This window comes from Pempheris klunzingeri, chromosome 7 (genome assembly GCF_042242105.1).
Source record: "Pempheris klunzingeri isolate RE-2024b chromosome 7, fPemKlu1.hap1, whole genome shotgun sequence".
In the NCBI taxonomy this organism is placed as follows: domain Eukaryota; kingdom Metazoa; phylum Chordata; class Actinopteri; order Acropomatiformes; family Pempheridae; genus Pempheris; species Pempheris klunzingeri.
In genome coordinates this window covers 10,555,705-10,835,204 of record NC_092018.1, presented here as the reverse complement: position 1 = coordinate 10,835,204, position 279,500 = coordinate 10,555,705, and the positions used below count along the sequence as shown (strand labels likewise).

The window sequence follows — 279,500 nt, the reverse complement described above, 5'->3', positions numbered from 1 at the left end:
GACAAAAGGAGGAGACACACATGCAGCCTTGGGATACATTGATTTGCTATAACAATAACATTTTCTCTATTACTTTGCAGTAGGAAAATTTTTGTTTGGCCAAACAGCAAAAAAGATTAGCTTTACACATATAGATTATGACTGTTTTCATGTCACTAGTGATGTTGTTGCAAAGAGGACAAACGGTTCTTGTAATCATTATTACTAATCATCATGTTATCATACAAAGCATATGAGTGGAACACAGAAATCTCAAATTAGATAGATTAGAGATTAGATGGGGATATTTCTCAAGTATCATTTATCAACAAACGCAACATTAAAAGGCACATGAGTGAGAAGTAAAAACAAACCCTGAATGAGACATGGCACCAAAACAGAACAGTGGTGAAATAGCAGAAGAATATTTTCTTCTTTCCTCTCCAATTAATAATCACATGACTCCTCAGATTAATCTTATGAGCCATTTAAGGGGTCCCGACCCCCAGGTTGGGAACCACTGGCATAGGGAACATAAAATGGAAAATCACAGAGCTGGAATACTGCCTCAAATGTAAACAGAAGACAAGTAACCATCCAGTGGCGGGAACCTGATTAATGGCCGTGCTTCCATTGAAGGGGAAAAAGAGGTCTGAGGTTACGTCGTCTATATGACTCAGTGTCTTTGGGTCATTTAGACTCACAGTGAGATACAACAATAAAATATTTTATATTAACATTCAGACTAGATCACAGAAAAAACTTGACACAAGTGGCACAAGTTAACAGTAAATAGTCTCTCAACCATCTAGATAACAACATTCAATATTCAGCTTTCAATAAATACATTTACAAAGAAGTCACAATAGAGTCATAATATTTGCTTTTCTCTTCATTAGATCATTAGTCTGCTTTTGCATGTTCTTACTCTGAACACACTGGCATGGTATAACAGGTTTGGCATTTGGCACAGGAATAAAATATATCATAATTTACAATAAAACTAGAATGCTGGTAATGAACTAAATTTGAATCTGCACTGTATAAAAATAATTGGCATATTATAAGTGTAAAATCATTCTATTAAAGGCTTAGTCATGGAAGTTACTGCAGTTCATGTTAACTTTAAACTGCAACCAGCTGGATTTAAAACCATATTAGGCAAAGGAAGAGACAGAGAGCAACGCTAACTCAAGAAAATCCCGCATGACACCTGCATACTTGCAGTAAACATCAGTAAAACAGCTGTAAATGACAAGAAATAATGTTATTCACTGAAAGACGGTGCTTTACAAAGCAGGTTTACAAAGAAAGTGAACCAAATAACATGAAAAAAGAAATGATTCTAGGATCTTTTTTTCACAATTATTTGGCTGACTTTATAATCCCACTTTGTGAGTGACCCTTGGTCTTGTCAGGTGCCGAGCAGCAAAGCTCCGCACACGCTCCAGCTGTCCAGATGTGGGCGACACTGAGCCTCTTTTCAGGCTTTCATCTCTACAGCCCCCCGACTCCGGGTGCTTTAACTTCCTGGTTAGCATGTGACACTGATCTAAGTTCAGCTCTCTGTCTCACCCCCTCAGCGGCACAGGTCTGCAAAACTCTGATTCGTGTCTGATGCTTGGGAAACAGGAAGCAGCCGCCCTTGTGCGCGTCCAGCAGCTCAGTCAGTCTTCCAGACCGAATTCAGAACTTTCACCACCTCCTCATAGATGATGAAAACTATGGCCACGTCCAGACACACACGGCCCAGCCGAGGAACTGTGCCTTTATAGAAACTACAGGTGGACACAAAGAGAGAGGGGTGAATATAAGATATCAGTGTTTAGGAAAAGGCACGTTAGTTCATGGCTATATACCCAGTATCACTACAGAAACATACAATGTCATTGTTTAATTTTATGTTAAACGTTTTGTGTCCATCTCAAACATCTTGGGACCATGTTGAAAATAATTGTTCTGACTTTAACATGTCATCCCTTGGATTGGTGTGTAAAACATACACATAAAAGTTGAAGTAGCGTTTCCCATCCACTGTCAACAACATAACTTGTAAGTTGACAAAGCAGTTGAGGCTTGCTGTGATAAAAGGGGATAAAAGTCTGCTGTGAGGCTAACAATATAAACCAAAGCTTATCTAAAACAAAGTGGAGGCGTACTCACGCTGTCAAGCCTTCATATTTCAGGATCTTCAGAGCACAGTCCAATGTGCTTTTATATTTATGTGCTTCCAGACCCTTTGAAAAGAAAAGAGAAGCCTTTGTTATTTCTAATCAGTGTCAGCAGGTGGCAACAAGTGGACGAGTTTGAATTAAAACACCAGCAAGAAACACAAAAACCTTTAATTTGTAAAAGGTTATCATAGTTAACTAAAAGTTAGACTTTAGGAAAAACAAAAACTAAATGAAATGATAGTGTGTACTTACATAACTAATAGAAATACAGAAATACAATAAGATGTATGATATATTATAAGATATATTAGTCATTGTTAATTTAATTCGCATGAAGCATGAGGAGAGGTTGGTGCATCAGTGTTGTGTTTGAATTTTAATGACAGTTCTAAACTTCTCAAATCTGCCCCTGACAAATACCCCCATATTATAATTTTTTTAAAAACTACAACTACGATTGAAACTAGTAAAAACTAAAAATTAAACAATAAAAACTAAACTGAAATGAGCAAACCCACTGTCCAAACTAAGCGAAATAAAGCTGAATTGAACACAAAAATTAAAAATAAAAACTGTTAAAAATAAATACCAAACTACGGTAACTCTGCTGCCATATTACGTACCTGCATCCTCGTCTTGATGACATCCAGTGGGGTGTTTCCAAACACACTGGCTGCTCCAGCTATGGCTCCAAAGGCCCCAGTTACCAAGGGATTCACAGCTTTATTGGGGTTATCACCTAGAGAAACATTACTTTAATACAAGGTCACTGAACATCTGACAGCTGTTTGCCAACTCTTTAGACCACAGACAATAGGTGTGTCCCAGCTCACTTAAGCACACTGACCTTTGTACCAGTTCTTGAGAGAGGTCATCACATAGAATCGAATGGCTTGGTTGGAGCCTTGTTTAAGGACTGTGGCAGTGAGACCCTGGTATGTCCCTCTTAATCCTGATGAGGCATGAAACATGGCTAAATTAATTATGCGTTTCTTACATTTAGCAAACAACATCTGGATGCAACGTTTCAAACTAACACTATGTTATCAGCTGCATTACCCTGTCTGACCAGTAGATGTCAGGAGAATTACACCCATTGAAGCTGGTCTTTACCTTGTGCCTTGATGATCTCGCTGACTCCGTGGAAGAAGCCCTTGTATTTGGGGTTGGCTGAAGTCTGGTCATGAATGAATTTAACCTTGGGAGATAAAAAAAGGAACATCCAAAACAGAAAAATGTTGCTTTACTGAGAGACAGGTGGTGAAAGCTGCACAAATGTTTTGTCTGGCTCTCTTTCAAAGAGACTTTCAAAAGAAACTGAGTTCAGTGAATCTGTAGGGACATAACATTCAATATTTTACTGAGCATATAATAATCTGAGAAATGTGCGTCATGGCTTCATGGCGTCATAGCTTATTGTTTCTGCTGCTAGTTTACTTTATTTAGGTGGTTATGAATGTCCTGTGTGACATTTGTTTTAGAAAATAACAAATGTAACAGATATGCTGTTTACTTAGAAAATAAGCAATACACTTATTTTGGTGATCAAACAAGAAAATATGCTTAGTATACCAAAACTTCAAATTCACAAAGACCCATACTCAAGACAGATGTCTCATGTATATTCGGGCTGGCTGCTACAAGCTAATCAAATCAGAAATCTGACCAGAGATCAGTTAGTAACATACCTTAACAGTTTCCATGGGGCAGACCACCAAAACAGCCTCCATCACCCCGGCTCCAAGCCCACACAGCAGGCCTTTGGTGCTGTCCAGTCGACCAGACTCATCCTTTGCACGGTTGCTGAGGAACTCAAACACCCCAAACCTGAGTAACAGAACAGGGAATTATGGGAGCAGGACAGAGGGAGGACAAATGAATAATAAGAAAGACATTATTGTAGATTTTTGGATGTCCTTTGTAATCAAAGTTTATCTCTGCAATAGGTTTATGTGACATGTTAAGGCAAGTAGTGTACATTCAACTGCCTACTTTTGTTTAAAATCCAGGAAACTATAAAAACACACAACTTAGTGAAGGAATATTAACTTTTAACAAGGCAAACTGGAAGTTTGTTTCTTTCGAGGCTGTGCCTTTGCTCTTGTGTCTTGGAGCTCTATTTCACTGTTCTGATGCCAAAATAATAAACCATTCTGCAAATTGATTCAGCTCACATCACCTAAGATCATTTGCTTGTTTACTAAAAAAGCTCAAGTAAAAAGATAAAGTCAATGCATTAAATAAAAAAATAAACCGATGACAATACTGCAATCAAAGCTGATGAGATTGTATTAAGACATCACCACTGTAACTATAGCATAAGAAAAGGGGCCACAGGCAGAAAGATAACGATGCTGCCCTCATCAGCAGAAATCAGTGATCAGAGAAGGATGTTTAAACTCTAAGACTCACTGAGTACAAATAAAAACAGAACCACGGATGCACCTCAAGCTAAGAAACTTCTTTCCGATGCAGATTTTTAGTGGAGACAATCTGCTGAAAGTGCAGAATGTGCTTAGGGCTTTTACTTTATTGTCCTGCCAGCGTCCTCATTAAAGATGCACCAATACACTGTAGCTTCTCAGTAACCAATGAGTGACCAGCAACAGCTGCCAAGGAAGCCAGCCCAGAGAAAGAGAGAGAGAGAGGGGCAGTCTGTGTATCTGTGCAATCAGAAAATGTTGTGCCTGCAAGTCCTTTACAAGAAAGGTTATTTATAGATGGAATTGAATTGTGGTAAAGGCAGGACACTGGCCGGTACATTTAGCAAAGGGGCGGGGGAGGACAGACACTTGGTTTTGATGAATGCTTTGTTTTCCTCTCTGTCTTTTCTCCCTCTGCTCGAACCGTTTACCGCTGTCGTCACAGGCCCAACATAACTTAAAATCATAAATCTTACCCGGCTCATGTGATTTTAGTTTTTTTCCCCTGTCTGCTTTTCTATCGCAAGATTTTCCTCTGCTCATTAACCTTCCACATCTATTTCTCTGTCTCACTTTTCGCACAGATTTAGCTTGTTTTGAAAGACAGGTTCCACGCAATTAACTGACTCACACTGTCAAGCAGGGACAAACAACACATAAAAATAAATCCACTGTCTCTTCGTTTGTTTATGCACACCACTTGCTGACTACAAACAGGCTTTAAGCTTTGGAGAGAGTAAAAACTGAGAAAGTGTACTTCCTTAAAGCTTGCTTAGACAGCACAGTGATGGTACTTAATAACTAACCTTGTGAAACGAATGCTATTTATTAAAAGCTGCTGGAGAGAAAAACGCCACTGCCAGGCCTGCTCCTGCGCCAATTTACTCCCCAAGTTCTCCCCTACCCATTTAACAAGTGGACTACACTTGACAGTTAAAAGATGACACATCGTGTTTTGGCTGACATTCACAGTCGGATATGAGTCATTCTGGACAGCAGAGTGCGGCCCAATCTTCATTAGTGGGTTTTTCTACAAGGTCAGTCGTGCTGATGAGAAGAGGAGGTGAAGGGAGGAGAAAATGAATTGGGAAAGACAGAAGGAAAGGAGGCTTGGCAGAAAAGAGAGAGGGATGTAGATATGGATTAAGGGTTAAGGGGAGGTCAAAGGCTCTCGTCTGTCCCTCTTATACCTCCCTGACGACCCTCCAGCCAACTGAATGGTGCAAGAAGCTGCACAGGCAATCAGTTAATGGGATGGAGGAGGGAGAGGCTTGGGCAGGCAGAGGAGGGATTAAAAATGGGGGGGGTGGGGGTAAGAAAGATGGAGGAAGTGAAAAAAGAATGGATCGAACAAACGACTCAGAGGAAGTCAATGGAAAAGCGCCAAGGTATTCTCCATAAATCAAATCTAACTGTTACCATCTCAACAGCCTTCAACCTCTCCGTCTCTCCGTTTATTTCATCTTTTCATGTTTTGCTGTGTTATCTAAGACAGGTGTTCCCAGGATCAGCACACTCCCAAATGACCACAAGATAAATCTGAAGGCTCAACAGATGATTACCAAGATAGGAAAACAAAGAACAAATATATATTTCTGCTCCACAAAAGCATGAATATTTTTCAAAGCTGGGACTGAACCCTGATCTGAGCAGCTGATAACCAGATAAACAACAGATAAAAGATACCTGTAAACTGCACTGATGGGTTGCAAGTGCATAAAACTTCCTTTTAAGGGGTCAGAAGCTAAAAAGAGGATCCACTGGGCAAAAAAATGTAATCAAAATGTATACACTGTATAAAATGTGGCAAGTTATTTGCATTTTATAATCTGATGACAAAAGCAGAAAGAGGACATGGCTTAAACCTCTGTACTCCTCCATGCTAAGTATTATAATAATATAGAAAACTCTCCTTAGAGAAGCAACAAAACTCCCTCTGGAAAGGCTACTGAAGGCTGACTGACACACTCATATGGGCGCACACACACACACACACACACACACACACACACACACACACACACTAAACTGTACATAAACATACACACACTGACTGACTGTACCAACACAAGTCTCCCTCTCTGTACCCCTATTGAGACCCTGCCTGAGTTTGAGTGGCATCTTTGCTCCGCCTGGCTGGGCCTGTCTCTCCATCTTACAGACAGGCTCTCCCCTCCAGTATAACACACACACGTACGCACACACATGCACACACACACACACATTTATACAAAGGAAAAGAGAGAGAAAGAGAAGGAATAACAGAATGAAACAGAGGGCGAAAAAAAGCTGTGGCAATAAAAGCTTCTGATTTAGCTTTGTGCAACACAATTGTGCGTGTGTGTGCGCGTGTGTTCAAGTGTGTGCACACATGCACTACAATGTGCACACTTGTCTGGGAATAAATGTCATGGCTGTGAAAGAATAACGTAATTATTCTGAAGGCTAGTGTGGCATTTATGCCTTGCATTGTGGGTAATGGGCTAGAATAATTGGAAAGTGTGAGTTAGTGGTTCCAGGTAAAAGATCACAAGAGCTTAGCTAAAAGTGTTCATTTTATTTCAGCCTACAATGCACACATATGCTGTCTGCCTTTTATATGGCTTAGAATACAAACCTAATTATTAGACAATGTAAAGTGAGAGAGGATTTAAAGCAATAAAAAAGATTATTTTAAGACAGTTGTCGTCATAATACAATTTTACCACAATATATAGACCGTATAAGACTTTATGTCCACTTCATTCATCACTGACAAATGCTGAGGACTCACCGACTGGACCAGACAGGTTTGTTTGTACACTTTATTCAGTCACTTTAGTCATTTTCAAATTTTATTCATTGGAGAAATTTAGTGTGAATCAAGAACTATGTGGAAATCATTTTTAAAATAATTTTTAATATTCTAATTTTAATTGTTTTAATTTTAGGTCATACATTTTTACCTGTGCTTAAATAAATGCATTAGTCTTGTACATCCACTTCAATATTTCAGAATCCTTTCAGCTAATTTACTGACCTGACTGCAGATTTGGGGATGGATCCATAGAGCAGTGAGCTGAGTCCTCTGTACAGCCCTTTAACACCGTGACTCTGTACCGTCTGTTTCACACAGTCACCTGGAGGAAAACACACACACATAATTTACACTGTCCAAAACGAACACTTGATGTTTTTTATTACTACATTCAATTTAGTATTTTGCAGTTTCACTGCACAGCACTCAAATTTCTACATTCAATTTATCACAAAAGAAAATACACAGTGGATTATTTCTTCTGTAGAAATATCTACAGTCTAATCCAGCCTTTCCAATGGTATAATAAGTATAGTGGAACAGTGTTTTTTTTTATTTATTTGCCCCGAGTCAGTCAGTATTACCAAAGGTTACACCAGAAACATCTGTCCTTCACTTTTGCTTCATCAACAACATGAAAGGCTAAAGGAACAAATTGAACCACAGGCTGATTTTCCCAAAGCTCTGTGTTTTTCTTTGAACTTGCTTCTTGGAGACGTCAGTCCAGTAATCAGTGTTCTGCTATCAAGCAAAACGCACAGCCGAGCTGAAAAAGCAACAGCTGTCTTGGGCGCTCATTAGCATAGCCATCCGATCCTCAAAGCTCTAGCCAAAATTAACACATCCTGGTTGTGTGTGTGTGTGTGTGTGTATACACTGGTATGCATGAGTGGTGAGTGTTCATGTGTGCATCGGTGTGTTCTAAGTCATATTAACAAGCACAGTGACAGCCTGCCAGACTCCCTAATGTACCTGGGGATGATGGGTAATTAGATAATGAGCTCCTGAGAGAGGCAAAGAGGTACGATGAAGAACAGAAAATAGATAGATAGCTAGATAGATAAATAGATGGATGGATGGATAGATAGATAGATAGATAGATAGATAGATAGATAGATAGATAGATAGATAGATAGATAGATAGATAGATAGATAGATAGATAGATAGATAGATAGATAGATAGATAGATAGATAGATAGATAGATAGATAGATAGATAGATCTCACCTATCCCTCTGTATTTTGGTGGATTGGCCTTCTCATCCAGTTGTAACTGGGTCTTGACGTACTCTGTGGGGAATGTGATGCAGATCTCTATGCCACCTGCAAGTCCACCTGAAAAACAAAAAGTCAAAGCATCTGTTAATTAACCCTGTAAAGTCTGAACTATGAAATAATGCCACAATTTTTTTACAAATTAAAAAAAACAAAATTAAATTTGCACATTTTTGCATATATATATATATATATATATATATTAATACATATGTGTGTGTGTGTGTGTGTGTGTGTGTATATACATATATATATATATATATATAGGATGTCTCCATTATAGGCCCTCTGGTGCATGAATTACTGATCCCTGGTGGATTATCCGTACACTGCATGTGTCTGATTGTATACATCAGGTTTTTCAGGAAAAAAAATATCACACTGATGATGATGATCAAATATGATACACTTGGCGTTACAGGGTTAATTTATAGAACATAAAGCATATAAAGAGCACAAAAACCAATGTAAATCTATCTATCTATCTATCTCTTTTTGGTCAGGCAGCTTAGTTGCCTTACAACATACCATGGCTGCCTAGCTGCAGCCTGGCCACGCCTGATTCAGTGCCCTTATGAATTGCAAGAAGGTGCCATTACATCACAGATCATTACAGTGACTCCACAAATGGCTCTCCCTCTATAAACATTAAAAGCACTGCTGCCAAGGGAGGAAGAGTAACGAGGCAGGCGAGGATAAATCAACTGTTTCTCCTACGGTCCAACTACACAGAGACTGTGCTGTTTGAGGACTGAACACAAGAGAAGGTTGTGTGAGAGAAAAAAAAAGCTACCTCTCAAATATTCTGTATGTTTAGTGTGTGATTGCAGAGAAGGAAATTCATGGGAAGAAAAAACATCAATGAATCAACGTGTGAGTGAGTGCTAGAGGGTCCAGCCTGAAACTCGCTACAGTCGATGAGTTGAGTGGATGAGGACAAGTGTCCAAAAGCGAAGCTCATGCACAACACAGATGAGTCACGAGGGAGGGAGGGAGGGAGGAAGGAAGGGGAGAGGATTGACATTAATTAAATTATCCGCTCAGCCCACAGGGACGGGCTCCATTACGCAGGCCAAGACCCTCCATTAACTCAATGACACGGACACACACACACACACAGACACTGTACACTGTGCAAGGGAGACACACACATCATGTGATTACACAGAAACATACAAACATGACCCACGACAAACAAAGGGAACTACTCATCTAAAATAACTCCTCTGGTTAATTATGAGGAACATTTCACTGTACATGTGTATTTGTGCCGAGTCAGGAAACCCAAAGTCTTTTACCACAAGACGGCAACAAACTGACGAATGGGAAGGGAAAAACTGAAATGCCTTTCTTTTGCATGAAAAGCCCCAAATTTGGCTTAAAGTGAAGTGGTTTCAACAGTCAGTGATTTTATCTGATTCTGGGAATTTGTGATCAGCTCTTATAAAAAAAGACTTCCAAGAATGGAAATAGTGTCCGCCTTAAAAGATCTACATGGCGTGATGCTTTGTATGTATAAAAATTAAATAATCCAGTTGAAAATTGGGGTGGTCTATGTGCTGCTTTGATCCCATTCTTATCAGTGTTGGATTTGTGAGGCTTTAACTATCTCCTGTGATTTATACTATGATTTAGCCAGCTGTAAGATCTTATTTTCCTAAAACACAAGAAAAACATTATTGTTCTAATTCAAATCAACTAGTTTCAGGATTTTTTGAAAACCGACATTTTATTAAGTACACAAGACCTAACTTACATTGTTTCTTATTTCGACATAAAGTCTAATTTCTGGAAAGTTCTTGATATAATGAAAGCTGTAGTGAGAGCACTGGCAGAATTTTCCTTTATGTTTTATGAAAATAAGGCTTGAAGTTACATGAGACTAACTATCTGTTAGTATTGGTGTATTTTATTTATCTCAGTATTCTAGCTCAGGTCCATATGCAGCGAAGCACGTTTCTCTTACAAACATGCATATGTGTCATTTAGCTCTACATTTTGGCACTTCTCACATGTCACTACTGCTAGCACAACCCCTATCAGTGTGGCACCTTGAAGCAGAGCCTCCACTTAAGATAAAGACATATATTTAGCCCAGAACAAACATTTTAAGATTATGTGCAGATGGAACTGCAATGCAAACTAAATACCCTAAAAGCCTCTGACTCATCTGCTGCTCTTTATCTACATCTCCTCTTCTGTGATGGGGGCTGATTTAATAAAAGAAATCAATATGGGAAAACGGCTTTTACTTAAGGTTGCACAAGATACTCATTTATCGTCTTTCCAGATGATTGCATGGCGACAAAATTAAAATACTGAAATTTTGTGATTTTTCTGGGCCAAATGGGCCACAGCATGCAATGGCAATTGAAATACCTGAGAATTTGTATTTTAGTAAAATCATAGTATTTTATTTTGGTCTACGTAAACATTATACAGCCATGCATTTTATTCATGATGAACATTATTTAGATTTTGTACCTTTAGATTTGAGTATTTCAGCTAATATCAGCACATCTACATTCAGATAATGCTGTGCTAATTGACATAACGATAATGATTCACCTAATCAGCACAATTCATAAAAATTGTGAGCACCTTTGAGTTGAATCATGGCATTCATGTGATCTCACACACTCACAAACTTTAATCACCAGCCAGTGAGCTGTAATTCTTCTAATCCTGGTGGAGTGGTTAGTAAAGGTTAGCCAGCTGAGGCATAACAGAAATCACATGAGCTTTACAATGGCCCATACCAGTCGTCCTGATCTGGGATCAGTGGGTCAGTGTGTCTTGGGGAAGAAGAAACAATAAACCTCATTCATATGTTTTCAGCCAAGACAGAGCTGCACATGAAAATCAACCAGGTATGCTTCACTCAGAAGCAGCGACACAGCAACACATGCACAGCTCACGTGATCGATTCTCATCACACGCAGCGCCTGTGGAGGAGAAGCAGCTTGTTTGTCTTCCTGCAGCCTCCATCCAAAACACACACACTTACAGATGACACCCTAAATGACTCCTATGCAGCTGCCAAACATGGGTTACAGGAGCGAAATGGCCATTAATCTTTATCTTCACAGGCTCGCTTTCCTCTCCTGTTGTTAATTTTTCTCACAGCAGCACCTTCCTTCCCGTCTCCTCGTCCCCCCACTACTCTTCTCCACACTGTGTCATAAAATCGATGCATCCACATGGATATTTGACAATTAATATTACACGAAAAGAAATGGAAATGGCATTGGAGTGATATTAAAAACCCAGAGGCGGTGCAAAACAGGTAGTGCCTGATAGAAATCTGTTTGTACAGACTCCTAAAGATTTGAATTTTCCACAAGATGAGCAGCAGCTTAATAAATCAGACATAGACTACACAAGTTGGCGTACTGTTTAAAGGTAACACTGTGTACAGACAAGGTAAATTTATAATTGAATCAACAGCCTTCAGACTTCACAGCTTGGCCCCTGCTCGCGTTGCTGCCAAACGATTTATACACTGCCAGGCCAAAAGTATGAAAAGTGAATACACCAAACAACAAATTAGACCTCAGGTGTTACACGTACATGAGACTGTTGAGCATAACATAGGCATTAATATGGTGCTGTAGCGATCTAGACTCTAGACTCAAAGGAGTATTGAACATGTTCCCATTCAGCCACAAGAGTGTTAGTATTGCTTTATGGACCTGGCTTTGTGGATGGGGTCATTATTATGTTCAAACAGGACCTGAGAAGTCAGGGGATCACCAAAGTTTAGGATCTATCCTCTGGGCAACAAGGATATTTTACCACCTTTCCAAAGTGAGCAGAACCATCCTCTGGGAATCACCAAAATCTGTATAAGAATATCAAAAATGTATAATCCATCTGTCAGTTGGTGAGATATTTCAGTCCTGAACAACATCTTTGTCATTCCTTTAGTGTGGCAAAAAACTATTTCCTACAGTCCCAAATTCATAGATATTCAATATACTATATCAAATAAGACAAAGAAAAGTAGCAAATTCTCACAAATGAGAAGTTAAAAATAGGTAGTATAAAAATGACTTTAAAAAAATCGAAATATTCCCAAAATAGTTGTTGATTTATCCATGAATCAGATATCAGATATTTCAGCTCCACATACTTTTGAGCACATTGGTTGTATGTGCAGAATTCATACACATATTCACGAATGCAAGACAAACACAAATGTACAGCCGCTACAGGCCAGGTGAGCAGGCAGACAGCCAGCTGACAGGGAGGAACAGTCTCTGAAATCCTGCCTGTTTCGGTGGCTCTAATGAGCACCCAGCACATCTGGTCCCCTAAGAAACTTCTTTTTTCTAACGTAGAACCGACAATATAGCACAGTCTCTAAATGTGGCAGTTTCCAAACATATTTGAAGCTCCATTTCCTGCAAAGTAAACATCTTTGTGTCTGCTGCACTGTGGAGTAGCTGTGGATCTTTTAAGGCACTGTTGCAGTGAACATTAAGATAATTTTTCTGTGATTCAATTTTTCAATTCAATTCAGCCTATAAAACTCACCCAGAACAGCTAACAATGTGTATCTATGTGTATGTGTGTGTTGTCATGTGCCAGCAAATTAAAAAGCAGTTTTGCAGCAGAATCTATCTATTATTCATCCACAAGTCCCTTATTTAGATAGTCATTTCTAACTGTTAATTCTCTGGAGTCTGAGGGAAAGATGTTATTATGTCCACATCTCCAGTCCAAACAGAGAACATAGCCAGAGGACTTATCTTCAAACATGAGGTGTCCTATTAATAGAGCCATAATATTTCTGTTTGCCTCGCACAAAACATGAAAAGAATTATTCATCTGACGTCTGCCCTTTTAGGCTTCCTCTGTCCTGAATGATGCTCCCTAATGCTACACTGGTGCTTAATTACAGGAGGGATGTTGATTAATTTTACATGGGAACTGTTTTAACTGCTTAGACCCCTGCAGCATGCGGATTGCACACTGATTTACATGAACGGGACAACTATGCACACGTTGTTTTGACAGTGTGTACAGATGTTGACAAGGCTGCCAGGCTCTTTAAAGTTGAAGGATAAAACCAGTTGGTTTCCATGTTTTAAATTTACATTACTTACACCACTTGATGATTGATTACATAGATTTGAAATGAGCTGGTATGAGTATATATTCATTCTGCTTTCTGATTATCTCATTGTATTCTATTATTATATTATATTATTACAACTTCATGTAATTATGAGTATTTGGAAACTCTCCTTTGTTTGGAGCACTCAGGGAGGCACCTACATTTAGGACTCAAGCATTAATTGCTATTTAGCACTGACGTGTATTCAAAAACTATGCCATCAAAACTTCAAGCTACCCAAACAAAGAATGTGAAGGGGTCGGCCATAGTGGCAAAGCCACAGAGAGTTATCACCTGACTCTACTTCCTCTCAGCTCTATGGAGTGTTTCATCACCTTTCAGCTCACTGTTTTGGTTCAGTCTCACTGCTCTCCTCACTGTGGTATCCATGTGCAGAAGGCAGCTGTTTGTAGTAAAAATGCTATCTTTCCTTCCCAGGACAGACAAAAGTTAGCGGTGAGTTGGCTGGTGAACGTAGAGAGCCAGATATTTCCCCCAGGACTATACAGCCCCACTTCTCCTTGTAAGAAAACAGACTTTACAGATTGTTGTTGGAAAACCATTTCTCAAGTCGAATGTCAGAATGTTTTTGAACCCAACAAGCTAATTACTTGAAAATGAATTACACTGCTGTAATTACATAACTGAGAAACATTTATAGCAACAGCATGTTCTGTCTGATCAATTTTCAAATCTCTGCAGGCTAACACATTAATGGAATAAATGAAATCTAGTGGCAAACCGAAACGCAAGAAATATACCTACAAAATCCAGGTATGTTTATGAAAATGGTGGGCACATGTCGTTTGTAATTAATGAGAATGAATGAAATATGCAAAACCACCAGTGATGCTGTAATGAATTACTGCACTAATTTCTACATTGCTGTCCGTAGCTGCTCTATACCCACATCTAGCTGACAAGCTGTTACAGTGGGGGTGGTTGGGGGGTGTACTGAGGAGCGCACTATGATTTATTATCTCGCCTACTGGTACTCGGGGTCTGCGAGCAGCAATACAACGGAGGGGAGGCGACAGCGTGCGTCACCTGTGTCAAGAGGAAATAGGGAGTAAATGCACACTTTGACGAGCCCTCTGAGCCTGAGAGGAGACAGCCACTCAGAAAACCTAACTGGCTGCCCTGAGGCGGGAGAGAGAAAGAAAGAGTGGAGGAAAAGACGGAAAAGGAAGCAGGAAAAGTGGCACAAAAACAGGCCTGCCACAGTGGAATATCCAATCTACCATAGAATCAAGATAAAAAAGGAACTTTCTGTCTCTCCTTGTCCATCCCTCTGCTTCTCAGACTCTGCTCAGAAGGGTTATAAACGAAAGCCACAACAGTGTATGAATACGCAACAGCCAGCAAATCAGGAAGAGACCCATTTAGACCACTGTCTCCCTCAGGCCTCATGCAGATAAAACTCTCCATCCTTCCGTGTCTCAACTTCAGTCATCACCAGTGGCTGCTGAGGAAAGACTTGAACTAACCAATGAGCCCACGAAGCTCTAAAAGCTTTAGCAATGTGAAATGTGCACCCCTCCTCCCCAACCACTGTCTATGTGGGCTCTCTAATCCATTAAGCTTTGACCTTCTACTTCTTGCTTTGTCTACTTCGAGCCTTTAGGCATGTACAAGTGGCTGGCTCTCTCTGTAATAGTGACACTGCGAACCATAACACATAAATCTAAAGTAGGATTAACATGTCACACTGGGAGAGGAATTTGTATTGTATTTGTATTGTTTTTTGGTGGATGATATCTCAGGTCAGAGACAGTTTATCTATCGCTGACTCATCCCAGCGATGCTCCAAACATGCTCTTTCATCAAACTACACAGACTGACACACACTTTCATTTCCAGATCCTCTGAAAGGCAGCAGTAAACCAGTGGTTTCTTGACAGGGAGTCCGGGAGGAGTCAGAGGGTGCAAAGGGAGTTGAGACAGAGAGAATGAAATCATGCTGCTGTTACAAAACTGGACAGACAGGCTTGAGACACACTAAATGACACAGTGAGAGGGAGAGGGAGCAACACGGGGCCATATCCAGTCAATCAGGCTGCACAGGACTGGTGGGGGAGGGGCACGGTCTCGGCACGGCCACATTTCCATTTCTCAGTGGCTGACAGGACGACATGAGTCAGTAGAGGAGATTTTTTTCTCTTTCTCAACTCTACAGCTAAATGTTATTATCCTACTTGCATCTTTTTGATTGATTATTTTGTCAATTAAAGTAGGGTATAAGTTCATACAGGAGTCGATAACAAGCTTCAGAGTATGTCGGACTGTGATCTTTATATTGAATTTAAACAGGAAAACTATCTCTCATATGTAGACATAGGCTAAAATGAAAATGAATAACTGGGAAAAGCACTTCCCAAAGCACTGTACTACACATACAGTGGGTACGGAAAGTATTCAGACCCCTTCACTTTTTCCACATTTTGTTGTGCTCTTTGGGACCTTCAATGCTGCAGAAATTTTTCTGTACCCTTCCCCAGATCTGTGCCTTGATATAATCCTGTCTCGGAGGTCTACAGACAATTCCTTTGACTTCATGGCTTGGTTTCTGCTCTGACATGCACTGTCAGCTGTGGGACCTTATATAGACAGGTGTGTGCCTTTCCAAATCAAGTCCAATCAATTGAATTTACCACAGGTGGACTCCAGTCAAGTTGTAGAAAGGACGATCAGTGGAAACAGGATGCACCTGAGCTCAGTTTTGAGTGTCATAGCAAAGGGTGTGAATACTTATGTACATATGATATTTCAGTTTTTTATTTTTAATACATTTGCAAACATTTCTAAAAAACTTTTTTCACTTTGTCATTATGGGGTATTGTGTGTAGATTGATGAGGAAAAAAAATAATTGAATCCATTTTGGAATAAGGCTGTAACATAACAAAATGTGGAAAAAGTGAAGGGGTCTGAATACTTTCCGTACCCACTGTAGATGTAAAATTGTAATGTTATTACAGCCAGATACTCTAAGCCAAATGTCATATGCATTTTTGAAGAATTTTTGTTTGAGTAATGTTGCATGTTACTCCTGCCAGGTGGTATTGTTTTGTCATTATTGAGTGGTATATGATGCTTCTCAAGTCAAACCTTAAACCAGCTTTGTAATATGTAAACACTGTACACACAGATGAGTTTAGAGCTGAAATGGTTAATTGATGATTAAATAATCGTTTGTCATTTTTCAGGAATTTGGGGGTATTTAACTGCTGGCCAGGTAAAACAAGTCATTCTGAGAGATCACCTCAGGCTTTAGGAGCTTTTAATGGGAATTTCAACTATTTTCTGACACTTTATAGCCAAAATGATTCACTGAGTAGTCAAAAAATAATGACACAATAAGTAAAATAATCATTAGGTTGGAGCTCTAAAACTGTTTCTTTTTAATCTTCAATCAAAAGGAATTCATCCAAAACAATAAAATATTCAGCGCGCAACTGTTGCCAGACAACAAGGCTGAAATCATCAGAGTGCAGGCAAAGACCAGCATGCAGCCTTAATTCAGGAGCATCCCTGAGAGGCTCTTCATCAGCTGGAGCTGCTGCACCCTGATCATCAACACACGAGGGGGTCGACGGGGGACTGGCACCAGGACAGGAGGACTAAAGCGGCTTGTTTCAGCTCACAAAGCTCAAACAAGCGTAAGTGAAGTAGTGCTGAACTGATAAGTCATTAACTTGATTTATTAAAATGTTGATAATTGATTAACCATTTTACTCATTTATCAAGAAAACTATACACGACCATTGCTGGTTACAGCTTCAGTGTAAAGATTTCTTAATCCACTGATATAAAATATCAGTTTGTGGGGGTTTTTGGCTGCTGATCAATCTAAGTAAATATTCTGGTTTGGTATTCTGGTTTCTTATAGCAGGTATATAAATATTTTTACCCCATTAATCCAAATCTAATCAATAGATTGATCAACAGTTAAAACAATTGTTAGTTACTGCTGTCAAATCGAGGCTGGAGATGACATAAACATTCACAGTCAGTCACAGTACCAGAAAGCCAGAAAGAGATCGATCACAAACTGCCAGAACAACGTTGTTCCAGGTCCATTTAGTGGCTGTTTTACCACTTTTCGATCACATCATGTGATCGACGTGGTTTTACCCAGTTTATGATACAGAGTGATCAGAAAAATTTGAAATTCAAACAATCTCTGTGACATCTGGGTAAAATTCACCTACTGAATATTACATGATATGATCAACCAGTTCAATATTTAAGATGTTCCTTGTGTTGCAGCCTTTCAGTCATTTTTATGCTGAAGACCACACATTCATACCTGAGACACGACGTGAATGGCACCAGTGTGCAGCCTCAGGAGCGTCTGTCCCCTACAGCGCTGCGGGCATCAGTCCACTCTAACAGCATTATGTAAAGCACACTAGAGGTGATCTTTAGATTAGAGGGATACAATCACATCAGTGCAGCAGAAAGACTGACCATGACAGGACAGTACGGCTTGTCAGGACAGAGGAAGAAAATTGCTGCCGTCTTCTTTGGCACTGAGCTCTCAAGACCTCTTCTCTTTCACGACAACTTCAAAGGTCACGGGGTCAGGGTGTTTAGGGGGAAAATGGCAGAAGTTGGTGGAAAATGTAGTAACTCTGTTAAAATGCCTCTTTTTACAAGTCAAATTCATTTAGGTATTCCAGCTCTCAAATGTTTTCTTTGTGCAGCTCCACTGACTTCAAGCTTTCAGCCACCGAAGCATAAAGTGAAACATGTCATTAAAGGGAGAAACGGCTTGTTTGGGATCCTCAGAATAAAACAAAAATTACTCAAAACATGATGAAAAAAAAGAATCACTCTTGTATGATGTGGTAATCCTGTTTGAAGTAGTCTCTCACTGATACAGCTATTTTAGTTTTTGAGTTACTTCCTTAATTCTATTTCCTTGACTAAATACAGTTTCAATGGTTTCCCGTTTTGTCTTTATACCAGCCTACATTTACAGTAGGTATTACACTTCCTTTGCTCCGCTGTGCACCGGAAACAAGCTTACACAGTTTGTCTGAAATGCTGTGGCAGAAGAAGTGCTCAGATATCTTACTTAAGTTAAAAATACAAATAGTACAGTGTAAAAATACTAAGCTACAAGTGAAAGTCCTGCATGAAAATCCTACTTAAGTTAAAATAAAGTATATAAGTACTGGCAGGAAAATGTATTTAAAGTATTAAAGTTAAAGCACCGATTTGGTCCCTCTGAAGGTTAGTGGGGAAAAAACACTGTTTGGTGGACCTGTTAACAGCTCGCTGTCATCTGAAATGTGATCCAGAATACACACTGCTTTTTATAAGACATCAAAAGCCAAAAAGGCTGGAAATCATTGGTTTAATCTTTAGCTATCTGTCATATTTTACAAGCTTGTTACAATGTCCATTGTGACAAATCTCCGTCTGAAAAGTAAATAAAGTTGTCATATAAATCTAGTGGATAAGAAAGTACAATATTTCACTCTGAAATGTGGTGGAGTGGAATTAAAAAGTAGATTAAAATGGAAATACAGTAAGTGCAGTACATGTACCTCAAACCTGAGTCAATGTACTTTATTCAATCAAAATTTTAATTGAGTAAAAGTACAAAAGCAGTACAAGTTAAAGTACTCATTAGGCAGAATGGCCCATTTAAGAACCCTATCACAGTTCTTACATCATAGCTGGTAAAGGTGGAGATCATTTTAAGTATCTTATATACTTCTAGGGAGCTTAAATCAAATGTATTTAGATTTTGTATTAATAATTAAAATTTTGAAAGTAACTGCAGCTGTCAGATAAATGTAGTGGAGTAGAAGTATAAAATACTCACATAAAGTACAAGTACCTAAAATTCTACTTCAGTACATCTTGGTTACTTTCTACCACTGCTGAGATGTTTTATTTTATCGTGGCTTTCATTGCAACTCGAATAACCGGTCGTATTTTGTCCACCTCTTTACTTTTCCGCCTCACAAATTGTGATGAACTTACCTGCCAGAATCGCCTTCCCAGGGTGAGTTAATTTCGCTTTCCCCGCCGGCGCCGCTGCCGCCAGACACCGCGGTCTGGGAAAGGGGCTGATAAATGTGCCTTTATCCTGCATAACTACCGGAAAACACACAGTAAAATCTACACGAAAAAAGCTTCAAGTCTATTGATGTTTATCCTCAAGTGGGCAGCTTGCAGTTGTTGTCCAAGTAGACCGGAGCGCGCAACACATGGAAGGCTGCGGTGCGCTGCGCCTCCCTGGATGGAGGTGATGTCTGACGCGTCCGGAGACTCTCTGTTGACAGTGGGCGGATACCGGGACTGTCGAGGAAGTTGGGGTCTTCTATGTGGAGAGGCTGTTATTTGTAACCATGGCAACGCTGTATCACGACAGTAGTGCGTAAGAGGGAAAATCAAACCGGAAGCAAGGAGGGGCCAGCAACGTGTTTGTGTCCGTGCGCCGCTGCCGCGTGGAGCAATTTCCGCGTTAAGCGCGTTAACTTGCTGAATAACCACGCAGCGTGAGGTCTGACAGGTCAGACTGGGTGTTTATAGGGGCGCAGGGTGAGAGGAGACCGGCCATCAGCAGAAGGGCGGGGCGCCGCCTCTCTGTGTCTCTGTTACCATATGAATGCTGCTCAGCGAGGGAGAGGAACATCGGATCTTCGTTGTCTTTTTAAGTCTTTTACCACCAAAACCTTTTACTGCCAAAACCTAACGCATTCTTCCAGCAGCAGGCAGCAATAGGTCGAAACAGCCCAACCACACCCTCTCCAAACAAAGAGGCTGCTGCTCTCACACAGACAGAAACCATCAATCAGGTCCTGGCAGCTCGGTTGCCAAAATGTCAATGTGGGTCCTAGAAGTGGTGGAAATAAGGGTGAATCAGAAAAACCTCGGTATGAACCAGTTTCACAGCTGTAAAACTCCCCACCCACCTCTAAAAAAAACACACACACAAACAACAGAGCCAAACCCCCTCCAGAGAGCCTGTAACTCTTTCTCCTCCTGTGGATTAAAATAAAAAAAAAATGCACAAACAACACCGTGTGTAAACTTTATTCCTCTTTCTGTATGCATGACTTGTGCAGATAAAGGGAGTGCTTCCTGTGCAGCTCAGGTTTTCGCTCTCCTCTTGTGAGGTTGATACCACAGCGGGACAGAGCTCATTGTACCATCACACAGGGACTGAAGGGCAGCACAGGAATTTAACAATCAACTAAACTGTCACCACTCTGAGCAGCCTCAACACGTTGCCATTTATCCACCTGCTGTTTTTGCATTTTATCCTTTTCTTACAAAAATCATTATGCTTTTTAAGACTACAACAACACACTATAGACAATACATATGGTATTCCATAATATTTGACTTCTTTGATTAGTTAGGTATTTCAATATATCTTAAATTATACACTGTTTTAAGTACAATAATGATTTTTTTGTTGAACCGACTGGTACCAGGACGTGAGTTAATGTTCCCCTGTGCGTTTTCATCTCTTCGAGTCTGTTGGAGCTTCACCGTTGTTTTCTGTTAGTTGGGTGAGAGACATGACTTTGTTCTTGACACAACATTAGTAATACTTGATATACTTCAGTGTAACATGAAAATTGTGCTCCTGGTTGCAGGTTTTATAGTTTGGCAGCACATGCACAGACTACAGCACATAGCATTTTTTTTTATTATTATTATTATTTCACCTCCTTTCTTTCCTTTTTGCCAACATCAGCCTGAAACTCTTCACGTCCGGTATCAGAGTCTGAAAAGTCGACTGACGAGAGCAATCCGATTTGACCCAGCAAAAGGTTTTGCGGCTGCAAGAGAGTGGAAATTTCATTGAGTGTCTCTTGGTTTGGCGACGTATCCCTCAAAGGCTTTAGAGGCTACACACACACTCACACACATACACAGACAGTACCGTAACCTCATAAACAAGTGTTCTTAGTCCTTATACAGCAAACACTTTGTACCTGTTGTGAGAGGACAAACAAAACTATTGCACAGTAACTGTCTTCCTAATCAGAGCATGAGACAGTTGTGAAATTAAACATGAACAAATGAGCCCGTTTTTTGCCACCTCAAAATATATAAGGCTGTAACAGTGCTTTAGGAGGGAGAGGGAGACACACAAGTGCCCCTCCATTCCTAAGTAACAAAGTCTCTTCCTCATCAGTGCTGAATCTCTAGGGGGAAAAAAGGTAATAAAATAAAGGAAAAAGCTGCTCTATCGTTAATAAAGTCTACATGGAACAGCAACAGGACAAAGTGGTTTGGTGTCACTAATGTAATCTTCGGTTTGTTAATTCCTCTAGGAGCTGAAAGGTGACTTCATGCTGTGTAGATCAGTGATGCAGTTATAACGTCCAGGTGGAAAAGAGAGGAGGGGAGGGAGGGTCCAACAGCCTTCAATGCCGTCCTGAAGTGTGTGTGTGTGTGTGTGTGTGTGTGTGGAGAAAGTAGAGATGAAGGGTTTCTATTGCAGCTTCAGTGATCTTGGTTGGGGTCTCATTGGGAATGAAGGCCCACGTGAGTTTTAGGGGTTTCCGTGTCAGAGCAGCACGGTTCAGCGTGGTCCAGGGTTTGTGAGTGTGTGTAAGGGAGAGAGGGGGAAAGGGGCAGAAGAGGCGGGGTAAGGCCTCTACATGTTGAAGCCATATGCGACAGGCTGAGCAGGGTAGCCTGCAGCGGCAACAGGCTGAGCAGGGTACCCGGCGGCTGGTTGAGCGGTGAAGCCCGCAGTGGCACCGGCACCGGCACCGGCAGCGGCAGGGTAGCCGTAGCCCGGGTACGCTGGCTGGGGAGTCACTGGAGCAGGAGAGGCAGTCAACATCAGCTGCTGGCCTGATCACACAAACACACACAGGGTTACATGCTTATAGACAAAAGTTTAACAAGCACTGCAGTGTTACTGTCCACCGCTTGTCATAGAGGTCAATCAATCAATCTTTATCTATATAGCACAGTGTTATCTCAAGACGCTTTCCATAAAAAGCAGGTCTAGACCAAACTCTTTAATTAAGAGAGAGACCCAACGATTCAGGAATTCAAAATTAAGGATTCAAGAATCCCCACATGAGCAAACATCAGATATTATATTAGGCAACAGTGGCAGGAAGAATTCCCCTTTAGCGGGAAGAAACCTCGAACAGAACCAGGCTCAAAGGTGGGCGGATTTCTGTCATTTGTCAACCAAAACTGATGTCTTTGTCTTTGTCAGTTAATGAAAGATACTTTATTAGTTATTTACTCAGAAAGCCGTAAATGCTTTGGGTGATAATAAAACAAATCTATTTTTTGGATTTGTCCTGATTTTGTGTTCCTGAAGAAAAAAATTATCAAAGTATAAAATAAGACAGTTCCTGATGGTTTCGGATTATAACATCACAAACGGTGTCTCCGTTCCTTATGGATAAACTAGACAGTAAGACCACATTCATTATTCATAATATTGTACAGTGACTTGTCCAGTGATGGACTCAATGTCCCCAAAATTTCACAAGTTTGACTACAATAGGGAGAAAGATGTGTCTGCTTGTGTAAACCTGCAGTAAAACAGTTTTGTAATTACCTTCATCCAATCAGTGCACGTTTGGTTGACATTGCATGTCAACACCACAACCCATTTTACACCCAGGTTTGACAGACAGTGGGGCACAGACAGATTAACACTGCAGCTCACATCCTGCTGTTTTCACAGCGGCAGCCAATTTTCACCTATTTATGAACGATAATCATCTGTCCATCAGGGTGACATGCTGCCTGCAAACCTACCAAACACCATCGGCTGAGGCTCCGTCACCTCCTCTTCAGTTTTCCTTTGGCTTTCTGCCTCATCCAGTTTGTCCACCTGAGGGCAACAGAGCAAAGAGGAAGATTAGGCATGAATCACTCGCACGCTTTCCAGAAGAAAGTTTGATTTCATACATTGTAGGGATCCCGTGGAAACCTTGTTACTCCATGTTACCAAGTTTAAACCTAAACCCTGGTCACATGGATATACAACAATGTCAGCTGTTATTAAAAGTATGCTAAATAAAAGATTTTTACTGGACACCTACAATGTAATGATCACAGCGGTGCTTATGTGATGTATTACAATAGACCATAAACTGTAATGCTTCATGTTTTTATTTCATATAAATCAAACAAATACTGATTAATATGACTAGTTAACACAGTAGATTTATCATACCCACTTCTGAAAGACAAAACTAGACACAGTGCTTCACAGTGCAGCTAGTTACCTAAGAGAAGTTGCCATGCAGGTTTGGTGAGAATTTCTAATACAGCTTCCAGTACAAATGTTATGTCAACAATTAAAGGGTCTAATCACCCAAATCACAAAAAAATAAAATAACCACTTAACCCATAGTGGTACCTAAACATGCAGATAGTGATGGCTGAGACTCCTGCTCACGTCCATTAAATTGAATCCAGCTTCTTTTATGCTGCTCAAAGGACTGAAAAGTCTCAAGAGTAATGCATCTTTCCCAGACACAATGCCCTTGTTCATCATCAGAAAACAAACAGACCTCATTGTCAACTGTTGTCACTGATGTTTTACATTCAGAAAAAAATGGTTTCCGATGAAAACTGTTGACAATAAGGTCTGTGGATTATCATTTGCAAAAGCACTGCTGTTGGCTTTCTAAAATGTCATTTTTAAAAACCTGCTGAGCACCATAAATAAACGTAGACAGGTGAGATAGGGTAGATACTCCAACACCAAAACTACATCATGGCTCAATACCACTGAGGGAAGAGGTTTTTCTTTTTTTCGTGATTTGTGTGAACTGACCCTTTAAAGGTAGAATTAAAGTGGGATTTAAGGTTAAAGAAATATTTCATTGTGTATTAAGTTAAGGAGAAGCTATACATGCCTGTATGCTGCTGCTACATTTCCAGCCATTCGCAGTTAACAGTCTCACATCAATAAATGACAATCACAGCTCTCACATGCATCCCATTCATGGCTGAAAGCAGGCCCTCCCGACAGATTTTCAACGAGTGTATTTAACTCTGCTGGACTTATGTCAAGCTATGTATTCAAAGCTCAGGGGTTAAGCTCATCCTTGCCAGGCATACAGTATTTGCGCTGTGAGTAGGGTGTAGTGCCCACTTGGCTAGTTACTAAGTGCAAAGAAATAATCAGGCATTGTGCTCGAGGACAGCTGAATACAAAAGGTTTCTGATGTAAGTGGAGATCAGTTTGAACAAGAGTTCAGCTCCATTAGTGTAGAATTTAAAAAAAATGTAGAATTTCTATTGAGAATAATTTCAAGAATGAGGAAAAAAAATGTTTGGAAAAAGGAGTGAAAAATATAAATGTAAATCACTGCCCTGTAATAATGTCTAAAAATGTTGGTGCCGTTTCTTGCTACCTGTTCAACGACTTTGAGGCAAAAAGGAGTTCATATTTCACTTCCTGAATGGCTGCACTGACTGGCTGCTCCATTACTTCCAGTTTGACCAGTGATTTACTAAAGATAAACTGTCTGATTAGCTGAAAAAAACCTGAGAGAATTTCCCCAGATGGAGAGGAAAAGGGACTCCGTAACCTATGAAAGTTTTTGTAGCCTTGCACTGATTCGACAGTTGCATAAAAGAAACTAAAACTTGTTAACCTGGAGTTAGAAACATGGGGATGCATCTAACAAGTCCAGAGTGGCTCACTCTCCTCACCCACATTTATTTCTGGTCTTTGGAGAGCATTAGCCAAGTGGAAAGATCAATGTGTTTCTTATATTATACCTCATTGTACCATAACACAAATTCATGATTTTGCATCATTAAATTTAAAAATGCCACTTAACACTAGATGCAGCCCCAAGAGAGAGGAGTTAGAAGGTGAGAGGAATCTGTTAGGCCAGAACAGGCTAATCTTGGTCCTGAAGAACAAGATGGTGCACAGGCTTTGGCTCCAGCTATCAGCACAGCAGTTAAATATAGGGTCTCTTGACTGGTCCACATTTTACCTCCTAGATACAGTAAAAATCTGTTCAAGCATCTGTTCATTAATTACTGTATATTCCCATTGTTAATATATAGCAGATATACTCCTTTGGAAAGTGATTCTTAAACGTTTATAGTCATGAACTTTTGAAGAGTGAAGAGTTTTAAGAATTTCATATTTTTAATCTGTTTTTGTTCGAATTACTAGAACAAGTTCTACTTCAGAGTTCATTAAGCGAGTCCAACATTTTTAATTTCATTAACTTGTTTCTCCTTCACTGCTGAAAGCTTTTATTAAAAAATGAAAATGAATGGACCAATAGCAACAAGACAATAAAGCTCCACAGGAGGATATTTTAGAAACTACTTCCAGTAGATAAACTCAAAGTGTGTCAAAAACATGTTGTGCTGCTGCTTAAGTGGAACAAAAGCCTGCACACAACTATTACAGCTCTCCAGGACCAGAGCAAGTTAGGCCGTACTCAGGCTACAGTCCATGCTAGGTTCCTACATCAGAAACCTAAGAGATAAGTCACAACAAAAACAGACAGAACACATAAGAGAAATAAAAAAAGAAGGCCAGAGACCGTCACCTTCGCTGCAAACTCATCAACCTGGAAAAGAACCCAAAGAGATGACCCCAAGTGACCTCACATGTCTACAGGTCAAAAGTTTTGGACATCATGACCAGAGGGAGATCACTGGCAAATATACTTACTACCACTCATAACTTAAGAAAGCCTTTTCTCTCTGCCCTCTTGTCTCAGCATATCTGTGTAAAATGAAATTGCTTCTGACCTTTTTATCAATACCTCTGTAGGTATTACAGACTATAGTGACCCTCTCACCTGTGAGGACAAGTTTCTACAGAAAATTAAACAAATTAAGAGAAATAAACCAATTTTAGTTCACAGTAAAAATGCAGAATTTCAAAAGTCTTCCTTCTAAAAAATACACAATAATGAAACCTACTTTTACATTAAAGCAGAGACTAGTAATGAAGAACATTAACTCTTTATATAGTTCTTCAGTGGAGTACTAACCTTCGTGAGATACTCTCTCATGACTTGGATGAAGTACGGCATGGCAAAGTCCATGATGTTGTGTCTCCAGGCCAGCTCCAGCACCACGTCGGGGTGCAGCAGGTCATAGGAGGCGAACAGGCAGGCAGCGAAGCACTCCTTCCTGCCCTCCTCCAGGAACCACTCGAGCAGAGTCTCTGCTAACTCAGCATCCTTAGACTCTGCAGCGTACAGCATGGCATCCTGGGAAAGACAGAAATACAGTGTATTTCACTGACTCATTATGAGAAACATGGAAGCCTTTAAGTAAGTTTGAAGAGGTTAGAAGTTGTTCCTTACAATCAGTTAGAGATGGCTGGTAGTGAGATAAACACAGAGTTGGTTCATGTATCTACTGTATATATATATCGATATTATGGGTAAACAAACAGCGCCATCTATAGGAGCATGGAGGAACATGAAAGAGCCTTTTACTTTTCCCAGATAAAAAAAGGGGTTTCTTTTTGCTTACTTTGTAGAGTTTGTCCTTCTTGCAGAGCTCTACACTCTGTCTCCAGCGGTTGTTGCCCTTGTACAGGTACGCAGCAATACGTCTGAATTCGATCAGTTCATGCTTCTCTAACCTCTGCGCCAGGCCAATGGTATCAAAGTTGTCATAGGCATCGATGGAGGCTCTCAGGCCCTGTGGATAACACACAGAACAATAAAATACTACATCACAGAGCCAAAAAATTAAATTTAAGGGACATCAGAACCCGTTTCTTGTAACTGGACCTCAGCAGTCCAACCTGGTGGCCACAGGAGCTTTGTATATTAACTACTATTTAAATTAGACAAAACAACACCAACTGAGAGAGGATTTAACTCTGAAACTAATTCCAACCACAAACACTGCAACATACAAATGTGTGTCACATTTGATTACATGTAATGCAAGTTTTCAAAACAACCATAACTAAGTGGCAGAAGGTTTAGGAAAATGTCTACAAAGTTATTTCATAAGAAGAGAACAGCCTTGAAAACTTTTACAGCATGCTGACTGCAGGTGATACAGATAAACTTTATCAGCAATAAGGAACAGCAATCAGAAGCTCAAACAAACCAGCTAAAGGGAAAGTTTAACCCCTTGCTCATCATGTTTACATTATTTTGTCTACTTTCTCTCATCAATATCAGTAACAGAACAGCGGAGAGACCTGGTAGTCTTCCTCCTCTGTCAGCAGGTTGTTGAGGGCTTCGTTGACGGACTTGTTGTTGTGACTCTGCACAGACCTCAGGTAAGGCTTGACCAGCTTCAGCTGGTTCACCTGGTCGAACAAAAATAACCCAAGTCATGTCTTGTCAACTCCCATAAACTTAAAACATGATAAGTATTGATTAAAAAATACTGAAGAAGCAAAATGCAGACATTAATAAGAAGACATTGGCCTTGTCGCTGATTACCTTGCTGAAAAAGTTGACAGCTCTGCTGTGGTCCAGCCGCGGAGACAGAATGGTCAACAGGTCATTCAGTAAAAGCGGTTTGAATTCCAGGTAGAAGGAAAGAGATTTATAGTACAACTCAACATTGGCAACCTGAGGAGGAAAAAAACATACTTATAAAGATCACGAACAGTAAAAATGCTTGAAAAATAACTAGACAGTTCGGTCAGAAATGCTTGTGTCTACCTTAGCAATAATGTCTTTGAACAACCCTTCTTTCCACGCATCTGTCGGATGAGACATCATGGTGAGGACAGCGTTGTCAAACTCCTCATACTTATCATAGAGGAAAACCAGCTCTGCCCATAAATGAGACTGCTCTGCTGCACGAAGGACCTGACATAATCAGAAAACACAGAAGTCATTAAAGTTTCAAGCTGAAGCACTCTTTCATGATTGTCAAAGTTTTGTTTGGTTAAATTCATGGACTCAAATTTGTTTCATTTGGGGTGAAATATGACATAAACATCATTTATTTAAATGGGCCTTTTTCTCAACATCTTATGGTGCTTTAGACAGGCAGAAAAACACCTGACTAGATCTAATGAATCAACAACCAATGACATAACAAATTAAACCAAGATGTATCATTGGGTTTTTAAGCATGCCAGCAACAAACTGAGGAATATTGATCAATGCAAGAACTTAATTTAAAACGAGCACCTTTTAAAAAATGGAATAGTTTCAAGAAAACAAAGAATTGTCTATGAACTCTCAAGGTTTTTAAGAACAAAACAACCAAGAGAAACAGCCAACAGCCTTTTTTCACCTTCATGAAAACAGATTTCATCACCTTAAAACTGGTAAAAGAATGTCTAATCACCACAATACAACGCCAATATTTCATTACAGGGACAGCTACAAAAAGCAGAGAAGAGAAACAACTCAAGGAGTCTTCTGTGCACAGTATTACTTAAATGCTGATGAGAAGCAGAAATATTCAGTAATGAATCAAACAAGTTCATTGAAGACAAGCAGCCCACTCAAATGTGATTCATTACCAAAAAAATTGCCTTGAGACACACACACACACACACACACACAGACTTGCTCTACCTTTGGGATGTTGACTCTGGACCAGAAGAGCTCCAGGTGCTCCCTCATTTTCTGCGGTTTGAACTTTGAGTAGAGGATGGCGAGCTCAGTGAACATGCCCATGTGGGCCCGCTCCAGACCCAGCGCAGCCTCCAGCAGAGCAATGAGGTCCTCAAAGTACCCACGGTCCTGATAGTAGCTGATCAGGTCCTCCAGTTCGTCAGCATGGATCACTATGTGAAGGCCACAGATCTGAGCCAGCCGAAACTCCTCGCCATCCACACATGCAAAACACACCTGATAATCCAAGGGAAGAGGAGAGTTACCAAGAAGAAAGAAAAACGACAAAAGAAATCCAGTCGAAGCTTCCATAAATCAATATTTACCAGATATATCAGATTACACAGTGATAGCGAGCCAATGTCCTGCACCACACTTAGGTGCTAACGAGTACTTGCATTAACCTTGCATTAAGCGTAACCTGTCAGACTCCTGAAATCATGTGTCCATATTCTAATACATGAGTATCTACAATTATTCCAGATAGTAAAAATTGAGTATATATACATATCAACATTGAAAGAAATACACACACAAATAAATTTGCTAATATCCAATGCCCACATCTCTCAGGAGGCTTAAACAGTGCTTCTGTGACTTATTCCTTGATCACATAACGAGGGATGGAAAGAAAATGATTCTCATGTTTACGACTTTGGAGCAATAACGCCATCAGAAAACACTTGAAGGTTGAAAAATACTCTTTGTGGTGTATATAGTGCTATACCCATTAAACTAGAATTTAATTACCTTGAACGACTCTAACGACTTTAGCTTGTATGAGGTATCAATGTTTGTTTATCTTTCCAGACAGTGTTGTTTTATTGAAGGCCAAGTCAGATATATCAGATTTCCAAGTAGTAATTACGACTTGAATGTTGACATGAATAATATTTGGTGATCTGAACTGGTGATTACAAAAACTCTCACAGGATGTGACATTAAGGTGGAATAAGACCCCAGGGGTGTGCTGTTGTTGAAAGCTAAAAAAATAATAATTGGACTATCTGTTCTAATACTCCAAAATACAAATATTTCTGTGTGCCAGTTACCTCCTTCCATGTCCGTGTGCTATTGGCTTTCCTGGCGCTGTCCACAGCTGCCTGGTACTCTCCAAGGTGGACTAGTGTCGATGCAAGGCGAGCAAAGTTGGACACATTGTTGTACAAGAGCTTGGCTGCATCATACATGCCCTCTTCATAACATCTATCGCCAACCTGGAGAAGGGGAGAGAGCAAAATATTGTGTCCCATAGCGTCTGGCTGATAGATATGCAGATTCTAGCACTAGATGACAGTAATGCATATGGTCTAGGGAATCCAATCACAAGGACGCAGCTGACAAATACTAGCCAATCACAGCACAGTAAGGCGGGGCTTGCTGAAAAACTGAAAGGAAAAAAATGCTCTGGAAAGATTACAGGCACAAGAATTATAAAAACCACCATTCTTGCTATAATTATGTGTCCACAGAGTTTGCCAGTTAGCAACAAATATAATTTGATAAACCGAAGTTTCTTTATTATAGTTAGCAGCTTCTGTCATCATCTGTCATCTCCGTGCGATGGCTGTTATACCAGCAGGCTGCTCTGTTTGCTTTCCACATGCTGATCAATGTTAATACTGTGTTTTCATTTCAGGTGAAACTCAGCTGCATCAGTGTCTGCTGGTAGATTTCAGCTGGGGCCTTTCTGAGTGACCTGATTAGCTATCATGCTATTTCATTGATCAGCTGTCAACAAGACTGTTGATATTTACATGTTGAAAAGAACCATTCCAAGCGTCTGGAGGCTCTTATAGCGATAACTACAAAAAAAGAAAACAGCCCAAACTTCATTGGAGCACACAGAGAGAGTGTCCTTACAATATGACATCATCAAACATTGCCTACATTTTATGCTACGCCCCGTGTTTTCCCCAAGTAAGTACAATTATTACAAACTCCTCTTACCTGCTGTATGTGTGCGTTGTTTGGCCCGCTGACAAACTCTTCCAGCTCAGCCAGGCGGTTTGTTTTAGCTAAAGCAAAGATCAGCTCTGTCTCCACGTATGACTCTCTCGCTTTTTTCCGGGCCATCTGGAGGAATTTAACCAAGTCTTCCCAGTTATCTGCAAAATAGAAGCAACGCCTTAAAGATCAACTCAGGTCAGTCACGCAAGAAAAACAATCAATGTGAGCTGGCATGTGTGCATGAGTTGTGTGGCAAAAGCGAAGGCTTACTGTTCTTGCTGGCTGCATTGACCACCTCCATGTACGCTGAAGGGTCAACTGCTTTAATATACGAGTCAATGGCCTCCTTAACCAGATCTCTGTGCAGCTGAGCTCTGGCTAACTGGCTCCACACTGCAGGCTCATTACAGCGCTCAGCAAACTCATAGGCACGATCCAAGTTCCCTATGTGCTCTATCAATACCTAGAGAAATGAGGAGAGTCGCATGATATGATCCGACATACAGTGTCTTACAAAAAGATGAATAGCAGGAATAAAACTAATTTGTCTGTACTAGATACCAAGATCAATACTTTTAATGGCCTGAACTTTGGGATTATGAAATTCATCTGCAGCAGGTTCCTCACGATGAGAAAAAGATGATAAAAAGCAGTAATACTTTTATTTTACCTGTATGGCTGAGGTGTTGACATCAAACTTCTTGAAAATGGCAAACGCTTCTTCAAAGAGCTCGTTGCTGATGGCGATATTAGCAATGTCTGGAGCGTCATAGTTGTCTAGCCTGTTAATGTACTCCATCACACGAGTGCGGTCTGCCTTGATGGCCGTCAAAATCAGTAGGTTCTGGAGGTTTCTGGAAAAATACCCAGAACAGAGGGATTATTAAAAAAAAAGAAGAAACGTATTGAGGCTATATAGTTATGATGTCTCACAAGCTGTAAGCCTGCTGTACCTGTGTTCACTGAACACAGAGTTATCAAGTACAATCTTCTCCAGTAGCTCAATCAGCTCGTTGGGCAGGTCTGCAGTCATGAAGGCCTTCACTGTGACGGACACCTCCTCTGGGTCCTGGGTCTCCGACAGAGCTGTCTGCACCACCTGAGACGAGATAAAATAAGGATGATCCAAAATAAACATTGATAAATACCATTCATTCATATTCAGCATCACCACAGGAGCAAAGTAGGCGGACAGCCAACCTGATCGATGAGTTGTCTTCTGTAGGGGTTGTTTTCTTCTAACACATTCGCCCAAAGCTCTGGATCTTTCCGTCGCACCAGATATCGAGCCTCACTCTTGAATAATGAGTTCTCATTGCACACCTGAAAAGATATAAAGAGAATAATGATTTATCTAGATTAGAATTAAGCCAATGCTCATCTCCATGCTATCTGATGTGATCTACTCACTTTGATGAGCTCCAGGTCACACTGTCCTCTCTCATAAGCCACACAGGCCAGGTGGGGATCTCTCTTCTCGCAGTATTTTCCAACCACAGCGCTGTCATAGAACGGGTTCTCCTTCAGGAAGCGTTCAGGTGTGTTGTTGCTGTCAATGTAGATCTTGGCCAGGGCATTGTGAGTAGCTGGCTCCTCGCATCCCTCATGGATACGGGACTCCAGCCAGGGCAATAGAAGCTTTAACCTGAAAAGATCGTGGAGAAACGACATACTTTATAATACCAGCATCATTAAGAAGCTTTTAACTTACATGCATGAGTGCTGTTTTTCTGTAGTGTCATGCACAGCCACAAAACTAGATGGCAGTGTTGTGCATTCAGCAGTGTCATTCATTCACTCCGAAAAACGTCTTGTTTGCACTTTCTCACATTCACATTTTGTGATACTGAATGGAAAGAAAAGAAATAGCTGTAAGAGATGGGCAACAGGTAATCTGTCTAGCAATATTGATTTGTCCCAGAAAATAAAACAGTTCTTCAAAAAGCCCAGAGAGAATCAGCATCAGAAGCATCTGTCATGCTCAAATGAAAAGATTTATTTCAGCTTCTGTAGTGCAGAAACTACCAAACTTACACAGAGCAAAAGACAAACACAGGAGCCTGCATATTTCTTCATATTTGTTTTAACGCATAATTCAATCACTTCTGTTTGTGTGTGCCCCTTTGGTGATTTATGGACGTCAGATGCCATCATCAATATTTACATTCCTGCAAGGAAGGCGATTCTAATTTTACTTTTGTAGAAAGCAGAAGAAGTCAGTATTTATTTTCTAACTTCTGTGACTTGAGGATGCTGCATCCAATGAGACATACAGAAGCAACTTAGTCTTACCGGTTCCTCTTCTCTACCTCCTCCACCAGCTCATCAGTAGAAAACTGCCCTCTGACCACCATGATCAGGTTTTTAATGACATCTTCAGCACAGTCTACATCCAACAGACCACCTATCACCACCGGTAAACGACTGGGGTTCACCTGAAAGTAAGTGCAACAAATTCTAAATTAAGCAACATGCAGCTCAAATACAGAGATCTGTGTTGGGTAGAAGCCAGACAAGTATAAAGTCTGAACAATAGTCTTAATCTTACCTTTTGTACGTAGATTTCGATGTACTTCTGTAGATTGTTGCGGTAGAGGTAGAGCACCAGGTCATGGACAAAGTCAAAGCGATCACAAACAATGATAAGAGGAAGCTGGTCTGTTAGCTTGGCCTCCTATGAGAGGAAAAAACATGGACACAAATAGGTAATTAACACAAAATTGCTGCTGAATGATACAATCAATCTTAAACACTTTGACATGTGGGAGTCTGTTTACCTTGAGGAAGTTTTTAACCCTCTCCGGGTCATAGCAGTTGCTCTCTCTACAGATTCTCTCCACTTCTTTGATCTGGCCCGTTTTACACGCAGCCTGGATGTACTTGAAGTGGACGTCAGGCTCCTGGCTGAAATTCACAATCGATCCAAGGAAGTAGAACAAGCCTTGAGTGGAGATGGCATGGGAGAAACAGCACACGGGTTAGTTCAATGTATGGCTACACGCCTGCACAAAAACGGGAAAAAATGCTCATTTAGCACATTCTCTTGCTTTAATCCAACATGATGTTAAGTCTGCAAATCACATGCGCACTCGTGAGTGACACCTACCCTCATAACTCTTGAAGGATTCGAAGAGCTCCACTAATGCCTGAGTCCCCAGCTGCTCATGATACTTTGACGCTACCTGGACACACAGCTGCAGATTCTGCCTGATGTTAGCTGACAGCATGGCCCTTAAACACTCCAGCGAGTCCTCTACTGATAAAGAGCCAAAGAAGTTCACCAACCACTAAAAGGAGGAAAAAAAGAAGACAGGGAGAAAGTGAGAAGTGACACAGTAGGGAGGTTCAAAAAGCATTTTCACAGCTGCTCCTGAAAGAGCAATGTTCACAGATGTGACCCAACATCCACAGGCATACCTCAGGGTTGAGCAGATGTGTGTGCACCACGGCTCGTTTGATATCATACAGGTCGGTGTAGTGTTCAAGAGCTCTCTGCAGCAGACCTGCCTTCTCACACAGCTGAGCAACGTGGGCACGGTCATAGTGGGTGAACATCTGATTCCCCAGGATTGCATCTGCTACCTAAAAAAGTTGATCACTCATGAGCGCACAAATCATGTTTGATATCATTGAAGCCGAAGTTGCTTTTTGGAATCAGGTCAGTCATTTCAATCTGAATGCTTACCTGGGGGGCATGTATGAGGTTCATCTCAAGCAGACGTGTCTGTAGGTGTCCTTCAGCTGGGCGGTTGTTCTTTAGAGCATCCAACAGGAAGGAAGTGCACTGCTGGATCAGGCTGCCCTCCATGAACACATCCACGATCTACCAAAGGGCAAGAGGAAAAAAAAGGAAATAAGAAGGAAGAACAAAGTAAGGAGAAATGGTATGAATTCCTACCATCTGCGAAGCATGATTTGAGTTAGCATGCAAGATAAAATTAGAGTCACACGCTATTAAGAATCACAGGCCCAGCAGCCAGATGTTTCTGCTTTCATTTAACAACATCTGTAGAGGCCACAACTGAAAATGGGCAGACGTATTAACTTTGAGAGGCATCAAGTCATCAGCTTCTCTGGTTGAGATTTGGACTGAGCAGAGTGATGATGTGGCTTTAAAAGGAGGAGGGGGCCACTGACTCTGTGAATTCCTGGCATTGCTGGCACATCTGGAATAACACAAACGGAGGCTCCCACACTGGGCACTTGTGTGTTTGCGTGCATGTGTGAAGGCAAACCTGCAGATTCTAAAAGGAGGAGGGCGTGTGTGGAAGCAACATCGTGTGTCTCTAGTGAGTGAGGTGGTCCTGTTACTATGTGCATGTTACCTGGTTGATGTTGGCCAGCGGCTCCTCATCCTGGACCAGCATCTGGGCAAACTGCAGTCCCTGGTCTGGATTGACACGCATCACGTTTCTTAACAAAAACACCCAGTCTGGAGTGTAGCCCACCTTCAGAAGAGATAAATGCATAATTCTCAATTTAGTTATAAGGAGAAAAATGTGAATCATGTGGCGTTTTCATATGCTGAGTGATACACAGAGTGAATACATGTGTGCTTGTTTTCCATGCATCGTTAAATAAGGGAACCGAAAAGGGACATAATTACCTTTTTGGCATAGAGTACTATCTTCTGGAACTGGCCAGTCTCAGCAAAGCACTGAATAACCTTGTTGGGGACGTTAGCTCTGAGATACACACTAAGAGCTAGGGTGGGGTCAGAGGCCTTCACCAGGTCCCCGAGCTCCTCTGAGCACTCCAGCTACAACACATACACAGTTATCAATGTGACTTAATGATCACTATCTAGATGGTAATTTCAAGGTTTATAGGTTTACATTTATAGGTTAATAACTTCAGCGAAAGGTATCACATGGAACCAACATCACTTTCAAAATCACTTTTCTACTGTTCATCTACAGATCAGCCCAAGCTTATGAAAGTGGCTTTGTTGTTCTAATCGTCCAGCCTCACCTTGTCCTCCTTCAGCCATTTCTCCAGCAGTTGCTTGCGGCCCTGCTGCAGGACAGGTCTGCACAGCTCCAGAGACTCAAACTTGTTGAGCTGGCCCTGGTCCAGCAGAATACCAAAGTACTGCAACAGTGGAGAGGCCTGACCCGGCTGGGCTGGGACACTCTGAAACTTACGGATGGTCTCTGCTGTCCGCAGGATGCCCTGACGGGAGGGAAAAACAAACAAGCAGAAAAGATGAGGGGTAACTCATTTAAATGGTTTGAACTAGAATTTCAGATTTATTGCAGGGTATCAATATGATAAAATACAGTGCCCATGAGAAATATTTACTACAACCTTTTGGACTTTTTTGTGTTTTATTTGTTACAACACTGAATCAGATGAATGTGTAAATGATATAGTTTCCAAATCATTAGCAGAAACAAATTCTCTGAACTACATTAAGTACAAATGTAAAAATGTTTCCTAGAATTACTTGAGGACATTTTGTCAATGCACCCGGTACATATTAGGATGTGCAAACACTACAATGTAGCAGTAAATGCAGGTGTACCTTGGGTGCTGATGCAGCAACCTTTGCAGCCTCCGAATAACTTCCCTGGGCAAACAAAGTGTTGAACTTTCTGGCAAAAATCTCCTCAGCCCCAGCCAGGTTTGACCTTACAGCAATCCTCAAGGCCAGATCAGGGTTCTGCAGGACGTTGGTGGCATAGTTGACGATGTTTTCCTCTTCAACGCAAACTGACAAGACCTAGAAAGAAAAGAATGAATAAACATAAAAATCTGCTCAGTAGATGAGTAACAAACTTGTCTGTTTATCTGTGGGGCCAGAATAACATCCAACATTAAAAAGAGGTTTCTCACCTGTCCCTTCTTGTTGACCCCAATGATGCCCGAGGTGGCTTCATGAGGGGCGGTTACAAAGATGGTCTCTGCACTGATTCGGTTCATGTAGATGCACACTCCAGACTCCAGGTCATACAGGTGAATGTAGCCGTACTTTGTGATCAAATATATTACACCATGCTTACTACCAATCTGAGGAGAATAATTAGAGAGACAATTGAAACATTCAGCAATCACCGCTAGTTTATCTAAAACTAATGAGTAGCAATGAGTCGTCTTTTTTTTTTTACCTGCATAGCAACAGGAAAGTCTGTCTGGGCCTCTGGAGGGAAAAACACATCCACTGCTTTCTTAGCAAATGGCTGGTTTCCTGCAGCTGGCTGACCAACTTCAATAATGTGCAACTGGGAGAAGAAAGGCCACATAAAGATATTATCACAGCAGGCAGTGAAGCAAATCTTAGGAATATCTTATCTTGAATGTGAATATAACAGAAGAGGGGGGGGTTCATGCATTTTAACCATGAAGCATGACGGTTGTTTCTCTTATGATCTTTACAACAGTACAACCTTTTCGAGCAATCCAGAGCTCTAGAGACTAGACTAAATACACTGTGAAAGCATCTTGAGTGAAATCCATCTGGCCCTCACCTTTCCCCCGGCCTGTGAGCGCACAGCAAAGCAGAAGAGGGTGGAGGCTTTGGCATTTCCCTCCACTTTGAACTCCCCGAAGGCAGCCGCGTGGCCTTCGATGGGCTGGGACACTTTCCTGTCAACAGAATACAGCTGCATCGCCCCGACCACACGGTTTTGCTGCAGGACAAAAAGACGAAAAAAAGAGTGACAGACATTATTGATACATTTTAGGTTTTTAGCACGACCATGTTAGTCAAATGATTAGAGATCAAAGATGGTTCTGAGTTCAAGCTTTGAAATGCTCACCGTGGAAATGCCAATTACATCTTAGCATGGCAGTAATAGGACATGTACTGTATGTATATTTATGTAATGTGTTATATTAGTAGGTAAGTTGGCATTAGTTTATTATGAATTGTCTGTTTGGTTAGTTAAGGTTAAAGGAATTAAATTATATTTTCATTTTCTTGCCAGCCTGGGCTCTCTGCTGGATGCTGGCAAACTCACACACATACTGTAACCCTCAGTAAAAATCACAACTTGCTGTTGCACCTTTTTAAACAAATGAGATAAATCATGTCAATCGGTTAACTTAATAAGTGAATAGGTGAAGTGTATTTTGTTACCCTTGGACAGAGCCAGGCTAGTGAATGTCTGCATCTCTTTTTTTCTTTCTTTCAGTAACCAACCAATAAAATCACCGTTGACGCCAAAATGTCATTAATTAGCTCCTATTACTCTGCCAAACATCTGTTCTGTCCCATCCAGCTCTCCATCACCACTTATCCTATTTTTCAGTAGAGGCCAATTCACACTTGTTTTAATTCACCTGCTTTTTTCTGTATCTGTTGTCAAACAACTTAGGAAGCTTAAAATAGTGATTTGCCGAGTGCTAAATGCTGCCTGTTTACCAGCCAGAACAGTGAGTCAAGCATTGCTGACCTGAGATGATGATCAGATCTCTATTCTGTGATTCTGAAATAGTCTGACAAAATAAACAGATACCTTTGCATTTAATTGACATACACATTAAGTGTTCACAGAAAAAGTGAGATATCAGATATGAGGCTGCAGATAAAAGATCAGAGTGAGTGATAAATCATGCCACTTCCTTTCAAAGACATTTTCCAGTCATGTGCATGTCTACTGTATGAGGCATGAGAAAACATGTTCATGTGGGTTTTCATACTTGCGCAGAGATCCCTATCAGCAGGAGCCACTTCTGTTGTTCGTCAGTTCTGTAGTTGATGATCTGACATCCCACCAGACTGGCGTGCCGATCGAATACTTTGGTAGGCTGGGAATCCCCCTCCATGCTCCAGTGGTAGACAGCTGTATCCGTCACCAAGGCAACAGTGTTCACCGATATCCACTTCCAGAACATGACCTCCTCTGTCATGGTGTGAGCCTTCATCTTACTCTTCATCTCAATGTTGAAGATCTGCAGCGTCTTGGCAGCTGAGGGGAGTTAAGAGACAGATGGAAGAAGTGAGACGACAGAGCTGAGCCCAGAGGGTTAGACAGGTAGAGTGGGTTCAAAGCTGGCTGATGTAACCTCTGATCAAAATCACAACAATTTTGACACATTTATTTATCTTACTTGATGCTGGTCACAAAATACCACTATATTTCCTACCTGAACTGCATTCCACAGTCTAACTACTAAGACTGCTAAAAGTTTTTATCACAATTTCTGCTGAAATAATTATTTTTGTATGACTGGTTCTATTTATACTGGGCTATTTTTTTCGAATAAAAGGAAAGCTGGGTTCAACCATAGCTAGAAGTGCTAAAACTGCACCACAAGAGGCCAGCAGTAATGCCATTTCTTATACGCAGCAAGGAAAGATCTGAATGTTGATATGGCTGCTGGCACGCACTCACACAGGCGTGCAAATGCACACACACACACACACACACACACACACTGCCCGGACTCTTTTCAGTGTGTAACATCTGATGATGTATACCACACACACACACACACGTACGCACTGCCAGCAAACAAAAAGTCATGCTAACACATGTATAGTTCTCATAAAAGTAGCAAATGTGCCTGCAGGTTAGGTTACAATAGGGGCGTGAGGTAATATACTGGCAGTAGACATCATTTCTAAACAGTGTGCATCTTTTTATTGATAAAAAAGCTCTGCGTACATATGAGGAATATGTGGGAAGTGTGTATGAGTGCCAGACGGGTAGACAGACAGAAAGCAACTCACCGTCTGAGAAATGACAGCAAGCAAGGGAGAAAAAGCAAAGTGTCAATCAGATAAGAATGAGTAGACAAAGATAGACCATAGGGGAAAGGGGGAAATGGGGCCATATAATCCTCAGAGGGAGGGGGAGGAGGCAAATTGTAGGCAAATCATCCTGATCAGCGCTTGAGTTTGTGCTCTGAGGGCTAGATTCAGAGGCATAAAATCAATTTGCACAACCAATTTAGTACATTCAGGCAATAGAACTGAGAGCACTCGACATATTTACAACATTGACAGAGAGTTAGTCATTGGATGACCCACAGCATTCCCACAGCAATACAAGTAGATGTCTATTTCTGTTAAAAGTAGGGACAATTAAACAGTTGAAACAGTCGGGGAATTCATACCACATTAACAGCCTCTATGCTTAGTATAAAGTCACTAATAAAACCAGCAAACAGTTTTTCTTTCTCACAACAACACAGTATTTCTCATCTAACAGCCAGTGATGTGGCGGCCTGAATGTGCTGCTGTACTCCTCACCATACACGCTCTTACCTTTCAGGGCGATGACCTTGCTGGCGGGGTTCATGATGGCACTGTCGGCAGAGATCGGCCTCCTGATTGGGTTGGTGGGGTCGGACATGTCCACAATCACCACCTGGTTCTGCTCGCCGACCTTCTCCCTGATGCAGATGAACTTGTCCGACTCCATTGTCAGATAGCTGAACCCAATGTTGGCTGGGTTCACACCCATGTTCTGCAGCTGGATATATTAAAAAAAAAAAACAGCAGTAATAAAGAGTATCCTTTTTACTAAGCAATATAACACTGGATAAACTGTTTATAACACACTAGAATGTAGTTATAAGAAGATAAAAGTACATCGTACAGTCGTATGATCGATAACACAGTGCAACATAGTTGTAATCATAATTAAAGTTAAATGAGAGGATTAAAATAAACCGTCAGTCAGCAGCTAGTTAGCTTAGCTTAGCATTAACGCTGGAAGCAGGAGGAAACAGCTAGCCTATCTCTGTCCAGCTGGAACATAATCCACCAAAAATTACCTTTAACTAACCTGTTATTTAAAAAAAGAAAAAAAAACTTTTTGTACATATCAAACCAGATATGTTTATTTAAAAACATTCATTTGCAATTTCACAGGGGTTATGTGCCAATCTATTTCTCTGGGAGCAGCTCTGGTTACCTGGCAACTGCTTAGAGCCAAGTGATGAACAAAACTTCCCTGTTAAATGTCATTTCTACTCTTCTGAATTTGTAAAGATTAAAGAAACAATATACAAATACACAACTAAAAAACACAGTGGGAAACGATACAAGGCAGCAGCTTACATTTGCCTTACAGGAGGAAAAACCACCAAGGAGGGGACCACAACGGTGTCTCAATAAAAATAGTAGCAGGTCTGCTCCAATTTTCCAGGGATATTCTAAAAGGTTGTTTTCCAGACAGGAGGTCTGGTGGTACATGGAGCCATGGAAAAGAGTGGGCACACAGTGGACATTGGGATATTAATTCAACAGAGCTTTATTTTACAGTATTATTAAAGCTGGTAATAATAATTGCCTGAATTTACTGAGGCATTTTGAGAACATTGCTTTATATCAGCCTGTAATTAAACCCTCAAACTGCATTTAATCGTCTATATCAGCAGCCAGCTGTAAAGAAATTTAATCATCATCAAATTATTCCGCCTAAACCAATGTGAGTCAATGCCAAAGACAAGTACCAACAGAGATATAGATAGAAATGAATTTGAATCTTTTAATAGAACACTATCAGCAAATCCAATTCATTATTCAGCATATTTACTTTCTAGAAGTCCCAAGTTGCAACAGCACACATAGACCAAGCTAAAGGCAATTTCTGCTGTGTCAATTCTTAGCAGAAGTAACTCCACCAAGGTCTGCTGAACAGAGGAATTATTGTGCACATTGTCAAACTAACTGTGAGAGGGCAGACCAAAACACGCACTCTCCCTCTGATGACTGAACTGACTGCATTATGCAGTCTGAGGCAAGCGGAAAGGAATCCTTACGCTCATCACAAGGACGGCACTATCTCACAGTTGGCTGGTAGAGCAGGACAACAAATCATGACCACTGCTGAGCCGTTTAAATCATGTCATGTACAAAACAGGAAGGGTGGTGGGGTCAGGGGGTGGACAGAGGCGCTCCAATGAGATAAGCTGTTTTCTAGCAAGTGAAGTTCTTTAATTGATAATATCCAAGAACCACCATTTTCAGATGACGCCATGTACGACTGGAAGATCATTTAAAGCTGCACTATGTTTCTTGTGAAACGGGTTTCATTGATAAATCTCCGGAGAATGAGAAAATAAATATGTTGGATTTTAGACAGTCAGTCTGAAACTTTTCACTTCTTTCTGAGTTTTTATGGACAAAATGATTGATCAATAATGAAAATAATCATCAGTTTTTTTATATAGGATTTTGCATTCATTACCCTCATTGAGATATAGAGAATATCAGAAAACATTCTTAATGAAATTGTGAAAATAATTTTGACCATACTACTCAGCCACAACACAATGTATAGTTGTTTTTTGTGAAGTTGTAGAGCCGTACGAGATAAAGCTTCCTGAAAACAGCCAGAGAGAAGGCCTGAGGGAGGATTGGAGCCATATGCTGCATCTCCACAAGTCTGCCAAAACTATCTGAGGGAGGAGAGGGGAGGGACACCAGAATAAAGATAGTGGGGGAGAGGATAAGGATAGAAGTGAAAGGAGGAGCTCAAGACACAGTCCAGCATCCTGCTCGAAACAAAGGGAGGGTGGGTGTTAGGAGAGATCCAGTGTGAAGAAGAGAAGCTGGAGTGATAAATGTACTTTTTATGAGAACAGAAGGAGGAGGGATGAGAGGTATGTTCTGTGCAGTTGCAGTAACACAGCCCTCTGGCAATTTACACTTAAGGGTGGGGTAACTGAGTCACCGGAAGAAAACCCGCCACGCTCCTTAGAGGAATATTCCAGACTAAAGTCAAACTTCATCTATGACCTGCTGTCTCCAGTGACCCATAAAACACCTCTAGTGGTGACAACACACAACACTGACACACTGAAACTCCTCTTCCCTTAATACCTCAGGTTAACAGTCTCAAACAACATTAATATCGCAATAAGAAAAGGCAGCAGAACTTCACTGATGATACATCTTTGACGGTATTTGGTGAGTCACTGACTGGGTGGACGCACTGCTGAGGAACTGACACGTCGCATCAGCAGCTAAGGGTTTTGGGTTCTTGAGGAGATTACACAAACACGATTAAAACTGAGGAATGCAGCAAAAAGACATGAAAGTGCTGATATTTAACACTTTCTTGCACACGAGGTAGGCAAAGATATGATATGTAGCCTGAAGGTTAAGGTACAGCGTATATGTGATTGTGAAAAATCTTTAAGTTCCTCTAATCAGTGTTTCATATTAACAATGAATTAAATGAATGTGTAAGTCAATCACAGGGCCGACACACAGAGACAGACAACCATTCACACCAGACACAAATAAACGTAACCTGCATGTCTTTACTGTAGACATAGTGTTACATTATACTGATTTGTACTGATTCTTCAGCTCATTGTTTTCTGCTTCTTTCCAGTCTGCAACTTTAATGTTACGGCTCATTCTCACGGCTCTCATCAGCAGCAGACAGAAGCTTCTCAGTAAAAAAAAAAAGTCTAAAATCCTCTATAAGCAATGTCCCAGAGAAGAAGACGGCAGACAGACAAAAGGTTCGCCACTGGTGGAGCATTTAGCAGCTAAAGAGCCACATATTTTCATCATGAGTTGGTGGAGACCAAAGCAGAGCTAAAAGGGGAGCAAATACTGGACTTTTGTTCATCAGCAGTCAGAAACACTACAAAATTAATGTAAATGTTACGTGATGATGCAACTTTACTGGTGACAATATGTCAGTGTTGTGTTTCCAGCTTGTTTCCGGTACCCCCAAGTGGCCAAAAATTCAGTTTAGAGCTGAACTTATTAGTCAATTAATGAATTAGTCGAGCAATAGAGAATACTGCAACTATTTTGAAACTCATTTCAGTCAAAATTGCCAAAAACTCAGGTTACTGTCATTTATAACTCGTATATAGCAACGAAAAACATTAAATACATACATCTCACAATCTTAAATCACTTAATATCTTTGAATTTGGGACTGCTGAGCGAATAAAACAAATTTCAGAGTTTCAATTTCAAATGATTTAAGATTTTATCTTGGGCTTTGAGAAATTGTCATGAACATTTTTCAATCTTCTCTGGCATTTTGTTAAAAATTATATAGAAAATAATTTGCAAATTAACTGTTAATGAAACAAATCGTTAGTTACAGCGTTAGATCTCTTACTGTAGGTTTAAAAGTTTGTGACTCATTTAATATTACAGAAGGACACAAGGTCCTCATTGTATGTGTGAATGAATTCATGATTGAGTTGTGGTGCCCAGTCACTGCTGCAGTTACAGATGTGTTCTGTGTGACTGAGTTAGGCTGGTACGTCATCCTGGTTCCTACCCTGATGTGATTTGCTGGATGTTAATAGGGTCTGCTTACCCCATCTGTCTGACACATCCGGTGGTTTGACATTGTGGCATCATTTCATCAGCACAGATACAGAAGCAGCCACAGAGCAGCAGCAGGTTGGACTCTCCAAACTCAACACGTCAGGACAATGCTCAGACGCTCCGGAGCTGCAGGACATTTTTGCACTTACACAAGCTGCTATAGTACGTAGGCCGCTGCACTGGCAGCCAACAGCAGAGCCACATAAGCTGCAAATGACTCTCACTATAGCACTTTTATTATTCAGCACATCATTCTCTGTCCTTGTCTTGCTTCATCTTGCCACCAACACAGTGCACGCAATTTAAAACACAGCTTGGAGGGCGCAGTGATGTTGCCTATATTCAGCCCCACACATCCAGCTGGGGCACTGATCCATTTGGTCAATTAATGACACTCTGACATGCTCACAAACAGCCTGGACCTTGAATCATAAATCATATTAGAGTAAACAAGCGAGGAGGACAAAGAGTAATGATGGTGGGAGACTTTTGACACACTAATGACAGGTAAGCAGGGAAGCCATAGCCGCTGGTGTGGAGTGAGAAAATGAACACTATTGAATCTCTCACACCTAAAACAATAGCTCTGAGACGTCTTCATCATCCATGTCTGCATTAAACACCAGAGGTGTGTAAAAGAACCGTTTTGAGATATTTGGACCACTCGGTTTGCTCTTTTATCACACGCAACTGCTAGTTCAACAGGCAGGTACCTCCTCATGAAGCTGGGTGCATGTTACACTCCTGAACCTCAGCCCAGACTGCAGACACTGAGCTGTAAATACCAGGCCAAGAAAAAAAAATAAAAAGCTAAACAACTTGAGGCCCAAAGTCCTCCTGGGTTTGCAAATTCCAAGCATTTTTCACTCTACTGGAGCCACCTAGATTCACAGAGGGATACGACTGGGGCAGAGCTGGGATTTCACAGTAGAGGTGGAACGTAAAGCAGTCTGCTGCTTATCACTGTCTCAAGGCAAGATTTTCTTAGGAGATGTATAAGGGAAAGGTATGCGCTGTGGGAGCCATTTGAACTTATAACCCAGACATTGCCAGGTACTACACACTGCCCTCCATCAGCGAGCAACAGCGTACCGGCCCTGTCAGTTAGGAGAGGAGCCTGGTAGCCTGGAAGCTCTCTTGGCCAGCACAGTTTTTTTTGGTGGATAAAGGATCTTTGGCTGACAAAAGTGGGGCTACTGGCCAGAGGAAGGGAGCAGAGAGAGGGGGGTGGGGGCTCTGTGCTTCTTTTTTTTTTCCTAGTGAAAGGCCATTTCACTGCCTGCTGTTACCATAACAACAGGCTACAGAGGAGGGGAGGTGGAGGGGTGCGTCACAAAGTTTCTCTTTTGGCTGCAAGACACCAAGCGCTGGGGCTGCTATGGGACAACGATTATCAAAGTCCAAAGCAGAGGGGAAAAAGGGGGCCATAGTAGAAATAGTTCTTCCACAGACGACCAAATAACTGGCTGTTTGTTTTCCTTTGTCACTGATTGTAAAGGGGCATTTTGTGTTTTTCTTTTTTCCACCAAGTGGCTGCCAACCAAAGACTACAGGGCCTTTACTTCTCTGTCTCGCACAGATGCTACTCAGACATGAAAATACCAGAGGAACTGGGTCGATATAATGTTGATGTGGTGACATGAAACTAGATTTCATGTTAGATTTGGGTGATTGCAGCATAACTTTAAATACATATTCCTGGTGATACTCATATAGCCTACTTTTACATAAGCAGGATTCATTATGCAGGAGTTCTGTTGGTTCTTTTACTTAAATAAAAGGACCTGAGTGCCCAATACACGCCTCTACTTATTCACCCACATCTGCTCTTTGAGGACTCTACCTAAAAACCTCAAATGATCATTAAATTATCAATATATTATGGCGATTTTGTCAGTTACGCCCAGATCAACGCAGAAACTGGACGATTGCAGCGACACACTGACCGGTTGTTGCTGTTGAAGGTTACAAAGTAGGAATCTGTGGCTGCAGGACGTGACAACAACATGGTAGCCTCAAAGCTTGAGTGCAATTCAGGTCTCAGTTACAATGTAACCACCGACAGCTGAGCTCAGTTGTCTGCAACAAATAAAGTGTCAAAACACCGCAGTTTGCATCGGCGCAGATTGATAATGACAGCGGCGTTTTTCCACTTGAAGGGGAAAAAACTGCAGCGTATCCACACACACACATACACACACACATATACACACACACACACACACACACCGGTCCGCATTGGAGCTGTATCCGATCTGACTGGTCAATTTTTACAAGTCATCATCTGCCCGGCAGGAGAAAACTAGGCCTGTGGCTATATTGAGCACCACCCTGCAGCCCTATTTCAGATCCCATTTAAATGCGACATGTGCGGTGTGAGTGCGCATCTACATGGGCGAGGAGCTGCGCCAAAAACAAACGGGCAAGAAATTAATTTTAGGGCTTTTCTGCGTCTGCTTACCTGCAGATGTTCCTGAAATCGTATCGGCAGTATCTGAGCCATGTCTGGAGGATTTCTCTTTCTGAAGAATCCGTGAGGAAGGAAAGGGGAAGGGGACAGCAGGAGGAATAGAGGCGATCTTGCTCTGTTTGTGCCCTAAACGTCCCCAAAAGTCAAATATGATGGGAAGTAGTAGGTAGTCTGGGTGGCTGGCGTTGGTATCACACGAATCCAGTGACTGCTCCCATTCAGTAGCCCACCCTACACCAGCCCTGGATCAAAAACTCCGCACCTCCGCTAAGAAAACTAGTCCACGCCAACTACTACTGAGACCCGCGCGTAAACCGGTTCCTCCTCGAGCCTTGTAGGGATGCAGGGCTGTCCTAAAAATCAGCGCCGTGTCATTGAGAGCGATGACTTGGCATAAGCAGCCAGTGGCGTGGATTTTTGTTTTCTCACAGCTGTCAATGCAAGCGGTCGGCTGTGCAGTGTGTACCCCTCCGCCGCAGCCCCTTCCCCCTTCCTCTCTACCAACTTCGAAATCAGGGCTCGTGACGAACGCCCCACCTTTGACTGATTTCTGCAAAATCACACATACACACTCATCTAAATCTAAAAGTGTGTTGTAGTGTACCAGAGAGGGCTGCTGGCGTTTCAAACGCTTTTTTTTTTTCAGTCTGTGGTCTTCTGCTCTCATCATAATCATCATCATCATTTTATGATGCCTGGCGAGCAGCAGGTTGTGCACAATTGAGTAAAAATATACTTTTACATTAAGTTCAAAGCACAACATAATTTCTGTCTGCATCACATTCAGCTTGTTGCTATAGAGTCTTAAGTTTAATGCATATGATCAGACTGATGTGGAAAAATGGTGTAAAAAGTGTTTGGTCTGTTTAAAAGTCATAATTATTTAGACCACAAGCTTTCAGTTTGCACTATACACTGTATTTGAAAAATACACTACTGATGTGAGCAGGGGTGGGAAGTAATAAGGTACATTTACTCGGGTTTGAGGTACTTGTACTTAACTTAACTATTTCCATTTTAAGCTACTTTTTAATTCCACTCTGCAACATTTCAGAGGGAAATATTGTGCTTTCTAATCCTCTACTTTTATCTGACAGCATAATTTACTTTTCAGATGAAGATTTGTCACAATGGGTATTAAAACAAGCTTTTAAAATACAACACTTAGGTGAAGATTAAACCAGTGATTTCCAGTGTGTAGTCTGGATCACATTACAGATGGCTATGAGCTGTTAACAGGTCCGCCAAATAGTGATTTTTTTCCTCCACTAATCTTCTCAGTCAGAGGGATCAAACCAGTGCTTTTACTTTAATACTTTAAATACATTTTCCTGGTGATACCTATTTAGTGTACTTTTACTTAAGTAGGACTTGTCATGCAGGACTGTTCATGGAGTATTTTTTTCTATTGCTCTATTGGCACTTTTACTTACTAAAAGACCTGTGTGCTTCTTCCACCACTGGATGTGAGTCAGTATTGCACACAGGATGTGGAAAGCACAGAATTAAATGCTGTTTAACCATTTATTATCACCCTGGAAAGTAGGCAGTTGCTCCTGTCAATGTGCAGAAAGTTGTAACATGTCAAGAATAAAAACTCATTGTTTTTACAGCAGATTTAATATGTATGTAGTGACAGGCCAGTGGCTACAGGTTTCCATGACAGTATTGTTTATTAATTGTACCTAATAAGCAAAATTGTTCCAAAACTATAAAATAAAAACTACAACAGAGTCTCAGTGAACAAAAACTTAACAAAACTAAACAGATTCGGTAAAGTACAAATGCTGGGCTGCTGCAGTGTATGTTGCAAATCACACCGTGTTGTTGGGTTCAATTTTTCATCGCAGCAGTAATCCTGTAACAGAGCTACAAGATGCCTTACACCCACCTGCCAAATTACACTGGCTCCGGGAAAGTCTTTAGTATTCATTTACACCAGCAGCCTATGCAAATACATCAGCTGCAGCTGAACGAGCCTCTGCATTTTCATCCTGTACTGACATCTACCACAAAATATGATTAGACAACTTGAAACGGTGTTATTTTTGTAAAGGAAGTTAATTATAAAACTTAGACGGTACAGTATCAGCGTCAGCATCTGGTGTGCTAAGCTCAACAAGCATGACGGTCGCTCAGCCATATTCTGGCTTGTTTATCTTATTTTTCAAGTTTGGATTGAATCCACATTAGTGTACAGTTTACAGTACACTTCATACTTTAATGGCAGTTATTTCAAGTTGATAAGTTGTGAGAGTTTGCTGTCCAAATGATAATCAGAATAATTAAAGCATTAGATGTTAGTCGGATATGTGTGTAATGTTGTTTTTACTCTCTTGGAGTGAAATCATACACAAAGGATTCTGCCATGTAGTTTGCTGACAGGCCCAGGATTTATGGTTTGGCCACAGAGAGAGCGGTTTCACTCTGACAGGAAGAAGGTTTAACCAGTAGCATCTGGTCAGCGGCCGCTGGACAGCACACACACACACACACACACACAAAAACACACACACACACAGCTCCTGGTGCATCCATTAAAGCCACAGACCTGCAGCTCACCACACTGACCCTCAATGTGGTCCAGGCTAACTGATGATAACTGGTCAACAACAGTAAATATGGTAAAATTTTGGTGAAAGAAATAAAACAGAACCAATGTAAACCAGATGCATTTTGACTTTAGGTCTGTATTTCACAATATCTACAATATCACACTGAAAAGACACATGTAACATAGAATATATTCAAAGTCATCAAACTAGACTAATGGAAAGATATACACCAAATCTAACTAAAACAAAAATGAAAAACAATAATCTCAACAGTTCCGTGATGATGTAAATTAGCAGGAGGCACAAAGTGATGGTGACTCAAAGCAGGAAAATCGTCTCATCATACCAAAGAACTTTATGATCGCTGAGCTTTAAGTTTTGAGTTAAAGCTGTTCTTATGTCTCTGACATTTACATCATCTCTGCTAAGTTTTACATACATCAAAAGTCTGCATTGTATATTTGAATATATTAACAACATAAATAAAGTATTTTGGCTCTGATTCTGATTCTGACAACTGATTCAATGTAGTTGTAATCACACTCTTGTGACCTCCAGCAGACAAGTAGGAAACTTTCAAACTATGAAAACCTCATGTAACTCATATGAATACAGCAAGAGAGAAGCTCCTAGTAGTGTAGTTTTAAGGACGTGCAGCGTGGGTTAAATATGCTGTGTGCTTGGCCTGGCTTTTGCTGTCTATCAGAAGCAGCTGGTTATTCATGTGGTGGGAAATCATCTCATCAAGGGTGATGAAAATCTGAGAGAGAATGAGACAACAATAAAGGGAGAGAGGTAATTAAATTCTTCCATGCTCTCACAACCCAGCTCCCCTCTCTTAAACTTGAATAATTTGCCCCCACCTCTTCGTTCTTCTTGCCCTCTTTTCCGAGGGCGTAACCGCGTGTCTCCTCCAGGAAGCGGATGGGAATGTTGTACACCTTCTGCTGGTAGAGCACAGCGAGGGTGTACGGCTGGCGGGTGCTCTGGGCTGAGCTGTGTCGAATGAGGAAGGCACCGTCCTACCACAAGGAAAAAAGAGTGAAAAATTGACCCAAAGAATAGGAAACTAAAAGGGATGGAGAGGGAAAGTTTGGGAAACATTGATAGGAGAGGGCCAAAAGGCAAGTAATTATAAAAGGCAGGGATGGATTAAGAATCGAGAAAGTACATATAATACAGTGTAAGTGGAGGAAACGGAAGTCCTGAAGGTGTCCGACTTCCCTGTCTGTGTAACACTCTTCCTTTAAGCCTTTGTGTTTGCTCTCCTGTCATTAGTTGATTATTATACCATGAAATGAAACACCAAACTGTTTGATTCACCTTGTTGACCCTCAGCAAGAGATCCTCAGCTGCCTTTCTGTTGCAATCTCCAGCAAACCATTCTTTGGCCTGCAATGGCATAAATATATAAATAACAGTAAACCAGTCCTCACTAACTTGTGTTAGATTCTCAGTGCAGATCGATACCTCATTCCCAGATTGTTTGGATGCCCTGATGCCACCAGAGGAGGCTTAAAACAGATAGAAAACATGTTGTGTCTCAAGCGCAGTTTAAAAGGCCAGATGGTTAAAAGGTCATTATGATCAGTGCAATGTTTGGGCTTCATTAAATGGACTATATGAGCAAACCACAAATGATCACAGCCGTCCCTCAGGATTTAAAAAATGTGAGCTTACCCACGGGCTTAGTGTCCGATATAGGAGGATTTGGAGGGCTGGAATAAATACAAGAAGGCTAATGTTATCCACTGCATTTGCAGATGGGATCAACTGCAAAAACAAGCTGTCTGTCTGGCAAACCTCTACTCCTCTCTGTATTCTTCACCTCTTACCTGGGTTTAGCTTCCTTCAGGTTTGCAGGCAGAGGGGGCTTAATACTGAGGGTAGGAGGAGGGAGTTTGGGAGGAAATGTGGCGCGTCTTGCTTCAACTGAAGGAGCTATAGACACAAGATGTGCACTCTTTATCATCACAGTCAAAACTGTTTCTTTTGGATGTAGTTTTTACTGATATTCGATCTGTTTAATGAGCAAAAAACATGTGGTCTGTACCTGTTTTTATCTCATTCAAGGAAGGCAAGATTGAATTCTGAAAGGGAGGAAATAAAAGTCAGCGCTGTGTCATATTAGCAAAGTGAGCTTCATTTCCTATGAAGGAAATGGAGATACAGGGTAAGAATGAAAACTTCCTTTCAGCCTCTATCTCGACAGTCTTACTGTAAATGAGAACAGAGCATAGCATGAGGAGAGACTAAGCACTGAGCTGAAAAGAGACACTCACAGACTTAGCTCTGGGAACTGGAGGCTTCATCCTGCAGATGGAGAGAATCTCAAGTTTATTAGAATTACTGTACCGTGCCATTATACAACTGCTATATTTGCATTTTGATACATAAACACAGCAGCACCATTGTCTGATGTGACAGTAAGTGTGAAGCTACACAGGCAGATTATGTCACAGGGCATTTTAGGTTACTTCACATCACAATGCTCTAGGTTGGTAGTAGGTTGAAAGCTGCTTTCACCCGTGTTGAAGTGCACTTACATGGGAATGGGAGAAGGTAGGAGCGTCTTGGGAGATGGAGGCATCCTCATCGGCCCATGAGGGGCAGGGGGGCAAGCTGTGCAGCAGGAAGGAATTTTCATTTCTTTTACATCACATAGTTTAAGTAACCTTTTATGTCTTGAAACTCTTATTGTAAATTTAAGGTATTATCAACATCTCAAAGCTAGTTCCTATGAAGTGTGTTGCAACCTACCAGCTGTCGGTTCTAAATACAGGTCGTCATTATCTTCCTGAAACACAAAATTACAAATTTTGTCATATCATGATAATACGTAGGAGCATATTTATCAAAATGCATGGTACAATGTGCCAAAAGTTGGATGAGGATTTCTGTGGAAGCCCAGTAATGAAGCACAGTGACAGAGTGTGCTCTATTTGCTGACTGATGTGAGCTGTTCCATCCATGCTTTACAATGACTGGCTCATTGTTTTAAGAACCTTAGATGGAGTTAAATCTACTGAGCCCACCTGACAGGTGACACCATTCTCTAACCCTGACCTGACTTACCTAAACTGCCTTTGAATCCAGATACTTCTGGCTGCTTAGTCAGGTCTCATATATGCTCAGGCTAAAGTCTGTTGGCCCCATGGATGTATTATGAAACAACGGGCCCCTGGGCACAGATATGTCATCGGTGCCTCCTGCACCTCCTACACATTAGCAAGACACCCAGACTGAAAGTGATGCTGTCAGTAGTCAGTTTGTTTCTCTTCCAGTGATGTTGTGGAGGAGTCTCAGGTGTTGCTGTTGGCTCAAAAGCTGCACCTGAGCTTCAATATTTAGTTCACAGTGGAGATAAAGAGAGGCTGGAGGATTGGTTTGGGTTGGCAAATCATAAATATCAAAGGGCTCAGGTTGGGATCATGATTAAAAAACGATACACTGTGGCACAATCAGGGCACCCATACTTTTAACTGGGCTCTTTCACTTTCCAACAACAGCCACTTCAAACAGACGCTCTGGGCCTGTAGGCACATTCAGTGTCCATCTGGTCCAATTGGCTTGATAGGTTGTTCATTTGAAAGCCATGACCTGCTCAGTAGTCCAACCACCAACAACATTTATCCAATTCCACAAGTCTTACACTAATTAGCCACTGTGCTGCTATCATAAACCTTCCACACATGGCTCATATCCTTTGACCTGTCTAACAAAAGGAAAAGATAATGAATAGTGTTAGTAAATTTACCTGATCTTCATTTGGATCCAGATACACATCTGAAATGCAGACAGAAAATACACTGGATACAGTGATCTGTGTGGTATCATACAGGCCTTTTGTGGTGGTGAACGGCCCCAAAAAGCAGTGATAAGTATGTAAGAGTTAACAGTGCATACATTCTATCTATCTATCTATCTATCTATCTATCTATCTATCTATCTATCTATCTATCTATCTATCTATCTATCTATCTATCTGTCTAAATGTTTGAGATATTCAGAAATGTGTGGTAGAAAGATTACATACATTACTCCAAGCAGAGAAACAGTTGGACACAGAGGAATATCCAAGCAGAGAATATCACATATTGTGCTCATGACCTTTGACCTGACTTTTTGGTCAACTGGGCAAAGCCAGATGGCGTGAAAATAATCTTCTATTGAGTTGAGTTCCTCATCTTCTAAATTTCTGCTCACTGATGATTGCTTTTGTGGTCAATCTGCTAACAAAGTTGAGTTTCTGAGGGACTGAAGGTGCAGCTCAGTGGCACTACACTAGGTGGCACTCTCCTCTTTGTTTCAACCACAGCTGCCATCTCTGTTTAACTTATACTAGCTGGTTCTGCTTATAGTTATTTATTCCAAACAAACTGCTGTTGCTGCTGGAAACATTACACACAATCTGTCTGTGCACCATGAGGATTTTTCCTGGGAAAGATCTGTAAGCCAAAATGTGGGCAGCAACAGGACATGCAAAGTCTCTAATGGAGTGGTTTCATAAAAACGACAATGTCTGAAGAGGACTAATAAAAACAAATATTTTATTTATAGTATATGTGGTTGCCATATCACCTCATCAAGATATTTCCCTCGACAGTCACCTTCAGGCTGGTGAATTACTTCTATGAGAGGCTTGTTTGTGTTGGTAGAAGTGATTACTGCACCTTCCTCAGTGTTGGGTGCAGGGACTGGAGCAGGAGCAGAGTGGACAGATGGAGGTGGCTTCATCTTCTTCCTCCCGGGCTTCTCATTCCTGTCTATCTCAGGTGCTGGGAGGGAGAGGGATGCAGTAGTATCACAATGAAGAAAGGGGTTAAAGAGATGAAGAGTGATGGGGTTTATAATAAATACACAAAATCAGAAAATGTTTGTGTGCGCTAGTTGCAAATGCAGATGACTCACGATTCCTGCTGTTGGGCTCATAGTAGAAATCTTCAGCACGTTGTGGAGGTTTCTGGATGACTTTCTGGATTTAATTGAAACTTGAATCTTAAAACACATTTGACAGATGCGGAGACTCATAGACTCATAGAGAGCTTTTGTTACCGAGGGTTTGCCTGGTCTGGGCGGAGGAGCAGCCTGCCTCTGTGGAACAGCTGGATTGGATGTCCTCTCTGCAAAAAGGAGCATCGAATAAAAGATTTTTAGGGGAAAGATTAGTTTTATATTGTCAGAGGTATGTGCGCTGAACAGGGCTTTAAAAGGAAACTTTGACACATTTTATGCTGATCAGTGTTGTTAGTGAATGTAGTCAGTTCAAATAATAACTAACTGTCTAATTGTGTGCAATATTAACTGAGAAATGTCCTGCTGTAAAACCTGTTCCTTCCTGGTCACAGGCACTGTCATCTGAGTCACTGGTGACCAGGAAGAACCACAGATCAGCTAACCAGCCTGTTCTGCCACAATGAGTTTCAGTTTTGTCTTTTTTGAGCTGTCTCTGGACGATGCTAACCCCCAGCTAGTGGAGTGCATTTGGGGAGTCAGAAGCTTGCATGTAATGCATCATGGTAAATGTAGGCTCTGCTAGCTGCAAGCTTTCTCGGGCTATATAGCACACAGCAAGGTATTTATTGCGTCAATGGACAACATTTACCTCCGACGTTGATTGGACGTCCACATAAAAAGGCAAAGTCCGAAGTATAGTTTAGTTTGAAGTATAGCAGTTATGACTCAGTGCAGTGTTGTTACCCAGATAAACGTTCTCCTCCTCTTGTCTCGGTGGGACTTTCTTGGGCGGCCGCTCACACGGTGGAGCTTCATACATGTCACCTTCCTCATCATCCTGCCATTAGCAAAAAAGGGCAGGTGCACGCAGAAAAATCACCAGAGACTAAAAACTTTCATTTACATGCACCACTACACAGCCTCTGTCACACTAAAAATTATACAGAAAAATCCACAAGTTTACATCAACATATAAACATCAAAACATTCATCCAGTGGGCCTACCATTTATGAAATTACAATCCATTTCAATTAATGTTGATGTGACTGGTTGATCAACATCTGTTTTTGCACCATGGGAAAAAGTCTTAAGGCATTTTCTAATGTGGCTGTAAATGAAAAAGTAGATTATGGAAAGCCAGAGTGGGATGTTTAAGTCTGAGTTGAGATCTCAGAGGGAAGCAGAAAAAAGCTCTTCTGTGGTTGAGATGTAGCATTATAAATTAACATAAATACTAGTTGAACTTCTGGATTACAATGATGATGATTTAATGATTTCCCATCCAAAACATTTAAGGCTTGTTTGAAAAGGCGTGTTTGGTTCCAGCACAGTCTGTGTGACTTGTTAACAGCAGGAAACACAATAATGTAGGTGTGACAAAATCATTGCACGCAAGCTGTTTTTGATGCTTCTATTTTTAACTACTATTTAATATGTCCAGATTTAACAAACTTATAATTCAGTTTCTTATCATCTTTCTGATAAGTCAGATTGGAAACTAAAATCATCCCTAAATATTTAAACTAATCACAGTTTTTGATTGTTTTAACAACAAAGCCTTTTCACAGGTAATACAAAATTTATATTGTGATTTCTTAATCATATCTTTATATAATTATATCTTCTTAATTATTAGTTTTATAAAAAATTAAATAAAACTCTTTATGGACAAACAGAAGAGACAGAGCTTGTGGGAAATGTGGTAACAATATCATATGAGTGAGGCTCAAATTTAGGAAGTTGTTGTCTTTCTACTTACAAACTCATCCGGTGGCCATCCTGCATTATTATCTGAAACAGATTTTTAAAAAGACATTGATGGATTGTAAAGTTTGTAGTCCAGTGAAGAAACACATTGAGGTTAAATCTCACCTGTCCGTCTGGGTGGAGCTGGTGGTCCACTGTGTCTGACGGGAAGAGGAGGCATTTTTATTTTATTTCGTGCATAATAAATTAACAACTAATGAGGTTTTCCTCATGGCTGTAACACTTACAGGTTCTTCAGTTTTCCAAAGAAGCTCTGAAAAACACAGAAACCTCAGATAAGTCATAAAGAGATTTAACATCCGCAAAATAAACTTAACTGCATTCCTGGCTGCTAATCATTTACTTTTAGTTATTTATCAGCTTCAGCTGCGTCATTAGGCCTCAGATAGTAGCTGCTTTTTGAGAAGGTCAGCATGATGGAAAATACAGCTTCATTTAGTACAGGACACAAGGTGAAAATACACACTGAAAGTGCTGGGCGACTCTTTATATGGACCCCTCTTTGTAGCATTTCAAAGCAGTATATGAACACTTGATATTAGTTTAAATGGTTTATAACACTGTAAACACAGTATAATGTCAGGACCTGACACAGGACATCTAATTAGTAAAGTGACTATGTACATTTACTCAAATACTGTTTGTACAGTTTTGAAGTGCTTGTACTTTAATATAATTTTCTCCTACTTAATACGACAACTTGACTGCAATTCAGAGGGAAATATTGGACATTTATCCCACTACATTTATTTCATAACCTTGATAGGAGCAATCGACAAAAATATATGCTGTAATGTTTATTAAGATAAGATTAGACTTCTTTAATCTCAATGAGAAAAAATTGCAAGCTACCCAGAAGTTTATAGAATAACTAAAATCAGTGCTAAATTTACCTGCTGCAACATTAAAGTGATGCTTGCACATGAGAGGGAGCATTCTGTGTAGTGAGTACTTACTCTTGGTACTTTGAATATGTTTTTGTAGTTTTACTTTACTGTAGTAAAGATTTTAATGAATGACTTTTACTTAGTTACTTTTTACTAAGTATTACTACATCATGGCATTATTACTTTTGCTTACTGTGAGTAGCACTTCTTTTAACACTAATTATTTGGTTACATGCTTCTATTGAATGTTAAACAGGAGGCTCGAGTTTCATAATTCTTGCTGAAACGTATTTAGTCCACGTCTTATTTCTATGACTTTTGATTGCATTTACAATCAATACTTTTTACACTCAATGCCGTTTTGAAGCAGAAATTTAACTTTTCTTTCTTTGTCCTTTAACTCATCTGCATGGATGTAATGAGGTTGGCAGGAGGAGGAGGAGGAGAAAAACACACACGTCAAGGGAAATCAGGAAGTAAAGTGACGGTGTGTCTGGTTTCCCACAGTGCCAGGTGGAGAGGAAGTGTTGATGACAGGTAAATGATTGTAGCCAGACAAAGAGGGAGGGAACGCAGAGTTTCCATCTCTCATACACTCACACATTGGCAAACAAAATGTCAGAAAAGAGGTGACAAAGAGGACAAAGAGAACTACATTACATTACATGCAATTTAATGTTTCTGTGTCTTGTTTTTATTGTGTTTTTTTTTATTGTATTGTGTTTTATGTCCCTGTAAAGCACTTTGAATTGTGTCTGAAAGGTGCTATATAAATAAAGTAGCTTTGCCTTGCCTTACATTACTGTTCTGCTATTTATGACCTTCCCTCACACCGTACTTCCAAAAATATCTGCATTTTATGTTTACGTCAAGTTACTGCGTCAGCGTTCTGCTCATGTCATGTTCAGGCGTATTCTGACTGTGAAATATAATGTCACTGGAACCTCTGCAAGTACTCACGAGAAATTTGGTAACATTTGCATCAGAAAGCAGAATTAAGATCACCACCATACAGACTGTGGTTTGTTAACGGACAAGCCTAAAGATCGAAACCTGAATTCATGATTCATGAACCTCAATTCATTTAAATTTGATAACTACAAAATGTTAAAACTTTAACATTTTTGATCAGATAATATTTTCAGATAAGACATGATCATCAAAAACACACATCAGCTGTGATTGAATTTTGTAATCATAACCCTAAATTACACCAAAATATCCTCAAAAATCTGATAAATTTTATTTAGTTAACAAAGAAAATGATTTAATGAGGGGCTGATAAGTACAGAACAAACATGAAAGGAAGTTTAACTTGTTAACTTGTTTAACCTTTCAGAGGACCTTAGTCTGTAATAAAGCACATAACCGATGCCTGTAGGTGCATTTACTTTCAGTGTTAAGTTATTTTTACTGTTTGCCTTCACACTCCCACGCATTCACAACTTCACCTGTGTAGCTGTCATTATATCTTTTCCTCTTGCTGAAATAAAAGTACCAACACTGAAGGTTTACAGATGACTCAGCTGCTACACCTCTGCCATCGACAGCACCTGCACACTTCCTTGTCACTCCACCCAAAGTTGTCACAATGTAAACCAAATATAACCAAAATTAAACAGCACTTTACCATTGTCAAGATTTGGGGTCGAGTCTCGCAGCTCAAGTCATGAGGAAATGTCTTCGTTTCAGCTCTAGGATGCAAATGGCTTTGAAGATTAACAGTGAGCGACACAGAGAGAATGTGAAGAGCAGCTCTAACTGACCTCATTTGCATTTCCTCCCTGTGTGTCAGACAGGCAGTCTCACCTGCTACTGTGCGGCCACTGCACAGCTCAAACATGGCTCCAAATTTCCCTACTGCAGCCTGCTAATGACCATAACCAGCTGAATTTGATATAATTTGCTGCAACTGGTAAACAACAGCTCCTTTGTTTTTAATTAATAATTAACTTTTGATACACACACATGCCATCAGTGAAGCTAAGTCAGGAAGCTACACTGTCATTAAGTATTAAAAAAAACAGCGGTAAAAGGTTAAAATACAAAACTGCAAAACAAAACTCACACAGAGCTGAATGTCATTTACACCTTTGAAACTGCAAGAACTGAGCAATAACAACACAGAAGGCACTCATCATGTAATAATCTGCTCCATACAGTCAGTTTTTTTTTAGGCAAACACAGCTACACTTTAACAGCACCACAAACTGCAGCCTCTGAATTGACCATTATCTTTGATTGAATTGAATTATCTTTGATTATGGAATGTTGTTTCCTGTTGTTTTTAAAATGGTTTTAATTTATGTGGATTCATGGGTAATTAGGATTGTTTGATAAGAATGGGAGCACTGTAATTTCTAGTTTAATGAATGAATAAATGGATTAATGATTTAAACCTAGACCTCGAACCTTGAACTCTGAACGATTGAAATGTCTTAATGTTTCTTAAATCATGACATTTTCTCTCGTACTTTCGAATGACAAAGGTCCACAAGATCACAACACACAATAGCATGAGGCCTGAATATAATTTTTTTTATTATTTTATTAAAGATAAATGTCACAAAAAGCCAAAAATCATGAAGCATAAAATTTTTTATTCCAAATATCATTTATTGACAAAAGAGTATGTTGCCCGGTGTGGTTATAATGACAGTGACAATAAATTATTAAACTACAGTACACACAGTACAAGAGTAGTTTCTCCAAAATAATAAAAAAAAAACACACATAAATATTAACTTAGTACAAAACATTTTAAACAAGTCACATAACAAAGTGAGTGAAGGAGACAAGCTTTGCAGTCAATAAGCAGTTTAGTGTACAACAGCCCACAGTCATTTTCAATATAAAATCAATATTCAGACAATATACATGTTATATACATGCTGGGCTCAACCCAGGTGTCTGGTGGAGAAGTGCCCTGGAAATCTGGTAAAAAAAACAGTGGAGAACAAGTGAGATTTCGCTCTTCCTCTCTTAAGGCGCTGGACACAGGTTTGTTGAATGGAGTGAGGGTCTCAAAGTTTGCCTCCACATGTCCAAATCTGTTCCCTTCTATAAGGCAGCAGAGAGCTAAAGGAGATAAAACTGTAAAATCAAGTAGAATCTGAACCAGCAGATAAGTGTGGTGTTTTGAATGAGGGTCAAGCTTTAAAGTAAGCAAACGTAGAACATTTTGCAATAAAACTAATTAAGCCAACCTATCACATCTAGAAGTCTATAAAACGATCTTTACGCACAACCTTAAAAAAATGCCTACATTCCTATGTGAATTACTGAACTGTGCAAATTAAGTGTTGGTGTCGAGCGGAGTGTTCTTGTGGAAGTCTACCACTGTGACTTCTTTGTATAAATCTGCATAAAACCAGCTAGAGCAGACGAATATACTGGTATTTCCTACTGTTCTTGCCTGAGCTTCCAGTCTGGTGGACACAACACTGAGAAAACACATGAAAACGTTGTATACGTGACAAGACAAATATCATCGAGTTCAAGATGGCCCAGAGGGAAGAAAAAGAGTTTGTGTTGTCCTGTGTTTCTGTCCACATGTACTGTCACATCCAACACAGTAAGGCACACAGAAAACATGACAATATGGAGCCACATTGAGCCTGAAAACTCATTATTGGGTTCCCACTTGTGCGTCTCTGTAGCAGTGGTCCTGCTGGTTTAAACCTCCATCAGTTTGGATTCAGAGCAACAGATAAGTTGTTGAATCTTGTCTATCTTCTCAATGATAAACATTTCTGTGTTTGCTGTTTTACCCATTATATTTATGGGTGTGGTCAATGGACAACATCCACTTTGCAGTCTCTCTTATTTTAAACAGGATTAGCTGTAATTTTGTCATTGATCCAGTCGATGTAATGGGTGACACGGGTGTAGACTCCAGGCTTATCCTTCTGCCCACACCCATCGCCCCAGCTGATCACACCCATCAGAGTCATCTTGCCATTGCTGCGACAGACGAGCGGGCCGCCAGAGTCTCCCTGTGGGTGAGGTTCAAGAGGCAGAAAGAAGAGTGACAGAGGAAAACTTTAATTGAGTAATGTTGTCAGCATTAATTTAAGGTGGAGGTTAAGTGTAAAAAAATAAGAGGTTTTCACCTTGCAGGCATCGTCCAGGCCTCGGGTGTCACCTGCACACAGCATGTTGGAGGTAACTGTGCGTCCAGACAGCACATCTGGGACGCAGCGCTCTTCGGGCCAGAGGCGAACGTAACCTCTCTTAACACGCTCAGAGTACTCTGCAGCAACTGTGAAGAGAGTGTTTAAATTAGAACTTCAGCAAGTCCTTCCCAAAAATAAATCAATTAAAGGTTTGTGTAAATGCTTACACTGCCCTCTGCTGGTCACTCCAGTAAGTGTCACAAACTTTTGTCCCAGTGGCATCTTTGACATGCAAAATTAGAGAATGCCATGACTTAGGTGTAATGTTTGCTTACATTCTGAGTCTTTTCCGTAGCCTGAGATCTCACACTCGGTCCAGTCCGGCAGCACCAGCCCACGATCGGGCAGACAAGCAGGAAGAACCTCTGGAGAGTTCACAGCACAGATGCCAATGTCTGTCTTCAGCTTCAAGAGAGCTACGAGTGGAAAGTGACCAGAGGAAAGTCAGGGTAAGGCACTGGGAAAATGTGTGACGAAGCCTAAGTTTAGAGTTTTAACAAGACTTCTCTGCCCACTTAAGGTTCCATATCATCACTGCTAGGGAAAAACATGGCTGCGAAAAGTGTCTTGTTCAATTGTCATTATTGACTTTACAGCATGTTTTTCTTGGTTTGTTAAAGTCTGATATTTTGATGATACAAAGTTTTCAGTACCAAAACCACTGTATGATTATTGTGTCTTGAAACACTCACCGATGTCATTGTCAAATGTTTCTTCGTCAAATTTCTCATGGATCCAGTACTCCTCAACCTTGAAAATCTGCTCACCGCTGGAATTCTGTTTCCGAAACGTTCTTCCCAAAATAACTTCCAATTTCTCTGCTTTAGCTCTGAAAAGGGATTATGTTTGTCAGTTGTGTGGTAACTTACGTATTTTGTATCTGTATCTGTGTGTGTGTGTATGTGTGTGTGTGTGTGAAGGATGTTCTTACTTGTCCTCGAAGCAGTGTGCAGCAGACAGGATCCAACATGAGTCAATGAGGACTCCTCCACATCGGTGAAAGTGCTTTTTGTGGCGGGCCTGGTAAACATTGATGACCGCCTGCCACGGCTGCTCCGTGATGTCGCTCTCTCTGCCCCCAAACATGCGGAACGCCGGGCGATTCAGGGTGTTATCTAAACGTTGGCCACATGTTGCTACAGAGAGGTTGCAGGATGGTTATGTTGATGGTTAACTAACAGTAAAATAGCTTCACACCAAACACATCAGAGTAAATGGGAAGATTTTCACGTCCTACCTCTGTTATTGTTGTTAGTGGTGGGAGCACGAGGGCCGAGAGTGGTGATGATAGATGGACGTCTCGCTAAAAAAGAGATAACAGGTATGAGCAGTCTGATAATAACACTTTGCTGCATGCAAAATATTTTTTGCAAAAATTAAACCATGATAACAGGGCAACTCACAGCATTTAGGTATGTCACACAGCTCCCAGGTCAGCTGCATGTTCTTGAAGGTGTGACACCATGGACCTGCATCACCGTCTGGATTCCTATTGGATGACAGACGAGGAAATGCTATTTACAACTCTGAGTTCTGATCTTTCTGCAGACAAAGGGAACCTCTCCTTTGTGTTAGTTTTATAGTGCTGTGTGTGCTGGCATCTCTACCTGCAGAAGCTGTGGCTGCCCAGCCCCAGCTCCAATGCATCAGACCTCCAAGCATTGTTGAGCTTACGCTTGACAGAGGGAGAGTCCCACGGGAGACAACGGGAGCCACTCCTAGTGACAGATGTTGTGCCTCTGTATGAGAGTCCGGAGCCAAGCACGCATTCTTGGTACTTATCTGCCCCAAAAAACACAGATAAACTAAGTGTTAAAGCAATGAATTGTTTAATCATTAGTATTTAAGATTATTAGCTGTTTGTAAAGCCGTACCTTCTGGGCATTTGGGCAAAGAACAGAAATCCCAGGCAATCTGAGTGCCTTTATAGATGTAACACCAAGGAGTGCTGTCGTTGTCAGGGTTCCTGAGGAGGAAAATGAGGGCAGGGACAATGTTCATGGCTAACATGAATTATGAAACATGACCTAAACCAAACAGTTTTAAAATGCATCATCCAAACAAGGTGTTTCAAAATTAAACTGATTTTCACATCATCAAATTCTTAATTTTTCTGTGACTATCCCACTCAGTCATTCCACGTCCTATAACTGGTAACTTTGGTGTCCTTGAATGTCAAAACCCTATTTCCGCCTACTCTTTGTCAGATCGTCTAATGAGCCACCTTAGTCTTAGTGTTTGACCCTTGCCTGTTTCCTGCCTTTCCTCTGGACATCTGCTTCTGTTCATACCCCTTGGACTTGGCTACCTGTTTCAGTTTCCTACCTGTTGCTCTCTACTTGCCTCTTTGACCCACTAAACTGCTTAACTTATCTGTTTGTGAGTCATGCTTGTGGTAAACTGAGACGTTATAAAGATGTTATATTCCTTTCAAAGTCAGACATTCATCAGACCCTCATTAACACAACGAATATTTGCAGATGCTCTGGCAGTAAACAAATAACACACCTGCAGAAGTTGTGGTTGCCCAGTCCGAGACTGCTGGCGTCCACTTTTCTAGCCGTGAACCTCCTTCCTCTCAGTGACGTGGAGTTCCAGTTGATGCACTCTGCTCCTGAATGGCTGATACTCCACGTGCCGCGGTAGCCCTGTCCCTGCCCTACAGCACACTTCTCATTGGTGTCTGATGGAGAAAGAGACATAGTAAAACTGGATATAGTGTCACTCACTGATATCACCCTCATAACTGAGTTAATTCATTCATTCTGACACAATAAAGCATGTTTATTGGATCTGGAAAAATTTAGGCCATTCAAAATGTTTGGACAAATTATAAAAACATTATTTCTTATATAAGACATTAAACTCACAACTTGAATCCTAATGGCCTTTTTATTGCAGTTTTCCAATTAGTGGTTTAAACAATAACCAAACATAAACTGTGATGATCGTAAATGCAATCAGATTTATTGAGTCTGGCCGTCGTAACTCATTACTCTGTCACTGGAATCACTTCGCTGTGACCACTCGGGTTTGCATAATTATTCCACTGAGAGGGTGGGGTGTCCCTAAAGCCTCAAAAAGTTGCCCACAGAAACAAAAACATTCATATCCCACAATGTCTTTCCATGGTTTATGAACCTTTCTTCTTCTCTCCAAACCACAGGCCTATGACACCTACGGTTTGAGTCACACAGTCAGACTGTGACTTTATCTAGAGTCATTAACAAGTTCGCAGAACATTTTAATCAGTGTTGTGTCACCCTGTTAATTTTTGCTTTAAAATGAAAAATGTACCAAATGTCCAAAAACAGTGGGCAGTAGGTGAATAGCCAGAATGTACCTGCTGTAGCACAGAAAGACTAAATACGAGACTAAAGCAGAGCTGAAACAATTTGTCGATCAACCAGTTCCAGCTTCTCTTCATTTTCTCTGTTTTGCATAATTACAAACTGAATATTTGGGGTGTTGGACTGTTAGTCGGACAAAATAAGATTAATCAAGAAAAAGCTGCCAGGTTAATGAAAAATAATAGTGCCCTTCATTATTTAATACTTACTGATTTCACACTGAGTACCAGTGAAGCCAGGAGGACACTGGCAAATGTAGTCTGAAGTGTACACTGCTTCCTTACAGGTTCCTCCGTTATAGCACTGAGACACGTAGCAGTCTGGAGGGGACAGACAGAGAGCTGGTTAGTCAGTCATACATCATCCAGTTCCTCAGCAAACAAACAATCTAGATAATCAGAATGTGACTGAGTGACCACGACCATTTGCGTATATGGAGAATGAAATGAATGGGATTGTGAAAGGTCTGTGTGCATGGCTCACCCTGACTCTCTTCTTACACACTGGCAAACATCTTTATGGCTTCACTTTTAAAATATTATGTCATGCCAAGGGTTACTTTTTTGAGATGGGTTGGTTTTCTGCCATGACCAGTCCGGTTTCTCATTTATTATTTCAACATTTCCTAAAGGCTAGCGTTCAGAATAACAGCACCCCGCTTGCTCCAAGAAGTATGACCTCACAGCCGGTGGAGTTTGCTAGACTGAAAATGTGGTTGTAATTTGTGTGAGGGAGGGGCAGTCATACTTCACAGAATTCGTCAATGGGGGTGAAAGTGCGCACGAGGGTTTGTCTGGCCTGAGTATTTCAAATAATCTCAGACTAAACTACGCCGACGCAAAAACACAGAAAGCCAGCAGCTCTTCATTTGGATGCACTGGAATAACAGGGAATTGGACGCATGAGTGAGACAAGCCAACAAAAAATAATCATCTGAGGTTGTAGTTAGAGGGGAAGAGAAATTATAATGAAAGACAGAGAGGTCAGTAAGGGCAGGCAAGCAGAATGATAGACAAATTTAAAAAAAAACTATATTTTGCTTATTGCAAACAAAAAAGTCTGATAAGAGAGAGACAAAAAATAAGACAAGTACGACAGCCAATCCACATTTGTTTGTGTGTGTATGCATCCATGTCACACTCACTGATGACGGGCACAATATGACAACGCTCTCGTCCTCCTAATGCACAACGGCAATACTCCACACGCTGTCCCTTCCATCGCAGCCAAGTGTCCCGAAAACTACGCACTGCTGACGTCTCACTATCCACACAAAGTACTGAGAAAACACACACATACACAGACACACACACACACAAACAGTAAGTGTACAGCTAAGACACTCATCAGTGTCACATGTAAAAGCGGTTGCAAACATAAAGGCACAAAAACAGAGAGGAAGACAAACACACGAATGACAACAGTGAATTAAGATGGTGATGGTGATGGATGGTGGTGTTATGAGGAAAGACAAACATGAGTGTGATGGGGCTCACAGGAGGTGTCAAAGGAAGGTGAAGACTTCTGGACATGAATAATCAAAAGCGTCCGTCTAGCTGGCTGCCTGACAGGCTCACCTCTGTAAAAACGAGTTCCCCTCTTAGAGCGGAGCAGTTCCACCTGCAACAGAAAAGAGACGTTAAACACAGAGCAGCAGTGCATGGCATCGGTTTCCAAACCAGGCAGCCAGTGCTGTCATGTTATTTCATCAGGACACTGTGAAAATAAACCTGCAGACTGTTGAAACTTGCTTTACAAGCCGCTGTTTAGTTTTAGTCACTTTAGTCATATCGTCCTGAGCACATGCTTGCTCAGATAGATTATAAACCACAAGAATTGAAACATATTAAGATAAGACCTTGTTGAGCATGCAGGATTTGTAGGCAATGGTCCAGTTATGATTATTAAGATTATGATGTAGTACTTACATTGTCCGCTAGGCAGCAGCACACAGCAGACAGGAGCGATAACAGTCCAAGTGTTCTGGTCATGGCTACTCCAGTGGTCTTCGATTTGCTGGAAGTGGCATTGCTTGTTAGAAACCATTGACGGGAGATTTTATGAGCTAATGTAATTTATATGGACTTGTGCAAGCAGAAACTGTGTATGGAGAAAAGCGAAGCCTTTAATAAATGCCATTGGATTTATACCATCATTAAAAACGTTCTTTCATTAAACATTATCAAATGTTTTAGCCAAAATAGTATTATATTCCTAAAAAAATCAATTCAGGTTCAATACAGTGAGGTGAGTGAGTGACTGAGCATGGATTTCATTGTTTCATTGTCATGTCGACCCGTGTAAATTTTTTGTCATGAATCTGTCGATAATACTGAGCCAACAATTGCAGGAAACCAATGGACACTGGTCGCCTTCTCCAAACTCTACTTATTCTGTGTTCAGCTTCCTTCCTCCATCTCTACAGTACGCCTGCTCCTGAGGAAGGCCACTGTAGAGGAAAGAGCGGGAAAGGTGGGGTGGTTGCGGGGAAACTGGAGGTCATTTCTAGTTTCTTGAAGTTGTGTTGATTTCATGACTCAGACAGGAGGTTTTTAACAGCCTGTGCAGGACAGTTTGATAGGGGACTGACAAATTTGTGCTATATTTGTCTTTGTTGTCCTGCTTAAATTAATTCCCCTTTATCACAATCCATCTATAACTTCCCCACTGGGAATAAACAGGAAGCAGAAGAGCTTCATTTAATGCACAAAAGACGCTGAACACATCAGACAACACAACTGGACAACCCTGGACTGTTGAAAGGCAGCACGCACAGCAGAAAGTTTCTGCACAATACTGACACCATTCCTTCTCTAACAGAGCAAAGCTGTAGGATAAAGTGACTCAGAACCTTAAAGGGAAGGAGGAGGACACAGAGGGGAAAGCTTGGAACAATAAAAAGTAGCTAGACTCATGTTTCCCTTTCATACTTCTAGAAAATGAAGTCTGATATCAGACTTGTTCCTCTTCTCTGTTTAGAAAGATTCCGATTTTGCAGAAAAGAGGTAGAGAGAGGAGCGCCTGTTGCTCTTCAGTCAAGAGTGAGTAAACATGAGTCACAGAAGAAGAAAAGAAGAATGTGGAAGAGTGGAAGAAGAGTAGACAGGGAAATGGGAAAGAGAAAAACAAGAAAGTTGCACACACTGAGAAAGTAAAATTGTCCTCAATATAAAGAACTTCTTTAAAAATAACCATAAGAAAGTCTTGTACAGACACATACATGCAAAGACCCAGACATACAGCAGGAACCATGTGCATGTGCGTTTTTATGCTCTTTTCACCATCGACTGGTTCTCCTCTGACTCACATTCTGTGGTTGACTGAGCTAATAAAAAACAGCTCTGTGTTATGATATATCAGTGAAGTAAGTCAGCTATGCCTGCAACCATACACACACACACACACACACACATGTACACACACACAAACATACACAAAGTGCTCAGGAACGTGGAGCTAATCAACACCCCTACGCACAAAGATTTACTGTTCATTCTGCTCATTGTTCTTCCAAACAAAGACTCCCTCTCAGGACTTGACTTTTAAAATACAGACACACACATGCATTCACACACTCACCATCCAGAGGACAGGTCCCTTGAAAGTTATCCTTGCCTCCAACAAATAAAAACCCTATTGGCCTGCGCTTTCACTCACCCTCCCACCCCCCCCACCCCACCCCCCCTCCCCCAACTGAGCCTCAGCGGCCGGGTGACAACACACTAGTTTCCTTTTTGTTTCCTTTGTGCAGCTGTTCAGCTCCGTTCAGTCAACCCAGCCCTGTCAGCTAAAACATGTGTTTCCTGCTAAAATACTGCCAGCGAGGGCCTCATGCACTTCGGAAATGTGCTACATATCAACAGACGCATGCACAAAAACACCCGCCTACATGCACACATCAGATATGAACATATGTGTATCCCACCCTTTTTTAAAGTCTGCGGTATCTGACATGCCGAGGCCATTTTGGGTGCCATTAACACTCCTCTCACTCCTTTGTCAATCCCACAATGAAATTGGCCTGCGTTTCAGCTATTTCTGTGGTCTGCCTTACAACGTTTAATGTACATGAACAGACGCAAACACAGAAAAAAAACCTGCAAGACTCATTTACAGAATACAAAAGAAAACTGTGGCTGTTCCTTTAGTTTGAAGAAGTTTGCAGTGGCACAAATTTTCTTTTTCTGAGTAACTTCAGCTATTGGAATAAATATTTGATGTAAATTGAGGTTCGCTTGGAAGAATTTATCATACAAAATGCATTTTAGAAAGAAAGAAAGAAATCTGGAGGTGCCAAACATGATAGCACATTACAGAGCAGTTATCCTACTAATCAGTGTAATCTGTGAGGTTTTTGGTGTAACTGAGTGCAACTATTGGCTCACAACAAGCACATAATCAGTAAATAAAACGCGCAAAAATTGTTAATCACCAAACATTTACCAAAAGGTACCTTTAATGTAGCTTTTACTCAAGTCAAACAATGCCACTAACCTTTCTGACTGCATAGACGTAAAGGGTCAAAACCTTGAATTTAAATTTAGTTTACAAGAGCATCATGACCAATAAATGACATCAGTAACCGTGCAGTGAGCTCTTAAAAGCCTCATAAGGGGTTACAGCCAATAACAATGCTCATGTTTCTCCTAAGGACCAGAGCTATTGATATGTTGACTAACAGCGAGATGCACCTACCGGTTCATGACCAAGCCTGTCTTAAAAAGTGAGCGCTGGCACAGATAGGGTTATGGTATTTGTCTGCTACACCCAATCAGTCTGTAAAACCAAGTATGCAGCCCGAGGAGAGTGTGGTTCCCCTAGTAGGTCAAATATGAATGGAAGAAATGAAAACATCTTTGGAGCAGCAGCAGCCAGACTGTGAGTCAGCAGCAGCTTTATAAGACTAGTTCTAGGATGCACCACAGACCACAGATGATAAGACAGACACACACAAACACACACATACACACACAAAGTTTATGTCCAAAGCTCTATTCACACTTACAGTGCTCTAGCATTCACTCTATTAATGTGCACCAGTATATTTAAAGGAACACTAACCACAGTCTTTGACAGGATTGCGGTGAGTTCGCTGGACCATTAGTGAGGATGTGTAATGATGATGGTGCGCTGAGGTTGTGAAGGTCGGGGCTGAGACATTCTTGTCTTCCAGTAACAAGTCTAAAATGTTTAAGTCTAAAACGGTGAGAATGGTTGGACGGCGTGCAGGGAACATAGTTGCACCGTCCTGTGAAGTTCAAATTATGGCTCACTGTGCACTTTAAAGCATCTCTGAGGTTACTTTTCCTGCCTCTCTTCCATGCAAATGCCAAAGGGGATACTTAATAAAGTCCATAGAGTGGGCGGGCTCCGTACACTGGCACCAAGTGGAGGAACTGGCACAGGAAACATCTTTACAGGGAGCATTGTAGTACTTTTACAGTCTCATTTTCTTTGGAACTCAAGTTAGTTTCTTCGCAATATTTCTTAGAGAGCTCAACATTTGTGGGAATGGACTGTAAACACTATTCCCATTGTCACAGCAGGCTGGCAGCGTCACTTTCCGTTAGCGGATCTGAACTTAACAACAGGTTTTTGAACTGGTTGGGCTTGCTGGGATCCCCAAACCTGCATTTAACCTTTACAATAGCTTCAGTTCAGGTGTTGTTCTTTCATTTAAGTGTTTTGTAATGTGCTTGCTGATGATGTGTTGTGGCATGCAGTGTCATGCTGGTAAGCTACTCAGCAGGCATTATCCATTCTTTTTTTTTTCAGTCACGCTTCAATAAACCAGCTGTGATCCGTCTCTGTAAAGTCCCTAAGAACAGAGGGCTGCATTGTTGCCTCACAGCTTCCCTCTGTGCACAATATGAAGCCTTGAACTCCTTATCAGAAAGAAACACAATCTCATGTGGCCAAAAGAAACAGGTAGGGAGAGCAGGTGTTGACATCAGAAATTAGTGTAGGCTGGGGACTGCATGGAAGGAGATGAAAGGATGGAGAGAAAGGGAAGAAAGGAGAGAAGCGGGAAAAAAAGGGAGAGAAGGAAGATGAAATCAAATCCCAGAGGTCAGCAGAAAGACAGTGAGTAGTCCTGAGTCATCCAAGCTCCCAGGACTAGAAGAAGAGACACAGATGGGCTTTGATGGGGTTTCTAGCCAGCATCGAGGTCATTAGATGGAAACACAATTCAAGAATTTAGTCAGATAGGAAAAGTAGAGATGTGAAATAGGGTTTTTGTCCAGATTCTAGTGAAAGCTGCAGCTCAGTATTGAATTACTGACTTGTTGATTGAGCGTCATCCTCTGACTGTTCCCACAGCCTGATCCATCACTTCTCCTCGTCTAGCCCACTCTTAACTAACAGCTCTAAGACCTCCTGTGAGTCACAAACATCAATGCGAGGCATAAACGGCTGACCACACTGCCGGGAAATGTAGATAATGGATACAAACTCTATTTCACTCTCAACATGCAGTAGTATCAGCAAGATGCCGGGAAGGAGAATTCCCAAAGTTCCCAACTCATTAGCCTGATAAGAGCCTGCATGTCAGTGATCCTGTGCAGGCATCGGCTCAGTGGTACACCGAGCCGAGAGTGAGAGAAAACATAGTATCACAGCAGGGACCGTCCTCAATAACAAACACGAGTCAAGCAGCAAAGCACAATATCACTATGTTCTTGTTAGATTTGTGACATTTTGCTGATTTTACTTTTCCAAGAAAAGTTTGAGGATGACGAGCGGCTGTATGAGGCTGTGGGGGAATTTGTAGGGTAGGTTCAACAGATCAAACAGGTGGATGTGGATGGAGAGAGGTAAATAAAGAGGTGCTGTGAGAAAGTGTCTGGATGCCAAATGAATGAGTAAGCACATGGTCATCCAAAATCACAGTATCACTTCCCCACAGAGTTAATATGTGAGACCAGACAAATTAACATCATTATTATCACAACTACTACGACTGCTACTGCAATCCAGCTTTCTATACAGCATGGCAGCACTAAATGTATATTTCCTGTTCCATTTAGGATTTAATCTCACATGAGATTTTTTGTGGATAATTAGCATTAAATAAGACTGTGCATCAAAATAACTCCACATTATTATCTATTCATATCTGATTCTACTGTAAGACTTTAAACAATTATGGTGAATATTGCCCTACCAATTAAAAGGAAATGGGACAATCAAATGTGACAGATTCGCCCTTGACACATTAGATAATAATCAATTAAAATAAACGTTTAAGATAATTAGAGAATGTTTAAGATTATAAGATCAATACAAACTGTGGTGGGTATAGTAGCAGGAAGCACCCGTATGCACTAGTCTGTGTAGATCGGTACCGCGAGAGCTATTCAGTGCATTGAATTGGCTTTATTGGCATGTATGTAACAAAGACAATGAGGTGAACGGAAAACAAGCTCTTACCAAACTGGCTGTCTTCTGAATCGGTAACTTCTCAGTGTCTGTGCAGCAGCAGGGTCAGTGTCCTCGGGATGTGTCTCTCGGATTGTTCCTGCTGCTCCTCCGGTCCCAGTTTTTATGGCAGCGCTCCGGTGCCGCCGGTGCGTCCAGGGGGAGGGCTGCCGTGACCTCAGCGGGGAAGCGGGGCTGGTCGACCGGATGATGATGCAGCCTGCTGGGCGGTGCTGATACGGACGGGACAGTCCCAAGAGCTGCGAGGGGTCGCCAGGGCAGATCACACACTTTAGTAGAGCAGATCTGCTCTATTTTAGATACTCTATCAGAAAATCTTAAGTAATTATTTCCCCCAGATTGATTCACTAATATGATCACATGAAGGACCAATAAAAACCCTCAGAAAATGGGCCCTGTAGAATTCATAACGTTGTCCACAGTCGATGTATTTATAAAGTGCTTATATAATCTTAGGTTGAGATTTGCTCTGTGAAAGCACAAACAACACAGCAACCAATGAAAAAATTTAAATACACTTAAATATATATATATTATATATTTTAAATAACTTTTCAGATATATTTTGGTTATTATTATATTTTATTCTAGATCTAGGTTATTATTTATTATTGTGTTACAATTCTATCTATCGATCTATCTATCTATTATTAACAGGATTTTTTTGGTGTTCTTTAGGACAACAAACAATGTGAAGCAAAAGGTGTACATATACCGTTAAGATATAAGATAAGATAAGATAAACTTTATTGATACCGTACAGGTAAAGATGCCAGTGTCAAGCAGCAAAAGAAAGTACAAAGACATTTGCATGTTATTGAAAACAAAGGTACTATCCACCGTATAATACACTACCACACTACACCATACATACAGTGCATGCTACCTGCAAAAGGTGTACTCTATTCCACTTATTTTGAGGTGATCTCCATCAGTCTAACTGTTAGACTGACTCTGGTTAATCTGGTCAGTGTGGAGTGACATAAAAACTGGCATACTGTTGATTTTTCACACCGTTAGTGACCTCTGGCAGTCTGTGACGTAGGCTACTATGGGTGACACTATCTGCGCGGTTAACCAGCTGGCACCAAGAGTCATTTGTTACAGCCACAATCCTCGTTATTCAACCCATCCCTTCCTCAGGAAATCAACCACTTAGCCTCAAGAATAGCTCCATGTTTTTTTTTTTGTTTTTTTTTAGTAACAACAGTGATTTTAATTGCATTGGATAATTCACGTTCATTGTTTTTACTGTGTGTTAACTCCACATTAAACAACCGAGAACATGGTACTCGAGGATGCAATGGGTGGAGGTTGTTAGTTTGGCGTCTGTCCTCTTTGTTTCCATCTGTGTTAGATTAGAGCACACTCCCACTTCTTGTTGAGGAGACTCACATGTTAACAAACGCACACACACAAGCACATATCTGTGTCTGAGATGTCTGAGATGAAGAGAATCTATTAGGTCTTATGTCTTCGAGTGATCCTCTACTTCTTTTCCACAGAATATAAAATTCAGCATATAGCCTACCAATCATTTACTGCACGCCTCCTCCTTTGCGTTGACTGAAGGAAAAAGTGTTTACTTCATCCTTCATTTGACTGCCCATTATTTACGTTATGCAATGATACTCCAAAGAGGCTTTCATTTCTTCCAGTGATGACAATTAAAGTCATTGGTATTCTGTGGAAGAATGCAGAAACTAGACAAACTGTCCTAAACATTTTTGTTTACTGTCTTAATGTGAGGGTGAATGTTTTCGCTCTTCCCTGCACGCAAACTCTCTATATCCATAAACAAGTGCAACGTAGAATGAACGTAGGTCAACATGAATTTGCCTTGGTGAAGTTCAAGCAGAGACACAAAGTTTCATATCTGATATGACAAAAGAAGCTTTCATACAGTGAAAAGGGGCTAAATAGGCCCATATCATGAAGGTTATATGATCAGTGTAGGCTTCCATATACACTGTATGTATCATAATAAATGTGTTGATAATTAGATACATTGTCTCTCTGGAAGTACTACAGGTGACAGATCAATGTTTAGTCCTAATAGGAAGTCCAACGTGGTATTTGATATAGCAAACATATCACCAAGGAGACTAAAAGTAAAGGGAAAGAGCTAGCCTCACTCTGTCAAGGTAACAAAATCCTCATTGCACCTCAGCTTAACATAACAAACTGTCAGTTTTACATTTTGTGTAAACAAGATGTTCTCTCTGCAGTAAACCAACCTAAAACCTAAAATTGTTCTATTAGCGACACATTAGCTTCATATAGCTAGCGTAGTGTAATAGCTAGCATAATTCCCCTAATTACCACGGCACAAATCAACTAGCACAAAAAATACTGACAGATAATATCAATGTCCCAGCAAGGGAAATGGAGGGGCAGGTATTTAAAAGATACCTATTAGTATTTGATCACATTGCTAACAAAATGGCGGCTGTAACAACTTCAGTTAAACTGCTGTTGACAGTTCTAGTAACGATTGCTACTAGCAACAGAACGTTCAACCGAAACTAACCGCTAGTGACGCGATAAAAAATAAACTACACTGACTAAACACTTGTGTGCTAACATGTAATTCAGGACAACATTTACGCCATTTCCATGATTTCCTGGGTTTACATGACTATTCAAAGCTAAATAAGACAACAAAGTTCTTTCATTATGAGTCTGACTTATTCTCCATGGATTCCTCTCTCTCTGTGGTGTACTTGTCCTAAGTGGAAAACATCAAGGAGCAGCACTATGTTGTTAGTATAAACAGGAACTTCTTTTTTTCCTTCTAAACATTTCCAATCAGATAAAGTAGGTTTTAGACACCCACAGATTACGTCAGAAGAAACGTCAGATAGCCTGTACGTACATATTTGTCCTATCGGAGTGAGTTACCAGTTTTCACCTGAACTATTCAATCCAAGAATAGCAAGGGTGTGAAGTTAAAAAGCATCACTGCTGTAGCCTACTCTGGAAATTCTCAAGTACATCCGCTCCAAATACAACATCATTACATCAATAGTATCATTACATGACATCATAACATGGCGATACTGAGTTGAAAATGTGATTTCAGTGAGGGCACACCAAGCTGTTCAAACAAGAATGTTTCTTGGGTGTGTTAAAACTCTTCTTGCTGTTCAATTGGTATTTCAAACTCCAATGTGTCTGAGTAGATCTGATACCTGCTAAGATCTACCTGAAAATGCAGAATAATATTAGCAAACCATTTGAGACACAGTATGTGGACAAGAGGTGGTGTAATTTAAGGAGGAAGAAGTGAAGCAATAGTTACAGTAAGATGAGTTGTCAGGTCCTGAAAGGAGATAGGGGGTGACTCTGCTGTTCTGAATGGTTTGGAAAGTTGATCCACCTTTTAGCGAGAAGCTGTAAAAGTCTATAAGTGTATTATGTCCATTCCAAAAACAGTGGCAGCCACAGCCTCTATAGTAATATGAGTACTTGTTCTATACTTGTACTTTTTAAGCTTGTGAATATTTTAAAATATTCTTTCAAGGGTTGCTAATTTTCCCATTTTATAAACTAAGAGCTTTAAACTATTCCTTATGATGGACCCAATGAAGCACAGTGAAGGACTCATAGGGGCCCCTGAACCACAGCTTGGGAACCACTGGGCTACAATACAGAAATTTAGCAGCATAGGGATACAATTTATAATCCTGCTACCTTTTAACATGGAGTGTATAATATATTTGATTAGCAGCGTAAGATGCATTCTTCAATGTTATGGTACAACATTCAACACCTCTTTTTTGCATGTAGCTAAAAAAAATATTACATTATAAGGCTTACGGTATTGTGCTGTATGCTACTGTACAATGTACTACTTTAGTACCTGACAAGGCAGAAGCTAGAGTTCATTATTGGCATTTTCATCTAAAACTGCAAAGAAAAACCTGCATCACAGGTGTTCAGTTATACTGTGCAGCAGTGATTGAAGAATACAAAAGTATTAGCATCAAAATGTACTGAAGGTACAGAAAGTAAAAGTACTCATTATGCAGATTGAGCCATTATTGAATTATAATTATTGATGCATTCATATGTACATTATTTCAATGTTGCAGCCGGTAAAGGGGAGGGTTATTTTCTTACTATTACTTTATTCTTTATCCATAATAATACAAGGTAATTAATTTGGTGATTACATTACTCTGATGTTACAAAGTAAATGAAGATATCAAATAAATATGATGGTGTAAAAGTACAATATTTCCCTCCAAATTGTAGAGGAGACGAGATATAAAGTAGTACAATATGAAAACACTCATGTAGAGTACACATACTTCAAATTTATACTTATTACAGTACTTGTGTAAATGTTGCCAACTTAAGTACTTTCCACCAAAACGTATTTGAAAATGATTGACACCTGCCATCCAATCAGAGTCGAGACTTTTAAGCCGTCATGGTATTTATAAAATAAAATATTTTATAGTAGGTCAATATTTCTTTAATGTTAAAGTATACTTTACATTGTTCCAAGCGACACGATGCAGCACATTGACCATTAATGGTCCACCGATGTGAGGAAACACGTGTCGCGCCCAGCAGGAGGGCCGCGCAGAGCACCCTGCCTCCCTGTGGGCGGATCTCTTCAGGTTTACAGGAAATATGAGTATCAGGAAGTAGAGACTTTTTGAGATTTGATGTGTCGCCAGAATTGTTACTCTAGTGTTCAAAGTTTAACTCGGTTAAAGACCGGATACACACCGCGTTCAAAAAGACGACCGAGTGTGAAAGCGCGCTGCCTACGAAGGTCTCAGGTAGGATTTAGTTTAGAAAGAATAATGCAGGAGTTGAAGCGCTTGTCTGCATGAAAATGAAACCCGAAAGCGAGTACGTTGTAGTTCACGGAAAAACTTTAGAAAGCAGGAACTATACTCAGATTTTTTGTGTGTATTTAAATGCATAATTCTATTATGTGCATACAGGTGAGAATAATATAAAGCATAAGGTCAAAACCAGAAGCAGCCTGATTGATTTTGCATGTACCGTCACTGCAGTGGAGAACAGGCCTGGAAACAGCCTGTGGGATACTTACTGTAACTATATAACTATATACAGATAAGTACAGGGATCATCTTATAAAACTGGACCTGACTACACACTCTCCCATAGATCCTGTCAAATTTATTTGGTCAGTGTCATTACAACCAGTGTAAAAAGCCACATTAGTCAAGGTTTTATGCACAATCAGAGTTAAGTTGAGAGAGTTTTGTGTAGTCAATAGAGGCAAAAATCGATGTTGATATTATCATCATTGTCATATTATACCATAATTTGTCTATTAAAGAATTATACTCAAAACAGAGTTTGTATTATGTGGGACATTTTATAGTTTAAAAAAAATGAACATTTTCTGTGATATTGGACAAGTAATTTGATGGTAACACCGCAAAAGACGTCTTGACTTGTTATTGTGAGGAAAGCACTTTGGTCCATGGTGAAATATCTCAGTAAGCAGAGGATGGATCAGATAAAATTTGGCAGAGAGAGATTCATAGTCTCCAGAGGATGAATCCTAATGCGTGTGCTGAATCTCTGTGCCCATTTAGTGCCTCTAGTTCTTTCTAGTTCATTAACAATGAGTCAGTCTTATTAAGATATGTGAAAATCATGAAGAATGCCAGTCACAGTTTCCCAGAGGTCCCAGGTGGCACCTTCAAATTACTTGTTTTGTCCATTTAACAGTCCAAAACCCAAAGATATTATACTTATAATGATATAAAACATTAAAGCATTTTTGCGTGATAAATGTAGTTAATGATTGCTATATTATTAGAAATGTTAGAGATTAATTTTCTGCTGATTGACTAATCAATTAATCCATTAATTGTTTTGGTGCTGTATTTCAAGATTAATACTAAAATTAATCAGAAATAAAAATATTATTAAGATAAATGCTGAAATGATTCTAAACTTTCACAGTAGCACATAATCATACTAATATATATATATATAATATATAATACTTTTATGTATGCCTTTAGCATGGGGCATTTAGCCCGTGGGACACCTAAGGCTGAAAAAGTACAGCGCAGACTTATTAAATCTCAGGGCAAAGGGATGACAATGTACACCATGTCACTGTACAGACAGTTTACTCTTTGTATTTAGAGTGCAGTCATTTAGTTTCATCCTCAGGCCAAACTTTACATTTGAGTAGAAAAGTTGTCTCTCCTTGTCTCAGTTCCTATTAATCCAGTGTTTTTGTTGTTTTTATTTTCTGATGTGAGCCTCACAGGCCCGCTAGTATGACATTACATTTATATTATTGTTACTCCTGGTGTTGGGTGTAGGACCCGCTGAGGAGGCCATGAATCGAGTCCCCCTGCAGCAGCAACAGAACTGTGGGCCCTGGGAGTTGAAGCAGCGACTGGGCACCGGAGGCTTTGGGAATGTCACAAAATGGCAGAACAAGGTAGTCTACACAAGCCACTATCACGTTGGCTAAAAAAGTTTGAGCATTGTAAGTGCTCAGATTGAAGATGAGTAAAGACGTCCTGATGATGTTTCGCAGCAGATGTCAACAACATCATCAGTTCTGGAGTTACAAGAATTGTCTTTACTTTGTGATGTTTAAGTGGGTTTATGGAGGTTAATTCTCAGTGGAGGAGAAGATAATAACCCCAGAAAGTCGTACTGAATCTAAAAATTATGTGCATCATGTCTGTATGTGTTCAGATCGATAGTTATTAGAGGGAATACAATGCTTTAACTCTTTCACACCTCTCCGGGGTGCAGCCTCACAGTTTGAAAACCTCTGCACATAATCAGAATGACCTAACACTTGTGAAAACTAATGTGTTTAAAGTTTAAAGCAAATGAGCATTTGCTTTTGATTTAAGAATGAGTTTTCAGTTGCATTGTTTTTGGAATTAGTATGAAATCAGTAAGGGAAACTGTCTTCTTTGTGTAGCCAGACCAGCTTCCATTTAGTCTATTGTAATGATATCACTCTAAGTCACAGGATGAGAGCATTGTAGAGTTTCATCATTAACACCATGGGAATATGAACACGCCTGCCTAGCGGACCTTCCTCTTCCTCCCTTTAAAACAGTACCTCAGTCGTATTACTCACTTCAAACTTCAAACTTAGAGCTGGCTTTGAGCCAGGCAGCATCATCATGTGAACGTAGATATACAAGTGATGGAGAGTCAGAAACTGATGTAAAACACTTGAGAATATGATCCCTCGGAAATATTTTCCTGTCTCTCAAATGTAAAAGATGTTTATGTAAACATTTGTCATCACTTGAAATGAAGTAAAAAGACAACATCTGTCGACCGCTTCCTTGGTGTAAAACTTATGTAAAAGGAGTTTTTTTGCATAATGGACATTTGTTTTTCTGAAATCAGTTTTTTAAGTTTTAGACACATTGTAAATTGTTTACATTCATTATGTCTTTATAATCTGGTATAAATCACACCTGCAATGTGTGTAAAACTCAGTGTCTCCAAGAATACATCTAAAAATTGACAAAATTAAGCTTATAATGTTTAATGCCACTGCTATTTACTATAATCGAGGAAGTAATATTCTAGAGTAAATAATGTGTTGTTTAACAGTTTAATCACAGTGATGTGCTGCTGATCATCAGTGCCACGGCAGACCAGGGTTTCCGGGGGGCAGGCAGACATGACATAACTGAAGAGGGCACTGTTGGTTCTGCTGCTGCTGTGACTAAACTTCCTCTGTAGGAAATTTCCTCTCTTCCTGTATTAATGACAATACCGCGGGCTATTATTAGTTCGTAGATCAAGTAATGGGAAGCAGGGTGGGTGCCTCTTCCTTGATGATGCCATGTGAAACAGGGAGTGAGATGTACTTACTTGTGTTTGTCATGGTTTTTGGTAAATGGTTAAATGTACATTACGTGTTTGGTGTTACCATGCATGTTGTTTTTTTATTTTTTATTTTTTTACCTGTGTCATGATTTGTACTCCATTCGCTCTGTTTTTGTTACCTTTCTGTCTCAGTTTATCATGAAGCAGAAATACCAAAGGGAGTCCTGAAAAGAAATCCAGTTTTTGAAGCCTAACTGCTAAATGCTAAAATATATCAATTACATTGTATTCAAACTGTTAAAAACTTTATTTAACATTAACAACATTTCCACTGCTGTGTAGCATCTGTAGCGTGAACTGTTAATGTTCTAATGGAAAAGAGATGCCCCAGTTTGAGGCCACAAATATAATTATATATAGAATGTAATCAATAAAAAAAATTATTTGCAACTATTTATTAATCAAATTATCATTTCAGTGAGGATGTCACCATGAGCTCTAGGAAATACTGATGGACATTTTGCCCTGTTTAATTTATAGACAAATTGAAAAAAATATTCGTAGATTAATCAATTATGAAAATAATCATTAATTGTAGCCCTAAATCTAAACACATTGAACTGTTACAATAATTCCCAATGTTAAATTGTTAGAGAAATGTTTACCACATCCTATTTTATATCTTAATTTTACCTTTACTTTAATTATGGCTACCTGAAGTTTCTTGGTGGCGATTCATCACTAATTATCAACATTAATTTCCCTTTCTTATGGGAAGCCTATAGAGAGTATCTCATACAATATTCTGCATGTGGGTCTATGTTTGTGGGTGTTTTCAGGACACAGAGGAACTGATTGCGATAAAGCAGTGCCGTCAGGAGCTGAGCGAGAGAAACAAGGAGAGATGGTGTCTGGAGATCCAGATCATGAAGAGGTCAGTTTTACTCTCACATGAGTCAGCCTCCGGAGCAAACAGTTGAGTCCTTTGGCTCCACCACCCTTCCTTTAAATACCAGTCATGTCCAGGACACACAGCAGGCACATGGCAATGTTATTATAAGACCCCCAGTTTTTTTTTAGCAGTTTGCCTTTATTAGATCAGATAATGACTTGACTTGATACAAAGGTCCCTGTTGTATTACCTGCTGTATGGTATGTGTCTTAACCATTAGGACGCCAGGACACACTCTTACCTGTGCTATAAATAGTAATGTATGTGGGACTGTGTACCATTTGGGCACAACACACTTTCAGTAGACTGCAGTCAACATGCCCTCAGTTTGGAGGAGCAGGCAGGAGTCCAGGCACATACGCTGAGGAATGGACAGGGTCAGCAGCAAAACATAATATCGTAGCCACCTAAAGCCATCCGACTGCTTTTTCATGGGGGGCTTAAGCTGCTCTCGCTTCACTCACTTCAAAGCCACCAGATTCCATTCACAAAGAAATTCATTGCATTATTTTGTGTCTTTGATTTTTTAAATGGTTTGTTCAGATCCAAACTTAAGTGTATGATCATTGATTGAGGCAGTGGTAGCACAGCAAACGTCCATGTTCTGCAAGTTTGGTGGCTTTGAGGCGAGTTAAGGAGAAAATGTCTTCAGTTCTTCATCAAAGCGGCAGTCTGAGGGCAATGTAAAGCGATGAAAATATTCTACATATAGAGTACACTTAAACTTATATTGCTATTTCTAGGTAGACCTTTTTTAAGTGGCTAAAACATGTTTTTCTTCTGGCCCCATCCACAGCAGTACACTTACTAAAGGTACAATATGTTTGCTTTAACTTGTCAGTGTGAGTTTTACCTCTTACAGATGGTAATGTTATGTCCAAAAAGACCAGATTTCCTAACTTTTTTGTTTGTTTTTTGTCTGACCACCTTGTTTTGCCTACGCTTGCCTTTCTGTTTATAACAGATTCAGGGGTGTCTTTTTCCGCAGTGAAACATTTAGTGTGTGACACATCAGTTTTTTTTAACACGGCTGAAGAAATTGGTGATTTCCCCGTTTCTTTTCAGCATGCAAAATCTTCAGTGTTTGCCTTATAGCTCTTTTTGGCATGGGAGGCAAGTTTTGGTTTGACATGTTGTGACTCACTGTGGTACATTCCATGACAGGCTGCGTGCTTATGAGTTTGACATATGACTTTTATGTGCCCATCTGTTTCACAAGTGTTCTCAAAATACAAAATCTAAATTTGCATCCTGAAATAGTAAAAATCACAGAAGACATGAAATAATTAGGACATCATGGGACTTGGGGTTATTTTGGACTATTGGTGGTTATTTCTGACAGGGTAATGTGCCACCTCCTCACTTTGCTCTACTTTGGTGTGTGTTTCATTTCTACACACACGTCTGTGTTGTCTATTTACGCTTTCAGTTTCGGTGTCTGGTCACTTGACTTGGATGGAACTCGTGGGTTTGATTGGTTTTTTAGATGCGAGATGTGTGTGTGTATGTGTGTGTGTGTGTGTGTGTGTTTTGTTATTTGCGGGTGCAAACACGAGTATTAAACCATTTCTGTCCTTGTCCCAGTTTAACAAGTGAGTTGTTTTCAGACAGACATGGTCACAACCACAGCCCTGGCGTGCACCCACGCTCAACTCGTGGAAAAACCCACAGGGCAGGGGACACATACATGGCAAACTACTATTATAATATTATAGCTACTTAACACAGATGCACACATGAACGTATCTGGAAAACGCATCAGTTTTTCAGTTATGATGTGTTTATAGAGCTTGTATTGCATTAAATGTTCATCAGCTGAATGTTGTCCAAACCAAGAAAATGAATAAGAAAAAAATGTATGTATGTCACAATCTCATGCAGGTTCACTGTCTCATCCTGCTCTCTCCAAATGTGTTTTCAAACTAGTTTTAAGAGAGGCAGAACAAACAAGAGAAATGTTTTTCTCCATCAGATTGTATTTGTAGTGCTTGTCTCCCTGCAGCAGATAAACTGATCACATGTTGGACAATGTCATGATTACACTGTAAATAATTTTCCCAGTGGATCTGGAATGAGTTGGAGTATGTTATCTTTGTGTTACTCCTTTGCTTTTTTTTTTTTAAAAAGGGTTTGTCCCAGTGACGATCAGAAACACATTGTTTCAATCAGAGTTATGAAACGGGTAAAGTAATAGACCAGGTCAGAACAGAGGGAGCAGGGTGAAGATAATGGAAGATAATTTTTTTTTTTGCATGTTTGTGCTTTATTTGGTAGGATAGACAACAAAGATAGGGGAGATACACGCAGAAAGGGTGCCAGGCTAGATTAAAAACGGGGCTGCCGCGGTTTTTCAGACTTTTCTCTAATCTTTTTCTGTGAATTATTTATTGTATATCTTCATGCCCCTAAAATATATTCAATTCAAACAACTCTAACTCCAACTGCACTGCGACTGCTGCGTTTATGAAGCTCCCATGTCTAATATGGCAGTAGGATTATTGTGGAAATTCGTATCTCATGATAAGAATATGATAGGACACATTGCGCAGCCCCACTGACTGATGTCTCTCCACTCACACAGGTTGAATCATGTTAACGTTGTTGCAGCCAGAGAAGTTCCTGAGGGGATGGAGAAACTGGTGGCCACCAACGATCTGCCTCTGCTGGCAATGGAGTACTGTCAGGGAGGGGATCTGAGAAAGGTAAAAGTCTGCATTATGTTTGTAAGCGTTTCTGGATTAGAGCCCACGGACCTTTGAGTCACGGTGTTGAATCACTATAAGTTAGCTATGAGTGGGAATTTTGTGTGGTGATAATCCTTTTTGAACCACTTTCTCACAGCACCAGGGCTCTAAACCCGCACTGCCCTTCTATATATATATATATAAATAATTGTCATTTTTGCTAATATTTTTTGTATTTCACTGAGTTTAAGATACTCATGCATTAATCTGGCTGTTTGATTTGCTTGGACCAACAACCAGATGATTGTTTGCACTTCTGGGAGTGAAATTTGGTGCAGTTTTTAATCCGAAACTGGCTGAGTGTGCACCCTGAGGCGATAGACAGTGTTGGCACCAGGCAGCCAGTAGAGGAGGAAAATGCCAACCGTCACAAACCGCAGTGTAATAAAAATTTCAAAGAATCCCAGATGGGCAAGTTGGAGGCAGATGGAGTGGTTAGTGGGGACAGAGACCGGAAAACTGCACCATCTTCTTTTGTCAGGCCGGCCACATGTTTCCAGCACTGGAACACTTAAAATATATTGTTTAAAGTAGAACAATTAAAGTGCTAATTCACTAATTTTCTACACTTCTTAAGTTTAACATAAAAATACCCTAAAGATCAACAGTGCAAAAACGCATTGTGAAAAAAAAGTTCAGTCTACGTACTGGAGGGAATTGATACTGGGTTTGTTTTCTGCTTGAATCTGAGTCTGTTCATGACCTCAAATGTATGTCAGATCCCTTATAAACACAATGTACTTGATGGTTGGAAAGTAGCTGTTTTATAGAGGAATAAAAGAGCAGAAAGATCTAAAATACTAACAAAGAACTCAGATTAATGATCCTTTTTCTAAGACTGCTTTAAGACAGTACTGTTTTCTTCCCATGGCTCATGTTATGTAAGTATCAAGTGTCTGTGTCTTTGCTCTCTGCAGTATCTGAACGTCTTGGAGAACTGCTGTGGAATGAGGGAGGGCTCCGTTTTGATTCTGCTATGTGACATTTGTGAGTATCCAGCTCAGTCCGCAGCTTCTATCACAACATTTTTTGATCACCTACATGTGAGCATGATGGATTGATTGTGTGACTGAGTGAGCTGGCAGGGTGATGAGTTTCCTGTAGTATGGGGGAAATGGCCATGGTGACCAGCACCATGATGTAATCGATGACCCTAAACCACCGACCTCTTAGTCACCATGGCGACAGTTCAGAGAGGCTGACGTCAATGATCGGAGACTTACGCTCCCAATCATAATGCTACACATGCTCACATAAACAAAACAAAAGCAAAAAGTGTATTACACACTGTATAAACAGGTTTGACAGAGGACACACATGGTATGGGTCACACATTGCTAGAGAGGAGTAGTGTAACACACACACACACACACACACACATACATACATATAACAGACACACTCACACTGGAACTCCCTTTCCTGTTACCCACTGGTGGACATTTCCTGATAATGAGTGATTCCCTTTTAACTGTTTCACAAGCGAAGGGTAAAGGCATAGGCATGCACATCCACACCCACACCCACACCCACACCCGCGCACACACACACACACACGCACACATACAAAACCCACTTAGGTACCCAAACATTACGAGTTCTGCTTCATTGGACACTTTGCCAGCACATACACTAGTCACCCTTTGACCCACATTTATCTTTGATTTCTTGTTACTTATCGCCTTACATTGACACCAAAACCCACATCTCTAATCTCGGCCGACTCAACATCTCCGATCTCTCTATCGGCCTGGCTGATTTATCGCCATGTCTCGAGTTTACATTCAGAATTAACTGCTTTCACATGAAAGTAAGCTATGAATGTTCAGCAAATAATTTACGATACATGCAGCTCTAACTCTGCATTCTTTCTGACTCTTGTTTCTTTTATTTCTTCCATCTCTTCTTGTTTCTCCCTTCAGCTTCGGCTCTAACCTACCTCCACAAGAAGAGGATCATCCACAGAGATTTGAAACCAGAAAACATTGTGCTTCAGCAGGGAGAGAAGAGAGTGAGTTAAAGACGCTCTGAACCATCTTGTTATGACAAATCCACCCAAACCACAACAAAGAGGTCATATACAGGCTGTCTGTGTGTGGGTTATGTGGAATAAGTGCAGGAGACTCGTCTAAGTCCACATGTTTACTCTCCCCAGATGAGCACAACTTTGCTGCGCTGAATATTTAATGTGGAAACCTCAATCCTTTTACTTATAATTCAGTTATGGAGAACTTTTTGGGATTGCCTCGCTCTTACGGTGCTCTCTGGGCCTCCCTTTAATTTCTTGTGTTATATAAGAAATCACTTCATGTCATGCTCCAGCCTGCAGTAGGACACAGGAGAAGGAGGAATGTTACATAAATGAGGCCAGACATATTAAAGAGCTTATATATTCATGTTTATGAAACACTGCTGTGCTTATGGAAGTTCAACCAAACCGACTTTATCTGCACTAAGTTTACAGTTTTGCATGAACAATTGTTTTTATCATACTAGAGAAACTGTAAATCCAACATTGAGGCGTAGTTTTTTGTTTGGGGGGTTATTATGACAAAAGGGGTTGAACACAATGTACAGAAGAGCATTAAATGTATTCTTGAACCCCTTAGGATTCAAACCAGATACAAAAGTGGTGTCAATCTTTTCATCTAATTCTCTGCCAGAGAGCAAATAAATGAAATAATAACATAAAAAAACAAAAAACAACAACTTTTCCTTTATGCTACCCATTGCGTAATCAAAGGACATGGGATAACATTTTTCTTTCTTACTTTTCTTTCTGTCTTGCCTCTTCTCCAAGTTGGTTCACAAGATTACAGACCTGGGCTACGCTAAAGAGCTGGACCAGAGCAGCCTTTGCACCTCCTTTGTGGGAACACTTCAGTACTTAGTAAGTGATGAAAACACAAATAGACACATTTTCCACTTGATCACCTCACTGTATCCTGGATAGTAATAGCTTCACTGGCTTTTCATTTTTTTCTTTAACTGTTTTAATCTTTTTGTTGTTTGTGTTTTCTCTGCTATGGAGGGTATTATTTTGAGGGTATTTGTTTGTGAACTACGTTGTAGCTCTGCTTTGAAAAGTTGTTATTATTTTCCCTCCATCCTCCAGGCACCAGAGCTGATTGAAAGGCAGAAGTACACGGTCACTGTGGACTACTGGAGCTTTGGAACTTTGGTGTTTGAGTGTATCACAGGATTTCGTCCTTTCTTACCAACCTGGCAGCCGGTTCCTTGGTAGCACCACCTTTCAAAACATCCAGTGAAATTTGTTCAGATCTCACAAAATTCATGATAAAGGAAGTGAAGTCGTGTTTTTCCAAGCTAGTTTGAGGGCGATTCATCCCTATCAAATCTCCTGTGTTTTCTTTCTGTGCGTGTCTGTATGACCTTAGTCTGGCTTTTACAAAATGAGCTGAACAATGATGTATCTGAATGTTAAGCAATGATAAGATTCATTCCAAATGAATTTTATTGCTACATTAATAAACAGCAGTGACTACACACGCAGGAGTTGCCAAAGCAAAGAATTGCAGGATATATGGATTGTGCCAACATCAATGCACGATGTGCCTTACTGATATGATAAATGAAAGATATGAAATGTCAGGGGGTCTGGGTTACATCAAGGAAAAATACCCTCCCATGATCGCAGAAACTCAGCTTCATTTCCCGGCATGTAGCAGCCTTTGTTCACAGGGGTTCTGCTGTGATCAAATTGAACATTTCTACACTCATAAAAAGACAAAAACATGCAACCTCAAACCAAATTTTTTAGGCCTTTTCTCCCATATAATCTACCTGTGTCCTTTTTAGGCACAATAAACTGAGGCTGAAGCAGGACAATGATATTGTCGTCTATGAGGACCTCACAGGGGAAGTCCGCTTCTCTAAACATCTGCCCCAGCCCAACGACCTCAACAGGTGATTTCCTCTATGACAAACACACACATACATACAAAACCACTAATTTATGTCTGGAATTATCTCAGTCTAACGTGATAGCTTGTGTTTAACAGTCTTTTATTAGAGAAATTGGAGAGGTGGCTTCAGCTGATGTTAAAGTGGTCTCCTCAGGAGAGAGGCAAAGACCCCGACGTCACGCCCAGCGACTGCTTCTCCCAGTTGGATGTCATACTGCAGCTCAAGGTTCATTGAGTAATCAATTAGTTGTCTGATGTTGTAACTTGAGGGTACATGGTGGTCAAGCTGTAATTGAAATATAATGAATAATCCTCAGCGCTGCACCAGCGTTTCAGTTCTGACAGACTCTGAGGGGATTGTTCACCTTTCTTGATTGCCTCTGCCGACACATGTACTCATTCTTTCTGCACTGTCCTTGGACCTTCTCTTTTCCCTCAGCTCGTTCATGTCCTGAACATGATGTCTGCGAAGATCCTGACATACTCCGTCTCTGATGAGGAGACTGTGGCAGACCTGCAGCTGAGGATAGAAAAGGACACCAACATCCCTCCGGCCAATCAGGAGCTGCTGCTGGAGGCGGGGTTGGCCTTGGAGCCTCATGGCCTGGCCACACAGTGCGCCATAGATTACACAGTAATATCTAAAAACACTCTACACACTTTACACAGTACCTTCACAGAATAGTCCACAGCACAAGGTAATGATGGACTGAGTCATGCCATTATTATTATCATCATCATCTGTGTCTGTAGGAGATAGACGGGCGACGGACAGACTTGCCTTTGGTCTTCCTGTTTGATCGTTCTTCTTGCAGTTATGAACCTCAGTTTGCTCCTCGCACCCTTCCAGAAAACATCCGCTTCGTCCGTGAGTACACAGCAACAAGCAAACAGTACTTAAAATCTTCTTCGCCTGTAGTCCTCTGCGAAGCGTTTCTTTGTTTAAGCTGCTTGTTTTTCTTCTTCTCTCAGTTTATTTAATTTGAATCTGCCTTAGTGGCTTAAACACTTTGGCTAAAACTTTTCTCAAGCAATTGTTTCTTTTTGTGGATCAACTGGGACACATATTTCACTTGGGTTTCCACATCAGAGCTTCAGTGAAAGTTTTGCTTTGGGGGTTTTGTTAAATAGAGAGAATAAGGTCTCTAGCAAACAAAGACTGGACATCTCCACAAATGAGCACACACTTTACCACACTTAAATCACACACGCACTATTAATATACAGAGAAAACAAACATTTCACCTTCAGAATTCATGGTTAAGATCGTTTAGAGACACGAAGGAGGCTGTAGAAGAAAATGTGACGTATTTTTAGGGTTACATGAACCTGCCTGAATTGAAAACCCTGAGGTAAAAAGCTCCCTCTATGACTACAAACTGCAAAAAATAAAATAACAATAAGCATCCTGTTTTCCTTGACTGTGTATGTTTCTCTCTTGTTCTTTGTCTTTGTCATAGAAACTGACCCTAAGCACGTCCTGGCTTACAGCCCTCTGAGGAGGACTTACGGCCAGGCGTGGCACACCATCCGCTCCCTGAAGGAAGACTGGCAAAGACTGCAGCAGGGGCAGAAAGCTGCCATGTAGGACAAAATACACACACCGACCCTCGCACACAGCAGACGCACACATTATCTGCATGGTAAAATACATTTGTGCCCCTCTGTCTTTCAGCATGAGCCTGCTGAGACACAACTCTTCACTGTCCAGACAGAAGAATGAGATGGTGTCCATGCACCAGAGACTCACGGCCAAGCTGGACTTCTTCACCACCAGCCTTCACATAGACATGGACAAATACCAGGAGCAGACAGCCACCGGGATCGGTACTATGTTACGAAAACATTTTAACAAATAGCAGGAACTTTACACTAGCTTAATTTAGTTGTCCTGTGTACCTCAGGCAGAGAGTGCACTTGAGTTTAGCTTGCACCAACTAATGTTTGTCCTTTTACATTTCTAGCATCAGAGAAACTCCTGGGCGTGTGGAGGGAGATGGAGCAAACTGCAGCCAGCTGTGGGAAGGTAGAATGTGTGTGTGTGTGTGTGTGTGTGTAATATATTCATGTGTGCTTTAAAATGACTAAAACCCAAGTGTGGGTGTTTAGGCCAAGGTGAATGAACTGGAGGAGGAGATGATGCAGCTGCAGCCAGACATAGTGGATGTGCAGAGACAGCCATGGAGGAGTGGAGAGGCCCTGGACACACAGTAAGTTTTAACCAAACTTGACTGTAAAATCCAAATAACAAAACAACAAAAGCAACTACTTTGTGATCTTAGATCCTGCTCACTACCTCTCTTTGTTCCTCAGTGAAGGAAAGGCCCTGGAGCTTTTCCGCAAACTCAGACAGAAACCCAGAGGTTTGGATGGCATGCATCTACTCACTTGTCACAGTGTGTTCATGTGAAAATAAACCCCCCTTTACGTTCTTCTGGTTTTCCTTTTGCTTCCCCTGCTCAGACCAGAGGTGTTCAGGGGACAGTCAGGAGGTGGTGCGTCTGGTGGTTCAGGCCGTGCAGTTTTACGAGAAGAGGCTCAAAGACTTCTACACGCACCTCAGGTACTCACACACAAAACATTATGGTAGTAGCTACGCTGAAAACAATTCGCATAAACGGGGCCAATTTACCAGCATACCTACAGTGCTTTACAAGTCTGGCACTAGTGACCTTATTAATGGTCAATAAACTATTTATTGCCTTTATACTTATAAATGATAGTCTGCTTTAATGCACAATTAAGATCTATCTGGTATATAGACACCCAAACAGTCCTGAAAAGAGGTTTAGTCAGGCAGAATAAGTAATAAGTAAGTTAATTAAGGCCTTACTGATATCTATAACAAAGTGTCAAAAGTTATAACCTTCTGTTAATGAAAGGTTTCTTTTTAAAAAAAAAAAAAAAAAGGGTCAGCCAGTCTGTGGTTACTAGTGTTTCTAAGTCATTCATAAATGACGTAGAGCCTGTACCAAATAATCCACGGGAGGGGACGTTTCTGTTCGCAACATGGGAACTCCCAGATTATTTTTTTGTCTCTGTATTGTACCACTATATTTGTGTGTTATGCAGTAAGACAGCAATGTGTCGTCAGCGTGTGATGGAGCTGCTGCCGAAGGTGGAGGGCGTGGTCCAGAGGATGGCCGAGAGTGAACAAGTCCTGATGAGTCTGCAGGAGAAACGACAGAGGGAGCTGTGGAACCTGCTCAAAGTCGCCTGTGTGAGGATACGTGGACTGTTCACAGACACTTTATGGATACCTGTTAATTGTATTGTAATAATAATCATAGAATAGCAGCAGGTACTTTGATTGAATTAACCTAATTCTCAAGCATTACTTAAACTGAGTTTCTATATGCTACAGCTCTTAATCATTTTCAATATCAGCTCTACTTAATAAAATAGTCTCTGTGTCAAAAATACAGATGCCAAAAGCCCAGCCAATAACATGAACATAACAGTCTGTTTCATATCTTCCACAGTAAGCAGGTGCATACATCACCTGCTTACAGTACTAACTAACACAGAGTAAAGTTTGTCATCTTGTCTTGTGCAGAGTAAAGTTCGCAGCCCGGTCAGTGGAAGTCCTGATGGATTACGCACGCCCTCCTCAGTGCCGCCTCTACTGACTCCCAGACACAGCTTACAGCAGTTGTGAGTGCACTTCCATGCACACATACACATACACACACTGATTAAGGGGCACAGAAAGTAGACAGGGCAGGCACCCAGCCCGTCCCACTCCTCCGTCCATGTCGCTAAGCCCTTTGTAAAGGCTGTTTTGAAAGGTGCTATATAAATGAAGTCCACTTACTCTCTCTGCCCTGGCAACCCCATAGCTGTTCCAGCTCTCCTCTCCTCTCCTCTCCTCTCCTCTCCTCTCCTCTCCTCTCCTCTCCTCTCCTCTCCTCAGAGCAGAGAAGCTCAGGATGCCATTACTCCACTGTATATTTACATACTAAGTAATTGTTGGTGCTATATTAAAGATCTGAAAGTTGTTTGAGTTTTCTTTGTACACTGTTGAAGTCTTACAAACTCACCACATCTTCATTCTTCAATGCATTTCCTGGATTTGTATACACGCATAAATTGTTATCAAAGATATGAGCAAGATGTGCATGAATCATTCTGGGTGTGTCTGCAGTGACGAGTCTCTTGTGGAGGAGAGCAGGACATTTGAGAGTCGACTCCAGAGTTTGCTGCACGACACCATCCAGGAATCAGACAACAGTATGGAGGTACACACATACACACTCACGCGCCGAACAACACATTTCTCACACTCCTCTTGCTCTGATGCCGAGCAACTGCCTGGTGTGGTTCATGACCACTTCATAGTTTTTTTTCCAAATGATGTGTAATGACTATTAAAACAAAAAAAAACACCACCCTGTTTTTGTCGCAGATGTTGAGCGAGTGGACGTGGCTGAATGGAGGGCAGAATTTCTCCAGTGACCTCTCCTAAAATGGGTTTTATTCTTTGGCTCTGCTGCCTCTGTGTGGATGGGATGTCAAACTGCAGTGGTAGCTGGTTTGTTTAACAATGTGAATAGTTAGAGTAATAACTGCTGGCACATATTTGCTTAATGAGATTGGAGTTGGTAGACAGACATTGTAAAAGAGGAACATTAATGCCAACCTGTAGCTCAGTGAAGCAAATCTATCTCTGATTATGATTTATATTAGAGGAAGTTATTAGAAAGGATTTTATTTATTTACCCATCTATAATTTTTTACAAAACATTAAATAGGTTTTGAGATAAACTGCACTTCATGCACAGATCAACCACTTATAAAGTGGATTGTATCAGATTTTTGTACCATACAAACCATTCCCAGTGCATCCCTACAGTGTTATAATATGTGGTTTGCACTGTAAAAGGCATCAAACTGAATCTCTCCAAAAACACTTTGCACACATTAAGAGCAAATTTTATCCTAAAATGTTTGACTGAGAGAATTCATGAATGTAAATAATGTTTAGTGAATGTGACAGAAATATTTCTCATGTTTTGAAACTATATATTCATATAGTTACATTAGTTTTTATATGTTAGGTTGACCTCTATCAGGAAACCACAGATTATATTTTAAAAGCTCATCATCATTATCCCATGTAAAAAAAAAAAAAAAAATACAGTTTTAGTTATACTAAAGATATCCCTGCCTTGAACTGTGTGTTATGTACCTACATTTAAATGTATATAAATGTATTTAAATGTATTTTTTTCTCACTGGACCATTATTTTTTATTGCAAGTTTTAGTGAGACAATCATGGAACAGCATGGGTGACATTCATAGCTGTAAAATTACTATTATAACTGTATTGTGAATGAATGTATATGAATGTGATCTTCTACATCCACTGGGCGGACACATGGTGCATTTCAGTAAAGTGTTAAAATCATGCTGAGACTGTGTCAGAGAGGTCGGGTATGTGATCGTGTTTGAGGCCACAACACAAACATAACCTATCACTATGTTGGTTTGGTTCAATATGGTGATTAAAAACAGATGATTTATAGTCTAAACCTTGATTTTGAAACTATTCCTAGTTTTACTAAAACAATGTAAATGCAAATGCAGGAATAGACTCAAATTTAAGAACGTAGAAAAACTGCAGCGTCATGATTTTCTTCACACATTCCTGCAAAGCTGCATCTCCTTTTCCTCCTGTGTTAATCTCAGGTAAAGTCTTAATTGTATCTAGATATTACAAAGTGAAGAGAGAGATTGTCAAGAGTCTGTGATATCTTGTGTACATGTGCTGTTAAGAATGTAATAATGGCAGAATAACAGGATGTTAGACATTTGTGTCATACTTTTTAAAAAAAACATGAATTTTGTGTGTTAAATACAGTATTTTACTGGTCTTTAAATCATGTTTTCTCTGATTCATTTCCATTTTTTACGGAATGAGCCTACAGGTTCTTCTCTTTCTTAACCTGTTCAGTGTCAAGCAAAACACAAACAAGCACACCCCTTAATATCATAATGTTTAACATTCTTTATTCCATTAATTCAGTTAAAATCAGTTTGAGGTCCTAACTGTTGACTATGTCTGCTATACCAAGCACAGCACAGATAAAGTGAAATGTAGTGGAAAAGGTTGAACAGGTACAGGACACAAAACAAGACAAAGACCAAGAGGTGACACAGAGTTCCAAATTGCCGTTGGCCCTTTTACCAAACAGGACCTGAAAAATAGACATTTAGGCAACTGAAGGTTCACAGTTGATAACTGTGTTAATGAGGTCAAATGGTGGAATCAAGGTCAGCCGACTAAGTGTGAGAAGGATCAGCCGCTCTTTGTCCTTTCTGCTTAATTCTCTCCAGCTTTTATTGCATCTGTTTACAGTCACTGTACTTGTCAATAAAAAAACTTCCCTCTAGCTTTGAAAGCATGCAACAAAACCACAATATTCCAAAACAAGCAGCCTCTAATAATCATAATAACATTAATGTTTAAAACCCAGAGTACACCTGAACAAAAACAAGCTGACCACCCAGTCAAAATAGGAAGGTGCTTCGAATACAGATATGTCTGAGACACAAATGCTTTATTAAAAGTGCACTTTGTCTGATCAGACTGGTGGTAAGTAGCACATTATTGGGAGAAAAGGATTAATAATGAATAATTGCCTGCTGTTCTTTTATTATATTCTGATAGTATCTGCTCAAATGTTGGTTGGTTGGACCTGCAAATAATGTAAAATTTGAAAATAACCAACACAAAATAATGCTTGATTCCTTTACAATTACAGTACTGGAGGTCTTGGAGGTTGCGTGGGGTTTCAGGGTTAAGGCCAAAGAATGTGCATATGTGTGTGTCGGACTCAGAGGGAAGATGTGTTAACGTGTCGCTGAGTGGACCTTCTCTGTGTTTTCACATTTGGGCTCTTTATTCTTCTCCTGTGTTGCTCCACTCTCTCCTCTCTCCTCTCCTCTTGTCGGTCCTCCCGCTGAATCTTTACGCCTCCAGCTCGAAACCCATGCCGACTTTGTGTCCACCGCCGTTCACGTTCTTCCCGTCAATCAGACCTGAGAGGGTGAGCTTCACACCTGCGGCGAAGAGTCTCAGGTTATGTATCAGGTAACCATGCATGTGCACACTTAACATTATTGTTACAGACAGGAGTTTAAAAAAAAAAAAAAAAAAGGCAATCGGCTAACCTGGCCTGAGGGATTGTGTGTATCCAACTCCAACAAGGCAGGCATTGTCAACTTTGGCCTGTGAGGGGAAACAAAACATCACAGACAGGTGAGATGATCATGAACACAGCATTAGGAGAGCAGACAGATGGGCATAATTTATGTCATATAAATGGATACCTCAGACTCAGGTCAACAACTGCAGAGGAGTTGGATGATGACTTGAAAAGTATGTATGAGTTATGCAGGGTGTGTGTTGGTCTGGGGAGCTTTTTATTAGCAGTGTGGTCCATCAGTCCACCACTTTGGTCCTGACTGAAATATCTCAGTCTGGACAGACATTTACTCTAGTGCCATGACCAAGTTGACATTTTTGGGTTTTCATGAAATATCCTGGATAGACTTTCATATGATTTCTTACACTTATCCATGTCTTCAGGATGAATTGTAACAGATTTGATGATGCTGGCTTTATATTTACCAGCATCAGCAGGTCAGAAATTTCACTTGTTTGCATTTAGCTCAAAGCACAGATAAGTGCAGTCTCACAGAGGTGCTAGGTGCGCTGTAGACCCTTAGTCTTCAGTTCAAATATATTTTCCCTGCTTTCTCCCAAATTGGAATGTATAATTCCTTGTGCACTGCAGTCATTGTTACTGTTAACCCTGGCGATGTGGGTTTCTTTAATTTGTGCCTGTGATGTTGTGAAGTCAGTTCTTACAGACAGGGAGGCATCCTTATCCAGCTGGTATTTGGCTCCAATTGCAAAGCGTGTGTTGTTGCTGCCAGCTGTCCACGCCAGATGGACCGCTGTCTCTAAGTTGCTGTTCACCTTTTGGTAAATGGAGCCACCAAATTCTGTCCCATCATTCCTGAAATAAATTAGCAAAACACAGAAAGAAAAAAGGTGGAGATTAGCATCTGTGAATCTTAGTCTGAACTGTATGCTTCATCCTGGGGAAATGCTTCCTCTCATGCCCTGCCCTCATCCAATGTATCACTTCCACTTCCTGCCTCTCTTTAATGATGTGATGTGGTGACTCACACGCTGGTGTGAAGCTGGAAGTCCTTGGCAATGCGTGCAAGGGCAAAGTTGTTCTTGGTCAGTTTAGACTTGGCAGTGTCAAAAGCCAACTGGTAGCCAGCCAGCCAGCCCTCGTAGCCCAGCACAGCAGCTGCGTGGACAGTGGGACCGGCAGTGTCGAAGTCCAGGTCGCATCCAAGATTGACAAAGTCCCGTTTGTAGCCAGTCTTCAGTTTGGCACTTGACTTGCTACAGACGAAATAACAAGGAAAGAAAAGAGGGTCACTTACAGAGCAGTCCTGCATTATTGTATGTTAATGTCTATATTGTTTGACTAATGTATGCACATTATTGTCAGTTTATTGTCAAGACATTGACATTACTCTTGAAAACCCGGAAATAACTCTTACCCAGTGTTGGGCACAAACGACATGTCCAGACCGAGCTTCAGGCCCTTAGCCAGCTACAGACCAACAAACAGACAGGAGACACAGACGATGAGCTGAAAGTGAATATATTGACGTTTTAAACATTTCTAAGTAGGCTAGCACTTAAAATGGCTATTATCTTGTTTGTTTGACTCCACCTGGTCCTCCATGGTGATTTCTGTCGTGAGCATATTGTCTGTGTTCCATTTCTGGTTGAAGTTGAGGCCCAACTCATTCAGTTTGTACTTGGTCTCCAGGTGGCCTCCTGACTTCCCTGTGTCAGTGTTGTTGGAGCCGGAGGTGGCAAACTCCTGCAGGACAAAAAAAACGGATGGAGTGATGAGGGGGGAGATGGCGGTGGGAAATGAGATGGGGAGGGGGAGCAGAGAGGCACATTGCCACATTAGAACACAACTACAGAAACTAGAGGCAGAAGGGGCAAGAAAGCACACAGGAAGAAAAAAACAAGAAAGAACACCCACAAGGAAAACAAGCGTTGCTTCTCTGCTTTTCCTCTGCCAACACAATCCCTCTCAGGCTTGTAAGGCTGGTTATTTAAAAGAAGAATTACACCTTTTAAGATGGAGAAAGTAGTTGGGAAAGAAAAGTGAAAATCTGAACAGGACTGTGGGGAAGAGGTTGGATGCGAGTGTATTTGAGGATCACTGCTGTTATGACTTCAGCAGCTGGAGTGATTGTGTCGCTTTGACGTGCTACCTCTGTAAAGAAGCACTTGGCAGAAGGCCTGCACGCATCGTCTACACACAAACACACAACTGGTATCACTGGCTTACCCTGCAGTACACCTGTGTTTAATCATGACATATGCACACACACTCACCATCTGACAGGAACGTCCAAAGAAGAAAGCAGAGAAAAGAGAAAAGGGAGAAAGTTAGAGAGAATCATGCAGCAATTTATCAGCTCACTGGAAAAATGAAAAGCAGCATCACAGAAAGCAGAAACCTGTGAGTTAGACACAGAGGGGAATGCATTAACAATGTTTTGTACAGAGGTTTGAGTTTTGTGGCATGTGGGAAACTCTGTATATGAGTGCTTATTATGGCTTTACCATAGCAACAGTTTTATAGCAACAGCATGTCTGGAGCAAACTTAGCCATCCGCCATGTTTTCCCCCATCATGATACAACATGCTGCTTGAGGGAGAAAGAGTAGGGTGTAAAGTTGTGGGGCAGACAGTGTTTGTAGGTTAGACTGAATTCTCGTCAGGCAGCAAACACACTCTGACATGAAGCGCTGCAAGGCCATGAGTCAGCCATTTGATCTGCACCACAGAGTGCTGAGAGAGAGGCCTGAACATGAAACTTAAGCACATCAGGCGCACAGAGACAACAGTAGTACTTACAACACCACTCTGGGACTTGGTCTTAACGTCCAGCTTGAGAACTCCATAGCCTGGGGTGAAAGAAAATTAAGGAAATTTAAATGGAACAGAAAGGGTGGAAAAAATAACTCACATCTTTGTACTGCACAGCATGGCTTTAAAACAGCTGCAGCAAAAATAAACAGCCTGCATTTAAAGCGACAGAGCAAAAAAAAATGTTGTCTATTATCAGTCATGCTTCAGCACAGCTTCATCATTAACATTTAAAAGTTAAGTTGTAGAGTTACCATAGCCCTTGTTGAAGATGTCTTTGGCAGATTTCCCCAGGTCTGAGTATACAGGAGGGACAGCCATTGTGCCTGAAGAAACAGACATGCACATACAGTTTGCACCATTTCTTTACAACGATGAAACATGCATACAAATTTCACTGCATCAATCAGTCTAACTGCGAAATCAAAGCCATATCTCAGCACTTCCATAAAGTTGGACGGACAGATTTTTAACAGTGGTCAAGATTGATGCAGCAGTGGCTGAAATATCCAGATTTTTAGATCTTGGCAATGGTTGCATTGCCAAAATGTTGGATCCTACATTTCCCATAAAACTCCATAGTGTCTTTCAATCTCCTCTTAGTAAACGCCCACATCTTTCATATCTGTCCAATTTGATAGATAGTTTCTGTTAAAAATATGAAGTCTTTATTCCAACATTTTTTAAACAAAGTAGTACTCAAAATGAGAATTCAATCAAGCTTCATATGTACAATTGTTGGCATGCCCTTTAAGTGAAACCGCTAGCACAAATGGTGCCAACAAATGCATGCTGAATACTTCTTACAAACATGTGGAGTTCTGCACCTTTGTGGAAGCTGAGCAATGCAACTCAGAGAGCACTCTTGAGCCTATAAACACATGTAAAGAGCTGTGTTCTCTCACACACAAAGCATCGCAAATAGCGTTTTCAAACAAACAGTATACATCAGTATACATATTTCTCTCAGCTCAGAGACCCTTCACATCTGAGGGAGGCTGTCTGGGTGCAGGTGATATCCAGCTTTTTTCCTCCCCCTCCATCCTCCATGTGTCCCCTAATGATTGCCAGGCAGCAGTCCATTAGCAAGCAGCCGAGGCTGTTTAACTAATGGCACTGATTCTCTAGGAGGAAGGGACTAGAAATGTACAAGAGCAAATATTTTGTAAGGTCAAGCAGCCATTCAAGAGGGAAATTTTGCTGTAAGACTACTGTATTCCCACTGTATCACTACTGTGCTTTAACATTAATAACATCCCCATTATGCTATGCTTGTGAAGGAAAAGATATATATGTATGATGTGCAAAGGAACACTATGGAAGCCAGTGCAGTAGAGCTAACCTAAGCAGAAGCAGGTTTGGTTAGTCAGCAGCTACCACTCCTGCACACCACTGCACTGCACCGGGCTTCAGACAGTCATCAGGGTCCCCTGAGTCTGTGTGTGTGAAGACATTTTTGACAAGGTGACTTTGCCGGAGCATTTACACTATCCCACATTCACTCTTAACCTAAAGCCGGTTTAATGTTTTGCTTCTGGCTTCTTTTGTCCTGTGGCTCATTCTACTATGAATCTCACCAATCAGACTGTCTCTGCAGCCAAAGGAGAGGCTGCTGAGGGTAGTGCAACATCCATAGGCTAATGAATCAATTACTGAGCCTGTACAGAAAATCTAAATGTTGTCACTGCAATCAAGCACGTTGGACTTAATGAAGGGTAATGATAATTTCACAGATATCCAAGTCTGGCCTCACAAGATGAATGTCACCGCAGCCAAAGATCAGTCCAGGGACCCTGATGATGCGTCATCCGTCTCTCTCTACACACTACCCCCCCACTCACCATGTGCCTTGGGTGCGTGGTGCTGACATGTCACACACTGGTCTTTGTTCTCGTCTTTTCCTGTCTTGCCCTCCTGCTCCACACTCCCCATTCCTTTCTGTGCCATGTCTCTTCAGAGGAGGAAAGCTCAAGGAGGGACAATAGAAACTTTGGCACGTGGTCCTGCACTGTTTTGACAGCAACCATGCACTACATGTGGGTCTGTCTGCAGTAGCTGTGAATATTAGCGTGTTTCTTTTGCATGAGCTCAGTCAGAACTCAGAGGTCTATTTTGTATACATACATAAAGAATACATAAAGAACTGGCCAACTATTGCATCACATTGTACAGTATGATGTACAGTATGATAAGACCTGTGTACAGTCCATGTATGGCACTGAGTTATCAGACAAAGAACACTGATTAGCTGCATGAAAGGTATCTGGTGAAACATGCTGCCTCTGTTCTCTGTTCTCTCAGAGAACTGCACATCATGCAGGTAAGCGACTGTCTGTCCACAAGTGTTACATCAACAGCACGTTAAAGCAGCTGTGATGCTTGATGTCACAGTGTCAGTCAGCTCTTAGAGTCCGACATGTACGGTAACCCTCTACACACTTTCTTCCTCGTTCAGAGGTGGGCGGCTGCTTAGAGCAACTAAAGTATTTCTTTAGAACATTAAATATTCAAGACTAAATAAACAACAGTCGGAGTTAGAGTTCTGAAGCATCCTCTGTTCCTGTTTACTAAACCCACAATAACTGCAGGGACAGCAGAAACAACTACAACATTCAAATATCATCACCTTTTACGTTGATATGGTGAACTTGTTAGCAGCCAGTTGCTTATTTACACATCCAGCAGTGTCGGAACAACATTAGCCTATTATTCATTTGGAGTCGTGTTTCTAACCAATGTTCACTCTTTTATCTCTATTTTTGGTCTCTACCAACTCCTGAGGGAAATATCTGGCTGTTTAGCTGCAACATGCTCCACTATTTTCACCTGCTAATTGCTAACCGTGTCTGCTGTGATAAGAAGGTAATGTATTATGGGTTTTTAGCGCTTTTTGCATTTTGAAAACGGCTGCCTTGTGCAATGAGTGCAGTGAGAGTGAACCAAAACAGTAAAACTGTGGACTGGAAAGCTAAACAATGAGCTGAAATTCACTGTAAAGCTCCATGAAGTCAAGTGGATAAGTCTTTGTAGGTTCATATGAACATTCTATCACACTGTATTCACATTGTCATTTGATTTTTACTATGAAAATATTGATTGCGATTGCTTTGATTGCAATCAAACATACAACTGTCATCAGATTCTGAATTAACTGTTGCTAAACCCTGATTGGTGCACAGAGATCATGACATCATCTTTTTTCAGCTCCGCCCATCCACTTCAAATCAGTGGGAAAAAGGAGACCACAGAAATCTCAAGGAAAATAACTGTAGTATATAATCAAACCCTGGCAGAAAATCTTGTGGTCTTGTTGGACTTATTAGCTCACTGTAACAAACTGATTGAGAAAATATGTTTTCAGGGCCTTTAAGATCTCCATGTTTCTATCAGCATGTGTCAAAATGTCGTGTCTGTCTCAGCATTGCTCCTCATCTCTCAAACTCTGAACAACTGTGTGCCACTTGACCTGCATTTTGCTGACCGCGTGCAATTCCTGGACCACCTTTGTCATTTCACCCGAGATACTCTCCTTCTCGACTCTGTAACCCCCTCACCTCCTCCACCACGCAGTCCATTTTTGACCCTGTCCCTCCCAGCCTTCATCCCTCAGTCTGAACACTCAGCTCTAAATTTAGCTCAGGTGAACCTAACACTACAACACGTGCAACTAGGGTTTCAACATGTGTCCTCCTCCAGGTTCAGCCTATAAAAACCCCTACCAAATCAGATTTATTTGCCTGTATTGTACCTCCACTCTGTATTAATACACACAAACACACTCGTGACACTTAACTCTTTCATAAACTCCAAGCAGTTGACAGCCCTGGCTGAGCTCAAAGGTCAAAATGACACCCAGAAACAACAGAGGTATGTGAGAGGAAAACAGCTACCACACAAACAACAAGATGGTGGTTATCATTGTCAACAATCAAACAGACGGTTAACATCTAAAAAACACTGTATCTTTAAAACAGGATAAAGTGTGTTTTTCCACTGACCTATTTTTTCATGTTGGTCTAACATTTATAACACTGCTTCATGTGCTTGTAGTAATTTAGTCTTACTACACTATTACTTATGTACAAAAAAAGCAGTGTGCAGTTTTCAGAACACATAAAATTGAGTGACATATTTTCATCTCAAACAACAGCGATTTGCTCCTGAAACTCTGGTGCAGCTTTCCATGTGTCAGCGTATCTATGCAACGTATCTATGCAACATCAGTGTAAACTGACTATTTATTGGTTACATTTGTTTTCACTTTAGTGATCAGAGAGCTGATTGTCCTGTAACAGAGCACTAATGTGAAATATCAATTAATTAATATAAAAAGAGGCCTGCATCTACCTGTGATTATCATCTTTGAGAAATTATTTAAACACTCAATTCCTCTTCTATGAAATATCAAAAATAACAGCAAATAAATAAATGTATCAAGCTTAAGTGTTCTTCTTATTTGTAAAAGTGAGCTCAGCGTTTTGGGTGTTTTTACTTAATAAAACTAATCAATCGTGGATATTGGTATTCGTTATTCATTCGACTAATAATTTCAGCAATAATTTACAAACTGTGTAAACAGGCAGTTACCCAACACTGGCCGACCCCTCAGATAACGTAAAACTAGTGTGTATGTGTGTGTGTGAGAGAGAGAGATAAGGTGCAGTCAAGTTACACTAAGACAATTTATAGTTTGAGTGTAAGGCTATGAGATGGTGATGTATTTGTTCCACAGTGTCATCTGGTCAGCACGAGAGTGAGTTTTATGGTGTACAGTGACAACAGTTAAATAGTGTGAGCACCTGTTTACCACCTTGGTTGGCTCATGTGATGATTGCTGCATCACTTTGTATTGTTATTAATGAGTTTGTACAGCTCTGGCACAGTCAAAATGCCTGCCAAACATCAATTTAAATAATCAGTTCAAATAAAATTGCCTTGTTCAAAATTGATGTTAATTTACTTAATGAATACTCAGTGTAGGTCACTACTCTGTGTCCAAAGGGTGTGCGTAAAGGTGCAGTTTCCAAAAGATAACGGCCCTTGTCCTTATAGCTGCTCACAGACCTTTCTTGACAAACAGCAAGATAAAACCTTACAACAAGATGATTTATGGCATCACGTCGCCCTGTCCCATAAGCGGACGAGTGAGCTGGTTTTATTTGCCAGGTGCGCCAACCTCTGGTCACCATTGTTTCTGTAAGATGTCTGTTGTCTTCTGAGGGCTTATTCACCCTGCAACACATAACTTTTTAAAGCATCAAATCTTTTTTTTTTTTGCTATTATTTTCAAGATGTTGCACCGCAGTGTTTAAACATGCTGCATCATATCATTTACACAGCATGGGAACCTTATCACGTTCCCTGCACATTTAGTTCAGTAAAACTCCCGTTGTGGGGATTCATTTTCAGTCAGTTTACAGCTGTAAATTCAATAGGTTGCATAGGCCTGGACTGGTATTAAAACCCTGGCACAGTCAGTGCTGCGCTCCCACCCCTTTATGTGTGGCTCACTGAGAGTCGAGCGACATCTGACAGCAGCTCGATCGTCATGCAGATAAACCGACACATGACAACAACTTTTAGTGAAGAGGAATCGGCAACAGTGGGTTATTTCTTACCTTTATTTGTGGGGCGGAGCGTGCAGAGTTTCTCAGAGCTGGTCGGTGCAGCGGGGCACAATGAAGGAGAAAGCAGAGACAGGCAGACTGGGCAGGCGCAAGTCAGACCTCTGGCCGAGGGCGGGGCCGTTGTGTAAATGTCATTGAGCGAAAAATGTATCATTTACTGTTCGTAAATGTTTTACATATGCAACCTGCATGGTGTTCACGACGATGCTGAGAAAACCTGTAGGTGAACAGTAGGAATTTAATTTGGGACACATGGAAGTTATAGTTGTATAGAGGTAGACTAGTCACATAAATAGCCTATCTATAAATTGTCTATTACCCTGGTGCATTTTCTATTTACTCCAAAAACACTAAAAAATCAGAAAAAAGATCAGATTTGTCTAAGATGGAGTCAAATTTTAGGTTCATGGACTGCAGCAGCACAGATCTTAAGAATATGCTTGCAATTCACTACAATGGCAAAATGTTATCATACATTTATATTATTATAACAACTTTAAGTGTGGATATGCTGCATTTGTTTTGGTGTAATGAGACTTTCAGACCGCTCGGGGGCAATGACCTCTAGTTTGTATCCTAAAACTGCAGAGGGATTTTAGCCCTAAACTTGGTCTGTAAGGCGGTATTTAATCTGTGAATGTGCTCGATGTGCTTGTAAGAGCACCCTCCGGCAATCCAATTATTATTTTTTAATTAAAGTTAGGTACAGATAAGGTTAGGGCCATTGGGTGTGGTAGTTGTACTGGTTTAAGAGGGGTCAGTTTTAAACCTGAGAACCAAAACTCGGGGAAGACAAATTTCAAGTTTAAATAAACAGGAAGCTGCCGGATTACTACAGAAACGCACCTGCTAGAGCTGAAAACTGCGTCAAAAACAGCGAAACATAAGTAAGTAAATTAAGACTAACTGCCCATGAGTAGTATTATTGATATTGTTATCACATTGTTATTGTTGTTGTTATTAATATTATTACTGTAATCGTCAGTATTCACTTTATGTCCAGGCCTTAAAGGCTAGTTTGGCACTAATGCTCCACAGTTTTACGCGACACTCATTGCGAATTAGTCGGGAGTAACACACTATTTGTAGACTGCTGTTTGTACTCTACCGCTGTGTCCGTGTCTTACTTCTGATAACCCTGATTTTGGGAGAGTTGGATTCAATTTTGGGAAGCGTCTCTCTTCTATACGGTGTAGTTCTGTGCGCGGCTGCCCCGTTGCCATGGTGAAGAACATTAAACAAGCGTTGATACCTCGGCGTCATCAGTCTGCGTGAACAAAATCCTCATCTGATAAACAAGACGATATTACAGGGTAAACTGATTAAACTTGATTACTTTATGCAGCTTAACCGGTTGCAGTTTGTTTGGTCAGCTATCACATATATTTACCGTTGAACGCATGTTAATGTTTTCCAACGCCGACAGGCAGAGGTTGTGTTGATAAACAGCTAGCTAACTTTACAACAAGCTAATTAACAATGGCTATAGTTAGGTAACGTTAGCAAGCCATGTAACGCTGGATGTAACATTATGGCTACACTAGAGTCTATATCCACCCTGCATCTGACTTAACTAAATTCAGCCAGCCGGTTTGGTTCAAAGCCCTCAAGGGCTTTTATTTTGTTAAAAGTGCAGTTATTACACCACCTGTAGGCCTAAGGAAATGGTCAATAATATATTGCTTGTTAAACAGTAATACTAACCACACTCTGGGAAATCTGTGTTTGTCTTTAATCGTGTTTTTTATTTACAATTTGCAGCTTTAGATGTGTGAGGGACCTTCATCAATATGCGGGCCAATCCCCCCTGATCCCTCTCTGTTTCCTCAGTACTACAAACGACCTGCTTCAGGTTAGATGGAACCTCTGGGTTTTGCTTCATTAAAATCCGCTGTGAAATAGTCTGTGTTATTTTGGGCAGTTAATTCAATTATCGTAAGCTTAAGAAGGAAATCCTCTTTAATTAGATATCACACCAATATGACTTGAATTGATGGAACCATTGTGATTTTAGGCAACATCCTCTCTTCATGTGATTGCACATTTGGAGAACTTGTTGTTTTATGAATCGAACATTAGCCTCATGTTTCATTTTTCTTTCTTTCTTCAGCTCGTGGCCGTTTAGAGGGAAACCATGATGGGACTTTGACCTTGCTCTCAGGGCCACTCGCTCCAGACCCTATGTTGTACCCCAGCTGCTACAGTGCTCGTATCCCAGCACATCCTCCCCGTATTGGCCCTAATGCCATTCATATTCTGGAACGAGGGCAGAGAGGGGTAGTGGGGGAACTACTCAAATTGGAGGGTGTCTCTATCACCCCTGTTCCCAAACAGAGTAAGTCTGTAAATTTGTTTATGAAAAGAGCATAGCAATGTTTTGTCTTGAAGGACGGCATCCATGTATCTACTCATTTCTAGTTTTTACATTTTAGTAAGAGAGTAAGAGTTTTATGGAGAATACTAATTACGTCTTAAAATTAAAAGTTAATTAAAATAACTTTTGCGTTTCTTGACCCTCAGAGCAGCGAGTATATGACTTTGGTAAAGAGAATGTGCGTCAGCTCAGGGAGATCCAGAGACGCTGCAAAGAGCAGGAGGCTGAGAGAGCACAGTCTCGTCCGGTACCAGTCAAAGCTCTTTGGACCTCTTCCAAATACCAGAACGTCCCATCCAGGGTGATGGTCCAGCCACAGGTATATCTGCAAAGCATATCTGCTAAAGATGGAAATCTTTGAGTTGTGAAAATTTCTTCTGGATCACTCTTAATCCATTTTTTTTCATGCAGGTTTCTAGTCCAACTGCCAAACCACAGTGTCAAAACTTTCTGAGGGCCCACTCCAATGTTTCTGCTCCACCAAGACCAAAATCCTGCAGCTCCTCACAGGACCTGACTTTACAAGTGAGACTTAATAAATGTTTACATATTGATACACACTCAAATGATCTGACAATAAGAAGTATAGTATATTGATTTCACCATATGTTTGGCAAAAGGTTGACCAAAAGAGAAGAGTTACAAAACAAATAGCATGAATATGCATTTGCTCACTTTGCTTTGTGTCTGCAATATTTCCTTAGTGTTTTAATTCCATCCATTGTTACATGTGGAAACAGTTACAGGTGCAAGGCCAGACAATAGACTTCATAAAACATAATGCTCGGGCTGCAGGAAAAACTGTGCTGCGTCGCTCCTGGTCACTGACAAACCTTCAAGATAAGCCTGTCCCCAGTGCAGTCAAGGGGCAGGTGCCTCAGTAGTGAGTATTCTTATGTCATGTCTTACCTCCTGATTAACTCCAAATCTATGCTAATATGCTTTGGCAACGTTATTTGGTATGCAGTCATGCCAATAAAGGGCCTTGGATTTAACTGAGTAGCCAATTTTATAAACACTCATTTCTTCATCTGAGATGGATTTTGACATTTTTTGATACCCTTTTACTGCTGTCACTTATTCCTGTTCTCCCTCTCATTGTCCCGAATACATACACTCAGTCTTGCAGAAAGGAAGGAGCAGTGGCTTAAAGAGGAAGAGGACAGGAGGAGGAACGCACCTGATCCTACAGTCCCAGCTGGTCACACCCTGATGCCTGAGAGCAGGAGACGGGAGACACTGAAGTCCCTCAAAGAAAGTATGTCTCTGTTGCTCCTCATCTCTGCCCTATACATTAATGATGGCAATATTATATCTAACTACAACATGTGTAGTGTATTTCTGCTCCTCTAATTATGTTGCTGATTATTTTGTTGTTGCTGATTATTTTGTCCTCAGCCCATCGCTCCCTGGTGACCGAGCTGCTGTCGCTGCCTCTCAAAGCCGACAGCCTGAGTGTTCGCTCACGTCGGGCTCATCTCGATTGTAGGCTCTCTGAAATTGAGGAGGCCATTAAAATATTCTCCAGGGACAAAGTTTATGTAAAAATAGATGCATAACACGCAAGAAGGATAAGGAGGAGGGAGAAGGAAGAAGAGGAGCTGCACCTGTAAATCTACTGCTTTATTGAGATTGATTCTCATTTTGTAGTTGCATTCTGGAATATAACACTGAACCTTGTGAAATAGATGGTTGTTTTAATGTTAAGAAAATGTTTGCTTTTTGTAAATTGAACATTATAATTCTACTGAATAATATGCAGTTTTCTTTTGTAAGAATACATCAGCATGTGCACTGTAAACGTAACACTAAAAAACATAATCTCCTTAAGTATCATCTGCTGAGATGTGATTTCTTGTGTAATGAAGACATTTTTGTGGAGTCATGGAAAGTTAGATATACGACAGACATTCACTCCAGACCCAGTGGGGTCATCTTACTCAGTTTCTTCCAGTGTTGAAAGGTTGAGGACATTAGCTCCCCTCTTGCCTTGATGCTTAACTCACTGCAGCAGGCTGATTTATTGACCATCAGTGAATTACTGTTTAACTGAAACAAAAACTATTTTAAATGCCTTCATGCTGACTTGACAATATTGGTGAAAATTATTATTAAAAATTATACCAAATTGATTTAATGTAGCACACTAAATAATGGCTTTTTTTTCAGTAACTTCCATGTTATGGGACTCTAAATCGCCAAAATACAACTCTCCACACAAATAGCACAGCTCCTCATATTGGATTTTAGTGCTTCATCTACCTTATACTGATATTTACATAACGTGAGGCAGGACTGCACAATGATTCTGATTGAAGTACTTCTTCATGGTGACAACAATAATCGTAATAATGCACCTGAAGTTGAAAGAGGGGGGAGATGGACTTTATTTAATTTAAAAAAGACAAAAAATACTTACTGTATTAAAAAAATACAGTCTCCCCTCAAACAGCTGGTAGAAAGCTGCTGATTATATGTAGTTTTAGTGTACTAATAATTTCTAGTATTAATTTAAAGTCACTGCCTTCTTTTTATTTGAAATTGAACGCCATTGATGTCGTCATGGGTTTCGATGACGTAATACGCACGTCCGACCCCCTCCACGTCGTTCGGTCATTGTTCAGCTTGAGCTAGCTAAGGAGCTAGTCAGAGGCTAACCAAATTCACAAATAGGTTGTAACTTTTTGTGCATGCCTATACGACAGTTTAAATTTCCTACAGAAATTTGAGAGCTTGTAAAGTCAACAATGAGCAAGAGGAAAGCGCCGCAGGAATCCCTAAATGAGGGAATAACAGACTTTCTTGTCGGTACGTGAATAGCAGCCAGGCGGTTGATCTTAGCTAACAGTAGCTAGCGTGACAGCTTGGTCCTGTTTTTAAGTAAAAAATAACCTCTAAATGTCCTCGTACAAGTAGTGTACATCTGTAATAATGTGCTAATTAATGCTGCGTCTTTCTCGCGTTTGTCATCTGAGGTTGCTTGGAGTTTCTCTTGTCTGTAGCTGATAAGTCGCTTGGTCATTTAAATGTCTTGAGCTGAGTTGGCTTTTTCCTAAATCAGTGGTTATAAACTACAGGACTATGAGATAAATAAATGTCTCCTGCTTCTGTTTCCAGAGTTGGCCAATTACGAGAAAAACGTTAACAGGGCGATACACAAGTACAATGCTTACAGGTAAGCATCTGGAGTCTCAGCAGTGAGATGTGCTTTGTTTATGAATGTGGCTTTATTGTTCATATAAAAAAATAGCGTATGATAACATTAATGCTGTATGTATTAAAGATTACTACTCAATTGCTAGTTTATCATGCGCAATAGGTTCAATTTAAGGTCACTCCATGAAACCATGAAGACCAACATGGAGAGGAAGCTGTTTCAAAGATTTAGGTTACCCTCACTGATATCAGTGGTGTGGACAAAAACACACATCTCTATAATGCAACGTGCACTACAACCACAGACTGTATTACACAGACTATATTGTAGTGACTACAAACTACAGCCTTCAAAATGACCATAAAAGTTGAAATAGTTAAAAAAAAAAAAAAACTTGAAAATGAAAACCTTTATGGAAGGAAGGAGTCATTGTCTTAGACTGCGTACATTTTAGTTAGTGTTAGCAAATAAACTGGCAAGTCAATGTATGATACGCTTGATGCTACATGGAGCCCTCTATCACCACATGTTTTTGCTTCTTTATATATTGTTCTCTTGTTTAATCTTGTTTTTGTTTGATATAATTTTTATAAATAATTTTGCTTATTCCGCATCTAGGAAAGCAGCATCTACCATCTCCAAGTACCCTAACAAAATCAAAAGTGGCGAAGAGGCCAAGAAACTGGTTTGTAAACTGATATTTGTTTTAAGGTCTTCCTAAGAAACACATTAGTGAATTTTAGAGGCACACAAAAAATGTGAAAATCTGACCTAGTAACAATGGTCCAAAAATGCATGACGACATTTTGTGTATGAACAACAAACTGAGACACAGCAACGTATTCAGTCCAGTGTAACTCATGATAATCATAGATCCATAGAAAGGGAATCACCATGATTTCTCACTATAAGCATAATAATCCATATTTCACTTTCCAGATTGCAGTCATTACAGAGTTTTGTGTTGGCCCAAGTTTTTTTTTTTTAACTGGGCCAGAACAGTAGACTTGATATGTCCTACTTTTAGATGTTATGTTAATTTCAGTGGAATTGTACCTGTAAACTGGAAATGACTCCCATCACCACTAATACGCTCACATGGGTGTGGTTGTGTGTTGACCTCTGCTGTTGCCTGAAAATAATTTTCAACAGCTACTCTGCACATCTTGCGTAACTGCTGCAGATCGCACTATTCAGTGTCCTCATGTTTGTTTTCACATTTCAACAGGATGGTGTTGGAGCTAAAATAGCAGAAAAGATTGATGAGTTCTTACAGACTGGAAAACTACGGAAACTGGAAAAGGTTAGTGTTGGGGCGTGGGAAGACATGACAGATGCTACATGGTGTATGTGTTTAATAATAGCTTAACTTAAACACATTACACAGACTGCATTACTTTTATATTTTAGATTCGAAATGATGACACCAGCTCTTCCATCAATTTCCTCACCAGAGTTACTGGAATAGGGTATGTCTTAAGTGTTACTAATCTAAATATAAATGTTATGACATGTTTTCTGTGGACATTCACAGTGACAGATTTTGATTTAGTTTTAGATTTATTTGTTAATTTAGATTCACTGTATGAGCTTCATGTAACAAACAACATCTCTTTGGTCTTGACTTTAGTCCTGCTGCTGCCAGGAAGTTTTTCGAAGAAGGGGTGAAGACTTTAGAAGGTTTGTTTAAAATGGGTCAAATGTTTATCTCATTCTTTATCTGTATGTCTTTATATGATATTTGACATACAGTTTAGTTCAAGAATGTTGTGCACAATGTAAATGTAGCTTTGCTGTTACTTCAAATGAGCAATTTTCTTTATGTTTTGCTGTATTTTTAGATTTGAAAAAGATTGAGCACAAGCTAAACCACCATCAGCAGATTGGACTCAAGTAGGTTTGGCTGAATGTGCTCAGAATATTTTCTTCTACATGTGTGATTCATCTGCATCAAAATAAATTCTGAATATCTTAACGTCATCCTCTGTTGACGCACGAGTTATGTTTCATTCAGGTACTTTGAGGAATTTGAGAAAAGGATTCCGCGAGCTGAAATGGAAAAGATGGAGGTGAGATCAATCACTTATATTTTTCTGTTATGTTAAAATGAGTTTTATCTAGAGTTTTCTTACTGGCTGTATGTTTTTGTTTAGACGCTGATTCTTGGAGAGTTGGAGACAATTGGCACAGATTATATTGGAACAATCTGTGGAAGTTACAGGAGAGGTAAAACTTCCCCATCACATTTTATTACAGCTGATGTTCAGATAACATTGGAGTTGGAAAGACTGGTAACTGTTATGTTGATTTACACATTCATAATTTTCAGGTGCAGCATCGAGTGGTGATATTGATATTTTGCTGACCCACCCAAACTACACCTCTCAGACAGAGAAGCAGGTAAAGGCTTGTGACTGCTGTGTTTCACTCATCCTGTCATAAATTTACTATATGGCCATTAATTTCAATTGCTTTTTATCTTTTACAATTTTGGCCCATTTATCTTCTTTTCCAGCCCAGGCTCCTCCATGCTGTGGTCGAGCATTTGGAGTCGATTGGCTTTGTGACCGACACGCTGTCCAAAGGTGACACCAAGTTCATGGTGAGGCCTCTGCTTATTTTCTCTCATGTGCTCAGCGGTGTGTGTTTGGTGTTGTAATCGGTAATGCAATTAGTGCAGTAACTGTACCCAAACCATGAACCGCATGACTGTGGTGACGATGTGCTGGATCTTGTTTTTGTTGTAGGGCGTCTGCCAGCTGCAGCAGAGTGATGAAGATGAGGAGGAATACCTTCACAGGCGTATTGATATTAGGTGATATGTTAGCCCTCATTTATATTGCCCTCAGCATTTACAGTGTAGGCATTTGGCACATTTACACACATATATATTTATAGCACATATATTCACCCTGGATTGAATCAGTGGGTAGTGATTCATTGTGATGCTAGAAGAAAGAAAACATTTTGTTGAGGGTATGAAATCTGTGATCTTCCATCATAACATCGCCTCTACCTTCTATAACAATGAACAGGCACAGTAACATGCAGTTGGATATCAAATTCAGTAAAGAGGCATCCTTCTGGTTTTATTTATTCTCAACCCATCCTTTCTCTATTTCCCTTAGGTTAATTCCCAAGGACCAGTACTACTGTGGAGTTCTGTATTTCACAGGAAGTGACATTTTCAATAAAAACATGAGAACTCATGCTCTGGAGAAAGGCTTCACTCTTAATGAGTACACCATCCGGCCACTTGGAGTCACTGGTGAGTCTGGGTCAAACATGTCTGATGAATCTGCTGAACTCTGTTCCAGCCCTGTGTGACTTCTGTCATCTGTTGGTAGCCAATGATTCACGTCTTCAGCCTTAAATATCAGCTGTTTCTGTCTCTGTGGATCTGTTGTAGGTGTGGCAGGAGAGCCTCTGTTGGTGGATAGTGAGAGAGACATCTTTGATTACATCCACTACAAATACAGAGAGCCCAAGGACCGCAGCGAGTGACAGTTTCATCTGTATTTGAAGCTACAGCTTTCCTGCAAACAACATGCATGTGTACAATTGTGTGTTAGTGTGCCACTCAACTCTGTTATTGGAAAGAAAGCAAGTGTAAAAGGCATTTTAATTATTTGTTTTGAACATTTTTCTCCACCTCAAGTTGAAATCATACCCATGAATGATTTTTTTAACCTAAATACATACATGATCTACGGAGCAAAGTTGTTTTAAAAAGTATTTCATTTGTACCAATAGGGTTAGTTCTCCCATGGTCTCAATTTTTAAGTAAGTTTGTAAATCATGCTCAGCAGTAATTTATTATTTTCTTCACCACATTTATACATTTAATTTTGATATACCAAAAAACAGATTATAACATAACCTAAGAGGTGCAATCTAAATTTGGACTGGCCTCTGTCTCAGCTGTTCGTCCATCATGAACAATGTTGAAAACTATCAAAGCATTTTGACAGTAATGTTCTTTAACACTTTGGCTAAGAGATGTCAAGATTTTTATCAAGATATCATAGTTGCACTACTAAACAACTTAGTAGTTTTTTTTATTCATAATGCAAAAGTTTCTCTCCAATTCACTCAAACTAATGAATTAGAAAGGAGAACTTCAATGATGCAAGCAGTATTTGTGGAAAATGGGCTCAGTTTCTGCTTTCAGTTATTGACTTGGTACAAAATGAACATGGAACTGTTGACAAATGAGAATATACATTTTCTTCGGTTATTGATTGATGTGTGAATATGACTGTTACCCTGGTAGACTTGACGCTATTGTATGTGTTTGTGTGAAAATGATTGTGTGTTAGGTCAGGCCTTAAAGTGTCTTCAGTGCTTTTCAGGGGGGTATTTTGAAACGAGTAAATAAAAGGAATAACCAGGTTATCGAAATACTTTATCTTATTTGGTGCATACAGTATTTTAATCTGTCACAAAACTTGAATATTAGGTTGGGGACTTTTGGTATGTGGATGATTATAAACATTTCAGATAGTGATTAAGAAAAAAAAACAATGGGGAGCAATGGAGTTGTGTGTTGCTTCCAGTGTGTATGAGTGAAATAAATGGGTAGAAATGTAATTTTATCTATTTTCACTTTGTTTTTACAATCTCCTGAAAAATCAAAATCGGAAATGTGTTTATAGTACTCCTAACATACCTTCATACTACTTAGTAGTGTACTTAGAAATAGTAGTAGTTTTAGTAGTTTGAAATAGAACAAATTAAGTGCCCACACTTAAACAGCATATAATTTCTGTGTACAGCAAAATCCTTCAATTTATGGCTTCCTTGCCTGTTGCATAAACAACAGATTTTAAAGATGACAAATGTTTTTTTTACTTTCTCTTCTCAGTACCCGTAAGATAAAAACAATTTTTTTACGACTTGCTATATTGAGTTAAGTCCTAGGTTATATTTTACGATAAATGTACGTTTTTATTTCGAAATAAGTAATGTCAGTAAGCTAGTATGTCAGTTTTCTGCGACAAATGTGTTTCATGGTAGTTTTGTTCTCTATTGTTTTTTTTGTATACAAAATACTATCAAAAGGACAAAAATTAAAAGTAAAATCGCCAGCGGGGCTTGGGCCACTGCACGAACACGTTATTTACAACGGTTGCTCTAGCAACGACCGTGCCGCAGAGCATGATGGTCTGAAATAAAATGCAGGCAGAAACACCAGAAAGATAGGCCTGAATGAGCCAATGACAGCGCCTTGTGCATTAATATCAGCCAATGGGATCACGTCGAGGCAGCAGTCTCTTACCGCTACACACCCACATTACTTTTGTGTCAACCACTTCGCGGGAGTTGTCACTACAGGAGCGGTCGTCTCTTTAAAACTAGACAAACAACACACTAGACAAGTAGGTACGTTAAAGAATTTCGCACGGCGAAAATTACAGGATGGTGAATTTATTCTGCCTTAAGTGTTATCGAAACGGTATCATCTGTGCTTGCAGTCAATCGGTGTTTTTTCCTTTTGCGGGATGAATGAGCAGCTAGTTTTCGTGCTTAACCGCTAGCTAACCAACGGCTCATCACTGAAAATGCATGTGGGGAAAGTGTTGCTTGCAAACCTTCCTCCTCATTACGCTTAACTTCAGATAATGTAAACTCCTATTTACGCCGAACGCTGGGTCATCATGTGAATATGGTGTTTATTTTTGGTACCGTGCATGCTGAAGCAGATGTGTCTTGCCTTTTTCGCCACTTTCTAACGGCTATGTTGTTGCATAAATGTGCTTTAGTTTTGCAGGTTCATATTTCATAGGATTCTTTTAGAAACCTCGGATAAATATGAGAAGATAAGCTCAAATGTCCTGCGTATCCATAGAAACTACGCAGAGCGCGCATCCAGCGAGCTTGCCGCTGATGGAAGTTGTTATGTAACACTTGTAGAAATGGCTAGTTCAGATATTATGTGTCAGTTATTATGTAATGATAGCTTCGCCACTAACTTAAGGCTTTTTCTCCTTCACTGCCTGTCAAGACCCGTTATGCTCTCCATACAGTGAAGTCAATCGATGATGAGGACTGTTGGGATGCTCAGGCTATCCTGTCCATTGCATTGAGTGTGTGTGCCCGCGCGCGTGTGTGTTTGTGTGCGTGCCAATGCGCTTGTGAAGATGATGAATCCTCCGCTGTGTTTTGGTTTCCCAGGGCAACCATGTCTGAAAGGAAGGCAGTGATCAAAAATGCCGACATGTCGGAGGACATGCAGCAGGATGCCGTTGAGTGTGCCACACAGGCCCTGGAGAAGTACAACATCGAGAAAGACATCGCTGCATACATCAAAAAGGTAATTAAAATCACTGCTGACGCACTCCGCATTTCCCATTTAGTCTCAGTCGAACAGTAACGTCACTCAGTGTAACTTTGAACGGCTGTTTTGTGGGCAAAATCTTACGTTTCTGTTTGACAGCTTTTGCAGTGATGTTTTGCACTCAAAAATTAACCACCCTGTGCATCATCGACATTACACACCCAGCCTGGTATTTACAGTTGTTTCCTCCCTTCCTGAGGAAACCTGTTCCTCTTGGCTACTAACTGTCCTGCAGCAGCCACATGTTCACATATTTTATCTCCATGGTGGCATTCCTGCACTGTGTCAGAGGGGGCACACCTCTAACCATCATGTAGAAGTGTCCTAGAAATAGGTATAAAAACTTGGGTGGAGCTGTCAAATTATCTTTGATGCATTCCTTTGAGTCTTAGTAAATGTACACCACATGGAGGTGGTTTGAAACTGCTGGTAAAACTTCAATATGATGACTAACAGTATTGCAAACAGAAAATGCTTTGTGTCAAATAGGCAGAAGCATTTATTGTTTATTTCACTCAACTAGAACCATTTTTTTAGAACCAATTTCTTATTAGTAATATCATTATTGAGAATTAAGGTAAAAAAATGTTACCTTAATGTTACTGTGATCATGAAATTGTTTTGAGGATAAACATGAGTAACAACCATTGACTGCTGAAAATTGTACTTCTTACTTGCAGTGTAGCCCATTAAACCATGAATGATAAATTTGGTCTGTCACTTGTATTTACTCCTTGAACATCTACCATAGTTCATGCTTCATTAAGCGTTGTATGCTTGCATGGAGATTTGTCTCTTTTCCTCTACACATGTTTAATGAACACGATGCATCTCTGTCCCACACAGGAGTTCGACAAGAAGTATAACCCGACCTGGCACTGCATCGTTGGGAGAAACTTCGGCAGCTACGTGACTCATGAGACCAAGCATTTCATTTACTTCTACTTGGGTCAGGTGGCCATTCTGCTGTTCAAGTCTGGCTGAGGGAAAGCACTTTCTCTACATCAGCTGACCATAAATACAGTACTGACTGACTCGACAAAGGCACTTATCATTCCTTGGCAAGGGGCCGCTGCCTTTTTCTGTGCTGCTTTATACATTGTTTTTGAAGATTAAAAAAAAACAAAAAAAAAACGTGGCCATGTTAAAGAGATGAAACACTTGTATTTATTTTTGTCCTGTTACATTAGACATGTCATTTTTTTAATTAAAGTGTAGCTTTTAAGCTGTCTGGGTCCAATGTCTGGTGTGGTCCTTTCATTGCAGTGCAACAATTACACTCAAAATCCCAAATGGCTAACATTACTTGTTTTAATCTTATCTTTAAATGTTATGGTGCTGAAAAAAATGAAAGGGAAAGAAAAGTATCACCTTGGGGATGCCAGACAAAGTATGTTTGTTAAATTTTGGTAGTTAAGAGAACCAATGTCAGGTTCAAACTTCATTGATCATTGTGCACCCTGCTGGAGGAGGCAGCCCATGTGGTATTGACATGCATATAGATTAACACAAACAGTACAAACGGGATGATATTGTGAAGTTGTAGTAGCCAGGTTACTGACTCGACATCCCCTGTAAGCATGACACCTAAGACATCAAATCTGGAAAGTCAACCAATGTCTTAAACGCAGCATCTTAATCATTCTGAGGTCAACAGGTTCAACATTAGTTACTGTATCGTGCAGGCAGCTCCAGTATGATGCGTTTCAGAAGCACCAACCTTGAAGTGTTAACTTTCAGTCAGGCACCAGGGAATCTAATCCACACAGTAAAACCTGATATGGGTAAATTTAATGAAACTACAGGTTGAATTTACCATTTGAGCTGTGGAAATTCCACATTATATTCTGTACTGCTGCAAGTTTGTCTCATCAGGCAAGGAAATATCCAAGCAATTACACAATTTAAGCACAAATGAGGCAACAGAGGGCAGGAGACGGTGGTACTCTTTATTTCAACACGTTTAGAAAACCAGCTTGTGCGGGTAGACACCATTAGACAGGCAGAAGGAAGAGCGCAGGTACCCTTTGAGCTGAGGTACTTTCTTGATGAGGGGCAGGAGCTGAGAGTCAACAGCTTTCTGGTCCTCCTTCCTCTGCTCCGTCAGCTGGTACTTCTATAGACGGAAGGAGAAAACCAGTGAGTCAGACATCAAATCCACAAGGTCCCAAGTCCTGTTGAAATAGTCAAGATGTCTGCAGTCATTCATTCTGAGAAAAAAAACAAAACACTAGCTCACCTCTTTTTCTGTGTCAAAGATCTCTCCCTCCTGGTGACGGGGCCTCCTCAGCTTCTTCTTCTTGAAGTAGGAGTCATTCAGAGTTTTGGGGATCTTCATGCCAGAGATGTCGATTTTGGTGTTGGTGGCAATGGCAAACTTCTGGTGAGCCCTGCGCAGGGGAACTCTGTTCAAGGCAAGAGGGCCTAGAGGAACGAGAATGAGAAAACACTGTTAGAATAGGAGTATAAAAGACGCCCAACATGATGCTGCCAGAGCCACAGCTTCATATTATGGATGATTCAGCTGTGATGTGCACAAATGCTGAGTGTCCATCCTTACCAGTGACGAGAAGGAGACCACTAGAGAGCTGCTTCAGGAACACCACACGCTAAAAAAAAAAAAACAAAAAAAAAAAAAAAACATTAGTATAAAGACACTATTCCTGCTTACACACAGCTACCGCATCAACCACTACATACAATATTAAGTGCCAACCTGAACACAAGAGAAGGATCCTTTCACTTTCCAACTCCAGTAATGAGCTCAGAAAAGCATTTGTGCCATTTGGTTAAGACAATTCAGTAGCTGCAATCCACTTTTGTGCCAAGCTATTTAGACAGGAGAACACACTCCTCACTGTACTGAGAGGGCTCTCTGCCCGTCAGTTTCACAGCTCAAACATTATTTAGGTCAGCCACTGCTCAGAGTGTGAGTGGGCACGCTTGCATGCCTCCATAACATTACCCATGTAGCATTTGAGTGGGAGGGAGGGACAATGTCTGTGGTACTGCGGGCGTGTGATTATAGTGTTGTGTCCAGCACGCTTGTTTTCATGCACAATAAGGATGCGCTGCTGTTTTTTGTTCTAATGCAAATATCTTTTGATACCATGCCCTCAATGACCATTACAACTGATGGTGATTAACTGTACTGTCATTATGTTGCCTATTTTAGAGTCTTATCAAGGACAGTTCAGGAGAAAAAGTCTATTATGATCAGTCAGTAAAAACACCACCAATGTTGGCGTGTTACAAGTGGTGAGCCAACTGTCGCCCAACAGCGCATTAAACAGAATGCTGAAGAAGAACACTACATACATGACATCGCTCCAGCCGCATCGACTTATAACGTCTGTTTTCAATTGTACTCAATTTTTAAAGCTTATTTATATATACACTGTACTTTTAGTTTAATTAAATAAGTTCCACTCAGTTATGACCAACTAGTGCAGTGTGTGCATTTAACCTCAAATGGATTATGAAGTTGTAAATTGTGTTGACTACTGATGAACTGTTAAACATATACATATGAGTGTCTGTCTAGTGAGAAGCCAGCATGGGACCTGTCCATCTACTGGAACAGATGCCAACTCATTGAGGTGTCAAATTTTAATGGAGGTTTCCCTTTGTTTACATCTGGATTAGATCATGCTTTTACAGATTCTAATGACCAAAACTTGTTTAGGACCAGTCAGTTTTGTAAATTTTGCTGGAGATGATCCTGTTTATCCTAGAAGCAGATCCACATCTTCAAGTACCCATATTGGACTCTAATTTTGATATTTCACGGCTGCACCTCGTCATACAAGGGACATGACATGTTCATCTGTTAATTATTAGCATTGAGCTACTTTGCATCATTACATTATTGGTTGTTTATGCTAATGTACTATGTTTAACTTTAGTCTGTTACCTGCAAACTGCATTACCCTGTAGCTAGATTAACCAAAATTTATTGGCTCTAGAGCCATTTACATATTAACAGTAGAAATGTTATTGTTAAGTCCGTTATTCAATCAAACCCCAGAAATGGTAAACAGGCTAAAGGAGAACAGGAGAGCTCTGTGCAGAAAATATGTAGGGAAGGTAGACATTATGTTAATAGCAAATACTACCCACATTGTGCTGATACAAAGCTGATTGAAAATTTGCCCAGTAACATCTCAAACGCTGCCTGTGTCAATCATTTCTACTAATGCACAAGAACATTCAAATCATCAACAAGACGTGTTGGAAACGGTTCTCACCTTTCCACGGTGGCGACCAGTGAGCAGAATGAGGACAGTTCCTGGGGTGATGCTGGTGCGCAGCTTTCTCTTGTGCTGGCTGAAGGGCTTCTTCCCATGGCTCTTAAGTTTACGGGGAACATCCTCTGTGGGGTAGTAGCGGGGCTACAGTAGGGTGGGCACATAAAAATACATTGTAGTATGTTAATTCTAGGTTGTAGGACATGCACATAAAATTACCAAAACAAGTGCATTCTCTGCAACTGAAAGCCATGACAGCACTGCATCAGCTAACATCAATTTATGAGATGAACGGAAAAATGCTGCATACCATTGTGCTCATGATAGTTCTAGTAGGAAAATCTCCGATAGCATATGTTGGGGTCATTACCCCTCACTCTGCCATACGTTCTGGATTTTTCATGTGTGCTACATATATTTCTACCAGCATGACATTTGCAGTTCCAAATGGCAATTAAACAAAATCAAATCGCACATTACGCACCATCTTGCGCAGCTTGACAACGCGAGTGCCTCCATTCTTGTCTCCTCCAACAGTCTTGATAACTGTGGCCTGGGGCTTCACCTTCATCTTTTTCTCCACCTGAAACAGAAGCAAATCATCAGCAAAGCAAGACACAACCAACAAGTGTGACGTGCATATGGCTTCATTCATTTAGTAGAGTGTCACAGATCTTCCCTCACCTTGGTCTCAGTGGTCTTAGACTTCCTCTTGTACATGGCCCTACGGGCGTACATAGCGGAACGGGAGTAGCGGCCGATGCCCCGGGCCAGAACCGGATTGCGGCTCCCATGCTTCTTCTTGGCAGACTTTTTGTCTCCCTCTGCCATCTGACAAAAAGTATAAAATGTTAGTATACTTGTTACAGCAATGTTTGCAGTGTCATAGGATTTTATTTGCTGTTAATCAATATTCCAATATTCCAGCCTCAGTTAGACGATACACTGGTCCATAGGAGTGAGATTTTGGTATAAACTACAGAAAATTAGTACTGCTTCAATAGCACTTTTATATACGCGATGCTCCTAGTCAGAATTACACAATGCATTGGTAAACAACAAAAACATCACGACCATAATGTATATTACTATTAGTATGATTGACTTTGGTCGACTGCTCAACACCGCAGCCATCTCCAATGCAGAAGAGGCATGACAAGCAGCGTCAGCTAGCAATTAGCAACATAGCACAGAAGAGCAGCTTTACTAGCTGGCCAACCACGGAGCCTTCTTAAAGTGACAATTTAAGGTTTATAAGGAAAACCTAAGTAAATGACAGCGGAATTAAATTGGCAAACAGCACAGAGGACTAAGGAAGACAACACGTTTCTATTAGCCAGCTAGCCAATGTTGTAGCACGAAGGCTAGCCGGCGGCCTCGGAGTGCTACACCAAATTGATCATAATTACAGAGACATTACGGACAAATCATTGTAATAATGATGTCTAACGCATCGTCTAAACACACAGATTCGTATCCTGATATGTGGAGACTGTATTTTTTATTCAGTAACCCAGATGAAAACAGATTTTAACCCCACAGTATCACGAAGGCAATGGTGTCTTACCTTTGCTATGAAAAAAAGACCGACATCCGGGTAGGTGACGTATATAAGGACGTTGCACGATGACGCAATTACGTTGATTTTCGAGGATGTGCTGGTCCTTGTAGTCCTACATGTGTTCCTTTTTATTCTCACTGTGAACTTTCAGCTGCTTTTGATAACAAAGATGTGTCTCTGAATCTTTTCCTGGGCGAATATATATACAGTTACACACACGCACACACACACACACACATATAATTTAATTATTTATCTATGTTATATAGGTGTGTAGCATGAAGGAACAACAGCTTACATTTGGTAGTGCAACCCTGTGTTATTAAATGACAAATAAATGTATAATAAATGTATAATAAAACTAATGATTATGTGGAGCTTCTTTGTCTTCAAGGAAAACAGAACCCAACAGTGTTTTTTATTCAAGATCAAAAGTCCCTTTGCAAGCTAAGTAACTTTTTGAAATAAAGAGATAAAACCAAAAAGAAGGCTATGTATGCTTTCAAAAAGAAAGTATAAAAACTACTATTAGAAACTAAAATAAAAACTAGAAATCTTTTAAATCTTTAATTCACCGCTTAACTAGAAAAAAATATATAGCATCTGTATAACAAACAGGATTTTTTTTGAAAATGCTATTTTCAGATTTATTGAGACAAAGAAATACAAAATCATTTTTTGCTGGAGCAGAGCACAGTTCAGACATTTTCTGGAGTGATAAAGAACATTTTAAGGCAAACGTCAGAGTTCAGAGTCCCTTTAAACATGACTATACCACAACAAACTGTACTTTATGAGTTAATAATATGCTACACATGATACTGTGACCCAGCTCAGTTTTCCAGGCACATACTGTACATAAACAGGCTCTTGAATGAGCACAGAAATAGGAGTTAGCTCTTTGTCTTCCATGGCAACATTGGACTGGAGAATTTATTCATGCACTCTTGAGACTGAAAGACGAAACAACTGTGAGCAGCAAAAAAAAAGAATGTTGAGTGATGGGTTCTTTGTGTGCCAAGGAAACACTGAGCAGCAGCGCCTCATGTTAACAGAACTTTGATGTGTATGTCAAAGGTTTTTAAGAATCTCATTCAACATGTCAACTGTGTGTTATTTTAATGCGAGTGGTTGATGGTGCAACACATTCTTCTACGGAGTTATCTGACATCTGCAGCTTCTTCCTTCAGCATCTTTCGATGATGATGGCGATGCCCTGACCACCACCGATGCAGGCAGAGCCCACAGCGTACTTGCCTCCTCGTCGTCTGTTGAAAACACAAAGGTCATTATTTAAAGCTACTTCACGCGCAGACGTCCCCACTCATATTCTGTATGTATGGTTACTGAGGACAAGGCTACCTGAGCTCATGAACCAGGTGGGCAGTGATGCGAGCTCCAGAAGCGCCAAGAGGATGTCCGATGGCAATAGCTCCGCTGTTAGTGTTGCTTTTCTCTGGATCGAGTCCAAGAGCCTTCGCAACGGCCAGGTACTGAGGGGCAAAAGCCTCGTTCACCTGTGCGAAGCAAATTACATCAGTGACACGACAAGTAATAATAACTAACTGAGTGAATTAAAACATATATGAAAAGCATTTTTAGAAAGTAACTAGGTACATCTCCATTTTAAGATACTTCCATTTTCAAAATCAACTTTAATTTGAATGCATTTGAGGGGTTGACTCTTACTATAACAGCTGATTCTTTTTTTTATTTTGCATCATTGTGCACCTTGCCAACATCAAAGCTGATTTGAACCTGAATGAATGGGACAATAACATAAGTGAACCTGACAACATGGCTGACGGAGCAGATATAGAGCAGCAAGGCGTTCCCCACATATGGCCTTATTTAAGAGAAATATAGAGGAAATATACTTCCTACTTTTATACTTGGAGCCTGTACTTTTTTACATTTTCTTGAGGAAAGAATAAGACTACTTTTGCTACTTCTGCTGATCCATCAGTAATAATAATCTAATAATGCTATATATTGCAATATATGTCACAGAGGATATTTTTACAAAAAAGTACTTTTACTTTATTTACTTATACTTCAAGTACATTTTTCTGATAATACTTCTTTATATAAGTGACTTTTTGAATGCCTTACTTGTAATAGAGTATTTATTAGATTGCTGTATTCATACTAGTACTTAAGTAAAAGGATAAGAGTACTTCAAACAAACCTCCACGAGATCCATGTCGTCGAGAGTCAGACCGGCTTTTTTAAGACTTTCTGTGATTGCTGGAACGGGACCTAAAAAATTATTTAAGGAAACCAAGAAATCCTGTCAGATATCACGACAGTTTATTCAGTGATTCACTGCTTTTAATTCAAACAGATTAAAATACATCTCCACAACAGCAGCATTACTCACCAATTCCCATAATGCTCGGGTCACAGCCTGACACATGATAGGCCACTACTCTGGCCAGTGGAGTGAGCTTGTGTTCATTCAGAGCATCTTCGCTAGCAATCACCAAAGCAGCAGCACCGTCAGACACACCCTGCAGATCAAGAAGAGGGTGTTAGATCTAGTAATAATAGGCCTCTTCTCAGGGTAGAAGTAGCAATATTTGCATGATATTTATGTGAAAATATATTTTGCTGCGCCACAAGTTATAAGTGCTTTATAACCTCTTGCTTGACGCTCACTAGAATGATAAGAAACAGATCACCTTAGATCCATAAGAGGAGTCTACACTCTGGGCGTAAACTCACCGAAGCGTTGGCAGCAGTGACAGTCCCCCCCTTCTTGAAGACAGGAGCCAGTTTGGCCATCTGTTCCAGTGTGGTTTGTGGACGCGGGTGTTCATCCTGAGCCATGGACACCTTGCCTTTCTTAGCTTTCACATCAATGGGAGCAATTTCTGCTGTGTAGCGACCCGCCTCATGAGCTGTAAACAAAGAAAAAAAAAATCATAATTCCACTTTTAAGAATGAGGTTGTCTTGAGCGGAAAACTTAACATCTTCCCTGGAAAAATGCCAGCTTTTTTCCTCAAAAGCAACAAATTTTAATATTACTTGTTGTAAGGTGAGTAGACCATGGGAATATTGAAAACATATTTAAAAAATGAAACCCATCTTACCTGCCTTCCACCTTTGTTGTGTCTGGTGTGCGTAGTTGTCACAGTCTTCTCGTGTGATCTGGTATTTCTCTGCCAGGTTTTCTGCTGTGATGCCCATTGGGATTTTGACGTGCATGTCAGTCAGACCCGCCCACAAGGTGTCCTCTAGCTGTCAAAGCAAACGAGCAGAAGGTTTTATCTTTGTGATAAAAGCTTCCGGAGTTTAATAACAAGCTGTGTTGCGCCTAAGTACATTTGTGTCACGTGATTGGAGAGCAAAGAGAATCAACCAAAAGCAAACCTTGAGATCGAATCCAAACTTTGTCCCAAATCGTATGTTGCGAACGGCGTATGGGGCCTGACTCATGCTCTCCGAGCCTCCGCACAGGACCACCTCCGACTCCCTGAGGCAAATCTCCTACAAACACACACATGGTAACAAGTTTTAGCTTTGGAGCAACAAGATATCAGGTAGCACAGATTATGCTTGGTTGAAATATTGTATTTTCACTGATGTATGAACCGTGCTCTCATCTCATACATTTCAACACAACAGCTCTGCCATAACATCTATCCTTCCGAAGCTCATAATGATAAATTTGTGGTGAAATTGTGGGAAATGTGGGAATTTAGCCACATGTTTAAAAGGTATATTGGGAGGAGGGGTTTCTAATTTATCCCTCCACCGTATCTACATACATGAGGGGGGAAAAATATCAGAAACACCTCTGGATATCTGACATTTCTGTATATCTACAATGCTTTGGTTTGGCTTCATGTGTAACTCTCTCCTTGGGCTAGCTCCTCCTTATCTGTGTACATACGTGTGTAAAAACCAAAATCAATACGACCTGCTCTCCCAATATTCTGCAGACGTTGGTCTCCAGAGAAAAACAGAATTGGGCAAAAAAGTTTGTACGAATGCACAGAAGGACATGAAACTGTCACTGATTACTATGAGGCAATGCAAGTCAGTTTTAAAGGAAAATAGTTCTCTTGGTTAATGTGTTTGCTACTAAATGTGATAGTTTAATCGTTTTAGAAATGTTATCTGATGTATTACATATTTTATGGATATTTTGTTCACTTGTTTGTGGTGTATGACAGATGTATTTGTTTTGTTTGTGTTTGTACTGTACTTTAAACTCAATGAGATTTTTACCTCATTAAAAGTGGACTTCATGGCAGAACAGTTCTATTGGATTGCATTAGACTGTAGAGGTATATCTGATAAAGTAACCATTTAATGTACAATATTATGGTTTATTTTACATTTGTATTTGTGTCAGAATGTATTTAGCTCAGAGTGGAGAGCTTACATGAGCACCACTGATGATGGCCTGGAAACCAGATCCACACAGTCGGTTCACGGTGAGAGCAGGCACTGGGATTGGGACACCGCACCTCAGACCCACATGACGAGCAATGTAAGGTGCATCAGCTGAGCTCTGAAATTACGGAGGGGGGGCATTAAAAGAAATGAAAAGGTGAGGAACAAATCAAGGAGACTAGTCATCACACAAATAAAGATGTTGTGATTTGTTAAATGTGGCAGTTGATCTGCTGGACTTTAGGTACCTGCATGACATTTCCCATGATGACACTGTTTACAAGTTCTGGTGCCACGCCCCCTGCAGCGAGGGCGGCTTTGGCTGCATGCTCAGCCAAGTCTGTTGCACTGCGGTCCTTTAGCACGCCACCATAGGTACCGAATGGAGTGCGCTTGGCAGCTACAATAAATACACCTGCGGAAAAACAGAGCATTTCAGTACAGCAACAAGGACTTCAAACCACCCACTACTGAGCCAGCTCACAGCATCAGGAGGGACAGGGTGGGTCAGAGATACTGCAGAGAGGGGTGACACAGTCAGTGCACTGAGATGCAGAAGATAAAGATACAGTACAAGGATATTTAACTGTCATTATACAACCGAGGGCTCTGCAACGAAATGTAAGTTGCAGCTCCTTCAAGCCACACAGAGAACAGGTAATAGACAATATTTACAGTTAATTATATTCATATACACATGCTTGTATGGATCAAATTGGACTGGGGGGATAAGAGGAGCATCCACTTCTGGATTTTCCATCCTCAAGGTAGAGTATACACCTTTTTCCCAGGATTATTCCTCTCTCACAACAGTTAATATTCAGGGATTAAGGAGTTTTTTTTTTGTTTTTATTTAGGGAAAAATTCATTTGAAATTTTGCTGAATCCAGAGTGAACCAGGGGTGTTGTGGATGCTTTTATCAGAAAGTTAATCCTGTTGGTTAACATGTATAAAACTGTGGTGCTTTCTTTTTTTTAAAAAAACCATATAGAATAGACAAATAAAGTGTTTGATTCTTTTGCAGTTTGATTTGTGTGCGAAATACTTAAAATGTCCTTTCGTTTATACATAATTTTCATTGCACTCTGCTGATTCATCATAAACAAGTCACTAATGGCACATAGCTAATAGGTATGACATTTATCTTGAAGTACTGGGTTGATATGCCCTCTGGTTTCTAATCAGACGTTGACCTGTTGACTAACCTGTGGTGTGTGCAGGAGGGGCTGGATGCCTTGACTCTCAATTGGGCTTTCATTTTTGTTCTAACCATATCATAACGCCTGACTTATGCAGAGGGGACATGTCAATGTTCTGCAAAATGTCCCGTTTTTTAGACTCTGTATGTGGAAAAGTGCACCACAACACAAAACTTAATAATGAACATAATTTTGAACTTTAATGAAGGAGTGCAATCAACAGGGGTGGAATGAAACTAAGTACATTTACTCAAGTACTGTAGTAAAGTAGAATTTTGAGGTACTTGTACTTTACTCGAGCATTTCCATTTCATGCGACTTTATACTTCTACCCCACTACACATTGGAAGCCTACATTGTACTTTCAACTGAACTACATTTGATTGATAACTTTAATGACTTTGCAGATTCAGATCATTTTTATGTAATCACTATTGATTACTATAAACTACTCAGAAATCAGAAGAAATGCGCTCCAGCTTCACCAGCTGCAACACTGAACACATGAATGCATTAATAATTAGAATCCAATAACATTATATTAAACTTTTCTGAGTTTATTAAAAAGGGTTTAGGAGTTACTTTTGGTAACATCAGTACATTTTGATGCTGATACTTTTGTACTTTTACTTAAGTAATAATTAGATGTAGGATTTTTACTTGTAAAAGAGTATTTATATGCTGTATTATTGCCAATTTCATTACAGGTACCTGAGTATTTATTGCACCACTGGTTGTTGACAATCGACTGTTAATGATCTTGACACCATTTTGTCACCTTTTGCCTACTTTGCAGTGACGTTGTGTGCAGAAAACGTTTTTAAACTATCCTGATATTTATATTTACATACAGTCGACTCTATAGTGTTAACATTTCATTTTAGGTCACGGATAACGCTACAACAATATGGAAAATGTAGCCAACTAACATTAACCTTTGCCAAAGCAGCACAGCTACAGTCCAGCTGCTGAAAAGCCAAATCTGCTGATCTGAGACGTGTTTGTTTACCTCTGAGAAGCGCCATGATGCAGATCCAACAAATCACCCCTGTCTGGATCAAACTTTTCTACCGATATCTTCTTGTGGCACTCTGATTTAGTTCCTGGTGATATAAAAGCCCAGACACAGCCGCGACCTTTACCCTAAATAACACAACCGGTATCTTTTCACTCGTCCAACACGATTCGACAAAAATGTGACAAATGAACACAAACCAAGACGCTACCAAATCGCCCAAAAATCAGAAACGTCTCTTGGTCTTTTTTATTATAGATTATACTGACGATATATTCTATAATTTTAAATCAAATTGTCTGCATAAATTAAAATGGTCGAAACTGCGTCTGCTAATTTCTCTGTGACGTCATCTTCATGCGTCGCTCAAACAAGGGGACAAGTGACGTGATGCGACGCTACATGTGAACATTTCTGTGTTTTCAGACCCCGGTTATGAGTTTAAAGTGAAACAAAGCACCGTGGAAACATGTCCGTGGCCCTGTCGCGCTGTCTCTGCAGGGTTTTATCCCGACAGGCCGCTCCGTCAAGGTGAGTGTTTATATCACGATGTGAACTCTCTGTGGTAGCTAACCCAGAGCTAGCACAGCTAAGGTTATTGACTGATTTGACCTGTGTTTTTAGTTTCGTGATTGGAGAACATCACCATGCTGTACATAGTCCTTGGTTTGCACCAGTGAAGACACTGAGGACATCTGCTCCACTGAGGTATGATCAAGGCTGGATGGTTCCTGTGTGTCTGATTGCACTGACTGCAATTGATGGGAACTTGGACTCAGTAGGAACCCAACAACAATTCTTCTTTTGCCCCTAAACATTTCTTAGTCCAGATATACAGCTGAGTTTTTTACTTCTTAGTAAAAACAAGCTCTAAACAAAGCAAAGACAAAGAAGTAACATGTAACATAACATAACTTTGTTATTCATGTTTTATATCACTACATACAGTGTGAGCTTCATGTCATAATATCAATGTATATTCTATTGACATATTTCCCATGTCTGTTTCAAAATATATCTGGTTATTGAACATGCCCACATAGAGCTGTACGTTGTGTTTCAGAGCGGAGCCCAAAAAGAAGAAGAAAGTGGACCCAAAAAGGGAGCACTTGATCAAAGAGAGGCTGAGAAAAAAGCTGAGGAAGCTGGAGAAGGTTGCACCTGAGCTTGTCCCGCTAGAAGACCTCATCATTCCAACCAAATGCTTTGATGAAACGAGGTACAGCTCATTTCACTGTTGTCCACATCAGCATTTGCTGGTAATCGGGTTAGATTTGTGTTGAGTCCAAGAACAATGCTGACGTCACTCAATATTTCTTTTATGGTTAACCAATGCTCTGAAAACACCAAAGCTGATCTGATGTAGTAGAATATGAAATCTATTTAACTATTAAAAGTGCTTCAGTGAACAACATTGTTGTTGGTTATGTTGGTGTTGGCCTTATCATGGGATGCTTTTGAATAATGGCAGCCACATCCTTCCTTTCTAGATAGATAGATAGATAGATAGATAGATAGATATTGACAAACAATAAAATGGAAGTTTGTCAGTGAAACAAGTAAAAATGAGCACAATTGCACATTGTTGAATTTAAAAAAAAACTGAAGTGAAGTATGAATAAATGAGGGAGGGAGGTCAGTCATTAGCCACTGCCCTCCACTGAGGTGCTGTACACCAGCCACCACTGACTGGTAGAACGTGCAACATTTCACCTCAGACAAAAGACCCGAGCCTCCTGAGGTGAAATAGCCGACTCTGTCCCTTTCTGTAGAGGGCATCTGTATTAAAAACACAAACTCTTTTAGCATTAAGCCTCTGAGACATTAAAGCAAGCTGACAAGACTAGCACATGCTTATTCAACATTAAAGTAACGTGTTAATATATTTTATGGACCTGATTTTATGCTCTTATCATTCCTCTATCTGTGCTCTTACTGTACCTTTGTTCTTTCCTTATGATTGTGGTGCTCGCTGACTTTGAAGTGCTATAAATTGGTGTTTCTTATTCTCTTACAAAGGGAACGCTCCCCACCAGTGCTGTCATTTGAAGAAAGTGAGAGACGAGCCCTGCTGCTGAAGGAGTGGAGTCGATACAAACAGGTCACCACTTAGCCATCACATTTACATCACTTAAACAAAATGCTGCTCCTGACCCCAGTTCTCCATCATGTGCACTTAGTGGGCTATATTTAATGTGCTCATCTGTCTTTGTTCCTGCAGAAGCAGCACATGGCTGAGGTGCAGGCTGTTGAACTAGCTCTGGAAGCACAGAGGGAGGCGCTGGAGGAGCTCAAGTTGGAGTCTGAGGAGCTGTACAAGGCAGCACTGAAGCCAGACCCCCACCTGTTTCCCTTCTCTCATAGCGGCCCTGCGTACACGCCGCCAAAAGCCAAGTATGAAGCTCCTGAAGGGAAATACAACGACATCACTAAGGTTTACACACAGTGATGGACAGCGAACGTCTGTGTGTTCAGCCTGTGTGTATTATCATTTGGTATTTGTACATGATTCAATAAGCCAAGATGCAGCCTCTTAAGAGCCTGCGTGAGTAGGTGTGAAGGACACTTTGCACTGTTTTTTCCTTTTTTTTTTCTTTCTTGAACTGTATAGTCACCTGTTTCATTTCTATGTAGAATGCAACAACGTTCATGGTAATGATGCATTGAAATGTTTTGTTTCTCCACATTCACATCTCTGTATAAAATATAATGAAAGAAAACAGAAAATAAAATGTACCTTTTTTTAATTTTATCCAATTTGTTCTGCTGACGCACAACTCTGTGGATCAAAACTGTATAGCTGAATTCTGTCATTACTCGATCAAATTTATCTGATAGTGTGTTCTTCTGAAATTTAATTAATAGAATTGTTTTTTTCATTTTTAACAAGCTACACCCACAGCCTTCTGCACCTGTGTTACCAGAGTAAGTGACTTAATATGGTGTGGTTATTGTAGGAGGAAAGTCTCTCCTCGTGTGTGTGTGTGTGTGTGTGTGTGTGTGTGTGTGTGTGTGTGTGTGTGTGTGTGTGTGTGTGTGTGTGTGTGTGTGTGTGTGTGTGTGTGTGTGTGTGTGTGTGTGTGTGTGTGTGTGTGTGTGTGTGTGTGTGTGTGTGTGTGTGTGTGTGTGTGTGTGTGTGTGTGTGTGTGTGTGTGTGTGTGTGTGTGTGTGTGTGTGTGTGTGTGTGTGTGTGTGTGTGTGTGTGTGTGTGTGTGTGTGTGTGAGAGTGAGAGTGAGAGTGAGAGTGAGAGTGAGAGTGAGAGTGTGAGTGTGAGTGTGAGTGAGAGTGAGAGTGTGAGTGTGAGTGAGAGTGAGAGTGAGAGTGTGAGTGAGAGTGAGAGTGTGAGTGAGAGTGTGTGTGAGAGAGTGTGTGTGAGAGAGTGTGTGAGAGAGAGTGTGTGTGTGTGTGTGTGTGAGTGTGTGAGTGTGTGAGTGTGAGAGAGAGGTACCAGCACCAAGTGTGCGCCGTTAGAGGTAATTCTGTTTAGTCAGCCAGTGAGTGTGTAGAGAAGCTCATGTTGACGTATAATAGCGACTGAAAGGCTGTTTTGTTTTCACTGTGGCAGAAGAGAGCGAGAGAGAGTCTGTAAAAAGGATTTTCAGACTTTGAAAGCAGAAATACTGAATATATAATATAGTCACAATGGAGTGAATACAGCATCAAAACAGCACTTTTGCCAAGCTTGAAGATGATCAATGCAGTGCTATTGAGAAATGTTGACAGGTTTGTTAGGGCCAACAAAAGCCATATAAAAAGTGTTTGCTCATTCTGGTGCTGCATCATAGTGAAACACCGCACAGCAGATCCTTCATTACTTGGATGGAATATATGGAATCTTGTATCGTATCTAAATCTCATTTACAGTGAGTCAGTGAGTGCAGTCAGCCTTTGTGCTTCAGTTTACACTGATTACAGATCAGTGCTTGAATTAATGCCGTCATCCTCATCACTGACCACTAGATGCTGCCACCACTCTTTTAACATACATGACTATTTTAATACAGCACCAGAAAGTCTCTCCAGCATGTGGCTTTATACAATTTCCACAAGTCCATCAAGTGAACAGACTCTCAAATCTTCATTTCACTTTGCTTTGGCGGCCGTGGAACAGAGACAGCAGGTCAGTGGTGACAGTTCAGGAGTCCTGAGGCTTTTCCTGGTTCAGGGGCAAGTGCCAGTCTCTGGGAGGGTCTTTCCTCAGCTGCCACACTGGGGTGAACTTTCTCTGCTCTGCCACCCTGTTCCTTTCACTCTTCTGCAAGGCTTCCTGCAAAGTAGATATATTATGTATACAATGTCTGAGTTTGTTTTCAATACATCTTTATATTTACATGTATTGTTCTGGACACTCGTGTGTCATAGTGTCAGACAGACCACAGGTTTAGGTTTCTAACCAACGTGTTGTCCTGCAGCTGTACCTTGGCCTCTGCTCTTCTGCATGTCTCCCACTCTTTGCAGTTATAGTAGTCCTCTTTCCACTGCTGGCAGGATGGGGAAGTGCCGTAGGCGTAATAATGGTGAAAACGATTCCACAAGCTTTTGCAGTGCTTGAATTCACTCCAATAGTCATCACAGGCCCGGGGTGACTGTACGAATAGACAAAAGCAGGAATAATCGCCAAAGTCATCTTATACAAATTACATTTTGGCCCCCTACTGTTGTGTCTCTGATGAACTGACTCCATCACTTCCCTGGTTACACCTAACATGCTGTGAGTGCCACAGGATGACAGCAGAGTAAGAGCATAAAGGGGCAACCTGGGGACTGCTGGACTGCGCAGCCGGCTGTGGTTTCGGCTTCCAAAATAATTAGTGATAAAAAAAAAAAAGAGAGACTATATTACATAAAACTATAATTAGAAAAAATAGCATTGAGAGTCGACTTTGGAAAAAGGCCATGACTTGTGAATAAAAATGACCCGCAATAGAAGTATTCTATCATGGTTTTTTTTTCAACATGTTTAATTTATTTAAAACTAGCTAGACCCCTAATAAAACACCGTTCGTAAGTAAAACTGTTTGACATTTTAGTGACAGTGTTCACCGGCTGTAAGCAGAAGACAAAATAAAACAGAAATGGTCTGACAGCACCTCGCTTCATGGTTTTAGATGAACGTCACTTTACTCGGTGGATTATCAAACGTGACAATTTTGTATTTTTACATGTAGACATTTTTGTATTTGACAAGCAAAGCTAAATGTTAAAGCAAATGAATGAAAATGAGTGTTTCTGTTAAAACCTACTGGTCTGTCTGACATTGCTTATTGCTAGCTAAGGTTAGCGTTACTTTAGCAATTACAGCTAATCACTTTGCTAACTATTTGGTTCTGATTTGCCACTCCGCGCTTCTTGTCAGGACTATCAACGACATGCCGGATGAAAAGGAACCGCAACATTTCACCAGCAATTAACATTATGATTTTGAGATAAATTACCCTCCACGGTCTTTCTTCATATCCGTCCATTGCTAGCTGAGCTACCTCGAAGAACACTTCCGGTTTGCTGCCATTCCAAAATAAAAGCGCAAACACCACCGAGCTTCGTAGCGCTTTAGAAACACTCAGTTGAGACTGAAGCACTTTTGAACAGCAAACAGCAAGAATGTCGCTTCCCTTAAGGTACGCACGCGACCCACACATCCCATATTATTGTTTTTGAATTAAAGTCAAGTAACCTGGTTTGAACAAATATGGAAATATCTTCTTGGCTTTTACATTTTTGTGGTTTACCATCATCTGTTCTTGTTACTCAATACTAATTACTTATATATCAGGAGTGATTGCACCCATGCCATTACACTTTTTCCTAATCAGAATTGGACAACAAACTACTAACCATCTGTTACTCCTAAATAAATGTGTCCAACTCAAGTCAAGAAAATTGCCATTGATAAAGGAACATCTTATTATATTCCAGTCTTATTTGGTAGTTTGTCTACATGCATATGACATTACAAAAATAATCATTTGCTACAGTTTAATAACTTCAAAACAGTCCTTTATTTGCCTATAAATAAACCAGGGGAAAAGGGAAAAACAGTTGGAAATTATTCCTATAACTCAAAAAAAAAAAAAACCCTCAAAGATAAAATTAAATTATTTAGCATTTAAAACAAAGGGGCTATTATTGCTCCCATTTTATCATAAGAATGGTATTCTGGATGATAGTATATTTAAAGTGAATTGTAAAAATGCAACAATCTTGGGAAAAGAGGTGGCGGATGATCCAAGTCAAAGGTAATTCAAATCTGATATCATTACAACAATACTTCACAAGTTATTCTTTGTGTCGTTGGTGTGATGATAGAATTTATTATGCCTGGCTCAAACTCAGCTTCTGTTGGGAAAAATATTACTGTCAGAGTTTTAATTAGAAATAATCCCAGCTCAACTTCAGAACTCATTTCAAACAGACAAAACCTCAATGCATCCGAGGGTCAGATTTTTACTTTGCTGTTGAAGGTGACAACATAAACTGTGAGTCTGTGCACATCAGCCATTCTCTCCACATCATGAAATCCCTCAAGGCTTTCTGCCCTTTTTACGTAGTGACTGTCCCTGTCCAGAGAAGGCGATGAATCTGTTCAAGGCGTCGTCCTGAGAGGATTAAAAGAGATTGAAAAGTAGTTGTAATTATAGTGTGGGTGCTGCATGAGAAAATGTGTTTAGTGGATTAAATATAAATAAATATAATGAATCATATAATGAAATTGTTCAGTCCAAGTGCTGCAAAAAAGGTTAACACTGAGAGAGAATATGAGGAACTGTACAGAAATACTGCAAATACAGCCTAATATTTACAAACGCATGATAAAATTTCTTACATCCTCTGCAAATTTCTTGGGCTGAGGCCTCGAGTTTCTGATGAAGGTGATCTTGCCAACTTTGAACTCGTAGTTTGGAATTCCTCTGAAAGATGTTTGAAAGTTTAAGATTAGGAATTTACACTCAAGACAAAATACTGGTAAAATGGTTCAATGTTCAGTGACGTGTGGTAAAATAAACTTTGAACAGATGCCGTCTGTCTGCCTCTACAGATTGTCAAACTCTGAGCCACCTTATGAATTAACATGTCACAGTGTGCAATGGCAAAAATATAACACCATGCGTTTAATGTTTTATTTAAAACTCTATGAATTGCCTTGCTGTTGAAAAATGCAATACAAGTAAATTGGCCTTGTCTTGCAAAATTTAACTGTGAGACAACTCCATGTGCATATGTACAAAATACTGAACATCTTTTCACCTTTTGATGTCACTTGGGCCAAGAGGAGCGGGACTGGGCTCGATCCCTTTTGTTTTGCCATCCAAACGATTTCCAGAGCCGGTGAAAGCCTGAGGAGAAGAAACAGATGAGCGGTTACATTAGCTCCAGTTATCAGAAGTAAAGTGTCTGTAAGTTAAAGCAACATTTACTCACTCTGAATCCTCTGTCTATGTCAGCGTAACTGGGGGGATCTCCTTCTTCCTCCTGTGAGTAAATTTGTATTATCAAAGTGTTCAGACCACAAGAAGTACAGATACCTTTTAGGTTTTGGTCCTTACTGTTGGTTCTTCCTGGTGCTGGGGTCGTCGTTCAGGCTCTTTGTAACCCAAAGGTGCATCGAAATCCACCTGAGAATTAGCAGCACAACACATTAAAAGTGTAGAACACAACAGGTTAATATGCTATCGTCTCTTATAATTACAGATGGTCTTACGTTCATGTCGCACTCGATGATGGATACAGCTTTGTCTGGCTTGGTCTCCATTACTCGCAGCTCATATATCTGAAACAAGCACACACACTCAGTAAAAAGAAATAAAGACAAATACATATTCACATACTAGTCCAACACTAACTAGAACAGTGGTCCCCAAACTACGGCCCGCCTCCACAGGCACCCCTGCGATCGTCACACTTTTTCTGTTACAAACTGACCCCGGCCCCCCATCAGAGAAGGGAAAAGTTATGTGGCCCTCACAGGAAAAAGTTTGGGGACCCCTGAACTAGAATATACTGATTTACCTTTTCATTGTAGTTGATAGCTATGACATCCCCAGTTGTCAAGCAGGCAAAGTTTCTCAATGCATTCTCCAGTCTGTAATAAAGTGGCAACTTATTTCAGCGCTTCAGTTTAACATAAAATGTGAAAAAAGGTCAATTAAATGTTCCTAACTGATATTTCTTACACTGCCTTGGGGTTTGTGATGTCCAGGAAGTCAGGGCTCTGTGGCTGAAACTTTGAGTAGGTGGCCACCATCAGGTTAACGCTTTCCACTTGGACCAGACCGCCTTCCTCCAGCAGCAGATTCTGCATCATCTACAGCAAACAAAAATAAAGCAAACATCAGTACTGCCTTCATTTATACTGACAGAGAACATTTCAGACACAATAAGAAACATGTGGTTAAATTTAATCTCTGCTCTCGGAGTCACTAAAATTCCTAAAGATTACGTCCATCATTTTCTACATTTCTATAACCTCAGACACTTTTATTCAAAGTTTTATTATCAACTACATTTTCCTTTATCTTATATAGATCTTTAAACTGGTACTTATACTTGTATTTGCATAAAATATCATTACAATATAGTTATTAATCTTCTGCTTGAGAAGAATACTTAAGCATGACACCACTGCTGACAGTGTAGTAGGAAAGTACGGTAAAGTTAAAGTCTGATAACAGAACGCACACACAATACACATGATGTCTGACCAAAACAAGAGTATTCATAACAAATTCCTGACAGGGCAAGATAACCTAAATCTAAGCTAGGAGCAGAACACCACACACACTCTGCAGCAACAGCAGGCCATGCACACAATTTACTGGAAAACTACACACACACAAATTGGAGGATTCCTTTGATTTTTCACAACAACAACAGACAGTTCGATCTCGGTGACGCTGACAGTAAACAGTTTCTCACCCAGTGCGGCAGGTAGCAGATTCCCTCATCTGCCACAAACTCCAGAACACCACAGTGTGTCATTCTGTCTGAGTTCTTGTTGGTCAGCTTGAACAGCATTGGATAAGTGATATTAAGTCTGCCTGTAAAGGGAAAATGAAGGTAATAATCAAGGAAGGTTCATACAGGACTTTTATAATGAAGAGATACATGATTTAACTTGTACTTACTGAGCTGGTCCAGAGCTGAAGGTGGCATTATTACTGAAAAAAAGTTAAGTAGTTGAGACATTAACAACATTTGTGACTTTTTGCTTTATTATGAATTATCTAGATCCACTTAGAAAGAAAATGAGAACTTGATAGCTCTAATTAGACAGTTTTATCAGACATTTTATCGTACATTTAACACAACAGTGTGGTGGACTTTCGAAAGCACAGACTGGGACATCTTCTGCCACCAAGACCTGGAGGTGTTCACCTCAGCAGTACTCGGCTACATCCAACACTGTGTTAACACCGTCACAGTGGACAGGCACATCAGAGTGTTTCCTAACCAGAAGCCCTGGATGAACAAGGAGGTCAAGGAACTGCTGAAGGAGAGGAACAGTGCTTTCAGGTCCGGAGACAGGGATCTGTACAGCTGCCCTCGAGCTGCTCTGAAGAGAGGCATCAGAGAGGCCAAGGCAGACTACAAGCGAAGGATCGAGGAGGACTTCAGGAGCAACAACAGTCGGCAGGTGTGGCAAGGGGTCCAGCACATCACTAATTTCAGATCCAGCAACACCACCGCAATCTCTGGGGATGCCTCACTGGCGGAGGAGCTCAATCACTTCTTCGCCCGTTTTGAGGCTGAGCCACCAGCGGGGCCCACACTGCAGCTGACATCCCTCCACAGCCAGACCTTCACTGTGCAGGCACAGGAAGTGAGGAGAACCCTGAGGGCAGTGAACCCCCCACTGGTACGGAGTCACATCACCTCATTCCTGCCACCCACACTCGACCCCCACCAGTTTGCCTACAGAGCCAACCGGTCTACGGAGGACGCCATCGCCACTGCTCTGCACACCACGCTGACTCATGTGGAACAGCGAGGGAGCTACGCGAGGCTGCTCTTCCTGGACTTCAGCTCGGCTTTTAACACCATCATTCCGAGCAGACTGGTGAGCAAGCTGGTGGACCTGGGTCTGTCCCACAACATCTGCTGTTGGGTCATGGACTTCCTGACGGACCGCTCCCAGAGGGTGAGAGTAGGACCCCACCTGTCCTCAGCACTGAGCACCAGCACCAGCTCCCCACAGGGCTGTGTGCTAAGCCCCCTACTCTACACCCTCTACACCCATGACTGCACCCCCACCCACTCGAACAACACCATCATTAAGTTCGCGGATGACACCACGGTGGTGGGTCTCATCTCCGGAGGAGACGAGACAGCTTACAGGGTGGAGGTGGAGCGACTGTCAGTCTGGTGCACCACCAACAACCTCATCCTAAACACCTCCAAGTCGAAAGAAACTGATTGTCGATTTCAGGAGGTGTAAACCGGACATTCAGCCCATCACCATAAACGGGGACAGGGTGGAGATGGTGCCAGACTTCAGGTTCCTGGGCACCTACATCGGTGAAAACCTGACCTGGACTGCTAACTCTACAGCGATCCTGAAGAAGGCCCAACAGAGACTCTACTTCCTGAGGATTCTCAGGAAGAACAACTTAAGAACTGAGCTCTTGGTGTCCTTCTACCGCTGCTCGGTGGAGTCGGTGCTGAGCCACGGCATCTCGCTGTGGTTCTCCAGCTGCACTGCGGCAGAGAGGAAGCAGCTCCAGAGGGTCATAAACACCGCCCAGAGACTGACTGGCTGCCCTCTTCCATCTGTGGAGGACATCTACAGCACCCACTGCCTCAGGAGAGCCCGCAGCATCATCAGGGACTCCTCACACCCCGGACACTACCTCTTCCAACTCCTTCCCTCAGGCAGACGTTTCAGGGCAATAAAGTCTAGCACCAACAGACTAAAGAACAGCTTCTACCCCAGAGCTGTCATTGCCCTAAATAACAACAACACAACCTGAACAATACAAAACACCAAAATACAACCAACCAAAGAAATGTGAACCTATTTATATTTTTGTATATATATTTTCTTACATATATTCTTTGTACATACCTTTCCAATGTTAATACCCCCCCAGTACAGGTTTTGCACTAAAGTTTATTCCATCGTTCTTTTGCACTATTCTGTATTTTGCACCTTCCGTTGTTTGCACTGTCCATGAGAGCTGCTGTTTCTCATTTAAATTTCGTTGTGCTTCTTGCACAATGACAATGAAGGAATTCTGATTCTGATTCTGATTCTGGTTAAAGTGAAAGGCAGAAAGCATGTTTGCCAAAGTTAAGAATGCACACAGATGAAACCATATTTATAGGCTTAACTAGCTGGACTCTCATGTGCATCTGTATTCAATAAGAAACGTGCCAATCAGTACCTGTGAGGTTACCAGTTTGCAACATTTAAAAAAGGTAAACCACCATTATTCTGATATTATTACATCGAGCACCTGCTATAAGACTTAAGCTGAACTGACAATCTTTCAAACCAAGATCCACAGTGCTACTCTGGGTCTATAGCTTGCACAACGAAAGGAAACTGACCAATTCAACAGTAGACAACACTAGAGAGCAGATTGGCTGATATGGTAGATCACGTTTCCACATTTATGTTAAATACGTCCAAGCACAAAAGCAGCCTTCTGCTTTTAGGGTTCACATGTCTGACTGGGACAAGACACAGAGGGATTCTCGAGTTGTATGAAAGTATACGGGCAACTTTTGGGACAAGTGTGCTTACTTTTGCCTCCTTTCTCCACGTCGGATCGGTCGTTGGGACCTGCCAGCATGGACACCGAGTAGCAGCGGTACTGAGTGGAGAAGCGGTTCTGAAACCCCCTGTGTGGGTGGTCGAATACGTGGAAGGAAAACTGCGGGGAAAACAAAAGCCTGCTAATATAACACACATATTTACGATATTTCTACACGAGTAGGTAACATCCACGTAGCAGTTAACGGCATCATGACAGGGCATCTTCCTGCTGCTGTCCTGTTGTTGTTAGCCGCTTGCTAACATGAGCCGAACTGCTCCAAGTTTCGTTTTATTTTGATATAAATGTACCGTCAATTGTTGGATACAAACACAGAGCACCTCACCATTTCGACAGCGTAGGCCTTCGTTCGTCAAACGATTTCAATCAACACGTTTCTATTTTCTTATTTGATAAATTAATATATAAGCTGTGACTCTCCACTGTTGTTTTCCGCTTCTTCCGGAAGTGTAAGAGTTGACAGCAGGAAATGTCGACACGACTGGCGTTAGCCAATCACAGCAGCCCACTCATACAATTAGTTTAGTAATGATGATGAAGGATCCTGCATTTTGAAATAAAACAACCTCCTTGTTAGCTTCCCATGACAGTATTTAAGATATAAATGGTTACATTAAATGATGATAAAAACTCCCATCAGTTGCACTTAAAATAAAATCATAATAAAGTTGGACTTACAAGAGAATTTTAATTCAACTTTAATTGGCAAAATAGAATAAGTAACTACAGATGGGTAAAGTTAGTTAGAAGCTGTCAGAGTGAGCACGTCCTTTGAGTATGAATGTGAACTTCTGACCTTTTTTTGTTATATGTCAACATTATCGACTATAAAATAAAAATGAAAATAAAATAAAATGATTTAGTTTATTTTATGCCTGGTACTAAAACTTCTTTGTAAGCAACAGAGACTGAGATATCCTGGCTTTTAGTCCTTTGTATGAACCTCAAAAACACATCACAAAGTCCATCTAGTACGGGTTTTTATTTACAAATGTTTTTGGAAACAGCTACTAAATGGACCTTGTGGTGAGTCCGTTTTTTCAACTACTATTTCCAAAGTCAGAAATTAACCTTCAATCACAGTCTTTGAAGTGCTCAAATAGAAATTGTGTATGCATCTTTTATTCTGACAACTGGGCGAACTCCATCTGCTGAGGAAGGAACTGAGGAACAGCCACTTAATAGACATGATGGAGAGCATTAGTCTTTTAAACTGATGCTGGTTTTAAGGTCCAAAATAACCATTTACTCTCAAGCTGAGTCATTTCTCAAATGTCTGTGTTCACAGGCTGATTTATATTCCTCATGATTGGCAAACTGACACTCGTGTAAAAAATTAAAAAGATAATATATATCAACCACAGTTTACATAAAGCATGAATAAATTCTACAGCAGCCTTATTCAAAAGTCACACAGTTTTAATGAGTCTTATGAAGACCAAATCAGACATATGTAACTGACAGCAGAAAACTGGTAACATGTTAAAAGTCATTATAAAGCTCTAGTTGCAATATTTTCTGCTTGAAATTTTTTTTACAAGTCATAGATACAGTATATGAAATACAAAAATGAGAAAGGCAGTGTTGTAGTATTATAGTTGCACTTTGAGAGAATATTTTTAAAATGATCAATCTTAAGAAGTCTTTCGATGGACAAGACAGGAGATCTGTAGGTCAACATAGGTCAAGTGTGTAATGTCATTTTCTGCCTTCTTTTTAGAAAACTTCATATCGGAGGCCAACTTTTGGCTACTTCTTGGTGCATGGCTTCAGGTAACCACTGGCAGTATGCAGACAACAAAACTGTGGGAAAAAACACACAACAGAACAAAATTAAATGACTGAATAATCACATCAGACTCAGGAAAGTCACGTCAAGCACATTAAATCCTCACATTTATCTTCAGTTTTCCACACAGAGAGGAGAGCGTCTCTGCAGTCAACTCTCTTGGACACAAGCGCTCCCAGCAAAGCCTCCGTCCTGGGCTGCAGCCTAAAGCAGCAAAGTCACAACGAGTCAGTTTGTTGACTGATAACAATGGAGCAATGCCACACAGAGACATGCCACAGACAGTAGTGTGTGAGAGTAGCAACTTACTTTGCCCATGTTTTCAGCATGATGGACGGGTTTGAGAGAAGATGGCCAACATGTTTCTTCAGTTTAGGACAAACCTGCAAATTAGCCAAAGGAAACATTACCGCTGGTAATGTTTGGTCGGTCGGAGATGTCATTCTTATGATGTCATGTTTAAATTTCAGATTCAGATTTGAGGTTTTTATGTTTTTTTTAAGTGCTTTTTTTTTTGGCCTGGGACACCAAGAACAACACAGAAGACACAGCACGTCAATGAAGTTCATTCACAAAAACACTTGTCCAAAGGTGGACCAAACAAAATGTTAAAGTTTTAAGTCATGTGCTTGCTAGTGATATCACTTTATTGGGTGTAGTTCTATGTATTGAGTGTAATTGTAAATATTTGTTATTGTACTGTATATTTCAATATGAACACCAGGTTTTCAAGTCTTTGCCAAGGTAACAACTATCTGGATCCTAATAGACAATAAAAAGGATGAAGCTAAATACTCATTAAGGCTTCCAATATTTAGGAATATAAGATTTATTGTGGCCTGTAGCAGTGGTCGGGACTGTTGAGGATTGTACAGAACAATTAGGTTTAACTGAGACATGAGTGACAATGAACACAGATACCGAACGTTCAGGTTTCGCTGCAGTACCTGTCCCTCAAGCAGAAACCTGGCTAACAATTTGTAACGCTCCAGGCCGTCTGGATATTCCATCTCCACTGCTGGCAGCTGCCAACCTACACGGACTGCAGGAGGGACACACAAGTTACACAAGTGTAGGCAGAGACACGTTTCAGTACCAATGCAGCCGTGGCGCTCAGCTGTAGAACACTTACAGAAGGTGCTGGCACGATGGCATCTGACGGTGCCGGTGGAGGAGCAGAACCACGGTGAAGGCGACTCCAGAGGGGAGCCGAAGTGACAATACCGAGGCAGAAGCTGGGGGATCCACTCTGATTCTGCTGCTGACACACCTGACAGACAGAAAGGAAAACATGAAAACAGTCAGCCAGCTAATCTAGTTTCATCAACAGCAGCAACAACACAAATTTAACACAAACTCCGTCCTCCTGAACTTGGCTTGTAGACATGATTTTCAGGGAACGAACAATAAAGAAAATGACAAAAACACACTCAATCACTCGCTCAATATTGTTCAATATAAAAGTCTGAAAAAATTCTGAATTATGATTGGCTGATGGAAAAGTTAGCACATTTGCATTAAAAACTTCATTTCTTAATCACATGAAGCAAAGAAAACATCAAACCAGAGATCCTTACTGTGATACTGTGGAGATACTGTGGCCCCCCCCTCAGACAAAAATCCCCCTCAAGAACCCAACCATAAAAATATGCCAACTTAGCCACAAGCTGGTCCTGTTTGCAGTGTACTCACTGATGTACAGACAACTATCACTAAATAACTTTGATCCTGAAAGAAAGCTCATTTATGGAGGTGAGTTCACAATGTAGGACATATTGATATCCTCAGAAAGGATAAATCATGCTAAAAATTTGTTATAAGGGGCATGTTTTTTTCTAGTTGTATTTATGGATGTGTATTTGTGACGAACAGTGGTGCTCAAATCCCTGAAAAGTGTGCTTTTTTTTGAGTATGTATATCATGTCTGTCTCTCTGAGAGGGACAATGAATGTTTTTTGGTTGCCCCCACAAAGCCGGCTCATTTACCTTTCATGTACATCTTGGTGGTCTCCATGATCTCCTGGTAGACGACAAACTCGGGCAGCTTTTTGAACAGCGTAGAGGTGGGATGAATGAACACTGGCTCGTCCATTAGAGGTGTCTATGAACAAAAACAGATATACATGAGAAAGTGAAGGAGAACCATACTAGACTCTCCTACATCGCAATCATCGTCCTCAGAGCAACTTGCCTTGTATCCATTCTTCCATTTTGGGTCTAGTATATCTTCTGCTTGTACACGCCTTGCAAGATGGTCTCCCAGTCCTGCCAGAACAATCTGCCGCAAGCAAACCACCTGGTGCTCCGTCGGTGGAGTCATTTTGGGATTGACAAATATTCCCACCTCTGGACACACTGCGTTCACTGAGATGAGAGAGCAGGAGTGATCTGTTTTGTTTCTGCAGCACATTATTTGTTAGGTTTTCTGTGTGTGTGTGTGTGTGTGTGTGTGTGTATTTCTACCTGCGTTGGTAAGTTGTCCTCTGAGCCTCCTGATCTCCACCATGGCTTTATACCTCATGCCGTTCTCCTCGCAAAATTTAGGAGTACAACCAGCAAATTCACAAGCACCAACAGCACCTGCAGCCAAATGTATACAGAAATATAGTGTAACCACCCAAAAGTACCTCATATGACACATCACGTACAATAAGAACAGTATTTTGTGTATTTTTTGCATTTTTATCTCACTAAAATGCCACCCTTCACTCTGCTTGCAAACTGTCAACATTTTTTGGTGATGCATCTTGCAGTCAGCATTTACTGTAAAAGTTCTGTCTAAAAAGAATGAATAGTCAACTCCTCCTCAACCTAGTCTCAGTCAGACCCCTCATATCAAGTCCCTCCTAATGTTTGGTCTCACACTGAAATCCTGCTTCATGCAGAAACCTGGAAGGAAATGATATTTTTGCAGCCATGTCATGGGGCCTTTAAAGGTCAACATACGACCTAACAGACTCTGCTACAATCTACAGCACAGTGCTCTCCAGTATTGTAACCTGAACAAATAAACAAGCTTACCCAGCATGACCATGAGGTCCCCCAGTAGGAGAGACGCTCCCTGTCCAGCCCACAACCTCCTCATTTGTGTCAGCTTAGCACGACGCTGGGATAGTTTGGAGCTCTCATCTTCACTACCTGCAGGTCTGAGGAGGAACGAAAATGTGTTTTAAAGGCGTCATAGGTCTTCATGTCACCTTCAAGTCATTTTATTTTAATGTTATTCTCATATTTGTATCAGTTAATCCCCAGATGGCCTGATTCCAGCTGTTTATGTTTATCTTTAAATAGATATCATTAGAGTGGACGTGTGTTGTCCTCACCTGTCGAGGTCCTCGAAGATCTCCCGGACCGTCATGGCTGCTACCACGGCAATGACGTAGGGCAGGCAATCCTGCTGCCTACCGAGAGCTAACATTTTGGCATAGCGTGGCGCCACAGGGAATGAAGCCATTGCTCTGCCCAGGGGGGTGATGGGACAGCTCAGCCTCGCTCTCTCCATCTCTTTCACGCTTATAAGAAATAAACAAACAAGTTGTGGACATATATGACTATTATTTAGCTCAATTTGTGTGATCATGATGGGTAAATAAAGACATTTAAAATCCAAATATACATAAATGTACTGTTATACTCTTAAATGCCTACATAAAAGGGCAAAAATCTTTTGTTTATGCTAGTGATGCTAGGGTATTGTCTCAAATAACTTCTAAATATTGACACATTAAAATCACCACTTGTTTCATTGACTTCAAGGCTTCCCAGTCAGAGCCAGAGTTTAAGCAGGAACAAATATACATCAACACAACTCAAACTAGGTACATTCGGGGAAACCAGTCGATAGACATAGCGGTTACCTTCCAGTGCGGGGCGGCTCTTTCAGAGCTCCTAACGAGACTAATAACTGCTCTGCTGCAACAAGAGCCTCGGCAGAGGGAGACGTGGGAAAGGGGAAATTGACCACCTGTACAAACAGAAAATACATATTTTTATGACTTCTTAAGTAGCTGCATTTCATTCAGAAGCCTGCTGGTGTTTTTCACTTTTAGTGACCTTATCTATGTTGAGGTCCTTCATCTGTAAAACCAGGTCGTCCACTGGCCTGCGCGTGATCTCCGCCTCTGAGAACAAACTGAAGTCTCCAAATACAGCCGATGAGTACAACCTGCAGAAACATCACAGAGAAACAAACATATTCTCCTCATGTAAAGAAAACAACTGTGTCATTATATCGTCATACAGTGACAGAGTCCTGACCTGTAACAGTGTCCCGGCTCTGTTCGACCCGCTCTTCCTGCCCTCTGATTGGCCGAGGCCTGTGACGTCCATGAGATCTTGAAGGACGACACTCCGGTCACTCTGTCGTAGAAACGTTTCTTAACTCGCCCGCAGTCGACCACGTACTTGATCCCAGGAATAGTCAGAGATGTCTCGGCCACGTTGGTGGCCACCACACACAGACGAGTACCAGGCGGAGGAGGTCTGAACACCTACAGCCGAGAGACGCACACATACAAAACATCACGGTTAAAGATAATTTACTGCACTGCATCATATGGACTCCTCAGCGACTGGACAACAAGACAGCTAAAACAGTCTGAAACCTGTTTGTTCAGGTATACCACAGAACACATAGTTTTCTCCCACTTTAACTGACTGACCATTTGGCCTTTAAACTTATTATCATTTCAGATGATCTACCCACCACTGCCTTGTTAAGAAATCTGATTTACACACTAGCTAACACAAACATATCTAGTAGCTTGGATTAGTAATACCTAGTAGCTGGTAGTAGCAGTTACATGATAAAAAAATAAAATCAAAATGTTACACCACAACATTCATCTTATTGACAGCCAGTGCCAATCAATAAGCTAAATATTGTATATCTAGATGAAAATCTTTTAATTTCTGGAAAACAGTGCATCTTAGTGAGCAGCGATGAATAACAATTCTGACCAACAGCATGACCCGACTTCTGAACAAACCCCTCTGTGAGACCCAAACATCAAATAAAACTGCTTTTCATCATTTAAAGTTATATTACACTACTTTTTATCCTGTTCAACATCTAAGCAAGTTTAGGAAATATGAAGCACAAGTCCAAATCCGTTGTAAGTGCAGATACATTTGCACTGGGTACAATATGAATTCAGATGTAAAATCTTTAAAAATATTTTATTTATTGCAAAAACATCCCTATTTCTTCTCATAGATAAACTTATCAGTTTGGTGCAGACATACGATATTAATCTTACCTTCGCCTGCTGCTCTGGAGCCAGCAGAGAGTACAGAGGGAGAACGTAGAGAGGAATCGAGGGGTCAGCCTTCTCCTCTGCAAAGACAAAATACAGAGCAGAATTACTAAAGATGCTCATCTGAAATACAGCCAAGAGGATGTGAAGAATAATTCACTTGGAGAAGCTTGCCTGCATTGGAGGGATCGTCCCCGATTTCCAGGTCAGAGCCTTCATCCTCCTCGTCTCCAATGCCCGCCTCTCTGTCCTCATCCCCTTCATCCACCGGGAGGGCCGAGTAATTATCCAGGTCGATTCGTGGCAGAGACTTAAAACAGAGACAAGACTCATGAATTATGTACACAACAAATATCTGTCGAGGATGGAGGAGGCTTTACTAAAAAAGACTTACAACGGCCTTCTTCTTGGCTTTCTTAAATTTCCTCATCGCCTCTGAGGTGTCTGCTTCCTCATCTTCACCTGAGCACAAAAACGTGTAAATATACAAAAACAAACTCTCTGCTCAGAGATATGTCAGACAGTGAGTGGACACACAGGAGTGTGTTAAACTCACCAGTGGCTGTGCTGCTTTTCCTGAAGGGGAAAGCTTTTCTCAGTCTTCTGCACAGACTGTGAACCTCCGCCTGACCAGTCAGAAACACCAGGATACCACCTGAAGGACAGAGACATGGCAGAAGGACGGTGGTGAGTGTGTGTGAAGGTTAAACTCCTCCTTGCAGAGTAAAAACTGAAATCAATCAGTTAAGGAGAAGAAGTAGAACAAAATTATTATTTGTATATTTTCCATTCTTATATATAAGAATGGAAAAACAGATAGATTGGTTATCTTGAAATGTTCTTTGAATGATTTGTGGATCTCTGATTTCACCCTTTTAGGTCAATTAGTTTTCTGGTGAGCAGATTTTCATACAAAAAAGTACAAAATGTGAGAAACATGAAGTGTGTGAAGTGCACCTGGAGGAAGCATCCGGTGGATCTTGCAGGTTTTGTGGAAAACTTCTCCGGTGTAATCCTCTAGTGGTGTGCGTTTATTGAAGTGTATAGTGACCGGAAACTGCCGAGCGTCCACCTTTATGACAGGCGGAGGCGTCCGAAACAGCTTCATGTTGTCTGTGAAGTCCTCCACTCGCAGAGTAGCTGACATGACCAGCAGCTTCATGGGCAACCCTTTCTGCAGAGACACGAACAGAGATGGGATTAAAATGGATAAAACACTGTGCCAGATAATGTAATCCAAGTCTCTTACCTTGTTTCTGAGCGGGACGATACGAGATAACAGTCCAATGAGGATGTCTGTGTACACACTCCTTTCATGAGCCTCGTCTATGATTATCACACTGTATCTCTGGAGCAGGAAATCCTACGAGACAAGACAGAGAAAATGAAAAAAATACAGAAAAATCAAAGTAATTAAAGGCTCATAAAGATAAAATACACGGTGTTACAACCAAGTAAATCACTGACTAAAAGGAAAATGCTTTCAGTCTCATTATTGTGTACTTACTGTATTATATTACTGTTACAGAGATCTTAACAGTGGTTTTTTGTCACAAATTATATTTCACCAACCCATTATTCATGAATGTGCAACATTAACAGCAAACACACAAGCTGATAAAGCATGTTTTTGTTTTAACCAAGAAAAAAAAAAAGTTGGAAATTGGAAACATGGATGTAAATTTACGATTGAAAAAGTCGAGTCCTCAAACTAAACATTTGCCACATATTCAACACTTTATTCTCCACTGAGCCAATCAATAAAATACAGTGATGATGATACCTTCTGAATCTCCTTCAGCAGAACACCATCTGTCATGAACTTGATCTTGGTATCGCTGGTCACGTTCCCTTCATATCGAATCTGGTATGACACCACCCTAAAAAACACATGACGCGTAAACATGCGTACCACATCATTTACAAAATGCTTTCATCAGCAACTTTCCATCCCCAAGCTTGTCAAGTCCCAAGTTTGTGGATTTTATTTACTTTTGAATATTGTGCGTATCCACAGTGAGTGAATTTCTGTTACCGTGTGGGCAGATTCATCTCTTTGGCCACTCTGTGGGACATGCTGACAGCTGCTACTCTTCTTGGCTCTGTGATACCGATGATTCCACTACCACTGCAGGGGGGGAAAACACAATGAAGAAGGTGACGGTAACCACATGATACTAAATATGAGTGTGTGTCCACATGCAAGCCATTTTTCTCATATAAGAGGATAACCTACCTGGCATAGCCGGCTTCATACAGAAACTGAGGCACTTGAGTGGTCTTTCCACTTCCTGTCTCTCCACAGATGACGAGACAGGGATTTTCTCTCACTGCCTCCATGATGACCTGCTCCTCAGCGAGCACGGGCAGCTTCAGACGAGCCTCCTACAGCGACACGTTGAGACACACTTAAGGCCAGATCACAACAAACACACCTATCTGAAAGGAATACCTGCAGTTTACAGACGTGCTCAGTCGTTGTACCCACCTGTATTTCTGGTGATCTGTCGACGGGAACGAAGACGGCCGGCTGCGATGGCTTCTTGTTTAGGTCTGTCTCCTGAGCTGAAATCCTCTTCTCATTCTGTCCACCTTGCTCCGTTTTGTGTTCTTCCTTCACTTCCTGATTGACTTCTGCGTCCTGACTGGGAGAGGTGGTTTCCTTTGATTCACTCACTGTGGTGTCATTCACCTCTTCATCCTTCTCCTCCTCCTCGTCACCATCATCAGACGAAGTGTCCAGATCACTACTTTCTTCTGCCTTTTGTTCCTCTTCTTCATCCTCCTCCTCTTTCCATTTTCTTTTTCTGTTCGCTCCACTGACACTGCTGATCTTTGTCTCTGAGTCTCCATCCATTATTTCCTCCAATGACCTGGAAATAACCCAAAGATATTCAACCCCTGACTCCACCTTCACCATATCTCCCATTGAGAGGGTTATTACAGTTTATCTCAGCTAATATGTTGCACTTGTGCACTTACTGTTTAGTTTGGTACAGTTTGTCTCCTGTTCCCAGTTTGGACGTGGTGTAGAGCAGCTTCAGTTCAGACTCTGGAAGCTGCACCTCAGCCAGTTTGGTCAGGATGTCTGCTCTCTGGACGGGACAGACAGCGAGAAAGCTTAGTGTGTTGTGATTGTGTTGTGGAAAAGTGTGTTGTGTTGTGTTAGTGTGTTTTGGAAAAATGCAATTTCAGTCAGGAACTATTTGATCAAAGAACAAACAAACAAGACTACAAACTGATTTAATAATGTTCAAGACTATATTTTCAATTAATCATTTAGTTGTTTTTGAGAATAATCGCTTAGCCTACATAATATTAGGCAAAAACAATGTCCATCCCAAGCCCCCACAGCCAAAGGTGGAGTCTTAAAATTGCCTGTTTTTCTTGAGGGACACTCCAAAAGCCAACCATACTCAATCTGCAGTGCAATGCAACAGAAAGAATCCTCACATTTGAGTACCAGGAAATACAAAGTGTTTGGTGGTTTAGGTTAATCAATTATTTACTGTTACTGATCAACCAAACCATTAGTCAAATAATTGTTTCAACACTACTGAGGACATTATAGTAGTAAAACTAGCTCTGTTAGCCTGGTTATAAAAACAGACCTGCAGGTGCATGGTTTTGTCCCTCACCTGAGCTTTCTTTTCCTTGCGCTCCAGGACCTTCTGCAGCTCTTTCTTCTGCTTCTTGGTGAGCGGTTTCTTGGTGGAGACAGATGTCACTGAGGTTTTCTTCTTCTTGGCTTTGTTGGCTGGGAGGACCAAAGCGTTGCTCTCGTCTACACCTTTTAAACTTCCTCCATCTGGTGAAAACAAAGTCCGGACACTGTTACAAGCCAACGCCAAACAGACTACAGCTTTAAGCGGGAATAATAATAATAATAGTACTTTGACCAGATCATGAATTCCTACCTTTCAGTTCCACAACAATGTCCGTTTTCACCACATCTGCTGCTTGTTGAGGCTCACTTTGCTGCCTCCCCTTCCAGTTGTGTTTCTTCCTCAGTTTTCCCATTTTAGATTGAGATCTGGAGACTAATAAATAAATTATTTACACTACCTGAAAACTAAATAATAGCGACGTAACAAGAGCTAGCTAGCTAGCGTTGGCTTCACCATTACAGTATACACATAATTTTAAATCTTTCTGAATATTATAAAATACAAATCTTCTTATTTGAAGGTGTCAAGCAACAGCATTTAGAATTTAAATACTTGACGTTTAAAATTACACCACTGCACAAACCTCACGTGTAAATATACGAGGGTCCTTTACGTAAAAGCGTCCGCTGCGAAACGTTGTCTCCAAAGAAAGGTTCCGCCACAAAGAAACACATGAGAAAAAATGACCTCCAATTTCTACCAACTAGTATTTGGTTTTTAATGGACGTTGCAGTGTTTGTAAATCACAATTAATGGACAAAAGAATGACATGTATATATGTATATGTATCAGGTGTGTGTCTGTTCAAATAAATAAACTAATTAAGGATCTCAGTATAAACTCGCAACTCAGCGATTTTTTACTTAAAAGAAATTTGAGAATTAAGTGTGTAAGTTCATCCATAATGCAAGAGTTATTTTATGACATTTTTATATATATATAAAAAAAGAAAGACATGCAACACTTTGCCATTTATTTTGTGTTTAAAATATCCAAAGATCCAAAAAGAAAAAACTAAAAATGTATGCGAGGCTAAAATAAACAAGACACAATCTGAAAAAACTTTTTCTGTTTAACAAATTGTACAATATACAAGTAAAAAACTGCAAATTACTACATCTGTAGTTAATGTTAAAATGTACCCAAATCGCACATGCATATAAAAACACCCTATCAACAATGACATAACCATAAGTTATGATTAACTGTTTAATTGTTAACAACAATAACATCAACAAATAAAGCATTTCAAGTTGCTATACAAACTTTTACAAAGACATCCATTTTTATTCATTTATCCGTTTTTCAGCAACATTAAAATGTTAAAAATAGAAAATTAGAATTTTGTATTTTAACTGTATGGGTTTTAGTCAAAGCAGAGAGGGTCTGTGCTCAAAACATCAAACTTTAAAAAGAAAAATTTCTTTATGTGATCATGATTATTATACACATAAAAATGGTTTACTGGGAGCAAGTGCAAGCAGTGAGTACTATAATAATATCAACTGATATTAAGGTAACACACATACATTGGAATCAATGCATGGCTGATAAGTAACAAAGAACTGCAGAACAGAAATGGTCGTGATATGTTCGTAGTTCATTGTTTGTCCTTCAGATTAACAATTTTTCAACGGTAAAATGTTTTTCTCATCCTGGTCACAATTGTTCAATAACCAAATTAAATGGATCCTTTATTGTCAGTGGTAAATAAATATCATTGAGTACGTTGTTACAGGAAAATTTAATCTCATTGGTATCAGCCTCAAAAATCCAATATCAGTCAGGCTCTAGTGCTCTAGACTTTTAATAATAATAATAACTTGGATTTATATAGCACCTTTCAAGTAACCTAAGGACGCTTTTAAATCTTTATTTTCATTTAGTCTTTTCTATGATGGTCTGTGGCAGTCTACAACACACAGATGGGCGACAAATTAAAGGAAAAACCAACATAAAGTCTCTTGGTGATGTGTCACAAGCCTCCAAAACAGCTTTAACGTTCTCCAGATCTGTTGATGTAGATTCTTATTATTTTCACATCAAATTATTCCACTTGTGTCCAGTATGGAAGAATCTTTTTATTTATGTTTCCCTGCTCTTTTGTTCAGGTTGTTCCTTTAATTTGTCAACATGGATGGATTTATGGTCTGAAACACAAAAAGCAGGTGCGAGATATTTTCTCTCCTGTGTGCAAATGATATGAACGATTCTCTTCTTCTGTTATATCTAAAAATGTCCCATCAAAGCTCCTTCTCACATTTTGTCCTTTAAAGCTGTGTACTCGTTCTCCCTCGGACCCTCCCCGGCTGTGAAGCTCTCCTCTGTGGTCCTCCTCGCCTCTTTGGACAGCCTCTCGAACTTCCTCAGGAACACGAGGAGAGCCACCAGCAGAGCCACCTGCACCGCCACAAACACAAACAGACACACCTGTGAGGCCAAAGCCAGGTCACAGTACCAGTAGTGGCAGGACTCCAGCACCTCCTCTTCGGCTAAATACACCACCAGCCGCCCTCTCAGGGCAGGAGGGAAGCTGCAGTTGACTCCCAGGTGTGATGAGAGAGTGGCGGGCTGACGCAGCAGCCAGGCTCGCAGGTAGAGGACGCCACAGTCACACACCCAGGGGTTACCATGAAGGGAGACAGAGCGGAGGGAGGTCAAATGATCCAGGAGCCCGTTGGGGAGGTGGGTGAGCTGGTTGTTGTGGAGATGGAGATTGGTGGTCCCTGCAGGGAAACTGGTGGGCAGCCAGGAGGAGGTGAGAGACCTGCTGCTGCAGTTCACCTGACTGCCATGACAGGAGCAAGGGCGGGGGCATGCGGATGACCTTTGACCTCCGAACAAGAGGAGCAGACACAGGAGCAGGAACCCCTCCATGTTTACCACTCACTGGAGAGGAGAGGAGAGGAGAGGAGAGGAGAGGAGAGGAGAGGAGAGGAGAGGAGAGGAGAGGAGAGGAGACAATAAGCTGCTCTTCATATCTCTGGACAGGTTTAGTTTTTAGCAGATACCGTATTATGGTGTCGGAAACACTGACTTTACAGAAACTACTGCTAAATTTAGCGTCTGGCTCTTGATTATTCAGCTATAAATGGAAGGAATTTATCTGGTCACATTTTGTTTAATGTACATCTACAGCACATTTGCAACACTTTGCATAAGACCAGGAACTGTTTTAGTAATGTGTCTTAAATTAATACAATGTTTATGGCGATGAACATATATGTGATACATTAGTATATGTGATATACTGCTGAATAATCTAAAACTAGTTTACAGTACACCACTAGTTTAGTAATGAGAACTTACAATACAGCATTTACTAAAGGACAACACAAAACATAGTATTAATATGACATGATGTGTTCATTTAGCTAACAAATAATATATTTTGTACGTTTTACAATATAAGGCATTCTTTTGGATGGTTTCTTAGTCCAGAGTGCTGACATGTCTAATGAGTGTCCACAAGTTTGTGTCCATTTTTAACAAGAAACAAATATTTCTCCAAAACCAAACCTCTTAGCAACATAATTTTTATAAATTCAGTTCATCTCATGGGCCAGTCAATAATGTTAAAGATTGACATGAAACTAAAAAGTCTTAATAATGTCTGAGGAGCGTCTTTTACCTTCAGGGCTGCGTGTCTTCAGGAGAAGAGACTGAGGCCAATGTGTGTGTTACTGCAAGCTGGCCCTCACTGATAAAGGCCACTGTCAAATATGAACACACACACACACACACACACACAAGCACAGACTTCTAACAGGACATGGGAAGTAATACAGTGACTCTTTATTTTAGGGGTCTTTCAAAATTTATTTCTATCAATTTCTCTGGAAAGAACCGTTTGCTGTGGTAGTAATTAGAAGCAAAATATTTTGTTTAAATAATGTTTAATTAGTAAGTTTACAATTTATCACTAGGATAACCTAAAGAGATTTATAGTCAGATTACTGCAGCTCAACTAAATAAAAAAAAGTCTTAAAGTAGCATATGGACAAGAATAAAAAGAATAAAGAATAAATTTCAATGATAAAGGACAAATTCATATTTACTTGGGTTAAATTTAATACATTCTACCAACTTTTCCTATAATTAGTACCAAATTACGAAGTTATTTCCTTAAAACAATTAGGCAATCAGTGGCCTGTAAAATGAAGTGTATCTAAAACACTTTAAAGATCCACTTCTGCATCAGAACATGCAGATTTATCAAGCATCACATATAACATGGATTATTACCTGTGGTGGTTTATTAAGTACCTACTGCTACTGTATACGACTACTGCACTACAATTCAGAGGAAAATATTGCACTTTTAACTCCATTATATTTATTTGATAACTTTAATTAGCCTATTTTGCAAATTAAAATCAATAATAGAAATTATAATCAATGAATATATTATGATGTATCTCTATAGGTAAAAATTAAACTTTATTGATCTCGCTGGGAAATTCACGAGCCACACCACAGTCCATAAAGTTAGTAAAATAAACTCTACCTTTGCCAGCTGCAACACCAAGAATAATATAATATAATACACATGATTCTGAAATGAGTCATTCTGCATAATGGGTACTTTTACTGTTGGTGCTTTATGTATATTATTGTAGTATATTACTTGTAACAGAGCACTGTGACATTGTGGTAGGGCTACTTTTACTGAAGTAAAAGAGCTGAGTACTTCACCACCACTAAACATCACATTTAAAACGAACATTTCTGAGTCAAAGTCCTCTTAAAGGAACACAGATATTTCTACTATTCATACTAATGTTACATCTGCTCTGACTGACAGGGAGAAGACGCAGTGATCAGTGCAGAGGAAGAATGGCCACAGGAGATAAACATGAATCAGCAGATCATGTGCCTGCAGCAGCTCCAGACTGACGGTCGGAAGTGACAGAAGAGAAACAAGTGAAGCTGGACTGACGAGAAACAAGAGTTTATTTGTCACACCTTTATAAACAGGGGCACAGGCTGAACTCACAGCCTTCAGGCAAAATATGTATTGTTCCTCAGCATCAGCTCACACACACACACACACACACACACACACACACACGCATACACACACACACACACACACACAGAACACACAAAACAGAAGCAGAGACACAGTATTTGCTTCTCGGTAATGATCTATTTTTACCAACGAAGCAAACTGTAGGTCATGATGAACTTTAATACAAGCACAGGGCATCGGCTATAAAGCAGTAGAAATAGGCCCATAGCGTTTAGCGGATATGAGTAATGGCAGCATGCTTGCACATGCACCCTGTGCGGCTCAAACCCTTTCATTATGTCAAAGGCTCTTCATTCACAGTTAGCCACTGGCAATAAGTGCATTTTCAGCTCAGCCAGCACGTTTAAAAATGCTGGGAGAGGATATTTTGACTTGCCATACGTGAAAAAATGTCACATGAAGGTATTTATGAGGATCAGAGAGCAAATTCACAGGAGCACAAGTTGGATTTTAACAAAAGTAAAAAGGGTAAATGGGAGTTTTTAAGGACGGATACCTGGTGATATCAGAGGAAAGGTCATGACACTCGTGCACCCAAACACACACTCAAAAACACACAATAAAAAAACAATATCCATGTTCAAATTTAAACCAACACCAACAACCTAAATTTCTTTACAAAACATCTCGTAGCACGCATGTTCATACCCTGACAAAATATCCAAAAAGTTTAGCATCGCATTTATAAATTAGATACACTGAGTAGTAATTTAAATTATGCATTTATATTATATATGTTAAGACTGTTAAACCACAGCGAGGGGCTCAAAGTGGGATAGTTTCAGAGAAAAAAAAACCCTCTGACAAACAACCCTCCAGGCAGACAAACTATACAAAGCACCAAACTGAGGATAAATGTACAGCCAGAGTTGCCACTAACACATGATATCCACGTTCAACGTCTGAAGGTCTCACTGTCCTTCAGGGGAGAAACAGCAGGTGGCGCTGCAGCCCAACCAGCTCTGCTCTGCTGGGAGACATCACTGGTCTTTGTCGTGCATCTGCTGCTGCATCTTGTTCAGCATCTCCTGCATCCTTTTCAGCTGCAGACAGAGAGGAACAATTGGTTAAACTTTAACGTCACTGTGTGTTTGATCTGAGGACACATTAAAGATCAAACTGATTCTGGCTGAAAAATAATAATCACTGTTGTGGATTTAAATATGTAATGTTCACATGATGGGGGTGACCAATAATTCAGAAGTACCGGAACTAAATACAAGATTTCACTCAGGATAAAATTAATGAAAGGTTGGATTTTAGTCAGAAATTTTAAACATTATGGGACGTAGTTTGTGACATTACAGTTTCACAAAATAAGAGACCCACTTCTAAATGGGGCAAGTATTTGATGTATGTAATAGACATCTGCATATGATTTATGGTCCTGTATTTATATGTGGTGCATAAATACATGTAAACAACCAACTTTGATGTTTTGAGAAACAGATTTGTTCAGATTGATTACACAGTTCAGATTGTAACAAGAAACTGAAAGAATGAAAGTGTATTTCTTTCTTTCTTTCTCACTAATGATTTTACATGTTTGTGCGCTGTCCAGCTGGAAGCAAGTGTCCTTACTGGTACTGCAACATTTTAGTATATGTGGCCTATATATGTGTATTTGAATGCTAACGTTATATGAATATATGAATTATTATTATTATATATAATTATCTATACATAGATTTTTCCTCTCTTTTTATTTCTATCTCCTTTGACTGTTTAATACCTAATTTTTCTTTCTTTTAGTTATCAATATTTTGGTTTATTACATTGTTTTTCCTACATAATTAGGTAAAATTAAAAAGCAAAATATCAATGATTAGCAAATGTATTCAAGATGGCAAGGCATCTCTTTGTACTTCAGATATTTTATGCCTAATATCACTATCCAACATTCACAGTTAAAAAAAGAAGCTGACATTCTATAAAAATGAATCATCCCACACAAAAATTTAACTAGAACTGAATAGTTTGTTCATTAGGTGAAATACACATAAGAACAATTGTTGATACGGTGGCTCTGAGAGCTCAACACATGGCAACTTAAGAAAACACAGACAAATAGGCAACACACAAGCAAAATAAGGAAAAATCTTCACCAATTTGAGAAGACATGCTCATCATTTAGAACTAAATGCTGCAAAGTGAGAAAACACAAGCAAATACAGAAACTCTGGAAGAAGCACAGATGACAACGCAAACTGTTTCCTAGAAAGTGAAGCACGTCCAGACATGCATGATGTCTCACCAAACACCAAATCAACTGAAAGATGACTTCAGTAACATCATAAGTCACAAACAATCTCAGCAACTAGCATGTCCCATCATTTTTTAGTGGTGAAGATGTTTATCGACTTGTGTTTTGTCTATTTGAGTTTTTTAAGTTTTAATTTTAGTTAAATTAACTTAAGACACTGAGTAAAAGCCTTTTAGTCACATGACACATGTTCATGAAATATTTTAAGTCCTGTTGTTCTCTCGGTGGTGAAAGACTTTCACGCAATCATTTGTCATCATTTTTTTGTCAGTTGTGTGAGAACAGAGAACCGTGACTCATCAGGACACACTCAGGAAAAATCTTCCAACAGAAATCAAAGCATCCATTGTTTGGTGAAACTATTTCATACCTCCTCATCTTTCATTTTGATTAGTTTCTCAGTTTCCACATCTGGGGTGGAGAGCGGTAGGATGGGGATGGGACTCTCCATACGGTTGTCCTGAGCCAGTTTACTGTGAGGATGAAGAAGAAGAAGAAGAAGAAGAAGAAGCAGGAGAGGTGAAGCAGAAATCTGTTAACATCAGCAGTTATCTGAGAAATATTCTCTCTGTCTGCTGTCTCTTTTGCTGACACGTACCTGGTCATCTCCTGTATGCACTGAGCTCTGTAGTTTTCGTAGTGGACGTCACAGGTCACATCTTTGAGGTCGTGCATATGTGAGCGAATCAGCATGTTCCTCAGTTTGACAAAGTCACAGTGCGACTGGTTCTCCACTGAGCAAAGAAATATGTCAAATTAATGAATAATCCAAGTTATGACGTTGGAACTGTGTCTAATTAGTATACAGGCTGATGACAGCTGCACACACAGATGATATACAAACACACCTTCGACGATTCCCCAGGGGTACAGCCTCCCTCTCACTCTCTGACCCCGAGCTTCCACCACCGTGTTACTGCCGATCACAGCGAACGGGGTGCACTCCTGCACACACAGACACGAGGATGGGTGTTTTTTTTTTAGTTTTTAGCCCCTGACTATCCAGAGTGTGCTGGTTCATATTCACAGAGTTACACATGTTCACAAAAGGCCACTGAGCAGCTCAAGAGAAGTGCGATTGTAATTGTTGAGACACTTATAACTATATATAAAACTGTTTGTTGTTTAGTTTTCCTGTACAGATTTTCCCTGCTGATCCGTGGATTCATGTCACAAGCTGAAAACTTAATTACTTAATTTTAAGCTCACTTAAAGGATTTAAAAGGTCAGTCACAAAAATGACTAAAAACACATTTTGCTATTTTGCTCCAGTGCAGTGGTTCCCAAACGTTTTCTGCCTTGCCGGTCACGTCATGCCTTTTTAAAGGGAAACTTCACCATATTTTTTATTTAATGTGGAAATCAAATCAGTGCTGTTGGTAAATTTTGGCAGTTGAATGTAAATATCAAACTGTGCGTTACATTGACAGGGAGAGTTCTACGACAGCAAATACTTTTGAGGTGAATGAAATTTAGTTTGTAGTGTAGAAAATCACTTCTGAAAAGTATTGTCTCTTTCCAAAAAATAGTCAGCCGTTCTCTTTGTTCCAAAGAAAAGTCTCTCTGGAAGGACATTTTGTTGAGTCTTCACATTCGACTTTTCAGTGCTTTGAGAAACAAAAACAAAACTCTATTCACCAGGTAGAAGATTTAGAGGCTGATATCTCAAAATCTCACATAAAACCGAAACTATCTGGATGAATAGACATTCCTCTAGGGGGGAAAACTGAGGTGCTCCTATGTCCAATGTATTGTTTCAGAGAGGTTTAAAGTTTTAGCCTCCAGGTATTTAATCTGCTGATTCCAGTATTTTTAGACTCAATATATTTATATTTGACTTCTCTTAAGCCAACAAAATAAATAAATGATATTTTTCCTGTAAACTGCAGAGAAGTGAAATGTGGCCAGAGGTACAGTCGCTCTGGCGACTACACTCACCTTCAGCTCCTTATCAAGCTGTTTAAACTCTTCATCCTCATCAGAGTCACATTCGGGGAACTGGTACACTTTGATGCCAAACTTGTCTATTTCCTCTCGTATCTGGACACGTACATTCACACACACACAAATACAAATCATAATAGTCGTTACAGTGAAAACATCTGTGTACAGTGAAACATGCTGAATTCATTGTGCATGTGCAGATTGGAAACTCACTCTGTCTTTGAGCTTTTTTATCTCATTGGGCGTGAGGCAGTCGGCTTTTGCAATGAGTGGGATAATGTTCACTTTTTCATGCAGAGCCTTCATGAACTCAACATCCACCGGACGCAAACTGTGGGAGGAAATCCAGAGTGACGGCGAAGTAATTATCAAAACAGTTTTAACTGACGGCTCCGAGCAGAAAATCTGCAGGCAGAGAAGGTGTTATTTGTTTCCCTGTGGCTATGTTCACTGTCAGGGTGAGTTATTCCTCCAATAAGTGTGTGTGTGTGTGTGTGTGTGTGTGTTATTACCCGTGCCCAAATGGAGGAATGAAGTAAAGGCAGCAGTGGACTCTGTTGTCCTGGATGTTCTTTCTGTTCAGCCCGCTCTCATCTCTGAAGTATTGCTCAAACTGCTGATCTATGTAGTCTGTGATTGGCTTCCAGCTAGGACACACACACACACACACACGCACACACACACACACTGTGAATTCAAGCGAGCAGGCTGAATCAGGCACACGTCGGACCAGCGGGCCTTCCAGCTCACCACTCATTGTTGTTGACGGCGTCTCCGAACCCCGGCGTGTCTACGATGGTCAGCTTGAGCTTGACTCCTTTCTCCTCGATGTCTACAGTGTGTTTGATGATCTCCACCGTCTGGTTAATTCGCTCTGCAAAACATCGACACAGAGAAGGGGACGGGGAGAAAATGAGGTGAAACAGGTGAAACAGCAGGTCAGAGATAATGTAGAACAAGCTGGAGAAAGATACAAAATGAGCCCAGATGGACTAATTCAATGTTTATTTACAAATGGCTTTTACAAATGCATCTGACATAGAAGGATACTGATAGTCTAGATGTTTGTTATTGTCAATAAACCCCGTGAAAATATACAAATCCTTAAAAACGAGTCATCATTATATACTAAATCATTTCCTGAAAAAGCTGGGCACTGTAGTTTTCAGCAAACATTAGTCAAACAGGACGAAATGGAGCACCTGTTGGGGACTATTTTCAGCGATGGATGAATACACATTTGGAGCTCTAGAGCCAGTTGCACCAGCTAAGTTATAACATATTAATGCTATTAACTAAATTAACTAAACAGGTTGCAGCCGACAGATTAGCATAGACATTAGTTGTTTCTAAATATCTAAACTGTTGCATATCTAACTCAACTACCTGATAAAACTAGCCGATAAACAGCATATTTGTAGGCTTGTTTGAGCCATTTCGTAAATAGTAAAAATGGCAAGTTAATATCAGGTTTATATGACTACCAGACCTCAGAGCGCTCTTATTGACAGAGCAGTGCATTCATTACGACTGACACCGAGATAATAAACAACATAAAAACACTCACCTTCAGCATTCAGTAACTTCCTGTCTTTGTAGAGGTCTGTGAGGAACAGGCTATTGACCAAGGTGGATTTACCCATACCCGACTCTCCTGCAGCACACACACAGACACACACACACACACAGGGTCACAATCTATGTGAATCTAATCTGAATTAAAATTAAATCCGACTGAACTAAGAGGCAAGTTTATTGGGTCTATTACAACAGCCCTGAAGTCAGACTGCATCATATTACAGTAGTCAGTGGTACCTAATAAACTGGCAACTGTGAGTCGAGTGAGTTTTTAGTTATGTTTTCTTCAGCTTCAAACTGACCTGCCACCATCAGGGTGAAATCGAAGCCTTTCTTCACGGACTTCCTGTGGACCTGGTTGGGGAGAGTTGCAAAACCCACATACTGCTTTTCCTGCGACAAAAAAAGGATACAAAGAGGAAGAAGAAAAAGGTAATGAATATAAATTCAGGCTTTGTGTCAGTAATGTAGGGCTGCGACTTGTTTTTAATCTGACAATAATTGTAGAGATCAAACAATTAGATGATTAATTGTTAACAGAAGAATAATTGGCAGCTAATTTGATAATTTATTAATTCTTTCAAACATTTTTCAAGCAAAAATACCAAATAGTCTCTGGTTACAACTTCTCATTAGTGAAGATTTGTTGCTTTTTTTTATGATGTGAATTTTATTTCAGCCCTAATATATTGACCCAATTAATCAATTGGTTGTTTGATCGATTAAAAGTAAAAAAAAAAAAAAAAGAGTGAAGAATCTCAAGTTCTTGAAGCTCAAGATGACGTCTTGCTTGTTTTGTTCAAAGCCAAAAGCATTTAGTTTACTTTCAAACCAGTGGCGGAAGGTAACTAAGTACATTTACTGGAGGCAAGTACTGTAGTTAAGTACATTCTTTACCAAACATAAATCTACTAATAAGTTGTGATCTAATATCATAGGTTGAGATAAAATAAGATTAGATTTTGTAAAAGTAATGCAACGCAATTTGAATGCATTAATAATCAAAAAATATTATATATATGATTCTGAAACGAGTCCTTCTGCATAAAGAGTACTTTTACTTTTGGCCTGTATGTGTATTTCTTATGCAAATACTTTTAACTTCTACTTAAATAACATTTTGAATACATGACTTTTATTTGTATGTATTTCAACACTGGTATTATCACTTTTAAAAAGATAAAAAGGAAAAGAACAGGAATACTTCAACTGTCATTTAATTGACTGAATAACTGACTTTGTTTTAGCTCTACAATAACACATCAAAAACCAACAAGCTGAAAATAGAAGCACACACCAGATAAGTGTGAGAGCATGCAGAGGGTTTCTAATGTGAAAACAAAATGTATCTAGCAGCTTCTGATCCAATAAAATGACCACAACAGCCAGACGGCTTCTATAACGCAGAAAATCTACAACTGTGCGGAAAAACACGTGCAGCGCATTCCTCTGTGAAGCAGCTGAGAATAACCGGCGTCTCAGAGTTTCCACTAAAACTCTCACAAAGAGAACCACAGGATACCAGTCTCTCACTGTGTCAGACAGAAGCTCTCAGTCCTGCAGGTTTTCTCTGCTGCATCTGGCACAACGTCATCATTACCCTGCTCTACTTGCTGACATGTGTAGATATAAATACACACTCGAGGCCCGTCGAGACCATTCACACACACACACACACACAGACAGAAGCTGCATTCAGCAGACCTGAAAAGCTCTTTGCTGCTAACACGCGAGCCAAACACACAGCCAGCGTCTCTATATGCTGTCATAACTTGTCATAGGCATTTCCGACAACCTCCTCGGGTGAGGATCACATTTACAAAAACACACACACATTCACACAAAAAACCCACAGGCGGTGCAAAGAGTGCATGGCACAAACACTTGCCAGAGAACCTGGGGAGTGAGGATGAGGAAATCGGCAGATAAATCAATAAGTAAACATAGAAGCACTTATAGAAATCATCTCAGTGGTAAGTGTCTCTATGCAGAGGTATCACAAGAGTGGACACCTCCACAGAAAAGCAGAGATGCCATCATAAGACGCTGGCAGAGTCTACAGGTATAAGGGGCTTCTTGTTTATGCCTTTATAAACTCATCCTGAACTGCCTGTCTTTAGTTTTTGTTGTATTATGAACATTTCCTGATATTTCTCCACTCTTTTAGTCTATTTTTCACCCATTTGTCTCCAGAAATCCGACTTTTTTTTACCTTCTGCCTGGCTGTTCTCACTCGTGGGCACAGCAGCCGTTCCACCAGTTTTTCTTGCAGCATGATGGCATCCATCCCAAACCGCCCCGAACACTGACGGACCGAAAATAGCCACGGGTCTCAGAAAGTTGAAAAACAGCCCAGCAGGGAACGTGGAAAAAGGCAAATCTGAAGCCTCAAGACCTTAATAAACTTGTCTGTCTCTCTGTGCTTGCTCCCAAATTGTCTCTAACACACCTCTTTCCTGTTTGTGCCCTTTAAATGTGCCCCTTTTGTTCCTCCTCCTTCCCCCTCTCGATTCACTGTCTTTTCCTTTTCCCTGCCCTCCTTCTTCCTTTTATTTCTTTCTTTCCTCTGCCCTACAGCAGTCCAACGCTCCCTGTTCAGACAGGTACGGAGGAATTCTCACTGAGAGGGAGGGAAACAGAGAGATGGAGCAAGAGAGAGGTGGCAATTTGAGGGAGGAAACAAGGGAGGGATGGAAGAGGCGAAGGTCTAAAAGAAACTCATTCATTCAGCCTGTATTCCCTCCCCCAGCTCAGACAGTTGAAAAATAAAACTCTACACTGAAAGAAATGACCACCAGCCCTCGAAGAGAAGGAACAGACTGAAAGTATGGACGCTTTGTTGACCTCAGCGTTAAAAGATGTGACACAAAAATGAAACTTAAAGTTAAAACTTGTTTTAACTTGACAATGAAACTGCAGTGTGGCTGAAAACAAACAACAGACAAAGACACAAAGGCTGCAAGTACAGACCTGTGGTGTGAGATTATTAGATGATCAAGTAAATTAATTTGTCAATCCGTGTGTTCAGTGTGTGTGTTGTGTCAATTCATAACAAACATTTTACTGCTGTAGCTGGTAATGGTGTACGTCACTATAACAACTTTATACAAAGTTAGGAGGTTTCTAACCTGAGGATCATCCCTCCAAAGGCTCACAAGATAAATCTGAGGGGTTGTGAGATGATTGACAGGAGAGGAGAGAAGGAAACACAAAGATCTGTATCTAATTTGGTTTCATCTTTGTTTTTTGTGAAATATTGTTTAGTTTTACATAATTGGGCATCATTTAATTTCAGCCATCTGAGAAGTTTAGAAGTGAAATGTTTCTCTGTTGAAACTTGAAATGTGATGACGGATGCCAAGTGGCTTTTTTCATATGGGGTCGCTGGCCAAAAATGTTGGGAAAGACTAGTTTAATCATTAAAGGTGCAGAGTATTTTGTATTATAAAACTTTTTATGAAAACTATAAAACACAAAATAGAAATACTCTACCAAAGCATAAAGTAGATAATGGTTGAGTAAAGTACATTTTATGTTAAGTCTTTAATTGTATACTTTCTGGCAGGTGAGTTTTCCTGGTACAACTGTCAGAAATACAGACCTTTTTTTTAGCTGATTATATAAGTCATCTCCACTAGTCATACTGTTACACTACTTTGAGCTGTTGAATAATCCTTTGCTGCTGTACAGCAAGAATTACATAGCTTCATAGAGCCACACAGTCACCACCTGGAGAACACCTCTGCATTGGAGATTAGTTAGTAAAACGTCAGGATGGCACTTAGCATACTGGTTTTTAGTGATTGACTACTTTAAGTCTAATATTTATCTGCAAATCCACACAGCAACATACCCTAAAACTGCTGCTTTCTTAAAGGCATATGTGATATTTTGGTTGGTTAGTTTAACAACAACACTTTCTGGCAGCGATTTCGATGAGAGGATCAATACCACTCTTGTGCGTGTTAGATATGAAGGTACAGTTGGTGGTTAGCTGTTTAGCTTAGCTTAGCATAAAGAGAGGAAACGGGAAAGATTTACTGTACAGGTACATAAGTCCTATCAATCACCTCATCTAAGTATCTAAGTGTCTGCAAGAAAGCAAATAAACATCAACTATTCATTTAATACTGACATTAGTTCACATGTTTTACATCAAAAATGGATGCATGTTGTATGGGTGGACATGGACGGGTGCCATGTTTTAAAAAAGTTTGTGTCTAGACTGTAATGAAAAGGATGTAAAGGAGATCAGTCACCATGTCGTCTCATCTGGTTACTCCAGGAGTGTGTGTGTGTGTGTGTGTGTGTGTGTGTGTGTGTGTGTGTGTGTGTGTGTGTGTATAGAGGTGAACGAGGTACATTTCATGGCAGAGGTCGATTGCTTCCAGATGTGACAGTGGTGTGTGTGTATGTGGGGGTGTGTTTGACTCAAGCATGATGTGGGCAGCAGAGCTCACATGCTCTTTGAAATAAAAAACCTTTTTTTCCCATTTTCTCTCCCAAAGCAGGCACAACCCGCGGCGATGCCACGTACAGGACGTTACCGTCCCCCTCCACACCACAGGAGGGAGATAGAGGGCTCAACTCGGATATAAAGTTTATGGTCTGAGCCCACTGAAGGAGAGAAAAAAAAATCCAGGTTCTGTGAGGGTTCTGTTGCAAATATATAGATGAAGAGATTAGGTCACTGTGGAGAGACATGAACGTGTGTGTTAGTGTGTGTGGAGGAGGGTGAGAGGGTCAATCTAAGTAGAAGAAAGGAACAGATGTCTTGAAATGGCATTACAATAACCCCCCCCCCACACCTTTAGTCTCTCTCAGTGGCCAGCTGTCCTTTTCTCCCACTTTAGACACACACACACTAAATATAATCTTTCCCACTCACACTTCTTTTGTTACTTGCAAATTCGACATTATGTTCAAGTCCCTCATAACTAAGTGGAGCCAAAACGTTGTGTCTTTATCATCTTTCTCATTCACTCCCTCACCGCTCTCTCCTGACAACTGACAGTTCAATGTTAAGACACAGATGAGGTTTGGAATAAGGAGCTATTTAGATAACAGAGGAGGAGGATTATAATATGATATGCACGAGTTACTATCTATCACTGCCTGAACATCTGGATAGGTTTGCTGTTATGTGATTGCTCTGCATATTGTAGCTGCACAGACTCGTGGTTGCTGTTGCGCAGTTACTAAGTCGTCAAAGTCGTGACTCTGCATCACTCCCAGCTGATCAAATACAGGGATAGAGGAAAAGTGGAGTGTGCGGCAGGTGCAGAGGGACGTTAGCCACGAGTCAGGACTAATGACGGGAAGCAGGGCAGCAGGCTCTGATGGAGAAACTTAAAAAGCATCTTCAAACTCACTTGTTTTCTTTGGCTTTCACACAGTCGTACAACTCTATATTTTGTGGTTTGTTCTTTTGCTGTGCACATTTTTAGACTCTGTCTTTTTTGTTGAAGGTTTCCTTCTGCAAAGCCCTTTGAAACTACTGCTGTTAGTGACGATAACTTTCTGTGGGAAATAATCTGTTGATTGTTTAGTTTATAAAATGTCTGAAAACAGTCCTTCTAGTTTTATAGAGTGGACATCTTCAAATTGCTTGTTTTGCCTGAAAAACTGCATAAATCTCCTAAAATGTTTGATGATGATTATTATCAACTATATTAAATGAAAAAAACCTAAAAATCTTAGAAGCAAAAGCCAGAGGATATTTGGCATTTTTGCTCAATAAGTAACTCAAATCATTGATTCTTTTCAAAATTGTTGCCTGCACTGAATGAACTTGGTTTTTACTGCTTTAAAAAGTGCATTATATATAAACATGACTCACTTATCTGCACTGTACTGCTTTTGAACATGTCTCATTTGGACAACATGTTTGAAGACGTGGGGGAAATGTGCAAGATCCTCATGTGGACAAAATATGATCTCTGACTTTGTGCTTCTAAGTTTTATGTTATTTTTCTCTCTTTTACAACAAGCACAAGAAGAGGCTTCTTCGCTGTCAGAGTATTATTTGAGCGCATGAATGTACAATGACTCCGTCTGTCAGTCAACATGTTGGATGATCCTGAAGAGGCAGAGATCCAGAGATCAGCCACTCAATCAGCAGGCAGCGCTCAGCTTCTTCCTCTCAGTCATACAAAGTCCTGACCCTAAAGGAAACGACTCTCAAAAGGCCCCAGCAGTCAGTGTTACGGCCAGGGTACACACACACACACAGATACAAAAACTAATCCGGTCCAACAGCGTACCCATCATTCCCTGCTGCCAAGCACTGAAGAGGCTACAGTGATGAGACAAAGACACACTTTTTAAAATCTTAACTAACCATTAAAAGAAATTGAACAGCTGATTTTTTCAGATTTCAGCCACAGACAAACACACTGAGTTTAGGTTCTTCATCAAACTACAGGATCACTTCAGGTCAATCAACAGGTTAACATGTGTGTAAACGATGTATGTATGACAATGTGTGTGGAGTATCCATGGTGACGTGTGATATTTTGCACAGGCAGTGTGCAAAGGACGGCTGGACTATCAACACCGAATAACCAAAAGTAAAAGTTAGCACACACTCAGATCTTCAGCACAAAAGTTAACTCATCTCACTTTCAGTAATTTATTCTGTCCATGCCAACAGATCTGCTAACATTTCGGTCTAGTGGTCTTCATCAGAGAATACATTTTTGAAACTGAGATCAGTCATCTTTGTCCTGAAGATGTGTGTATGTGTACGCCTTCTTTTACCTTTGGTGAAAGTGTTGGTACTGTATGATTTTGGTTTGAGCATAAATTCTGGGAAGGAGCTTGTAAAGCTCTCAGGACTGGAGTATCTTCCTCATGTAGAGGCAGCATTACTTAAAAGATCTTAAAAACAAAAGCACAAAAGCATCACACGTGTAGAAAAGTTCCAAAAGTCTCCAAACTGATGCAATGATGTCAGTTATACAACAATATAGTTGTAATAGTTAATAAAGTTTAAGACTTACATTAGCCAGAAACCAAGTGAGGGCTACAGCAGCAAAACCTAGAAAATCCTAAAATTAGGATGTGTGCATTAAATTTCTTATGAATGAATCCATGTCTCATTTTAAAGATTTATTTTAATCAAAGAAAAGAATAATCAACGGAAAATTTTCAGTGAAATTATCTTCATAATGGTGTAACAGTAAGCTACTCTAATAAGTGAAAGACGAATTACTGGTGGTTGAAAAGTAGTAAAAGTACATGAAAACGTCTAACTTAATCTAACTTCAGGAATGAGAGCACTGACTACATATTCAGTTAGTTTCCACCCTTGCTCTGACCAGTGAAGACTCATAGTGATCTTTAAACTCAGCTGTCACAGTGAAATCGTGGTAATAAGTGGGTTTAAAACAGCGTGTTGCCGGCTTAAAGCGGCCAGACGGCCTGCGATAAGGCAGTAAAGAGCGGTGACCTTTACCGATGACTTCTCTGCATCTTCCAGTCGTCCAGCTGACGCTTTCACACCATTAACCCTGATTGTTTCGGGTAAATTGTTGCCTGCCGACCAACAAGTGAGGCAAGAGAGGGCAAGAGAGAGAAATGAGGGGAGAGGGTGGGTGAGGCAGAGGGAGAGGGGTCTAAAAACAACAGAAATGGATCCTGAGCCCCCGGCCTCCTCTTGGAGAGCCACTTGTCTCTTTAACATGCTAATCTGACAGCATGTAATTGCTCAGGCAACAGTAAAATTGCTTCACTGAAGGACACTTGGCTGTCATGGCCCAGTTTTAGCATCCGCCTATTCAGTGACAATGGCCTCTTATGAGAGCACAGACATAACCTTCAATGGTACTATAAACACATAGTATCCCTGAATATTTAGCATTCAGTTAAATGTTGCCAGGAAAGAAAATAGAAGAAAAGTGTTCAGGAAGGTAAAAGAATGCAACAAATGCACTATTTACTCCTGTTTGAGTAACATTTGCGAAAAACTGCCACGCTCAACTCAAAGCCAACATGGATGAAAAGTCTTGGAGTTGCTCAAAATCATGAAAGTCTGAACATCTACAGTTCTGGGACAAAAAGCTCCAAAACAAGTGAACCTTAATCCTTAATAGGATCTGAATGCAGCATTTCAGTGTTTTCTAGTCAAAAATGAACTTTGTGATTGATTAAAGCATTATTGAGATCATTTGCTGTTTATTACACTGAGAACGGTCATGAAATAATCTTTTTTTTTTCATTGGATTACAGCTCAGACTCCTGATCCCTATTTCCAAAGAACGTTTAATCCCAAACATATCATGGCCGACAAAACACTTGAAAAGCTTTTTTTTCAAAGTGTCTCGCTAACTGGGTCAGCCTCCAGTTACTTTCTAAAAGCTTCTTGAAATGCAGAGCTGAGGCATGACGAGCACTGCAGTGTTATGATTAAAAACCGGGGAGGAGGAAAATGGAGGTGAGCTGCTTCAGGTACAAGACAAACACAAGCGCCACACACGCTCTACTGGATCACCGGCGTTACATGCATGTTTGCAGCATGACAGAATGAGAGTCTGCACCTATGAACACACTGCAGGGCAGGGACTCCTCAAACAGCCGAACAAGAACGAGGACACCGACTGTCACAGAAGAAAAACAATCCAAAGAAAACATGTAGGGGCAGAAACACACACACACACACACACACACACACAGGTTATCAAAAAATACCAAAATGTTGGGCTTAATTTTGAGAAAATGAGAAGTGAATATTTCACTCTATCACACATAGCTTCAGTGAAGAGTTTGAACAAGGTGATTCGGAAAATGTGATAAAATGTGGAATAAGATGAATTTTCCAACCTTAAAGCTACTTAAAGGAGAAACAACAGACAAAAACTGGAAATGAATTCAGAAGATTGTTATCAAAGAAGACATTTAAGACTCCTCCTCTTACAATTTCTCTTTTCTGTCTGAAAAGACGGAGCCACGGGGGGCTCAAATCCCAGCTTCAACTCCCCCCCCCAAGAGACACGCCTATCCCTGGTCTGCAGCTGGTCCTCACCAGGAGCCGCTGAGGGTCCCATCTGTGGCAGCGACAGTGTGTGTGTGTGTGTGTGTGTGTGTGTGTGTTTATGGTCAGAGAGGAAGAGTGAGGGGACGGTTGAGTAATGGAGGAAACTAGGAGCTAATGCATCTGACCTGACATGTGTTCACTGCTCCAGGAAGTGAAGTGACGACTGACCTGTTTTAGTTTGACAGTCATGATATCTCAGACAACGGTTACTTTTAAATTAGTACCAGTGATAATGCACTCTTCATAAAGAGTTTGAAAGTCGTAAGTAGAGGGTAGGGTAGAGAAAAATCTCTCTGATTAACACTCAAGTAATTGATAAGTTAAAGAGAGGATAAACACCAGCATTTACACAACCTGGAAACCCTAAGTCTTTTTCTTACCAAATATCTATAACTGATCTATGAAGCATTAGTAAATTACATATTAACATTTAATAAAGCCACTGACTGACACCTTGATTTTTAGTGTCTATCCAGAGTTCTGTTTTCAGTTCAACTTTGTTTATTTAGGCCAAAATCAATGAGGGCTTTGTGACCTGTGCAACATCTAACACAATGACTTCTTACATGCTCGGTGCAGATTGTAAAAATGCAACCAAAAAAGAAGTGAAAAGCAGCAGGAACAACAGACGATGGATTGTTCTTCCAGGACAGACAAGTGAGAGATAAAAATCAGACGCTACTCCTCACAAAAACATTAAGTTGAAACGATAAGATATGAAACAGACCCTCTTCATAATCTAATACACTCCAGAGTTACTGCACTTTGTCTTGTGTGACCAGCAGCTTGTCGTGGCTCTTTTTACACGGTAGACGTACAATTATCCTGTAACTGTCACTTGTGACTATTAAGGAAAGGTCAAATTGACTCGTCATAAGTTAATAACATGTAATATTAAGTAAATACTGAGTGTATTTGTAACTGTGCTGCACTCTGGTCTGCTGAGGCTCCAGTCAGAGAAACTACTTGTATTTGTGGCTCTTCTATAGAGCTGCAACAATTAGTCGATTAATCGATTAGTTGTCAACAATTAAATTAATTGCCAACAATTTTGATAGTAAATTAGTTGGGTTGAGTAACTTTTAATGAAATAATCTAATTTTAGCTTCTTAATATGCATATTTTCTAGATTCTTTACTCCTCTATGAGGAGTCTAAATTGAATATTGCTGAGTTGTGGAAGAAACAAAATATTTGAGCAACATTTTTCACAATTTTCTGACATTTAATGGTCCAGATAACTAAAGAAGACTAATCAAAACAATAATCCACAATGAAAGTAATCGTTAGTTGTAGTCCTACTCTTCTATGATCTGTCTGTGTGACTGTAACACTCTATATATTATATATTCCAAACTATAATGAAACCCCGTGTTGAAGAGCTACTAATGGATCTCAGGGTCAAACTGCTGATTGACTGTAGATGACTGCGGCAGTCCTGGAAATATCTGACATGGGGGTCCAAACATTTATATTTGGTTTTCAGGTACGATGGGATGTTTTCACAGTGGTGACGGTATCATTCTGGATGTGGTACGAACCTCGTTTGTGTTCTTCACTACATCGAGATGACGCAATGCAGTTAACCACTGATAAAAACTCTGATTATGATTTTCTCTTTCTGCTCAGTGAGTTCCCACCCACATGCAGAATAAACACCACACAGGATTGTGGGTAGGTCAGATGGTGCCGTCCACTCCTTCGTATCAGAGAAGTGATGAAAACGGATTAAAATAAGACTGTTGCCTGGCAACGTAAGATCCCAGCAAAAGGAAGTAACGGGAACGTTTAGGATGACGTGAGCGAGGGAGACGTGGAAAGAGGAAGATGAGAGGGGGACAGGAACGCTGTGAAAATATTGATTTAAGATCGATTATCAGTTATAATCTCAGTTCAGTCAATCACACTGAGTACCGTTTTTTTTCCTTTTTTTTACAGCTCTCTGCTTCCTCCTCCTCCGCAGCCTGGATGAGATATTTTTCTCAAAGTATCCAACAGGGTCAGATGCTGTAGAGTATGTGGGAGTGAAGAGCGGGTGATAGCCAAGAAGCAAAACTCACAAGGTGTAAAATGTGTGTAGTAACCCAAACACTGAGCACGAGTGAATGAATATTTATAGGAGGAGAGCAGCAGCTGCTTTGATTGTAGTTTTAGGTCAATAGCTGGAAATGCTACATCTGCAATAATCATACTAATCCACGTTCTCCAGCAATCTACTCATAGGCCTGTGACTGTGTGTGTGTGTGTGTGTGGTGATACCATGTGATCTCAATCATTTCAACCACTGGATTTAGTCCAGTGTGAATTTCTGGGAGAGGGTAAATCTGTGTGCAACCTGACCAGCTTATATCTGCCAGCGGCGAGGAGGACAAAGGGCAACGACGAGACTAAATACTGGAACAATGTGAAGAACAAAAAATGCTGAATACAACAAAGACAAACAAACAAGAATTACAGATCTGAATTCTTAACATGTTTTTCATTTTGTACTAACTTCCGAACCCGAGTACAATTTTCAGATACTTGCTCTTAACTTGCATATTTTGCTCTAGTTTCTGCTACGCTATGTTTCAGAGGTTAATATTTGACTTTTTTACTCCACTCAACTTTTGCATTCAAACCTATGATAAGTTTATCAAACTGCCCAACACTATATCTGTTAAAATTCTCTGCACAGGGACAAATTACAACATCAAAAGGCTGCTTACACTTTGGTTAGCCAGTAATAATGATTCAATAGTGTAACAGACAATGTTACTGTAATTATATCCATGTCCATGTTGTCCCACTTGTCATCTATCTACTGTACAATATCTAAAACAACAAGAAATGATTAAAGTGTAAAAATATTTGAAAATTCTGAATAATGTGCACTTTTACTATTGATACTGTGAGCACATTTTGCTGTGAATACTTCTAAACTATTACATAAGTAATATCATGATTTCATAGTAGTATTACTATTTTTACCAAAGTAAAACATCTCAGCACTTCTTCCACACCTGCTAAAACATGCACGCACACGCGCACACACACACACACACACACACACACACACACACACACACACACACACACACACACACACACACACACACACACACACACACACACCGCCTTGATCAATAAGAGTAGGCTAAATAACAGGATAACGATTTAGATAACTTTTAAAAAGACCATAGAAATAAAACACCTCTCTAAAACAGCTTCAATGGAATCAATAACTGAACATTACAACCTTCATTAAAGGAGGATTTATTACAGGACTGTCGTATCAAATTGCATTACTTTTAGCAGGGTGTACCTAATAAACTGGCAGCTGTAGAGTAGATGGTTATACAGTATACAATATATACTACATAACCATGTTATATATAACCATGTGTGTGTGTGTGTGTGTGTGTGTGTGTGTGTAGAGCCTATTGATATATGAAATATGCCATAGATGCTCATGTGTATTGGTAGAACATTTGCTACAACGTCCTATTAATGCATTTTCAGCGTGAACGTCGTAACTACGCTCCTTCTGCACCAGAAACGATTCTCCTCTTTTTCATTTTTACTCAGAATGCGGTTCGCTGAATCATCCAGGCGCAATCAGGACATGCAAACACCACCGTGCTGCCATCACACACGATACGCGAGGAGGAGGAAGAGGGGGAGGAGGAAGGCCCGGGGTCATCAGATCTGCGACCTCCCCTGCAGGCTCATGTGGCAGCTGTGAGCTTCTGAGCTGAACAATGGTCGGGGTGAGGGTGCTCTAAAGGCAGCCCAGAGCAGCGGCTGTGCCCGTGAGTGGTTTGGATGGAGCGGCGACAATCAGGCCGCTGATGACTCTGCGAGTCTGGGAGGAGAGGATGGGGAGGAAGGATGCTGCCTCCTGAGGACCATGTTGGCTGCTCGCCTCTTGTGACGCCGGCCTGCTCTACATACGCGTCTAAAAATGAAACCTACATTGACCTCCCCCCCCTCCTCCCTCCTCTTGTCAGTCAGCCTGGTGATCGCGGCTCAGCCTGTGATGGCACGGCTGCCCTCAGAGCATCCTGCGTTCATAAAACTGTCAGATATACGCTCACGTCTAGAAAAATAAAAGCCAAAATGTGCGATCTGAAACGTAAATACTGCTGATGCTGCTGCAGCCACGTCCGCCCGGTGTGATGGTAGAGTCTGTCCAAGCACTGGTTAAACATGCATTCTCAAGAGCGTTTAAAACCCCAGAATCAGAACATAAAAATAAGGTCTCTCACCTCTGTGCTTTCCTCTGTTGGCCATCACAGGAGGGATGAGGAGGAGGCGCAGGTGCAGGGATGCAGATCGACGCCCAGAGAGACACGAACATGAAGCAATCATTGCATTGATCCTCAATAAATAAAAAAAAGATGGCTGTGAATACAATCCAGAAACCACGCTCACCTGTTTTAACCGGGATCCGGCTTTTGTACCTGATGTTGCTCGTCATGCTGACCGCTCTCCTCCGTCAATTTTTTTTTTTTTAACCAAAGCGACGGCTCCAGAAAGCGGTCCCTCGCCTCGCCTCCAAACCCCGGACAGACAGCAAGAGGGCAGGCCGAGCTGACAGAAGAAGGCTCCTCCTCCTCCTCACGGACTCAGCCAGTCACGCTGCAGTTCTCTACACGAGGGGGTCCCTACAGGATGCCATGAGGGGGGGTTAGGGTCCAAAACCAACCACACTTACATCTAAGACATTTTTTAATTTAGGACACAAATTATCTCCAGGATTAAATCAGAAATGTGATGTTTAATTAGCAATCAGAGGTGTGCATTCATAGAAATCAATAGACCAACATAGAAATCATCAGATTTCATCAGCTGCATTAACACTTAACTTTATCTAGCTTTAATTTAATAATTGTTTGTATTAAAGGGGAAGTTTTATGTGTTTATCCAATCAGTGCTCTCGGCAAAGGAGAGAAGAAGAAGAAATAGATACCTCAGTGTGTGCTACATCGACTGAGCACACTGGGCTCTCCTGCTGCACAGACCTGTGGTACATCCAGGAAGAACTGAAGTCTGGGTCAGCTCATTCCGCTGCAGTCGTTTCTGAGCCGCCTTCGGCCGACGCTGACCCTGGAAGAGAAGAACGGAGAGGATCTGGGGGTTGGGAGTCAGGCCCTTTGGTGACAGCTGCTCAACAAGGCTGAACCCAAATAAAAACATCTTGAATGCGTCTTCACTTGAACTTGAATGTGGGGTCAAGTAGAGGCTCTTACAGGACTCTGTGATCTGTCCGTCAGAGGTAGAGCGGTTCAATCCTGAGCTCCTCCAATGTTTACCTCTAACAAATGGAAATCATTATGAAAAACCAATTTGCTTGTCTCTAGTTTTCTGCCGTCAGTGTTATAGTGGGATCATAAGTGTTGGACATTAAGGCTTTATAGGATTATATTAAGGTTAGAGGTCACTGTACATGTATTTTAACTGTTAACTGAAATAAGGACAAAAAAACCCCTCAGAATCAAATGCCAACTTTTTTCTCTAGACAAATTTTATTTCAGAGAGAAATACAAAACAACTGTCGATGCCTAAAAACAAGTCTTTGCTGACATATGGTTAAGAAATAAATGAATAAGTTCATCAGACACATTTGTATGTGAGAGTAACAGAAAAACAAAACGGTGACAGCACAGTTAGTCTGCTGCTCACAAGGCTGGAGGGAATTTACACATAAAACATATTTTCAAATGGCGAAAGCCCGAACACAGTATGATGACAGACTGCACATGTAGTGTAGAAACAGAAGATTTTACACATTCATTCAATCACTGGAGCAGATATGGACACATTTTAAGTTTCTGGACTGAACAGTTTGATTAGTTTTCAGTCTGTAGTTTGTAGTTTGGCACCAACATTAAGATCAGGCCGCTCTTGATGATAAATACAAAAATATTAAACAACATTGGCACTTTTATTCAACTATAACATGATCCTAAAGCCTAAAGCTTGTTTCTCTTTATAACCAAGTGCTATTAGTTTGACTACTTGCATATTGTTGTTTTCCATCCTAAAAGCCTTGAATTAAGTTTGTAGTATTGGCTACAAAATAAGGCGTCTAGTTTAACATAACCATGGACAAATATTTTGCCTGAAAAACTGGACACAAGACTGTTTTCCTCCTTCGTTACCACGCTAACTTTCCACTGTGGTAATTCTTATACTTATTGCATTATCAGACTGAAGGCACTGAAGGTCTGAAGCCATCCAGAGGTAAAGGTGATTGGCTGATCGATAACTCGGAAAAAAAAAGAAATAAACGGCTTTTTAGTAAAATAAATGGAAAACTGTGGCACCTGAAGTTTGGACTTGCACAATTCGTACGTATACGTTTGTAAACATGTTACTGTGATGGCGAATCCTCCGACACTGGCGGCTCTACGGACCATGATGAAGATCACACACTAAATAACAGATATTTAAATGATAATCATCCAGTATTCAAACATTTCCCACTCAGCAAACTAGTACCCACAATATAAGACAATCAGAGAGATTGTGAGTGGAGTCCTGACAAGATAAAAGATAAAAGATGGATGGATGTTTGGAGGGAAGAAGAAGAGGAGGAGGAGGAGGAAGAGGTGGTGGTATGCAGATAAAGACGATGTGATCCTGGACTCTTGTGGGTCTGCAGGGTGGCAGCAGGCAAGGATGGATTCAGAGGAGGACCAGATGTGTGTGGATATACAGGGTTCACAAAAAGTTAGGGATATTCGACTTTCAGGTGAAATATGTGGAAAATGTAAAAAGTGAATGCTACAGTGATATTATATCATGAAAGTAGGACATTTAAGTATCAGCATGCAATGGTAATTTTATCCATCTTAAACAATTTATTGAAAGAAAATCTAACAACAGTGGAGGGTAAACGAGGGTAAATGTAAAATTGGGATGTGGCCAAAGGATGTCCACTCCTCTCCTTTCTGTGACTCTTCCAGTCTCTGTATCTCTGTTACAACCTCCTGATGACACTCTGTGACCCTCTAAGCTCAGTGAACACCTCCGTCTGAGGACTTCCTGTTTGAAGCCTCCGGTGTTGAGGTGCTGCTGATCAATAGTTAGGTGTCGTCTTGGTCTCACGATGTCAGAATGTGAACAGCATGATGAGGAGGACTGTTTAAATACCAATTCTAACTGAACCAGGTTCATCCTGAAATTTCACCTGAAAGCCGAATATCCCTAACGTTTTGTGAGTAGTGTATATTCTGTGTGTGTGTGTGTGTGTTGGGGGGATTGGGATCACCGTGCTTCCCTTCTGCTCCGACTCTTTCACTCGTCTGATTTCATCTTCATCTGTGCCTGCATCTGAGCGATCATCTCCTGCATGCGTCTCAGCTGCAGAGAGATGAAAAGTGAAGTGAACTTAAAAATGTTTCTACCAGCAGATTAAAAACATCTTCAGAAGAAACAGATTAGTAACCAGGATATCCAATAATAGTTAGAGTGTTTCTGTTGTTTCGGTTATCGTCTGATTCAAACTTTTGGTTTTACTTAACACCACAAGGGGAAAAAAAAGGTTTAAGACCTGATGTGTCTCTTAAAGTGAAACTGAAAACGTAAAATAGCAAATAAGTCTCAGTGTTTTCTTACAGCAACTCTCCTCCTATGATCTGCATGAAAACCACATGTCCTCTTTTCACAAGCTGAGAAAAAAACAGCCTTGTTTTCAGCTTTGTGACAATGTGCTTTTCACTATAAAATACTTAATTAACCAAAAAGGGTTTATTTAACTTATGAAATAGGAGAATTTTCTCAACCCAGAAACAAATACTTAATCTTTGAAGTTCATCAGAAAAAAGAAAATAGAGACTTTAGACTTTACAGATTAAAATACTGACAAACTGAAGACATGACACTATTCCTGGTTCGACCTTGAATCTTTCCTGCCGGTAAAATAGTTCAATATTTTTATTCCTAGTAGATTGAATATGAATTTACACTTCATGATTTGGGCCAATCAGATTGTTATGTTATTCAAGGTTCAGTATACATTTAAGTTGTACGACATTTTGTCCAAAAACACATCTAAACCACAATGACAGAGCAAACAAAGGCTATAATCTGTGCAGAGACAAACACTAGAGGAGACTCTAAACAGGAAGACTTCAAAGTGCTGGACGCACGCTGACTGACTGACAGGTGATCTGAAGCGAAAAAGACATCTCCAACATAAAAAGCATCTCATGGACTACTGCTCATATTAATTTAAGATGTTATACCATAAAAAAACCCTATTATTAGGTACCACTATCATTACCCCTGCTACATTACTGTAAATAAACTAAGCAGAGGTTGCAGATGGTCACCATCCAGTCAGATGGAGGGTAAATCAATATGTTTCAATGCGTGATGATATAATATAATATATATATATATATTTATACCAGCACAGCAGAGGAAAGTGTTTAAAAATGGATGAAGCTTAATAACAAATAAATAATGTAAATAAATATTAATGAGAAAGTCACAATGGGCTCATAAATAATCAGGTAAATAAGATCGTTCTCTTAACACAGACAATGAAGATGTAAATGAGTCACACAGCTTAACAATAAACTATCCTGTAGCTTTCTTTAACAACTGTCGCCATCTTGTGGCTGAGAATAGAACTACAAATTGTTCTTCAGAGAGGTTTTCCTTATTAAAGCAATTTAACTTCTTATTTTTCCTCTAGACTAAACATTTCATCTAGATATATATCTATACACAGCATCAGATGCACTAAACCACATTTAGAAACCATATCTAGACAACCAAACGGCTTAAAGATGGACTGAAAAACATTAAATGGAAGAGAATATTCCAGGTGACTTGCCTTGAAAAGCAAGAACCATGTTTAATAACTGAGTTCACAAAAAAACAGTGTGGGTGTTTTGTGTTTTTTCAATCTTACTGATTGCAACAATTGACAGATCAATTTAAACCAAGATGAATATTTATTACATTCATTCTAAACTTTATTTTCAATATTTATTGAATTGTATGTTTGCTTGTAATTTACATTTACACTGGAAAGAAAATGTGGCCGCTAACCTTGCTGTGCACTGATCCCACCGGTTACTTCATACTAATGAATTCATTGAAAGTGTAACAACTGAACACTGTCTCCATTATTCTTATTATTATAAATACAAGATTACAGTTAATCCATCAGTTCCTTCCTATGAACTTTTTAGGAAATCAGGGACCTATATAACAAAGTGTTACCTCTTCATGTCTAACTGCAGTAACATTTCCTCCCAACCAAAACCCTGATACACGTAAACAAACGGACTGCTGTCTCTCCATGTTGTGTTTCGTGCTCCTCTCATTACTGAGGTCATTCCCACCATAAAACTGGGCCAGGACATCCCGACAGGAAGTGATGGCATATCCTGCCTGGGCATATTGTTTACAAACAGCCCTGATTGCACCCCGTCCGCTCGCAGCAACACAAACAGGCCAATCAAGAGCAATCAGGAAATAGGTTATAGCCTGATGACGTGCAGGCTCCATGACCCGAGAGGTAAACAGTACATATGGAAGATGGTGGCGCACAAATAAATACGACTTACCTCTCTTTCTAAAATACAGTCACACTGAAGAACTGACACTAAAACCACGGGCATAATTTGATGGGTGCGTGTGTATAACACAGACGACAGGACAGTTTTTCTACATAGTCAGGGTGAATCTGCATTTACATCTTATTACATCCAGTGGTCTGAGTTATCAGATCATTGTGGGCTTGCTGACAACACGACCATCATTGGCCTGATCACTGGCAGCAATGAGACGGCCTACAGAGAGGAGGTCAGAGCCCTGACATCTTGGTGCCAGGACAACAACCTCCATCTCAATGTCAGTAAAACAAAGGAGCTGATCGTGGACTACAGGAAGAGACAGAGAGAGGAACACGCCCCCCTCTTCATCAACGGGACTACGGTGGAGAGAGTCAGCAGCTTCAAGTTCCTCTGGGTTCACATCAGCGAGGACTTGACCTGGCCTCACCACACTGACTTCATCACAAAGTCAGCAAGACAGCGGCTCTGGCTGCATCACCTCCTGGTACGGCAGTTGCACCGCCCTCAACCGTAAAGCTCTACAGAGGGTGGTGAAGACTGCACAGCACATCACCAGGTCGATGCTGCCATCCATAGAGGACCTCTACACCCAGCGGTGTAGGAAGAAGGCCACCAGTATCATCAAGGACTCTTACCACCCCAGCCACAAACTGTTCTGCCTGCTGCCGCCTGGCCGTCGGTACCGCAGCATCCGCACCCACACCAGCAGGCCCAGGGACAGTTTCATCCCCCAGGCCATAAGACTCTTAAACCACACATAATCTGCAAACAATTTGCACTGCCACTTTAGCTGTACATTTTCTTAGTTGTATATACCTTATTTATATTTATATTTCTTACTTACTTACTTGCTGGCGTGTTTTATTTGATATTGTTAGCAGTGTTACTGGGACCAGAGACACAAGATTTTCACTGCCAGTGATTGCTTCATGTAACTGCTGAGCATATGACAATAAAGTCTTTGAATCTTGAATCTTTTAAAGGAGGGTTTTTTTTGTTATGTATTGACACAGGCATTTAAAGAATCCTAAAAATTACTACCATCTGCTTACACCCTCCATACGTGCCAGTCACTCCCCAAAGCATGCAGTCATATTATACCTTTTGAAATATTTTGCTTTTGAAATTATTTTCTTAAATGACACCCACACAAAATTCTGTGCGTCAGCAGCCAAAACATACATCTACAATTATAAGTCATGGTTTTGCTCATGAAACAACCCTGGGACTAATTTACATGCCGTAGATCTACATTTCTTATGTAACAAAAACCACAGCAGATCTGATTTACTGTGTTGACTGTGTAAAAGCAGTGGTATGGTCCTCTAAGCCTTGTTGTCAACAAAAGAGAAAAAGTGAATTTTGCATTTAAAAAAAAAAGACTGTAATTCAAACTGCAAAAGCTTCATGTTGCTATTAATGAACTCTTCTGGCACAGAACAAAGGAAGGATTGTAGATCTGAGTAGGGTTGCATTAGGAAGGGAACTTTTCACAGCCAGTAAGGAGAGGAGGACTGATTACAGCAACCAATACCATGTCCTACAATCTGCTTTTGGAGCCTGCACAGCTGTATTCACAGCTCCACTGTCCACGGACCAACCAAGACACATTTTAGCACAAAGTGAGATGAGAAAGAGAGTTTGCTTGCAGCTGTGTTTTCTCACCTCAGCCTCTTTCTGTAGCAGGATCTGGTCCTTATCCACCACATCTTCATCCACAGCCCTGCACAGAAAGACATTAGTTAACAAAAGTATCTTACCTGAAACAGACCAGCTCATCTGCTGTTAAAGTGATTTAAATCAGTGTCTTACCTGCCCGCTCTCTTCAGCCTCTCTGAGCGGAAGTTCTCGTAATGCAGATCCTGAGTTACCTCCTGTAGGTCCTGCATGTGGGTCCTGCATCAAACAGACATGCAATTGTCTCTTCACACACTAGGGGGCAGTACAGCTTTGCTGTATTCTTTTTCCATTTGTGGACTTTTACAACCAGCTTAATGAGGAAGACGTTCTGTCGAGGTTTTAAAAGACTTTCCTTCCGAAATTCCTAATACTTAAGCAGTTTTATTGCCCGGGAGACTCACACAAGCATGGTGCGTAGTTTGAGGAAGTCATTGTGCTCGGGGTTCTCCACTTCAACAACTCCCCAAGGGTAGAGACGACCACGGATCTTCTTCCCCTTCACCTCAATGAGCTGGTTGGAGCCAATCACAGCAAAGGGAATGCTCGCCTGGGAAAGGAAGATAAAAGCCAGTGGATCCCCAGAGAGAAACAAAGTCAGGGAAGGAGATATGGAAAATAAAGGTATCAGAGAGGAGGGGATGAAGGGAAAGGAAGCAAGGATGAATAGTAGGAGAACGGTATCTGTCACTAAACCAGAAGAAGGAAGTCTCTGACGTAGTTTTGTAACAGCTGACGCCAGCTGTGTGTCCCTCTCTCACCTTCAGGACTCTGGTCTGCTCCTTGAACTCCTCGTCCTCGTCAGAGTCGGCGTCAGGTAGCTGATAGATTTTGATCCCGTGCTCTGCGATCTCGTCCAGGATCTGGCAGGTGGAAGCAACAGAAACACAGGGTGAGCCGGCAGGGTCGTGACCTCGTCATGACCTACTGACATGTCCCACTGCACAAGGAAAAACTGCGTCTCCTGAACCCTGCAGAGGTGTCACTGCAGACACTGCCAGAGGGTCAGCTTGGCTTTTTGTTATCACTCTATACTCAAGCAGTCCAGAAACCAAAGAACTAGACACCGACTTTGTTTAAAAACAGTAAAACATCCTCACTGTCACTAAGGACCCTGTCAATAAAATTGTCGCCATTTCTAAAACTTTTTTTGTACCTTTTAATTTTGTATTTATGCTTTATTTTGCTCAAAACGCATATAGCATTCTAGTTTTTTAAGGTTACTTGTCTGTACGGTACTGTACTTGTAGTTCATCTTATCTTAAATACAAGTCTGACAATACAACCGGAAGCTAGTATCAGTGAAAGTTACGGCCCATTACTACTGAAGCTGAAGGCACAGACTTTTGTAATTTATCTAAATATATATATAAAATGTGTGTGTTCACTGTAAACTGTGAGTCATATGGCCAAAATAACAGCTGCCGCTCTGACCTGTAAACAGAAAGTAAGAGAGCTCTATAGACTAATAGGAGATGTGAGTGAGTACCTGTTGTTGCAGCAACACATTTAATTAAAGCACCCCCGTGGAGGAAAAGAGGGGTGAGATGGAGAGGGTAGACAGGTGAAAAATAATAACGGTCTGAGTGTGTGTGTGTGTGTGTGTGTGTGTGTGTGTGTGTGTGTGTGTGTAAGTTCTGAAAGAGTCAGAAACAATGTTCTCACCCTCCTTTATTCATAGGCCGACCGGTGAAGAAACAAGTTAAAACAAAGGAGCTTTCTTCCCCGCTACCTCTGGGACAGATGTTAGTATTTATTATTCTAAACATCAAAGCTGCATTTTTCTTTTGTTTTCCAGAGAGCAGATTTTTTTAAATCCACAATGTAGTCTTATGTAATGGAGCCAAAAAATGTCAAGTGTTGTTTTCCTGACTTTTTGGGGACTTTCATGTACTGTATAATAGGACAGTGGTCAGTCAGCCAGGAGCCTGGGAAGTGAGCGCAGGTTTTCCTACAGAGAGCAGCTCCTGTTTGAGCCGTTGTTATGGCTGTCGCTTGTTTTCTCAGTCAGCTCTGTGCGCAGTGTGTGCGAGATAGTGTGTGTGGGGAGAGTCGGGTATTGTTGTGGGGCAGATCTAAAAACAAACAGGCTTTGCAGGACTCAGGAGAGAGCGTGACACTGGACCAGATGCTCTTTTTTTCCTTCATTTACTGATACATTGATTTAGGTAAGATCTGTCGAGCATGGAGGCTGGATAAACATCACTCTGGTGGGGCAGAGCATGAAGAATTTTGGGAAACTCTGCACTCAATGGGAAAATAAACATGCATGACACAATGGCAGGAAAAAATGAAACAAATAACAAATCAAGCAGATAAGATAGAGACACATTTGGCTAAAAATGCGATAAAACAGAAAAAAAATCAAATTGAAAGACCATCAAGCAACCAATCAAGCAACCAACAACAAACAAGGTCTAACATCTTTAATGAAAACAATTAAATATCTAGAAACAATATCTGGTCATCAACATGAGTTCGTTGTCTGCCATTATCCATTTCCAGACCTCGCAAAGCCAAAAGCTGTGAAATGGCTGTTTACCTGAATTATCCTGTTCTGTAACATGTGCTTAGTACAGCCTGACACCTATAATCAAGACCTCTCAGGGATCATCAGATGTCAGAATCACCGCCTGCTCCAAATCCCTGTTGTCTGCTGCTGATTTACTGTACACAATGTGGGCCTTAATCCCTAATGTTACACCAGTCTCTCCTCCTCCCAGTTGTGTATTTTAGTTGGCACAGAAATGTTGGCACTGTGAGCCATTTTGATTTTATGACCATCCTGTCCGGTTATAATACAACCCCCACACCCACCCCTCTATGTGCTGTTATGGTTGGCCGTGCAGGTCCACTCAGTGCTGTCAGGGCAGCGGATGAACAATGCCACACAAGACTTTGCCTCTGTAATAATTAGAAAAGGAAGCCAACGATTTATAACTTTATGTTTCTGTCTCACATCTCTGAATATTAATTGTTTATGGAAATATTCCGTCATGTCAGGAAGTTATGATAAGTGTGAGGGTGGAGGCTGATGCTGTCCAGTAAGAAAATGGGTTGGAAATGAGACAAACTGCAAGTGAATCATGTCAGGCATGCATTTCAAATGTAAAGTCAGACTTGTTCAGTTCTAGGAATAGTATCAAAAATACTGTAGCGGTTGTGTGTAGCTCAAATATAGCATACCCGCAGGTCTATACATAGACATAATTACACAGGATGAAGTCGTGGGAGACATGGCTAAGCAGTTTTTTCTGCAATAGCACAGCAGGTATAATCAAAACCACCAATCATAATGAAACAGGGTGCAAACCATAATTATAGGGATCAACCATTTCATCTCGTCAACCTGCCGAGGGAATAATATTTTCATGATTTGTTCATTCTCACAAGCAAACCCACAAAAACACGAATGACTCTACACCTTTTAAGAAATGAGGGATGAAGCCTGGATGGACAACACTGTAAGAAAACAAATTGCTACCGATGAAAAGAGCAAAGAAACAAAAGTGTGGTGAAGATTACAGTTGTGTCATTCAGCAGGTAACCACATGCACAAGCACACACTCATCATTACAGTTTTGTGTGATTTTTGTGGACAGAATTGAGCCTCCTCTGGCTTGGCATAGCGTTTGTATCTATTAAACTAAAACTCTGACAGGGAACAATACTTGGAAGTAGAAACATGCAGCAGAGCGTTCTTAGGAAATCAACAAGCATGCAGAGAAAAAAAATCCACAAAACAAAACAATCAAACTGCATCTTGAGACTAATCAACCCTGATTGAGAAGAGCAGGGATCGGGAACTCAGAGGGACCAGACCAGCAGCACTGTTTTTTTACGTAACATTTATGTAACCTTGCAGCTGCCTGCCAGCTTGTGCAGAGCGGCCATGGGAATGAAACACTGCATCATTGCCATTAGAAGTAGCAGATCTGATCAGCTTTCAGTCGCTTTTAAATCTTGTTTCACACTGAGAAAACACCTTGAGGGACAGGGGCCCTCTTTTTCCAAGACTGCAGAGTTTATTAAAGGAAAAACTTTGACCACAGTGAGCCTTAAATCCGTTATGCTGAGTGCTCTCTGTCTCTTATGAGATTCCTGTTGGTCCAACTGTGTGTCTACTAAGACTGCTTACTTTGCTCTTTCTAACTCCACCACATTTACAGAAATCTCTGCTCTTCAGAGGAAAGAGCTAACTTGAGGTGATGTGTACTCAAAAGTCAATCAAGGTGAGAGTTTAGCATGAAAGTAGCATTTTGAGAGGCATGCTTTATTTCATTATCTTCAGGATCCAACACTGTTCCAGTGACACATTTCTTCTATATATAGGCCTAATGGTAATCGCGTTTCCGTGTTTACATTTTTGTGTAATTGCTTCACATTTCCTAAAAGCTGTAGACAATCGTGCTGTACAAACACACACATCCAGTTACTGTACTACCAGGATTTCCACTGTTTTATAGTGGAGGGGCCTGAATTTCCCCTAAGGGATGAATAAAGTATCCATCTATCCATCCACCCACCAACCTACCCAGTTGCCCTGAAACAAGATGCTAATTAAATAATTCTGTTGAATGAGCAGAGTGAAAAGAAAAGAATTAACATAAGACGTGTAGAAGAAATTTTTTTTAAATGTAGTCACTTCAGGAGAACTGTTTTCCTGCAGCAACACCTTTTGTTCCGGGTCATATCAAACCTGAGAAAAATGAAGCACCAGTGGATTTGATTTAAACCAACTGTGCAGCCAAAAAAAAAGAAAAAAAAAAACTATAAAATATGAGTTCTATACATGAAAAAATATGGCCTCTACCCACATATGATAGAGGGCCAACAAACGTTTTGATAAAGAGAAAATATGGTGATGAGCACCGGCATCTCCACTTGTAAATCTAAGTCTAGAGGTAGAAATTCTTAAAAGTTTCAGGCTACAGGCTGCAAAATGTCTTTCACTGAAGAGGATTATTGCTCCACCATCTTCAGTCAACAAAATAAGACGTCTCTATCAGAAAACAGAAGTTACAATTTAGTCAGTGTGTCACACGAGGCATCGTTGTGGGCCTTGATTACCAACAAATACAAATATTTACACCGAGTGAGCGAATGCTGAGCTGTTTGTCAGTGTATTTATGGTTCTGAAAACATATATTACGTACCTCAGCTACAAGATTACAAGGCAAACAACGGAGCTGGCAGCATGAAAAGACAAAACTGATTCTTTGTTAGATTCCTTCTACTGTTCTTCAGTTTCCAAACTGCAAACCTTAAAAGACACATAAGGACAAATCCTTCAGTCTGGCCAGGAAACGCCTTCCAACTAACCAGCTCTCTCCTGCCTGCAGGGAATCTGAGGGGGTGAGGGAGCCCCAACAATACCTGATCTAAGGGGGGTCCGAGGGATTTAGACCTCATACCAGCCTCCTATACAGACGGAGGCATAACTAACTGCTGCCTCACTTTGGTGTAATCTGGCGTCGGGAGTAGAAAAAAGTTTTTACGTGTGGAGCTTTGTAGCTCCGGAGGCCAGAGGATCACCAGAGATGGAAGATACCCTTCAGACCATCTACAGAGCAAATTCCTCAGAGTGTTCAAATATCATCACCCGTACAGCACAGACTCTGACACATAGCAGCAATGGGAAAACAATACCTTTCTGTTCACAGGATTAATGACACTTGCATGCATGCACAGCAACACATTCCTGATATATTCATTCAGAGTCTGAGCCTGAGTGGACGGCCCAGACTGGAACAGACCGGACCAGAACAGCTGGATTTGTTCTACAGTACAGTGGAAGGCACCACAACCATGGTAACGTGAAGGCATCATATGAGTTACGGAGACCAACATGCACGTGCACGTGCACATGCACATGCACACACCCACCCACTCACACTCCTATTGTCTGGGCTAAGTATTAGTATAGTTTAGACCACCCACCTCTCCCTCTGATCAAAGAGCACGGGGAGGAACAATCAAGCTATTCATGTAATCTTGTATCTAAGTGAGATTTAGAAAGGGACAGTGTGAGTTTAGGATTTCAACCACACACCAGGTTTCGCGACTTGGTCTGGTAATCAAAAGGATCTCAACGGTAAACTCGACAGCAAAAAGTGACTCATTAGCAGCACAGCAAAGTCCGGAAAGCAACTTTTCAGGTTGGCCCTCGAACAAGGAAACCTGCTGTTTTCACACTGCAGTCGGCTTATATTTTCATCACTGGAGAACTGATGATTGTGTGTAATAGAGCTGCTTGCTCTGTGAGGAAAAATGTATATTTATTGTTTTAAAATCCACAGAGATGTGGAGCATGCTCTGGCACAATGGCCAATGGAGGGCAGAATAATAAATACATCCGTGTGTTTGAAAAACTGGCAGGAAAAAGCTGTGCACAAGCCGATCAGGAGCTCACACACACACGCACGCACACACACACACACACACAGGAGCAGTGAGGTAGGAATGAGGTAATCACCACTCAAGCTTTACTCATGGGGCACCAACCGTAGACACGTACAAAGAGTAATAAAAATGGAGGTGAATGTGTGTTAAAACTGTTTCACTTTCTGTTGTTGCCATTTAAGAAAACCTGGTGACAACAGTGGCCAGTAAGAGCAGTCCGGCACTGACAATGTGTCCCAGCGGGGCCGTAGAGTTGGCTCACACAGCAGGAGCATGGTGGAGAGGCTGGGGGAGAGTCGGCAGCGAGTCAGACAATGAGGGGAAAACTGTGACAGTGCCTTGGCCCTGGGGTGAAATATGGCAGCTGGAGGGAGGAAGGGAGGGAGGGAGGGTTGTGCATGGGAGACGGTGAGCAGAGATGGACAGAGGAGGACAAGAGCCCGACTGACAGAAGAAAGGACAGGAGATGAGGAAGATGAGGGGAGTGGCAGGAGATGTGGGGAGAAGGTACAGAGGGGAGGAAAAAGGGCTGAACTATTGTCTGCTGCCTGCAGCCTTGTGTGAGAACAGAGGAGGAGCTGGGTTCTCTGACCTCTGGTGTAGAACAGCCAGAGAAAAAGAGATATCACATAGATTGCGGTTAAGGCCTGTGGCAAAAATGCATCTGGTTGGCTTCTACTAACCTTTCACTATAATTGAAGTGCTTTATACAAGTTTACAGTTTAGCTTATTGAAAAGGCAACCATATCAGTGTTTTAAAATAAGTTCCATATACTTTACATTACTGCTGACCTTTGAAAAAAGATTATGAAAGTGTGACAATGAACATGCAGAGACTTTTTCTCAAGATAGGTAATCCATCAGCGTGAAAAGCTTGTTTTGGTTTTTTTTTTCTAATTCATGTAAACCTGAGATTAGCTTTAGTCTTCCAAGCTTGTGTGAAGCCAAAACCAAAAGAGCTAGGGAAAAAAATCAAACCAAGTTTGGTAGATGACTTCTCAGATGTCTGAGCTTCCCTCCAGCACCTGAATGCACCAAGCTACAAGGCACAACAGCCTTTGGTTTAAACTGCATTATGTAAAAAATAAAACAATAAAAAAGACGAGACGAAAAACAGGATTTCAAGTCTCTACATGTTGATTTTCATATGTATTGCCTTGAACCCACATCTTGAAGTTTATACAAATATTTGGATACATTTCTTCTTGTGAGATAAAGTAAATTAATATATATTTTTTTTAGTGAAATCAAGTACGGATGCAACTAAGAATTCTTCTCACTAGTGATTAATCTGCAGACTATTTTCTCAAAATAATCGCTTAGTCTGTCAAAATTTCCTTCCTTCCAAAGTTTCTTCTTTAAATTTTGCTCATTTTTTTCTGACTGTCACTTTACTATGACTATGAATTGCAGCAAATTCTCACAACCAAGAAGATGGAACAAGGGAATCTTGAGCATTTTTTCTACAGAAAATTACTTGCATGAGACTGCACATTCATGTTCTGCCAACTGACTATGATTGATTGTACTAGCTCATCATGTGACACTCATAAAAAGTCAGCATCTTTACTGTTTTGCTTCTATCAGGATTCCAATTTAAATCAGCTCTGTACCCGTCCTCCATGTTCAAACAGAAAACAACCACTAAAGCAGTTTGAGGCCAAAACCCTGCACAGGATATGACTATAAAGGTCCCAGACTGAGAGGATCAGTCCCTCAATATACCCTCCTCAGAGCAACTTATGAGCTAGAGACCACTGCGACCCCGGCGAAGGAAATTGGCATTAGAGCAAATTAAAAAAAAGAGAACACAAAGACGTAGAGAAAGAAAGCAAGAGGCAGCCGAGTGAGGCACTGCCAGGAGAGGAAGGACTGGGCGAGAGGCAAGCAGAACTAAGGGGATGAAAGCTGAACGATGGGAGGTTTGTCAACTTTGTCGGTGAGCCTGAGCTGCGCAGGGCAGCAGGTTGTGTCTTGTCAGTGGAACAGTCTTGACACATTGCAGGAAACTTATATTGTTCTGTACAAGCTGTTTCCCCCTAATAATAAGAGAAAGGAGTGGACGAGCCTCAAGAGGGGAGGGGGGGTCCCATTTACTGAGAGACAAATGGTTCAGAACGGTGAGAAAGTACCCTGCAAAAAAACAAACTAATAAATACTGCGGGAGAAATGCCGGGGGTTATCAATCACCCTCCAACACTCGGCTTTCTGGCAGGTTCTTGGCTGCTGGCGCTCTGACCTCAAAGGAAGGCCCGGTGCTCCACTACACAGTACTGGGCTGTACGGCAGGAATCAGGCACGTAAACCTAAGAGCCACTTCAGCTAATCTGATCGAATCAACAAATACTCGAGCCAGATGTATTTGTTCTCCTGAGAGACACTTACAGAGATTAATGAGCATTACTATGACACTTACCATTTACAATGAATGCATTTACATGCACACAAGAAACCAGATTATTGTTATAAATCAGTCAAGGCAGGAAATCCAATAATGCATTCACAATAGCTACCATTGTCTGAATAGTCTGAAATCAAAGTTTACATTATTTTAGAGAGTAATCAGATATCACCCCATGTTTTTTGTTTAAGGACAAACTTAAATACATTAAGTGGAAAGAAAAAAGACAAGAAACCTGTTTGGTGCCATTAATGAGCAGGGAATTTGGACTGATGCTGCAGGGGAAGGACTGCCGTTATAGCTGTAAAGCACGCGGATTTCACTGTGTACCTGTTCTGTTGTGAATAACTACTTACTCAATAGTTCAACTTTTCACCTAATAAAAGGAGGACCAGTAGAGTTTTTTTCAGTATCAGTTGAATGATTTTGTGATGAAGACACACATCTACTGCTATGCATCCTGCTGCATGCACTGCTCTCTGCACTGGTATTTGTTTTATACTAACAAATTTGCATGTACAAAAACATTTAGACACTGGATTAATGATATACATGGGAAAGTTCTGCAGCAGGAATTTAGCTGCATTTAAAATGTGTCTCTTAATCATTTTGTCTGATAAAGCAAAAAAGGTTTTCAAAAGCTGGGAATAATCATATTAATTAAATGCAAATAAATGCAACTGGGATCAGGGATAGATTTGAAACACACTAACACTGCACAGAAGCACCACAAAGTGAGATGAAGATAAAAGTTGTGTATGCTTAAAAAGTGGCCAAACAAGACAAGATATGCCTTCCTTAGGGGAACATGATGCTATTTCTACATGTAGGGTAGATAGCTCAATTAACCCTCCGTATTTCCTGACAATAATGGCTTGGCCAGGAACTCGTTAGATATAGTCAAAATAAACTTTTATCAGTACAAAAAAAACTGGTAGCACACAACAAAGACTAAATGTAGTTTAGAAACAAATGTTTCTTTAATGCTAGAACTAGAAAACTAGGAAACATAAAGATTTGTGTGTGTGTTTATGCATTTTGTTGAACTCAGCAGCTAATGACTGTACAGTGGGAAATGTCTGTTAAGGGAACACTTAGTGGAGCATGTGAACAAACTCTGTTGGGCAGATAGTGTTGTGGATAGTCCAGCAGCAGAGAGGTCAGATCACAGCGATACAGTTACGGCATTTCCTCTGCCCCACTTTTATCATTTTCCACTCTGCCGTTATTAGCTACACACTTACAGCTTATGAAGTCTAAAAGCAAGTTGAATGAATGTTATGTCACATCTGAAACAAGAGTTATGTCTAAACTGTGACACAGTTGACCTTCTGCACACTGCCAGCTGGGTGAGACAGGCAACTTGGGGGTTTTCTGTAGTTTGGGGCGGGGGTCAGCGGTGGCAGGAAACATGGTTTTGTTCATCTTAAGTGAAGGAGGAACAGTCAGAAGGTTTGAGGAAGGTCACAACACAAAACAGCTCTACTGAGCACAATTCAGCTGGCAGGTCCCTTAAGGACAACAACATGGAGGAATTTCACCTTTGATGCTGGAGCAACTTGCATACTGACGAATATACAGAATAAGTGCAGTTACTGAGTTCTTGTGTTGTCCTGAGGTAGCAAACGTGATATCTTGTCTGAGGAAATTCAAAAGGAAACGCTGTGTGTGTCCTGAAACTGTGGCCATGTCTTCATTAGATGCTGCATCAGCAGCAGAAAGCAATCCAACTGTGGGAGCCTTGAACAAAGCAGACTCGCTGCTGAAGAGAACAGAGCTGAGCTGGACGCTGGTCGGCCTGATGTCCTGCCAGACCACCGGCTCCGAGACCTGAATGAACGGCAGGTGGGAGGTCTGGGTATGCACGGGCAGGTGGGGAGACAGGCTGACTTCTAATTAAAAACAGAGTGAAGTAGGCTGAGCTGAGAAAAGTAATTTGCAAGAGACCAGACACTGCCCACATTTTTGCTAAACTCAGAAACTTAACTAATGACTACTTTCCATTATTAGCTAGCCTGATGATTACTTTCTTGATTCATCTTTAACACATTTCCCTTCTTTTCAAACTACTTGTTTTGTCTGACCAGTGGTCTAAAACCCAAAGATATCTCATTTATAATGATATGAAACAGAAGAAGGCAGCAAATCATCGCATTTGAGAAGCTGGAGCCAAAGATTGTTTGCCATTTTTCCATATAAATTACTACTTATAGTTGTTTTCTGTCATTCAACTGATTCAGTAATTGTTTAAGCTCTTTTCTAAATTCAGACATGAAGCACAGAACAAGCGAGGAGGAGAGGAGAGGAGAGAGGAGAGAGTTGAGGTGTTTTGTGTTTTGTATTACACTCCTGTGTCCTTACCCCTCTGGACAGCAGGAAGCTGAGGAGCGTGCAGGCAGGCAGACACTTGGGTTACTTCCAACAGGAAGACTGCATGAGATGTGCTGCCTCTGTATTATATACAGCACTCTTTTCCTACTTATGTTCCTCCTACGGCTTCCTCTCTTATGTCGTCCCTCCCTGTGCTTTTAGGCGGTATCATTTTGTCTATACAAAATGTAAGCCATAAATCACTGAAATTACACAGGGAAGTACACGTGTGTTTTCTCACATGAACACACGGATGTCTGACACACCAGGCTGCCAATAAGGATGGATACGTGATTTCGCTATGATTAGTGTATTCTTCAATGATCCACTTTCTAATGGCTTAACCATACAAGCATAAATGGGACAAAACAAACACATAACACACCTCAGAAGACCCCAACATCCACACAGCCCATGCTTAGACATTCCACATTTTCCTTGGGCCAAAAATCAAATCTAGGGGAAAGATGACTGCATATACCGTAAACAGAAAACAGGGGACAGTGTGTGTGTGTGTGTGTGTGTGTGTGTGTGTGTATAAACATCAAACCCACCCTCCTCTTCAGGCGATCCCTCTCCCTCAGCGTCAGTGTGTCAGCCTTGGCAATGACTGGGACTATGTTGACTTTGCTGTGGATGGCTTTCATAAACTCCACATCCAGAGGCTTCAGACTGGCAAAAAAAACAAAGACCAAAGACCAATTAGGACACTGTGGAAAACAGAGGTTAGCGGGCACAGGGGGAGACAGTTTTGAAAATAAATTTAATAAAAACTTGGGGGCAAGAGAGAAACACACTATGCATTTTAAGGTTGTTGGAAGTGTAGGCTAACTAGCCAGAGACAGCAACTATGAATAGCTAAAAAAAATTTGATCACACATAAACTAGTGGTATTACTAGCAGGTGAGATGAGTCAGATTTTTTAACATCCAAAATAAGGAAGTTCTGCATTGTTGGCGGAAAATGTGTTAAGTTGGGGTTTACAGTGTGGTTGAGCATACTGTTAAAAGTTCCCCAGTCTATTCCGGTACATTCAGGAATAGACTGGATTACCTGAAAGAAGACTAAAACATGTGTAAACATCACCTTCAGCTCACTGTGTGTGTCTTTACAAGGTGTTTTTGCTTACCCATGTCCAAATGGAGAGATGAAGTAGAAGCAGCAGTGCACCCTGTTGTCCACTATGTGTCTTCGGTTCAGCCCACTCTCATCGTGCAGGTATCGCTCAAACTGATTGTCAATGTACTGGATAATGGTCTTGAAGCTGACATCAGACAGAGAAGCAGACAGAAGCCTCTTTCATCACTCCGAACAACCATATTAACACTATTTTACAATGAATTCTGAAGATGACAGGGCCAGTTTCAAAAAGAGGAAATCATGTCACTTTGAAGACAATCCAGTAATAAGTCTAGGATGATCTTTACTGTGACGGAGACTCAATGAGCTACATATTAGTTTGAACTCCTGCAGTGACTCAGCAGTGTGGTTTTCTATGTCACTCCTTAAAAAGAGATTGTGTGTCTCCAGTTTTGTGTACAGCTGAAGGGGTTTTAAGTTCCTCTTTAAGCTGAGAAACCCTTTAAACACTACTGGCTAAACTTTAAAAAAAGGCAGATGGTCAGAGTAGAATTACAGCTTGTTACAGGATGTGAGTTTTCACACTTTTCTGTTTATGACTAATTAGCTGGTGTGATAAAGACCAAGTTTAACAAACAAATGCATGACATTATTCTCTAGGAAATTCAACTTATAGGAGGAATATTGCCTCTATTTTTGTCTTGTTTTGATATTTAAACAGAAAAACATCACTAAAGTTCTTTAAATTTGTTAAACTTAACTATTGCACCTGACTTAACTGATCCCTGTTCAGTTTAACAACCAATAATGCCTCATCAAATGTGGTTTGTTTTACTTACTTTTAAACAACAATTAAATTATTGAGGAGTCGACAACAGACAAATTCTGCAGAGAGAAAGGAAAAGCAGGAGGATTTTCCATCTCTTCTGCAGTCGATTCATTTTTAGTAGTTTTCATAGGGCAAGGAGTGTAGAAACACAGCAATGTCAGGACAATCAACAGGAAATAGATCTTGGACAGGGAGGCTACACTGACACCACTGGCATGAGGATGCCACACAAATAAACACACACACACACACACACACACACACACACACACACTTAAAGGAAATATAGACAGAGGGAATGCAGAGCAAGGAGAGGTAGGAAATAGGGAGTTTGGGATTAAACTTGAGAAAGGGAGTTGTTGAGGACAGGAGGGAAGGATGAGAGAGCAGGCTGGACAGGAAACATGTCCCAAGCTGTTATCACTGTTAACTCCTCCACAGCACATAAACACACCAGTCCTGACTGTTGATGGCGTCACCATATCCAGGGGTGTCGACCACGGTGAGGCGAAGCTTTACACCTCTCTCTTCGATCTCCACAGTTGATGCCTCAATCTGCACCGTCCTCTCGATCTTCTCTGCAGAGGGAAGTACAAGAGTAATTGATGGGTGGCATAACGGAGCACACACCTCACTACCCAAATGAATTCATAACATTAATAAAAATAAATTCCTTCCTGCTCTATAAGGTGGATACGCCTTAAAAAATCAAATCATGAGGTTTGTCATCTAAAAAAGGGCTACGCGGTTTCTTATCAGCACTGACCACAGAGGGCCCGGATAAGTGTTTTGAAGTCCTAAACTAAGTCAAGTCATAAGAAGGGCAGGGTCATATTTTGAGACTAAAGCATTCCCAGCATTCCTCTTGAAATAAAGCTCTGTTGGAGACATTGCTGCAGACATTTCTCTATTATTACAGTGTGCACATTCATGTGTGTGTGCGTGCTGGGGAGTATACCTGCGGCACCAGGGATGTAGCGTTCCGGGTAGAGATCAGTGAGAAACAGGCTGTTTATAAGTGTCGATTTGCCCAAACCAGACTCCCCTGAAAAACAAAGAGGATGGAAAATAAAGCTCTATTCTCTAATGAAGCCATATATTCAACATCAAAAGAAAATAGTGATCACTCACCTACAACCATTAGGGTGAACTCAAACCCTTTTTTCACTGATTTTCGGTGCACTTGGTTTGGGAGGTTGGCAAAACCTACATAGCCTGTTGCATCTGGGAACTGTAGAGCAACAAAAGACAAAATGTTCAAGATCAGGGTCAGAAACTGCAATTAATAAGCATGTATTAAATATGTAATGACTCAAATTAAAGGGTATGGTATTTATGTAATTTAGTATGTTTTACTACTTGTTTGTTTCACTCTGCTAACCAACCCTGACATTGTGAGCCATTTTATGAGGCTTATGTGTAAAGTGAGATTAATGATGATGCATATCATTGAGAAATTCCAACAGGCAATAAAGCCTTGCCATGAAACACTTTATAGCATTTATACAGGATATCCTCTGTAGATGCCTGTGCAAGTGTGTGTGCATGAGATTACAAGTGCCATGAATCTTAATCACCACTGCCTTATTAGAAACCCCTCCTGTATACTCGGTTGATCGGTCACAATTTACAGTAAAAACTGTAATGTGGTGACATTTCTGCCTGTAACTCACCTTCCCTTTTTCTCCAGACTGAGACATCGCTGCTGTTTATCAAATGTTTGATGAGCCTGCTGGCAAAGAGAAATAAGATATACAGCTGTTAAATCTGACAAATCCCCTAAAAACAGTTCAGAGTAACTTAGCCCCCCGACCAGCAGCAAAACAGCCACCTTGACAAAAATCTCAAGAATTCACATTTTCTCTCTAAAACAAAAAATGATACATGATGTCTCATGTATCCAAATGAATTACTTAATATCAATCAGATTTTGAACAATCATGCAAAAGGGTGAAAAGAAACTGTAAGAATCCTTAAAGCCAAGAGAAGAGGGAGACTTAAGTCTGTGGAGAATGAAATGCCACATTAATAATAATGCTAATCATCTAAATCAATTTTTTGTGCAATTAACAAATGTTGCTTTCCAACACACACATAAGGTATGATTAGCTTTTCTTCCTCTGTTCAGATTGAACCCAGTTTTTTAAAAGCTTATTCCTACCACAGGGATTTACTTTGAACTGGGTGTGGAAGCTCTCTTTCTAAGACTAAACGTTAAGTCAAATCCTTCCCAGAAACACTGCAGCAACAGGACTTTGTGTAATTATCCAAATTAGTTGAGGGGGGCGATATGGAAGTCCATAAACACGGTATACAGTATTTTATATCATAATACTTATACATGTCAGGATTCAGTAAATTTCTATGGACATTGATTATTAAAATAACCAAACATCAGTCGGTTTTTGACTAATTCAGCAACTTCAGTCCTTCATCACACTGATGTAAAAATCATATTCAAAAAGTAAATATTTCCATTAAGCTGTTCTGTGCTGTGATTTACAACATTGTCCTGAATAGTCTCATAAATCCAGAGATACAAACCGGATAGGTGAGATAGTGAGAACGCTGTGAAACTCTGACCCTAAATGAGACTTCACAACTCTGCAGCGGCAGTCCAGACCTTGAGACCTTCAATCAGGCTGACGACTGCGCTGTTCTTCAACACTATCACACGGAAGGAGCACAGACTAAGAGCTCTGGGCAACAAGTTGGTTCCCAGACTCCCATTAAACTGTTACAGTCTTGTATACGCCGTTCTCCTGCCCTACTCTACAGCCCTGAGCAGACGACTGAGCAACAAACCCGCTTGATAAATTAGCTACATAATGACTGAGCAGGAAGAACAGGCTCCATTTTATCACCAACACACTGGCCCTTGACAGGTGGAGTGTGATAAGCATTAGAAAGAGGCAGGCTGCCGCGCGCTGCCAAACGGAGATGCACTCTGGTTGTATAATGTTAGTTGGGGGAAGAGGGGCGGCATGGGAACCTGGATTGACCTTTCCCCATTGGCATGCGACAAACACATTTGTGCGAACCATTTCACACTGTTATATCTATCAGATGGTAGTCGGGGGGCCCGCTGTATCTACATGAAAGTGGGCAGAGATCTCTCATACTGACAGGGTGGTTTCACCAAGCCCGTAGGGAGAACAATGGCTGTTTATCCCTCTGGTTCCTGAACCCTTTCCTATACAGGGCAGCTCAGCTGGGGCAGGAGGGAGAACACGTGCCTCACCCCTGACCACATTCAGGACCGACCGCATGTCAGGACAGCAAGGGGACACACCAGTAATTTAGGGTGGAGGAGTGCCAAGTTAGGGTTGTAGAGGTCAAAAGGTTAACCCAGTTGAACCAACAGAGGCTTTTTTTGGAAGTTAAAGATTTTAAAAAGGGGGGAAATAAGCACTGACATTAAGAATGAGAACCAGACATATAAATCAATTGATTCATTGATCAACAAAGCCTTAATCTGAAACTATTTTAATAATCTATTAATCATTTAAGTAATTTTAAAAGCAAAAAAAAACAAAAGCGTACTTCTTCCAGCCTCTCAAATATGGTGAATATTTGCCGTTTTTTAGCCTTATATGATGGTAAATAGAATATTGTCAGGTTTGTGGCAGTCGGTGGCTCTGGGAAAGTGTGATGGAGTGAATATAGACCAAATGATTCCTTCACATCTAATTGAGGAAATAATCACCTGATGAATCAGTGATGAATACTTGAGAGTCTATTAGCTCTGACAGGCTGTACTGTTACGTTAGTGTGCTAATACATAGATGTTTAGCAGGTATAATGTTCACCATCTTTCACCACCAGTTTGACCTGATGATGGAGCTGATTTAAAAAACGGGGAATCATCCTGTGGAGAACATGAATGTGTGAGCCAAATGCCATGGCAGACAATTCAGTCATTTTTGAGCCATTACTCTTAGGGTCTGCAACTTTTTTTTTTAGAGGCACTTTTTGTTTTATTGGGTGACATTCTCACGACAGCCGATAGCAATAAATAAATTGAATCGGTTGTCAAAAAAAGAAAAAAATTCCGGCATCTCTTGCTGTCAGGACTGCAATAAACTCGTCCAATCAGTTAATCTGGACCAAATGAAATGACGGCCGATTGTCCGACGTGCACGCTGCAAGTGCACCCACGAATCTCACTGTCATGAGTTACCTGCAAGAAGCACAAACCCACTGAACGACAGAGCCGCTGCTGACCGCCAACAGACTGTCGTTCAGTGAGCTAACAGCACAAAGCACAGCGTCTGAGCCCAGTGAGCAGTAACTGTGAGCTAACGGTAATGTTACGTTCACTGCCATGGCAGCACATTCATGTGTTGTGGGGGAGTGGCTTTGGAGGGAAGCCTAAAAGGAAGGGTTGGGATATTTTCGGTTGGATGCTTTCAAAATATAGCCATTATTGCCAGTTTCTCCATCGTTGCAGACTCTGCATTCAAAACCACAAGTCAATGTAATGGTGGCGCTGGAGGAAAATTGGCCAAAGTCAGTAGGATGCATCCTGTGGGGAACGTGATATGTCAACCTTATAGTGGCACTAATGTGATGGACTGACCCATCAACCAACACAGCACTAATGTGGCTTAATCGTTAGTTTCAGCCCTAAAAAAAGCCCAACAAAGACGATAATAATTGTGCTTCCATTGTTAATGAATGTCTAAGTTAATGTAGCAGCCCACACAGGCGTTTCCATGTGTAACACACACACACACACACACACACACACACACCCAACGTGTTATTCCTCGACAGGCTCTGTGGGAACCAACATTAGTGCTGCAGCAGATTAATTAAACCGTTCCAAGATCGCAGTTGTAATATCACAAAGACAACACTACGGGACAGACAGGCAGGAGGCACACTTCAATAATACTCTCTTAATAATGGCCATTTAATCGGCCGGGCTGCTGAGCTGCTTACACACACACATACACACAGCTATCAACGGGCCAGACGAGGGGAGATTAAACAGTTTGGGCCAAAAGGGAAAAATGCCACCTTAGTAAAGCCAAAGTTCTTGGCATGTAATGCATTTACAGTTGATTTATTGGTTGGACTGAAGCCATGAAGGGGCAGCAGGGCTGGTAGAACTATTCACCTTCCTGACAGGCAGTGTCAAGGGTCTGCACACCCGCTCTCCGTGGATTAAAGACTTTCTGCTCTTATTGGAAACATTGAAACAATAATTTCACACCATGGAGATTTGGTGAACCCAGTGGCACGACAACAAAAATGGTAATTCACTGGCAAGTGATCACAGCAACAGGGAGCCCAAGGCTACTGAGCATAATAAAGTGATGTTTGGCACATGTAAGACGAACAACAACACACATGGACTGCAGGACTTGACTGTAATTAAGGAGTCCTTGGTGGCCAAAGGTAGTGGTCAACAGTAATTAAGACATGACACTGGTTTATAAGCTGTGGTTTTAGAAACACTTTATAATATGAGTGCAGAGAGGGGGGGAAAAAGCACAATAGGCGGAATGAGAAAGCCTTTCAACCATGAGGAAACCAGCAGGTCTGTTCATAACACACACACAGAGTTTAAAGCACAGGATGGACCGTTTATGATGATGGGGACAGGGTAGGAAATGACTAAAAGCATGTAGGAGTTTTACAGCAACAAAAATGTATGCTAACACTGTGCAACTCACACAGCTGCTGCACATCACGATGATGTTTAGGCAGAAAAAAAGCTTTGCAGTGATGATTAACTGTAACACTAACACTGTAGGTACAGTTAAAGGTGCAGGTCAAAGCATTCTTAATCTCTATGTGCGTTTCTGGCCATGGAATCTGCTTTACAGCAATTATGGACTGACAGACTACAGACTTTTTTACAGGTATATATTGGTTTGTGAGGTATTTAACTTGCAATTAATTTGGCATATTCACCAGAGGCAAATATAGCAAATTCCTTCGCCCAGTTATTTTATCTATAAATAGTTTCTTGGTTAAATTTCACATACATAGAGCAATTTCACGATTATGAAATAAAATTTGATATTTCTTAACCCAGTCTAGTAAACAAAGGTGCCCTGCTGTGTAACATCATCATTCAAACCTATGACACAATAATTTAGTTTACGTACACTTGTGTCTGTCAATGTGAGACAAAGTTTTGTTTTTCCATTCACACCACAGAGGAAAGCGGGAGGAAACATCCCCTTGTAGTTTATGGTGTCAGACAGATGTCTTCCCCGGCGCTCCTGTGCCGGCCAGTGTTTGTGAGATGAGGTCGCAGGAAGGGCAAAGGTCAGAGAGCGGTGAAGGTGCTGGATCAGAGGCCTGAGACGTCTTTCACTACTAAGACATGTTGTGCTTCTGATAGCAAACCGATCTGTGCCCAGATGGGCAAAAACCTCAGTTGTTTCTGACGTAAAGGGCAGCTGCCAGCCCGAGATTACAGCTCACATGGTCTGCCATCGTGCCCATACTGTTCACCACTCAGCAAGAAAGGAAGTGAAATATGCATGTTTTCACTGAGCCAAAAACACAAGCAAAGATGGATGATAATTCTTCAATAGTGGCCCAAAGCCACGTCTGAGACAGACACATAATGAGAATATGTTATTGTTTCCCACTGTTATTGTGAAGTTGTCTAAACATGAAATTTATTTTGCACAAATGTGCTTTACAATCAAAAGGTCGTGGATTAATCAGATGTTAGAAAGCGACTTCAGAGCTCAGGAATGTTACACAAGACGCATTTACAGGAAATTTGTGTAAGTCAATGCTCTGAATGGCACGTCTAATTCAGATTTTATATGGGACCGAATTAGGAATTTGGAGGCCCACTGAAGTGCAGAGATTGCAGTTATTAAGTATGAACTAGGACAACAAAGGAGATCAAGAGGGTTTTCTAATGAAGGTGATGGGCTCTCATTGTTGTTGGAATCTGAAGAGTTTACTTGGACAGTTGTGTGAAATAATTAAGAATATAAAACAATGATTCAGTCACTGTTCAGGATGACTGAAACGTGTGTGGAGGCCTGTGGTCTGTTGGATGTCCACCACACCCAGTCTGACAGACACTCACTGAGTTTACCAAACATCAAATGGGACAGGGACACTCTATCACATGTACCCACGCAGTTTAGTTCAACGCCGTGGCTAATTTGACTTCCTCTCTAAAACTGGTTTGATAAATGGAGGTTGAGAGTAATACGGCAGTGAAACTTTGTTAACGTTACATGTCAAACTTTAGCGAGCAGCAGTTGTTACCGCGGCTGGTGTCATGTTGCCAGCCAGGCTCCAGCTGCCTCTCCGCTGTGTCTTCTTCCCCCCTGCTCGGCCTCATTCAAAACAGCCCGAGAAAAACAAACAAAGACAACAGCCCACTGAGCGGTGCCTTACCTGAGCGCAACTCTGGAAAATAGTTAATCAACAGGAGCTTTTCGCCTCTTGCCGCTGTCCCAGCCCAGGAAGGGAAACCCGGAAGCCGTCCCCGTGAGTCCGCCCTCGTCCCGAAGCCTTTCATGACCAACGGCTATCTTTGCTGCGCAACTGACGCCATTACGGCTCAACGGACAGGACCGCTGACCCATAAGACATCATTCCGTCTTGGATCCAACATGGCTACCTTACTGTCACAGTGTCTTTAACAATCAAAGTTTCATGGAAAATCATGTTATGTAGATCTATAGATAGTAGATAATACATGATATAAAAGATCCGCTCCAGCTGCCATTAGCTTAATGGAAAATACATGTTATGTTGATTACATGTCAAATCTTATTTGTCTATATTATAGCCAAAAAAGTATCCATAAAACATTTGAATCTACTGGATAATCTAATATATAATCTACCTTCCAAGAAGAACCATTATTAAATATTCACACATTTTGTTCAAAGTTCTATGTTCTATATTTTCTGCCACTTTATTCTTATTTCACTACATCTCAGAGGATAATGTACTTTATTCCAGTAGCCTACATTTATTTGACAGTCACTCAATGTCACAGATTAAGATTTTGCATACAAATCACAGCCTATGATGAGGTTTTAAAATATTGGTATAGACGTGGGTGGATATACAGTAGCTATCCAATAGCAAATACAATATTTGAAATAAAGTAAAAATTGTGAACAGTATACAAAAATGTGATTAATAATTTGAATGTAGGAATATTTAATTTAGCTAAGTATGTGTTATACATATATTTCTATTTTAACATTTTAAAAAAACTTCCAACAATTCAAAATATATTACATAAAGCATGTAATGGAGTAAACATGCAAGCTACGTGGGTTTTCTTTAGAAATTTAAATAGGCCTGTATAAAAGATTATCATTTAGAATAAAAGTCCTGAAAAGTCATTACATCTCACAAGTTATTCTTTACTATAGCTGGTACATAACCCTAAAAAAATAAATGCAAAAAAATGAAAATGTAAAAAACAGAAGAACATGTTAGAAATACATTAGCAAATACATGACCAACACATTGTTTTATGGATTCATACATATAAAAATATTCATTAAAAGCAAGACCATTTTGGATAATCCAAAAGATTTAGTGAATTGAATGTGTAATGTATCCACATAAAGGGAACTTTAACAGATTACTTTTTACCTGCTTCTGTTGAGACCAAGGAAACAGAGAGGCAGAGGATCAGGGTCTTAAAAGGGTAAAAAAACTGTTTCAGATGAAAGCGAATGCATTTAAAATGATTGAGATTTTATTAGTAGTAGTAGTAGTAATTTCTGGCATTTTAAGAAAGCCAATCAAGCGCCTCAATTGGTGTGAAATGGCCATTTTAGGCTATATGTTGATTATACCAAAGACAAGTGGCATTAGCCTCCATGTTAGAAAACTCCATAACAAGTGCCCTGATTCACCATACTACTGCATTTCAGAGGCTCCATACCCTTAAAACACCCCCAGCGCGCCTTCACCCCCTCTCCTGCCCCCTCTATTCATTGTAAATAACTGTTCAAACGCACAATGCGCTCTGGACCGCTTTATTCAGCCTCACAACTTCCCTGCGTTTTCATTGGACCATGGAGGATGCGGCCACAGCTGATTGGAGGAAAGTTTCTCCTCTAGTCCACACAACCCCACCCAGCAGATATTCGTGGTCCGGTGCTACTGTGATTCCAGTTGTTTTCACATCCCCTCACTAACAAAGAGACTCGGAGCTGCCGTCTGTTACACCTCCGAGTAAATGTGGTGAGTGATGCGCAACTAACGATTTACGCTCCTGAACATCGAGGCGAGATCGAAGAAATAAAGAGCAGAAAACACCTTAATCTCAGGAGGAGAAATTAGGGGAGAGTTTGAGAAGCTTCAGACAGACTTGATTGAACGTAAAGAGCAAAAATGGTGTCGGCTGGACTGGAGATCCTGGGACTATCGCTGTGCGTAATAGGCTCGCTCCTGGTGATGGTTTCGTGCGGGCTGCCCATGTGGAAGGTGACGGCTTTCATCGAAGCCAACATCGTGGTGGCTCAGACTATCTGGGACGGCCTGTGGATGTCGTGCGTGGTGCAGAGCACGGGCCAGATGCAGTGCAAGGTGCACGACTCCGTCCTCGCCCTCAGCCACGACCTACAGGCGGCCAGAGCGCTCACCATCATCTCCTCCGTGATGGGCGTGCTGGGGCTCATGGTTGTCATTGCCGGGGCGCAGTGCACCAACTGCATCCGCGCCGAGTACGTCAAAGCTCGGGTGGTGAACGCCGGAGGGATCATCTACATCATCAGTGGCCTGTTTGTGCTGGTGCCTCTCTGCTGGATGGCCAACAACATCATATCGGACTTCTACAACCCGCAGGTGCCCGCATCCAAGAAGAGGGAGATCGGCGCTGCGCTCTACATCGGCTGGGCGGCCTCAGCGCTGCTGCTGATCGGAGGAGCGCTGCTGTGCTGCTCCTGTCCCTCCAGCGGGAACTCGGGATACTCTGTAAAATACGCACCAACCAAGAGAGCCACGCAGAACGGGGACTATGACAAGAGGAATTATGTGTAGCTTTGTGGCTCAAAGCAGGTGGTGCGTAAAAATGACCTGCAGCTTTTGAAAAACTGATTTTTGACGGACGTTACAATTGCACCTGCAGTTTTTTGTTGTTGTTGTTGGTTTTTTTTTTTTTAGAAATCTGAACTTTTAAAAGTAAAAAAAAATCAATGGAAGCACATCTGTTATTTTTACTTCAATACTCTTGGACCACAAAATCCTTTTTTTTTTTTAATCTACAGGAGATTAAAGACTATCAATTACAAGGTAGCTCACGACAAAAAGGAGTATCTTTGTTAGGTACCTGCTTTTGTAAGTCTTCGAAATTATTAGTGTTTTGGGTTGTTTACCTTTGTAACTGCAAAGTTTTTCTTTTCTAGAGGAACTCTTGCCACCGCATATACACACACACGCTGTTCTTTTGCCTTGATGTGCATTGTCAGCACAAACTTGTACAGTTACTGAGAATTATTGCACTCCCACACATCCAGAGACCCATTTCCTTTAGTGGAACTACGCCGACATGTTGAGGACTCCAACAATGTCCAATAGCACTAAAGAGCGAAGAAGGAAAGTGTAGACATGGTAAAGCCCTCATACATCTCGGACAGGCTTTTGTGTTGGTCAGACGTCGATGGCGGTGACGTTGAAGTTTGCAGTCTAATTTTGGACCTGTCGAGTCCGGAGAACAAGGAGATCCATAAGTCACCACATGAAATGTTACAGTCCGTCATTCGGCTGTATTGAGAACCTGCAATGTTTTTGCATCACTGTCACTGCAGGAGGTCTTTTCTTTTCAAAGCATTGTAGGAATAAACTTTTGTTTTCTGTTGGTTTGTTGACGTTTGATGTAATGATTCATTATTCGTGTATATGAAGATGCAATATTCGTTCATTTTATTAAGATTAAACTGAATATATTGTCTGAAATCTTTAGTTAAAGTGTGTTCTTAAACAAAAAAAAACTGACAACTGAGTTGTGATGGTCTTGCAGAGACAGGGGTGCCCTCCACGGCTGTGCGTAATGCATGCCGTTCCCACCATGAATCCATAAACCCCCACGGCGGGAGAAAGTATTTTGGTTAGCCATACAAATCCAGATGACAATGCCCATTCAGCTAGAGTGGGGCTCTGCTGTTCAGCTCACAATACTCCACAACCCCCACCGCCACCCCCTCTCAGACCACCCCCACCCCTCCTCGTCCGCAGTCAATGAAAGGCGTCCAAATTGGAGCTATGGAGAAGTTGCTGGAATCGTCTTCCCGCAAGTCACTCCATTCACTACTCGTCAAAACCCCATCTCCCCCTATCAGGGCGGCGCTAAGACAGATGGGCTTCACCACAAAAGATTACACACCATCACTTTGAAGCAATTAGTTTATCCGCAGCTGCATCATGGGCACCAAATTTATCCATATCATGGGTAAATAAAGGTATGGGATTGTTTAACTTGTGGCAACAATAGAAAAACACAATAACACGAGATATTTCAGTGTGTGAGTAACAGTCCTCTGATTTAAAACTGTGACTGGATTACAAAAGATTATCATACTTGTTTTGCTGGTCACTTAAGAATCTTAGCAGGTCATATGCCCTCTTAAAAGTGAAAATATGGTCTTGCAGAAAGTCTGCATACAGTCAGGAGAGTGTTTGATCACCACACTCCATAAAAAAAACTCTAATACAATGTCAATTAGTTATTTTTAATCTGCAGCAGGTGACATTATTATTTAGCAGAGAGCAAACACCTGCCCCTTTAATGTATTGTACATTTGACTGGCTGCACACAGAACACAAATGTTGACTTTCATAATATTAAAAGAAAGGTCTGAAAAAACAATCTCAAGTCATTCATTCATTCATTTTTCAGAGCTTTCAACCAAATTACATGGTCTTCATCAGTGTCATAGAGATGAATCTGTAGCTGTTGCAATTTCATCCATTGTACTTTTAGGGCTTCTCATCTGTTCTGGCCAAATAGATAAGGGTGAAGAAAACTTCTTTTTTTGACAAACATTTCAGACAAACATTTACAGGCGACTAACATTAGGAAACACTTGACATACATGGAAATATGGATGAAAAAAGTTCACTGTCGAACTTGGAAACAGTTGTTAGACAAAACAATCTAAACTCAATATCCACTTACAAGATGGTCGTAGTTGTGAAACTCAACTGAGCAAACTGGATGCACTGATGATTGTGTGATTTCGGATGAAATGTTGGAAAAGAACTAAAGCGTGGGTGGGGTTAGGGTTGTTTTGTCAAATTATGAACAGTATATTTTATATTCTCAAGGTCAAGAATGATCTTATGTGTAAAGCCGAAACAATAAGTCGATTAATCCATTAGTTGATCAATGAAAAAACTCAATTTGCAACAATTCTTATAATCATTTAAGCTGTTTTGTGAAGAAAAAGGGGTAAAAATTCAGTGGGTCCAGCTGCTTATTTGCTGATATATCAGTCTTCCTTGATAAACATCTGACTAAATATCTTTGGTCCTTGGACTGCTTATTGGAAAAAAACAAGCAATTTAAATTTGTTAACTTTAAAAAGTGCATCGATTCAATTTTCTAACATGTGACATCCATTAATTGAGAAAATAACTGACACTGATGAAACTTATTGTTCCTTTCATCCCTACTTTCATGCTGAAGTATTATGATAGAGTTCAAATACTATATTTACGTAGTCTGTTGGGAGATTGTGTTTTTTAAACATGCCAGACTGCCGTAATGGGGTGAAAAGAGTCTGTGTGACCAGATAAGGTCATCAAATGGAGAGTAATGTGATATGTGATTTTCACTCGGACAGTTGTCAACAGTAGGCGTTCCTTCTTTGGGATCTTCGTGGGTTTTTCTACACAAAGACACTCCCTGGAAGGTCCAGTCTGGTCTGCCTCAGTGAGATGTTTTTGTCGGACTGTTAGTTCCACTGCTCTAGTCACCACACAGAGGGTGACGAAGCGCAGGGTGTGTGTGGGGGGGTGTGTGTGAGCAAGGGGTTAAGTGAGTGTATGTGTGTGTGTGCAGAAAGAGTTGGGGGGGTGCACCTTTAAAAAGACCTTCATTCCAATGAGGAGGGAAGCAAATAGGGCCAGCGACGTCACTCAATGGGTGCTCGCCATGGTAACCAGCCCGAACCTGCAGTTGCCTGGCTACGGGAGCCTATAATGTGGTGGTATGGATGAGTCTAATAAAAGGCCTCGCCGGCAGACATTCCTGCGAGCATGAACACAACACACACACAGTCCATGCACAGCAGTCTGGAAGATGAAGGAGGGATTTACTTAAAGCCTTTAATGGTAACTGCGAAAAAGGGCTGTGACAGCAGAAACACATTTGTTTTAATTGTGTTTCATTTTAGCAGCAACTGTTGAGTGCTGCCAAAAAAGCAGCACATTGGAAACACAAACACTTCCTCATGTCAACTGGGGGGGGAAATGGGAAGAAAATGTCAGGGATCTTGCTGGCAGAAAGATGACATAACACACAGGGAACCATTCTGACCTCTAAACTTGACCTCCCTCAGCCTGGCGGAGCGACGGCCACGCGGTTAAGGTCATGTCAGAAGACGGTCAGGTTGAGCGTTGATTTCAGATTTGTGCTGCCGCCAGTGTGTGTCGTGTGTTTTTTGGGAGGCTGAGCAGGGCAGGGGAGTTGTTTCTCATGACATGAACTTTGAACCCTGAATCTGGCCTCAGGTCTGGTGAGCCAAAAGTCATTTTCCTTGACTGACCAGGCATGATCTCATCGAAGCAGAATCCCCCGCATTTGATAGGGGTCACAACCCTCAACCCTGAGCTCCTCACACTGGCAAATAATCCGCTACATGACCACCTTATGGAAAGTTTGCCAGTAATGACACAGATTCTTCAAAGCAAACATGGGTGTAGCAGTTTGCATGAGTCACAAAATAAAGGAGACTTAATTAATGTTTTTGTTGATTGACTCAGAAACATCAGAGCCAGCAGGTGCATCCAGTCTACAGACGTCCCAGCTGGATGGAGCTTACCCACAGATAGTAAAGCCAAGAGTCAGCAGGTGGTTAAACGTGGAGGACAAATGCAGCTTTGTATACAGTGTTAAAGACCCCATGAGTCATTTGTTTGAGAAACAATGCAAGGCCTAGTTAGAGGTGAGAGATGGAGACCAGAAAAAAAAAACACCAACACCACGTTCTTTTCTCCTGCATGCCCGCAAAGTTTACGGCTTGGTGACTCACGAGTTCTGTCAAAACCCAGTAGCACGACCAGGCTTCCTGTGCAGCGGACAGCGGAGCAGGAAACAGGAAGGAACATGGAGGGTGTGGGAGAGGAGGAGGAGGAGGAGGGTGTGTGTGTGTGTGAGTAAGGCTTGGTGGCTGAGTTAAAGCATTCCCAAACACACACACACACACACACAGGCACAAGGGAATTCACGTGTCTGTGCACAATAACCATGTAACTTCTGTTTTATTCAGCCCCTCACAAAAAAGCAAAATATGTATCCTAATTGCTTTCCAATGAAAACATCTATCGGCCATTTTTTCCGATAAGCCTGAGAGTTAAAATTTCCTTTAAGAGTTGAGAAAATTGTCCTACTTCTTAGACTACATAAAAAATTGAAAGACGCAGTGGATTATCTGAAAAATGCAATGTCACAAACCTGCTGACAAGTTTGTCTTATTAGCTCATGACAAGCTGACATACATGTTTTTTAAAGGACATCAGCAACATGTTAAACACATTTAACGTGTGTATCATTTCAACAATTAAATTTCTTTAATCCCACAGACCCATCCTGCCATTCCACACTTGTCTTTTGTTTAAATCCACATAATCTTGCTTTAAATTCTAGCCAAGATCACAAGGTTTCCAAACGTGTATCTATATTTCAACTGGGTACCTGAGCTTGTGTCTAAAATCATGCTTAACACGTGTAATTCTTTCCAGCAGTGAGTATTTAGACAACATGGCAGCTTGGTCAAAGTATTTCACTCAATATGTGTGTGATAAAGCAGTGATAAAGTGCCAGATGTGAACTCTTGTCAAACAAAATGTTTTATCTATGAGATACTTCAGGGAAAATGTTATCTCTGAAATCCTGTCGTATACATATCATATACTCCAGCTCTGATAGAGAGCTGCAACAAGCCATAATATGCTGTATCTGTGATTAGTTATCTGTTTTTTTATGATTTTACAGTGGCTATAAATAATTTTATGATAAAAATGTAACAATGTGACAACGTAAAAAGGGGTTGCTCGTAATAAGAAACCTATAGAGAGTTATCACCTGAATCTGCAGCTCTCCTATGCTTTATAGCGCTTTATAGAGAGTTTCAGTTCCCTGTTTCACTGCTTTGTTTCACCCTCATCGTTCTCATGCAATCATTTTAGGCTGTAGACGTCAGCTGTTTTTAGTGAAAAATCTCAAAAAGCCTACTAGCTCAGCACCAAACGGCGGTTAGAAACAGTTGGTAGAGACCAAAAAACATCATGTTGTTGTGTAATGGCTGGGTGTGTAAACAAGCAACTGTCTGATAACACGTTCACCATATCAGCTTAAAGGTGCACTGTGTAAGATTTGGCCAGAATTTTAGTTATAGAAGTAAAAAAATTAGTCAAAAATATCAAGGGAAGTTGAAGAAATAACAAACTTTAGTGTCTATTTACTATTTTGCAGAGATGTCTACTGAAGTTAGCATGCTAACCACTGTCTCATGATACGACTGTGTACCTGAAGTGCTTGACTGTAGTGTCCAGTGTGCCGTCAGTCCAACAGGTGAGGAAGAAGACGTAGCAGCTGCCAGTCAGTCATGTTGAGGGTTCATCCCCTGTTTACTGTTTTTCCCCATTGTGGGATAAATAAAGGAATATCTATCTATCTATCTACTCAATGAATGGAACAGCAATGTCTGAAGCTCTAAGCAAGCGATCATCACCACCATCCCAACCACCCGCACCATCAGCAGCAACAAGAAAAAGTGATACAAAAAGATGCAAAGCAAGAGTTAACATTAGCATGGCTTTCCCCTGCTGGAGACAGCTCTTTGGCTTATGAGGAGATATGGCTTGATGCTGAACTTGCAATGCAACGCTTCTTTTAGATTTCAAGCAAACAGCTAACTTTGCCTGTTTGGTCAGATCTTTAGTGCAACAGATCTTTAGTGCAACTACAGACAACAAATTATACCGAAAACCATTCCAAACGGTGTTGATGTATGGTTTTACCATGGCTGGTCATGCTACAAACTGAACTAAGCAAAATATAAGGTAAACTATTGGCTGACGCTACAAGGCCTTTATACAGAGAACATCATTAGATAGTAGTGTTATCTTAAACGGCTCTCATAATTTCAGCTGTTTATGCGGGTGGGAAGAGGGGATGAAAAGCTGCCTCCCATTTGTTTGTAACAGGTGGCCGAATCTTACGTATTGCACATATCAAAAGTGATGATATGTGAATGTTGTGTTCACAACACGTGTCTGCTGAGCCCAAGAGGCCAAAAAATGAGTTAATACAGGTTAAAAACCTCAAGGTTGCAAACCAAATAGCAAGGGTCTAAAGGGAATATTAATTTTTAATGTAAGGTTAAATCAGGTTTACCATCGCCTAGCAAGACCCTAATATCTATAAAAAGTGCTGCCAAATATTCAATCACGCTTTCCCAAAACTACATAACATTGGAAAATTAATGTTAAATTTGTTTTACAGCAACTGATTAAGTGTTTTGTTAACAGAGTGATAAATCGAGTGACCGGTGAAGGTTTTATCTCAAAAATTTGAGAAAGGAGAAGTCAAAGCAGGGAGTCTGAACTCCTCTCATACTTGTCTGAGTGAGATCATGTTTCCATACAGTGTATCATCATAAGGAGGCCATTTTAAATAGCTACATGAACAGACATGTTGAAGCATGTGGTGTCTTGCACATATACATGCGCACACAAGACACGTAGGTAAGTTGGACCAGACAAAGCGATGAATGACAGCCCTCTGCTGAGATGAAGAGGAGGCCTGGCAGCATGAGGAATGTCTGGGTGAGAACACAAGACATTTCTAATTTGGCACGGTTAGCAAAAAGTAAATGCCAGCCTCATCCTTTTGACATGAAGTTTGAAAAACACCCCCCATAACATAAATGGCTGCTGCAGCTTAACCACGTCAGTAATACAAGTTGGACTCTCATATTAACATAGGATATGGCTATCAGTGGCTAAGTAAACAAACAGCCTGTCTAACACACACACACACACACAAACAGGAGTTTGAGGTATGCTGAAGTGTATTGTTTCCACACTAATTGCATTTTGCAGGAAAACTCTTGCTTGCTATTCTCAGGACCTTATGAATTGAAAAAGTCACATTTGTAACAAAACAAAAACGTGTCCAAGAGTTTTTTTTTCTTTCTCTCTCTCTGTGCTCTTTTCTCTGTTTTTGTGCTCGGGACCGCAGCGACTGAAAGTTGTAGTGCATGTCATCCACTAAAGGGAGTCCAGCATGACTGAGCCACCCGCCACTGAGACTGAAAGAAAAGACATCGTCATCACACCCGACTGCAGAGGGAAGCTGTTGTGTTTCAGGCTAGCCTCCTTCAGTTTTCCTCTCTGTCATCCCAGGGTCTCTTTTGACCCAAATTTAATGTGAATAACAAGCCAGCTGGGTTTTTTCCAAACTGTGACTTAAAAAGTGAGAGGTTGATAATGTATTTCTACATAAAAAATATACTGCAGCATAAAACACAGAAAGAATAGTCTCTATAAAACTTAATTACCACACTAGACAGCTGCCCAGACACCCTAAAATCCCTACAGTTGGTTTTTGGTAATTTCATAACTTGTAATATTGTTTCTAAAATATGGGAATATGGAGCACTAAAGCACAATATTAACAGACATGATAAAGGTTTGCTATTATCTTGAGGTCTTGAGGAGGTTTCTTGTGTGCAAATCTGGTTAAAAAGTCTTCAGCTAATTATGTTTGCATGATGCATATTCCTGAATTAATTTGCTTGATCAAATTACCACATCAAACATGGTTCAAAATAAACAGCCCAGCAGTATGAGGTTAGGAGGTAGAAGGGATGGTGGTTATCGTGGCCCCCAAGATACAGAAAAATTTGGATTGCAACCAGGTTGTGAGCATCATTAAAATATTTAAGGGTCTCCTGGTTTAAATGTAAGGGATTAGGATTCTTCTTGTTGGGCTACTTTGCCGGATCATATACACCAGCTGAGGGGACTCTTCGCTGAAAGGATTAGTTAGATACTTTGGGAAATGCTCTTATAAGCGTTCTTGCTGAGAGATAGATGAGAAGAACAACACCGCTCCATGCTATGGAGCGGTATAATTACAGCTATGATCAAGATAACAACAGGTTACTGAGCAGGTGATCACTGCTGCAGATACACACCTGAATAGTGGGCAGGTGAATAACTAGAGTCACCGTTAAAATAACAAGCAGGTAAAGCAATTACACTCAGAGCCTTTCACTAAAAGGGATCTCAATAAAGTAGAATATTGTTCCTTTCTGAATGACTAAGCCTCTAAAACTCACTTATGAAAGTTATACCTCATTCAAGCTACGCTAACTAGCTGCTAGTTAGTGGTATCCATCTTCATGTCTACCTCTTGGCAAGAAAGCAAATAAGCCTATTTCACAAAATGTCTTACTACTCCTTTAAATGTGTCCACTCAACATTTGTTTTAATTTATGCATTATATTGGATTAATACGGATCTATAAATCATCAGTTGGTCATAATTTATGTGTTTATGAGATATGAAGGCATATATCTATGGATTTGATGGCTGTTTGGTTATTTAGATGTTTGGCACAGTAAACACATAGTACATAGTAAAAAAAAGAAGAAGTTACAGAGATCACAGCACAGTCGTGTCATAGTTCTGTACATTTCCAAGAGTCTGTGGTTCATGTTTCTCCATCATTAACTTGTCTCTAAATTAGTAGATATAAAGTTCAGACAGCATACACATGACAGGTTGTAAAGTTGAATAAAAATAATGAAATATATGTTGAATACAGTACACAAAATTCAGTAACATCAATCGTTGTCAAATTCATGCAAATGTTTTCCAGTCAAAACACAAACCTCTTTCGCCTGAAAGCCCTTTAAAACAATGGGAGAGATGAGAGCAGTTCGGGGAATAACACGCCAACTGTGAGAGGGCTCGAGGGGTTAAAGGTCACAGGGTTTGGGATCATTAAGGGCATCTGTGGGCTGACAGGCTGACGTGAGGCTACCAGCAGCAGCAGCAGGGAAGAAAAGTGTATCAACATTTTGTGTGGTTTTTGACATACTGAGCTTGTGTGTGTGTGTCTTTGTATAGTTTTGGTTTCAAACCATCAATGTGAGGACAATTTGTCTGATCCTCATAACTTCCTATGGCTGTTTGAGTTAAAAACCTTGATTTTAAGGTTAAGGTTGGAATTGAGATAAGGTTCGGTGTCGGATTAGGTATTTAGTTGTGATGGTTAAGGTTAGGGTAAGGGAATGAATTATGTCCCCACAACTATAGAAAGACAAGAATAGGGGTGTGTGTGTGTGTGTGTGTGTGTGTGTGTGTGTGTGTGTGTGTGTGTGTGTGTGTGTGAGCATCCTCTCACAGCATGACGGGGAGACAGGCAGAAACAGTCAGCTGTGGCTCTTTGTCTCTGTTTGTCCAGTAAAACTAATCCCATCTGGAATCCAGGATTGTTAGAGACAGAGAGGAAAGAGAGATGACAGCAGATGAAACTGTCCTAGAGTGAAGTAGAGAAAAAAGGAAGTGGAGCCATACGTCTTAATTCTTCACGTTACAACACTTCTCTTAGACACAAAGTAGAGCGAAGATTTTTTTTTACTTGAGTGGTGGAAAGAAAATCAACTTCAGTAACAGCTGAGTTCGATGAAGGACATTGTTTCTCAGGATAAATATCCTACTGGCTGCAATAAGACCAATATTTAAGGAAATATCAAAGTAAATTGTCAAATAAGTCTTGGCTCACATGAAACCACATTAGAGTGGCAGACTGTAGATGTAATTTGACAGATTTTAAACCATTAACTGAACTACTTTTGCAGAAAAAAATTATTCTTATTCAAAGTACTTTTATGTCCTGTAAAACATGTCTGGAGGGGATCAGAAATATAGGTTATGCATTTCTGTATAATAGAGGCTGATAAATGGTAAGATTTAAGTAGCTCTCAAATATCACTATCTGTCTCAAAACTCCTGTATCAGTTCGTCAGGTCTGTACCAAACGGTATTGGCTACTCTATATTTTAAACTAGCTAAATGATTTTGACAATGGCAAAAATGGCATTTTTCCATGATGTCCATAAAATTCGACATCAAACGAGCCAGAAAAGACTGAATCGACCCTCGGACACGGCATCATCAGTCCCATGAACATCTCCAAAAGCTCCACTCAGCAGCTGAGCAGCAAAGGCAACACGACTGAGCGTGAGGCCTTCAACAATGCTGCTCTGCACATCGGCTGTGTGATCCTGTCTTTGGGGGTGTGTTTGTGTGTGTGTGTGTGTTGGGTTTGTTGCTTGCCACATTCCTCAGATGCAGAGTGGCGGAAAGGGCAGTGGCCCCACTTCACCAGAGGTGCAAGAGGGGGGATGGAGAGCAGAGTGATTGATTGCTGAGGGGAGAAGGCCAAATGATGGGCAGAACAGGTGGGCTGCTCATGGACCAGGTACATGTCAGGTGATTCAAAATAATAGCTGTTCAGGCCTGGATCCTGTCCATAACAGCCAGCAAAGAGAAAATCATTCTTATGCTTTCTTGAAAAAATCAGCAAACACAGGAAAAGTAAAACTGAAACGATCTCAAGCTTTTTGTCGTATCACATTATCTTCAGTTGCATCAGGATTTCACATGGTTGTTTTTTCTGAGCATTTTTAAAGACTATGTAACTACATTTTTAGAGAAGAAATGACATTCTTCCACTATATTTGCTATATTTGATGGTCAGTTCATTGACTCTATGACTCCACTTTATCTGCACTACTTTTGCCCACAGTTTTAGGGTGTCACAGATAAAACATTTCTGTGCTTTAATCACAAAATTAAAACAAATCATGCCACATAATTGCCACCTGTGGCAACTGTTTAGTCTAAATGACATTGTCCCATTTGAGGACTTCTCTTCCATGTCGGTTTAAAAGTTCTAACACAATAATACAAGACTCCAAAACAGCTAAACGGATGTTGTTATGAAATGGTTTTCTTGGTCAAGAGAGAACTTTGAACCTTTGATTTTTAGCCAACATGAAGATTGTAAAATGCTAAGAAAAAAATGACATTTGTACAACTGCAATCCCATGACAACTGGACAACTCCACCTGCTGATGATAATGTGACATAATAAAAAAACTCCAGAACAGCTATTAAACAGACCTCAACCGTAAACAGATATTAAAGGTCCTATAGTATACAAAATGTACCCTTTTTAATATCTTTTCAATATGAATGTGTTCCTGGTGTGCATACAGACCACCAAACTCAGAGAGAAGGCCATCCTTTCTCTGTTTGTCCTGCTCCATCTTTCAGGATATGTGAGTGAAAATGCTCAGTTTAGATTTGGCTCCCCTTATGATGTCATGAAGGGATCTGTTGATCATGTGACCTCCTCCAGCCCGTCAGCAGGCCGACCGTCCCCACCCACTGACAATCTCCTCATTCCACCTTGCTGTTCACCATTGTTGGTTCCTCACTAACTACTGCTTCTGTTAGCACGAAGATGTCGAAGGCGAGAGCGAAGCAGCAGATTGTTTTTGTTCCTCTAAAACGGAGCGTTAAGACAGAGGCTGAAAACAGCTGCAACAGCAATGACTAATATCAGTAAAATAAGGTTTTTTTGAACATTAAACCATGTAAATCTGCTCTAGTACGACATCCAAATACGTATGAAATAAGTATGAAACTGAAAATGGGCAGAATATGGGACCTTTAAAAACTCACCACAGACAGGGTTCCCTGGTGATTCACCTGGTGGAGTTTGTACCATAAAGGCCGAGTCCTTAATGCAGCAGCCTTCAGCTCAGGCCCTTTGCTGTGTCCTGCCTGTCTGTCTCTCTTCTGGCCTGTCTCATCAAGCAGAAATGCCAACAAAAAAAAACTGCAAGAAAAATTGACTAGAGGAAAAAAAAAACAAAGACCAAAGGAGATAAAACTGAGAGGCCGCTGAAGACACATTTATCAACAGTTCATGATAATTATGTGTAAAAAATAAACAGTCCGCCCTGCTAATGATATAAATGTATCTTCCATAGCTTTGCGCTTCCTCAGGGCCATTATTTCTCCTGGATAACATCACTCTGCTGTGACTCTAAACAATAACATTATGGATGTAAATTGAACGCAGTGAGACACACACATCTACAATAACATCCCTTGCTGCAGCCTGATGCAGCCCAGGGCACGTTTCAGTCCCACTGCTGACAGTCACTCCGGACTTTCCTGCACAAACCACCCTTCCCCTCCGAAGGTCATGATCTCATCCTGATCCAAGAGTGATATGGATCTAGATTACCCCACAGAGAGTAGCTCAGGCCCCACATTTCCAGTCTCTCTCTCCCTCTGGGCCGTCAGCAAATCACCACCAGGAGGCCTGGTCTACATTTTCCAAAGTGGGCCAGGTTCACAGACCTCACCCTTTTCCCCATGTGAGCAGACTGAGCTCAGGAGATGATGTTAAGTTCATTAAATGTCGATCCCTTTACAAGAAGTCAGTACAGTAAGTGACGTTTTTCTGTGCAACCAAACGAGAAACAACAAAACAAAAGACTGGATCAAGATGAAATGACTAATCAGTTTGGACTCCTGTCTTTAACAACAGCCAAAACTCTGTCAGAAGTTTGTTTTATGATACAGGAGAAAGTCAGACTTCCTTCCGATAAATAAATTAGGTCCTTTGTCTTTTATTTTTGCTCATATCGAACAGCGGTGGTTCTACACATGGATCACTGGGACTCGTGTTCAGGTGAGTGATTCACCACAGGGTCAAATAGCTGCAAGCAGGTGCGTCAATGTTGTTTTTTGTTTTTAAAGACTCATTAGTACGGTAATAGTTAGCCGAGTTTACTTTAATATTCAAGTGGCAGCACTGATAACAGTGGTCTCATATTGCCTTGTATAAAAATCATTCCAATGAATGAGGTACACAGATTTGAATAACCAAGAAGCAACTTTACCATTAACGCTGAATGTTTTTTTTTTTTTTTTTTTACTTTTTGCACGTTTTAGGAATCTTATATCTTAACTTTACATTGTATGTTTTGTAGTTGCACCCATTCCTTTTTTGTACTGCTGTTAATCGTACCATGTGAGACAAACTTTGAGTTGAAAAAAGTTAATATCTGTAAATGTTGAGGAAATAAGCTTCAGGACATCGTTTTCCTTATTTCCGGAAGCTTATGATGCACCAGGCCATTTGTCACTCAGGACAGGAGATATCGTATAACACAATATTTAAAAGGAGTTCAGTTTCAACTTAAGTTCAACACATAGTGGTTAAGAAATGAAAAAGGACATGACTTGGAGCACCTGAAAATAGTCTGTGATATACTAATATAAAAAGTGAAAGTAGAGTAATCTTTTCACATGACTAATGAGGCAAATTTCCCAGCTCTCATATCTCAAAAACATATTTGATACTCTTTATGATCACAGGAAAACAAAACATTTAAGTTACTAGGATTTATTAAACATGTTTAAAAAGTTAAAATGTGACGAACAACTCACATACATAGAGAGGAATAAAAGAGAATTTAAAAGTAAAAATAAGACTTTTACAAAAAGACTGTACAATATACACACAAAACTGCACACGTCTGATGTGACTAAATTGATTCATTTCAGTCTCACTTAACATGAAGAGCAGCAGCACCTACGCTGTTCCAGTTTCAAAACTCATGCCCATGTTCCCTCTCATGACAGCAGGGTGATGAGCGCATCCAGAAACTTGCTCCTGTCCTCCGTCTTCAGTTCAATTACTGCAGAGGGAAAAACGCAGCTAAGAATTAATAAATGCACAAAGAAACAGCAAACACTTCCATCAGCTCTCAAACAGACTGGAGCTAGTTTGAGATAAATGTTTCAGACAGGAAGAGGTAGAAATATGAAACAAATCTTATTCTGCATATGAAACATGACCAGCAGGAAGTTACACTGCAGAAAGTGGCAAGAACTTCAACTAATGCATATAACAAACAAGTTTTAATGGTTGAAAAAGGCTGCCACCTAGTGTCTGATGAAGAGATGGACAACCCCCCTATATTAAACATGTATGAGGTCTTGGACACAGCGCAATAGAAAATGACAACATCACTTACTTGAAGTGTCGAAGTGGTCATGAAGAGTTCTGGAGCTGGTGCTTTCTGCAGCTTTCTCAAATGCTCGACCAAAGAAACTTTAAAGTACGAAGAAAAGGATTAGATTTGAAAATATGAGGCAATACATGCTGTATACAAGATAAAATACACATTACAGCTGCAACAATTAGTTCAGAAAGAAAGAAAAACACCAACTTCTTTGATAATCTATTAATTGTTTCAGTCATTTTTAAAGTAAAAACACCAATAATTCACTGAAGACTTTCTGCTTTTCTCTATTTTACATGACCCTTCGTTATATCTCTGAACAAAAGAATGGTCCTTTTGTCTCAAAGGGGGAGAGTCTAAGGAAGGGAAAGCAAACAGCGGATTAAAATGTTTCAAGTCTTGCAATGCCAATTTAAAACAGATTAAATCAGTAAACAATATGGAGAAAAAGTCATTTTCTCCCAAAGCATCACATAACATGATGAAAACATGTATTCATTATCTGCAGAACCAATAGCAACAACTATCCCAGATATGGAATATTTGACTATATGGTTTAAACATCAAGATTCTGAAGTTATAAATCACATGGCAACAGTTAAGATAAGGTAATAGATAAAGTATTGCCCTTTCAAGTGGTATATTTGAGAGATATTTTATAATTTTCAAGTGTATTGCTAGCTCATAATTTTTTAATAATATACTACATATCTAAAAAGTGAGGTCTTACTTCTTTTTGTCAGATGTTTCAGACTCAGGTGGAATTCCCACAACAATGGCGGTTCCCTTCTCCACATCCTTGGGTGCAGCCATGATGAGCGGAAGCAGTTTGCAGCGCTTGTTCCTCGTCTGACCGACAAAAACACCACAAGTGAAAGAGTGACACCAAACAACGGAGTGTTTTTCAGTCTGAATCCAGTTTGACAGCAATGAGATACTTACAGAGTGGACAAAAGCCTTCAGGAGGTACTTGCAGAGCAGAGTCAAGGCCATGGGCTTAGAAAAGAGCTTCACATCAGGTGTTCCCTACACATGAGAGGAGAGTATTGAGCTGGGCGGAATATACTGTGAAGATGCAGCTGCACACACCTGCAGGTCATACAGACACTCGTACCTCCATGAGGTAGCAGTAGAGGAAGGGTCCCTGGGACAGGATGAGGTTGGTACAGATGCAACTGGCTACAGTCTGCTGGATAGCCATCAGCTTCTTCTTCGCCAGGTCTATGCCTGAATGTAGACGATCGAGGTTACTCCTACACAGAAAAAAAAAAAAACAAGACCAACAGGACACAGAAGGTAAACAAGAGTTTTAATAATGTGACCATAAACAGGCATCTAATAGATTAAAATAAATAGTTTACTGATTAAGATAAAGTTTCTGCTTCACACCTGGAAAGAGAGTCCAAAGCCTTGATGAAGTTGTCAGTGTCGCTCTCGTCTTTCTCAGTGCCCTCCAGCAAGGCAGCAGTAGCATGCACCATGTCGCTGGCCAGGAAGCGGTTCTTAAAGCCAAAGTGAACACCAAATGTCTGGATGCGGATGTCCTTCATACTGGTGGAGGGGGGAAAAAAATAACAGATCATTTTAGGAACAGCAAGTGAAACCTTTTCTTCCTCAAGTGACGTCTGGATTCATACCCGTATTTATTGGAAGACTCCTCAATGACCTCCCTTAGGTTCTCTTTGATAGTCATATCCATGGAGTTGAATTTCTGCCTCACTTGCTTTAAAGGTAGTCTGTTAAAAGTGAAGTACGTCAGACATCTCCATTTCACAACTCAGGCTCACACTGAATTACTTTTAAGAAAATTAGTTAATTAATTAGATTTCTAGGCACTTTACCCCATGTCAGCTAGGAACTCCTGGAGTTTCTTTTGTCCATTTAACGTCCAAAGCTTGAAGTGACACGACGTGTAACAGGAATTACAGATGCTCTCATACAGGGACCAGTGCTGATAGAGGGTTAGACGAAGGCTGAGGTAAAAGGTTAAGGAAAACTCTAAATAAATAAGTATAAAACAAAATCAAATAAAATTAAAAAAAAAAAAGAGAGATTTGAGTGAGTGATTCCTACCACTACTTGAACGTATGGGGGGAATAAAGCTGAGATATAAAGATCCTTAATGACAACATGTCAGATGAATGAAGGATACTCATATTCAAAGGAGATCCTCATGCAGTCGATGGAGAGAGAGTTCTCCTCATCCTCATTACGGTGGTTATGCCGAGAAACGTGTCGCTGCATTGTGGCGATGTCTGTTACATACTTCATACTAAAGGAACAAGGTGGAAAACAATAATTCAGTCTGATTCAAGAGGGGATCAGATAAATCAAAGTCTTCAAAAAATTAGGTTTCTGAGAATGTTGTTTTGAAATACTGAAGATTTTCTTACTGTGTAATTTTATCATGAACCCACTGGTCTGTTAGCCCAATGACAGTCCACCTGCAAAGAAATAAACTCACTAGTCCACATCTAAAAAGGACTATACTGTGCGCTGTATTAAAAAAAGAAGAAGAAAAAGACAGATACCAGAGCATGTCCTTGGTGTCCTTAGTCATCACCCACGCCAGCTCAAAAAACATCATTGCAGCCTGTCAAAAGACACACATGAAAACATTTGTACTCAGGAATTCATCTAAGAATAATAACAGAATTTGTCAAATAAAAGTCATCACGCAGCCATCCTTAGTGAGCCTTCCAATGTGTATATAGATATAATTCAATCATATTTTAGGTTTTGTGAAACACACTACAGACACACAAATCATAAAATTCATTTTCTATGCTCATTTAAGGTTTCCAGAACTGAAAAAGAAAAAACTGTCTACTCACAGAAGTCCCATGATATTCATACTGCTCATAATCAAACAAGATTTCCCTCCTGAGAAAGGAGTGAAACATTAGTGTCAGTTTAGAGCTTGTAATGTCTATATGACAAACATGATCCCTAACACCTCTGTAGAAACACTTCACCTTCGTGCCTCCCACTCCCTCTTCGCTCGCCGTCTTTCAATTCTCCTCTCAACAGCTCCCTGCAATCACATGATCACAGACACAGAGCCACAGATTCATTAGAGTCAAGTCAACATGTTCTGATTCGTTTCAGTGGTGTATTCTCATTCTACTCTTTACATACTTCATCAAATCTCCTCCGTTTCCCAGACGGCTCTGAGCCTTCATCACTCTCATTTCCAGAGTCACCTCCTTCCTCATCATCATCATCCCGAAAGATGTCATCATATGAGGGCACACCAAGGTCGTCATCCTGTTTGATTAGTAGCTTTATCTGTGGAGGAGTTGATAGGGAGTTTACACAATGTTAAATTCCAGAAGTGGCAGCACAGTTTTCACTTTGTTCTGGTTAAATATCATAAACTGCTCATAAACTTCAAGAGCTCAACGGGAGAAAGTTCTCCACCAATGCACAAGCTGAAAATTGAGACTAAAATTGAAGCTAAAAGTCTAATGTGTGTTTCTGTATTATCAAGAATTTGAGCTGAATTATTATCATCCATCACCTGGGTGTCATTGTAGACATTGACCACATCTACAGGCCGATGAGTGTCACAGATGAAGAAGATGGAGTCATCATCCGGCTGCAGCATCTCAAGGAGGTCAACATTTGCCCCGCAGTTGATGAGAACAAAGTACCGAAACTACAACACACCACACGCCAAAATAAAACATTTAGTTTAGAGCGTCAGTGAGACAAACATCAACTGTTCTTCCTTGTTTATTCTTCTGTCATTTAGTCACATGTGAGCTCATGGCTGATTTGATTGTACCTGCTCTTTGTGTTCAAGGAAGGCAGTGCCAAGGTCCTGCCAGCCTGTAACTGGCACAAGTGTGTACTGGACCTGGTCACAGTGGAACAGCGCCTGATAAAGATACAAAAAACACTCATCAATCATTGTTTAATTCACTAATTTACTAACCTCTCACTGACAAATAAGGACATGGTAACACTATGTCTCTGAAACTGAAGCCTGTAAGAAACTTTATAGACGAGTAGAAAGAAATCAGCACTTCATGTATGTGGCCATGAATTCTACAAGATACGAATTTAGCAGCTTTTACATCATCCCAGTAAAACCTGCTGACAGTAAGTGTAAGAGATACAACTGGGAGTACTTACTGAATATGCTCACATGATGCTCTCTAGTCCAAACCTCCATTTAAAAACACACACGTCAGTTTTTGTATATGAAATAGAGTAAGGAGGAGCTGCTACAGTACTATAAATAGCTTACTTACTCTAGTTACAGTAAATAAAGGAGACAAACTACAGTAGACCTAAAGTATGTTACTTTTATGTTACTTACTCAAACAAAATGCTAATAATAAAGCAGGGCACATAATATTTAATTTGAGGGGATAAGAGATCAGTCTGTGCCCACAGGATCTTGCCAACACGAACTTACATCGCTATTTGAATCGGAGCAGAAGTTGAAGGAGCTAATGTTTGCTAACAGCTAGCTGATTATCTTACCTGTATTATCTTACAGGCACAGAGGGCGTCGATGTCTGACGCCACCAGGAGCGCAACTCTCTGAAAGCAAAGCAATGTGAAACAGATCGCGTTTAGTGGATATAGATATAATATAAATAACTAACATTAGCAAACAGTCCTTCGTGGTTGAAGTCAGCTAACCTAATGTTACAGTCAGCTCAAACGACGTACCTGGTTGGCAACGACCTCGTAAAATTCCTTTCTTATGTCCGTGATAAACATTTTCTCAACTTTTAAAACGAGTCAAACCCGATAAAATAACCCTTAAAGCGGCATGAACGGCGGGTTGTTGTGGTTTGCTGTCACACACTGCGGCACTCTGTTCCTTGTTGGAAATGTGGCGCCAAATCTGTACGTCACATCCGACCAATCACTGAGAGGGAATTAATGTGCGTCATACGTACGAGGCCACGCCCTCTCTAAAGCTGAAAACAAAGCTGGCTTCAAACAAAGACTCAAGGAGGAGAAAAACCTGCCAAAATATAGCCAGACACAAGTTTAAAGTTTCCACACATTCCTCTAAAACTACCTTTGGTAAAACACGTGTTATGTGACTCCAGTAATGATATTATTAGGTTTGCTTGTGCAAACCTTCAATGAATGGAACAACACGTTTATTTTGACAGCTTTGATTACTGGCTTCTTTGCAGATTTAGATTATTAACAGAAAATGTACATCACCTAATGAATTCGGATCTATTTGAAAGCTACTCAGCAGAATAAAAACCCATTCAAATTATCTTTACTAGCTGCAACAAACTCATTCGTTTATAATCCAGTAAAAAATAGATATGATTCTGAAATGGGCCTCTCTGCATATGTGTGCTTTTACCTCGGGTACTTTAAGTATATTTGGATGTGTACTTTTACTTAAGTAAGATTTAAATGCAGGGCATTTACAGTATTTCTAACGATACTTTCACTAAACTTTTTCCACTACTGCCTAATCCTGATTAAACTGGACTGAAGGAGCACCACAATCAGGGCCGTAGCAAAGATTCTAAAAATGCTGAAGTAATTTCCCAACACAATCTCACACATCTCGGGAATTATCTCACATTAAGATGATAAAATTATTGCTTCTGCTTGCTTATGAACAAAAAATAAAATATAATCATTTGCTGCTGTTCTGCACACTTTTATTGCTGCAGCAAAACCTGCTTCATAATCCGACTATTACATTTGTAATCATTTTTTACTCTTACTTTTATTAATTGCTGCTTCCACATCCTCAACATATCCTTTACTATAAAGGTAATTTTATCTACAAAGGTGCCTGTAATCATCACACATACTTAAAACCAAGATTGCTGACTCAAAAGAAAATGATCAAAGGACAGTGTGTATTGCAAGATTACTTAGAAACATCATTTCGTGTCACCAAAAGAGTCATCACAACATGTACAATCAGTATCAGCATGAGCGGCTGCTGTTATATGGTGCTACAAGCCAAGGCAAATTATGATGAGCATGACATAAATAAAGCAAACAGGCAAGTTTCAATATAATCCCATGTCAGGACAGCAGATCTGGAGGAGACCAGACATTAGCAACAACCTGATGCAGAATACATGTACTGGAAACACCATGAATTAATAGAAACGGATGGAAATGTGGGGATGCGGAAGGAAGTAATGATGCTGTAAAACATGCAGGATTTTATCAAAACGCAGCAGTCTAATGAACAATTTTTTTGTCAGAAAAATCCTCCAGACACTCATGTAATCACAAATATGATTCCTATTTTCATGACATAACATTATCACATTTAAGGTGAACAAATATTCAAAATTCAAGTAAACTCCTACATGCCCCAAAATGACTTACACTTAGACCTGTACATCATCTAACAAATACCTGTAAGATTGACTAATCAAATTAAGATATTATTTCTCTAAAAGTTCTGTAAAAAGTGAAGTTTTTCCTCTTTTTGTCTAACCTTTATGTTTTCACTCAAATCTTCACATTTGACTGCATCAATAACACAATTCATGGAAAGTATTTAAAGATTCTTTTTCTGAGGTAAAGAAAGGCAGCATGCCACATTTAAACACTGTGTAGCACCTTCCCAACTGACCCCTCTACACTGTAAAACAATAAAACAGTAAGATTCAAAACAGAATTGTGTCCACAACATGACAGAGAGCATACACTGTGACATGCAGTATATACTTCATTCATTTAACTGATGGTTAGAAAGTAATGTAGTAAACAAAGGCACAAATTCATCTGCTTTTTTCTACCAAGTTCGGTCTGAATTCACAGTGAATCACCTGCTTTAAGTTTGATTCACGGCGATGAGCAAAAGTGCTTTGACCCTACAAAACCATGGCTGGTTTCACACGCAAACAAAAACAGAAAGTTTGATTGTTACTCGTGTTTCAACCTGCCAAAACAGTAACATCTATGTAGACCTTTGACGTTCTTTCCAATGAAACACCAACCATACAAAATATAACAAAAAGACAGCAAAATTAACAGAAAATTAACAAAAAAAACCCCCACAAAATTAAAACATTTAAAGTTAAAATGAAAGACTGCAAAAAATACAAATCAAAAATTAAAATTAAAGGACAGCAAAGAAGCATTCAGAGTCTTAAATGAAAGTTGCTGAAAATTACCACACAACCAAAAACAAACACAAACAGTCTTCATGTGCCAATAAAACTACAACCACAATAGAAAACCTGACCAGCAGGAGCATTGGGAGGCTAGCACCATCACCTGGAGAGATTACAGTCTCATCTCACTCAGGTTCATCAGAAAGATCTGGTTTCACTGTCACTCCGACACCCAGCCCCTGTGCTCCATGTCTCTCCACCTCTGGTGAACATTCACACATTAGACAGGTTGGCGGAGGAGCCAGAAGCGTGTGCGATAACTAGAACCAGACCTACAGTAAGCCTGAGACAACTGATGTAGGAAAAAAATGTATCTTATAGTTCTGTTACAGTCAGTTTTACTTGTGACAGTGTTAGCAGACAGACAGAGCAGAGAGGTGATGATGGAACTGCTACATCAGGGCGTTGTGCTGAGGCCTGAGCAAATTAACCTTTCTCAGATATTGATCAAACAATCTGAATGGAAACATTCAAATATAATATAGGAAGACAGAGAGATTTAAAGCACTGGAGACAGGCAGTCGAGTGGAGCTGTGGAGATTAAAGATGTGACGTGTTTTCATTAACCTGCCTTACACATAAAAGGCAAAAAAAGAGGTGTTTCCAGATAGGGGTGGACCATATGTTGATATTAAGCATGAGACGACCTGAATTTGACCCCATACAGTTAAAACTGTGGTATCTAATCCTTTAAGGGATTAGATAAAGATATTCTTTGCTTTTCTTCTGCTTTGCTTTCTTGTTATTGTCAACAATCGCACAAGAAGACCAAAACTGACATTGAACTGATCTTATCAACTAGTACTGTCTATACTTCTCTTTGCAATAGACCTCTACTGTTGTCCCAAAACAACTAAATGTGTATCAATCCACAACTGAAAATAGTCCCAAACAAATGCACTAATTACTCCTGGTTGTAGAACATTTGCTGAAACCTACACTACCCAGGTGTTTTAGGGAACTAAAAAGCCTTTCTCAAGTACAATATACAACACCTTAGTGACTGCTTAGGTTTTGTGTCCTCAGTAAAATGAACAGGTTTGGGGTCACAGACAGCGTAAAGACGTCAGAAAGTAGTGAGTGATGGAACAACATTGGTTTTGTAGACTTTGTTGACACTAAAAATATAATGGTAAATATATTTGTACTTTTCATTCCATTTTATGGAGTTTCTCAGTTGATTTTCCAAAGATCAATTATATACACAATCTAATATAATGTATATCAATGACATATATTGATATTATGATATAAAATTACAAATATTATGATAGAGGGTTTTATCCATATCGTCCACCCCTTCTTTTAGGTATGAACAGCCCACATAAACACCTCTTTCTTTAGCCGTTTTCTTCAGTCAAATGAAATACTACATGGTGCAGATTAAGATCAAAAGGTCCACTTGCTAATTATTTGAAACTTTCAGCCTTCTTCAGTGAGTGGAGCTGATGAAGATGAAATCACGCCAACCTAAATTTAAACATTTGGTCACATGACAACAAGCAGGCATGTATGGCGGAGAGACTGTACTCCCCGTACTGGTCCAAGGATGCCATCCTTGTTTTTTTTGTTTTGGCCACCCACTGACTTCTAGTTGACAACTTTAATCAATTCACAGTTGATGCTGAGACTGGTTGGGGTTGACGTTCATGATGTTCATTCAGCTGCTTGTTTCACATTAAGGTCTTGTGATAACACCTGAAGAAGACCACAAGAGTCTGAGATGCAGCTGAAAGCTCTCAGTCATTAATAAGTGGACCTTTTCGAGCTCAAGCTGAAGCTAATGATTATTTTTGTTATATCTTTTTTCTATTAATTTTTTAGTTATTGTTGCAGTCTGATAAGTGTCAGATTTAACCCTTATGCATTTAATTTACAATGATAAAAAAAAAAAAAAAAGCTGCTTATCTTCCCATTTGAGAAGCTCCAACCGTCCAAATGTTTGAGATAACTGGTTATAAAGGATTAATCAGCTATCAAAAGTGCTGCTGATTGATGTTCTGTCCATTGACTATTTGATTAATCAACATAATGGACTTCTATGCACAAACATAAAACACTGTATATTTTTCCTCAAGTCTCAACCCTGCTTGTTGAACAAGTTGCAAGTTTACAAAACAATGATAAAATAGTGACCTTACATGAGAAGCTAGTTCACAGCAGCTGAGCCACTGATCAATGGGCAGTGGACGATCAGTGCAGTGCTTGTATAGTCGACCTGCTCAGCTGTTGTGAGCATTTAAAGTTAAGTGATCTATAGGCACAATACACAAGGTGTGTTGGGCTGGAAAATAATAAATGTGACGTTATTCACCAGGCCCTCCAGTATTGATGAATGCTGTGTGAAATTACCACATCAAGTTGTTTATGTAGTTAAACTCGAGTTGTTATTTACAGCAACTCTCACGTGTTTTAGAAACCATTCAGAAGAAATGTGTCAATGAAGAAAATAAACTATGAGTCATGTTTCACCGTACAAAAAGAAAATCCCCACAATACAGAAACAAAGATTGACGATAAACGATAAATACTGATATCCCGCCCAGACCTAAGGGTGTGGAAACCGTAATAAGAAGGATTACCATGTAACCCAGCATGAATGACACCAGTAAAGAGAAAGATCCAGTTAGAGCTGATCTACAGGGGCAGGATGTAATTCGAGTTGGCCAGTTTGCGCTCCTGTGCGGCGGGAACTGTCTCTCTGTGACGCAGAGGTCTGTGGCAGTCAGGAGCCTGGAGAGGAGGGTAGTGCTGTCTGTAACACAGCCAGGCGAAGGTGAGGCCCAGCAGAGAACCCACTAACACATCTACATGAAGGAGAGGGCAGATAACACACACACACACACACAGACACAGATAGGGTTTGAGTCCACAGCTGCATGTGAATGCTTTCTCACATCTTATGCTCACATTTATTCCAACTCTAATATTAAACTGTAGCAGCAGTTTTACTATACTCCCTCACTTACTTTGTCTGTGAGGCGTCTTGGCTCTTAAGCTTGTGTTCTACTTAAACTCAATTTTCTCTTTCTTATTCATAACAAGGCAGGAAAACTTGAGCACAAATTTATTTGACCATTAACTCGTTTGGCATCTTAATGGCTAAGATGCCAAACTTGAGGCATCAAAACAGCGGTCCACAAATCACAGCCTGTGTTTCCTTGTGTGATAAAAAAAAGTGATAAAACAAATTGTATGAACTTTCCAGTGCTGGTCATAAAATTAGTGGTTATGAAATCGATGACGCTGTACACGTTGTGTAAGTCGACTTAAGGAAAAAGTCTTTACGTGATACACTGTCATTCTCTGACCTTGCCAGTGGTGTTTGTAGTCGCAGGTTCTGGAGAGAGCAATCGCTGTCGCAGTGAGTAAAGGGGTGAGGAAGGCACACAGCCGCCACGCTCTGCCTTGGCCCGCTGCGTTGAAGCAGCGCAGCTTTCCTCCGACGTACAGCGCCGTGAAACCCAAACCTGCAAAGGCAACTGGGGCCGAGAAGAAAAGATTGAAACAATCAGAGCCACAGGAAGTTTTATATAGAAACAGAGAAGGACAAAACAACAAAAACAGAAGGAGCAGGGACTAAAGATGGAGAGGGATGTTCTCTTGCTTCAACAACAAAATAACAGCCTGGAGGCTAAAACACACTTACATACATCTATTCTCCAATAAATTATATGCCCTCCTGCCCCACTTTGTACATTTGTTGTTTCCCTTGTTGCTTGCTGATGAAAATGTACCAGCTACTGAGGCATAATCAACCATAAAAGGCCCTTACAGGAAGAGTGTCCACTGGGAAAGCTCTTCCTGCCCTCTATGACGACATCTGGGTCACCGCTGCAGCGTAACTCCAGGTTCATCTGACCGTCTGGGAAACAGCGGTAAAAGAAGTCTGGCCGTGGCCTGAGGCCGGGACAAACACAGAGAGGACACATTTAGGCTTAAATCCACTGTGACACTGGAAAACATTATCATCTGCTACGTAATGCTGCAATAATTACCTGCCGACAACTAGCTTAATGACGTTGGTGAATACTCCATTTAGCACTAGAGTCAAAGTCACAGCTGGATGACAGAAAGAAACGACCAGTCAGCTCAAAAAACTAGTTGACTTTTTTTGTTTTAATGAAAAACAAACATTTGTGTGCAGATTTCTTACCCAGCGATGCCTCCTTCAGATCTCCTCGCTCTGACTTCTTCAGGAAGGTGAAAACCAGGATCACAATCAGCGGGGTGAAAACCGCCACACTCTGATGGAGGCAAAAAAAGAGAGGAGGGTATAACAACTGTAATCCACTTAAAGCCACATTTAAGTCTGTCTGTGAGCAAGTATATCCACATTATTAACAAAAAGTGCTTCCAACTAAAAGGAATCATGCCTGTGTTCGTCTATGTTTGAAGCTTGCACTTCAAAATTCAACAAATATTAAAGTTTTTAGGAAAGATACATTTATGTCCACCATCACTGCCGAAGTCATGTTCTTACTGAGCAGTGCTGCATTCAACAGCAACTATTCGTTTGAGTTCAACCTGCAGCACTCTGCGTTTCCGCTGATAACATGAAAGTCATTACAGAATTCAGTTGGTTCAGCTAACAAGTTAACAGTTCTAATTTAAGAAAATGAGCTTACTATCTTTTACTTTCCAAAATTTAACAAAGCAGATGAGGTAGGTAAACAGGTAGTTTGACAGACCATATACATTTCTGAATAATATCAAGAAAGATAAAATTATGCATCCTAATTTAGAGTGACTGCATGTCACCTTTAAAAAAGAGGGACACTGAAACGTAGTTAGGAGACCTCCAGCTATTTTAATTGACTATTTAACTCATAGCTGGAAACTGGAAAAGTCTTTTCTTGGACTTTTTAATCTCACTTCTGTGGCAGTGAACACAGACCACAGTCTATCAGTAACTATCATACTGCAACCTGAGCTTATCTACACACTTTATGACTGACTAAAGTAACATAGAGGCTTTGTGCTGGTACTTCTGTCACACTTTGGGAGAGACTCACTTCCTACAACAAGTCACATACATAGGTAACACCAGAGCAGTTGGGCTGTGGGTGCGCTGACTGGGCTTGTTAAACTAGAATTACCACCTCGCTGTTGTATGTTTCCGCCAACCAGTGAAGTTGTATTTTCCATTCATTCGTGTCTGTTTGGACCCAAAATTAGTGCCACCAATTCATTATCAACTCAAATGTGAAATAAGGTCACAGTTTCCCCTTCTGCTCCTGAGTTGTGGCGTTGAATAATGACCATAAAAATGCTGCAGAACATTATGGCGTGACAGTGAAGCTGACCTTTGACCTTTTGGATATAAAAATATAAAATGTCATCCCTTCATTATTTTATCCTATTAGATATTTGTGTGAAGTTTTGCCATAATCAGTGTATGAATTCTTGAGCCAAAACATGCATTTTGTGAGGTCACAGTGAACTTTGACCATTAAAATCAAAATCAGTTCATCCTTGAATGTACGTTTGTGCCCAAAAACATAATTCCTCCGACCACAGTTATCACCAGCACGGAGTCATAAGAAATGTAGTTATTACTCTCACTGAAAATTAAGTATATACATTTATATAATCATTAAGTGTTAGTTTACCTTGGTAACATGGATTATGGCACATGGATGGAAGAGAGGAGGAGGAAAGGAGAGGCAAGGAAGGCAGAATAGAAATTCACATTTCCCTAACAGCAAACCTCTAATCTTAAACTTGACTTTCATGCTGTATTAAAACCAGTTGTTATGTGGAAGGTTAGGTATTAATCTAAAAAGTTATGTTATGCTCTGGAGAATGGTTGTCAAAGTGATGTAAACTATGATTAAAGTGCTATAAAGAAACGGTGGTTAGTTCAGATTCTCTGATACTGACTTCTGTTTGGGATAAAGTTACAGAATATTAAATCAACTGAAGGATTTATTATGTTTCTTTTTAGCTCAGAGCAAACATACAAACATATTACTTACAAACATAAGAGAGGTGGGTACGTGGTCTCTCTCCACACGATGGAATTTATACAACCACATCTCCTCTGGCTGGATCTCACGGTAGAAAGGAGGAAGCTGTTCCGTCACACTACACAAACACAATAAGAGCTATGTCTCTGCTTGTTTGCAGGTCATTAAAACAAAACCTGACTTTTAAATAATTGATCCATAAAGCAATGATGTAAATGATTCAAAGGGGTGGATATACTTACAGGAACACAACCAACAGCGCCATCCGGATGGAAATTTCCGACAGGAAACCACGAAGCAGCCTCCTCTTCATTTTGTTTCTTGGAGTGGACTTTAGTCAACAGCAAACATTGTCACCCCACCTTTATTTAACGTAACTGGGTCTAGAAAAAAATAGGGGAGCTGAGTTTAAGCTTGTTAAAACATAAACCTCCTTTTAAAGACTCATAGGTTTATATTTCATTAGTTAGAAAGTTTGTGACTAATTGTAAACTGACATACATGTGGACACATTCATTTAAAAATAAAATATCTACTCTATATAATCTTGTTTAATTATCTGAGGAAAAGACTCTGCTTTGTCTTCTTTTCAGTGCTTTTACCTGATAAACCTTTTTTCAGGACTATGTGAGAAAAATGAGATGAAACTCATCTGACATCTTCCTCATGTTGTTTTCATTCGCATGGGATATGTAGGTTTGTTACTGACATTTCTAGAATGAAATTAGCTTTGAATTGTTCTTAAAGAATGTTTATTAGACCTGTCTAAAAATAGTATGCTCCTGAATATTTAAGGGAGGTGAAAAAACCTCCCTGTGGTCTTAAGAAGAAACACATCAGTGTGTCCCCAGGTTTGAAGTCACAGTTGGAGGTAAAACCAGAATCACAAACAATTTCTCAGTGAGCATCAAAGCCCGACACCAGCAATGGTTAGGGTTAGGATTTGTCTCTTTGTCCCTTTAATTCCCTAGTATCTACAAGGAAAATATTCTCCTTTCTTCAGTCTACCTACACCACTTTTACTCTGAGAGTACAGCTGCTGAATTATTAATAATGTTGATTATCTTCCAGTTTTAACTCTGTGAGGGCGCCTTCCCTGTTTAAAACCCCTCCTGAGGGCCAACACGCTGCACCTGTGCTACCACTCCTGTTTAGAAGGGGACACTTAAATTGGAAACAACATTAAATCTGCTTTGATATCAGCATAAAATGCCAGCCTCTGTCCAAACATAGAACAAGACGGGGAAGCTAACATTGAGTGTCTGTGCTGTTCGCGGACTAAGCTAAGCTAGCTAGCAACATCTGTCAAACAAGACATCTGGGCCGTTTCCGCCTCGTCAAACAGGTAAACCCGGGTCCGTTACTAACCTCAAACAGGTCGATTTTTTATCTCTTTATCCTCATGTTAACATGCGCCGTCAACACGAACCAGGCCTCGACATCCTCTGTTTCTGCCGACGGTGAAGTCGTGCGTTTAAGGAGCTGGGAGGAGAAGAGATGCCACAGAGGAGAGGAGCGCCGCGGAAAGCCAACGGCTATATCACGGCCACATCCGGTGTGGGGTTTCAAAGTAAGAGCATGAAATTAAATGTAGCCCCCAAAACCACCAAAACTCTGAAGCAACTAACTTACCAGTTCTGGATATTTCGACTATATCACTCTGTTTTCATCAGTGCATCAAACTGGATGAGTGTTTTCCTTCTAAATAATAAAGTAAACAGTAAAGTTAAAATCAGTAAAGATAGAAAACAATGCATCCATTTAAAATTAAATGTATACTCTGTGATTCAAGCAGAATGCTGACTGATCAAATAGACTCATAGACTCATTCCACATTTGTCTAGGATTGAATTATAAATTCTTGTCAATTCAGCCCATATGAACATTGTAGAAAAAAATAAAAAAAAAAATAAGTAAGAGGCTCATTTAGCAGTAGAAGTAGAATTTGCATGAACTTCCGTCATTTATCAGTTGTACTATTAGTAGGTTGGCTCCGTCATATTCATTGTATTGTGTGGAGAGTGTTGAATTACTCTCATGTCATTTACGCTTCAAAGACATCTTGATTGTAAAGTTATGTGTAGGATTTTAATTGTTGAGGCAAATTTGTAACAAATGTATTTAGAATATTGCTCAATATGAAGTAATTAATCAGATATTATTGCTATATTAGTGCAAGCTTGTGAGTATGAGAGTATTTGTGATTTCGACTGTACTATTAGGTCATATACATTGAATTTTTATAGTTGATAGTAAGATGATTTCACATATTTTACAGTTAAAAATTTGCCACATCTACATATTTTTTTCCCTCACATGCATTGGAGTTGTTAAAAATCAACGACTTGACAAAAACAGGGTATTTCTGAGTTTGAGGTGAAAAATCTGCAGTGCTTCGCAAACAGGAAATATTGACGTAGAGGACTTCATCCGCCTTGACACGTGGATGCAAGAAGCCACGTCACGTTACACATTGCCATCTAGAGGTTAAATCAGTGTCTGCATCAATTTTTATTTTTCCATCATGTCTATTAAACCTCGCTCTTTCCAGATTCCCCAAATGCACAACATTTTTATAGTTTCTTTTGTTTACTTTTTTTTACTCTTACATATGTGTGAATATCCCGAGATTGTCAGTAAATGAACCCTTTATTTAGGTAAATCCCTCAACTTTAACATACTTAATAATGAATTATTTTATTTCTACTCAACTTGAAACCACCATTATTCTAATTTTTTATGTTTTTTTTTCTATTAAATTCAAAATTCATTTCAAAGTAGTTGATTTTTTGAGATACTTAGTTTAACTCAGCTGCCATCTGATGGGTAAACAAATGGTACAAATGTGGCTATTAAACCATTTAATCAAGACAGCCGATCTATATGAGTGAAAATAAACCACATGCAGCGAGAGCGTTTCACTGAGACAGAGTACAGCTTTATTAAAGTCAAACTTCAGGCATGTCTGAACTCTTCAAACTCAACTTTAGAATGAAAAAGGACAGAATCAATATTCTCAAATAAAAAGACAGTCATGTACAAAAAGAGTGTCGTCTCAACAGTCACACACATTTAGAAGCAGAATTGTACAGGCAAAAAGAGAGCACGCCACAGTAACATGATTCTATGCAAGTTCAATGCAAACTATTTACAGGTTCTTCAACAATATGCAGTATGCAGTAACACAGGTTGAACAGTAATCAACATGGTATTTTGTGTTCATCCACGTTTTAATTGAAGCAACACCAAGAGAGATAGATATGACCCCAGTTAGAGTTACTGTAAGTAATTTTACTACGAGTAAAAAGAGATGGGTGCTTATGATGGTGACTTTATTTAGTTAGTCCAACACTATTTCTCCTCTGACAGCATGTCAATCAAATACTTTATGACAGTCAGCAACATTGCACAAAAACCAAAAGACGTCACAATGAAATGTAACATACCATTTGACATACAAAGGGGGGTCCATCCTCCTTTTTATATATATATATCTATATATATATAAAAAAGCAAATTCCTGGACACTTAGAAAAATCCTCCTCAGGCGTATTTAAGGGTCACTTAAATGAAAATAAACATGCTGTCTCTTGAAAGAAAATGTGGGCACTATAATGACAACAACCCAACAAAACACACATTAAGTAGTATCTTAAGTAAATGAAATGATGCACGCTGGGACGCTAAAATTAGGCATACGCAATACTGCTGCTGGATCAGCTGAGAAGGGCATAAGAGGACAAACTGGCACAAAGTAATTCATGATCATGTGATCTGCAGGTGCAAAAAAAATTAAAATAAAATAAAGGCTGTTCGGTTTTGCACAATTTCTGTGCAAATATGGTAAAAAAAAGAAAGGATCACAAATAAAAACAAAACATTGGCAATGAATTCAGGCATTTAAAGACTCTCCAACGGATTGCAGAACTGAATAAAACCAGTGTCTGATGTTGGAAGCATGCATCCAGCAGAACAAGTCACCTTGAAAAGAAAAATAAAAAGGCTTTAAGACCAGTTATATAATCTCAAGTCATCAGTCATTTTCTCTGAAGTCACAAACACAAAAAGATGCCTGCGTTCTGATAATCACACATTTATGAATCCTGTGTAAAAAAATAATACATTAATAAATAAAGAAAATTCAAGTTTAGACACGCAGACCGTTTTGAGTATGTAAGTGAAAGTGCCTTGATGATGCACTTTCCAGACACTGAACAAGTACTGAAGTGGCCTAATTCCTATGACTACCTGCTGAAGACAAAATGCTGAGAGTTTCGGAGCAATGCTTAGTCGCACAAGAAAATCAGAGAGTTTGGTCTTTTCTTTTCAGGAATCCACGGATAATAGTGGGAAAAGGGCTTCCTAAAAGGGTCAACGATAACAGAGAGAAAAAAGGAGAGGAGACATGGGGTGCAGAAAAGTGAGAAGATTTCATTTACTAAAATCTGTATGTATGTGATGTTATGTGCATGTATTTAGCATATTAAAGTCGCCCTCCTTTCAAAAGTGTGTTGCTTTCCGTTACCTCAGTGTTTGACCTTCACTGTGCTGAATGATGTATGTACAGAGTTTGACAGTGGAAGGCTGTTTTTAAATTAATCTGCTCAGGGAGACGATGTTAACAAAGTAATTTAACTTTTCTTCCCAGAACTGTATTTTTATACATCTTAAATCATATCTGGAGTCTTTTCACTTTCATGCACACAATGGCTCTCCTTTTTTTTTTTCCTTTCTTTAGTCATTTTTCTTCATGCATTCGAAACATTGGCACCATTTCACGATGTGGCTCGACTTTTATCACAGACCACGATGGGAGGCTTCAAACAAACAAACAAAAACGTCTTTTAAAAAGGGCAGAAAATGCAAACAGGCCAACAACAAAAAAAAAGCACAAAAGCTGCTTGGAAACTGAAACTTTACATTCCAATATTGAACTGCTTCACACTGCTTTTAACACCAATTACAGTGAGTCACGATACAGGTCGATGAGCAGCGGCCGTTTGTTACCAAATGTGGAATCATTACACCAAAATGTAGAAAAAACAAAAACAAACAAAAAAAAAATGTATGCAATGACTAGATACAGATATATTGTGTAAAACTCCCCATGTTTTTTTTTTTTTTTTTTTAAATAGTCTATATCACTTACACTGTGGTGGAGAGGGAGACAAATTACTGCACTGGTGTTTGAAAAAGAAATTGGTATAAAATGTGGTGCAATAAATACAAAAAATTTGGATTTGAGAGATGAGCGATTAAAAACACTGTACAGGAGTTTGTATTTGTACATTATACTGAACTGGACTGTTGTTATACCATTACGTCTTTATATAAAGCCCAGCCTTGAGGATGTTCTCCAAATGGAAAAAGAAAAAGTGTCCCTCAAGGACTTTTTTGTACGAAGCTGGGCTGGCAGTCATTCCTACCTGTGTCAAAAAATAAAAATAAAAAATTATAAAAGGAAAAAAAAAAAAAAAAAAAACAGCATATAGGCCACTTTCCTAAAAAACAACAAAAAAACCACACCCAGCATTCACCACGTTTCAGGTCGAGAGGAAAAAAAGTTACAACACAGTTTAAATTCCGACGTTACTACGAGAAGAGGTATCCATTTTGAAACACTTGTCTTATGTTCTTTTAATATACACTTCTGTATATGTATGACCTAGCTAAATTGTGTAGCGACAAGCTGTGTAAAAGTGCTTTTCAGAAAAGTTTGGCAAAACAAAATTGAAAAAAAACAAACAAACAGAAAAGAAACAAAACAAAAACAAGCATCAAAGCGGTCACAGTACACGACGTTACTGAAATGCATCCGGGCGGTAGTTACCACAGCCAGAATCGAACTTAAGGCCGATTAACAATATCTTAAGACAGCACCAGTGATCACAAGCTGAGCCCCTCCATCTACAAAACAAACAACAGTAACTGCTTGGAGGAAATGTGGGAACAGAACTTCATTGAAAAAAAGAAAATAAAAAGGATCTGTCTTGTTTAAAAAAGCGTTTCCTTCTTCCAGAAACAACCAGAGGGGCGCAGCTGCGTCCCTCCTGATCTTTAAGTACTTTACAATATCATGAGCCAATTATGTACACAATGGCGAGTGAGACTGGCAATATGAAAATCACAAGTACTTCTGTAATGTCATACCATTACACTATATACCATTATATTTCACCTTAATAGGACTATTTTCACAAGGAGGTCTGCGTAATGCTTAACACCTAAACAAACAAACATAATACACCACTCACCAAGATGAAGTGAGAGAATCTGTCTGTAAACATTAACAAACATAGATACTGTATATAATTATATTCATCTATACCCATAAGTATATTAAAACCATGTCTAAGGAAGGTTGGAATGTAGTGTGGTCCTGAAAAAAATTGCACAAAATTGTCAAAATCCCACCCCCCCCTCTTTTCCTCCAGGAAGACGAAAAGATAAATACGATGACAGATCATGTCGGGAGTGACGATCGGCTGTGGAGGAGGAGAAAAGGCTGGCTCGTCTCCGTACAGCCGTCCTCTGACCACAGCTTACAGCAGGTAAACAGGGAGAGGAGCAGCTTCACATCTCCATCTCCTCCATCTCCTCCCCCTCCTATTCCCCCCCCCACTCCTCCTCCCCCCCCCCCCTCCTCCTCTTCTCTCCACCTCACTTGTTGAGTTCTTCAAAGTGCCGGTAACTGATGACATGACAACACAAATTTCCACAGTTGTAAAAATTAAAAAAAAAAAGGTAACATAACCAGGTGGTGGTCTGGACTGTCTGATGGGCGCAGACGAACTGTAGAGAGCGTCAGTAGTGGTGCTTTATGGCAAGAGGGGAGGGAAAACGGCGCACAATGATGCCTGGACACTTCTCCTGCCGACACTCCGGTCGCTCGAGGTGTTCGTCTCCGAAAAGGGTCCATCGAACTGGTCAAAACGCACTGTATTCCCTTTCGTAGTGAGCTGCTTCAGATCAGAGGTGGATCGGAGCCCAGGAGGCCAACAGGAGTGCACTTTACAGGGAATGAGGTATTGAGGGAGCTGCGATGTCACTCTGAGGCCGGCTGGCCCGATTCCAACTCCGGCTCCTCTTTGACCATGACGGGGCTCGGAGCGGAGCAGTGTGGCTGGGTCGAGCTGGAGCCGGAGCCCAGGGGACTGGCGGGGTTGTGACTGGAGCAACAGGGGCGGCCTTCGAGGGAGGAGGAGGTGAGCGCCCCAGCCTCGTGATCCCGGCAGAACGAGCGAGGGCAGAAGTCACAGAGGGACGAGGCCGGGGCGCCGCAGATGCTGCAATCGTGCCAAGGACATTCCCAACGTCCTGCAGGCAGACACAGAGGTCATCATGCAGAAAGAGCAGTGGTTTCAAACCTGGGGGTCGGGACCCCCACAAAGGGTCTCGAGATAAATCGTAGGGGTCGCGACGTCATTGACAGGACAGAAAAGCTGAAAATACACATTTCTACTAGACAAGTTTATATTTGTTTGTTCTGACATGCTCTAATCTTTGATTCTTTCTCATGTGAATTCCAAAATAACTATTTCTTCAGACCTCAAATAATATTAAGATCAAGTAAGAAAAAACATATTACAGTATAACATAATATACTGAGGTTTCATGGTCATTTTGGTCAAATATCATTATCAGGAAAGTCCTGGTTGCCAACCCTTATTAGAAGCTAAAAAAGGTTCAGTTCACTCAAATTACAGAACACTGGTGGTATCAGACTATGGAGAAAGTTTAGGTTTTATTTTATTCTGGGTTTTCAAAATCCAACACAAAAAAGGTGATTTAAACTGTTTGTGGTAGTCAAACCACTGAAAAAATTATATTTTAAAGATTTGACAGAAACTTGTCTTTCTAGGGACAATGGTCCTGTTACTCTGTGCTATCCACAGACAGGTACAATTACATAGGAAAATATCAGCAGTTAAATGCATTATAACTAAGAAGATAAAGTGGGGTCTTATGACCTTGACCAATTTAACTCTTTTGTACAAAAAAGAAAGTGGATCAAATTCCCACTGTATATCCTTTTTCCTTTACTCATGTTACCTGTCATAAAGTCTTGTGTTTTTAAATGTTTATGAATCCTCAAACTTTCTGATTACATCCAGTTGTACATTAAATTAATGGAGATTTTAAATGTAGTGTCAGACTTTTGGCCTGTATATGTTTTTTCTAATATGAATGAACTGATCCATTATGATCCAAAACAAAACAGGAAAACGGTCTCAGAAGAGGTTTGATCTACCTTCCCTTAAGTTAAGTTGTCAAGGTAACAAAGTTTCTTATTTGATTGCTAGAATTGTGCAAAATCTGTAGTATTTCTTCTTCACTTTATATATCATAATGTCTTGTGTTTTTAAACATTTCTGAATCCTCGGATTAATTCCAGTTTTAAATGAAAATATTTGAGATTTTGAATGAGACTTGTATGTAAACCACTGTATGTTTTTTGTAGCGAACTGAACTGATCTGCAAGATTTCAACGGATTCCCCCACACACACACACTTGTTTTGTCATTACCGTATGGTGGCTTGGTGAGGTTGAGACACAGCAGGTGGTATGCTTTCGGACAGTCCTTTCTGTCACACATCACCAGCTCCCCTCCCTCTCCGCAGCAAAAACAGAAGTACTCGTGTGTGTGTTTCCCCTCTGGTCGCAGCTTCCGCTTCTTCGGCTTCAGCTTGGCGTTCCTGGCCTTTTCCTCCTTCTCCATCACCACAGCACTCTGGAAGAAACATTATAAAAAAGATGAAATGGTATCAAACACAGCTCCAGAAGTCAGGATTGCTCTAGAACTGGACTCATGATGATGAGAGGTAAACATCCGCACCGTCGGCTGCACCCCGAGGAATCCAGAGCAGTTGTCTGACCCACAGTGACAGGATGTTCTCCTGTTGCCGACACAGTGCAGGTTGTAGTTGAACGTCAGCTCAGTATCTGCAGGAACACCGAGACAAGATTCACATCAAACGGACCATCTGGTTCACTTTGAGTATTATAGTATAGTATAGTACATTAGTGGGGATGTAACAGAATATATGTAAGCATGTGTCGTGTTTCTGTGTCAACTCACCAGGCTCGATATCACAGAGGGTGAAGAGTCCGATGCGAACGTCTCCGTTAACCGTCCACTTTTGGGTTTCACAGTTTGGGCTGCAGCTGTGGTTCATGAACCGAGACGAGTTTCCTTTTGGGCCGGCGTCTATCACACGATCCTACGAGGAAGGAGGGACATTAAGACAGCAGGGTTTAAGAGAAGCTCAGCGGTTTCTCCTCTTAACGGTGTTTAAGTGTCCCTGATGTTACCTTGGTGAGGGTGAGCATGTAGAAGTTGCTCACGTGATTTTCATGGGCTCGTTTGATTCGCTGCTGGCACTCCTCAGAGTCGATCACCTCTCCCACGTACTCCGTCACAAAGTCACCCTGGAGGAAGGAACAAACATCACATTTTTACATCGCTTTGGACATCACATGCAACATGGTTTAAAATGACAATGACATTGAACCTGTGACCTTTAGAACTGACAGACTGATCATTAGTTATTTGACTGGCAGCTCAAAGTAATTTCCACCTTTAAATACAATCAGCCATGGCGAAGTTTTGTGTATTGACATATCTGGAACTTGTGTCTTGTGAAGTTAAGAGCACGACGGCTGCCCTGATGACACCTGAATGCTTTGAATTTTCATCATCAAACTATGATATTTTTATCCTTGAGTCCACCGTCACATCGTAATGACAAATTACCTGCTTTCAAATGTCAGTTAGCGACAGTAATCCCTTCCTCTTCACCACTTTTGTTTTAAATGCAAACAATCTGATGGAACGCCGGCTCATATGTTTTGTTTCTGCACCAGACTGTACAAGTTTTGGTCAGATGTTTATGGGCTAACTCATCTACCTCCTAACTCAGAGACGGCCATTCTCGGCTGGTCATAACAGCTGGAAACCCAAAGTCGGAGTAAAATTTTGTTGTCCCTGTATAGAATGGTCAATGCAAAGAAACTCATTCTTAAAGTCTGAAACAATAAGTTAACCTCCTGTTTTGAACCCCTGCTGACAGAGTTCTCTGGTCATTTATGTTTGTAAAGAAAATCTAATATGAGATGTTAGGAAAAGCAAGTAGATTTAAACAAAGATGGCAACCTTTCCTTGACCATTTCACAGCACTGACGAGACCAACAGTGACTTTTATTTCCGTTAAACATTTGTCTTTATATACTTCCCAAAACATAATGTAATTATATAAACTGATGACCACAAAAACATATGAGGTAGAGTACACTGATTTCTTTTGTTGTTTTTTTCCCTTCCTTGAGATGGGAGGGGTGTGAGGGGGTGGGTAATGTTCCTGTTACTGATGTCAAATTTGAATTTTGTATATGTCTTTATGCAATAGCTTAATAGTCAAGCCATGTATGATTTAGGAATAGTTAAGCTCATATTCTTGGATTAAAGTAAATATAAATGAGTAACAGTAACAAGTGGATGCTGTTCTGAGTGAAAGCATGGGACATTTAGCTTAACGCTCACCTTCCTGAGTGCCTGGTTGGTCCTGAGGCCCCACCCACGGCCATCTGTCTTTATCACTTCCGTCTCTGCGTACAGCCGCTTAGAAAAGCACTGGTTCTCACAGCTGTCTCCTGCAGGACACACCTGACAACGACATAAGGGTAACAAGTTAAGAGTTGTGATTTCTCATGACTGCCTCACCGGTTTCATTGTTCAAGAAATGAGCTAAATGAACAATAAGACACATGCTCACAGACCTGCGGATGACACTCGTACTGCAGCATTCGGTTGAGACACTGGGAGTTGAGGCTGCAAGGGTGCTCATCTGTTGGTCTGCAGTTGCATCGTGGGATTTCTGACAAGTCAGCTACGTGCACCTGCACTTTTCCCACTGGCTTGTTGGACTGACACACAAAAACAACATCCATAGATTGAGCAAAAACATCAAAGATTTACTGAGTATAACTTCAACTTGGGTTATTTGTCTTAAGCGAGTTACCTTGATGAATTTGTAGGGTGGAGGTTTGCGCGAGTTGCGTTCCTGCTCCAGAGCCTCCCTGCTCTCCCTCTGTGCCTTAAGCTCCTGAAACCGCCGAGCAGCTTCCTCCAGAGCTAAAAACACAACAACAATATCTCAGAAATTCATCCTTCCCAAAGCTATAAAAAGACAAAACTGCAACACATCTGTCTTAAAGTATGAGGAAACTTTCTAGGAAGAAATTACCTTTCTTGAAGGTTTTGTTGATATTGATCTGACCCGTGACAAAGTTCTTGTCATTCTCTACGTAGGGGAAGACGCGGCCCTGGTTGATCCAATAGTAGTCGTGGGAGCCGAAGAAGAATACAGGGAAGTCACCGATATCGTGGCGAAGGCTCTGAATGTTTGATGGCACCAAGCGAGGGTTGCAGATCTCCGCGGGCCACCACCTGCAAGGGAACAGGACACAGACATTGTTCAGTGAGAAGAAGGAGAAGAAGAAGACAACAAACAAACCATAAAATAGGTCATCTAAATCTATTAAAGTCTGAGGGTAGTGTCACATTTGCACCAAAGTTTTCACTTGCTGTGCTTCTCATTCTCTCCAACTGAAACTTATGTGAATAATGAATTTTTAATAATTTGTTTCTCTAATTTAAAACTTAAAAAGTTTAGTCTTCAAGATCTACATGTTTGGTTAATAGAAATGCTGCTGTTTTCTGGCACATAATCAAGTTTCCTAAATGGAAGAGACATTATTTGTGTCCCATTACCACTTCTGAATCTATTACCATGCCATCAGACTATAAATTGCAGCATAAATATTAAAAAGCACGGTTCACAGTCAGCGTGAGACAGGAAAACTCCACTGCTGTGCTCTGCTCAACGTTTCCTGAATACCTGCATCTATAATATCACATTGCATCCTGTTTCAGTGCGAAGTGCAAAGCCAATTTGTTGCACTGAACTGAAAAGATATGACTGGTGATATTTTATACTTTTATTAATCATGCCATGAAAAGACCAAAACCAACAATATGTTAAGCCCATCCCCAGCCTGTTATGGGTAATCAGCCCATTTGTTACTGCTAAAGACATAAATCTTTAAAAATCTCACTAACTCATAGCTCCACTCTTAACAAACAACTCAGCAATTTCATAAAAAAAAAATAAAAAATTACTTAGTTAAGTTAATTAAGGAGTTAAAAGTTACTTAGGGAGGAGTAAATACTGTATTTGCTGGGGACTATTTTCAGCTGTGGGTGCTTTGGTAAGTAGTTACAGCAGCAGGAACGTGTATGTGAGACTGAGTCACAATAAACTACAGTGCCCATGCTCATTGTAATAAAGGAACATGTCAGCCTGATTTGATATTGATGTGTTTTTAATAGTTTTTGGGGAAAAATGGAGCTCTACAGCACAGAGGAATTAGATGTGTCAGTCTACACAGGCAATACTTTTTAGTTGGTTAATCCTTTGTTAGTTTTTGTCTTTTCTGGTCTTTTTTGATAACAAGAAACATATATATATATATATATCACCTTATCATCCTTAAAATGTATCCGTACCATAAACTGACAGTTGCACAACCTTCAGCTGTGTATAATCAGTGCTCTCTGCGTACCTGTAGTTGCCCAGTTTGACCCAGACAATTTGTTTGTAGTGAGGTTTCTTCCCTGCCCTGCAATCACTGCAGGACCACGGCCCCTCCGGCATCTCCATCTCCAGACACTCCGGGTGAAAGGAAGCTGGGCATGAGTCGCAGCACAGCAACTTGCCTCCTACATTTGTATGGATGTACACATGTGTGTGTGCATGTATGTATGTATGTGTGTTTATGTGTGTGTGCATGCGTTGTGGGAAATTGGTATGCAAAGAGAGGAGGAGTGTATGATTAGGTGATGCACCTTAAAACCTGGACAAACTCTGAATCTCATTCACAGACAAGCCAAAAAAAAGTATAAAGACTACAAATAGAGCACCAAATTATGGTTTTCAACATCTACATGATATGAATAGTGTCGTTATAGGGAAAACAACCACCATAATAACATCTTCTGAAAGGCCAGGAGCTTTCTGCTTGAGTGAATGCTCCTGTGAGAGTCATACTGCATCACACAGACTGAAAATAGATAGAAACCCCTGCATGGAATCAGTTACAACTTCTATTGCAGCAGCTAGAGCCTGTCTGGCAATCAGATTCAGAGCACTGTACCAAGACCAGTCTATGGGGATAAACATGCGGCAGCACAGGAATAAAATCAGCCAGCAAGTTAACAAGGAATCAGGGTTATAGTCAAATAACAAATTATTGGCAAAAAAGCAGGCATGCAGTCCTGCTAGTAAAGCAAACTTTTCCCATCACACATCCTGCACAGACCAGCTTGCATGGAATCATAAATTTATGATATTGCATTTTGCAAAATGTTTGTTGTTTCTTTAATGAAACATCACCATTTTAAAGTAGTACGTAGGAGTAATTTTACTGTCCTTGCACTTGAGAACTAACTTTTACTTTAACTGTACTCAAATCTTGTCCTGATTGGGATTATGTTCCATTCAAGGCAGGTCAAAGCTCAAGAAAACGAGGTGAGCCAAAATTTCATTTCATCTGAAAATTTCAGTCAAAAATAAAACTTAGTTGCAGTCAGCGTAAAAGAGGCTGGACAAGGCCTTTCAAATCAAAATCAAGCCCAGAGTGCTGAAGCAGAGAAGCAGTGCGCCTCCAGCAGCTATAAGCTCCACAAACCACAGACAGAACCTGAACTCGTCCAGAGCATCCTGAGTTAGGGCAGCACACAATTTAAGTACTACAGGTTTGTTGACCAATTATATTTTCCCAGCAGAAAAATTTTACTTGCAATTACAAGAATGTTTGATTTATCTTGTTCAGAACAACTTTACTGCAGAGATATGTATCCAGACTGACTGTTCATGCACAGCACGAACCAGTCTCACAATGGGCCTCGTGCAAGAACCACTCGCATGACCAGGTTTGTTCTTGAGTGGCACGTACATGTGATTTAGGAGAACTTGTCGCATTCACCAGTTTTGTTGTAAGAATTCACAAGCTATCCAGATCGGTCATAAAAGTTTCTTCACGGTGAAAAAAAAAACACTTTCAGAATCCCAGTGAGAATCATAATGCCTTGATCTAAATTACTTTAAATATGATGAAAATCAGCTAAGATAATAAATATTAATAATGAGCACATAAATTACTTTAAAAGACCAAATCATGAGATTTCTAGTTTCTCTCCTGTTATTTTGACAACATTATTATATACGATTTTATTGGTAGATCTTAGAAAATCATCTACTGGGCCCAATATCATCTCGACCACCAACCATCTTAAGTCATTTTTTTATGTCAAACGATTCACTGTTTAAACACAGACATTAACACATGTGCTGTGATAAAAACTCTTAACTAAAGTTTTGGTTCCAATGTGACGTCAGGATGCCAAAAAAGGCAGGGGTTATATGACCACCTTTTGTCATGTGACCCAGGTCCTGTGCTTCGATTGCAAGTTGATACCTGCTGTAGAAGCACCGCAGGCTCTGCGAATAGCTCAGTCAGTGTTGAATTACTATCACAACATTCCTTCTTCGTATCTGTCTCAGTACAGCACTGCTATGATGACACGTCCGTAGCTGTATTAATATTTTGTGTTTCTGATCCTCTAACACTACCAGTGGCACTGCTGAATGTGCTTTATTTTTGACCGCTGATTACCGTCAGGAGCTTTTGAAGAATTTTTGGAGAATGTTTCAATGAAAGTAGCCCAAAGATGAAGCAGAGCAGATATCTGACAGCCTTATGTAGCAGGTTGGATTATGCTAATGATGATGCAGTGAACAGATGACATTCATCACTTTGAAATGAGCAACAAACCTTTGTCCTCAGTGGACATTTTAACTCGTCACAGTAGGAAAGGCCCAGTTGTTACTAAAAATTAACATTGTGTCTGTTCGATTCAAGTGACCCAGTAAGCCATGACAGAGAGCCAGTGTGCACAACACCAGGATGCTGAAACTGAAGCAGCTGAATTGAATTAATTTGGTTATTTACACCTATGCTTTTCCTACTGAGACATGACAAAATATCTGTGGAAAAAGGCCAATTTACAACAAGTTTAGTTTGGTAAATTTGACTGAAATTTGAGGTTTGGGATGAGAATACAAAACTGTTCTTGCATGAGGCCCAGTGCTATCTGTTAATGTGTTAGGGAACTTGGCTGAGGCCACTCTGCGTTAAAATTAACTGCACATTTAACCAGTTAATTAACTTTGCACCTCAAGGCTTTGAAATGAAAGATGCGTACAAAAGGGAAAACTAAATCAGAACGGGAGCAGGCACAACACAAACACAGACCAGTGGGACAAAGGAGAAAGAGAAAAACTGTTCAGTTACCTTTCCCAACATTCTTTTTGGTAGCTGACGAAGGAGAGGGAATCATAGGTAATTTCAACTCAGCACGATTTGACTCAGTCAGAAGGTAGTGGGACTTATAGGCATATGAACTTAATATGGTGTCAGTAAGGTCTTGCACTAACAGCCCTACACAAGACACACAGGAAGAGACGGGGGTGAGCCGCAGTCAAACTCGAAATTACCCAAAAATCACAAAAAAGAAGAGAACAAACACACACGCAGTCTATCTCACACACAAGCACGCACAGAAGAAACAAGTAAACCAAAGTCTGTCCCAACACAAAGCAGCCAAACAGTGCACTCAACTTATGGTTCAACAGGAAAAACATCTGATCTAAACTGGTTAAAAATCAATTTAAGAAAAAAGTAAATCTTGTGTTTTCCTCACTCATCACCATCCAGGACAGATGGGATCTGTTTAAGTGGAGTGCAGTGTAACAGCCTGGATCATTCATAGTATTAGTATCGTGATGGAAAACAAACATTACATTTCACAGCACTGCTATTCATGAACAATGCCAAACATGAAACATGTAATATTAACAATGTCTAAACATGAAATACCTAAACAAAGTATGTGAGGTTTTCAGTTTTCACTCATGAGATGCTACTGCAGCTGTGACTATATCACAAAATGGTTATATTCCAAAAAAAAACCCCACCAAAAACTACAATCATGGAGGGTGATCAGACCCTATTGATGCTGCAGTGTGAAGTGCAAGTATGAAAAACTGATTTTGCGGTTTGTCACGAGACTGAAATCAGCCAGTGGGAGCTTCCGTGTTTGTCTGCTCCGTCTGTTCAGGGTCACTGATGAATCACGGCTGTGGGAGAGGAAGGCCGTTAGCAGGTACAGGTGTGAGCGCTTACCTCTGGCACACAGGAAGCACCAGCCCACGTTGACAGGGGAGGTGAGGAGGCCGTTCTTCTTGGCGCCGCCGTGGTTGCTGCAGATCATGATGTGATGGGTGAGGACGACGCTGCCTGCCGCCACACAGCTGTCGCCTGTGTGATAGGCCACCGGACAGCGGATGCAGCGCATCAGGCGACCTGGATGGGAAGCAGCGGAGGAAGAGAAAAGACTCTGAGTTTTTTTTATCCCAGAGCTTCTGACTTTTCACCGTCAGTGGTCCCTTCACAACAGGTACACGAGTCATGTAACTATGATACACTACAGCAGAAAAAGCTCTGAAACCATTCGCTGCCTTTTATTGCAGAGTTTCACGAATTAGGTCAAATTCCTTTATGGGTTCCAGCTGTAATTAAAGGAAATCAGAAAGAAATAATACAACCAGTTGGTACTTTTTGAGGGCTTCTGTCTTCAGTTGTAATTTTTCCTCCTTGCATTATTGTACATTCACAACAAAAAAGGCAAACCATGATTCAACACTGAAAATTCACACTTGTGTTGTGGACCATGTTTAATGAGGCTTAAAAGACGAAAAAATGTTTCGCCACACAAATTTTTTTTTTTACATTTTGTGTGGAATATTTGATAACTTCACCTTTTGGGGCCTTACTTAAAGGAAACCATTTGATAAAAGGCTTAAAGGGGAAATGTCTCTGCTAATAACTAATCTCTTCTCCTGTGTGGATTGGATGTACACAGGGATTAAAGCAAGAAATATCTGTGAGCCTGAGAAGCCGTCCAGGAAGAGATGTGTAGAATGGATTCAATTAAGTATTACACGAATTTGAAACTCCTCTGTGTCTGAAATCAGGTATAATTCCTGAGAACTTTGAGCACTGTGCGCAATAGACTCCACAACAACACTCAAACACAGTCTATATAACATACTTTGCTGATGAATGTTATTTGAGGCGAACCCCTGAGGTATCTAACAAAAAACAAGTAATTTTCTCTCCATCACCAAGTTAAAATGCTTAGGTTGCATTAGTTTTAGGTTTCTTTTACTTGCTTTGCAGATATACATATGGTATGATCAGAATCAGACACAAACAGCATCAATCCTGCCTGGTGTCACAGGTATAAACTGTACCTGATGGTTTCAAAGTACGATAAATGTTTTCTAAGTACACTGTAGGTACCGCAGCATCTGAGGGTAATTTTTGAGAAAATAATACACCTAAAATTTACTGCAACGCAGTGCTTCTCTTTCCTTTTTCAGATGGGATATTGCCAGCAGGATAATGCAGCATCATCTAAAGACGTTTCCAGGAACGTGGCAATTACTTTATTTTCTCCTGTTTTCTGCAGCCTACAGGTGCATCTTACCTTGAACCAAATAGAGCACTTTTAGTTTAAAGCTGGACAATTATTTTCACTGTCAATTAATCTGTCGATTATTTTCTCAGTTAATCTATGTTTGTTAAATAACTTATTAGAAAATGGTGAACAAAGCCCAGGATGACGCCCGCAAATGTCTCGTTTTAACTGCAAATAGAAGGTTAAGTTTAAGATTAGGTAACTGTGATAGAGGAGGAAAGAAACCATTAAATGTTAACATTTAAGAAGGTGGAATCAGAGGATTTCTCTGGGTTTTTTTTCTTTAAATATTATTTAAACCAAATAATTGATTATCAAAATAGTTGGTGATTAATTTAAACAGTTGACAAGTCAGTAATTAATCATTGCAGCTCCAGTTTGTAGCAAGATTGTGTCACAAAATATTCTTCAGGAAATACAGATTTCAGTTAAGGTTCAGTTCAGTTCTCAATCTAATTTCTCTCAAGAAAAACAAGCTCAATATCCCATTTAATCTTCTTGTGCTTCTCTCTCACATATTCTAACAAGGTAGTGCAGCCTTGACCCTTGTACCACTACTGTTCAGTGGTCAGTAACGTCAGCTAGAATCCTAAAATGTAATGTAATGTTTTGTTTTTCATACATTTGCTTCACACTTTGCTGATGCAGCAGAGGCTCAATGCCCCACAGTTTCCACTGCAGACTCACACAGGAAATCAGAGAAGATGAAAAACAAAGCAGAGACCGTTTACCTTTACTGGCTCGTTGCAGGTCTCTCTCCAGGCAGCAGGTAGAGCAGCTGTGCTGAGGGCAGCAGAAGCCTCCTTCCGAACTACTGGTGGTGCCTGGGAGTTTACGGACACAATCCTCATGGTAGTAACAACCACATCCAGAGGCAGAGCAGCGCGTCACCTCCCGCCCTGCTGTTTTACAGCTAAAACAAGGATGATTGCCTGGAAAAAAAACGACAGTGAGAGTCTGTGATGGTAAAGAGCCAAACACAACAGATGTGACAGTGAAGCTATAGGTGTGTTCTGATCAGCGCACCATTTCTACATTCCAAGCAGATGAATCTGCCTTCAGGTATGGATGTCAGACCGAGACACTCCAGGTGAAACTGTCTGGTGCAGTCACCTTCACACACCACCAGACCCTCTCCATACACCTCGCAGATCTACACATAAACACACAGAGAAACATGGTTAGAAGATCCTATGCCTGTAAGCTTTTGGAAGTATAACAAGAGATGAATCATAAGCAGCACTGACCTGGCAGACAGTGTCCCTCTTGCCCGTGCTGCTGTCCTGACGAGACAAGCCGGAGTCCACAGACTGAGTATCTGAAGCATCTGCATCTGCTGCTGCTGGACTATCGAGGCTTTTCCCAAATAAACCCTGTGAGATAAACAAAGAGCCAGCGTGTTGGTGTGTGAAGGATTCCAGTCTCATAAAGGTGCAGACGCACCATTCAACTGCTCTTTCCAGGGTGTAGATATCTACACTAGAACATGGTGTGATCAGAGCCGCAGGAAATTAATGGCTTCATTATTAATTCATGTCTCAGTTATCTTCTTGATAACTGATTAATGCTCTAGTTCGTAACATGTCAGCAACTCGTGAGAAAATTCCCATCACAAGTTCCAAGAGCCCATGGTAACGTTTTCAAAAGTCTTAAGATACTCAGTTTACAATAATGAGAGTGAAAAAAAATAAAATAAAATATTCACATTTGAGACGGTGGAAGCACTGAATATTTGCCATTTTTGCAAAGTGGGGAGTGTAAAATAGTCCTGCACCTTGCTGAAAATGCATAGCCTAGAAGAAAACTAAAAAAGGCAAAGTTTAACGGAGATGATGATGATCAGATGACTGAAAGTTTGCTGTATACATTTTGCACTATGCACTTTCAACATTACACCAAAGTAAATACTGCACACTCTGACTTATGCCTATGGATGCAAGTATTTTGTATTTACATCCTTTGCTTTGCAGGAGAAACAGCATTTGTGTTTTTTGTGTGTATTTTTCTAAGCCTACCTGTGGGTCGTTGAGGCCTCTAGAATCCGAATCAGAGGTGTCCCTGTACTGAGAAGAGGCCATCTCCACGTCTGTTGACGCTCTGCTTCGCTTCTTCAGGGGCTTACAGGCATCTGAGATCTCACTGGCTCCTAGAGGATCACATGAGGGGGCAATTACAAAAGGATGGATTTCACTTTGTATATTCACTAATGTATAAGGAGCTCCCACCACAGAGGTTTACAGGAGGCCTGAAGAAGGATCCCCTACCTTTCTGTGACCCTGTCCTCAGTGTGGTCTCAGGGGCCATCTCAGCCTGTGAGGAGGTTGCAACATGGAAGTTCAGGTTATACTGGCGGTAAGTTTGATTCAAGAGGTAGCAGGTTAGCATGAGAACATTTCACACTAAGGTCATACTCAGACAGACATTACACTGGAAAACAACAAATCACCCTTCATTCATTTACATGAGTCCACTGTATTGACACAGTAGAAAAACAAACTACAAACCTCTGTGCAGTGTTGTATCATCTAATAAGCCTCCAAACTCATGAATCCTAGATCGTATTTCATTACTGCTCATGCTGTTGTAATGTAGCACTGTTTTTGGTTTGTACAGAAGCTTATCTGGGGAAGTCTGATACCTGTTCCTTTTTGGTTTTCTTCTTAGGAATGGGATCGCTGCCCCTCTCTGATTCAGACCTGCTCCTGACTGACCGCCGCTGCAGTTTCCTCTCCTGAGAACCTGAAAACCCAGAAAAACATTGAGGTGCTGCACCTTTTACTCGTTATATTAATCAAAAAACCATGCATATCTGTGTTTTACCAACCTTGTGGACTACTGTGCTGTGATCCAGGAGAGGAGGTCTGCTGCATTCCTCCCTCCTCACTCCTCCGACTGGCGGGGGAGCCTCTCCTCTCCTCCCCCTCTTCCTCCCCTTCATCGCCGTCTTCCTCTTCCTCAGGACTGGGCTCAGGTTTAGCTCTGCTGTCCTGTGGAAAGCATCAACACTTAATATTCTTACAGAATAACTCTGTCATATATACAATTTTCTGTTTGCCTGAGTAACACAAACCTCAGGTGAGCAGTATCCCAGGTCGGGCTGTCTGGCCTCTCTCTCCTCTCCTCCTCTCTCCTCCTTCTCATCCTCTTTGTCTTTTTTTGGAGATGGGGAGGCTTTTTTCTGCAGGAGAGGCCAGTCACACTTTGTGATCTCCACGTTCAGCCTCTTCATGGTGATGGAGAGAGGCAGCAGCTTCCTGGCGGCTGCTGTTTTCCAGGCCCTGACTGGCGGCGGGGACTCCTGCCCTGCTCGTGCATCACAACCAGCGTTCTGTTTCGGGGAGCTGGTCTTCCGCTGCTCCCCCCTCTGGTTCTTCTCCTCATTTGAGGCCTGGGAGATCGTGTTGTCGTCTGTGTTTGAAACACTGCACTGTCTGCGTGGCAGCTGCCTTCGCGGCGGCTGCTCTCTGTCTGGTGACTTCACTCCTCCGTCTTCCTTCTTACTGATTGAGCCGCTGGAGCGTCGGTTACGTTTCTCGGCTCTATTGTTGGGTTTCTTGCTGGGCGCAGCTGCACTGGGGTCTGGGTCAACGTAGATGAATGTGTAGTTATCAATTCGCTCCTGACGGGTCATCACAAAGGCGTCCTCGGCGTGGCCCACACCCACCTCCCACTGAGAACGCTCCCGCTGAGGGATAGGCTTCAGTAGCTGGAGAAGAAAAGATATAAAACAAACTTTATTTCTAAATATGACTCGTATAACTGGACATTCTCAATATCATTACATGTTTTGTTCAGATTTTCAACAAAATATACCTTGTTTTCAATTTTTTTTTAAATCTGAATCCTGAAAATTGAAAAAAATGTTTTGGGACCCTGCTCACTGTGATGCTTACCCTAATGACATAAAAGATGTGACTTACTGAATATGAATGACCCCCAATGACTGAAAAGGTTATTTGAAAAAGAGACTTTCAAACTGGCAAGTTATTTAGTAAAATAATGGGAGTTATTCTAGTTTTTTTAGTCAAGACATTGTTGTACTATAGACATTGATGTTTTGTAAAGGTGTCACGGAATCCCATGAGGGACGAGCCATGAGACGACATAGCGTAAAATAAAATTTTATTCATTAATCAATTTATGTTGTGAATGAGGTCCTCTTGTGCTACTTCTGCTTTTCATTGCTAACTCTCAGGTAAATTTGTGTTTACGCTGTATAAAGAAATAGGTGTATATTCCAAATAAATAACCATTTCTAAATAAAAACTAAAAATAATGGACCATTATAATACAATGCATTGAGTCTCTGGTTCACGTCTTTCTCCAACTGTATTTGAGGATTTCTTCATGATACTACAACATGTACAAATACACACATACACAAATGGACCAGCAGCTAAGATTTGGATGAGTCTCAAAAGTTCAGTATCAGTACTGTTCAACTACTACCAATAACTAATCTCTACTAAGAAAATGAGATGCCTAAAAACACAACACATAAGCACTGATTCTTTAAGTTGTTTCTGGGTTACTGTAGTTGGAAATGCTTACATATCTTCTAAAAAATAAAATCCTCACTATATGCAGTCTTTTCTTGGATAGATTCGTACTTACTTTGTGTTTCTCTACGGGGTTTGTGGCCTTGCGCAGAGTCTCGGCCTGAAGATCATCAAACTGTTGCTTCCCCTGGTACATGACGATCCTCTTCTCATGGATCCACGCTCGCTCAGCAACGCTGCCAAAGAACTGGACGTGATACTCCCTGTGCCCTGCACAGCGGCAGAGAAAGGAAAACAAGCCGTGGTGTTTGTGTCCTTACACATTCATACATTCATGAAGGAAAATACAGATTTTGAGTGTGTTGAGAGTCTTTTTAGGTGCACGCAGGCTCATACCTCTGGTGTTGATGCGAGTATGGACCTTCATCTGCGGGTCAGAGGAGACCATGCAGGGCCACCATGGGTAAGTGCCCACCTTGGACCACACCAGATCTCCGATCACAAACTCCTTACAGAAGCCCGTCTCTTGGATCACTGATGGGTGGTGGACCTTCGGAACCTAATCATGAACATGAGCGAGTTACAGCTCCGCTTTCAAATCCAAACAATGACAAGTGTGTTTACTACAACCCGCAGAAAGTGGTGTGCAAAGAATTCAAACCACTATGGAGAGGAAACAGTCATGTTCTTGCCTTCGGCGTCTTTGGTTCTGTTGGTTCGGTCTTCTGAGGCTTCTCTGTCTGGGCTGGGGGCGTTTCTGTCGGCTGGGGCTGGATGTGGACGTCCTCCGTCTGGCCCGTGGTACCTGCCTGTGTCTGGCTCTCGTCCAGGCTCTGTTCCTGGACCTGCAGCTGCAGTCTCGCACTCTTTTTCCTCTTCTCCTTCTTCCTCTCATGTCTGCGCTGCATCTGAGTGGCTTCATTCTTCTGAGACTCTTTCTGAAGACGAGAAAAAGGACATCAGTTAACTTTTTTCTTTTTCTGTAAAATGGTAACTCAGAAGTGGATCTTCCTATCAAAACTTCAGATATCCACTTCTTAAGTGCTGGTGAGAGAGCCATTAAAAGTGACAGTGTGATAATAATTCCATGAATTTTAATGGTACAGATAAGATTTCTATTTAGTACGTGATGTAATTTTTCTGTGGTTCAATATACCCTGTCTGTTGTTGTTGTTGTTTATATATACAGCTGAAAATGAATCAGCTACAATTTTTCTAATGGATTAACCACTGAGGTAATTTCCTAAGGAAAAATACAATAAAGACGCAGCAGTAAGGATACGGTGCGGGTAGCGGTACAGTGTTTTTTCTCCCTATTAATTTGATTATTTAAAAGTTAAGTTTGACTGCCAAACTGATCGTGAACGCCTTAAGGTGTGGTTTTGTTGATTTGCAGACATTAATAAAACATGTTAAGATAAACGGAAGGTTTTAAAAATAATATACCTGTTGAGATTAATATATTAGTTCTTATAATGTGCATGTAGAGCAAAAAAGAGCGAGCTTGTGTGTCCAAGGTGAAGACTAAATAAACTGTCACACTCAAGAGGTTTATCATGTCGCTGTAACAATTATTTTCATTATCTATTTATCTGTCAATTACTTTCTTGAAATAATGAATGAATTGTTTTTTCCGGAGATGTCAGAAAATCAGTCAGTAAAAAACGCCCGTCACCAGCTCAGTTTCTGAGAACCAAGACAGACTTCTTCAAACAACTTTAATAAAAAATTAGATTTTCGATATTCAATTTACAATGGAATGAAAACAGAGATAAACCGCTAATCCTCTCATTTGAGAGGCTAGAACCAGTGCATCTTTAGCATTTTTACATGAAAAAAAAAATCAGCAACTACAAAATTGGATTGGAAATATTATGCAACTACTCATTTCAGCTTTAACACCAAAATATAGAAGATTGTTCCCTCCCCTCATAAATGAAATGCATCTTTTGAATTTAAAACATAAAGGGACACAAAAAAAATACAAAGGACATGACTATAGTGACGTCTGTGTGTGTGTGTGATGTGGATACATTACCTGCAGTTCTTGCAACAGGTCTCCACACAGCGCAGATTCAAACAGCTCTTTTCCGTTCTGATACGTCTTAATGATCTTCAGCTTGATCTCTGGAGAGCTGGTTTTCTTCAGCACCCCACCAGGGGTGATGGACGGGGTGTGGGAGGGTTGAGAAGAGGGGGTGCTGTCCACGAGGGAGGGCGGAGGACTGGATGAAGGTAGGTGTAGTGGGGGAGGAGGGGGGAGAGTGTGAGTCATGATGTGAGGCGTCTGGGACAGGTGGTGCTGGGAGGGTAGCGGCAGCGGCGGCGGAGGACTCTGTGGGTGCGGGTGGGTTTGTATATGAGGTGGGTTTGAGTGGAAGTGGTGCGCCTGGTGGTGGTGGTGATGGGGGTGATGATGATGGTGGTGGAGGTGTGGGTGATGTGTGGGCAGAGGAGGGGACACAGGAGACAAAGGTCTCTCCTGGAGGCCCGGGCCTCTTAGGACTGTCCCCTCCCCCGGCATGAGGCCGTGCTCCCCGTAGCTTCGTATGGCCCCGTAGCCGTTAGCTGAGCCGTTGGGGAACTGCGAGTACATGGAGAACTTGGCCTGCGGCTCGTACATGCCCAGACCCGGCGGGTAGCCATTGGAGACCTGTGACATGTCCTCCGAGGCCGACGGCGGGTAGGAAAACTCTGCATCCAGGGCAGCATCATAGGAGGGTCCACCATCCTCTCCCGGGTCACTGCCGGTGTCGCAGGTGCCTTCCTGTCTGATGTTGGCTGAGTCAATGAGCTGAGGGGGTTGCTGAATTGTATTTCCCATGATCCCTTGCATGAAAGAGAAGGAGAAATCCATTGTTGGGCTCCTGCATCCTTAACTGTCTTTTTCTTTGACTGGACCTGTTGACAGAGATGTATGCGATTAAATGTGAAACAGATTAAATCATTATCACCTGAACAACTATATGTGTTCTCAAAACACCTAAATACTTTGTTCAAGACCATCTCATTTATCCTTTAAGAGGCCCTGAGAAATTGTAGAGCAGCTGTCACCAGCTTCACATTGCATATATCAGATCTACTCCCTGTACGACCCTTTTTAGGCCTCTATTGAGCCCTTTGTTCCTGCCACTGTATATGTATAGTGAATACTCCTATCTTTAGTGGTGTCCATCTGGTACAGCTTATACTGCCTTATATCATATCATATTATATAAACCTGCCAGTACTTGTTATGCCAGGGTACTATCCTGCCCCTGATTTACTATGTGTCAGTTGGTTTGTGGTGTTTCATTAAAAATAAATGTATTTAGTAACAAGTACCATGGTGTCATAATATAATCTGACATTTTAAAACCAGATTTTGAAAAAAACTTTAGCACCAGAGCATCCTGGTGGCCTCGTGGTTAAGAAACAAGCCTGCATAACATAAAACTGCAACACCGCAGGTTTGATTCCACATAATGACCTTTGCCACAGGTCATAGTCCATCTTTACTGCCTGTATCCACTATATCAAATGATGCAACTAAGGCAATAAAACAAAAAGCAAAAATCTGTGGCACCAACTACTTACCATTTTATTACAAGTTAGTAATGCATATTTGCAAACAAATGTCTACATGAGGCAAACAAAATAGTGTGGACTGGGGGCCTTCAGGGACCCAGAGCAGGTAATCCAGTCTTGGTGTTTGATAAAGTTATAATATTATATGACGTGCATCCATTTTATCTGAAATCTAACCTCAACTCCTAATAAACTCAAGAGCTGAAACGATTAGTAGATTAACTAACCCTAACCCTAACTTTCGATGTATTTCAAGCAAAACTGGCACAAATCACTGTTTCCTGCTTCTCAAATGTGAATACGTCAATTTTTTTAGTCCTTAATAGTAATAAACTAATATCTCTGATTTTTTGATTGTTGGTCAAACATGTATTCATTTAATCATGTTGGCTTGGGCTCTGGGGAATTTAGATTTTAGACCAAATGAATGATAGATACATTGAAATAATCTGCAGATTAATTGATGATTAGATGAAGCACTGACACACTCACAGGGCTGACTGAATGTTGGGTGCCAGTGGACAATTAGTGGACTTTTATGGTCAAACTCTTGCTAAAAGAACAGAGTAAATTCTCTGCCAAAACCACCAATTATCTCAATGTTACTCTCAAAACAGAAAACAGGTGTTTTCTGGGCTTCCTGTGCACGACTGAGAAGTTTTGCAGGCTCCTCTTAAATGGCCACGAATCATGTGTGAGTTCCTTTTTTTATTTTCCATAAGATGTAGATCATTTTGAGTTATTTCATCAACACAAACACATGGTGGCCTGCTAACACAAACAAAACAAAGAGCAGCTACCTCTCTCTGGCTCGTCCACTTTTAACCTTGATTAATTTATCACGATAATCATTAAACACGCCGAAGCTCTCCGGCTCACAGTGGAAGAACTAATCCACTGATTGTGCTTTAATTTGTGAACAGGCACTGCCAAAGCTAGATAACGGCGATGTAAACATCCATAAGGTGTCAACTTACGGTCACTTAGCCGCACACGCCGACCTGTGGCGTTATTTATAAGATCACATTTGCACTAGAAACCCTTAAATTAAAACTCGGCTACAAGTGTGTGGATGTTTTTTAAGGGAAAACCCCCCCAAAACAACAAAAAAACCCACTGCGCAGACACACAATGTTTCCCTGGATGATCTTGTAGCATTCTTGTAGCACTGTTAGCCTGGAGCTAGCTGCCGTTAAAGGCTCTCCGTGAGGGGACGACGAGGACCGTTTTTAGCCGTTACAGAACAGGCTACCGTTTGTTTCCAACCACACACGACCATACCGTTACCGGTTATTGTTCGGCCGTTAGGGAACATCACACATGGAGGAAGATGAAAGGCAAGCTAACGGCGGCTAGGCTAACATTCCGTTGCCAATATGGCTGCCTTTGCCCCTTTAAATCAAATTGTCTGGCGTGATTGTACCCCCGTCGCTGGCGGTTTTTGGAGACAAATGTGCCCAGAAAATAAGGCAGGTAGGGCTACAAAAACGGTCCGTGTGAGGGCACCGAGGAGGAGGAGGAGGGGGAGGACGGTAACACGCATCAACAGCGGCCACCGCGGCTACGGCAAAACACGCTTATCGCTAAACAGGAGAGAGCAAAGGAGCAGCACAGATTTTGATGCCGAGTCGAGAGATGCAGGGGAGTAAAATTAAAATAAAATGTCAATACCTTCAGCGTGTCCCATTCTAAACACATACACCAGCCAGCAACGTTTCCTCGTTTAATGTATAGAGGGGAAAAATCAAAAAAATATATCCTGTGTATAGATAAAGCGCAGGCCTTTCCTTTTCGTTTTAACGCAATTCTCCACAGAGAGGAGGAGGGGGTGTTACGCTATCTGGTCGCTGCCCAATCCCAAAGCCGGGCTCTTCTTCGGTGTAGGGGCTGGAGCACTCGGTGAAAACCCCGCTACAGACCGATGTGTTCAGTCCTCGCCCCCCCTGCGGTGTGCACTCTTCTTAAAAACAATGATAACAGCAGCGCCAGTGTCAATCTGCAGCCCCCATCTTTATCTGGTTCATTTAAAAAGCAGTCCTGTGTTTCAGTCCTGGCCTTCACCGTGCAGTTTACTTCTAATAGCACATGTTTTAAATATGGAAAAAAAAAAAAAAGTGTGGGTGGAGAAGATCAAATGCCTTTAATGAAAGTCACATTTCCACTAAAGCGAAAGAGGAAATTAATGGGGCGTGTTTAAATTAAGGAGGAGGGTGTGACCAAAGGCAAGCACAGTCTGAGAGGTGATTTTAATAGTGATATTGTAGTTTTCTGTGATGGAGGTGGAGCACAGTGTTAGATAATTGTTTAGGTTTTTTCTCTCTTACGCCATGCAGATGCTGTGGTTACGTTTGCACCGGCGCCTCTGATTGGCTCTCACACGCCTCCTCGCCTGATCTGAAGATCGAGAGGAGGGTCAGACCGACAGACCTCTCACTCCGCCTCCATTTCCTGCTGCCAGGATCGTTGTAGTCCACAGTCGGACCAATTTTAAGACCAAGTTTTTAAGGCATAAGTTAGTTAATTAGCTTTTTTTATTCTACTTGTTAAATCGATTTTGCTTTCTTAATATCACGTGTTTTGAGTGGGTCAGTAATGATTAATTGCAGAAGAGGGCACCGCTGAGCTGCTGGGTTCACATGAGGTGAAGATTCAGCTTGACCCTCCAGTTGTGCCCAAAATGTGCAAATAAATATGCTATATTTTATCTGACAGACTGAAGGCTTCATGTTTTCCTCCACGACAGATATTTGAATGTATAAAATCAGAGTTTACTTCACTCGTTGATTTTTAATTGTTTTTCTTCAAACTCTGTGGTGATTCTGGTCAAAAACTACTGGCTACAGGACAATAATGTGTGAAACAATGTTATGTTCAACCAGCAGATGGAAAACGTGTCCCATACGGCCCCACACCACATCCAACCCTCCACCAACAACCACGTACACAGGCAGAGAGGGGCATCACATAAATTAAATGAATTTAAAATATGTATTTCATTTCATTTGCAACAAAATACTTTAAGAGCTTGTATTTGTGTATGTGAAATAGATAAAATACATTATTTAATATGTCATTTTATTCCCAAATAAGACACATTTTTATCCCCTGGTTTAAACAATGTCAATGGTCACTTTCACCGACAGAAACCATCCTGCATGCACCTTTAAATTTACAACCTCCTTCCACCAAGATGTTCCAATCAGCCTCATCAGTCAATCAATCAGATCAAACCTTTAACCACTTCATTCAAACACACATCTGCCATATTTGGCTCAGATGAAAAATATCTCAATGACAACAATATTATGAACAACTATTTTTTAGATTTAGATTTCAGGGAAAACAAATTGCACGTTTTTTTCAGTTTAAATATCAGGATTAAAGGAGATAATAACAGAGGTCCATTCCTCAGTATACAGCAAACTGTCTGAGTAAAGGAGAGCATTTTCAAATTCAAATAGTTTTGTTATAAAAGGAAAATCAGGAATATGATAATTCTGTCAAGCTTTCCCCTCATTTTCCATACTCAAATCTATGCATTACTCTCTCTCTTAAAGCTAAAAATAGCTGATTCAATTTAAAAGATTTCTTCTGAACCTGATGATGCTCTGGTGAGAACAGTCTTTTAAAGCACCGAGAGGTTCATCTTTCAAAACACACGATCTTCGGACGGCTCACGCACAACATTCACGTATGTGCAGCGTGACGTTTCAGTACAGCTGCCTGCGGAGGCTGCACGCGCCGAGCGGACGGTCCGGAGCAGAAAACACGACGCGCCTCGGACAGACCGTCAAGTGAAAACCCACCGTAAATGGGTTTATCACTACACCAGCCGCTACCTTCCTCGTTCCCGTTCGCCTCGACCGCCTGCTGTGGATGGATCTTATCATTCTCGTCTCGCCCCGAAGCCTCACTACGCCCAGTCAGCAGCGGCAGCCATAGCTCCGTCATTGACGCTGGAGGTGAGTGGGCTGCCATTTCACTAGCTAGCTTAGTTTAGCCTAGCCTAACCTAGCCAGCTAACCGGCTAGGCTAGCATGATGCTAATGCGGATTTAACGTACCAGCAACTGTCAAAGGTCTCTTGAGTAGCTATGTTTATATGTATTTTGAGATTTGTAGGATATTTGATTTGAGCATTATCTTGGTAGCTAACGTTTGTGAGAAATTATCAAAATTTCGAGGATTATCTGTTAATATTAGCTTTGGGTTTCGTCCATTTAACAGCGGCTGTACAATATGACTGGCCGTTTTAGCAGCAAGGACTGCAAATCGTTAATACACGTGAGCATATTTACTAATATCAATAACTGCTGTAGAATACTGATTCATATTAACGGGGAAATTAAGCCTTTAAATGTTTTATCAATCGGCCTGATGTGTGATATTTGTCGGGCAAGTTAAGCGAGCGTGTATTCAGCTGAGTTGCAGTTGTGCTGTTACATAACACCGAGCCCTCATGATGTCTCATGCTAATGATAACTCTCTTATTATGTCACCCATAGCTAACCTGCAAAGCTCAGCGTGTGTTAGCCCTCTGTTTAGCATGTGTATGAATGTGTGTGTATGTTTGTGTGTGTGATCGGACAGATGTTCTGCTGTATTTTTCCACTCCGCTTGTTGCCGCACCACACGAGTGATTTGTAATCAGACACCTGTATGGTTTCTGTCTCCACGTGTGCTTCAACAGAAAACCGTAATCTGCCACTGCGATGGCCGTCTTCAGTCACCAGGTGCTCCTTGCAGTCACAAGATCAAGGTAAGCAGGCAGCACACGGCCTTGACTCTATTAAGTTAGTAAAACAAGTCCTCTAGCAATGTAAAGCAGGATGTAACCGACTATGATTAACGAAATTCAGCTGGTTCTCTTCAAGTCTAGTGACAGTGATTACAAGCTCTTGAGTGCTGGCTGTGCTGTGTTGAAGGAGAGTCTAAGCACAAACTGTTTCTGTTTACATAGTGTTTACTTCAGTGGAGCCTCTTCACTGTATCCCATGACTCAAGCCACACAGAAGATGTAAACACTACTGCTGTGGTTTCTGCTGATGATGCAAGATTATAAACTGAGCCACCAGAGTACAACATGTAGTCACAATCAAATTTACAAGGCAGCCCAGTTTGCTTCGTAGTGGCAGCCCATAGGTTTCTCCCATTTTTTTCTGACCTTGTGTAAAGTATCATAAATTTTCAGGAGCCCTTCATGTTGAGGTGTCAGGTCGGACAACATGGTGATTTGAGACCATACCGCGTATACTGAGTTATCTATGCTTTCAATATCTCTTGATTTATTAAGCCACAGGATTTTCCCATTCCTAGTTTTTTTTTTTTTTATTAGAGTGTTTTGTTTGTGTCGTGGTTTCTCACTAAACACATTTATGCACCAGCAAAGGCAGAGAAGAAGATTACAAGCCAGTAAACATGGATGTCAAAATGCAGAATGTGAAATACTTAAAAATGGGCTTTGTATCAAATGTACATTTGATATTTACATCACAACACATTGGTATGTTTGTTTTTGGGGCAACAATGGACATAAACAGAACTTTTGTTTGTTTACAAGAAAACTACACAGGGCACATTCAACAGGTAAAGAGGAAGGTGATTTATTAACATGCATATCATTGAAAACTTAGCTATTTTACAGAATGTATACATTAGCCTTTGTTCCCTGTCAGTGTACAAAAAGGTTTTTTTTTACCTGTTGAACACAGTTTTAACAGTTTTACCGGCATTGCTCAGTATTATGTAATAACTAACCAGTTTTCCTCGTCTCTGTCAACAGGGGCTCTTATTTGTTATCCAAGAGGCACAGCTGCTCCTCTCTATCCTCCAAAGCCTATCTCCACATAGACCCTCCCCACCACGTCTCGTCCTCGCTCGCACTCAGGCACTCCCGCTATGGCTACCCTCACTGTTACCGAGGCCACGCCCCCTGCCGTGGCCACAACTCCGCCCTGCTCGCCCGCTCTCTACACAGCTCAGGTGTTTGGCTCCAGGACATAAAGCAGGAGGACACTAAGGCCTCACCAGCTGCTGCCCAGGAAGCTTCTCCAGGAGCTAAAAAGGACTCTGTGGCCGCTGCACCGCAGCCTCCGTCGGCCCCGGCTGCGACGTTCACCACAGCGGCCGCCGTCCCTCCAGTGCAGGAGAGGGCAGTCTTGAGAAAGCCTCTGTATCAGAGGGTTGTGGATGAGCTGAAGCATTACTACAATGGCTTCCGGTTACTTGGCATCGACATCAAGATTGCTGGCAGGATGGTGCGGAGGCTGCTGCATGGACAATTGCTCACACGCAGAGAGAGGAGGAGGGTAAGAGAAGCCTGACATACATTATATGGTAGAACATAATGTTACAGGATTTTTTTTTATCCTCACCTGTAAACTCCTGCAGGGTCAGACGCAGGCATCAAGATCATTTACGGTCAGTTTCTGTGTCATGTACGTATGGACTTGTATACAAGTCCATACGTACATGACGTTGACTAGGAAGACACCAAAAATACTGTTGCACTAGTGAAACGTGTCTAAGAAGAACATAAATGCTTGTGTAAACTTTATTTGCTCTTAAAACACAAATTACGTTTTAAAAAACCATTTAACCAGAAGAAATAATCAGAAATTCATCATGTATTGAGCATAAAATGGGTCTTCAGTTTTGTATTTTTTTTTCAGTTAAACAATTAAACCAACTAGTTTCTAGTGGTGATGTACCTAAAAGTAACTGTACACATAGAGATTTTTGGCTTTTAGTTAAACTCTGCTTCATAGTAGGCACTCCACTGTTGTTTTTCCATAATATGTAGTTTAGTTTTGTACCAAACGTCAAGCCACTTGTGTCCAAAGCCCTCTGTAGTGATCTTATATTGCCCTCAAATATTATAAATTCAATTAGATAAAAGACAATTATAAAAATTGTAAAATTAATATACAGTGGTAAATGTAGCCATGGCCAAAAGTAGATATTGGAATGATTTCTTTAAGAACGAATACTTGAACGTCATTTTGGCAGCCCCAGGTCACAGCAGCACGTCCGTCTGGTTCCTTTACAATCGTCTGGCTTCTTTGCTGTCGTTCCAATAGTCTCGACTCTGGAAGTAGTCGTCCCGGTTCTCCTCCTCTGACACTTACTACAAATGTTATGGCTTAAGGGTTGTATGTTTCACACTTGGAACATGTCAATGAGGAATGTGTACTGCGTGTTCCCAAAGTTGCAACACATGTGTGCAAAAGCAGGTATGGAGGACTAGTTTTCTGTCAGAAGGAGCTCAGGGGGGAAAATGGTGAACAGAAAGATGTTAATAAAACATCTTACAGTCCCGAAATAGGTTTGTCTCTCTGTTAATCAGTGACGCTATGAAACACTCTCAGGTCTGTGTGATCTGCTGTATTTTGTGTAGTTCGCTCGTAGGTTGAGCTTTTGTGTGGCACCTATGACACAAAACCTGCAGCTTCTAAATTAGTAAAATATAATAACTAGTGCTAGGCAACGATTACAATTTTTATTTGCATGATTTTCTGCGATTAATCGCATTGTTATGCGCAAAATTCAATAATGAATTCAAAAGTAGTGTATTGCGCACTTTTATTTTGAAAGTACTGCTATATGAACAAAAGTGCAATAACATTTGGTTTGCAAACACTTTAAACAAATAAGATGCTTTTTAACAGCAGTATTCCCTTTACACAGTAACAGTTAGAATATTTCTTAAATATTTATGTAATCAAATATAAAACCAAAGCTATTTGCCACTGCCAGGGCATTGACGTTTTATCTAGTTTGTTGTAGAAAAACAACAAGTCCAGAGCCACAATCCTAACATTAATTAATAATAATTAATGCAAATAACTTTGGTTCTATCAACTCCGCTGTCTGGAAAAGATTTGAAATGAAAATGTCCATGTAAGAGTTCGGTACTTTTCTCCATTTTTCTGTCCCCGCCAGTTTGCTAGTCGCAGCCATAGTAGATACCATTATTTTGTTTTGCTGTGCTTAATCGCAGCTGTTGAATATTGATTTTGTGCGACTGTGGCTCAGAGGTAAAGCAGGTCTTCCACTGATCTATGGCCACCACCAACTGAAGGCTAGAAAGACACTACAAGTACAGCCAGTTTACCGGTTACCTTTCCACTGATATGGAGTCTCAATTTGTATTATTTTTCTTAGACTTTGAATGATTATTTTCCCACATAACACAAAAAATAAACCTGTCAGTGCTCTCTATGTAATGGAGACACACTCACACTGATTATATCTGTTATGAGCTAACATCAGCTAATAGTATCACCTCAGTGATTTACCAGACTGTCTCTGCTTGCATCCCTCCCAGCTGATCTGTACTGATTGCTGTTTTGTTTTATCTATGTAGCCCACTGTTCCCCTGCTCACAACGCTGAGCTGTACCAGTGTCAGCATCTGTGAAATTGTATTTAAAAAAAAAAAATCATCTGATGTGGTTCGCTGAGCTAGTCTTGGCTAAGTTCAGAAAACAAAAAAGTTAAAGGTTACTGCCTGCTGGAATTGGCTGTGCTGAGTGGTCCAGTAACGGTATGTCCTTTTTAAGGACATACCGTTACTGGATGTCTCACTGACTGACTGGTGCAAGCACATTCATACATGTGTGCACCCGCTGTGTCCTGAGTTGCGCTCACGCCATGGTAAAACTATATTTGGGCTATTTTGGTAGAGAAGCGGGTGCACGTGTAAAAGATCTTACATGCAGGCGCGGCCCCAAAGACTTGGGCAGTGGCATGGCGTGATCACTGGCTCACGTTACCATCCACGTTTTGTTTCATCAGCATTGTTTTCCTTTTTGTTCATAGCTGATGAGGACCTGCGCTGACCTGTTCCGTCTGGTGCCCTTCATGGTGTTTATCATCGTTCCTTTCATGGAGTTCCTTCTTCCAGTCTTCCTCAAACTCTTCCCAGAGATGTTGCCCTCCACCTTCGAGACAGAGTCCAAAAAGGCATGTGTACATGTACACACACACACACACACACACACACTGGCGCCTGCATGACCTCACAACTGCGTTCGTTGTTATTACATAACTTCTCAGATATGGCTGCTGTACGAAGAACGTCTGGCCATGCAGGCAGCTGACTTTATCTAATCAAGGAAGTTTACTTTGGGAGCTGTAGCACAGCATACACATGCTCTCAAAAAGCTTCCTAAGCACTAAACCTGATATTTTAAAACCCCTTATTGATTTGTCTTTATAATATACCAAAAATGTGCCATTCCTTTTTGTTAACTTCTAATCTCCTGTAAAAGAAAAGCAACAGGTTTCAGTACTTGGTCCAGTCGGCCTGTCAACTCTGATGTCCCCTGGTCGATCTGGAGCACGGATGAGTGGTTCACAGATATGCTCTCGTGCTCCTGGACGGCGCAGAGGCGACTGGCCGCTGAGAATATGACTGAACACAACTAACCTGTCTTCCCTTTATGGTCTTCATGCAGGAGGAGAAGCAGAAGAAGGGTCTGGCAGCCAAGTTGGAGCTGGCCAAGTTTCTCCAAGAGACCATTGCTGAAATGGCTCGAAGGAATAAAGCAAAAGCTCAGACAGAAGACGAGACACAACGCTTCTCCACATACGTTCAGAAGGTAATGGCAGCTCACACACACACAAGTCCAAGTCCGTTTTCAGGTTTATTAAGGTCTGACTGTTGTCAGCCAATCTTCTAAAATGTGTAATGAGTCAGTTAACAAACTGAACCATAGTTAAGATTAGAGGTGGACAATTTGGCCTAAATCTTCTATCACAGTACGTGTTATTTTATATCACGGTGACCTCAGTTAAGAAATGATTTTAAGTGACCATACAGTACTTTATCACTTATTTTCTCTCACTTCTTTTGTTTTGAATCTTTCACACAAACAAACAGCCCTCAGTTTGTAAAACTAACCCCTCCTCCTCCTGCTCTGTAGGTTACTTACACTTTCACTTTCCTCCTCCGTATCTGTAACCAAATCACTTTACCTTGTGAAGCAGCTGGATTCGTGAGATCAGAAGTGCTATTGCCCAATCTCTACCGGCAGACACATTCAGTGTCGCCCAACTTTAGTGAAGCTTATGATTGGGTTGTGTAATGTTGTAAGTAATGTTGTAAGTAATGTCTTACTTTGTCATGAAATGCTGCAGTTTTAAATTAACAAAAAAATAGGTAAAATTGATCTTGATGATTTAGATGTCATTAGTGCCCATGGTTATTGTCCTCCATCCCAGTAAGGAATTTAATTGTTGGTATAATTATAATAACAGATAATCATCAGCAGGTCTGGACTATTTGCTGACCGTGGTTTTTCCCTGTGTCGTCGTCAGGTTCGGGGCACAGGTGAGCAGCCCACTACGAAGGACATCGTCCGGTTTTCAAAGCTGTTTGAGGACGAGCTGACGCTGGAGCACCTGGAGCGCCCCCAGCTGGTGGCTCTGTGTAAACTGTTGGAGCTGCAGCCCATCGGCACAAACAACTTGCTGCGTTTTCAGCTGATGATGCAACTCAGAACAATCAAGGCAGACGATGAGGTGAGGTGGAGGAACGTGACCTGGTAGATTTGCGGCAGAGGGGCTGTCTGCATGAGTTGAAATTGACATGAGAGAAATTTCTGTGGAACATCCACAGTCTAAAACATTTGAAAAATGGTTGGTGGTAAAGAGCATTACTTCCCACAACGGAAATGTGGAGGTAAAATCTGTAAAACTACTGGCATTGTTCAGATTATATTTAGTTATTCCAGTCTGTCCTGGTGTTTTTCATCTTGATCTTGTTCGTGTCCGCCCCCTCACAGATGATTGCAGCAGAGGGCGTACCAGCCATGAGTGTGTCAGAGCTGCAGGCAGCGTGTCGTAGTCGAGGAATGAGGTCTCTGGGTCTCACCACTGACCAGCTACGTCTGCAGATGCAGCAGGTGAGCCACTGAATGGGAGTTTGTAGCTCTATTTGGTTGATAGAAACTAAACCCTGGTTTCACAGATGTATGATTCCCCCAGATTAACAGTAGCAGAGAGGCTGATCGTGTGATGGGCTGAAACTGTAATGTCACAAGTATATTTCTTCTCCATTTATCAGATATATTATCTTTACAACAAGTAAATATGTATTGGTAATCTTTCTCTAGGTCAGTCCCCTTCAGTCTTGTCGTTGTTCCCCATATAATAAATGTTCTTCTCCATCTAGTGGCTGGACCTGCACCTGAAGGAGAACGTTCCTCCATCGCTGCTGCTGCTCTCCAGAGCCATGTATCTGACTGACCTCAAACCCAAACCTCCAGTCATCCCGCCTGTTCCCAAACTAGAGGTTCGACCTTTACAATCTACCTAACATCTTACAGGCTGCACACATTCACTTGAATGAACAGATTAGAGAAACTTGTACCAATCTATACATTCTAGCTGTTCAAATAGCTGGCCTGTATGCATGTGGCAAGTATGAGCTGTTTCATAACTATTTATGGTCTTTCTGACAAATCATTACTAACTTGGTCAGCAACAATTTATTCCTTCGATTATACCACTGATCAATGTCTGAGTATTAAAAAGTGGAGCAAAACACTGATCACATCTGCCCAGAACGAGACGTGGCATCTTCAAAAGTCCGACTAACTGTCATAAATCCACAGATATTTTATTTAGTATCATATATCACAGAGGAAAAGCTGCAAATTTGAACATATGTTTGGCATTTTTGCTTCAAATTGACTGAAACAGTTCTGCCACTTATCAGACTAGTTGCTGATTAATCATCTTCTGATCGACTAATCATTACAGCTCAGTATCAGTAACACTAAACCTTTGTTAGTTCTTTTTGGATTACATATGTTAAGACTTACACTTAACACATGTTAAGACATAAAAATAACCTTCTTTGAATAGTATTTTGTGTTGAATGTCTTTTCCATAAAAAGTATAAACCTCTTCAAATTGCATCTGTTCCTTCTCCCTCATTCAAAAATCCAGAATAGATGAGTATGAATGTGTCTGGAGGTTTGAAGCTTCCACATCACACGTGAAATATTTTAGATTCTATACCTTTTCTAGCAGCGCAACTGCTTTGTACAAAAGATCAGACTTCCCTTAGTTGTATCATTTTCATTGGAGCTGTTTTCAAATAACACTCGAGTGGATCTGATCTACTTTTGTACAAAGAACTTTAGCCGATCAAAGCCACAAATTTGCTTAAATTTAATTGCTAGAAATAGTGCAGTCTTATTTCTTCAGGTTGCATCTCATACTGTCTTGTGTTTTTAAATGCTTCTAAATTCTCAAACTAAATAATTATTTCTAGGTTTATAGGAAAATACCTGAGATTTTCCGTGTGGTCTGACTTTTCTTAACCCCGCAGTGAAGGTCAAACATCCAAGTGAAGTAACAATAAGCAGAAAACATATTTTAGTGGAGAAGGACTTGAACAAATTCAGACAATGAACCAGAAGTAAATCAGAGCAGGTAGCCTTTTTTGGAACGTTGTTTGTCTTATCAGATCTTTTCATCTTTTTTTTTTGTTTTCAGAAAGCTACTCCTCCTCCAGTGGAGAACGCAGGAGCAAACACAACCTCAGTCAGTACTGACATGTTGGCGGACCCTGCTCTCATCATCAAAGACAGACCGGTCAGTGCACAGAAACATGAGATATAAATGACGCTGACACTAACAAACGCAATCAGATGATTGATGGTGTTTGTCCTGATCACAGTAACCTGTATTGTGGAATGTGGGACTTTTTAGCAATTGACAGCAGAGGGAAAAACAAGATTATGGTAGGTTATAATCTTAAATCGCGTAAATCATTTTTACAGTATGCGATGCTTATTTTTATATTTATTCATTTTCCAGATGTGAGTGAAATACTTGCACTGTAAAGCCCAAAGCAGCATAAGATGAACTGCAATGACAGAGAGGAACTGCAGTTAAGAATAGATTTTCTGCCCAAACAGTAGATTTGCTTGTCGGCTGTTTACACATGAGACCCATGTAGAGTCACGAAGCGTGAACGTGTATAAAATCGGTACATGAATGATGGTAGAGGGGCGTCTTATATATTTGTCTTTTATCTGTGTGTTGCAGATAGAGGAGATGAGAGACAAGGCTCCTGTGGTGTCGGACAAAACTCTGACTCCTGCTGAAGTCCTTCAGGTAAGCACCCATTGTTCCTGGGACCTTCCACAGAAACCAGTATGGGATTTGACGCCACTCAAGGTTTCATAATCCACTTAGTTCTTCCTGGCTCTGATCTTTCTCACATGACTCACTGATCTCTCCCAGTGGGAAGCAGCTACCACACTGGAAAAACGGCTGTTCTGCTGGGCAGCAAGTGCTTGAATACGACAGAGAAAGTATAGAATGTGTTTAGATGTATAGACGTTATAGTGAGATGTTTGAGTCACCATCATAAAGAGCTAAAGTTGAAACTGAGCATCTCAAGTTATTCTGTGTGAGGTTTAAAAATAGCTGATAAATATAGACCACTGTCATACACACTTCCAAGTGATTTATTTTTTATTTTTTTTAAACTAGCATTAGTCATTTTAAAGAGATACATGACATCAAAACACATTTAATGCCCATGTGTGTCGATTTTTTTTTTTAATGTGATGATATCCTCTATCAAATTGTTCTGATCAGATATGTTTTTGTTTTTAAGGGAAAAAAGCAAGAAAAAAAACAAGCCAGTTGTTTCTCTCTTTTCACTCACCCTTTCTCAGTTGTTTGTTCTCTGGATTTTTATGCCTTTTTTTTTTTTTTTTTTAACCCCCCATAGCTGTTTAAATGTTGATCCCATTAAGCTGTGTCATCTCCCCTCCTCTATATTTATCACACATTTATAAACAGACACGTGTGTCATTCAGGGGATTGACTTTGGTCAATCATGACTGCACTATAGTCTCTCCTCAGCTGATACACATGCACCTTTATGTTCTTGGTTCGTTGGTTGTCACTTACAACACTGAAAAATACTTGAGTTTTAGTCTTAAAAAAGTGTACAAGCCCTGTATCTTCCTGTCCCATGATTTCTGGCACTTTTAATGGCCATGAGGTCTCAAATAAAGGCAACAAAAACATTAAAAAGAAATTAGATTCATATCCCCTGAAAGGAATCCATAACGAAGAGCCACCCTGGCATGAAACATGTGTTTTATGGTAAACACTGGATGTTTAAGCTGTGTGACTCCTTCCACAGGCTAAAGCAGCCACGGAGGTGTCCCAGAAGAGCAAGATGACTGCCAACGGCGTGTAAAGAGGAGCAGGAGCCTCTGGACTGAAGGGGGGGATGGACTCACACAGCCACGTGTCCTCTGGGTGAGAGAGAGAGAGAGAGGGATGACGGGAGTGGTGATCGGATGACGGGACGTTGGTGGTCTACATTTCAGCAGCCCTCCTTCACTTCCAAGCTCCTCCATAAAACTCCCTCCTCTCCACGATGGACAGGAAATGGCTGTCTCCGTTCAGCATGTTTGACGATGCATCTCATCCACTAGTCCCTGTCCCTCTGTCTGTTAGCAGCCAGCAGAGGTCTGCTGCCACTCCTGCTTCGCCCCATCAAACCTCTGCTTTCACGTTTGTGCACTCCGTTCTCTGTCGGCCTCCGCTACAGCTCGACAAACCAGCCCGACACTTTACTGGACTGGCAGTGATTAATTTGACCTGATGTCCTGGAAGTGACGCCCAAACCGCCCACTGCAGAGCCTGGTCAACTGTCTGTCTGATGGTGTCTCCCTTCAGTCTTGACTGTCTCCTCCTCCTGTAAATTTGTAAATATCCTGTATATTTTCATCTGTCTTACATCGCAGCAGCAGCTTTGTACATTTTGCTATGCAAAGGCCTACAAGGTTTTCCCTGTTAGCAGTTTTATTTAGTTTAATCTTTTTCGAGAGAAGTCCTCAATTTTTCAGCAATACCTTGCTGAACTTCAACAGCTGCCACACCTTCATGTTAAGCTGCACCATGCTGACGTGTGCTGACTCAGACACCAGAAGACGGCCCACCCAGAACCTGCGATTGAATAAAACGCAAAAGGTTCAGCTGTAATCTCAGCAGGTGGACCAGCACCTTTGGACCGGCCCTGCCTCTGAACAGGGCGACATTGTGTAGTTGCTTGCTGCTCTTAATTAGCGAACAAACACTGGTGTGTTATCAGGAGAGACGTCACTCCTTGAACCCAGGGGTGACTGTGGTTAAGTACAGTCTGCCTCTGCTGTTAAGCCACTGAATGGACAATCTGTAAAAATACAATAATTTGCAGATTTTATTTGCATATACAGTGTATGTGTTGTGTTTTAACACTATATTATTTCTTTAAACTGAAAAGAGAAAATACTTGATTTTTCCCCCCATACAGATATATTATTAACATGGTGGAGAAGCTTAAATTCTGAAGCCACAAATGAGATTAATTTTATTTTTGGTATTGTGGCTCTAAAAGAGGTAATTGTATAGCATTATGACTGATTCGTCTAACTATCCTACTTCATTAAGTGCTCAATAATATATATATATATATGACCTTAAAAGTTGTTATTGGAAAGTTTACCACATAAACGTGTACTATGTTAATACAATTTTGAGTTTTGGATTGTGTAAGCCTCCCACTCCCACTTAAACATTTGACATAGCTGGAGGAACTCATTTCATTGCAGCTGATGAAGGTTTTTGTCTCCACACCGTCTTTCCTCATTGATAACGATCCGTAGACGCTTCCCAGAAGTGGATGCTATAAATGAAAGGATATTTTTTAACCAAAAGGATTGCTAATGAAGATTTATATTATTGGTTTTACATATGTGCCTAAGGTTAAAGGGCGATTGTGTTTGCTTTTTTTCATCAGAGGACATATTTTCTATATTGTACCTTTGTCTGTATTTTGGTTTCTCCTCAGTGTGTTTAAAGCAACCAGTTGCACATTTTCTGTTTTTGTGGAATGTCTTTCTTTCTTCTACCCGCTTGAACCACGAATCAACCCAAATCCACACGCATCTTTTCCTCTTTATCTCTCATGTTGAAACATGCAGTCAGTCCGCTCTGCACTCGTGGTGCAAAGGCGATTGAGAAAATGGAAAAGAATCCGAATCGTCATTTTCTTGTCTTTGGTTTATGCTCTGCTGCCATATTTAAACAAATTCCCTGAGATTTTGAGTAGATGTGAACTGATTTACGCAACGTTTGTGGCAGTTTTCTTTGGAAAGAAAAAGTCGGTGCTCGTCACTTGTCACAGACCCTTTGAGAAGGATGTGTCATGTTGACGTGTTGCTCCTCAGACTTGTTGAGTTGATCTGCTGGTAGGTTTTCTGACTTGATACGTTTGATGGCCGCTACTGTCTACTGAAAGGTTAAAGGATTGTACAGCAGTTAAACAGTGGAAGTGAATGGACTGGATTCCTGTTTCCGTTGTGACTCTGAGGCTCACAGATTAAAGCGTGTTGTAAATGGCCGGGATGCACTCTTCTGCGTCCATCATTCATTAGTCCTCAGATTAGTGCTTGTTTCCTTTGCGTTCAACAGCATCATCGTGTATGTTAACATCGCTGTGCCTGTCTGGGAACTATTACTACCTACTGCTATCACATGGTTTGGTGCATCAGTGCCATCATGAGCTGTCCTCAGGCCTGTTTCTTTCACTTGCACTGCTGTCCAGTTAATTCTTATCCTGCATTACATTTATGCACCACTTTACCATGACAAGTGAGTGTTGGGGTGATTGGGGGGGAAAAAAAGCAGAATTGACATGATTAAAATCATGAAACCCTTTAAACTTGTGTCCCATCTCTCTTTGTTGGCAATACCTGTTAAAGCAACGTTAGCACTGCACTCACCAAGAATAGTTCATAAGTCAGCGGCTTTATTAGCTTAATGATTTTGTTGGTCATGACTGATCCTCATATTAAGGTCAAGTGGTTGTGAGTTCTCAGAAACTATCGCACCAGAATTTTAAACGGCTTCTAGGACCAGCAGGTGGCGCCATCCGTACACAAGAGTCCATGCCCTGAAAATGAGTTTAACATGTCACTGTTTAACATCAGAGAACAGTTGTTGGGACTTTTACTTTTTTTTCTTTTGTCCCAGTGGTGGAATGTCACTTAAGTTTGTGCCACCTTCTGCTTTTTATCCACAACATTTCAGAGGAAGGTGATGAATTGTTTTGAACTTCACTACAATTATCTGACAGTTTTAGTTAATTTACAAATTGAGATTTTTGCACACAAAACATATGACATCCTTATTAAAGCTTTAACTATCCAGGAGCACGTTCAAGTGCAGCTTAACTATAGGACTGACTTAATTTAAGTCATTTTCATGCAAAAACATTTCATGGTCTGTGCTTTATAAATGAGGGGAACTTTTCATTCTCTATATAAGTTCATAACATTGTAAGTTTTAGGATATCAGAGGGTGGGAGCTTCTGCTTCTATGGAGCTTTAACTTCAATCACTCAAGTCTCTCACAAAAACACTTTGTGGTATCTAGCTATGCACACGTGGTCTGCAAAGAGAGACTTTTTTTCAGTGCTGCAAACACCTCATAGGATTTCAAGATTTAGTGTCACTCCATGTACAGTAACTGCAACAAAGGTGAGTGTGTGTATATATATATATCCAATAAATATAAAACAGCCAACATCAGATAAAAAATGAAAGGTACTTGTATAGTCAGATTTAGTTATATTTGTTTTTAATACATTTCAAAATTGATGCTTAATTTTGTCCTTCACTGTCCGTAAATGTTTCTCAAAAGAATTCAGAAATTTTTAAACACTAAATTGATATCATGTAGCACTAAAATCCAATATAAAGAAGCATATTCTAGTAGTCCCATGTAGAAGTAATTAATGGTACTGATTTAGAGTAATTGTCTCTAATTACTTGAAAGATGTATCTTAAAAAAAACGAGATTTTTCTATAAAAATATAAAAAAGAGAAGCACTCAAATCTAGTGTGAAGAGATGTGTCCTATTTTTTCAGTGTTTTATGAGCAATGTAACTTCAGTCAGAAAATTGCAGTTTGTATTTCCAAATGTTTTATAAAAAAAAACTGATATCGATGAACTAAAATACAATTAAATAAATAAAAATCTAAACATAAAAATAAAGACGTCAGTAATTAATGTACCTTAACTAAGGGGAAGTTTGGGATTGATTTTTAATCAATCTTGTCTTGTGAAAGTCAAAGTACCAACTACTAAGAATAACATAATCATGTCTATTCTTACATTCAAATGTAGCGATAATGTATCACGACATAATTGTCACAGAATGTTCGGTCTTGTAATTTTATACGTGTTCGTGTTCCACTGCTGTAATAATTTATAACGTTGGTTCGAATTCGCTGCGTCACCGTGACGTCACAGCGAGGAGAAGGGTCGAGATGAAAAGTTTGTGAACCACGTGATCCAGAGAGAGGCACACTGCGGTGTTGTGGATATCGACGCTACAAGGTCAGCAGAGCGTGTGTATGAATATTTTTTTAATGAAGGCTAATGTGGTTACGTTTGTCTTGTAACTTTTTCCATAGAGGATGTTTTCTGATGATTATTATTCTGAAATGAGATGACTTAGTGAAAGAATGTAGCTAATCAGGTGGAGATCAGGAGACATACCGGCACCGTGTATTTATTATATTTCCTATGATGGTTATAGCTGCGAGTATAGAGCAATAAAAACAACGGTCAGGGGTGTAAAGAGTAACGTTTGGTCGTGTGCAGTGAGCTGAAAGTCTGAAGCCTCTGTGCTATTTTTAGACTGGCAGCTACGTTGGTCCCACATCTTCATGTTGAGCACATTTGCTAAAACGGGGTGCAAATAGCGATGTATGTGAGCTGCACATAATGTTATGTAATTGAAGTGAACATAATTTAGTGAATTATATCCAAAAATACTTGCTTAAACTTTTCCAGTAAGCCCAGCACAAGGAACCAGTGATACCTGTGTCTTGTCTGGCAAATAAAAGTTAGTTCATGAGCTGTGGAAATGTATTCTATTTTAATTTTTTGAAGCCATGTGCTGGGTGTTTCTTCAGCAACAAATGTGTGAATTTCGCTGTTTCCACAAAGTCAATTAGTTACAAAGAAATTGCTTTAATGATGAATTTATTTTCTTTCTTTCTCTTGTTCTCTTTACATTTCTTCCCTGGCTCCTCTCTCCAGTGTAAAGATGAAGCCGTCTGTAACAGCTCTGTTGTGTCTGTCCCTTGTTTTGGTTCATATTAATTTTACAATGGCAAAGAAAAAAGGAGGGTTTAGTTCAAAATTAAATGTCTTTAAGAAGACCCCCAAACAGGATAAGAAACCCACACAATTCAACCAAGGAGGTTACCCTCAGCAACCAAGCAGACCAGGGAGTTACCCTAATCAAGGAGGTTACCCTAATCAAGGTAGTTACCCTAATCAAGGAGGTTACCCTCAGCAACCAGGCAGACCAGGGAGTTACCCTAACCAAGGAGGTTACCCTAATCAAGGAGGTTACCCTCAGCAACCAGGCAGACCAGGGAGTTACCCTAATCAAGGAGGTTACCCTAATCAAGGAGGTTACCCTAATCAAGGAGGTTACCCTAACCAAGGTGGTTACCCTAATCAAGGAGGTTACCCTCAGCAACCAGGCAGACCAGGGGGTTACCCTAACCAAGGAGGTTACCCTAACCAAGGAGGTTACCCTAACCAAGGAGGTTACCCTAACCAAGGAGGTTACCCTAATCAAGGAGGCTACCCTCAGCAACCAGGCAGACCAGGGGGTTACCCTAACCAAGGAGGTTACCCCCAGCACCCAGGATACTCACCTGGGGGCTATCCAGCTGGAGGTTACCCAGCACAGGGTGGAGGTTATGGAAGTTATGGTGGTCACGGCAGTTATGGAGGCTATCCTGGTGGATACATGAATCACAACCCAAACAACAAAATCCTGAGCCCTCACTATGGTGGCAGCTTTGGATACGGGGGCCACAGTGTTGGGGGAGGATCTCCCTTTTCCCATTCAGTTCAGTCAATGGGTTTGTTTCCCTCTGATAAGTCCAGAGGGTTTGGACGCAGTGCGGTAATGGCAGCAGCTGGAGGGGCCGTGGCAGGAATGGCCCTGGGCTACGGGTTAGGAAGGTTCCCTCGTCCTCAATTCCAGTTCCACAACCCCCAGGAGGAGTATTACTACAATCACTACATGTACAAGAAATATGGTACCCAGTCTACTGATACCAATGACTACAGCAGAGACTACAAGTACAGTGAAATCCCTCAAGCCTATGATAGCTACATGGACTCCTGCATGAAGAGAACAGACCTTCTGCCTGCGGAGAAGCCAAAATTAAACAACAAACCAGCTGCCACTACCACAACAACAACAACAACAACCACCACAACGACTTCTGTGACTACTACTTCGACTGCTGTCCCAGACATTGTTATTGGCAGCAACGCAACAGAGACCAACAACACTGCGGCACGTAACTCCTCGACCTCTGCCCCTTCAACTCCCCGCCCTCTAAATCAGTCTGAAGCCAATTCTGTCCCTCCAGCTTCACAGGTTCTCACAAAAACTGCTACTGATGATGATGATGATGATGATACAGTCAGCATTGTGGAGATAGGCTACCCGGCACTGATCCAACAGCTGAAGGTCAAGAGATGTGTTGAGTTGTACATGGTTTACTCTGAAAAATACTTGAAGAAGAAGAAGAAGACAGAACCTGAAGTCACTGGTGGGGTGCAGGGACTGGAGGCAGGCGTGCCAGGGCTTTTAGCTGTTGTCAGCAGTACTATACTGATGCTACTGAATAGCAACATGCTAATGCTGCTGCACTGAGGCCTTCATTAGCAGTGAAAGTGATGGAGAAATATAGAAATGGGGTGTTCAAAAAAGAATGTGTTGAAGAAATGTTGAAATGAAATGTACAGATATTCGTGGTCCCCAGAGGATGACTCCTATTGACACGAGGTCGACATTTTTGGGTAGATTGTCATAATGAATTACAATAACTTTGTCAATCTGCTGACTTTTCATTTCATTTGTCCAATTCTGTGTTTTATGACCAAATGCTTGGAAAACGAATGACAGGAGCCTCAGCTGAACTTAGTGTTTGGTGCTAAATAGCACATTTTAGCATGTTAACACTGATATTAGCCTGCTGACATTGGCATTCAGCAGATCATGATCCCACCATTGTCGTCATATACTGAACATAATTGAACTTTTTCATGTAATCATCATATGTCATTGAAATACATAAAATCAAATCTTAAATTACTTACATTAAAATGAGCGCAAAGAAAATGAAAACACGTTTTCCACAAAATGTATGTTTTATGTATTGTGGATGATGTTGGTAAAAAATGTAAGGCCTTTGCTTTGTATTGTGTGTTGCATTTTGGGATATTTATATACACCTGCCTCCTTTTTCCTTCACTCCCCCCCCACCCCCCACCCCCACGTAGCTCTTGATTGCAGTGCTTTTGAAGCATAAGACTAATGTACTAATTAAATCTGATGTATTGATTTTGAATTAATTTTATATCCTACTACTGATACTAACTACCACTGTCATAGCTGCTTTGGCACATCGATGCCACCACGGTGTGTGATCTACAGTCTAGTTTCTCTCTGTTAAGTTGTTTTGCATCCATTGTGCCAGAATTGACATGATTGAAATCATGAAACCCTTGTTTGTTGTTTGCCTTCTTTCTCTGTTGACAATATCTGGAAAAAGGAAGTAAAACCCAATTAATTTACTTTCTATTCCTTTTGTCTTGTGCTGATGTAGTAAAACAAAATATTAATATAACATGTAGCATTATTGCTGTAAAGAAGACACTATAACCACAACAACTAGCAAGATGGTTTACTGTCATGGCTGCTTTTTAGTTAAAAAGAGATCGGTGGTTATGGGTTCATAGCATTGTTCCTCTCAGGTGTTTAATGTAGGACTTTCAACGCCCAGTAGGTGGTGGCATCTGTATTCAGGAATGTATGGAGCTCTCTGTTTTGGCCCCTAAAAGCTCCTGCTTGTTTACTGCTCCCAAGGCTCAGCTAACTCTATTAAAACTCTTTACTATAGGAAGTGACTAAAAGGCATAGTCTACTTATGTCCGCATCTCTTTTTACAATCAGCTTTAAAATTTCATGTTTAGCGAGACACTTGTCTGACTGCTATGCTGAAATGTAACCATTGGTTTATGATGGTTCTCTTCTCTGAGGATCACTGCTCATATGGAACGACAATATTTATACCTAAACTTATCTGTTTGCAGATTTTAATGTTCAGTATGAATAG

The 279,500-nt window shown here is 40.6% G+C and overlaps 24 protein-coding genes across 33 annotated transcripts; 8 read left to right on the top strand and 16 right to left on the bottom strand.

Annotated features, from left to right (window-relative positions):
• Window positions 1-1,148: 1,148 nt before the first annotated feature.
• Window positions 1,149-20,043, bottom strand: LOC139203837 (tricarboxylate transport protein B, mitochondrial). The gene is made up of 9 exons (XM_070833729.1): window positions 19,763-20,043; window positions 8,601-8,708; window positions 7,596-7,695; window positions 3,842-3,980; window positions 3,267-3,351; window positions 3,001-3,105; window positions 2,777-2,892; window positions 2,143-2,216; window positions 1,149-1,757 (listed from the first exon to the last, which is right to left on the bottom strand). Exons 1-9 carry the CDS (start codon window positions 19,872-19,874, stop codon window positions 1,643-1,645), a joined length of 954 nt encoding a protein of 317 aa, XP_070689830.1. The 5' UTR covers window positions 19,875-20,043; the 3' UTR covers window positions 1,149-1,642.
• A 759-nt stretch (window positions 20,044-20,802) lies between these two features.
• cltcl1 (clathrin, heavy chain-like 1) lies at window positions 20,803-47,155 on the bottom strand. Of its 3 annotated transcripts, none has more exons than XM_070833158.1 (32): window positions 46,980-47,155; window positions 40,472-40,679; window positions 38,902-39,170; window positions 37,728-37,889; window positions 37,368-37,481; window positions 37,096-37,269; window positions 36,785-36,982; window positions 36,232-36,432; window positions 35,867-36,019; window positions 35,586-35,708; window positions 34,946-35,083; window positions 34,678-34,842; window positions 34,367-34,547; window positions 34,038-34,201; window positions 33,809-33,934; window positions 33,553-33,695; window positions 32,671-32,905; window positions 32,461-32,583; window positions 32,214-32,359; window positions 31,931-32,114; window positions 31,531-31,723; window positions 31,261-31,418; window positions 30,363-30,527; window positions 29,272-29,547; window positions 28,402-28,551; window positions 28,177-28,308; window positions 27,930-28,040; window positions 27,245-27,415; window positions 26,755-26,976; window positions 26,299-26,325; window positions 23,531-23,606; window positions 20,803-22,600 (listed from the first exon to the last, which is right to left on the bottom strand). In XM_070833158.1, the coding sequence occupies exons 1-32, from the start codon at window positions 47,019-47,021 to the stop codon at window positions 22,398-22,400; spliced, it is 5,133 nt and encodes a 1,710-aa protein (XP_070689259.1). In that variant the 5' UTR covers window positions 47,022-47,155; the 3' UTR covers window positions 20,803-22,397. The 3 variants fall into 3 exon arrangements, with proteins under 3 accessions (XP_070689259.1, XP_070689260.1, XP_070689261.1); XM_070833159.1 differs by having other exon boundaries at window positions 26,305-26,325; XM_070833160.1 differs by lacking the exon at window positions 26,299-26,325.
• A 2,158-nt stretch (window positions 47,156-49,313) lies between these two features.
• LOC139203759 (SH2 domain-containing protein 6) lies at window positions 49,314-58,924 on the bottom strand. Of its 2 annotated transcripts, XM_070833633.1 has the most exons (19): window positions 58,785-58,924; window positions 56,495-56,520; window positions 56,373-56,407; window positions 56,260-56,291; window positions 55,244-55,337; window positions 54,599-54,666; window positions 54,455-54,518; window positions 54,217-54,321; window positions 53,301-53,329; window positions 52,304-52,340; window positions 52,090-52,165; window positions 51,826-51,856; window positions 51,597-51,633; window positions 51,379-51,484; window positions 51,224-51,261; window positions 51,014-51,057; window positions 50,867-50,935; window positions 50,407-50,565; window positions 49,314-50,303 (listed from the first exon to the last, which is right to left on the bottom strand). In XM_070833633.1, the coding sequence occupies exons 1-19, from the start codon at window positions 58,785-58,787 to the stop codon at window positions 50,187-50,189; spliced, it is 1,170 nt and encodes a 389-aa protein (XP_070689734.1). In that variant the 5' UTR covers window positions 58,788-58,924; the 3' UTR covers window positions 49,314-50,186. The 2 variants fall into 2 exon arrangements, with proteins under 2 accessions (XP_070689734.1, XP_070689733.1); XM_070833632.1 differs by having other exon boundaries at window positions 50,867-51,057.
• An 825-nt stretch (window positions 58,925-59,749) lies between these two features.
• On the bottom strand, window positions 59,750-72,192 carry plat (plasminogen activator, tissue). Of its 3 annotated transcripts, none has more exons than XM_070834373.1 (15): window positions 72,111-72,192; window positions 66,608-66,695; window positions 66,176-66,299; window positions 65,824-65,958; window positions 64,889-64,999; window positions 63,838-64,012; window positions 63,204-63,295; window positions 62,937-63,111; window positions 62,733-62,818; window positions 62,567-62,632; window positions 62,261-62,465; window positions 62,022-62,158; window positions 61,605-61,745; window positions 61,267-61,415; window positions 59,750-61,149 (listed from the first exon to the last, which is right to left on the bottom strand). In XM_070834373.1, exons 2-15 carry the CDS (start codon window positions 66,668-66,670, stop codon window positions 60,982-60,984), a joined length of 1,827 nt encoding a protein of 608 aa, XP_070690474.1. In that variant the 5' UTR covers window positions 66,671-66,695; window positions 72,111-72,192; the 3' UTR covers window positions 59,750-60,981. The 3 variants fall into 3 exon arrangements, with proteins under 3 accessions (XP_070690474.1, XP_070690476.1, XP_070690475.1); XM_070834375.1 differs by having other exon boundaries at window positions 66,257-66,299; XM_070834374.1 differs by lacking the exon at window positions 72,111-72,192 and adding an exon at window positions 68,259-68,326.
• Window positions 72,193-76,789: 4,597 nt separating this feature from the next.
• ikbkb (inhibitor of nuclear factor kappa B kinase subunit beta) lies at window positions 76,790-92,261 on the top strand. The gene is made up of 22 exons (XM_070833753.1): window positions 76,790-76,912; window positions 78,449-78,570; window positions 80,777-80,871; window positions 83,471-83,591; window positions 84,551-84,620; window positions 85,556-85,644; window positions 86,434-86,523; window positions 86,749-86,873; window positions 87,453-87,560; window positions 87,656-87,785; window positions 87,999-88,193; window positions 88,313-88,427; window positions 89,020-89,143; window positions 89,235-89,386; window positions 89,524-89,585; window positions 89,669-89,769; window positions 89,873-89,922; window positions 90,023-90,122; window positions 90,632-90,779; window positions 91,116-91,213; window positions 91,704-91,797; window positions 91,965-92,261. Exons 2-22 carry the CDS (start codon window positions 78,466-78,468, stop codon window positions 92,022-92,024), a joined length of 2,232 nt encoding a protein of 743 aa, XP_070689854.1. The 5' UTR covers window positions 76,790-76,912; window positions 78,449-78,465; the 3' UTR covers window positions 92,025-92,261.
• A 1,291-nt stretch (window positions 92,262-93,552) lies between these two features.
• On the bottom strand, window positions 93,553-103,253 carry vdac3 (voltage-dependent anion channel 3). 3 transcript variants are annotated; one of them, XM_070833171.1, is made up of 10 exons: window positions 103,161-103,252; window positions 99,384-99,509; window positions 97,797-97,868; window positions 97,531-97,580; window positions 96,323-96,475; window positions 96,147-96,199; window positions 95,758-95,985; window positions 95,434-95,584; window positions 94,734-94,791; window positions 93,553-94,622 (listed from the first exon to the last, which is right to left on the bottom strand). In XM_070833171.1, the coding sequence occupies exons 2-10, from the start codon at window positions 99,487-99,489 to the stop codon at window positions 94,531-94,533; spliced, it is 963 nt and encodes a 320-aa protein (XP_070689272.1). In that variant the 5' UTR covers window positions 99,490-99,509; window positions 103,161-103,252; the 3' UTR covers window positions 93,553-94,530. The 3 variants fall into 3 exon arrangements, with proteins under 3 accessions (XP_070689272.1, XP_070689273.1, XP_070689274.1); XM_070833172.1 differs by having other exon boundaries at window positions 99,384-99,491; window positions 103,161-103,210; XM_070833173.1 differs by lacking the exon at window positions 99,384-99,509 and having other exon boundaries at window positions 103,161-103,253.
• A 751-nt stretch (window positions 103,254-104,004) lies between these two features.
• enkd1 (enkurin domain containing 1) lies at window positions 104,005-107,212 on the top strand. Its single transcript, XM_070834236.1, has 8 exons — window positions 104,005-104,056; window positions 104,931-105,021; window positions 105,280-105,504; window positions 105,690-105,862; window positions 105,955-106,068; window positions 106,284-106,426; window positions 106,665-106,801; window positions 106,942-107,212. Exons 2-8 carry the CDS (start codon window positions 104,937-104,939, stop codon window positions 107,100-107,102), a joined length of 1,038 nt encoding a protein of 345 aa, XP_070690337.1. The 5' UTR covers window positions 104,005-104,056; window positions 104,931-104,936; the 3' UTR covers window positions 107,103-107,212.
• A 953-nt stretch (window positions 107,213-108,165) lies between these two features.
• On the top strand, window positions 108,166-113,270 carry polb (polymerase (DNA directed), beta). Its single transcript, XM_070833559.1, has 14 exons — window positions 108,166-108,351; window positions 108,661-108,718; window positions 109,319-109,385; window positions 109,929-110,003; window positions 110,111-110,169; window positions 110,331-110,380; window positions 110,542-110,593; window positions 110,715-110,769; window positions 110,854-110,926; window positions 111,030-111,100; window positions 111,216-111,302; window positions 111,448-111,515; window positions 111,829-111,968; window positions 112,110-113,270. Exons 1-14 carry the CDS (start codon window positions 108,291-108,293, stop codon window positions 112,202-112,204), a joined length of 1,011 nt encoding a protein of 336 aa, XP_070689660.1. The 5' UTR covers window positions 108,166-108,290; the 3' UTR covers window positions 112,205-113,270.
• A 726-nt stretch (window positions 113,271-113,996) lies between these two features.
• Window positions 113,997-116,277, top strand: dynll1 (dynein, light chain, LC8-type 1). 2 transcript variants are annotated; one of them, XM_070833241.1, is made up of 3 exons: window positions 113,997-114,082; window positions 114,875-115,013; window positions 115,884-116,277. In XM_070833241.1, the coding sequence occupies exons 2-3, from the start codon at window positions 114,882-114,884 to the stop codon at window positions 116,019-116,021; spliced, it is 270 nt and encodes an 89-aa protein (XP_070689342.1). In that variant the 5' UTR covers window positions 113,997-114,082; window positions 114,875-114,881; the 3' UTR covers window positions 116,022-116,277. The 2 variants fall into 2 exon arrangements, with proteins under 2 accessions (XP_070689342.1, XP_070689340.1); XM_070833239.1 differs by having other exon boundaries at window positions 114,004-114,078.
• Window positions 116,278-116,972: 695 nt separating this feature from the next.
• Window positions 116,973-120,141, bottom strand: rpl6 (ribosomal protein L6). The gene is made up of 6 exons (XM_070833238.1): window positions 119,969-120,141; window positions 119,769-119,867; window positions 119,285-119,428; window positions 117,598-117,646; window positions 117,277-117,461; window positions 116,973-117,153 (listed from the first exon to the last, which is right to left on the bottom strand). Exons 1-6 carry the CDS (start codon window positions 120,113-120,115, stop codon window positions 117,001-117,003), a joined length of 777 nt encoding a protein of 258 aa, XP_070689339.1. The 5' UTR covers window positions 120,116-120,141; the 3' UTR covers window positions 116,973-117,000.
• Window positions 120,142-121,464: 1,323 nt separating this feature from the next.
• acaa2 (acetyl-CoA acyltransferase 2) lies at window positions 121,465-127,588 on the bottom strand. Its single transcript, XM_070833590.1, has 10 exons — window positions 127,457-127,588; window positions 125,496-125,662; window positions 125,237-125,365; window positions 124,219-124,335; window positions 123,939-124,086; window positions 123,570-123,745; window positions 123,226-123,355; window positions 123,034-123,104; window positions 122,208-122,362; window positions 121,465-122,113 (listed from the first exon to the last, which is right to left on the bottom strand). Exons 1-10 carry the CDS (start codon window positions 127,470-127,472, stop codon window positions 122,032-122,034), a joined length of 1,191 nt encoding a protein of 396 aa, XP_070689691.1. The 5' UTR covers window positions 127,473-127,588; the 3' UTR covers window positions 121,465-122,031.
• Window positions 127,589-127,836: 248 nt separating this feature from the next.
• On the top strand, window positions 127,837-130,214 carry mrpl40 (mitochondrial ribosomal protein L40). The gene is made up of 5 exons (XM_070833655.1): window positions 127,837-127,993; window positions 128,087-128,170; window positions 128,526-128,681; window positions 129,482-129,563; window positions 129,684-130,214. The coding sequence occupies exons 1-5, from the start codon at window positions 127,932-127,934 to the stop codon at window positions 129,909-129,911; spliced, it is 612 nt and encodes a 203-aa protein (XP_070689756.1). The 5' UTR covers window positions 127,837-127,931; the 3' UTR covers window positions 129,912-130,214.
• Window positions 130,215-130,993: 779 nt separating this feature from the next.
• c7h22orf39 (chromosome 7 C22orf39 homolog) lies at window positions 130,994-132,955 on the bottom strand. Its single transcript, XM_070833656.1, has 3 exons — window positions 132,899-132,955; window positions 131,882-132,049; window positions 130,994-131,730 (listed from the first exon to the last, which is right to left on the bottom strand). Exons 1-3 carry the CDS (start codon window positions 132,926-132,928, stop codon window positions 131,599-131,601), a joined length of 330 nt encoding a protein of 109 aa, XP_070689757.1. The 5' UTR covers window positions 132,929-132,955; the 3' UTR covers window positions 130,994-131,598.
• Window positions 132,956-133,924: 969 nt separating this feature from the next.
• Window positions 133,925-139,681, bottom strand: ufd1l (ubiquitin recognition factor in ER associated degradation 1). The gene is made up of 12 exons (XM_070833784.1): window positions 139,560-139,681; window positions 139,204-139,333; window positions 136,586-136,618; window positions 136,377-136,498; window positions 135,635-135,765; window positions 135,471-135,543; window positions 135,163-135,231; window positions 135,008-135,076; window positions 134,883-134,933; window positions 134,709-134,797; window positions 134,287-134,371; window positions 133,925-134,059 (listed from the first exon to the last, which is right to left on the bottom strand). Exons 1-12 carry the CDS (start codon window positions 139,560-139,562, stop codon window positions 133,985-133,987), a joined length of 930 nt encoding a protein of 309 aa, XP_070689885.1. The 5' UTR covers window positions 139,563-139,681; the 3' UTR covers window positions 133,925-133,984.
• Window positions 139,682-140,669: 988 nt separating this feature from the next.
• On the bottom strand, window positions 140,670-150,314 carry dhx37 (DEAH (Asp-Glu-Ala-His) box polypeptide 37). Its single transcript, XM_070833533.1, has 26 exons — window positions 150,196-150,314; window positions 149,917-150,086; window positions 149,261-149,373; window positions 148,767-149,151; window positions 148,515-148,663; window positions 148,314-148,406; window positions 148,062-148,158; window positions 147,528-147,641; window positions 147,236-147,452; window positions 146,835-146,933; window positions 146,673-146,740; window positions 146,453-146,588; window positions 146,282-146,358; window positions 145,281-145,513; window positions 145,077-145,188; window positions 144,881-144,987; window positions 144,347-144,535; window positions 144,045-144,169; window positions 143,487-143,603; window positions 143,215-143,387; window positions 143,010-143,124; window positions 142,156-142,293; window positions 141,971-142,065; window positions 141,333-141,406; window positions 141,130-141,227; window positions 140,670-141,037 (listed from the first exon to the last, which is right to left on the bottom strand). Exons 1-26 carry the CDS (start codon window positions 150,296-150,298, stop codon window positions 140,961-140,963), a joined length of 3,474 nt encoding a protein of 1,157 aa, XP_070689634.1. The 5' UTR covers window positions 150,299-150,314; the 3' UTR covers window positions 140,670-140,960.
• A 1,313-nt stretch (window positions 150,315-151,627) lies between these two features.
• On the bottom strand, window positions 151,628-153,622 carry gp1bb (glycoprotein Ib platelet subunit beta). Its single transcript, XM_070833532.1, has 2 exons — window positions 153,578-153,622; window positions 151,628-152,835 (listed from the first exon to the last, which is right to left on the bottom strand). Exon 2 carries the CDS (start codon window positions 152,821-152,823, stop codon window positions 152,203-152,205), a length of 621 nt encoding a protein of 206 aa, XP_070689633.1. The 5' UTR covers window positions 152,824-152,835; window positions 153,578-153,622; the 3' UTR covers window positions 151,628-152,202.
• Window positions 153,623-154,890: 1,268 nt separating this feature from the next.
• septin5a (septin 5a) lies at window positions 154,891-163,185 on the bottom strand. Its single transcript, XM_070833528.1, has 11 exons — window positions 162,976-163,185; window positions 161,066-161,156; window positions 160,753-160,839; window positions 159,936-160,059; window positions 159,698-159,832; window positions 159,399-159,516; window positions 159,180-159,281; window positions 158,090-158,186; window positions 157,840-157,975; window positions 157,612-157,714; window positions 154,891-156,021 (listed from the first exon to the last, which is right to left on the bottom strand). Exons 1-11 carry the CDS (start codon window positions 163,048-163,050, stop codon window positions 155,959-155,961), a joined length of 1,131 nt encoding a protein of 376 aa, XP_070689629.1. The 5' UTR covers window positions 163,051-163,185; the 3' UTR covers window positions 154,891-155,958.
• A 13,762-nt stretch (window positions 163,186-176,947) lies between these two features.
• Window positions 176,948-201,591, bottom strand: LOC139203692 (septin-2). 2 transcript variants are annotated; one of them, XM_070833529.1, is made up of 12 exons: window positions 201,514-201,591; window positions 195,804-195,862; window positions 195,262-195,361; window positions 195,089-195,175; window positions 194,585-194,708; window positions 193,351-193,485; window positions 192,776-192,893; window positions 181,810-181,911; window positions 181,453-181,598; window positions 181,184-181,267; window positions 181,037-181,094; window positions 176,948-177,143 (listed from the first exon to the last, which is right to left on the bottom strand). In XM_070833529.1, exons 2-12 carry the CDS (start codon window positions 195,828-195,830, stop codon window positions 177,078-177,080), a joined length of 1,047 nt encoding a protein of 348 aa, XP_070689630.1. In that variant the 5' UTR covers window positions 195,831-195,862; window positions 201,514-201,591; the 3' UTR covers window positions 176,948-177,077. The 2 variants fall into 2 exon arrangements, with proteins under 2 accessions (XP_070689630.1, XP_070689631.1); XM_070833530.1 differs by having other exon boundaries at window positions 195,804-195,859; window positions 201,514-201,536.
• A 1,682-nt stretch (window positions 201,592-203,273) lies between these two features.
• Window positions 203,274-205,044, top strand: cldn5a (claudin 5a). The gene has a single exon (XM_070833524.1). The coding sequence runs from the start codon at window positions 203,482-203,484 to the stop codon at window positions 204,127-204,129; it is 648 nt and encodes a 215-aa protein (XP_070689625.1). The 5' UTR covers window positions 203,274-203,481; the 3' UTR covers window positions 204,130-205,044.
• A 12,770-nt stretch (window positions 205,045-217,814) lies between these two features.
• On the bottom strand, window positions 217,815-223,239 carry cdc45 (CDC45 cell division cycle 45 homolog (S. cerevisiae)). The gene is made up of 18 exons (XM_070833642.1): window positions 223,116-223,239; window positions 222,924-222,983; window positions 222,220-222,312; window positions 221,953-222,090; window positions 221,571-221,720; window positions 221,408-221,466; window positions 221,267-221,315; window positions 220,964-221,025; window positions 220,826-220,876; window positions 220,585-220,704; window positions 220,274-220,405; window positions 220,070-220,168; window positions 219,822-219,983; window positions 219,547-219,685; window positions 219,375-219,458; window positions 219,163-219,281; window positions 218,445-218,521; window positions 217,815-218,105 (listed from the first exon to the last, which is right to left on the bottom strand). Exons 1-18 carry the CDS (start codon window positions 223,164-223,166, stop codon window positions 218,041-218,043), a joined length of 1,710 nt encoding a protein of 569 aa, XP_070689743.1. The 5' UTR covers window positions 223,167-223,239; the 3' UTR covers window positions 217,815-218,040.
• A 4,617-nt stretch (window positions 223,240-227,856) lies between these two features.
• On the bottom strand, window positions 227,857-232,922 carry plpp5 (phospholipid phosphatase 5). Its single transcript, XM_070834019.1, has 8 exons — window positions 232,903-232,922; window positions 231,777-231,917; window positions 231,544-231,652; window positions 229,722-229,812; window positions 229,564-229,627; window positions 229,341-229,465; window positions 228,877-229,047; window positions 227,857-228,372 (listed from the first exon to the last, which is right to left on the bottom strand). The coding sequence occupies exons 2-8, from the start codon at window positions 231,845-231,847 to the stop codon at window positions 228,203-228,205; spliced, it is 801 nt and encodes a 266-aa protein (XP_070690120.1). The 5' UTR covers window positions 231,848-231,917; window positions 232,903-232,922; the 3' UTR covers window positions 227,857-228,202.
• A 5,387-nt stretch (window positions 232,923-238,309) lies between these two features.
• nsd3 (nuclear receptor binding SET domain protein 3) lies at window positions 238,310-256,550 on the bottom strand. The gene is made up of 24 exons (XM_070833675.1): window positions 255,732-256,550; window positions 254,386-254,631; window positions 254,090-254,252; window positions 253,809-253,963; window positions 252,265-252,900; window positions 252,019-252,181; window positions 251,833-251,933; window positions 251,459-251,504; window positions 251,210-251,340; window positions 250,442-250,567; window positions 250,221-250,347; window positions 249,926-250,126; window positions 247,838-248,017; window positions 246,947-247,093; window positions 244,157-244,313; window positions 242,779-242,981; window positions 242,554-242,666; window positions 242,312-242,458; window positions 242,076-242,198; window positions 240,848-240,964; window positions 240,615-240,756; window positions 240,372-240,478; window positions 240,062-240,266; window positions 238,310-238,851 (listed from the first exon to the last, which is right to left on the bottom strand). The coding sequence occupies exons 1-24, from the start codon at window positions 256,548-256,550 to the stop codon at window positions 238,580-238,582; spliced, it is 4,827 nt and encodes a 1,608-aa protein (XP_070689776.1). The 3' UTR covers window positions 238,310-238,579.
• A 4,441-nt stretch (window positions 256,551-260,991) lies between these two features.
• letm2 (leucine zipper-EF-hand containing transmembrane protein 2) lies at window positions 260,992-273,159 on the top strand. Its single transcript, XM_070833833.1, has 11 exons — window positions 260,992-261,222; window positions 261,950-262,018; window positions 263,042-263,567; window positions 266,079-266,222; window positions 266,717-266,860; window positions 267,579-267,782; window positions 268,046-268,165; window positions 268,435-268,554; window positions 269,766-269,864; window positions 270,321-270,389; window positions 271,435-273,159. The coding sequence occupies exons 2-11, from the start codon at window positions 261,972-261,974 to the stop codon at window positions 271,489-271,491; spliced, it is 1,530 nt and encodes a 509-aa protein (XP_070689934.1). The 5' UTR covers window positions 260,992-261,222; window positions 261,950-261,971; the 3' UTR covers window positions 271,492-273,159.
• A 2,488-nt stretch (window positions 273,160-275,647) lies between these two features.
• Window positions 275,648-278,891, top strand: LOC139204136 (uncharacterized). The gene is made up of 2 exons (XM_070834104.1): window positions 275,648-275,682; window positions 276,391-278,891. The coding sequence occupies exon 2, from the start codon at window positions 276,398-276,400 to the stop codon at window positions 278,033-278,035; it is 1,638 nt and encodes a 545-aa protein (XP_070690205.1). The 5' UTR covers window positions 275,648-275,682; window positions 276,391-276,397; the 3' UTR covers window positions 278,036-278,891.
• The last annotated feature ends 609 nt before the right edge of the window (window positions 278,892-279,500 follow it).

What these genes read in the sequence shown, in the direction of transcription:
- enkd1 (XM_070834236.1), top strand. Translation starts at nt 104,937, where the DNA reads ATGTGTGAGGGACCTTCATCAATATGCGGGCCAATCCCCCCTGATCCC. An exon ending in CACCCCTGTTCCCAAACAGA is followed by an intron (nt 105,505 to 105,689) that starts GTAAGTCTGTAA and finishes CTTGACCCTCAG; the next exon opens with AGCAGCGAGTATATGACTTT. An exon ending in CACAGGACCTGACTTTACAA is followed by an intron (nt 106,069 to 106,283) that starts GTGAGACTTAAT and finishes ATGTGGAAACAG; the next exon opens with TTACAGGTGCAAGGCCAGAC.
- acaa2 (XM_070833590.1), bottom strand. An exon ending in TCATGGGAAATGTCATGCAG is followed by an intron (nt 125,366 to 125,495) that starts GTACCTAAAGTC and finishes CCGTAATTTCAG; the next exon opens with AGCTCAGCTGATGCACCTTA. An exon ending in ACGACATGGATCTCGTGGAG is followed by an intron (nt 122,363 to 123,033) that starts GTTTGTTTGAAG and finishes TGCTTCGCACAG; the next exon opens with GTGAACGAGGCTTTTGCCCC.
- septin5a (XM_070833528.1), bottom strand. Translation starts at nt 163,050, where the DNA reads ATGGATGCCATCATGCTGCAAGAAAAACTGGTGGAACGGCTGCTGTGC. An exon ending in GAAGTTACTGAATGCTGAAG is followed by an intron (nt 160,060 to 160,752) that starts GTGAGTGTTTTT and finishes GATGTTTTGCAG; the next exon opens with AGCGAATTAACCAGACGGTG. An exon ending in GCCGTCAACAACAATGAGTG is followed by an intron (nt 159,833 to 159,935) that starts GTGAGCTGGAAG and finishes TGTGTGTCCTAG; the next exon opens with CTGGAAGCCAATCACAGACT.
- vdac3 (XM_070833171.1), bottom strand. Translation starts at nt 99,489, where the DNA reads ATGGCACAGAAAGGAATGGGGAGTGTGGAGCAGGAGGGCAAGACAGGA. An exon ending in CATCTTCAACAAGGGCTATG is followed by an intron (nt 97,581 to 97,796) that starts GTAACTCTACAA and finishes CTTTCACCCCAG; the next exon opens with GCTATGGAGTTCTCAAGCTG. An exon ending in CACACAATCCCTCAGGCCAG is followed by an intron (nt 94,623 to 94,733) that starts GTTAGCCGATTG and finishes TCTTCGCCGCAG; the next exon opens with GTGTGAAGCTCACCCTCTCA.
- c7h22orf39 (XM_070833656.1), bottom strand. Translation starts at nt 132,928, where the DNA reads ATGGACGGATATGAAGAAAGACCGTGGAGG. An exon ending in ATGAAGAAAGACCGTGGAGG is followed by an intron (nt 132,050 to 132,898) that starts GTAATTTATCTC and finishes CTATTCGTACAG; the next exon opens with TCACCCCGGGCCTGTGATGA. An exon ending in GCAGAAGAGCAGAGGCCAAG is followed by an intron (nt 131,731 to 131,881) that starts GTACAGCTGCAG and finishes TCTACTTTGCAG; the next exon opens with GAAGCCTTGCAGAAGAGTGA.
- cdc45 (XM_070833642.1), bottom strand. Translation starts at nt 223,166, where the DNA reads ATGTTTATCACGGACATAAGAAAGGAATTTTACGAGGTCGTTGCCAAC. An exon ending in ATGTCTACAATGACACCCAG is followed by an intron (nt 221,721 to 221,952) that starts GTGATGGATGAT and finishes ACTCCTCCACAG; the next exon opens with ATAAAGCTACTAATCAAACA. An exon ending in GTTCATGATAAAATTACACA is followed by an intron (nt 220,705 to 220,825) that starts GTAAGAAAATCT and finishes TTGTTCCTTTAG; the next exon opens with TATGAAGTATGTAACAGACA.
- nsd3 (XM_070833675.1), bottom strand. Translation starts at nt 256,550, where the DNA reads ATGGATTTCTCCTTCTCTTTCATGCAAGGGATCATGGGAAATACAATT. An exon ending in CAGAACCAAAGACGCCGAAG is followed by an intron (nt 254,253 to 254,385) that starts GCAAGAACATGA and finishes GTTCATGATTAG; the next exon opens with GTTCCGAAGGTCCACCACCC. An exon ending in CCTGCAACGAGCCAGTAAAG is followed by an intron (nt 248,018 to 249,925) that starts GTAAACGGTCTC and finishes CTTCCCATCCAG; the next exon opens with GTCGCCTGATGCGCTGCATC.
- plpp5 (XM_070834019.1), bottom strand. Translation starts at nt 231,847, where the DNA reads ATGAAGAGGAGGCTGCTTCGTGGTTTCCTGTCGGAAATTTCCATCCGG. An exon ending in GCGCTGTTGGTTGTGTTCCT is followed by an intron (nt 231,653 to 231,776) that starts GTAAGTATATCC and finishes GTGTTTGTGTAG; the next exon opens with TGTGACGGAACAGCTTCCTC. An exon ending in TCCCAGTGGACACTCTTCCT is followed by an intron (nt 229,048 to 229,340) that starts GTAAGGGCCTTT and finishes TCTCGGCCCCAG; the next exon opens with TTGCCTTTGCAGGTTTGGGT.
- polb (XM_070833559.1), top strand. Translation starts at nt 108,291, where the DNA reads ATGAGCAAGAGGAAAGCGCCGCAGGAATCCCTAAATGAGGGAATAACA. An exon ending in ACCAGAGTTACTGGAATAGG is followed by an intron (nt 110,170 to 110,330) that starts GTATGTCTTAAG and finishes TCTTGACTTTAG; the next exon opens with TCCTGCTGCTGCCAGGAAGT. An exon ending in AAGGTGACACCAAGTTCATG is followed by an intron (nt 111,303 to 111,447) that starts GTGAGGCCTCTG and finishes TTTTTGTTGTAG; the next exon opens with GGCGTCTGCCAGCTGCAGCA.
- dhx37 (XM_070833533.1), bottom strand. Translation starts at nt 150,298, where the DNA reads ATGGGAAAACTGAGGAAGAAACACAACTGGAAGGGGAGGCAGCAAAGT. An exon ending in GAGATGAATCTGCCCACACG is followed by an intron (nt 148,159 to 148,313) that starts GTAACAGAAATT and finishes TGTGTTTTTTAG; the next exon opens with GGTGGTGTCATACCAGATTC. An exon ending in ATGCTGAAAACATGGGCAAA is followed by an intron (nt 141,228 to 141,332) that starts GTAAGTTGCTAC and finishes TTGCTGCTTTAG; the next exon opens with GCTGCAGCCCAGGACGGAGG.
- plat (XM_070834373.1), bottom strand. Translation starts at nt 66,670, where the DNA reads ATGACCAGAACACTTGGACTGTTATCGCTCCTGTCTGCTGTGTGCTGC. An exon ending in TCATATTGTGCCCGTCATCA is followed by an intron (nt 65,000 to 65,823) that starts GTGAGTGTGACA and finishes TGTCCCCTCCAG; the next exon opens with ACTGCTACGTGTCTCAGTGC. An exon ending in GCACACTGCTTCGAGGACAA is followed by an intron (nt 62,159 to 62,260) that starts GTAAGAACATCC and finishes ATCCCTTTTCAG; the next exon opens with AGCTAAAGCAGAGAAATTGG.
- mrpl40 (XM_070833655.1), top strand. Translation starts at nt 127,932, where the DNA reads ATGTCCGTGGCCCTGTCGCGCTGTCTCTGCAGGGTTTTATCCCGACAG. An exon ending in AGGACATCTGCTCCACTGAG is followed by an intron (nt 128,171 to 128,525) that starts GTATGATCAAGG and finishes GTTGTGTTTCAG; the next exon opens with AGCGGAGCCCAAAAAGAAGA. An exon ending in AGTGGAGTCGATACAAACAG is followed by an intron (nt 129,564 to 129,683) that starts GTCACCACTTAG and finishes TTGTTCCTGCAG; the next exon opens with AAGCAGCACATGGCTGAGGT.
- LOC139203692 (XM_070833529.1), bottom strand. Translation starts at nt 195,830, where the DNA reads ATGTCTCAGTCTGGAGAAAAAGGGAAG. An exon ending in AGTCTGGAGAAAAAGGGAAG is followed by an intron (nt 195,362 to 195,803) that starts GTGAGTTACAGG and finishes GTTGCTCTACAG; the next exon opens with TTCCCAGATGCAACAGGCTA. An exon ending in GGGATCGCCTGAAGAGGAGG is followed by an intron (nt 181,912 to 192,775) that starts GTGGGTTTGATG and finishes TCCACCTGCCAG; the next exon opens with ATCCTGGACGAGATCGCAGA.
- LOC139203837 (XM_070833729.1), bottom strand. Translation starts at nt 19,874, where the DNA reads ATGCAGGATAAAGGCACATTTATCAGCCCCTTTCCCAGACCGCGGTGT. An exon ending in ATCCCCAAATCTGCAGTCAG is followed by an intron (nt 3,981 to 7,595) that starts GTCAGTAAATTA and finishes TCTGTTACTCAG; the next exon opens with GTTTGGGGTGTTTGAGTTCC. An exon ending in TCTCAAGAACTGGTACAAAG is followed by an intron (nt 2,893 to 3,000) that starts GTCAGTGTGCTT and finishes ATGTTTCTCTAG; the next exon opens with GTGATAACCCCAATAAAGCT.
- ikbkb (XM_070833753.1), top strand. Translation starts at nt 78,466, where the DNA reads ATGAATCGAGTCCCCCTGCAGCAGCAACAGAACTGTGGGCCCTGGGAG. An exon ending in ACTCAGACAGAAACCCAGAG is followed by an intron (nt 89,923 to 90,022) that starts GTTTGGATGGCA and finishes TCCCCTGCTCAG; the next exon opens with ACCAGAGGTGTTCAGGGGAC. An exon ending in AGACACAGCTTACAGCAGTT is followed by an intron (nt 91,214 to 91,703) that starts GTGAGTGCACTT and finishes GTGTGTCTGCAG; the next exon opens with TGACGAGTCTCTTGTGGAGG.
- gp1bb (XM_070833532.1), bottom strand. Translation starts at nt 152,823, where the DNA reads ATGGAGGGGTTCCTGCTCCTGTGTCTGCTCCTCTTGTTCGGAGGTCAA.
- dynll1 (XM_070833241.1), top strand. Translation starts at nt 114,882, where the DNA reads ATGTCTGAAAGGAAGGCAGTGATCAAAAATGCCGACATGTCGGAGGAC. An exon ending in TCGCTGCATACATCAAAAAG is followed by an intron (nt 115,014 to 115,883) that starts GTAATTAAAATC and finishes TGTCCCACACAG; the next exon opens with GAGTTCGACAAGAAGTATAA.
- letm2 (XM_070833833.1), top strand. Translation starts at nt 261,972, where the DNA reads ATGGCCGTCTTCAGTCACCAGGTGCTCCTTGCAGTCACAAGATCAAG. An exon ending in CTTGCAGTCACAAGATCAAG is followed by an intron (nt 262,019 to 263,041) that starts GTAAGCAGGCAG and finishes CTCTGTCAACAG; the next exon opens with GGGCTCTTATTTGTTATCCA. An exon ending in CAATCAAGGCAGACGATGAG is followed by an intron (nt 267,783 to 268,045) that starts GTGAGGTGGAGG and finishes GCCCCCTCACAG; the next exon opens with ATGATTGCAGCAGAGGGCGT.
- LOC139203759 (XM_070833632.1), bottom strand. An exon ending in GATGGCCACCGGATGAGTTT is followed by an intron (nt 55,338 to 56,259) that starts GTAAGTAGAAAG and finishes TGCTAATGGCAG; the next exon opens with GATGATGAGGAAGGTGACAT. An exon ending in CTACCTTCTCCCATTCCCAT is followed by an intron (nt 51,857 to 52,089) that starts GTAAGTGCACTT and finishes CTCCATCTGCAG; the next exon opens with GATGAAGCCTCCAGTTCCCA.
- cltcl1 (XM_070833158.1), bottom strand. Translation starts at nt 47,021, where the DNA reads ATGGCTCAGATACTGCCGATACGATTTCAGGAACATCTGCAG. An exon ending in GCACACGGACATGGAAGGAG is followed by an intron (nt 29,548 to 30,362) that starts GTAACTGGCACA and finishes TTGGATTATCAG; the next exon opens with GTGTGTTTTGCATGTGTGGA. An exon ending in TGAGAGAGTATCTCACGAAG is followed by an intron (nt 26,326 to 26,754) that starts GTTAGTACTCCA and finishes GTTCTTTTCCAG; the next exon opens with GTTGATGAGTTTGCAGCGAA.
- LOC139204136 (XM_070834104.1), top strand. Translation starts at nt 276,398, where the DNA reads ATGAAGCCGTCTGTAACAGCTCTGTTGTGTCTGTCCCTTGTTTTGGTT.
- rpl6 (XM_070833238.1), bottom strand. Translation starts at nt 120,115, where the DNA reads ATGGCAGAGGGAGACAAAAAGTCTGCCAAGAAGAAGCATGGGAGCCGC. An exon ending in TTGTCAAGCTGCGCAAGATG is followed by an intron (nt 119,429 to 119,768) that starts GTGCGTAATGTG and finishes ACCCTACTGTAG; the next exon opens with CCCCGCTACTACCCCACAGA. An exon ending in TCTTTGACACAGAAAAAGAG is followed by an intron (nt 117,154 to 117,276) that starts GTGAGCTAGTGT and finishes TTCCGTCTATAG; the next exon opens with AAGTACCAGCTGACGGAGCA.
- ufd1l (XM_070833784.1), bottom strand. An exon ending in TCATCGAGTGCGACATGAAC is followed by an intron (nt 135,077 to 135,162) that starts GTAAGACCATCT and finishes GCTAATTCTCAG; the next exon opens with GTGGATTTCGATGCACCTTT. An exon ending in GGCCCAAGTGACATCAAAAG is followed by an intron (nt 134,372 to 134,708) that starts GTGAAAAGATGT and finishes AACATCTTTCAG; the next exon opens with AGGAATTCCAAACTACGAGT.
- cldn5a (XM_070833524.1), top strand. Translation starts at nt 203,482, where the DNA reads ATGGTGTCGGCTGGACTGGAGATCCTGGGACTATCGCTGTGCGTAATA.